This window comes from Adiantum capillus-veneris, chromosome 14 (assembly GCF_014529385.1).
Source record: "Adiantum capillus-veneris isolate H3 chromosome 14, ASM1452938v2, whole genome shotgun sequence".
NCBI lineage: Eukaryota > Viridiplantae > Streptophyta > Polypodiopsida > Polypodiales > Pteridaceae > Adiantum > Adiantum capillus-veneris.
Genome location: NC_140944.1, coordinates 36736509 through 37024866, shown reverse-complemented (window position 1 = coordinate 37024866; position 288358 = coordinate 36736509). Strand labels below are relative to the sequence as shown.

The window sequence follows — 288358 nt, the reverse complement described above, 5'->3', positions numbered from 1 at the left end:
GGGCTGCATGATCATCCCCCGACCTGTTAGAGGATACATCTTGTGGCCTCACATATGCTACTTGACCAAAGCGCCTGCGAACATGTCTATTGGTTGCAAGATTGCTGCCTATTGGCCAGCGTCAAAGTTCGACGAGTTATAATTGGCAACAACTCGATCTATAATAGATGGATCGAACTCGCCAAATTCGCGAACGTGTTGCAAAGAAACATGTCTTTTCTGTCGCACATCATGCTTGCATTCATTACAAGGACATAAGATCCTCGTTGAGAGATAGGTGTTTCGGTTGGACGGCCCCACATCCTCGTCACTACTCATAATGAGGGTAAAAACCTTATAACATGGACAACAAATTTAATCTTCTATTGGCATTCTTTGTATTTTATCTCATTACAAGGACATAAGATCCTCGTTGAGAGATAGGTGTTACAGTTGGATGGCCCCACATCCTTGTCACTACTCATAATGAGGGTAAAAACCTTATAACATGGACAAAAAATTTAATCTTCTATTGGAATTCTTTCTCTTTTCTCTCTCTCTCTCTCTCTCTCTCTCTCTCTCTCTCTCTCTCTTTGTTCACACTGTAAACTACTTCACATTCTCTAGTCATGTCCAATCCCCACACACCTCGGTCTAGAGGTGTACGAAGATTAGAACCACCGGGTTATAATCTCGTCTTTATTGGTCAATGCCTATATTTGTGGGTACAAGAAATCTACCCACCCACGTCTACATGATAGTGCATGTAGTGGACAAAACCCCTTTGTCTCTTCTCTAGCTGTATCATTTCACAGCATGTTAACATCGTTTCACAGTAGATCTTTGTCTATAGCATGCAGGTACGTCATTCTTGCAATGTAGCTGATGCCTGCTCAAAGCACTTAATTCTTACTCTAGATTTGACGAGCTGTGGTGTGTGTGTGTGTGACCCTTGGAATTGTCATCTTCCATCACTAATTTTTGTGTAGGCTCAATTTGCTCTTCCATTGGCTGATCATGATGGCTTATTGTATGGTAGCAGCAATCAAACATGCAGGTGGAATTGCTGGTCCGCATGGACTGTCGAGGCTGTGAGCGTAGGAAATTTTCTCATGTAGGAAAACGGAGTCTTTTTCAGTGTTTTTCATATGAACAAGTGTTTTTCATACAATGCTTACCATCATGAGCGCACCTTCATTGACATGCACTAAAATCTAACCTTAATCTAAAAAAAGCTAGTCCATCGAACATAAATCTAGATCTAATTTAATCTTAAACTCAAAATAAACCTAAATCTAATTTAATTTAACATAAATCTAAATCTAACGTAAATAAACCTAAATCTAATCTAACGTAAATCTAACTAGAAATAAACCTAAATCTAATCTAATCTAATTTAAATAAACCTAAATCTAATCTGACGTAAGTCTACATCTAATCTTTAACGTCTCTTGGGATAGTTTCCTACGACGTTAAAACTCTCTTCTTCTCGTGTGTGTGTGCATGTGGGTGTGTGTGTGCGCCAATAAAAAGAGGAAAATGGTATAACCTTTCTATCACCCAAGTGTGGTAGATTGCTTATGTCATTTCCCTCTTGAATAATAGGTCTTGAGTTGAATTCCTCATTGGCTAGATCTTTAAGGTCTCTTAAATTAGTTTCCTACGACATTAAATTAAAATCTCTTCTTCTCCGGTGTGTGTTTGTGGGTGTGTGTGCACGCCAATAAAAGGAGGAAAATGGTATAACCTTTCTATCACCCAAGTGTGATGGATTGGTTATGCCATTTTCCTCTTGAATAAAAGGTCTTGAGTTCAACTCCTCGTCGACTAGATCTTTAAGGTCTCTTGGGATAGTTTCCTACGACATTAAGACTTTCTTCTTCTTCTTCTTCTTCTCTCTCTCTCTCTCTCTTTGTTTTATATCTTTCTCTCTCTCTCTCTCTCTCTCTCTCTCTGTTCCTCTCTCAATGTGTGTGTATGCATTCTTTGTTTATGCATGTGTGTGTGCATTTTTTGTTTATGCATGTGCTCTCTCTCTCTCTCTCTCTCTCTCTCTCAAAAACACAATGTGTGTGTGTGTGTGTGTGAGAGAGAGAGAGAGAGGGAGAGAGAAAGAGGGGAAGGGAACATGAGAGTGAGGAGAGGGAAGGAGCATACCTGGCTCTCCTTCCTCTCCTCGTGTGTGTGTGTGTGTGTGTGTGTGTGTGTGTGTGTGGAGAAGAAAGAGAGAGAGAGGGAGAGCGCGGGTTACCTTTGCTTGCTTGAGCACGCACCAAAAACTCAGATCTGAGATCTGAGTTTTTGGACGCTCTTGGTTATTTTTTAACCCCTGTTGGCATCGCTATGAGCGTCACTAAGTTACTTATAACTTAGCGATGTCATGGGTTTTCACATTTGAGCGTCGCACTACGAGTGTTGCTAATATTAAGTACCTCTTGTAGTGCTATAAAGTATAGACACAAAGATTACCACCAACAACTTGATAATTTCATAAAAATGATGGTCTTCCTCGCATGTACGAAAAAGTACTAACTAGAAAGAGTATGATGTCTCCAAGATTGAGGGTGTTCAAAAAACACCGTTTTCTAACACTACCAAATGTCAAGAACATTCTGATTGTTTGCATCACTTAATAAAGACAATTACCAAGAAGAAAAAGTTAACAATACCATAGAAGCATCAAACAACGAAACAAAAGAACTTGAATGAGAGAAGTCTCCTCACAATAGGATGCACTTCATAAAAAAAACAGTTTAAGGATTTTTCAAGCTATCCCACAACTTTCCATCAAGTTTAAAATTTGAAAAGTATACAATGCCAAATTCTTGATAGATTCTATTTAGAATACTTAGCTAGTACACTTAAGGTGGCCTCCTTCTCTTGGGATTTTGAGTCCTTTGAGACATATAACATTGCATTACATAGTGAGTCTCAGGATCAGGATGGAACATTACAAAATTTCTTATGGTATAGTCTCTCTTGTCTTTAGCATACAACCATCCACATAACCATGGATCAATTTCATCTTTTAAAAAACTTTGAACCAGCTGAGTAGGTTGGTTCCAAAAGTTTGAAAAAATCATATAAGTTCCTTGCATATTCCACATCACTTGGTATGAAATATCATCAAATATTATAGTGTGGCCCCTAGCTAAATAATAAAATAGCTTCCATATGGTCAAAAGATTTTTGTGATAGGCTCTTTTGTAATCGATCATGAAATTTGAATTTTGGCAGCACATGTTATCCATAATCATCTTGAACTTGTGACTTTGTGTAGGAAAACAGGTTTTGATTATGTGCTGAGCTTTTTGTAAACAATGGCAGCTCCAAATCCAAACCTCAAAGAAAAATCTTAAAAAATACTCTGCATTTGGATGTACTGCATACACCTCATTGTTATCTTATACAATGCACATGTACTTGGTCCAGGTTGGCCTTGAGTGAAGCTCAAATGTTGCAAGAAGCACACCCTCTAAATCCAAGATAAGCGTTTTTTCTCCTGTTTGAAAGATGCTGGTAGATAATGAAACCATTGCTCTTGGTTTGAATGTGATATTTGATGTAATATGAAAGGGAGCTCCTCTATCTTGTGATAATCTAATAGAAAACCATTTTTTCGAAGCCCTGAAATGATTTTAAAAAAAAGTTAATATAGAGATCTTAAGTGTGTTGAAGACCTTAGGGACATAGGGTGCTAATTTGTGGTTACACTTAATAAGTCTTATGCAAGAACACACGCCAAACTATGACCCTATGGCCTTAGCATCATAGGGTGTTGAGAACATAAAGTGAAAATCCCCCAAGATTATAGAGCAAGATTTGACCTTATGACCATGTAGATTGTCCTTCATGGCACAATGAACTCAAATTTCAAAGCAAACAATTATAAAACCTTAAAAAAAAAGAGCATTTGGCACACAAAACTCAAAAGTTACTTATAGTATTGAAAGAAAAATTAAAAAACTATCAATCATTTACATCTTCATATATCTTGAAACCCTATGCACTCTAACAAAGTATCTGAGTAGATAAAGATCTTTGTAAACGACAAAATGTTACAAAACATTGCTCCATCATTTCTTGATATAGGGCTATTTGAGATCATACTGAATTTTTAGATGCTTTATATAATTCATGGCTTCATGTACTTTGATCACAGGCTCCTTGTATCCCAATTTTTGGGCAAGCATAATTGCTTTTGTACCTTTCAAGGCTGATAATGATTTGATATCCTTTAAGACCCTTACTTTTTCTAGATCACGTGCTGAAAGTTTCTTGTCTTGACTTCGAGTGAACATTCCACTAGTGCTAGATGTTGTAACTTTCTCATCGTGAAGAGGACGAGAAACTTCTGGTAGTCTGCCCATGGAGTAGGTTTTTCCTAGAAAGATTAGATTTCTCTCCTCCCACTCTACAACAACCTTGTGTATACAGTTATAAAGATCATGACCTTGAGCTATGGGTGCTTGTCCATATAAATGAGACCCTGTAACTGTGCGAATGTCATTAACATGACTGAGAGCTTTGATATGTGGTAGCAGCTCCCCAAGAAGGATATTATCCTCCTCATCATCAACATCAAATGATGGTGGAAAAACACAATTCAATGCAGGATTCACGCATCCCTTTAATGGTTCACCATTTACAAGAAGCAATCTTCTTGCATCAAGCCCAAATTTTGATGATGCAATAGCCAACAGTTTGAAAAGTGCTTCTACTCCTGGATTATCTAAGCGATTGATCCTTGATTCTATGCATGGTTGACATTGAATTTGCCCCTAGATGATAAAGAATGGAAATTTTTCTTTATCTTCCTTTTCTAAAATCTTGATGATGTCCACAACATGCATGTCATTAGCACCAAACCATATCTTTACATTGAAATTGCTAAGTAGAGCCTTTAAAAACTCAATGCATCCTAGACGAAGAAAAATATGCTCATGTCCAAACTTTAAGCTCTTCATTTTCTTGGACTTTTGCCAGCATCTCCTCAAGAACAATCCACACAAGCTCACTATTATAGTCAGCATTGATTTGTTGGTGGATGGAAGGTCCGACTCACCATGCACTTAGATTTCCAAATCCTGGGGTGCTAATATATTTGTGTTGGATTCTCCTTCTAGCGTTGCACATGCTCTAGAACTTGCATTGACTTCTACTTCGATTGTAGTGCCATGCAATCCAATTCCCAAATCTTGGGCTACTAGAATATTTTCATTGGATTCTTCTTCTTGTCTTGCACATGTTTTGGAACTTTCACTGTCTTCTTCCAGTGGACTACTCTTTAAATTTATATCCAGTTGTTGAAGCGGTTGACCTTCAAAAACTTGTAGATTCTTGTCATCTTCTTCAGAAAATCTTTGGTTGACATGGAGATTGATAGAATCTTTCTCAATAGGGTCAATGACATGAGCATCCTCTATACCAACAATCTCGAGTAAAACTTTGTCAGCCGCAATATCTTGTTGAAGGATTGCAAGTTTAAAGAACACCTAATTTTAGATTTCAAAGTATCTACGTTTTGATAAATCTTTTTTGTCACACTCTTAGAAAAAACTAATCGCAAATAACAGATTTACTAACTAACAACACATCTACAAAAAATTTATTTTTATGCTCCTCATTGTCTAGAGATTCCTAATCTTTATCTAGCTACATTATTTCTTTGTCCATGGTGGTGGCGTCTAGAAGTATATTTTGGAGAAACATTATGCCTTTAAGCTCTAGAACACGTCTCATTTTCTATTTCACTATCTTCTTGCATTGGATGATTTACTTGACTAAGTTTCTTATGGCCTTCAGGCCATAGGTTTCTCTTTTTATATATCTCTATGACTTTAAGATATTCCAAAATATGTCTCTTTATGGCCTCAAGGCCATAGGGTTAGGATTGTTAGCATGTATCAACATATAAATAGATGTATAGCTTCAAATCCATATGATACTTTATTTATGTGTCATTCTATGCCCCTAAGGCCATGGGTTGTCATAGGGCCACAAGATGCCCTCTATGAGTACTAGTAAGAAACCATCTATGCTTTATGTTGGCACCCTATGGACCGAGGTCCACAAGGTGTGCCTCTTATGCTAGTAATAATCTTTATGCTATATGTTGTCACTCTACGTCCCTTGGGCCATAGGGTGCCGTCTGTGCTAGTAAAAAATCCTCTATGCTCTATGCTTGCACCCTGTGGACCTAGGGCCACAAGATACCCTCTATGAAAGTAAGCAATCCTCTATGCTCTATGTTTGCACCCTATGGACCTAGGGCCACATGGTACCCTCTATGCTAGTAAGAAATCCTCTATGCTCAATATTGAAACCCTATGGACCCAAGGCCATAGGATGTCGTTTATGGTAGTAAGAAAAACCCTCTACGCTCTATGTTGGCACCCTATGGACACTTGAGGGCCACAAGATACCCTTTATAATGCTACTAAGAAACCTTGTATGCTCTAAGTTGGGAGCACCAAATGGCCCCTAGGCCACAAGGTTCCCTCTATGCTATAAAGAAAACCTCTACGCTCTACATTGGCAACCTACAGCCCCTGGGCCATAGGGTGCATCAAATGGATCCTAGGCCACAAGGTTCCCTCTATGCTAGAAAGAAAACCTATGTGCTCTACATTGGAACCCTATGGCCCCAAGGGGGCCCCCTATGCCTAGTAAGAAACCATTGAAACTCTATATTAGCATCTAAAGACCGTAGGACACAAGGTGCACTCTATGCTAGTAAGAAACCATCTAAACTCTATGTTGATAACCTATGGCCCAAAGGCCATAGGGTGGCCAAGGAACCCTTTAGGAGCATTACACACAAAGACCACCTTATGGCCCCATCGTGATTTAGTGGCCTAGGTGCCCTTCTTAAGACTCTTCAATTTTGGTATCATATGGCCCCAGGGAAATTGGCTATCCTCTATGCTAGGAAAAAACCCTTTATGCTTTTTGCTGGAACCGTATGGCCCCAAGGCCATAGGGTGCTCTCTATGTTAGTAAGAAACCCTACATGAAGTATGTTTGCACCCTATGGAACCAAGGACACAGGGTGTCCTCCATGATAGTAAGAAACCCTCTATGATCTATGTTTGCACCCCTTTGACTATGTTGACACCCTATGGCCGTAGGGCCATAGGGTGATCTCTATGCTACTGAGAAACCCTATATGCTCTCTGTTGGCACTCTATGGTCCCAAGAGCCATGGGGTGGAAAATGTGATCTTTGAGAGTATTCCTTACCATGTTTGCAAAGAACACATTAGCCTAGGTGCCATCTTAGAGACTCTATATTGACACCCTATGACCTAGGGCCACAAGGTGACCTTCATCTTAGGAAGAGACCCTTTGTGCCCTACATTGGTACTCTTTGGCCCGAGGGTCATAGGGTGCCCTCTATGCTAGTAAGATACATTATATGGTCTAGGTTTCCACTCTATTGCCTAGGGCTAAAAGGTTTGCTCTACACAGAAACCATGTATACTATATGTTGGCAGTGTTTCACCCTAGGGCTAGAAGGAATCCCTAGGGCTAGAAGGAATCCCTAGGGCTATAAGGTGTCCTCTATGGAGCTATCATATGGCCCAAGGGCCAGATGGTGGCCAAGGTGTCATGTGTGAGAGAATTCTCTACTACAGATACAAAAACCACTTTATGGAACTATGGTGTCCCAAGGGCAAAAAGGTGCTAATAAAAAGCCCTCTATGCTCTATGTTGGAACCCTATGGCCCCAAGCCCATTGGGCAGCCTTTATGCTAGTAAAATTCCCTCTATGCGCTATGTTTACGTGTATACTTATAAGAAGCAATTTGTACACTATGCTCGCATCTTATGACCCTAGATCCATAAGATGTCCTCTATGGTAAAAGAGAAATCGTACATCCCTACAAGAGGTTGTGTGCTCTTGTGACGCTTTTAGCGACAGAAATACACTGGGTTTTTATAACCCCTGGCGTCGCTACGAGCATCGCTATGAGCGTTGATACGGGGACCTTGCTATAAGTGTCGCTACGCCAGTCGCTAGAAGCGTCGCTATAAATGTCGCTATATAGCGACGCCTATAGCGACGTGGTAGGGCCATCAATAGCGACGCTTATAGCGATGCTGCAGAGCCTAATATAGCGACGCCCGAGATAAATTTTTTTTGGTGGCAGGGCATTGAATACCCTGCCACCCATCAACCATATTGAATGTTTCATTTGTCTATTTACCTTTGAAAAAAAGTGCAAAGGTAAATATAGACCCAAAATAGTCACCCAGAAGACAATATAATCATTAACTCCATCATCCATAGTACGTATTGTTTGCAAAATAAAGATACAAAAATGAGAAGCGTGAATTGATGAAAGTAAACCAATGACAATTGTACACATAGGCAAAATCACTTGATTGTTAATCTTTGCCAATGTAATAGTTACAAACCATTGTCATTATTTAAAAAATATACATGGTTTTCAAAAAGACGTATAAAATTCAGCTCATGATACATAATCTTTGACAAAAAGAAACTAATGCTATCTAGCTATGGCTAAACTGACGTCGTCTAATAAGATGTCTCATCGCGTTGAAGCGGCGTATTTGTCGGATTCTGCAAAAAAAAAACAATAGGATAGCTTGTTGTAAGTATAAACATATAGCGACGTTTATAAAACAATACATTAAATAGAAAAGAAGAAACCCTAATACTAACCATGCCGCCGCCAGAACTCAGGATGTCTATAAGGGCGTTTATGCCCTTCCTGCCTGCGTACTCACGCTCGTACGGTGTGGGATCACGTCCTGTAAACGACCATTGTCAAAAGATACAAAGAATCCATTATGTTAGAATTTCAAACCCCATAAACCCTAAACTATCAAACATAGATGCGAAAACACTTACAAAATCGGCTCAAATGATGCCCACCCGCCGCTCCCCAAGTGGTGCGAGCTCCCTGCCTCTACTCGCGCTCTGGCTGCCTCCTTTTGTTGCTTCCACTTGTCGGGATTCTCACGCGCTTCTTTCTTCGCATGCTTCCAATCTTCTTTGGCCAACCAATCTGGTCTGCTCCACCCATGCTTGATTGCTTTTTGCACTTCGGAACGCTTATGCTTGCAGTATTCGCGCATTCGAACCTTCATCACATCTTTAGTGAAGCGGTCATTCCGTGTTGAAACGGGAAACTCGTCATGAAGCATGCTGATGACTCTGTGTTTTAATTCATTCGGTACTTCACTCCAGGTGTTTAGTATGTAGTGTCTAAACACCTGAGAGCAAAGAACGCGCATGCGCGAAATCACCTTCTTGCCTTCATCATCCAAGATGATGCCACCGTTGAAGTCGACGGAGTAAGGCAAGCCCTCTCGCCGCTGACACGTGAACATGGGTGCCTCGGCAGGGGTCTCTAGCGGCGTGTCAATGGGAGTACGGATGCCAAGTGTCTCCACTGGAGTCTGATCCCCGAAGTGAGGAGTGTCCACTGGAGTGACTACTGGAGGAGTAGCTAGTGGTGTGTAGCTACGGGGAACGGCAGTGAGCCGCGCAAAACCTGGTGTCGATGGGGATGCCGTGGCTGGTGTCGAGACGAGAAAATAAGGGGAGGGTAAAGAACCTCTTCGAACATGAGGCGGTATCGAAGCATCGGTGGGGGCACTCCCACAACAACCGCAACCGCCACCACTAGAGCACCGGTGCCTAGACAAGTGTGAAGATCGTCTCGTCGACACCGAAGCTTTGGAGCGCGCTGAGGACTCCAAAACATAGGGAGATGCGGATGGATTAGGAACGCACGATGGTGCGCCAGAGCGATGTCGCTCCACGTACCAATGTCTCTACTGGGGTGACAAAGAAGAAACAAACTCCTCATTATCCATACCTGCATTAAACACACGAACATTTAAACTTAATATTGAATGAATGGAGTAGAAATCATGGACAAGTAGATAGATAGATAGATAGATAGAGAGAGAGAGAGAGAGAGAGAGAGAGAGAGAGAGAGAGAGAGAGAGAGAGAGAGAGGAGGAGGAGGTGCTCGTCGTCTCTGCTTATGAAAACATACCTAGAGCATACATACTTGGAGTGGATGCAAAGACCATTAAATACAATGATGCAATGAAGCATATAAATACAATGACGCAGTGACGCAAATACTTAGAGAGCCAGAGTTTTTACAAAACGGAGCAAAATTGTTGAAAATGGAGAATCGTACAAGAACTTGAAGGTACTTGTAGCTTTGGAATGTTCAAAGGCTAGCAGCAACAGAAAGCGTTCTTCTTCTATTCAACTTGAGTGATGGAAGAGGCAAGTGTATAACTCTGAATTTACAAAATGGAGAAAAATTGTTCAAATAGAATATTTATGGCTTTAAGAGATCTCTCTCTCATCCTCACATACCTCAGCATAACTTCCTATATCTATATAGAGCTCTTCGTTTAAACAAATGTCATCTGTTTCATTTTGTAGATCCTCTCCATGCACCCCATAGAGAGTAGCAGGTTGATGTTCGTCTGGCACCACGTCCATGGCTTCTGACTGAGCATCTTCTCCGATCTCCTCCATTGATGCCACTATGATTGGAACATGGTAGCCTTCATACGTTCGTGCACTACGAGGGGCTACCTCTATGACGTACCACCAGATTGATGCAGACTTTGTAGGATGAAATATCACTTGCCAGAGCCACATAACTTACATGAGAGCTTCCAAGCACATAAATTCTAAAATGGGATGTTAACTATTTACATACTTACTTATTCACAATGCTCGGGTAGTATGAAAGTGTCTCTTAAGTCAGTCAATTTCTTAGTTGAATCCACCTCAAGAAAACCAGACTCTCCTCTACGAGCAGTAGCGTTGTAACCCTCCATGATTATCTTGAACCATTGCACATCGAACAAGTTGACAAAAAATCATCTATAATCGATCCTCAAAATCTCTTGTAGCGTGCTGAAGTAAGTGAGTTCCACCACCACATGATCTGCATCAGAGGATCGTCGTCGACTAGACTGTTCAAATTTTGCCATGATTCCACAATCTTGAGTAAAACGCTTTTTGTCGATCCGTTCCATCCTAAAATGTGGACCTTTACACCATGCTGCTGTGTATGACTTATACTACAACCAACAAAGATTATGAGTGTCCATTCAAACATCTAGAAAGTTACTAGTCGTACATTGCAAACTTACCTTGGTCGCGCAACGCCTAGAGTACTCCCACTCTTCCTAAGTGTCTAAGTGAGGAGTGTAAATAGATCACCTGAGCATTTTCTTAGTCCGGGATAGTCATGCATGGTCCACATTAGAATGCCTCTGATCAAAGCATTCCATCGACCTGTGTGTCGGCTCAATCCACCACTTCTATGCCAATCCACAATTGTTGTAGCTCTTCCAATAGTGGACGAAGATACACATCCATATTCTTTAGTTTATATCGCCCCAGCACAATCAAGCTTAGCTATAGGTGCCCCTTCTTCGTAGTCAACCACTTGGGAATGTTGTAGTTGACGATGACAACGGGCCATACACTGTAAGATGTTGATCTTTGACCAAATGGATTTACACCATCCATAGCCAGGCCTAAGCGCAAATTTCAAGCTTCCCTGGCGAAATCCAACCATGTTCCATCTATATGTTTCAGGCTGCAAAATCTGCAGGAATCCGTAGCACATCATCCGAAGATTTATTCTCCTCATGCCATGATGCTAAGGCGGCCATGGACTTATATCCGAAGAAATGCTTGATGCGAGGAAGAAGAGGAAAATGTTGCAAAACCTTTTGCGGAATTTTTTGTTCCATGGAGATCTACTCGATATCTTTCAGAATCACATTTTGGACACTTCTCCATGTCTATGTATTCCCCTCTGAAAAGAATGCAGTCATTAGGACAAGCGTGGATCGAATTGTAATCCATCCCCAAGTTTCGCAAAACCTTTCTTGCTTCCTCTCGAGAATCTGGCATCACATTATCAGCTGGTAGTATGTGCTCTTTGAGCAATATACACAACATAAAAATACGGTACAATTGTGTAAAAATCTATCAGATCATTATACATTTAGAGTTTTATTAAAGTAAACTAATTGTAATAGATCACCTGAAAAGCGCTGTGACGCTAGTGTCACTCCATCCAAACTTTGTCTGCATGTTGAGAAGAATCAGGAGCGCTTTCAATCTAGACACACGTGCTCCATTATACAATGGCGTATCGGCTTCACTTTTCATATCATCATAGACAAGCCTTTCTGAATCCATGATCGTCTCAATCATTTCATCAATCTCGGGCTCAAACATTGCCTCGTTGGGAATGTGGTCTGCATGATCATCCCCCGAGCTGTCAGAGGCTACATCTTGTGGCCTCACATATGCTGTTGACCAAAGCGCCTGCGAACACGTCTATTGGGTTGCAAGATTGCTGCCTGTTGGACAGCGTCAGAGTCCGACGAGTTATAATTGGCATCAACTTGATCTATAATAGATGGATCGAACTCGCCAAATTTGCAAACGTGTTGCAAAGAAATGTGTCTTGTTCGTCACACAACATGCTTGCAATGATTGCGAGGACATAAGATCCTCGTTGAGAGATAGGTGTTTCGGTTGGACGGCCCCACATCCTCGTCACAACTCATAATGAGGGTAAAAAACTTATAACCCGGACAACAAATTTAATCTTCTATTTGCATTCTTTGTCTTTTATCTCTCTCTCTCTCTCTCTCTCTCTCTCTCTCTCTCTCTTTGTTCACACTGTAAACTACCTAACATTCTCTAGTCATGTTCAATCCCCGCACACCTCGGTCTAGAGGTGCACGGAGATTAGAACCATCGGGTTATAATCTCGTGTTTATTGGTCAATGCCTATATTTGTGGGTACAAGAAATCTACACACCCACATCTACATGATACTGCATGTAGTGGACAAAACCCCTTTGCCTCTTCTCTAGTTGTAGCATTTCACAGCATCTTAACATCTTTTCACAGTAGATCTTTGTTTGTAGCATGTAGGTACGCCATTCTTGCAATGTAGCTGATGTCTGCTAAAGGCACTTAATTCTTACTCTAGATTTGACGGGATGTGGTGTGTGTGTGTGTGTGTGTGTGTGTGTGACCCTTGGAATCGTCATCTTGCATCACTAATTTCTGTGTAGGCTCAATTTTCTCTTCCACTAGCTGATTATGACGGCTTATTGTATGGTAGCAGCAGTCGAACATGCAGGTGGAATTGCTGGTTCACATGGACTGTTGAGGCTGTGAGCGCAGGAAATTTTCTCGCCATTTCTTCTAACCTTATCTTAAACGATAAAAAGAAGAAAATGGTATACCCTTTCTATCACCCAAGTGTGATAGATTGGTTATACCAATTCCCTCTTCAATAACAGGTAAATAACGTAAATAAACCTAAATCTAATCTGATATAGCGTAAATAAACCTAAATCTAATCTAATATAACGTAAATCTAAATCTAACGTAAATAAATCTAAATCTAATCAAACGTAAATCTAATTAAAAATAAACCTAAATCTAATATAATTTAACTTAAATAAACCTAAATCTAATTTAACGTAAGTCTATATCTAACCTAATCTTTAACGTCTTTTGGGATAGTTTCCTACGATGTTAAAACTCTCTTCTTCTTGTGTGTATGTGCGTGTGTGTGTGCCATTAAAAAGAGAAAAATGGCATAACCTTTCTAGCACCCAAGTGTGGTAGATTGGTTATGCCATTTTCCTCTTGAATAACAGGTCTTGAGTTCAACTCCCTGTCGGCTAGATTTTTAGGTCTCTTTAATTAGTTTCCTACGACGTTAAATTAAACTCTCTTCTTCTCGGGTGTGTGTGTCGGTGTGTGTGCACGCCAATAAAAAAAGGAGAAAAATGGTATAACTTTTCTATCACTGAAGTGTGATAGATTGGTTATGCCATTTCCCTCATGAATAACAGGTCTGAGTTCAACTCATGTCGACTAGATCTTTAAGGTCTCTTGGGATAGTTTCCTACGATGTTAAGACTCTCTTCTTCTTCTTCTTTTCTCTCTCTCTCTCTCTCTCTCTCTCTCTCTTTGTTTTATATCTATCTCTCTCTCTCTCTCTCTCTCTCTCTCTCTCTCTTTTCCTCTCTCAATGTGTGTGTGCATTCTTTGTTTATGCATGTGTGTGTGCGTTTTTGGTTTATGCACGCTCTCTCTCTCTCTCTCTCTCTCTCTCTCTCTCTTCCTCTCTCAATGTGTGTGTGAATTCTTTGTTTATGCATGTGTGTGTGTGTGTTTTTTGTTTATACTTGTGCTCTGTGTGTGTGTGTGTGTGTGTGTGTGTGTGTGTGTGAGAGAGAGAGAGAGAGAGAGAGAGAGAGAGAGAGAGAGAGAGAGGGAGAGAGAAAGAGGGGAAGGGAACATGAGAGTGAGGAGAGGGAAGGAGCATAACTGTCTCTCCTTCCTCTCCTCGTGTGTGTGTGTGTGTGTGTGTGTGGAGAAGAAAGAAAGAGAGAGAGAGAGGGAGAGCGTTACCTTGCTTGCTTGAGCACGCGCCGAAAACTCAAGATCTGAGATCTGAGTTTTCGAACGCTCTCGATTATTTTTTTTAGCCCTGACGGCGTCGCTATAAGCGTCGCTATGTTACTTGTAACATAGCGATGCCGTGGTTTTTTATGTTTGAGCGTCGCACTACGAGCGTCGCTACTATTAAGTACCTCTTGTAGTGCATGGGCTATGTTGGTATCCTATGGTCCTCGGGTCATAGGGTGTCCTCTATGCTAGCAAACCCTCTATGCCTAATGCTAGCCCCAGGGTCACAAGATAGCCCTCCATGCTCTATATAGGCAGTTGATGCATAACATGAGAATGCCATCTTGTCCTTGTCTATATAACCATCTTGCAATCAACACTAGGTTGGGAGATTGCTTTATGATTGATGGTTGTTTCTTGATCTACAGTGAACCTATGGTGAGAAAACGTATGACTTGTTTGCTCCACCTTGGTACCATCTGGATGTTGAAGAGATAAGAGTCCGACAAATCATCTTCAACCCCTATAGGAGCTTCCCCATATAGAATTTGTGACAAATGGTCCGCTGTTTGATGTGTAATTCCTTTTTTGACCACCAACATGAAATCAAACTCAAGAAAAATTTGGAACTATTGAACGATATGACTTGTCTTGTAAGGTTTTTTTACGAGGTATAACAATGCCTCATGGTCCATAAAGAACACAAATCTTTTTGCGAGCAGGTAATGTCTGAATTTTTTTACAAAGTAGATTATTCCCAAATCCTCTCTTTCTATGGTAGCGCAATTTCATTCTGCACTATTTAGTTGTTTGCTTGATTAACAGATTGAACAATTTTTTTTTTTTCTCTAGGTTGAGCTAAGATACATCCAATAGCATAAGCTGATGCATCAACATGGACATGAAAGACGTTGTTCCAATCAAGAGATTTCAAGATTGGAGCAGAAATAAGTCTCTACTTCAATTGTGAGAAATAAGTCTCTTTCTCACACTCCTCATTCCACTCAAACTTAGTGATGAGTGCATAGAGAGGTTTCACAATGATCGCGTACATGTAAATGGATTTGAGATAATACCCACAATGTCTATGAAGACTTGTACCTCTCAAACTTTTGTTGGTTGTGAAAGAGCAAAAATCACTTATATCTTTTCAAGATCAATAGAAATACCATTTCTGGACACAATATATCCCAAAATCTTGCCTTGTCTTACCATGAGAACACACTTTTTAGGGTTTAGGAAGATACAATATGCCTCTCTAACTTTTGTTGGTCGTGGAAGAGCAACAATCACTTGTATCTTTTCAAGATCAATACAAATACCGTTTTGGACACAATATATCCCAGAATCTTTCCTTGCATTAGGAAAAATATGAACCCCAAAGGGGCCTTGTAAGAGAAACCAATCAAATTTTGGTCAACAATAGGACATAAAAGTGGGGGCATGGATAGCCCATATCTACGTACCTTAAAACTGTATCATGTAGCTTATTTGTGGAAAGAGCTCAGCAATACACTCCAAATGCACTATTTTCCAACAAATTTGAAGTTAAAATGCTCAAGTTATGGCCGTTCAAAAAATGCTAAAACTGGTGAGTTTGTGTGCCACAAGCTCATTTTCATTGGTATAGAGAGTATATTCCAAAAGCATCTTAGACCCTAAAGACCCTTTTGGGGTTCATATGTTCCCTAATGGTCTTACCATGAAAATACACTTTTCATGGTTTAGGCAGATCCCGGGGAGGTCACCTATTAAAAATGTAACCTATCACGTGAGTTCAACAGAAGGGTATTTAAAGTTCTTGAAACTTACAGAAATATATATACATAAGGGCATTATTTTTTCAAATTTGAAAAAAACTTACAAATTTTAAAAGAAAATGGTACATTATATTCCTAACAAAATTCACAGATAAGGGGTTTTACAAACATGTCTTGAACGCACGTGATATGGTAGTTTTAAACATAGTGAACCCCCCGAGAGGCAGATAGTGAACCCCCCGAGAGGCAGATACGATATGGTAGTTTTAAACATAGTGAACCCCCCGAGAGGCAGATACGATATGCCTTGCATTTCTCAAAGACTTTATTTTGGTGCTCAACATGTTCACTTCTATGAAGAAAATGCACACACACGTCATCCATATAAATCTCTAAGAATTGTCTCAGATATTCCTTGAAGGCATGACTCACCAACCTTTGAAATGTGGTAGGTTCATTTGTGAGGCCAAATGGAATTACCTGATATGAAAAAATGCAATCTTCCTTCCCAACAACTCTTTGAATAAGATAATTTGTAATGGATAAAGGGTAGTAAACTTTGATTGTAGCAGCATTGACTTGCTAGAGATTTACACCACACTTGTAATTTACAGTTCTTTTTAAGCACCACGACAATTGGTAACAGCCACACCGTGTGTTCAATCTCATAGATGAATTCTACCTCTTTCAATTTGTCTATTTCTTGCTTAATTTATCCCGCAAAAATTTCATCGTATGTGTATGGATGTTGTCGATGCAGTTTTGCATCACTTTTCAAAGGTATTGTGTGCTTGAAAATACTAGGATCTACCCCTCTCAGATCCTTGTATGACCAGGAAAATACATCTTTGTATTGTTCGAGGGGTAGTTATCAATAGATATTCCTCTTCCTCGGTAAGATCTATAGCTACGTAAGCTGGTTTTGGTTCTTCTCTTGGTTCTACCAAATCTATCTTCTTTGCATTTTCAAGTCCATCACACAATGTTCTTGGTTCTTTTGGCTTTTTCTTAGGTTGTTCTACCACAATTTGTCGAGTCTCAATTATACATTTCTTGTAATGAGAGGGTGCATCGAATTTTTTTGAGTAAAGAACCTCGGGGGGTTCACTCTATTTTCATTTTCATAGTCCAAAACTCCTTCAATGTTTGTTTTAATTTTTAATATTGGAAATATTTGGTGATTTTTTAATTCTTGGACACAATCATCTGCTCCCACAAGCATAAGATATTGCATTTTGGTCATCACCTTCGGCATTTTTTTTCTCAATTTTGTTTTGTTGTTTCTTCGTTTGTTTTCTCTGATATCTCTCTTGTCTCTGTGATTTTTGGTTAGGAAACCCGTGAAAAATTGACTCATCCCCCTTTTTTTGCGATTTTGTGTTCTGAATCTCCTAAGAGTTCATCTTCTGCATCGTTTCCTAATTCCTTACTCCTCAAATTGTGAAATTCATCTTCATCATCATGTGAAAGGTCACTTATAAAAACCTCATCCACTATTTGTTTACAGTCCCTTACCAGTTCTGTTCCAGTAGTTTCCCAAAGATTTCTAGTTTCTTGGACCCCAAAACCATTAGAAAGGGTCTTATAGCATAGCCATTTTGTTGCAAAATGTGGTGTTGGTTACCTCATTTACACATACATCAAGAGTTTCTAGTATTTGATCCCATCCAAGGGGTTCAAATAACTCCTCTGTGAATGGTTTCTTTATGTAGTGTTTGTCTTCTACTGCACACTCTATGATGACATCCTCCTTCTTGGGACTCTTGCATTTTGATGCTTTGTATATCCAAATGTAAGCATCCTTCACTAGCCAGGGAGGTAATTGCATATTGTTATACGTAGTTACGGTAAAGTCTTCAATCAGAGTTTGGTTGATGTCCCTATAACTATGATGCTTGGTTTTTACCTTGGTGATAACTCCCTTGTGCCACAAATAAAGATGGTCATAGTCTCAATCTTGAATCATTTTGAGTTAACGCATAAATGGTCTCCCCACAGTAACGTCAAAAGTTGTGGCCTTTTCCAAAATCTACAAGTGAAAAGTTGTGTTTGTATTCTATCCTGCATGAGGATACTACTACTTGTTGAAACATTCCCAAGGGTCTATCCACATACCCAAAATCTGATTGTAATTTCATGCACGTTTCTTTGAGAGATGTCCTTCCCTATTTCTCCCAAATTCATTCTGTAGCAATGGCTATTCCCGATCCACTGTCTAGTATCACAATGGTGGTCACTTCCTTGTATTCCAAAGGTTAATGTGGTGTTTTTGTCTTCACCTTCATAATAATCACCTACCTTGTTTACAGATACAGGTTCCACCTTTGGTTTCTCAAGATAGTTTGTTTTCTTGGATTGTCCATGAGCTCATCTATTGGATGGACTTTTACTCTCATCTTCTCCAAGTTTTTCTCATTTTCCCCCATAGATATGGTTTGATTTTCAACATCTCTACAAGAGTGATAATGCACCTAATAGGAGAACACAATAGATCGTGGAAGCTCTTTCTATCCATCATTTGCGGAATCAAATTCCACTTGGATGGCACAACCTTAATCTTGGATGGCACAACCTTAATCAAATTCCACTTGGATGGCACAACCTTAATCTTGGATTTAGTCTCATATTTCCCTACAAATGACAGTAAGGTTCTTATGGATGCCGGTTTTCTCTCTATCAAAACCTCCATTCTTGCGTCTCTGTACAACGACTGAACATCTCCTAGATAGAGTTCATGATTTATGTTTATTTCACGGATGGGTGTTTATATCAAAGTGACACTCCGATCTTTTCTATTTCTGATGGTTTCCCATAATGATTGTGGCCATGGTTTGTCTACTTCTGGAATTGGTTGCATCTTCATATATCTATCCACATCTGTTGTGTTTGCAATGATTCCCATCATATGTGACTCCTCTTTGTCTATTTCCATAGGTTTTATTTTATTATCTGGATTCTTAGCACAATTCACAAAGTTATCTTTTCTGCATTGGTCACAGAATCCTTGAATTTTATTTTCTTCACTTGTGTTGGTTTCTCCTTGTTTTCCTGTGTTTTATTTTCTCAGCCCTTGCATTATCGGCTCAAACTTTTTTGAAACTTCAAGATATAGTATGGCTTGAGTAGCTTTGACAAGTCTCTTGTATGCTTCCATTCCCTTGGTTTCATCTTCTGGATACATGTAGATCATCAATCTTTGCTCCAAATTTTGGTTGCTAGTGAGCCGTGCAACATGTGCTTGCAATATTGCGTCCAAGTGCTCGTTAACCTTCTTCATCAAGATCGAACCACTTGAGTCAGTCTTTGACAGTCTTTGACTCTTCCAATTCCTTTGTTGGTTTTTTTCTTGCTTGCTCATGTCTAACTCATTGTTTGGTTTGGTTCAGTTTAGTTTACAAAGCAATTTTCTCTTATGGCCTCTTTGCTTTCATTTTATAATGTTTGGATTTCCAAGATTTTCTTTGAGTTCTGATTGATCTGTTCTCCAATTTGGTTTGTTATGGGAGTTTTAGATAATGTTCTATCGGTCAATTTTTTGCAGCTCCTTGAGTTTGATCTCTAGTCACCACTTTGACAAGAACTACTGGCTTAGACTCTGATCCGTCGTGCATGGTAATATCCCAATGAAATTCATAATTGCTTTCCCCAGATTGTTTGGGTTTTTTGTACAGTTTTAAATAGAGTGGTCTCTTCCACATCTATCAAAAAATCCAAAGGTTTTTGTTTGTTGACCTTTGAAGGGGCATCCCCTCGCCCAATGGTCACCTCTATATTCATAGAATGGACCCGCAGGTCTGGCTGCTAGTGGTGCTCCCGTTGGCTTGCCTACTCTAGGTGGATTATCCTTAGGCTTGTAGTTATGGTTTTCTATGAACATGAGTGTGTTTTCATCCATCGTGAATTGGCTTCTAGATGTTTTAGCCACATACAAAGGTTCAAAAATTTCCTCATCGCTAGTCCAATATGGTGTATCTTCTGGAGAGTAAGCTACACTCTTTGTCTCTCTCACATGACTTTTGACTAGCTCTTCATAATAGACAACTAGTGGCATCAGTGATAGCGTTATAAATGACTGTGTATGTTTTACATAACGCACAATGGATCGTGAAAAATGGCTCAATTATCTTGCGATAAAGGTGGTTCTTTCCCCTATGTTGGCTGTTTTTTTTCCCCTCCCTGTATTGCATTGCTATATCCCATCTGGTATCTTTAAGGCGGTGGAAATTGTTGCATTGTAGGTGGTCCCTACGGCCTTTCCCTCACGTAGTTATGGTTATAGAAACACTCATTGGTTTCATGGTTTGTGTTTCTCTTCTCTATGGTACACCATTTCAACATTCATGAAGCATTAACTACTTGTGCTTGTTGTGGCCTCAGATTAGGATTTTGTTTGTAGGTATGATTCATCGTACAAACCATTTCTTTGACTAACTACTGCACATTTTGTGTGGTTGTTGCAGGAGCATTCTACTTTGCCGTAATCCCATTGGATGTAGATGGTGCACTGCTAGGATTGATCTCTGCGTCTTTCATTACCTCTCCATAAGTCTTACAGTTGTCAACCAAGTACAAGTCTTCCCTACTGACTCGTTCAAATGTGGTGCAATCTTTAAGGTGCAAGTCCTTCCTGACAGTTTTGTTTATCAAGCCCTCAATAAAGAGAACCAATAAGCGATCATCCTGTGGTAACTCTTGCACTGGACATCTTTTGATGTACTTGCTGAAGCAAAGGGAAGCTTCCTTCACTTTTTCATTCTCCCTTTTGCATGAAAGCATAAATTTGAGAAACCGTGTTGTGCTTGATTCCTCTTTTGGATAACTACTCAGCAAACTCTCATAAGAGTTGATCAATGTTTTAGAAATACACACTATTGAGTGACTGGAACTAGGTTAACATAGTTCCCTCTAGTGTTAACTCGAATCCCTCGTACTGTGTGTATGGAAATCTGCTACTTGTTGTGACTCTTAAGTCTTGATTAAATATGAAAATATTCATGTATAGATCTCTTGATTTACTATACTTCTTTGGTACGCATCTAGCCACTTGAGAAGGTCACATTTTTTGATTTTCTGCAACCATTCTCGTGACTCTAGGTTCTTTACCAATAGCATCCCTCATTTTATAACCATTTACAAGTGCTCTCGCGGAGATTTGTTCGGACAACCTTCCCTTAGGTCTTATATCCCTACTTTCCATTGTGATATCTGGAATTGTTGTACTAAAAATAATGTTTGTGATGGCACTACATCAATGTGTTGACATAGGAACCTGAGAATCCATGGATTCCATTGGTTTAGGTGAATACAGATGAGGTTGAGTGAATGAGTCTTCCATGTGAGACTTCAAGGGACTCACTCTCGTAGTTTTTGGTTTTGTTGTTTCTGAAACAATAGATTTTTGCAAGCTAGGGGTGAAATGGTACTGATGGAGTGGCCCTCCAAAGTACATATATCCCTTGAGCTCATTACAGCTCGCTGAAGAATACTTACGACCATACTTGTCCAACATAATAATTTGTGTGTCCCTCTCAATTTCAAATGTAAACACGTACACGAATTTTTGCTAAGTTAAATACCTCACATTGGGATCCTCACATCTATATGAGAGAAAATTCTCTCTGTTGTCAAACTTGTATAAGCCCACGTGGGTGTTATCAGGGTTGACATGTGTAGCCACATTTATGCACCTAAGCTTGGATTTTAGAATGTCCAATGTTGGTGGATTCTCTTTAGGCTTTGTGTCAACTTTTTCATTTGTACCTGTTAATCTCCATTTGTCCACAATGAAAGGATTAAGCACAATAATATACATGTTTCCCTCTTCTTCAAAGTATAAATTGCCACTGTAATATATTGGCACTAAGCTCACTTGGCCTCTCTTCTATTTTCACATAGTATCGATACATACTATCTTGATAGATCTGAGCACCTTGCTCGTTCTCAAAGTGACATTGCAAGTACAAAAGTTTTTGGGTTGGTGCAGGATTAGATGATCTCGCTCCCATTTTGGTCTCTTCTTTAAAAATCACGGGTTTGGTTCCCTCCGCCATGTAGTGCTATGATCTCTCCGACTAAGTTTTTGAAAGACTCTCTTTTGAGATCGCTCTAAAGTGGGTGTTGAGAGAGAAGGAGAGAACACAAAAATAGAACCCCAAAGTGTGTAGAATACACACATGAGATGATGTATATATAGAGGGGACCTGGGTGCCATATATAGAGAAGCCATATATTGAGTAGCTTCACATATAAGCTCAACACCCCCGCTCAAATAAGGATCCCTAACTGTGGATGAAAAAACCCTTGGGGGATCAAGGGAAAAACCCACAGCTCTATATACACCCACCGTTATATTATAAAAATCATTGAATATACAAATGTTCACGAGGAGCTACATCACTCGTTTTACAATGAATATTTTATGAGGAGCTACATCACTCCTTTTACAATGAATGTTTTATGAGGAGTTACATTACTCCTATCCTATCAAATACAATAATGAATACAAAGGTTTAATAAAGAGGTGTAAAGGCTATCGATTAACTTGTAATCAAAAGTGTCTCCGTGAATCTGCTATGTAGCTTGTCATCAATATCGCATCACCAAATATGTCTTCATGTTGTCATCAATATGGCATCACCAAACATATCTTCATAAATATTTTATTGTCACCAAGTTTGTCTTCATAAAATCAATTCTTTGATCAATCCTACATAGATCATAGACTCAAAAAAACATAGTCATGAAAATTATTAGCATCGTTAGTGAAATAATTACGTTCACAATGCCATAAGAGATGGTTCGCGATGCCACTCTTTTGACGACATATATACGCACGACAACATATGGTACATAAATTATGAACGTAAAAGTACAAGATGTGTGATTACGTGATGCAAATGATATGTGTATATACTACATAAAACAACATTTATCAACGTAGTGATCAATGAATACCATCAAAGTATTAACAAAACATCATCATTGTATCAATAAAAATGAATAAATCATCATGGTATCAACGAAAAGCATCATGATATCACCGAGAATAATCATTGTATCAACAAAACAACATCATGGCATCACCGAGAATAACCATGGTATCAACGAAACAACATCATGGTATCACCGAGAATAACCATGGTATCAACGAAACATCATCATGGTATCAACAAAAATCACCATGGAATCAACAAAATATCACCATGAAATCACCGATAATAACCATGGTATCAACGAAATATCATCATGGCATCACCGAAAATAACCATGGTATTAATGAAATATCATCATGGTATCAACGAAAATCACCATGACCAAAGTATTAACAAAACATCATCATGGTACCATCAAAATCACTATGGTATCAATGAGAAATTATCAATAAAACGACGTAAACTATATCTCTAAAAGAATAATCATACGAGAATCAATGAACGAGTATATCATATAACAAAAGATCATGTACCAACAGTAGCTCGATAGAATTTGGACGATCATCAACGGCTCGACTGAATCGGAACGATATGTAACTGGCTTCTGTAGCAAAGTTACGTCAGTAACAAATATATAATTCATGAAGAAAACATATAATTGAGAAGTTTTCAATTATGAGAAAAATCAAAAGCAAAAAGTAAAATTTTGATTTTCAAACATATTCGCAGTCCGAGACGATAACCCAAAATCGGTGCAGAATTTAGAGAAACTTTCTTCTGCAAAGTTATAGACCACATCGATTCCGATGGCTCAAGCGAATAGTTTTTCATCGATTCCGATGCCTGCAACGGCTAGTTTCTGAAAAATCGTTTTCAATCGGGAGAAAAATCAAAAACAAAAAGCGAAGATTCTTTTTAGGCATGTACGCAGTCCGCAAACGATAACTCAAAATTGATGTAAAATTTGAAAAAAAAAAAACTTTCATCTGCAAAGTTGTAGACCACATCGATTCCGATCCCTAGTTTCTGCAAAATCGTTTTCAATTAGCAGAAAAATCAAAAACATAAAACGAAACTTGCTTTTCACCTATGTACGCAGTTCGCGAACGATAACTCAAAATCGGTGCAGAATTTGAAAAAACTTCCTTCTACAAAGTTGTAGACCACATCAATTCCGGTTTTTTCAGCGAGTAGTTTCTGCAAAATCGTTTTCAATTAGCACAAAAATCAAAAAACATAAAACGAGACTTGCTTTTCGGACATATACGCATTCTGTGAACGATAACTCAAAATCGGTGCAGAATTTGAAAAAAACTTCCTTCTGCAAAGTTGTAGACCACATCGATTCCGGTTTCTTCCGTGGGTAGTTTCTGTAAAATCGTTTTCAATTAGCACAAAAATAAAAAACATAAAACGAAACTTGCTTTTCGGACATGTATGAAGTCCGTGAACGATAACTCAAAATCGGTGCAGAATTTGAAAAAACTTCCTTCTGTACAACTGTAGGCCACATTGATTCCAGTTCCTCACGCGGGTAGTTTCTGATAAATCATTTTCAATTAGTAGAAAAATGAAAAACAAAAAGCGAAAGTTTATTTTCAGGTATGTACGCAGTCTGCGAACGATAACTCAAAATCAGTGCAGAATTTGAAAAAACTTCCTTCCGCAAAGTTGTAGACCACATTGATTCCGGTGTCTCATTTAGGTAGTTTCTGCAAAATCGATTAGCGTCAGGAGAGAAATTAAAAACAAAAACGTTCTGCTCTGATACCATGTTGAGAGAGAAGGAGAGAACACAGAAATAGAACCCCAAAGTGTGTAGAATACACACATGAGATGATGTATATATAGAGGGGACCTGGGTGCCATATATAGAGAAGCCATATATTGAGTAGCTTCACAAATAAGCTCAACATGAGTAGCTTCACATATAAGCTCAACAGTGGGTATGGTCCCTTGGCCAAAACTACCCTCAGTGAAAATATGGCTCGCTTGGTCTGTATTGCTAGGGCTTCTTTTCTGATACAATTTGCCATATCGCAAATACATCAAGAAAACAAATCTTACAAAAACTTGACCTTTTACCTTTTATGGTGCATTTAGTCTCTCGACCAAAGACAACTCCATGCGACTCTTATCCGCTAAACATGTTCAAAATTCACTTGGTGGCTATAACCTTACAACTACTAGGCTAGTCAAAAGCTAAATTTTGTCAAAGTTTTGACACAATTCCTATTTTGCTTGAAATTTGCAGAATACAATTCCAAATTGAATTTTGAAAAGACCATTGTTCTTACCAAGACTAGGGCTTGCTCTGGTATCAATCTAAGAATTTTTTGTGTCAGGGGGTCATGGATTGCAATCCATGTCCCCCAAGATAGAATTTCTTGAATTTTGATACATAGGGTTCACATAATATCCTGACGATTTCTAGGTGACTTTTAGATGATTTGATGACCTGTAGCTCCCCCACAAGTCTCTTGATTAGTCTATTTTGTGGATTTTGGTCTTGATTGGCTCTAGCTTGTTTTTGAGCATCCTTTGAGCGTTTCTTGCTATCCTTGTTTTGGAAAAGAATGTTCATATTGGTTATTGCTAAAACGTTAGTCCCAAAATCTATCTGGGGGTCATGGATCATGATCTATGCTCCTCCATGTCTGGACCCAAAACTCGGTCAGATGATTACTTGAGGTATATGTTGTTCACCTATACACTTCTTTTTGGATTTGAAGCCCTTTTGCCTTGACACAAGTCAAGTTTTGTGCCTATTTGCAATTTTCAATTTACAACTTGTTTTTGGGTGTGGTTTTTTTCTAAGAAGGTATTCACAACAGTTGTTCCAAATGGTATGAGCTTCTCACAGGTCAATTCTAAGTGTTACATGTCATAGAGGGTCATGAATTGCGATCCATGTTCCACTGCATTTGGACATGAAATTTTGTTAGTTGTATATCCGGCCTATGTATAAGTTAGATCTTTACTTCTTTTTGAACTTAGATACCAAAAACTCAAAAATTCTCAATTTTAGCCTATTTCCAAGGTTTTTTGTGTTCTGGCCCAATTTCTTGAGTGTAATTGAGTTTAAGTGTCAATTTTTCTGCTAAAAGTGTATAGCTGGAGCTTTGGAATCACTCTAGACCAAGTGGTATCAGTTCCTGCTAAAAATTTTACAAGGGGTCATGAATCACTATCCATGTTCCTACACCAATCTACATGGAACTTTCCAGATTCACTCTTTGTGGTTTGCTTATGTCTTTTTTGCACTTTTTTTTAGTATTTCAAAGTTTATGGTCGTTTCAGCCAAAATATGGTTTGCGATAATTTTTTGCCTTGACCTTTCAACCCAAATTTGACAGTAATAGTTTTTACTTACCCTATTCCTAAGTACTAAAATGAAACATAAAATAAAAACGAACAAAATAGTACAATTTAAAGTTGAAATGGAAAATGGTACAACACTCTAAAAGTAATGAGAAAATCAAATAATGAAATGCGTTTGGCTATGTCACTCACAACCCTCTTACCTCTTGAGAACAGAACTAGCGAGTCCTCAACTCATAGACTCTACCAAACACTAAACCTTGTGTTTAGTTGCCTAAATGCTAAAGTGCAATGTAGTGGAAATCAAAATCAAAGTTTCAACAATTCAATCACTCACCACCTAAGGATCACTATCCTCGACAACGGCACCAATGTCATAGGGTCGCCGCGATGGACATCTATAGCATATCTTTTTTGACACTAACATAATGTCAATACTTTGCGAAGTGACTCGGATGGGGCATAGAGACTCTTGAGGATGTCAATCTTGAGAAGTGAACAAATGTAATAAATCTATCTCTAACACATACAAATCTCTCGCTCTCAGTCCTGGTAATGTACCTATGTCCTACGTCATCGCACTTAGTCATCAACCTGTTTCGGCACTCCAACGGAGTCCAAATGCTACAAAACTTTAGGAGGAGGTCAAGAACACTTAGGGACACTAACCTACCACTTTCGGCTTTCGGTTGCATTTCAAGTAGGTACCAAAATCACAATCCATCATAATTTAGGTCTCAAAAAATTCCAACATAACACATTAGAAAGGTCCCCCTAGGGTGTAGAAATACCCTCCTACCATCAGGATGTCATAAAACACTCAAATCGGCAGATTTAGCCTACCAATGCACATTCAAAAATCAAAGAAGAATCGACAATGAGCATACTTGAATGAAAAGAGCATAAAAAAAGGAACACATTGCAAGTTTCAAAATTGAAATTTCATTACCCAAAAAGAGATGACGATTACAAGTTGTAGGTAGAAGAAGTCACTCTTAGTTGCATGCTTCAAACTCTTCAAAACTAGATAACGATTATAATGTGTTTTCCCACTTTACAACTTAGGCTTTATACCTAGGGCTCTCTTGGCCAGTGGCCGACCATACAAGACTCAAACTCATTGCAATCTCTATAACTTTGATTCTCAAAGATTCTCCATGTTTAACCAAAGATGATCAAAATAACTACAAGGCTTTCAAAAAAAAATTGGAAATACACCAAAATTTTAGGCTCAAGGAAGAAGGGGTCGACTTGAAGGGAAATCTTCTCTCTTGATTCCCTAGAACTCAAAATGTTGTCCAGACCACACCTAAACCCCCTCCAGTGCTAGGACCGCAACCTCCTCATCTGAGATTTACCCCTATGAACCAAGTAGGTTGTGATCCATCTAGTACTTATTTGGGTTGTGAAGATAACATAGACTCAAGTATCACCTACGGAGTAGATAATCTTGAGGAGTGTCCCTAGTACTACATGGAGGACCATTGGGGAAAAGTCAAGCATGTATATGAAGCTAGTGCTCTTCCAAAAAGAGGCCAAAAAATCAATATCATTGCCAGGATACTGGCTCTTCAATGCTACAAATGTGGTGGACCACATCGAGTAGATGAGTGTCCTATTAGAATGTGAAGGAATGTTGCACCAGTGAAAACAAGTCAAGGGATCACTTCAGCAATGCCAATACTCACCTATAATCATTGTGGCATGTATCATTTGATTGCCCAATTCCCTAATAATCCAAATGCACCAAATATTCACCATTGAACGTGATTGAGATTACCAATGGGGCACCACAAACTACAATTATAGTACCAATGAATGTAGTTTCATGATCAATGATCCAAAACCAAAATTACATCCTCGAAGAGAGAGATGCTGTATGAATTGATCGAGCAAGAAAGAAGAAAAACCAAAGGAAGAGATCACTAAAAGCTACAAACTCAAGCCCTAGCTCAAAGACCAATACAGGGACTGGTAATGATCCCATGTATATGAATGATCCTAAAGATGATTGTGTAAAACCATGGAGTATAAAACTACCAACATAAGAGAAAAAGCCGGTGAGGACCATCACAAGAGGAAATCAAGCAAAGAGACAATTAGGGGAAGAAATAAGGAAACCACTCCCATACCACCGATGATGCAACGAATGTCTTCAAGGCTAACCAAATCAAGCGAGAGCTTCGCAGAGAAGCCATAATGACCAAACCCAAGGAAACCACAAAGAAAATTGGGACCTACCCAAACGTTGTACAGGAGATTGAGCGAGTTAACCATTTAGGGAATTTGGTAGAGGAGACCCAAAGAGGATCTGTCCCAGACCCTAGGTGGATTAGGATTATTGGATATAGAGTTCTCCACACAATCGCAGTCTCATGGAGATCCCAACCCATTGGCCACACCTAGTATCATCTAGGAAGCAAGTGAGATCAAAACATCAAAAAGTTGGCATACACCTTTCTTGATTGAAAGAATATTTAGTGAGGGAATACCTAATGCCATCAAAGAAATGAAAATCCCATCTTCACTAGCCTTAGGTCATGGACTAGAATATCATAAAGTGTCCTTGAACATTGCCAAATCAATGAATTTCTTGGCTTTTAAAGTCAAAACCACAATGATGTCTAAATTGTATAAGGATCTAGAGTTATTCCTAGCTCTTTGGGCATTTCTCAATGGAGAACTAAAAGTCAATCTACAAATTCCAATTGAGGAGGAATGCTTGACCCACAACCCAAACTAGATGAAAGCTCAATTGTTGGAATACATGTTAGCAAGTTGGGGAAATACTTTGAAAATGATGAATCTAATGCAACCCTACCAATCACTATTAAAGGATTAATTATGAAAAAAATCCTTAATGGTGGTGCATGAATGAGAGTTGTAAGAAAAAGCTAGTGGGAATCCATGGGAAAACCTAATCTTTAAGTCACGAACATAGTGGTAAAAATGTCCAATGGATCTATCGTTACACCTATTGGAATGTTGGAAGATCTCAAGATCAAGGTTCTTGGACACAAGGTGTAACATTTAATGGCCTAATAACTTATGTGTAGCGGAAATTAGCATGAACATAGTGGGCATTTCATTAGAATAGATTCCTAATGAGAATTACAAGAGTGCTTGGGTGGAGAGAGCAACAAAAAACATAACAGCTAGTTAGATAGCATCGACAATACTTTCAAAAGAGAGAGAAATTAAGCTATTGACAACAGTTGAGGACCGGATTTTCATGGAGCCGGTCCCCCCTCCAAAAGGCTTTGTATTATGGTTTCTCCCATCAAGAGAGACATTGTACAATACAATTCTTTGTGTTCCTTCAAGACTAGCTAGTGCAATGAAGATGGAAACTTCATGCACTAAGCAAAACACTTAACAAACACAACTTGAATTATCCCCGTTCTCAGACCCAAGACCTCACACACCTTCGAAGATGGTGAGAGCTAGCAGGGTATGAGAGTAGATTGAGAGGAAGAAGGAGTATCTTACGAGAAAGATGTACATCTCCTCACATAATCACTCATATGTAGCATAGCTTAGCTTAGTAATTAGCTTGGTAGAGGAGATGAGCATGCATTGAAGCTTGGCTCTTGGTTGGATTTGCATCCACATGCCAAGAGAGTGTTGATGTAGGCTTCTATCTCACAAGCTTGGAGTAGGTGATGAGTTCTAAATAAAGCTTGGGAAGAGATAGTCTTCTCTTTCTTCACCATGAGCTTGTGTGAGTGTGTGTGTGATAATGCCTTGCAAAAATCAGCCCCCTCTCTCTCTTGGGCGAGCCCTCTTGCTAATTGCTCTTGTTGAAGCCTCATTGGCCCTCCCCAAGTCAAGCCAATTACAATTAAGCAGCATAAGTGATAGCCTTCTGACATGTGTCCCCCTTTCCCCTTTTGTGAGAGCTTTAGGTATTTAAATAATTAAACTAAACTCTCATTGGACCCCTTTGCCTCCTGGCCAATAGGAATCAGGCAAGCCATGGGGCTCCTGAATGCTCATTGGACCCCTTGGGAGACTGCCCAATAGTCTTCTAGGAGACTTAATTCTCATTGGTTTCTTTTATTAAATGTTTTTAAATTAATTAAACTAGATTTAGTCTAGCTTAATTCTCATTGGTCCACTTCAAGGGTCATCCAATAGAAATTGGGCACACCTTGTGGGCATCTGGCCTAGGGAGCTGACATGTGTCCCTCATTCCCTTTGTGTAAAGGGAGCCTGTGTGTGTGTGTGTGTGTGTGTGTGTGTGTGTGTGTGGCTTTCTCTCTCATCCCCTACCTTTAGGGCTTGACCCCTCCCATGTAGGGATGTGCAAAGAATTTTAGGGCACACACAAAGCATCCAATTTTCCCTAGGGTTGACCTTTGGACACAACCTTTGAATTTTGGAACCTTAGCATTTTGGAAGTCTTAATGGGCTGAACCTTAGGGTCTTTTTAGCCCATTGTTGCACATGGATCTTTTGCAAATGGTCCCCCCTTTGGATCCCTATTTTCCCTCCTTTGGATCCCTACTGTGGCCGGTCTGCTAGCTTAACCAATATTCTAGCTTTTTCTCCCCTGGCCTTCCCCACATTAAATGATCAGTTTAATATGAGAAAACCATTTAGGAGAATTAGATATTGATTATTATGACATTACCTCTCTCTTGAAATCATAGTTGTCCTCGACTATGGTGTAGAGAAGATAAAGCATGTTCATGAGTCCTTTTCTTAGCGGGTAGAGGATCCCTATGTTACCCTACGACATCATTCCACAATGGATGACTAGTCCATTTGGCGCTTGAGAGCCTGAGGCTGCAGCAAGCATGTCTGCACATTAGTCCTATCAGTCTTCCATAGTAGAGTGACAAGCTCTACTTGGTGTTTGGGAGACGTTGTCTCCGCAAACTTGAGCTAAGCATGCATACTACTTCATTTTTGTGCACAAATAAAGAAAAAGAGAGTCTTATAAGACAAAAATTTTGTTCATTTTTAACATTTTGTACATTTGCTTACTCTTGGGAAGCATTGTAAGCATTGACAAGGTTTAGGTTATCCTTTAATTGTATGCCTTGCATCCATCTAGCATCTTCAAAAGGATAATTCTTAAACTTAATAAGATATCGTCGGATAGTCTTACCGCCTCTTAGTACCTTGTCTTCATGTCGGAGAATGGACTCGGGCTGCAGCACCTCTTCTTGGTCCTCGATCTCCGGTGGGTCTTCAATAGTTGGTTCTTGAAAAGCATGAAAAGCATTGTGTATGAGCCATTGATTGGGCAACATGAGTTGATAGGCCATCTCATTGATTGGCCTAAGAATCTGAAAGGGACCATAGTACCTTTTTGCTAGTTTAGCATAGTACTTTTGGTGACCCGTAGGATTCTTGCCCGTTGTGTGCCTTAATCGAGCCTTGGGAAACTTTAACAAGACCCAATCCTTTTCTTTAAAGGCTTGGGCCCTTCTGTGCTTGTCAGCAGCATCATTTTTCCTTTGCTGTGAGATAGAGATAGCATCCTTAATCTTTTGAAAAGATTCTTGTAGGTCTCGGCTATACTCATCTGCAGCGAAGATCTTCCCATGTACCTTAAGTAGCAAGGGACTTTTTGATCTTCCCTCAATTACCTCGAAAGGTGCTTTTCCCGTGGAAGTATGTACAGTGTTATTGTAAGCATACTTCACTAAGGGTAAGTACTTCTCCCATTGGGATCTGTGATCTACTTCCGTTACATAGGCTTTTAGTAGATCGAGAATGGTTAGGTTAGCTATTTCACTTTGGCCATCAGTTTGTGGATGATAGGCCGAAGAGAAGTTTAGCCTTGTTCCTAAATTCTCAAAGAGACCATTCCAGAAATTACTGGTCATTCTAGGATCTCTATCAGACACTATGGACATGGGCAAGCCATGGTACTTGAAAATTTGTGAAATAAAGAGGGTTGCCATTTGATGGGCTTTGTAGTCTTTTTGACAGGTATAAAATGAGCTTGTTTACTAAACCTGTCTATTATCGTCCATATTCCCGTATTCCCATGGATAGACTTAGGAAATCCAAAGATAAAATCCATGGATATGCTCTCCCATGGTGAATTAGGGATTGGCAAGGGTTGAAGCAATCCAAGTTGCTTCCCTCTATCAAATTTTGTCTTTTGGCATACCACACATTTGGAAACATACTCTTGTATGTTCACTTTCATGGTAGGCCAATAGAAATATGTTTCAATTCCCTTTAAGGTAGACTGAATCCCTCTATGCCCCGCATAAGGTGGAGCATGAGATTCATACATTACTTTCTCATGTAGTGAGTTAGTAATGCATAGTCCATTGCCATAGAGAAGATAACCATCTTGTAAAGTAAATGGTTCTTCTTTCTTCCCTAATGCAAGGGCTGAAATCACATCTCTAAAATCGGGATCAATAGCATACTCATCTATCATTGAAGATAGATCATTGTGAGTTGCTATGGAAACCGCATTCACTCTCGGCCGTCTCGAGAGTGCATCAGCTACTTGATTATGCTTGCCAGCAATGTGAGCAATATGAAAATGAAATTGCGAAAGGAAATTTGCCCACCTCATTTGTTTGTCGGAGATCTTGGTCTGCGTCATGAAGTACTTAAGACTTTGGTGATCCATTCGCAGAATGAAAGGAGTCCCCAAAAAATAGTGCTTCCATGAGTCTAAGGCATGTAGAACTGCAAGGAGTTCCTTTTTGTATATGCCTAGAGCTTTCTTAACAGGGTCGAGCCTTCGACTCTCATAGCCTATGGCGTGTCCTTGTTGGAGCAAAACAGCTCCAAGGAAATCACCACAAGCATCGCATTGGACCTCAAATGGTTTTGAGAGATCCAGTAGTGTAAGCACAGGTTGAGAGATAAGCTTTTCTTTAAGCTTTTCGAAAGCATTGTTCTCCTTAGCAGACCATGTATACCTAACGCTTTTCTTTGTTAGGTCATGTAATGGTCCCGCAATTTGTGAGAACTTTTCTATGAAGCGTCTATAGTATGCACACATACCTATGAAGCTTCTTAGTTCATGAAGATTCCTTGGTTTAGGCCATCCTTTTATTACCTCTAACTTGGATGGATCCATTTGGATGCCATCTTGAGAGATAATGTGACCTAAATACTGAATCTCTTGCAAGAAAAATTCACTTTTCTTTCGATTAACATAAAGTTTATTCTCTCTTAAAACTTGAAATATTACCTGGAGGTGTTTCTTGTGTTCCTCCAATGAATTAGAGTAGATGATAATATCATCAAAGAACACTCCAGTGAAGGTTCGATGAGGCCTGAAAATCTTCTCCATCAAGCGGTTGAATGTGGCTAGTGCATTGGTCAAGCCAAAAGGCATGACAATGTATTCGTAAAGACCAAATGTAGTACGAAATGCAGTCTTTACAATGTCTTGATCAACTATCCTTATTTGATGATAGCCACTTTTTAGGTCAACCCTACTGAAGTAGGTCGATCCTTGTAGCTTATCAAATAGGCCTTCTACCCGTGGAACGGGAAACCTATTCTTGATAGTGATCCTATTTAGTGCTCTATAGTCGACACACATACGATATGTGCCATCTTTCTATTGCACTAATAGCACAGGTGAGCAAAATGGAGATGAGCTTGGCCTAACCATACCCTTCTCAACTAACTCATGCACTTGCCGCATAATCTCCTCTTGTTGAGCTTGAGAAACTCTATAAGGAGGTTTATTAGGCGGTGAACTTCCTGGAAGATGTTCAATTGCATGGTCATCATTACCTCGTTTAGGAGGTAGCTCACAAGGAATGTCGTCAATAAAAACATCTTGAAACCCCTTGAGAAAATTGGATAACTCTAATTCCTTTTGGTTGCTTTTATTTTCTTTTGCTAAAGCATTAGGTTCATTTTGAGAGTCTTTAACAAAAATCATGTACACGGAAATAGAGCGCTTTATTGACTTGTTAAAAGCTGGTGTATGTACAATGGGAATGGTGTTACTCATTTCCTTAGCATCTATATACATGTCTTTTTCCCTGAACTTAAAGGAGATTCTCCTTTCAGGAAATTTAACATCGGCAGCCAGGCGGTCAAAACCATGGTGCCCCTAGGATTACATCCTCATGCTTGAGAGGAGAGATAAAGAAGTCCTCTTTGTCCACATAGCCTTGGACATGAAGCCTCAATTTCCCGATTAAGGGAGTGACTGAAGCTTCTTGCCCCTTGAAGGCACTGTCTGCGGGTAGGACATCTCCCATCTTGTAGTATTGTATTCCTAGCTTGGTGGATAACTCTATAGATATAAAATTGTGAGTAGAACCAGGGTCAAAGAGAATAAAAGCATCATGTTCTCTTACCTTTTCCCAAACATGGCATAGAGGAGATCCTTTGTGGTGAGTTTGGTGAGTCTCCTCCTCTTGGATTTCAACCAAGGAAGCTCTAGGAGAATCTTGGCGGTTGTTCTTTTGGGGACAAGCGTGGTACGCATGCCCTTGTTCACTGCACCTGAAACACCAGTTATCCTTACGATAACGCTCAAGCTCTTCAGGAGAGAGTTTATTCTTACCTTTGTAAACTCCCTTCTCTTTAGCTTTGTTGGAGTTGCCCTTAGGAGACTTTTGGACATTGTCCTTCCCCTTAGGCTCATTGGAACCCTTGTTTTCCGGGGGCTTATTATTTCTTTTTGCCCCCGTTTGGAAATTGATTCGAGAGGCGACCATAGTGTGGTGTATTACCGCCGATATGGTACGTGGTCTTTGGGAGTTGACATACTCCGCCATTTCTTCGGTTAAGCCCGCACAAAATTGTTGCTTTTGCTCTCCAAAATCCAACTTTTTGAAGACAGTGGCTTTGAGTTCTAGGTCCCAAAACTTATGTACATATTTGTGGATAGATTCATTAGGAGAGAGCTTTAAGCTTCGCCATTCGGTGAGTACTTTGTCTTTGGCACCGGTGGCCAAAAACTGCTTCATAATGGAAGCTCTTAAAGCTTTCCATGTTCGTGGAGCTTCACCGTTGGCTCGTAGGCTAGACCACCATTGTCTGGCAGACTTTTGAAAGTGCATAGCTACATGGCGTAGCTTAGAGGACTCCGTGAAGCCCTCATCTCCAAACGCCGCATTGAATTGTTGGATAAAGGCCAAGACTTTGTCCGTAGCACCAAAGGTACCATCATAGGTAAGGAAAGAGATGCTCTTCCCTCCCTCTTTGAATTTCTTCAACTTGGATGACCTCTTCCATGCGGCATAGGATTTCCTATGGCCTCTTCTTTTTGATGGTTCAAAGGTTGCACCATCACTTTCTTCAGAAGGTGAAGAATTTGAAGAAGGTGGAGAAGAGGGTGACCTCTTTCTCACCTTTTTCTCGTCTTGATCTTTGTCGTCTTCACCATAGCTTTCATAAGAGGAAGAGGATGAAGAAGATGGAGAAGAGGGTGTCCTCTTTCTTGCCTTTTTCTTCTCTTGATTTTTATCATCCCTCTTTGAATTATGGCGTGGAGAAGAGTGTGATGGTCTTCTCCGCTTTGGTGGTGATGGAGAGCGTTTAGCCCGCCGTCTTCGTGGAGCCATCTCCGTCGAGGTGGCGGGAGACTCACTTCTTTCTTGTTCCTTGGGTGGAGGCTCTTGAGTTCTCCTTTGGGAAGGAGATGCCTCATCAAGAAGTAAATTCTTGAGCCCTTCATATGGATTCTCTTCTTCTTCCCGAATCGGAGAGAGACCTCTTTTGGTAGTCTCACAAGGAGGCTTCCTAGGTGTTCTCTCGTCATGGTGATGAGCTTGGAGAATCCCGTGAGCACGGAGCTGCCGTTGCACTTCACTTTGGAGAGATGGATTGCCCATGGCTTGTTGAAGCCTAGAAACAAGATAGTTAACAAGCATTGAAGCATCATTAGTAGCTTGCTCATGAGCAAAATCAAAGTTATCAACATTAATTTCACTCTCTTTACTATTGTCAGCCATTCTAACAACTTTTAGGTATAAACTTTTTAGGTGTACTTTGGCACTTCAAGCCCTAGTTGCTACTCCTCTTTACCCCTTTAGAAAAAGCACTCAAGCTACTGTACCCACGGCTCGAATACCATTAATTGCAAGGAAAAGAAGAGAGGGTCTTTCGACACCAAAATAGCACCGGCTCCTGTCAAGCTTCTTATAGCTCAATAGTGGTTAAGCCATAGGCAAGCCCCGTAGGACTCCACTATTAAGACCATAGCTCTCGACGGTGATGCCCTGTTAACTGCACGAGGGCAGGCGCACTGCAAGGCTGAAAAATCCCTATTCTACTTACTCACAGGCAATTAATAATACCAACCATTTGTAGCTAGCTTGAGGACCTCCCTTCTTGAGCAAGAAAAGAGAAACCTTGAGCTCTGATACCAATGTAACATTTAATGGCCTAATAACTTATGTGTAGCGGAAATTAGCATGAACATAGTGGGCATTTCATTAGAATAGACTCCTAATGAGAATTACAAGAGTGCTTGGGTGGAGAGAGCGACAAAAAGCATAACACCTAGTTAGATAGCATCGACAATACTTTCAAAAGAGAGAGAAATTAAGCTATTGACAACAGCTGAGGACCGGATTTTCGTGGAGCCGGTCCCCCCTCCAAAAGGCTTTGTATTATGGTTTCTCCCATCAAGAGAGACATTGTACAATACAATTCTTTGTGTTCCTTCAAGACTAGCTAGTGCAATGAAGATGGAAACTTCATGCACTAAGCAAAACACTTAACAAACACAACTTGAATTATCCCCGTTCTCAGACCCAAGACCTCACACACCTTCGAAGATGGTTAGAGCTAGCAGGGTATGAGAGTAGATTGAGAGGAAGAAGGAGTATCTTACGAGAAAGATGTACATCTCCTCACATAATCACTCATATGTAGCATAGCTTAGCTTATTAATTAGCTTGGTAGAGGAGATGATCATGCATTGAAGCTTGGCTCTTGGTTGGCCACATGCCAAGAGAGTGTTGATGTAGGCTTCTATCTCACAAGCTTGGAGTAGGTGATGAGTTCTCCATTAAAGCTTGGGAAGAGATAGTCTTCTCTTTCTTCACCATGAGCTTGTGTGAGTGCGTGTGTGATAATGCCTTGCAAAAATCAGCCCCCTCTCTCTCTTGGGGGAGCCCTCTTGCTAAAGCCTCATTGGCCCTCCCCAAGTCAAGCCAATGACAATTAAGCAGCATAAGTGATAGCCTTCTGACATGTGTCCCCCTTTCCCCTTTTGTGAGAGCTTTAGGTAATTAAATAATTAAACTAAACTCTCATTGGACCCCTTTGCCTCCTGGCCAATAGGAATCAGGCAAGCCATGGGGCTCCTGAATGCTCATTGGACCCCTTGGGAGACTGCCCAATAGTCTTCTAGGAGACTTAATTCTCATTGGTTTATTTTATTAAATGTTTTTAAATTAATTAAACTAGATTTACTCTAGCTTAATTCTCATTGGTCCACTTCAAGGGTCATCCAATAGAAATTGGGCACACCTTGTGGGCATCTGGCCTAGGGAGCTGACATGTGTCCCTCATTCCCTTTGTGTAAAGGGAGCCTGTGTGTGTGTGTGTGGCTTTCTCTCTTATCCCCTACCTTTAGGGCTCGCCCCCTCCCATGTAGGGATGTGCAAAGACTTTTAGGGCACACACAAAGCATCCAATTTTCCCTAGGGTTGACCTTTGGACACAACCTTTGAATTTTGGAACCTTAGCATTTTGGAAGTCTTAATGGGCTGAACCTTAGGGTCTTTTTAGCCCATTGTTGCACATGGATCTTTTGCAGATGGCCCCCCCTTTGGATGCCTATTTTCCCTCCTTTGGATCCCTACTGTGGCTTGTCTGCTAGCTTAACCAATATTCTAGCTTTTTCTCCCTTGGCCTTCCCCACATTAAATGATCACTTTAATATGAGAAAATCATTTAGGAGAATTAGATATTGATTATTATGACACAAGGTAAGGCATACCTTCATTGTTATGGACTTCTCCAAGCATGCTATGTCATTTGAGATGATCTTAGGGTGTCCTTTGATGTGGGAGCAAAAATGATGCATGATTTATCTAGAAATCACTTCTACTTACATTTCCAAAACTCCATCATCCGAGTTGATCTTAGAAGTGGTCAAGTGAACCCTTTAGGGAGTAGGTTTATAATTGGTAATTCATCAAACACCGAAATTCACTTAGCTCCATTAAAGTATTGTTATACATGTAAAGGGGACACACATATTGGGGGAGAATCTCCTTAGATGGATGTCCTACATGGAATGACTGAGTCAGAAAACATTGATTGGGTACACCTTGCAGTAACCATAGGCACTTGGGAAAATAGAGGAACAACATGGGTAGCACCTGAGGGTGAATAAATACTACAGGTTGCATCAATGAATATGTTAAGTGCAATGCATATGTCTTTCGAGGATACGAATAGTGAAGACCTAAATGGAATCCAAGCTACTAGTGCCTTGAAAGATTGTGATCAATGTGACTTAGAGATTGAATTGCTATCAAAATTGTTTCTGATCTTGAAAGGGAATCTGACTTGCATATTAGCTCAAGTCAAGAAACAAAACCCTCAAGGCCAAGTATCACGTCATATGACAATGTATTCTAGATTAAAGAGGACAAATTCAGTAATTTCATGCCGATAAAAACACAAAATAAAAAATTATACAAGAGGAGTAAAAGATATAAGAGGTGATGATATCGAGTGAATGGTACGTGCTAGGATAAAAGAAAAGAAGTCCATTGTAGAATGGCTTAGTTATATGGGTCCATATGATGCTCATCAGTGAGAGTTGATAGATAATTGAGGATAATATCTTTAGAGTGTCACGTGGTATAGCCCACAACCCTTTGATGTTGCACAATCAAAGATTTCAGAAAAGACAAAGTTAAGTCGTACTGTAAGGAGACGCCAGAATTGGGAGTTAGCTCAATAGCAAAAGGAAACAAAAGTGTAATCATAATCCATAGCACAACCGGGTCCCATGGACTTATACCCTGCACTTGAGCATTTTAAATCCTGTACCACGGAGGAGCGTAAGGTTGTGTACACAAAGGCCAAAGAACACGTATCGATGGAAGTAATGCAGTCTATGATGGTCTGGAGGTAGTTAATATCAGGACAAGGGTCAAACCTAAGGACTAGGGTGGTCATGGACTTTGGCCAGGGGCCGGGCTAGACAGTGTGGACAGGGGATCTGTCTAGGGCAAGGGGCTAGGAGACCGCCTATATTATGGGGGGTTGGGAGGAGGATCCTATGTCTAGATTTCCCTGGTTCTTACAATGGTATCAGAGCCACTCTTTTTTGGGGGACACACATGCATGGAGAGCCGCCTCTATCTTTAGCTTGCATGTGCATGAGGTGTGACGCTTCTCTACATAGGAAAATCGACAGAGCTCGGGGGTGGGCAACCCCGCTTGCGAGGAGGGAGGGTGACTGCAACACCTGCACGAAACTGAATGGTTTTGTCCTTGAACTACACGTGATTCCGTGTTGAGGAGAATACGTCTCTGTGGCGGGCGCAACCGAGCACGTCAAGCCACTCTATGAACCTCGTCGCCTCTTGGCGGCCCTGCAATAGAACTTCATCGCCATTGTGGGCTTGGATTTTTCACACACTGCCCTAAGGTATAAACCCTTGGGAATTTTTTTTTGCAATAGGGTGCATGCCCACCCCGGCATACACCCATACAAGCCAAAGTAATCTTAGCATATAACAAGGGGGCACGGGACTCAATTCACAACATCCCGTTCAATAGGTGCAGAATCAATAAGCTGTAGAATTTTTCCAATTAATCATGGTATAGCAAGGGCAACATAATCTTGCCACCGAGCTACGAACTTCAAAAAAGTCAATTTCTCGTTCCTTCTTCCATATTGAAGAATTGTAGCATCGCATCAACCTTCGTTGATGATTTGAAGTTCCTCGGCAATTTTCACTCTTCACGAATTCTACTGCGGCTTGGAATTCACCTATTTTACGACTGTAGGCAAAATTAACATGGTTAATTACTGGCCTTTGCTTTCTACAGTTTCTGCGTTCGATATGGCTACAAAATTTTCGGTGCTCCAAGGTATTGTTTTCTCTTTATTTCGTACAACGCATTTCACCATGAGTATGAAAATTGATGCTCAACATATGTTTGACTTCGAATACCTGGAATCGGCTCCACCTGTGGATGTCGTGTTGAGCTATATATAGAGACACTATATATAGCTCAACATATTGAGCTATATATAGTGTCTCTATATGTAGCTGAACATGTCGTGGGGCCGAATACTCTCACGGAGAGTGCCTTCGTGGCAACAGGGATGGATGATGCAAACCCGGGTGATCTATCTCTGTCCCCTCCCCCTCATAGCGTGTTTGATATTCTAGAAGATGACAGTAACTTGCCCGATGCCCAGGAGTTTGTCACTCGACAAGACTGGTGAACTTTTGATGTCCGATTTTGCAAGTTAGCTGTACGGGTCCAAATATTGGTTACACAAGTGGAAAATCTCACACAATTAATTTACAAAATGCTACCAGAATCAGCCTCCCACTTGCCAGCAACCCAAAGGGTTGTCAATCCACCAATTATGACCAAAGAGATCTAACATGTCCAAAATAATTCGGTTGTAGGAACAAATCTGGCCACGACCAACGTGGTCAGGAAGCGACTATCACACTCCGACTTTCAACGTGCAAAAAGTAAAAAATTATGCTTTATTTGCTTAGGAACGCATTAGAAAAAGCAGTGTCCACATGTCCGACAACGTCAACATGATGCATTAGTTGGCGATTCGACATAAACTCCAGTTTTGGTGCAAGGCACAGTAGTTATAAACATAAACTCCAGTTTTGGTGCAGGGCACAGTAGTTATATGTCTCCATACATGCATGTGGATTTTCAGAGTGTCGTCCATTTTTTGGCATTGAGTAGTGTTATGCACCAATTTCTTTTCTAAAATAATCATTTTTGGTACGACCTGTTTCATCATCTCGGCGTATAAAATCCACCAACAACATTATAAGATGCATACAATATCTATGCAATAGGGTATACATGTCACAATATGATTTGTTGTGAACCGCAAAATGCTTAACCAATTTCACGTGCAACACGGTTTCTAAATTTATTTCATCGAATCACTACCAATCCAATCAGTGCAAGGCATTTATGGTATTAAGTTTTATGGTAGCCACGGGCTTCCACTTTTGTATGCCAGGCATGTTACCCAGTTGGTATACAGTACGCTCTCACACAGTCACTCTGTCAAGGACAATATTAGTTATGAATCATGTTGGATTGTTTAGGTTGCTCTCCAAACACAACACCACAAAAAAGAACCTAAAACTTGGACTTAATTCAAAGAAAACGTGCTATCATTAAGTCCAAATGGTGTCCAGATAAGTCAGTAAAAGGGCCAGGACCAAGGGTCAATGATAAGCCATATTTAAGTCATTTTCGTATAGTCACGATTCCCTACACGATAATGGTAGCAAGGTGTGACTTGTGTTTTCTGTTACATCTCTCGAAGCCAGATTACTGCATGCTTATAGGATAAGCAGCACGCTATGCATAACATGCACACAAGCATGGGCGCAAAACATACAAGGCAGTAACTTAAGGAAAGTTCCTCAGCCCAGCATGCTCTCTTTCTCTCTCTTTCTTATTTCTCTCAAAGAATACTGCATACTTTCTAAGAATCTTTTGCTACATGTTTCACTAGTGAGTCCTCCTGAACCAAGATACTCTAACTCTCAGCTAGAAATTGGGCAAGATTCCATCCACATTAGTCTTCATCGGTTTGACGATTGAACACTAGTTTCCATGAGGGCTATGAGCCACACATGCTGGCTAAGAGCCATTGTTAAATCTAGGGTAAGACCCACTTGTTGGTATTCCTTGGATGATTTTTCTCAAGATCGAACAGCTCTACCCAGTGGAGTACACATTGACGTTAATTGACAAGGAAGAGTCCTGTCATTATGGATGTTTAGAGAATCACTTTGCACTGCATGTTTTCAGTATGGTGCTTGAGTTGAGTTTTAGATAACCTTAAACTCCCATCAGCTGATCTCTACCACAGAGTATAGACGTAGCAATAGGTTGAGACAGCATGGATGTCCATAAGAGCTATCCATTTCACATGTGCGGATATCTGGCTCCCTCTATAGCACTACAAATTTCCTATGGACATAATGTTTTGGGATAGGACCCGGCCAGTGATTGCTACATCTGCCCATAGGCATTGAGGATCTATTATTGTTATACTTTCAAGGGAAGAAGCCCGCAATATAGCATGCGGTAGCGGACGAATTCAAAAAAGTCAATTTATTCCAATCATTCTATACACGGTTGACTATGCTGGTGACTGTTACCTGCTAGTTGAGCAGTTTCTACAAAGAGTAGATTACCAAGGGGTTTGACTACATAGATTCTAATCCATGGGCTTGGATTACAAAGGCAACACCCAGGGTTCCCAGTGCAATGTTGTTTGTTTTTTTCTAGGTAGGAGATGTACTCCTCTCCACTTGAATACAGGTAGGTGAACATTACGTTCAAATTTCCAGGTACACATCTATTGATTTGGTGTTATTCCATTTTTAGTATGCTTTGCATAGTTTTTCAAGACCTATAAGTATGCTTGAATGTTACATAGCCATGCGAAGGGCATGTCGGCACACAGTATTTTGGGCCAAGTGTCCAATCTATCTTTTTGCCTTATGCTGTTACGAACCTACTTGTAGGGTGCAATTTGGCACATGTTGTCATATGGGATACAACATGGTCTAGGAACTCAAGGAGTTCGGTTTAGCCAATGTGGAGCAAGATAATGAGGGTCCCTCTTGCTCTTGTCGCGGAGTGTTTGCAATTACCTCCACACACAAGTATAGCTAGTACTTGAAGGATGTCACTTCTCCTGACATCCTTATTTGAGAACATATTCCACATGTGGAGAATATGATTCTCTGGGACTGACATTGGTGCCCCATTTTTAATGATGTGTCACGACAAAGTCCCTATGTGTTGGTCGCATCCGTTTATTAGACCATTTGGAGCACACTGTATCAGAAACAATTTCAGTGGGGCCAAAAATTGTCGGGTACTAAGTACATACTTGTGATTACAAGTGCTGTAAAACCACCTTAACGGAGGGTCGTTTCTACATATAGAAAACTATGCTATGTTCATGATAATGTCTCATGGTTTGTACCTAGGTGTGACCGGGTTGTCACATTCTATTACGGTCCAACTTTTGTTGCAAGACTTTTACGTACGTATCATGGAAAGTCTCATCATGAAATTGCGGTTCGGATATATTTGTGTTAAATGCATGCACGCCAAGTGTTATGGGCCCTAGTGTTTAACACTGATTTATTTGAAGCAGCATGCAAATTCATGGACTTTATTCTTTCTACACCTTGTTTGTATTACAAGTGCAATCTCTACTGTAGATTTATTATGAGTTTACACCCTGCCATACCAGGTACTGGCTCAGGATGTGTATCTGTGGTTGGATGGTCTAAACCCTATAAGATTCTCCAGTCCAACCCGCTTTCAACCTAGTTGGTTGTCTCCAGTCCATATCAAATATATGGCTGGATACTCAATGATTGAGTCCTAGTTTATCAACAGTCATGGAAGACTTTCTGTAAGTGGTTGGGGAAAAGCACCTCACTCTTACTGATGCTATTCATCTCGGGTTAGATGGGAAGCGTACAAGTATTTCTTTTGCTAAAGGATCTGCTAAGAGCATACATTAGCACAATGCATTTCTGAATAGATGATTTTCTCCCTATTCTAGAATTTGCTTAAGTAAGGTTTTTCAACTTTGAACACCTGTTGTGGTGGGGTTGGATATTGTTTCAATAGTTTCATAAGTCAAGGGCTTACGAGGCGTGCTGACACAGTATGTTGGCAAGTAACCTTCATTAGGGATGAACATGTAGTTCTTTGTGTTTCAAACTATTCAGAAGTTTGACAAGAGGACATTCCCTATTCTATCCCTCACTAGCTATGAACTTTTCAAGATACTCACCTGAGTAGGAAATATGGCTCACAACTGCATGGGAAGTTACGCCAAGGTTTTCTTGCATTATTCCAGTACCTTCAGAAGATCTGAAAATTGGTTATGCCTTTGGATAACTCTTAGTTGTGGTTACTCCTTTTAAGTACTTAAGTAAGTTAAAAATTGAGTTACCAATTCGATACAAGTGGTTGCAAAAGGACTACAATGTTGAAAATCAAGATATTGCTCTTGGTTTCATTGAACCTCCTCACTGCACCAATTACTGGACATACAGACAACTAGCCCATGTATGGGACATCAATAAGGAAAACATCCGTATTCTTAAGAAGATATTACTACTTGTGTTTTCAAGGAAAAAAACTCTTCCTTAAGGGGGGAGTAATGTCAAGATAAGGGTCAAACCTAAGGACTAGGGTGGTCATGGACTTTGGCCAGGGGCCGGGCTAGACAGTGTGGACAGGGGATCTGTCTAGGGCAAGGGACTAGGAGCCTGTCTATATTATGGGGGGTTGGGAGGAGGATCCTATGTCTAGCTTTCCCTAGGTCTTACAGTTAAGGAAATAGAATTAGCAGACCCATGTGACGAGTCCAAAACTCTTTTCATGGCCCAAGACCTTACTAAGACTGAAGAGCCTGTAATTAAAGAGATTCTCAAAGAATTCAAGGATATATTTTCTTGAACATATCATCATATGAAGGGTGTCCACCTTTTGTGTGTTAAGTATGGAGCCTGATTTACCCCTTGTACCTTTTAGTCTAAAAAATGTACATTTGTAAGGCTCCCATTATGAAGAAAAGCCATCTTGCGTAAGAAAAATCACAAGCCTGAAAATGAAAAATCCACGCTGGAATGTTCCTTGTTTTTCCGAATGATATTAGTGGACGACATGGAAAGTGGTCAAGAAATGATTGTTCGGTTGGCTAGTGGTTGGTAGTCAATGGCCAGTGGCTGATAGCTGGAGGTCTTTGGCCGATGGCCAAATTCAATGTCTGTGGACAATTTCTAGGTGGACTTGTCTTTTCAAGGGTTGCCAAATGTGGGCGCATGGGAGAATTCAACTCGGACTTGTCTACACAAGGTTGATTACACACGACTGCCTCTCATGAGAGAGGGCAACCGTTTTGGCCTATAAAAGGAGGCATCTTCTACACACAAAATGCATTGTAAAATTGATGAAACAAGGTGTATGTGAGGTGGTGAGAGTGAAGCAAGGTGGGAGCTCCATTAAGGGTATAATGCCTTTGTAACCTACTTCTAGTTTGAAGTAATAAAGCCATTGTGAGTGTCTCCTTTCCCACAGACGTAGCCCACATTGGGTGAACCATGTATATCGTGTGTGCTCTCTCTCTACTCTATAATCTCTCTTGTGTGTGAACACCATTGTACAATACACAATTCCCATGATTAGCATTGCTAAACCATCCTAGCAATTACCCTACCCAATGAACCCTAAGTATGCAAAAGGTGTTCAAGAAGAGATTCCAATGTTGATTCATATACCCTATTGAGCACTTGGAATGGGTTTCTCCATTAGTCATTGTGCCAAAAAAGAATGGGAAACTCGGAGTATGTGTGGACCTCAAGAAGGTTAATGCAACCACTAGGAGAGATCATTATCCCCCAAGCTAAAACTGCTTTTATAATCAAATTTGGAGTGTTTGCATTTTGTATTATGGCCTTTGGCTTGACAAATGCCCCTTCTACATTCTAGTGGTTATTAAACACTACGTTCAAAGAATATTTAAGGGAGTTTTGTGAAGCTTTTCTAGACGATCTTTCTGTTTATTCCTCTTGGGAGAAGCATCTATCATGTTTACAAAATGTGTTTGAAATGTGCATATTGTATTGCATCTCATTGAACCCTTTCAAATGTCAATTTTTGGCTAAGCATGGAGTCATTTTAGGGCATATAGTGTCCGAGAATGTTATTTCCATAGAGAAACCAAAATTAAAGCCATTGCCAATTTTTCACCACCTACAAACTATAAGGGAGTTCAAAGATTCATGGGCCATGCTGGTTTATTATTAGTGGTTTCATTTAAACTTTGCAAAGATAGCTCATCCATTTTACAATATTTTTATCGAGTTTCACTACCCAAAAAGTGTGACCATGCTTATGAGTTATTAAAATATGCCCTAAAAACAAGTGCTCGACTGGAAGTAACAATCCATGTGAATATTGATGCATTAAATTTTTCTATTGGGTGTGTTCTAACTCAACCAAGAGAACATAAATTAGACTACTCTATTATCTTTGCAAGTTGCCAATTAAATGATGTCGAGATGAACTACACCACTACAAAGTGAGAAGATTTAGCAATGATTTATGCTGTAAAGAAATTTTGATATTACCTTCTTGCTACCAAGTTTGTGTTTTACGTAGATCATCAAGCTTTGTTGTATCTAGTAAACAAGACATGTTCCACAGGAAGAATTACACGATTGTTGTTAAAATTTTTTCTCGAGTTTGATGTCATTGTTGTTGTAAGACTTGACAAGAAACATGTTATGCAAGATCATTTGTCTCGCATACCTAATGGTGAAGCCCCTATTGGAGTTGATAATTAATTTTTCTACACTTCCCTATTTATAGTTGAGATAATGCTTGAAGGGAGTGCAAAGATTGACAAACTTTTTGTTAACGGGTTTCCCCCCAAAGAGCTTGGAAAGGATTTACCTCCAAGTTTAATCAAGGAATGTGAACCTTATTGCTTGATTGTCAAAACTCTCTATAAACAAGAAAAAGCTAACATTCTTAGACGTTGTTCCCCTGAGGATATTTGTACATTTTGCAAGAAGTACACATGGGTGTAGTTGGTGGTCACTTTCTAGGAGAATTAATTGCTAGAAAGGTATTCCAATTGGGGTATTAGTGGCCCACATTATTTGGGGATGCATCATTCCTTATGAAAGGATGTGATGAATGACAACGTTATGCAAAAAAACAAAGAAAAGATAAGATGCCTCTACATCCTATTAAGGTGACCCAACCATTTGAAAAGTGGAGCTAAGATTTTGTAGGGCCAATTACTCTGGTAGCCCATAATACTCAATCCCAATATATCATCATGGCTAACTGACTATGTGACAAAATGGGTTGAATCTAAAGCTACACGCAAGACCGAAATAAAGAAAACGGCTAAATTCCTCTTTGAAATCGTTATTACATGATTCATATGTCCCCTTGAATTGTGAGTGACAATGGTACCCATTTTATTAATGAAGTGATGAAAGAACTCACCTCAAAATTCATGATATCCCACTATAAATGTACACCTTAGTATCCACAATCAAATCGCTAAATTGAGAGTACCAACAAGACTCTAATTTCTATCTTAACTAAGATGGTAGAGGCTCATCGTACATATTGGAACTTGAAGCTTACACCAACTCCATGGGCTTATCGTAATGCTTATAAAGTGGCCATTGATCACACATCATTTAAAACGGTGTATAATCAAGAAGCAGTAATGTCATGTGTATTCATCATCTCTAGTCTTCAAGTAGCTTCTTAGGAAGGTTGGGATAGTAAGCTGCAACCCATTAGTCAAGTGTTTATATATCAAAAGGCTAGAGGAAGAGAGGTAGGTGGCTGTGCAGAATGCCCTTGTGGAGAAAGATAGGAGAAAGAAGTGGTTTGATCGCCATTCAAAGAACAAGGACATCAAAGTTGGTGATAAATTTGCTATGTACGGAGTGTGTAACAAGAAGAAAAATTTGAAATACACTACCAAAGGTCCATATAGAGTATGTGAAATTACCCCACAAGATACCCTTTGTGTGGAGATTCTAGACGGAGTTGAAACCATTGGATTCCTCAATGGGAGTAAATTCAAAACATACTATGATCCCGTAAGCCAAGAGGAATTACGTGCCATCCATCAAAACAAAGTAACAAAAGAACAAGTTGAGTTAAAAAAGATTCAAGCAAGGATTAAAGCTCGAGAGAAACAAAAACATATTAGATGCCAACAACAAGCCAATCTGGGTGCTACACATACATTCCAAGCGAAGCAAATGACGATTCTACAGACTCTAAATTGCCTCTATGTTACCCAATAGAGTTGAATAGATCCTTCAGGAAAGTGCTATATAATGCATTATTGGACACATGAGCTCAACATAATTTCTTATCCTATGGAGTGTGGTGTCAGCTACAAAAACCACCCTTATCCACAAGTAAAATCCAAGTCAAGGGTTTCAATAAGAAGAAGAACAATATTTTTGGAATCCTACACACTCTTGTCATTTATGAAAATGGGACTGTGGTTCAAAGATTTTTGGCCATGCCTACTAGCACTATGGAGGTTAACATAAACCTAGGGTACACATGGATGTCTACAAATAAATGTAGGATCAATTGGGAAACCATGAGTATCACAACACAATAACCAACTCTCAGCCCTACCCCTCAAGAAATAGGCTGTGAGTTATTGCCTCTTGAGAAATCATAGAACAAAACATTGCAGATCTAAAAGGTTAAAGCATCCTTATATGTAGCACAAACCTCTAAAATTTCAGCTTCCATGCCTTAAATAGAGAATATGGCACCCATGAACCAGCGTGTTTTGACAAGGGGAACATACAAATGGGTCCTTAAAGCTTCATTAATGACCACTTGTTTTGATTTTCAATCTTGTTTGAATAGAAGCCTCGCAAGAGACATTTCACTTGCCCCAAGAAACGCAAGGGTATGCTATGTTGGATTCTTAAATGACTATTAAAATCCCAAGGCTACTATGATGGAAATGATCAAATGTGGGTATCTAACGTACATTGTGTTCTTCCTTGTCACCTACAAATCCATTTGAGCCAAATCTGGTAACTTGAAAGTTGATTGAAGACCACAAAAAGGGAAATATCATGGAATAATACACACTTGTTTGAGAGCTAGTTTGGGTATCAAATCAAGAAAAAATTGTTCCACATAGCTCAGGAATAGGAAAGATCATGGAATACTACACACTTGTTCCAAATCTAGTTTGGGTACCAAAGCAAGAACAATTTGTTCGACATAGCTCAGGAATAGGAAACTCAAATGAAGCTTCTAGCTATTCATGTAGTTCATCAATAAAATTACAAGGTTCTACACAACCTCCACCTACCATTGCAAATATCTACAGAAACAAAAAAGAACTAGCACCTCCCATTGTAAATTCATCACCTAAAGCAATGTTTCAAGTAAGATCATGGGAAAGTACCTTTCCACCCTTGCAGCTCGACAAACCACCTAGGGTGATAGAAGAATATTGGTCAAAGTTTTCACCCATTATGACTTGGAACAAGAATTAATTCCAAAAGGTGACGATGTCTTTCCAAAAATCATGATCTACCCAAGTAAGGGGGGATTGTTTAGTCACATCCATCATTCACTTACTTCCCTCTTAACCTTCCTCCTTGACCTCTTAGCTTCCAAATATCAGGGAAGGTATATATGTATAGCCGTACACAAACGACCCAAAAGTTTTTTTTAAAAAAATAAAAAAGTAAAAGAGAAAGAGATACCAAACGAAAATATGGGAACCTACAAAATCGGGTCCATAAACAAAAACTCACAATGACACATCATGCATAGTGACACAACCTTTACGTTATTTTCAAAATAACCAAAATCTATCTATGTCTACAAATATGGCTAGTTCTCTAGAGTCATCCACCCTACATTGGATGAATGCCTTATCCTCTTTATCTTTCTAAAGTGTTTTACATTATCTACCCTGTACTTACCTCAGAACAGGACCTAGTATGTAGTCCAACATGTGAGAAAATTTTTGAGGAGTTAGAATGGCTAATGAGCCTATTGACCATGAGTGATCCCTATGCAATAGAAGATATTGTCTTGTTGGCAATGCATACTCCTTTTCACAAAATGACTATCCACGGAGGGTATTATTCTTGATTAGCCTACATGCATAAGAATATGAAGAAGAACCAGTAGATGACACCACGGAAGACTATGGTCTCATCGAGGATGAATATGTCTATCTTGATGGTGAGGATAGAGGCCTAGCCTTAGGACAAAAAACCAACCTATAGAATATCCTGCTTCCTTGACCCTCTAGGGTGGTGAAAATAGATAGGCTAGGGTTCTTTATTTTGTTTTAGTTTTGCTCAATAAGGGTTGATGCCTCATCCTATTGATGTTCCTCCTAGAGGTATTTTCTATTGTTTGTTAGTGTGTATAAGAACATATTGTCATAGCTTAGCTTCAAACATCATGCAATTCTTGTCAAGTCCAATCATCATATTGAGAACAATGGCTAGTAAAATAGGTGTTTCTTGTCCATTCTCTTCGCTAGTTGTCTTTTTTAACATTCATGTTTGTTTGTCTTAATCATGATTGGCAGCCAAGTATTTCACACATTTTCTTAGTATTAGACATGGATTCAATATAATTTTACATCATAGTCTCTTGTTTAGGCTTATTAATCAATAATTATGGCTAAGCTAGTCTGACTAGTTTGACCAAGGTAGAGTGTCAGAGATCTTCTATTAATACCATAGGAGATGCCTTCCTAATTCTCCGTGGTTACTGTAGGCTCTTAAATTGATATTATGAAACATTGTGTGTAGTGTGTCAGTGCTTTCTAGTGAGCCTAATCCCTCTTGATATTTAGCTTAAGTATTATAAAGGAAGTATGACTATTGTAATGAGCTTGGGGAGGGTAAGAGTGTCAAAATGACTCACCAAAATTACACAATTGGAAACCAATGAAAAGAAAATCGGCTAAAGATTAAGATTGTGTTCTAGTTGAGGACAAGTGCAACTTCTTGTAGTGTTAAACTTCTTGACTGTGGACACAACCATGGGACACTACTCTCATCAAGATGTTTAGCTTCTACAAGACCCATCTGAGTGGATCCATGGAGTTCTCATTTTTTAGATATACCTTCAACACTATATTAGTGAATTTAGAAATATCCTCATTCCCACTTTCAACACAAGCTTGAGATTTGACCACATGGTCACATCTTAGCCAAAGTTTTGAAAGCAAGTCACAGAAGACAATTTCAAGTATTACCTTCTGGAAGGCTTTGAGCGGTTAAAAAGATTTGAGATTTGTCCATATGGTCAAATCTTCAAGACATTTGTGACTCCCAATTTTTCTCTAAAGTCTCAAACTCTCTAATATGGTGCTCTTTGTTAATTTCAAGGATAGAATTTACCTCAGGAAGGGGGGCATGTTAACTTTGTGTATCATTATTATTATTATTATTATTTGTATTCATTCATGGGTTCCGCTTGTAGATCCCGTAGGTCTATAGTCTAAGGCTAGTAGTTGTTGATAGGAGGCGTATTAGACTACACACCAGACTTGTTTAGTGCCAGTTGGCTGAATGTGGGTGCATGTATGTGAAAGGGACGGACCCAACCCATAGATAAGGTTATAAGACTAGTCTTTTGAATCATTTTGAATGTACAAACCTTTTTCTTGCCTTATCTTCTTGTTCTATCTATTTGTGTGTGCGTGTGTGTGTGTGTGTGTGTGTGTGTGTGTGTGTGTGTGTGTGTGTGTGTGAGAGAGAGAGAGAGAGAGAGAGAGAGAGAGAGAGAGAGAGAGAGAGAGAGAGAGAGAGAGAGAGAGAGAGAGGTGATCAAGTAGAGGGAGTATGTGGACAGTGAGGAGGATGGAAATTGTGGAAACTTCTTCCTCTCAGCATGCACAAGATTCCCTCAACAGAAGTAGTCGGGAGGTGAGTGACACATCATCTGTAGTACAACTTGTGTGTGTGTATACAGGTTGTATACTTTGTAGCCCCTATGGCTTGCACACGGCATTGTGAAAACTCCCCATAGTTGACAAGATGGATCCTCATACATTTGATGTGTAGGTAGGGATCCTCAAAAGGGTCATAAGAGACTAATGTGAAATGCAATGCGAACAGCCCAGTGTGAATATATTTTTGAATGTAATGAAATGTTATTCATTACAAAATAAATCTTAAGTGGACCACAAAAATGGGGAGAAATCTTCATAAAAACATTTGTGTCAACACTTTTAACTTTGTTACTTTTTATTTGAAGCATAACATAATCACGTTCCTTAACACTAGGTTGGTAACCTAACAGGACATAAAAGTGTCCTTTCAGGGTTTTGAAAAAAACCTCCAAAACCATAGTAGATCCACTCATTTTGTAAAATCCTTTGATGAGGTTATAGTTCAAGGTCTACTATACATGGAAAAAATAATAAACTTGTAAAATTTCTCATCTTTTGGTCACACCAAGCCTCCAAAGTTGATGGACCAGTACATTTTCATCAAAACAGTCATTTCTTACGTTTTGTTGTATAAAAATAAGATTAGGGATTTTTGTAGGACTTGAGATAAATTCCCTAGTTAACTTCAATGGGTTGGTGATCAGAACATATGATTGCTTCTCACTCACTATTTTTTGTTTTGCCAAAAGAAATAGGTACAAAAAAGTTGAATTTTTACCATTCTTCAAACCTATCATCAAAGTTTCTATAGCCACGCTCAATACAAATAATATATGCATGTTTTCTTAGTTCCCTATTGTTCTTTAGGTTCATAAGGAGCCATGGAGCATGTCAAAAGAATAATACATCTTTTACCAAGGGGAATCTTGGGGACAAAGATGAAGTGCTAAATACAATAAACATGAAAAAACTGGGTTCAACATTATGAGTTGTAGAATCCCATAGAAACTATTCAATATCTAGCCAAATTTGATCCTTATGCCTAGATATGGTTACTACCTACAAAATGCACGTAGTTGTCACAAGAAACTAACAATATTGAAAAATGTTGAGATGTCGAGCTCTACACCTTGAGCTGACATCCACTACGGGTCTTGGTCGCTTACGACATTTACTCACTGGCGCGTTAGGTGACCGACACGGAGGATCTTTGCCAGTGATTCTACAGCTGGACTACACTTATAGTGCCAGCCTAGTACGCTTCTAGCGAGTTCACACTTAGTGACCGCATGTACATATGTGCTACTTTTCAGCTTTAGCACTTAGTCATTTTGTACTCTCTTTTCTGTGAAGAAGAAGAAGAAGCTTCCATCTCTGTGTGCTTTGTGCTTGTCTTGTGTAGCTCTCTTGCATCCTCATTCTTTACATGGTATCAGAGCCTGGTGCAGGCAAGAGAGGCTAAGAGAGCAAGAGCATCACAATCCCTTCGTTCGCAATCCACGACCAGATGCCGAGTTTTTGAACAGGTCTCCAAAGTGCAGTATACAGAGATTTACTGTACAAGTACAGTGGTTGTGAAACGCTTGATTGTGGACACTAGTTGAGTGTAGAAAGCGTTACAGGAATCACGATAGCAGGTTCAGCAGATTTGCAGGTTTTTACAGATTGCAGCTATTTTGTCTTAGTGCTTCAAGATGTCTGACAGTTTCAGTCAGATTGTTACTGAGAAGCTTGAGAAAAATAACTACCCTGCATGGAAGTTCAGAATAACAAATTTCCTAAAAGGAAAAGGTTATTGGGACTATGTAGAAGGAGACAATGAAAAGGAACCAGAGATTCCCGAGGCAAATGCTACAGCAGAACAAAGGAAAGCTTTGAGGGACTGGCAACAAGGCCAGAGCAAAGTGATGTATTGGCTGTCTATGAGCATCACAGATGGCATGATGGGCTATCTACAGGATGCTGAAACCCCCGCCATTGCATGGAGAAACTTAGGCAGAGTGTTCGAGGTGAACACCAAGGCCAGGAAGCTTCAACTAAAGTCGGAGCTAAATCAGGTTAAGAGGAACAACCTCTCAATCAATGATTATGCCTTGAAGATCAAGAGTATCATTGAGGCTCTTGGATCTATTAAAGTCTCAGTGGAAGACGATGACATTGTCCGTGCATGCTTGGATGGTCTAGGAGATGAGTATGTACATTTTAGGTCTTCCATGAATACAAGAGACGACATCCCCGTGTTCCAAGATTTGATTTCTATGCTTATTCTTGAGGAGAAGAACCTTGACACATCTTCTTCTCATGGCAGAAATAATTCTGAACAGGCCTTCTATTCTAACTCCAACAGAGGTAGAGGTAGAGGTTGTGGTCGAGGCCCAAGGGGTTGCAGGGGCCAATTTCTAGAAGGTCAATCAAATCAAAACAATACAGGTGGCAGGGGAAACCAGTCTCAAGGCAGGGGGAGTCAAAGAGGTCGTGGTGCAGGATCAAGCAGGCAACAACATACTCCAGATAGTAGAGAATGTTGGACTTGTGGTGAAAGAGGTCACATGTCATGTGACTGTCCAAAGGGAAAAGCAAGTAGAAAGAGAGAACAGGGCAACTATGCATCTACTAGCAGAGATGCAGATGACAGCAAAAACGAGCGCATGTTTGTTATGCAGCATGTAATGAATACAATGACTGCAGAGAATTCCACCCAAGATGATGTTTGGTATGTGGATTCAGGTGCCTCTAATCACATGACGTCTCGTGGAGAGTGGTTTAGAGATATGCGCAAACCAGATGTGTCAGGCTATGTGCAGACAGGAGATGACACAGCTCACCCCATTGCTCATGTAGGGGACATACCTCTAAATACGAAGAGTGGGAAATCAAAGTACTTAGCAGATGTACTTCATGTCCCAAACATTACAAAGAATCTTGTTTCTGTTGGACAAATGGTTGAGCAGGGTTTGCAGGTTCGCTTCAATCCAAATGGCTGTTATGTAGAAGATTTCCAGAATGGTTGTAAGCTGATCACAGAGGGCAAATGTGTGGGCAGAATGTTTACGCTGAATGTAGACATGCCTGAGGTAAAAGCTGCATTATTTGCACAGGGCACAGGTGTTGTGGCTGATGTTGAAATTTGGCACAAACGCATTGGCCATGTCAATGAGCAGAGATTGCGCAGCATGCAATCAAAACAGATTGTAAAAGGTTTGCCCAAATTCAAGGTGGATGGTATGCATAAAGTGTGTGCAGCATGCCAGTTTGGAAAACAGTCAAAGGGCTCATTTCCACATGAGCGCAATGTATGTAAAAGGCCACTTGAGGTGGTGCACACAGATGTTTGGGGTCCAACCGATACTGCAAGTATACATGGTTGCAGGTATTATGTCTCTTTCATTGATGACCATACAAGGAAAGTATGGGTCTACTTCATGCGTAACAAAAGTGAAGTGTTTGGTCACTTTCAAGACTTCAAAGTCATGATTGAGAAGGAGACAGATATGCAAATCAAGACATTGAGGTCAGATGGAGGGGGAGAGTACTTCTCCAATGATTTTTCAGATTTTCTGCGAATGCATGGTATACACAGGCAGTTTACATGCAGATATACTCCACAGCAGAATGGGGTCGCAGAAAGGAAAAACAGGCACATTGCAGAGGTTGCACGTGCATTGATGAATGAGAAGAACATGCCTCATCATTTCTGGGTTGAAGCTGTAAATACAGCTGTGTACATTATGAACAGGACACCTACAGCTGCGGTGCATGATGTAACACCTGAGGAAAAGTTTACAGGTACAAAGCCTGATTTGGCACACTTGAAAGTGTTTGGCTGCATAGCTTACGTGCATGTACCAGATGAGTTGCGTAGGAAATTGGATCCTAAAGCAGAGAAATGTATTCTTGTGGGATATTCCCTTGAACAAAAGGGGTACAGGTGCTACAATCCTACTACACGAGAATTACGAGTGAGCAGAGATGTAGTCTTTGATGAGATGAGCAGCTGGTACAGTAATGCACATGGCACTATTGGGGCTGATGTAAAAGATGATGTGGTTGTACAAAATTTGAGGCCACAGTCACAGGTTTTGAGTGGACCACAAGAGTCCTCTTCTCGTGGCTCTGTTGAGAAACCATGGAATGGTAGACTACGTATGCAGGTTACTCCACCAACAGGTACAGGGAATGTATCACAAAAAGGAAAGGAAAAGGTTGATGAACCTCCCTTTATGGTTGATGCATCATCAGGTTTTTCACATGTAGACATGGATTCAGATGGTTCTGAACAAAGTCTTGATGAGGAATTTGGAATTCCGGCTGTCAGGACACCTGGTGTAAGGAAAGTACAAGAAGATGCTAGAGGGCAAAGGAGTGACCAAGGACCGCGCAGATCTAATAGAGTCAGAAATCCAGTTCAGAAATTGACTTATGATGGGTATCTAGCGCATCACCAAGCCTACATGGCTAAGGTGATACAGGATGTGGAGCCCACATGTTTTGAGGATGCAGTTGGAAATGTGCATTGGGATGATGCAATGAATGAAGAGATGGCTGCATTGGAAGCAAATGACACATGGGAGTTGGTGCCATTGCCAAGTGGCAAGAAAGCTATTGGCTGTAAATGGGTGTATAAAACCAAGCATAAGGCTGATGGTAACATTGAGCGTCACAAGGCAAGGCTGGTCGCAAAGGGTTATGCACAGACGTATGGCATAGACTATGAGGAGACCTTTGCTCCAGTGGCAAAGATGACGACTGTGAGAGCTGTCATAGCAGTGGCTGCATCTAGAGGATGGATTATGCATCAAATGGATGTAAAGAATGCCTTCTTGAATGGTGAGTTGCAAGAGGAAGTGTATATGGATCAGCCACCTGGTTATGTCGATCCAGGTTACCCAAATTATGTATGCAGACTTCTCAAAGCTTTGTATGGTTTGAAGCAGGGCTCTAGAGCATGGTATGACAGGATTGCCAAGTATCTTGTCAGTATTGGTTTTAGGAGAGCTCATGCTGATCATTCACTCTATGTACGTGAGAGTGATGTGGGGATTGTGGTCATTACCATATATGTAGATGACCTTATTATTATTGGTGACAATGCTATGGAGATTGACCATGTGAAGGGTCTTCTCAAACAGGAGTTTGAAATGAAAGATTTGGGCGATTTGCGCTACTTTCTTGGCATTGAGGTGATCAGGACTTCAGAGGGTGTATGGCTGTCACAGAGACAATATGCTTTGGACATGTTGTCAAAGTATGGTATGGCTGATTGTAAGCCGATTTTCATTCCCTTGGATGTGAATGCAAAGCTGAGTGCAGAGAAGGGTGATGTTGTTGAGGATGTCAATATGTACAGGAAGATGGTGGGTAGTTTAATCTACTTGACTATCACAAGGCCAGACTTGAGCTACACAGTAGGCTTGGAGAGTCAGTTCATGCAGCTTCCGAGGAAGCCACATTTGGATGGAGTACGACGCACACTTAGGTATGTGCAAGGGACTCTTGACTACGCATTGTTCTATGCAGCAGATGCACCATTAGCATTGTATGGGTATACAGATGCAGATTGGGCAGGTAGCATTGTTGATAGGAGATCTACGAGTGGCTTCATGTTCTCTTTTGGGAGTGCTGCTGTTACTTGGAGCAGCAAAAAGCAGCCTACGGTTGCTTTATCGAGCACAGAGGCCGAGTACAGAGGTGCAGCAGTTGCGGCATGCGAGGTAGCTTGGCTACGCACATTACTTGAGGACTTGGGAGTGCAGGTGGACCAGCAGATTGTCATTCATTGTGACAACCTCAGCAGCATGCAGTTGGCTAGGAACCCAGTGTTCCATGCTAGGACCAAACACATAGAGGTCCATTACCACTACGTTCGAGAGCGAGTGTTGGCGGGCGACATCGACTTGGTCTACGTCAGCACAGAGGAGCAGATAGCGGATATCTTTACCAAGGCCCTCGGAGCTGAGAAGCTTCGACGTTTCCAGACTATGCTTGGACTCTGCGACATGCAGAGCTCGAGGGGGAGTGTTGAGATGTCGAGCTCTACACCTTGAGCTGGCATCCACTACGGGTCTTGGCCGCTTACGGCATTTACTCACTGGCACGTTAGGTGACCGACACGGAGGATCTTTGCCAGTGATTCTACAGCTGGACTACACTTATAGTGCCAACCTAGTACGCTTCTAGCGAGTTCACACTTAGTGACCGCATGTACATATGTGCTACTTTTCAGCTTTAGCACTTAGTCATTTTGTACTCTCTTTTCTGTGAAGAAGAAGAAGAAGCTTTCCATCTCTATGTGCTTTGTGCTTGTCTTGTGTAGCTCTCTTGCATCCTCATTCTTTACAAAAAAATCTATACTTGATATATTAGAATGTTTCGTTTTTTTCTATAATTGAAAAAATCAACCGTCGTTGTCTACTATGCAAAATAGGCTATTAGGTGCCCCAAAACTCAAGGAATATTAGCTTTATGTTACAATATGCGACATAGAAAATCAAAACTGCATTTGGATATCATGAAAGCCACCAAAAAAATCATAGAAGAGCTAAAATTGGCTAAAAAACAGGATTTGACAATTTTTGTAATTTGGTCATAACTTACAACTTTAACATTTATTTCTCCCTAGAAGCATCAGGACATGTTGAGGACTACTAAAGATAGTTCTCTAGCATTATAGACCTCACAAACATGAATTCTAGAGTGGTATAGTTGCAAAAAGTTGAAAAAAGCCAAAAACAGGACCCGTTTTTTCACACAGTTTAGGTTGTGAAATGTTGTGCAAGGACAAGGTTAAAGATGGAATTGATATTCCAAAAAAATGTCGAGTTTTTTTTCAGCTCATGAGACAACTTTCTAGACAGATAGCACCTCAAAATCCATTTTGAAACTCTTGACATAATTCAAGGAAAATGGTCACTTAACATGACATAAAAGTGTCCCATTACCAACCTAGTGTTAAAATAATGTGTTTTGTGGTGCTTATTAGCATGCTTAGTGTAAAGCTCTTGTTAATACTTAATATTAGAATGAGCACTTGCATAAATATCATGAAAATTTGTAGTAAAAGTATCCATAGTGGGCATAATGCTAGAAAGAGATGAAGCAGGATTAAGAAGAGAGTGACCCTAAACAATCTCAAATGGAGATTTACTGGTAGCAAAGTTAGTGGTATTGTTATAAGAAAACTGTAAAATACGTAGGTAATCATCCCATTTCTTTGGTTTAGAAGAAACATAAGCTTTAAATAAATTAACAATGGTACGACTAGTGATTTTTTTTTACCATTAGACTGAGGATGGAATGCAAAAAAAAGATCAAGAGTAGTGCCAAGATTTCCAAAAATTGTAGATCAAAAGTACTATAAAAACTTGGAATCTCTCCTATCAGATATTCATTCAGACTTTCGGCAAACCATTATGAGAAAAGATAACTTTAAGAAAGAGAAGTGCATCTTGATGTACCATGAGGGTTTTCTTGCATAAGAAAAAGTATTCTCTTTTAGAAAAACAATCAAACAATACAAATCATATCATTCTTGTGATCAAAGAGTGAGAAATGTGTTTCCAAGGTTTTTCAAGAAAAGGAGAGGGTGTAAAATGCCCAATTTCTTACTTTTAGTTTCTTTGATCTTTTGGGAAATCAAAAGAAAATGAAACATACTATTTAACAACAAATTGCAAAGCACGTGAATAAAAATTACGACATAAATTTTGAAAAGTAGCAGTAAAAGACAAAATGGTTTTTTGACACACACTCCAAAACATCAATTCAATACCGATACCAAAGTTACTGATGTCCGTGGTGGACGTTGCTATATGCATTGCTAAATCGAGGGGGAGACTTTGTCTTTTTTTAATTTTTTCTTTTTTAGGTTCTCTTCTACATTCTCATCCTATTTTCCAAAATAATCTTGCTCTCCTCCTTCTCACTTGTTTCAGATCTATTGTTGTGGGGCTTGTCGGGCTTAGGAAATCCAGTCACACAATCCCTTACGTCAACAAGGTAAGATTCTTTTTGAGATTTATGGTAGATTTCCTTGTTTGTGTGTGCGTGTATGACATAGTGTGTGTGCATTATTTTTGCAGATTCGATGGCATTCTCTCAAGTGTTTTGTGCTCACATAGGCCACATGTGAGTGTCCTATCATTTTTTTCTCTTGCACACACACACACACATACACACACACACACACACACATAATTACATGTTGAGAGAGAAAGAGAGAGCACAAAAATAGAACCCCAAAGTGTGTAGAATACACACATGAGATGATGTATATATAGAGGGGACCTGCGTGCCATATATAGAGAAGCCATATATTGAGTAGCTTCACATATAAGCTCAACACCTCCGTGCAAATAAGGGTCCCTAACTGTGGATGAAAAAACCCTTGGGGGATCAAGGGAAAAACCCACAGCTCTATATACACCCACCGTTATATTATAAAAATCATTGAATATACAAATGTTCATGAGGAGCTACATCACTCCTTTTACAATGAATATTTTATGAGGAGCTACGTCACTCCTTTTACAATGAATGTTTTATGAGGAGTTACATTACTCCTATCCTATCAAATACAATAATGAATACAAAGGTTCAATAAAGAGGTGTAAAGGCTATTGATTAGCTCGTAATCAGAAGTGTCTCCGTGAATTGTAGCTTGTCATCACTGTCGCATCACCAAACATATCTTCATGTTGTCATCAATATGGCATCACCAAACATGTCTTCATAAATCTTTTATTGTCACGAAGTTTGTCTTCATGAAATAAATTCTTTGATCAATCCTACATAGATCATAGACTCAAAAAACATAGTCATGAAAATTATTAGCATCGTTAGTGAAATAATTACATTCAGAATGCCATAAGAGATGGTTCGCGATGCCACTCTTTTGACGACATATATACGTACGACAACATATGTGGACATAAAGTATGAACATAAAAAGTACAAGATGCATGATACGTGATGCAAATGACATGTGTATATACTACATAAAACGACATTTATCAACGTAGTGATATCAATGAGTATCATCAAAGTATTAACAAAATATCATCAATGTATCAATAAAATTGAATAAATCATCATGGTATCAACGAAAAGCATCATAGAATAATCATTATATCAAAGAAACAACATCATGGTATCACCGAGAATAACCATGGTATCAACGAAACAACATCATGATATCACCGAGAATAACCATGGTATCAATGACAAAACATCATGGTATCACTGAGAATAACCATGGTATCAACAAAACAAGATCATGATATCACCAAGAATAATCATTGTATCAACAAAACAACATCATTGCATTACCGAGAATAACCATGGTATCAAGGAAACAACATCATGGTATCACCGAGAGTAACCATGGTATCAACAAAACATCATCATGGTATCAACAAAAATCACCATGGAATCAACGAAATATCATCATGGTATAATCGAGAATAACCATGGTATCAACGAAATATCATCATGGCATCACCGAGAATAACCATGGTATCAATAAATATCATCACGGTTTCAACGAAATTCACCATGACCAAAGTACTAACAAAACATCATCATGGTACCATCAAAATCATTATGGTATCAACGAGAAATTATCAATAAAATGACATAAACTATATCTCTAGAAGAATAATTATACGAGAATCAATGAACGAGTATATCAAATATAACAAAAGATCATGTACCAACAGTAGCTCAATAGAATTTGGACGATCATCAACGGCTCGACTGAATCGGAATGATATGTAACTGGCTTCTGCAGTAAAGTTACGTCAGTAACAAATACATGATTGATGAAGAAAAAGTATAATTGAGAAGTTTTCAATTATGAGAAAAATCAAAAGCAAAAAGTAAAATTTTGCTTTTCAAACATATTCACAATCCGAGACAATAACTCAAAATCGGTGCAGAATTTAGAGAAACTTTCTTCTGCAAAGTTGTAGACTACATCGATTCCGATGGCTCAAGTGAATAATTTCTATAAAATCGTTCTCAATTAAGAGAAAAATCAAAAAACAAAAAACGAAAGTTGCTTTTCAGGCATGTACGCAGTCCGCCAACGATAACTCAAAATCAGTGCAGAATTTGAAAAAAAACTTTCTTTTGCAAAGTTATAGACCACATCGATTTCAGTGTCTTCGCCGGCTGTTTTTGCAAAATCGTTCTCAATTAGGAGAAAAATCAAAAACAAAAAGCGAAAGTTTCTTTTCAGACATGTACGCAATCCGCCCACAATAACTCAAAATGGGTGTAGAATTTGGAAAAACTTTCTTCTGCAAAGTTGTAGACGACATCGATTACGATGCCTAAGGTAGCTAGTTTCTGCAAAATCATTTTCAATCAGGAGAAAATCAAAAACAAAAATCGAAGTTGCTTTTCAGGCATGTACGCAGTCTGCGAACGATAAATAGAAAACGGTGCAGAATTTGAAAAAACTTTCTTCTGCAAAGTTGTAGATCACATTGATTCTGGTGCCTTATGCTAGTAGTTTCTGCAAAATCATTTTCAATTATGAGAAAAAACAAAAAACATAAAATGAAAGTTGCTTTCCACGTATGTACGCAGTCCGCGAACGATAACTCAAAATCTATGCAAACTTTGAAAAAACTCTTTTCTGCAAATTTGTAGACCACATTGATCCCAGTGCCTCTCATGAGTAGTATTTGCAAAATTATTTTTAATTATCAAAAAAATCAAAAACAAAAAATGAAAGTTACTTTTCAGGTATGTACATAGTCCGCGAACGATAACTCAAAATCGGTATAGAATTTGAAAAAACTTCCTTCTGCAAAGTTGTAGACCACATTGATTTCAGTGAACCAAGCAAGTAGTTTCTACAAAATCGTTTTTAATTAGCATAAAAATTAAAAACAAAAACGTCCTGCTTTGATACCATTTTGACAGAGAAAGACAGAGCACAGAAATAGAACCCCAAAGTGGTAGAATACACACATGAGATTATGTATATATAGAGGGGACCTGGGTGCCATATATAGAGAAACCATATATTGAGTAGCTTCACATATAAGCTCAACATCACATACATGTATATAAACACGCAAATAAATAAAAGAAAACACATAAATTTACACATAATTAAACACACTACACACATTTTTAAATCAAAATATATTTTTAAAAAAATATAAAATTTTTCTTTTTAAATTTTTATTAAATACTATCATTCACAAATAAACATAATGAAATTTGGTGATAAGATTTAGATCAATTTATAATTAGTTTCTCTATGTAATTTTATTTGAAAATTAATATATTATATTGAACTTTTCAATTATGCCATGTCGTAGGTGTTGTAGTAAATGAGAATGTTTTAGCTACCTTTTAGTGTTAGGTTCTAATTACATTTGATTATCTTCATACATTTAGTCGTCTTAATACATCTACATTGAATTATTAGGATTAGTGTGTTAGGTTAGTAGATTTAGGTTTAAGTTAAATAGTGTGAGGTTTAGGTTTGATATTTCATGGTTTGGTTGTCTTAATACATTTAGGTTAGATTATTAGGGTTAACAGCTTTTGATATGGTTGCTAATAATTGGTGGTCAATGCTACATTGCTTAGGTAAAGCAGCTTTTGGGTTAGCCGATAGCAGTTGACGATGCAGATTATATTGCTTCAGGTAAAGCAATGTTGGTATGCTGGCCACTCGTAGTTGTCCTTGTAAAGAGAGATGGGATGTTACAATCTGCTCAAGGCTAGCTACTTAGGTTCTAATTATTTGCAATTTGACTATTTTAGGCCGCTTAGGGCTAGCGGCTTTTGATTTGGCCGCTCTAAATAAGCTTAGTGTCACATTACGTTAGCCATTTTAACCGTCCCTATAGGGTAAGTGGCTGGGTTGTTTCAATCTCCTTAGTGTAAACTCATATTTTCTTTGCCGATTGCTAAGAGTTGGCCTTATAAAGGTGCTTAGGGTTGGACTTGTTTGGTTGCTTAGGGTTAGTTGGTTAGGTTCTAGTTCTTTGTAATTTGGCTATTTCAAGCCGCCTAGGATTAGTGGATCTTGATTGGCCGCTCTAAATCACTTTAGTGTCACATTACTTTATCCATTTTACTAACCGCTTAGGGTAAGTGGTTGGGTTGTTTTAGTTGCTTAAGGTAGCTACTTAGATAAAGAAACGTCTGCTTTGTTGGCTACTAAAAGTTGGCCTTGTAAAGGTGCTTGGGACTAGACGTGTTTGGTCGCTTAGGGCTAGCCGATTAGGTTCCAAATCTTTGTAACTTGGTTGTTTCAAGATTCTTAGGACTAGCGGCTTTTGATTAGGCTTCAATTAGTGTTGCATTAGTTTAGCCATCTTAGTAATCCGCTTAGGATTAGCCGGTGAGGATAAACGATTGGGCTCTTTCAGTCTGCTTAGGGTAAGCCACTTAGGGCTAGCCACTTAGTTGTTAGTTATTTGCAATTTGGCCATTGTAGGATGCTTAGGGCTAGCCACTTATGGTTAGTCCTCAACTTGGATTTATTCACTTTTATTATTTGGGCAAGACAGTGTATGAGGAGCATGAATGACTCTTTTCAGAAGGACGTGAGCTACATGGACCAAATATATGATAATATGTGGCAAGAATCGGGAGATCTTATGCCTTGTGGGATGAAAATACTTTCTATTTTTTGTGACCTTCCATATTGGAATGACTTGCTTATCAATCATATGCTCGACCCACTGCATATATTTAAGAATGTGGGGAAGATCCTATGGAATACCATTTCCAAAAAAAGGCATTGCAAGGCTTAAAGAGACAACCTGCAAGTTGTGGGACAAATTCCAAAGACGTGGACTCGACTTAACCCCAATTGAAATTATCTACATTCAAAACCCTTACGGGGAGCATGCGATGCTTGAAAACAACTTTTACTAAAGATGACAAACCAAGTGATTTAAAGTCTCATTATTGGCACAAGTTTTATTCAATTTATCTTGCCAATTGCCATCATAGATACCATTCACAGAGAGTACAATCTAGAAAATGTATATGATCTTGTCATGAATGATTGGATCATGTGTGTAGCTATTGCGACAATGTCACATCATTGATCAGAGACACGAGATATATACAAAAATAATGAACCAAAGCCATCATGGTTCGGCGTAGAGGAGTGGATAGGGATCATGTGAGAGGTGCAAGAGCATCCAGACAGGTTTCAACAGCAGTGAGATGTAGCCAGAGTACGCTTGGAGTTTGTATGATCTTCTCATCTTGAGAGTGGAGGTTACAAGACTCTTCAACATGAGTTTGTAGGTGTCATGTACTATTTAAATAGCATATGTACATATATTTTTCTAATTTTTATCTTGTTGTTAAGTGTTTATATCACAAGATCTTGCCATGAAATATCCTCAGACACATAGAGAAGAGATATATGGATTCAAGCATAGACTATCAGCTCTTCTCTACCAGCTTCAAATTTGAGAGAGACCGTCAACTAGGAGGCACTACCTTGATGAGTATGCTCTATATATATTTTTTCATTGATATATTTCTAGTTATATTTATGCTATTTGGTTCATGTTTTCTCTTAGATGTTGTCAATGGTTATAGATATATTCATGTTTGCTCAGTTTTGAAATCATGTCCAGGTTACGGTTATGGTTTTGAAGTCATGTTTAGGTTATGATTATGGTTTTGAAATTATGTTATGGTTATGGTTATGATTGTGGATTTGAAAACGACATAAAGTTATGATTATGGTTTGAGAATTTTGTTATGTAATAGTTTTGGAATATGCTAAAGCTTATGGTTATGGTTTGAGAATTTGGTTATGGTTGTCGTTTTGGAATCCACTTAATGTTTTGGATATGATTATGGTTATGGTTTTGAAATCTGTTTAAGGTTATGGATAAGGTTATAATTATGGATGTGGTTATAATTATGGTCTGAGAATCTAGTTATGATAATGGTTTCGGAAACCGCTCAAGGTTATGGTTATGGTTTTGGAATCCGCTTTAGGTTATGGTTATGGTTATGGTTTTGGAATCCGCTTTAGGTTATGGTTATGGTTATGGAGTCACTTAAGGTTATGGTTATGGTTATGATTTGAGAATTTGGTTATGGTCTTATTTTTGAAATCCGCTTAAGGTTATGGTTAAGGTTTGTGAATTTGGTTATGGTTATAGTTTTGGAATCTGTTTAAGGTTATGATTATGGTTTGAGCTTCGGTTATGGTAATAAGTATGGTTTTGGAATCCTCTTAAGATTATGGTTAGGGTTTTAGAATCCCCTTAAAGTTATGGTTATGGTTTTGGAATCCACTTAAGGTTATGGTTAGCGTTTGTGAGTCTTGTTATGGTTACCATTTGTGATTTTTATGATGGTTATGTTTAGAATTTTTTGTTATGAATATGCTTATGGTTTGTGATTTTTATGGCGGTTATGGTTTGCAAGAACTATTATGGTTATGTTTTGTGAATTTCGTCATGGTTATACTTTCAAAATCTTGTTATGGGAATGTAATCACATTTATTCAATTTTCAGGTAAAATAAAGGTGTAGTGGGTGTTTTTTTGCACTCTTTCCTTTGACCAAAGAGGGTTGGTTATGGTGTTGCAGTACATGCACCACTAGCTACTAGCCCTCTCAGCTCAAAATGTTTTTGCAAGTTTTTGTGTCGATATATGCGTCTTTATTGGTGTTGTTGGGAAAAAGAAAAAGTGGGACACCTCTAAAGCTATATAGCCCAAGAGCGTTCAAACTTAGACCTGAGCACAAAAACATATACCAAACCAACTCTTACTAAACCACAACCAAAAAGCCTATGCTCCCTTGGGAATTTACAAGCACACGCTCACCCAAAGGATCATAGCAAATAGGACCAAAACCCTATCAAAGAATGCGTTACGGGACTGATCGAATAGGCGCCCACCTGGCCAGACACATAGCTGAACACCACATGTGTACTCTATTAATTTTCCAAGGTAGTGTAGTGATACTCTGTTTAAAGCTTGATTTCAGAGTAGTAGTTGATTCCGTGTGTTGTAATGATGTCATGATAATTGTAAAGCTGGCCACTGGCCATTTAGAATGCCCTAGGTATAAAGGTCAATAACATTAATGTGAAAAACACGCTTATCTTTAAAGAAGAAGGATCTCTACAAAATGTACGCTCAAGCTACGAAGTTGCTCCAACTTGTAATCAACTTTTGCAATGATTGGGTAATAATTTTCAGTCCCAAAACTTGCATTGTGTTCCTCTCGCTTTGCTCTTTCATTCAAGTGTAAGCATTGTTAGTTTTGTTGTGGTTTATGATTACATGTTTGTGAGCCTTAATTGCCTATTTGAGTGCTTAAATCACTGTTTTATGACGCTTTGACCATAGGAGAGCGTTCTTAGATCATATGGAAACCTTTTTGGACTGATGTGTTGCAATTTTTTGGTACTTTGTTGGATTGCAACCAGACCTGGTAGGATAGTGCCTCTAGGTGTCCTAGACCTCCTCCTCAAGTTGTGTTGCATTTTGAGTCCATTTGAGTGCCGAAATGGCGTGATGACCTAGAGCTATGAGAAATGACAAAGGCAAATTTTCCTAATCATTGAGTAATTGATTTTCTTGTTTAGTTGGTGTTTTTTCTTATTAACATTCATATCGTGAGATTGACAACCTGAAAGAGTATTTGTGCCCCATCCGAGTCACTTCCCTAAGTATTGACATTACGTTAGTGCCAGATTGCTATGCTACAGACGTTCGTCACAACCACCAACTAACATTGGCACTGTTGTCGGGATATGATTCTTAGATGGTGAGTGACCTAGTGCGTATTTAGAACGTTGTTTTTTGTAAGATTTGTCTCTCCATTCCATTTACACCTTAGAAGTCAAGCAACTAGACACAGGGTTTAATGCTTGGTAGAGTCTAGAGGTCGAGGACTCGCTAGATCTATCCACAAGAGGTAAAGAGGATTGTGAGTGAGATAGCCAAAAACAGTTCATTCTTTGATTTTTTTTGTATGATTTTAGAGTGCTCTTCCGTTTTCATTTTGACTTTATTTTGTACTATTTTGTTTGTTTTCTATGTCATGTTTCATTTCATTACTTAGGAGTAGGGTAAGTAGAAAATACCACCATCAAATTTGGGCTAAAAGATCGAGGGGAAAAAGAGTGAAAAGCATATTTTGGTCGAAACAATCATAAACTCTAAAATTTTAAAAAATTGATGGTAGAGAGCTAAAAAGTGATCCAAATTCAAAAAATTATAGATTAAGGGCATTAGAAGACTCTCTAAAAGCAATATGGAAAGTCTAGTCAAATTTTGTGGAGGAACATAAATCGCGATCCATGTACCCCAGAGATCAATTTTGCAAAAAATTGATCAGTGACACTGTGCATCAATGGGACACGCTCTCATCAAGTTTGCTTGAAAGAGAAATTCAAAAATCACATCAAAATTGGCTAATAGGGAAAAAAGAAAATCAAGCATTTCAGACACAAAAGTTAGGGTTTTCCAACTTTTTGGCATGCAAATAAAAAAAGGGGTGAGATTCGGCTTATACAAGAAATAGAGAACTTCATAACAAAATTCATTAAAAATTCCTATCAAACATGGATCGTGATACATGTACCTTATGACGTTTGGGATTGATTTTTGACAAATATATCTCTGATACCTAGTGGAACAACTTTGCCAAAAGGGACCATAGCAAAAAACTAAAAAAAGTTGGTCAAAATAGCCAAATATAAAAACTAGTCAAAAACCGCAAAGTAGACATAAAAGAATTACTTTGACTAGAATAAAGTTGTCCAAATCCAAAAAGAAGTGGTGGAGTAGACTACTAACACTGCAAATAATCATCAAGCCAAAGTTGATGTTCAAATGTGATGGAAGATGGATCGCGATCCGTGTATTACATCAAAAAATTTAGCTAAGATTTGAGGAGTAGGTAGCTAAGACATAGATAAACACTTTTTCCAAAAGAACCAAATGCAAAAAAGTTGTAAAAAGTGGTCAAAAGAGCAAAAAAAAGAACATTGTCAAAACTATCATAGCAGACTATTGAAGTCAGTTTTGGTTGGACAGAAATCATCCAAATGGAATTTTTTTGTGGAACGGGCTACAAAAATCATAAGCTACCATCACAACAAAGATCAAGTCCAAAAGTGGTGGAACATGAATCATGATCCATGTATCTCGGAGGAATTTTTGGATAGAAACTTTTCCAGCCTATAGTAGAGACTAATGTGAAAATAAGTCCCCAAAGAAGCATTCTCAAAAAAGTCCAAAACATGGATCAAAAGAGCCAAAAATAGTGCAAAGAGAAAATCCTAAAATAGACTTAGGGACTGACTTTTTCCTAACCTAAACAAGTCCAAATCATACAAAAACTATATAGCCGAGATCAATGGATCAAGGGGAAGTTGTGTGCCAAGTTTTGATGCAATCTAACCCAATGGAACATGGATCACGATCCATGTTCCTCTCTCATAGACTAATACCAAACTTGCACCATAGTAGAGGACATCACATGGAGTCTAGTGGGATTTTGAAAACTAGATTTGGATATCAAAAACCAAACCAAAAGCCCATAACTAACAAGTACTCTAAGAAAGTGCCAAAATTGACATAACTTTCAATCCAAAGGTCCATTTTCAAAAAACAATTGATACCATAGGACCTACTAATCATGTTGATTTTGATGGTACCAAGAAAAGTCAATTTGGGCTCCAAATATGCATCACAATCTATGTACCCATGGTGATAGCTTGACCTAAAATTTTCCAGATCAGTACTGCATTCAAAAGGAAACATATTCCCAAGCCCACTTTTGAAAGAGCTTGAGCAAATTTGGATCAAAAGAAATTAAAATAGGTGACAGATTGAAAAATGATGTGCATACCGAGTGTTGGCCATTTGACCTGTCAAAACAAGTCCAAATCCAAAAGATTTGAGATTTATCTTGTGGACATAGAGTGCAACAAGCTATGAAGAGATCAAGTCTAGATGTGGTTGAATATGGATTGCGATCCATGTTCCTCAACCTCAGAATTTGATGAAACTTCGTGCACAACCTTCATATGACCTTGTCTACATACTGTTAAAATTTGGAGAAAAAATTTGACAAAGGAACATGAATCACGATCCATGTACCTCAGCATAGTGGGGGTTTCTCACTTAACATACTTGAGTACATCTCAAATCTCAAGTTTGAGCTAAAAATACCTTTTTGAAGACAAAGATACAAGCCAAAGTTCTTGTGTCCTGATCCTAAAATTGTTTTGAGTGTTGTTTTAAGTACAATTCACTAAAACTGCTCTTGCTTTTGATTGACAATTCCAAATTGAGTGAGGTACAACTAGGAAGAAAGATTGCAAAAAATAGGACACACCTAGACCTGGATTTTTTCAGGTTTCCTAATTCCAAACTTTTAGTGTACCCAGAACTAATTTCCAGAGACCAAAGAGTCACAAATTCCTCACTTATGAGAGACCTAACCAGGGCAAAAGGGGATAGGTTGAACTAAGCCAAAGGGGCTTGGTATGAACTATCTTGAGAGTTTTGAGTGAGTCTTAACCATGGAAAATCATCCACCGCCAGAGTTTTCTACTCCACTCGCAGACATGAAAAATGCAAGAGACGTTTCAATGCCTTGGAGAGTGAGAAACGACAAATACCTAGAGGAGAGGCATCGTCTGGTCAACAAACCAAATGTGAGATTCATCAAAGCTAATGAGTCCATGAGTGTGTTTATGGATTCCGCTCATGAGGACTTGTATAGGTTCACAAACGGGGATCCATACATCTTCTACAAGTGTGTGGAACCCAATGCTGGAGAGTTGACATTCCATAAGAACCTCTATGCATTCATGTATACAAATGCTCATGAAGTGCAAGTTTTGATGGCAGATAAGTATGGACGTGAGTATATACTTGTTGATCCAATTTACTTAGAATGATACACATACAATGGTACGCGAATCTCTACTTACTTTCAGCCAAAAATGATGCTAGAATACACATCAAAGAGGATTCCATCGGGATTTCCTCCAAGACGAGAGGAAGGAGAGAGAGAGAGAGAGAGAGAGAGAGAGAGAGAGAGAGAGAGATCCAACTTTGCAAGAGACCACGAGATGGTCAGATTGGTGACTGAACCAAAATGATTAAGACCATATCAACTGGCCCAATGTTTCAAGATAGAACAATGGGTCAGAGGATCCATATACTCATCTTTAAACAAGTTTTGAGAGCTAAATAGATTGCAAATTTCCATAGTATGAGGAATTTGGGTTGACATTGGAAGAAACATCTTTGACATGGTTTCAACCTCTAAATATAGATGATTTCCTAGACATAGCACAACTCTTACAAGAGTTTGTAGAGGAGTTCTCGAAAAGGGAATCAAACAAAACATAGTGTCTAAAATCTTTGTTTTCAAATAGAAAAGGGACTAAAGAGTGAAGGAATATTTGCTTCGCTTCAAATAGTACATATACAAACATCCTATGAGAGAGCTACTACAAGATGAGAGATTGTCAATTCTCTTCACAGAGGGCTTGAGAAATAAAACTCTCAAAAAGGACCTACATTTGAAAGGATGCACGACATTTGAGCAAGTCACTGGAGAAGCTCTATGTCTAGTTGACAATTGTAAGGTCTCATTTCCAAAATGTGAACCCACAACAAAGCAAGATGTTCAACCTCTGGTATAGAGCTTTGATCAAGTAGTCAAAGAGGTGATTAAAAGAGTTAATCAAGTCTACATACAGAACCCGAATGTAGAATAACCACATTTGAGGAGGTGTAATACTTGTGGAGGGGATCATCCCACCCCCTGGTGAAACTCTTAGCCAAATCCACAATGTGCACTAGGGCAAAAACCACCTCTTCTGGATGATGGTAGAGTGGTAGTCAACTACACTCAGTCATCGCATGTGCCACAACCCATGAGAAATCATTACTCCATGGATGTGAATACTCTTATGTCTCAAGAGTATGATTCAAATAACATTCTTACTAAGCAAGAACAACCATTGTCTAGATCACTAGCTATGGAACAAGAAGGTCCATGCTATGAATGTGGAGGTAATCATTGGGCACAAGGTTGTCCAAACAGGGGTCAACAAATAGAAATATTTGTTTTCTGTGATGGTTGTGGAGAGACCATCTACTGCAACACTGTGCTAAGAATCCAGACAACAAGGAGAAAGCAACTATGAATGTTATAGGTGTGATTTGAGTTAGAGCCCACAATTCCTTTAAAGGTGATGACTTTAGCTCAAGCTGAAGAAGTTTCCAAAAACAAATCATTTGACAAACCCACATTGCCACCTCAAACAAACCAGTTAAGAAACACACATTGCCACCTCAAACAGAAATAAAAAACATATCGGTGAGAAGATGAAGAAAAAATTGAAAAGACAAATGAGATAAAATGAAAGTGAAGAGGCTAATGGAGAAAACAATTTTAGAAACAGAACTGCATCAAAACAAGGAGCAGCTTAAACACGAGCAATAAATTAAGAAAGACGCAAAGGGAGAAAAAGAGTCAAAGATTGAATCAGGTGTTTTAGTCTTCTTGGACAAAATCTTTGAACCTTTTGATGCAATTTTGAAGGCCTGTTAATCTAGGCTAAAAACCAATCAAACCCAAGAGAATAGATGATGATGTATCCTCAACCAGGGTATGAAAAAGAGAGGCTGAAAATGTCCAAGGAGCTCATCGAGGTAGCCCACGCTCTTATAGAGACACATGTTCTAGATGCTCCAAAAATGGAGGTGCTAATCTGCAAAAGAATCTACAAATTGGAGAACCAAGATGTTGTAAACAGAGACCACAAAGAGCTGGAAGTTGAGGAACCTATAGATAGAATGGAAGTAGACAACCCGGGGTCTTCACTACGGATTACCGTATGGTGTCACGTGTGTGTACAAAAGGGGGGGTTTATGAGGCCAAAAAGGCAAATTTTACAAAGGAGGGTACCGTATATAGGGGGTAAAATGACAGTTTTGGTGCACGCAGGTGACGTCTTCCTAGTACTACTAGTGAATCCCCCGGGGTAGACAATACCACAAATGGGGTGGGGTCATCAACAATGATGCCAATTCTAAAGGTAGAAGAATCGTGGCCACAATTCTTATGGGAATCAATTAGAAACCAAAAAGATGGTAGTGCTACTTACAGTCATCACCTATCCCTACGATAAACATGGAGCACAAATTTTTCCTAGGGGATTTAAGATCTCTATACGGAGATGTCGTGTCTATAGCATCTGAAGAGAGAAAACCACGCTCTATACAGACTTTGCCATCTTTCATAGGGGAACTTGAAACAAAATATGAGGTTAAAATGGTACCTTCTCAGTGGAAAGCCACACCAAAAATTATGGATACCAGGATATTGCATGAATTGATGTCTTCTCATATACAATGTACACTTTCTCTCTCAGAGTTGCTAAATATTAGACCGCATCTATGTAGCCAAATGGGCAAACACCTCAAAAATATGGGGTTGAAAATCCCTTCACGTGACCAACTTGAGGACAAGAACACATTAGGAGAAATATGAACCTTGCATGGGCCTTGTAAGGAATCCTAATTTTTAGGGATTAAGGCTAATGTTGTGTGGGGTTTACGGGGCAAGGGCATTGAAGAAGGTAGTTTTGAGTAGGCTTTTCTAGCCTTTTTTTAAGACAAATGTAGGATGTGGACCTAAAAGGTTGCTTTCTCTCTCTAGCCTTTTTTAAAGTGAAGGAAGCATAGGGGTGTGTCCACATCAGCAATTCCGTGGGTCAAAAAGAGTCAAAATTTGACTTTAAAAAAAAAAAATCATTTTTATTTGTTTTTTACTTAAAACTCCCTCCCAACATATATACATATCCAAAAATCATTTTTTGACCCATTTTTTAACCCACAAGCTTAGAAAGTCCATTTTTTCAAAAATCTTTTCCCCCAAAAAGTAATAAACATTTTGTTCTCTCATCCTCCTCCCTCCTCCCTCCTCCCTCCTCTCTCCCTCTCCCTCTTCTCTCCCTCTCTGCCCCTACCTTCCTCCTCCTCCCCAATCTCTCCCTCCCCTCCCTCCCTCCTTCTCTCCTCCCATCCTGCTCGGCCTCTCTACCCTTCCCCCTCTATCTTTTCATCATTTGCTTCCTCACGCAACAGCTTCCATGGTGCTCACGGACATCACAAATGGTTTGCTTCCACCACCACGTACTCCGCACACCAAAAGCATACATATTCGCTTACCCATGGCATTTGCACCGAAGACCACTAGTGAAGGTGATCAAAGGTCATCACAGGAACGTCGCACCGCTTGTGAGACCAATGTTGACATTTGGGTGGATGGCCATTTGTACCCTTACGATCCTATAAGCCGCTTCCATCCACCATTTAATAGCCTTTCCATATTTCTTCAATTTCTTGGGAGGGGAGAAGCAGGCTTGTTAGGCTATTGCAAGCGGCTGTGTATGGGTGCAGGTGCTTCTTTGCATATGTGGATGCACGAATGTCAAGCTCTTCACCTCAAGACGACGGCATTACAAGAGAGAGTTGCCTCTTCGGAGAGGGTAGGTAAAAGTCTTGAACAAGAAATGCAAGAAAAGGAGTCCCACATCCAGAAGCTTACCAACACCATCACATACTTGAAAGAAACACCCCTTTGTGCAAGGGAACGCAAACGCCTGTATTCATCCATTGAAACTCTTGCACATTCTGGAGGAGCACGCAAACGACGAGTTACAGCCACAAGGTGATTTGGTCTTTACTTGCATGCTGCATTCTTACTTCACACTATTTTCTAACATTTATGTTTATTTGTTGCTAGAAACTTCATCCAGGAGGCATGCGGTGGAACAAGCCAAGATAATCGAGTCAACCTTCTCACTAGTTGTCTCAATACCGAGGATGTTATTTCTATCTTACAATAACCTGGAGGTAAGCACATTAAGGATGCAGTCACCAAGGACCTTATGCGTAAATTAAGAAATGTGGTTAATGATGATGACGTTCAACAAGCTTGTGATGAGGCTGGAATCAGCACCAAAGCCTATCAGACTATTTTTCAACTCCTAAAGGATGCCCTCAAAGAACATGGCATTGTGGAAAACCTATTTCCCGTTCCTCACAAGGTCAAGCTCGCAAAGAAGGCCACAAACGAAGGTGTGTTCTCCCGCATTGGGACATACCTACACATTCAGGACACAATGCCAACTTCCCTTTATGCTTCGTGCGCAACAAAGACAAGGGGAAAAGGTAAGAAACAATCCATAAGACCTTCGAATGAGGGCTTTCCTTACACAATGTGGAACAATATTTTCGTGGATCTTAGAAGGCTTCAAGAAGCCATGCTTAGATTTTACGAGTTACCTGAAGAAGGTGACACACTTTACTTTTTTCTTTGGTATTATTCTTTTCATAGAAGCTGAAGTTTAAGGTCTTAGCACTATTCATTTTGTCGTGCTTGGCACAAAAGTCGCTTTTGTGCTGAAACTCGATGAGTGTCAAATAGTGAAAGGCCGAAGGTTAGAGAGGCTAAGTGTCACTCTAATGAACGAGGCCCTTCTGCAAACCAAGCGAAGGGATTCAGTCAAGCCATATCCCCACCCTATCTTTTAGCGTGCAATCAGAGAAAGACATTTGGTGGTTGGGTGCTATTGAGGTGCCCAAAGAGACCAATGGAGTACTTTCGTAGATTTTTGAGAGAACTCCATGGATCACAGAAGTAATACACTCCCAAATTGCAGGTCAGAAGTTGGAGATTGAGGGCTTTGGTAGTTATGATGTGGAGTGGCACTTAGGTGGGGATTTGAAGACCATAAAGTGTTTTCTTGGCTGCAAACAAGGGGCTTCTTCTCTCATGCCTTGTCCATTTTGCACTCGAGGGTACAAACCTAATGGACAAAAATCACATAAGAGCACTGCAAAGGCCAGTTACATGCTTCCATGGCAAGGGCATGGAGAACAAGGGTTAGATTGTCATGATGTCGGAGATGAAGGTAGAGAATGGGAAGCGTCTATTCTGAGATGTCCCATGCTCAATGCCCCAGACCGTGATCAAAAGGACCACACTTGGAATCCAATCTTTCGATTTCCTCTATCGAATGTACATTTTTGTACATTACACGCATTCATGCGTATTTTTGATAGGCTATTGAAGCTCCACATTGACTATGCTTTCACAATGAAACCGTTGGAAAAGTCCTAGGAAGCGATCGAAAGAGTGGAGGTACTCTTGAATTCCATTGGCTGTCATGGTGGAAATGTGTCTATAGTTGCTGCAAAGAACACAGGGGAGGCCCATGAAATTGCTCAACAAGTGTCAATGAGTGGACAAAAAGCTAGACACTTTTTGAAGAAAGTTTCCCAGGGAAAGCCAAGTCGATATGATGCTCAAAGCAGCTCCAACCAGCAGGCAGGTAACCTTTGGGAGCTTTGGAATGAGTTATGCAAAGCTACTACTGACAATGATTCAAATGGCGAGCTTGCAAACAAGCGCAAGCAAGTTTGGGCCCATTTTGATAAAATGGTCAAGCTTATGAGCCTTAACAGCACAACAGAAGAACAACGGCAATCATTTCAAGAAGCTTTGGCGGATTTTACCAAGGTCTTCACCCTTTCTTGGGGTGAAAATAACATCACACATTACATGGTAAGTCATTCATGGTGTATTCATTACAAGGGATTGTTTTTATTTACTAATGTGGATCGTTTGCTCATGTGAACAACATATCTTGTTTGCGCATGGTGCATTTTTTATGCACAAGTATGGATTGCTTGAAATTTTTAGCACTCAAGGCATGGAGAAGTCCCATTATCGAGCAAGGGGAGTGTACTTCAAAAATACTCGACATGGTGGTGGAATGGTGCAATCCAATTATTTGGAGGAGATGTTCAACTGGTTTTTTCGCACAACATTTGCTCGTAAGCTCACAATGGAGCGTGCGCGACAATCCAAGATTGCTATTGAAGTGCGCAAATGGAGTCGTCAAGAGCATAGCAACAAGTGGCAAACGTCGCAAGGTCCCACCAAGCATGCTGCATGGCGGCGATGCAGAGTGCGACAAGGATCAAAGTGGATACTGCGCGAGTCACTAAACGTGAACGCAGGGTCCAACTCTTAGCGACATGTTTATTTAAAAAATAATACTTCTTTTAAAAAAATTAGTGTGAACAGGGCCCTTTTTAAATGGACCCTTATAAATATTGCATGCTCTCATAAATCACTCATTTCTTAAGAACAGGTGAGCTCTTACCAACGAAATGGCGCGCACCAAACAAACCGCGAAAGAGCATCCGCCTGCCAACAAAAACACCCTCCAAGGATGTGAGAAGCCGTCATGGCTTAAAGGCACAAGAAAACGGCCACGAACACCTGGCCGTTCCAGGAACTCTTCTGGTAGTGGGCATGGTGGTAGGGCATGAGAGTCATCAAGGACTGTTGAATCTCCACCTCCTCAAGATATAACACCTAGAAAGAGAATGAAGCAACATGCCGAGCGCTGGAGAGAAGCAGAGGGCCAGCAAACATCAGAGTCCGATAGGGAGCAGCCGTCGCGCCCCCAATCACAAGCAGGACCATCCAGGACTCGGGTGGTCAATACAGACACCGAATCAGAGAGTGAGCCACCATGGCTGCGAGAAAACATACCGCGCACACACCGGGTGGCCGTTGGGGGGAAGACATTGCCTCAAGGCAAGGGAGCTCTCCCCACATGATAAGATCGACAACCAAGGGAAGAGGAAGAATCAGAACAGGCTGCAGAACCAGCCCCTAAGCATGTAAACAGACGCAAGTCTAAGTTTTTCAAGAGGCCTTCACGCCGCCCGCTAGCAAATGTGCAAGTGCCCCCAAGACAACCGCAGCGGCGCCGAAAAATAGCAAGGGCATTTGCAGAAATCCGCCACTACCAGAAGACGACGGAGCTCTTGATTCGACGCGCCCCCTTTGCTCGCACTGTGAAGGAAGTGCTTCAAAGCTATGGAAATCAGTATAGAATGCAAGCAATAGCGCTAGAGGCTATTCAAGAAGCTGCAGAGGCCCACATCATTTCAGTGTTGGAAGATACCAACCTATGTGCCATTCATGCAAAGCGAGTGACAATACAGCCCAAAGATATGCAGCTTGCACGACGATTGCGACGAGACTTCGAGCATTAGCCGAAGTTACCCCTCTTTTTGTATTGCACACCCTTATCTTTGTAATGATTTTACTTTCCAATGACAATATGATCAACAGTTGTGTCTACTCTGTCTATTATCTTTGTAATTTCAAGTTCTGTATGTAATTGTAGTCAATTTCAGTAAATTTGTGCATTTTAAGTAACCTTAGGGATAGATAAGCCTACAAGGGGCAGAAAAAGGCCTGGCCACAAGGGCGCGCAAATGGCCCATCCAAAATTGATGGATGGGCCATTTGCGCGCCCTTGTGGCCAGGCCTTTTTTTGCCCCTTGTAGCCTTATCTACCCCCAAGGGTACTTAAAATAACCAAATTTACTAAAACCTATTGGTTTTGCATCAATATTTTATATGGATCCTTATGGACACCTTTTTTTGGTCATTTCAAGCTTTGAATTCCTTATAGGATATCAAAACTAATAACATATTGTGAAACCAAGTGTCCAATGTAATTTGACTTTTTGGTGCAAGGGTGTAGTAGGTAGAGCAAGTGATAGTTTGCTGGAAACTTCATTTTATAATTGATTTGAGCTTTTCAAGTGTCCTTGAGTATGAACATATACTAGAATTTCCATAAAAAGGTTGCATTTAAATGAATGATGCAAAACCAATCCATTGCAATAAATTTGTGCTTTTTAAGTACCCTAGGCGGTAGATTGGCCTATAAGGGGCAAAAAAATGCCTGGCCACAAGGGCGCGCAAATGGCCCATCCAAAACTGATGGATGGGCCATTTGCGCGCCCTTGTGGCCAGGCCTTTTTTTGCCCCTTATAGGCCAATCTACCCCCTAGGGTACTTAAAAAGCACAAATTTATTGCAATGGATTGGTTTTGCATCAATATTTTATATGGATCCTTATGGACACCTTTTTTTTGGTCATTTCAAGCTTTGAATTCCTTATAGGATATCAAAACAAATAACATATTGGGAAACCAAGTGTCCAATGTAATTTGACTTTTTGGTGCAAGGGTGTAGTAGGTAGAACTAAAGCAAGTGATAGTTTGCTGGAAACTTCATTTCATAATTGATTTGAGCTTTTCTAGTGTCCTTGAGTGTGAACATATACTGGAATTGCCATAAAAAGGTTGCATTTAAATGAATGCTGCAAAACCAATCCATTGCAATAAATTTATGCTTTTTAAGTACCCTAGGGGGTAGATTGGCCTATAAGGGGCAAAAAAATGCCTGGCCACAAGGGCGTGCAAATGGCCCATCCAAAACTGATGGATGGGCCATTTGCGCGCCCTTGTGGCCAGGCATTTTTTGCAGCTTATAGGCTAATCTAACCCCCTAGGGTACTTAAAAATCACAATTATACTCAATTTGACTGCAATTACATACCTTGAAATAACAAAGTCAAAAAACAATTCATATCACCAATTGAAACAATTTTCAAGATTGACAAATCAGATTGAAAAGAATTTGCAATATAGAGAGACAATTTCAAATATTTTTTATTCCTTCTAGCACGGTGATTTTACATCATGTATCTGAGGAGTTCAGAATTTTTTTGACCATTTCCTGGCGCCTATTTTGCGCGTAAGGCAACTCCCCAGTCAAGAGGGACTGCGCTATGGCATTTGGGTCAGTTGAGCCAATGGAAGCATGTATCCCTATCTGGGCAAGCACTTTACCACGAAAGCCAGTGCCAAACGCTGTGCATACAAGGGATCTACGCACTAGGAACACTTGATGCGCAGTTTGAGCAATGGTACTCAAACACAAAAACTTGCTCAAAGCTTTTAACGACCAAGTCATAAAATGGGCTTGGGGAGTAAATTCATTATGGATAATGGCCACATCGCCAGGGGGGAGTTGTCGAGGTAATGCGCAAGGGAAGCTTGAGGTCCAAAGCCCGTCCGCTTGCCACCCGTCCTTGCAGCAAAATCATCAACCTCCACAACATCCTGTCATAAACCGATGAAGGTTGAGAAAAAAGACAACGAAGGATAAAATAGTAACATGAAAATTAGGTACAGTTTACCTCCTGCTCCTTGTCATCGTCCTCCCTGTTGCCCTTTGCATCCAAGTCAATGGTCCCATGCACCACAGATACAAGCTTTGGATCATCAGATGGGAGGTTGCATAATGGCATAGGCATCCTAGCAGCCTCAACCTTGGCTTGCGTGGCTTGGAAATCTTCATCAGCCACGTGAAACTGCTCTGCTGCCAGGACCTCCGCACATACAACTGCAATAGTGTCAGCAACAGAGTCCCCATCTGGCAAGAGCTTGCTTTCTAGGGCATCTGGCGTATTGTCTAAGGGACATTTGATGTTGTTGCATAGCACGCTCAAGCATTCATCCATGCGCAGGCCAAATGCTTTTTCCAAATCATGCAGGAACACAAACTCCTCCCTATCCACTAACACTGAGGAGAAGCGGCTAATTTCTACCTCTGGGATAGCCACATCCGTCAGTGGTAGTGGCACTGGAGTGTCACTAGGGCCAACCGCAACTATGGATTTCTCAACCACTTCCTCAAGACCCCTAGGGTACTCCAACTGGTGTGCTTTTCCTTCCGCTGCAGGGTTCATGGGGATAATCTGCTGCTCCTTGGTGTCCTTGATAAAGGACCCAACTTGAAGGTGTGGTAAGCGGAGCTCCTCCAAATCAGGTTCCTCGCTCACCAAGAAGATAAATGTTGCGAGCCGAGAAAGGTACTCCACCCCCAACTTGCGCTTCTTGAGCGTTGACACCCCAGGGGCCTGCTCGTCCAAGTAATGGCCTGCATTGGTTGCAATTTCTTGGAATCGTTGCAACCGCTTGGCGAATGGACGATCACCTTTGTGTATATAGCGCAAAAGATCGCAAGGCACCCAGATCCTTGCATGTGGGGGGATAGATACAGAATATTTTATGATGTGCTCCTCCATGAATGCAGAAATATCCTCAAATGCATCCATGTGAAGGAAAACTGTGGCGTCAAGGTCAGGGAGACGAGTAAAAAAGGTGTGGAGGTCCAACTTCCCTTTGTATTTGGTGTCCTCGAGGAAGAGGATGAAGCGTGACAAAGGGGTGGATGTGGGTACAGATGCAGAGGCTGTGGCAGCATCCATGTTTAGCCTGGGGTGTGGATAGAGAGTGGAGGAGCTCAGGAGTTGCAAAAGTGAAAATAGTGAATGAGTTAGGTGGCCCCCCTTTTATAATGTACCCTTTTTTTAAGACATTAAAAAAAGAAGGCACTTTCACCAAAAAATGATTTCTCATCCCAATGCAAAAAATTATATTCAAAGGCATGATTTGCCGAAGCAAATCATGTTGATTACAGCGGGGATCAATATGAAAATTGCAAGAGTTACAAAGTTATAAGATCGATAGCATAGTTCCATCTATCCCTCAGTCCTCCTCAACCTTCAATTTGTCTTCCATTCTCTTCCCAATCTGCGGACATTCAAAACAATAAGCATCTAATGATCGACAAACCATGATGTATTGAAAATGTGGTGGAAGGATTCTCACCTTGTGACCTTGTAAACGAAATTGTGCTTGTTGAAGGGCCTCAAAACCCATAATAACCAAATGTTCTCGAACATTACTGAGAGTCCAATGCTTGTTCACTTGGACTGCCTCCAAAGCATCGTTGGGCATCTTCACTGCAATGTCAAAGCTTGCAATAGCGTCGTCTACACTCTGTAAGGGAGTCCACACTCCAAGCTTGCACATCCAACAATCATAGTGAAATCGTATGTACAAGGTGGTGCGGGATTTCAAATAGCGCATTCCAATACCTGAAGCTCCAACCTTACAATGGTACCGGTCCCCGTTGTGCATGCCCTACACAAAACCCCAATCCTCTTCTAAAAGCCTTCCTAATTCCTCGTAATGCGCATCTTTACATACAAGCATTGTGGTAGTCTCCACAAATCCAAACTCTTTAAAAATGTGCACAAAACAATGAATAGGCAAACACCAGCTCAAGCCCATAGACCTAGAAGCTTTAGCTCTTACACTGCACGCTTTTGTTTAACAAATTTTCATACGCATATAGAGTGTCCCATAATTGGCACTTACATTAAGCACTCTTCCTTTGTTTCTCCCAAGAACTCACCTTGTGTGACAGGTACTTCAAATCGAAATGGTCAACTCCAATAAGAGCATATACTAAAGGCACTTTTTTTCCACTAGTTTTTTTCCCTTTGGTCATCCAGGTTTTAGACCCTAATCTAGAAAAACATCATTAAAAGCACGCTCTGGTGGTACAAAAAGGACTGTCCTTGACAGCACCTTTGACCAATCTTTGAGCTACAATTTCTACATGTCACATGAAATACTACCTATCATACTATATATCAGGCGATAGATGTTCAAAAGGAGAATCTAAAAACACAAGGTCCGAAAAGTTTTGACTTAAACTCTTCTATATCAACAATAAGGAAATGGCTACCTATATCAATCATCAACGTCTTGGAGTAAGAGATGCAGGTCTCAACATGCTTCTTAGCAACATCTTTTATCTTCAATGGAAACCACAAGGCTCAATCAAGAAATGGAAAAACAAAGAATAAACTACAAGAACAAGAAATGAAAAATTCAGCAAGAGAGCTATCAACAATAACCATATCCAGCTCACAACGTGCTTCAGCATTGTCTACCTATTGCACACAATTCAAATTGCAATAGACATTGAAAGAAAACCCGTCATAAGTTCCATGCCACAAAGAGGATCAATTCTACAAACTCAACACACATCAAAATCCATCTTCACAATGGCCAAGACTAGCAACAACAAAGAGGAGAATGCGCAGCGAGAAGAAAATTTGCCTTGACAATGAAAGCACAAATCATGTCTCCACAACACGGCAGATATAAAAATTCAAGGAAGAGGGGGAGCCTCATTAATAAAAAATCACTTTGCAAACATAAGATCAACCTTGAAGACACAATTAAAGACAATTTTATGACAAGATTGCACATGGTCGTGTCAAGGGACGACACGATCTAGGAAGGGGGAAATGTTACGGGATTGACCAAATAGGCACCCACCTAGATGGACACGTAGCAGGACACCACATTTGTACTCTATTAATTTTCCAAGCTAATGTAGTGATACTCTGTGTAAATATTGATTCCTACCTTGTATTGATGTCATGATAATCGTAAAGGTTCATGTGAGCTAATGGCCCGAGGTATAGAAGTCAATAACTTTAATGTGAGAAAAAAGGATTATCGTTAAATAAGAAGGAGCTCTACAAAATGTACGCTCAAGCTACGAGTCTGCTCCAACTTGTAATCAACTTTTCTAACGATTGGATAATCAGTTTTCAATCCCAAAACTTGCATTTTGTTCCTCTCGCTTTGCTCTTTCCTTGAAGTGTAAGCATTGTCAGTTTTGATGTGGTTTGTGACTGCATGTTTGTGAGTCTTAATTGCAAATTTGAGTGCTTAAATCACTATTTTATGATGTTTTGACCATAGGAGAGTGTTCCTATATAATAGGACGACCTTTCTGAACTGATCTGTTGCAGTTTTTAGGACCTTTTTCATGATGGATCGTGATTTTGATACCCTTTTGAATTGCAACCAGACTTGGTAGGATACTGCCCCTAGGTGTCCTAGACCTCCTCCAAAAGTTTTGTGGCATTTTGAGTCAATTTGATGCCAAAACGGCATGATGACCTAAAGTTGTGAGAAAGGACATAAGCAGATTTCCCTGATCATTGAGTGATTGATTTTCTTGTTGAGTTGGTGTGTTGGCTTGTTAACATTTACATCTTGAGATTGACAACCTCAAAGAGTCTTCGTGCCTCATCCGAGTCACTTCCCTGGGTATTGACATTATGCTAGTGCCAGATCATTATGCTACAGACGTCCGACGCGAGACGACTTGCTAATATCACGAATTTACAACACACACCAACCAATGCGTATGAAGACAAGAGCCTCAGGTTTTGGAGTTGAATATTGCAAAATCACAACTTCAACATCAATTCCACAATTCATAGGTACATGGCCGCCCAATCTGTCTGCAAACAATTTGCCACTAGGATGCCATAGCCATAACCCTGCAGAGAACTAGTCGTAACCTAAAGAGAACAACTCCAACTGGGGCACTTTAAAGCTTGGAATAAATCTTGAAAAATAAATGGAAAGAAATTTGAAGATGAACAAAATTGAATATACACGCAGTTATATGCAAAATTGACACAAATATAGAGTTGTCGCAATACGACAGCACGTAGAGAAGGCAAGGCAAGGGCACAAATTGCATCAAGAACCATCAACGAGACACAACAACGTAAAATCCGGAAAATTTTTGGACTTTGGCTGAACGTTTTTATTTTTTACATGATTCTTTGTTATATACAAGTTTCACTTCAAGAAACTCACTAACAGGCACTTATAGTGACTCAACAGCTAGCGCTACACTAGTGACTTGCCCTGCATGTACAGGTGCTGGCTAAAGCAATCTACAGAGACCACACAGAAGGATCCCACACACACCCTTTTGAAATCTAACATCATGTCCATATGTACAAATATACAGAAAACGCGGTGTCGAAAATGCACCCAACATAGTTTGCCACACCCTAGTCTGCTAGATTATTCATGATCAACAACACAAAAGAGATCCTATAAACCTCATGAGGGAGTCTTTATCTCATCTTCATCATTATCCACATGATAAAAAATTTCTCAAAAGAAGGCTCATTCTCGATTACAGTCATCAACCTTGCAATATACTTCTTCAACATGTAGCCATTCACACGTGCTTTATGTGGGGTGCCATCCAAGTCAGCAAGTTGATATGTGCCATTTGGAAACCTATTAAAGACCAAGAAAGGACCTTGCAAGTTGATTTGAAACTTCTTTATAAAAGTGCTATCAAGATTATTATTGTAACAAATCACCATGTCACCCTTATTGATGTCTTTGTCCTTCAGCTTTTTATTTTCCTTTGCTTGATTGTTCTTCAAGACCTACTCATAATGCTCAAAATCCAACAACATATCCATCTGTACACATTGCAAATATAGAATAATCTCCTTGAGTGCATCATTAGGCTCTTCTTAAAGCTTAAGCATCAGCTTCAAAGCTGGTATCTCCACCTCAATAGGAAGTGAAACCTCTTCGCCAAAAACTAGATGGAAGGGAGAGAAACCAATACTTGATTTGATGGCAGTTTTGTAAGCCCATAAAGCACAAGGTAGATCTAAATCCCAAGTATTCACATTGTTTCTTTTCATCTTTTTAAGAATCCTTATGAGATCTACAATAAAGCTTTCATTCATTCCATTTCATTGGGGATAATATGAAGTAGTAAACCTGCGATGCACATGAAGCTTCTCACATAGATAATCCACCAACTCTCCCTTGAAACTTGGACCCATGTCTGAAAGTAACTCTAATGGAATGCCAAATTTGCAGAAAAATATTCATATACAAATTGGGAAACATCTTTGCTTGTGATTTGCTTAACAGCTTTGACTTCGGCCCACCTGGTCAACAATAGTAAGTATGTAACATTTTCCTCTAGCTATCATAGGTAGAAGACCTATTGCATCAATACTCCACTTCTCGAACACATCATAAGCCACAATGGTTCCACTAATTTCTGAGTTGAGAACCCTATTTCTCATGCTTGGAACCCTTTACAAGGCTTTCACCAATGATGAACATCAAGTTGCATGCTTGGCCACACATACCCCTCATGCAAGACTTTATGCAAAGAGATCTTTGAAGCAAAGTGACCACCAATAGAACCCTCATGATTCTCCTCTATAATTTCAATGTAAATTTCCTCTTTACAAGGCACTTTGTCATCACAATATCAACCCCCTTCATATATAACGCATCACCAAGTAGGACACAAATGAATTTCCGTGAACGCGGATATGCAACAGATTGCATGCTGCTTGTTGTTTGATGATGTCTGATAGACTACTGTCTTCCTGATTTTGTAGTAGTTAAGTAGTACCTCGGGAAGGGATTTTCATGAGATGGTTCGGTGGGTGGGCGGATCCGGAGGGTCAGATGGCCGGATGTTGATTTAAAATTTTTATGTTAAACGCTAGGACTACCTGGGATAAAAATGGGTAATCGGGGATGAGCGAGACCAGGTAGGATTGCAAGATCCCTCTTCTTAGGGGAAAGTGATAACTGCCATGCCTGCTTGTCAGGAAAAAGGGGTTATCACCATGAACCAAGGGAGAACAAGAAAGCAAGAGCAGATCCTCAAGTTAAAGATCAAGAGAATCACGACTAAGGACCACGATTTTGGGTGCGGAAAGTTGTCAAGGACAGATTGATTATGAGAAGCAGAAAGAATCATTGAATTAAGGGAAGTACCCCCTTGGGTTGGTATTTGAGATAGACCGGAGTCTTTTCTGAGTGTCGATCCCAAGTGGGAGGGATACTTGCAGATAGATCTACATCATTCCCTGGAACTATGTGGGGGACCGAGGGAGTTGAGTAGGGTCGAGTCTGGGTATGGCCCTCACATTGGGTTGGCGTTCGAGATAGGCCAGAGTCTTGTCTGAGTGTCAGTCCCAAGTGGGAGGGATACCTGCAGATAGATCTACGTCATTCCCTAGAACGGTCTAGAGGACTGAGAGAGGTGAGTAGGGTCGAGTCTGGGTATGGCACTCACAAGTGGTATCAGAGCCTAATTCAGAATCTTGGACCTTGGAATTTAGAATTTTGGATTTAAGATTAATGCATGAGAGAAAAACAACTCAATCGAGCACCCAAATTTTAATTATATTACAAAATGAAGTCTTGATGTTCCAATAAATTATTCAAAAAGTTTCAAGATGGTTGGGGATCTGTCAAAAGAAATTCAACGGATTATCTATGAGAGGATGGAAATTGCGATGCTAGAGCGAAGGCTCGCTATGCTGGAACATTTTAGGAAGCTCATAAATGAGAGATTTATGAAGGTTGGAATTTATCGGGATTGGAAGATTACATAGAATGGCAAGGATGGCATTTTTGTTTACATCAATACAATGAAAAATTGAGTACTTATCCACTGAATTGAAGAAGTCTTGTTGAGCGCAAGAGTTGCGGATTTTCCAAGTTTTCTATTGTTAGGACTTCATGAGAATTCAAGATTACTGTAAATCGTACCAAGATAACCTTCAAACAGAAGGATTTTTTTGATCAAGTGAAGAATTGGATTGCCAAATTGTAAGTCATAAGAAAGAACCTTAAGAGTACAAGTGATGAACAAGTGTTTTTTTTAAGTCCGACCAAAAGAAATCCCTTAAAGATGGGAAAGAGCAAGAGATAAGCTCACAAATTCTGCGGATCATTCAAAGACTTGAGAAGAATAAGAAAGCAAACTTATGAGTTAGCCAAGAACTTTAAAGTGGGAATCTTTACCCAATACTATTGTAGACGAAAGACCATTTGCAGAAATTAAAAGTGCATAGTAAAGAGAAGTCATTAAAAACTCATTGGCAATTGAAGAAGAGAGACTGACATTTGAAGAAAAAGAAATACTGACAATACTCAATTTTTTCAAAAAGGGTTATTTCTTCAATTAAAGACAAAAAGGATTACAAGGGAGGTAGGAAGTAATTACAAAGAGAGGCAAGAAAGTTTACAACTCATGAAGATCCTCTAATATATGGTCACATAAACAAGTATCACAAGTGCCACACATGTTAGGATGCTCACCCTCTGGAATGGTTCTACGAGAAACCGTTTGAGCAATTTCTCGGGTATGAGCTGAGAAGAGAAAAGGAACTCTAAGAGGAAGACTCCAGATGGTATTGAGGCAAATCTTGGAATGAGGGATAAACTGCACAAACAAGAACAACCTTGCGGAGAACCCAGGATCTCGTGTCCTTTTGACGTAGTAGTATCGAGGGCCAAGTCCCAGAGCCTCTGTAACCATAGCAAGTCGAGTATTGTTGCGGAAGTGGTCTCTACCCTAGAGAGTCCCTCTTGTGAGATGTCGCCATGTCTTCCATATCGTCTGGCCGACACAAGAATTTGGCTGAGGTAAGAGGAGATCTTTGTATCGATCTAAGAACTGTTTTTTAACTACCTCATCTGCACTCTGCAAGTGAGAGATGCATACAGGAAGAACCAAGTCTTCTTGCCAAGATGCCATCAGATAAGAAAATGACTAAGTTACAAGAGAGGGAAGATCGCAAAAATAAGAGGATAACAAGTGCTGATATAGAAGGGATTACCAATAGCTTATAAAGAGGAAGTAGCGTATCAAAGAAGCCACAAACGCGATGATTTATTCAAGAAGATAGCTTATTAAGAAAGATTTCCCATGACTCCAATATTATACTAGCAGATTTTTGGGGATGAAGAAGTGTAAGAGAGAAGTCAAATTGAAAGTGTTAACAAGAAGTTAAGCCGCAAAACGTATCCAAGAAGCTTCATCAATTACGTATTTTATTCGAGTTGAGGACATCTCTTTCTTCTTTTTTTGGGGAGAGATGCTGCCTTCAATAGACTCAAAGACCTCTTGACCAACAATCCTGTCCTCATCAACCCTGACTAATTCACTCCTTAGCTCTTCTTTACCCGAGGAAGTTCAACAAGAAATTCAGGTAGACCCTATTTTAGACCTCTTCTACAAGAGATTCAAGATCAGAACCCAAGGAAACACTTAACTGACTATACCTTAACAGATGGTTTTTTTACTACCTAGAAAGCTTCAGCCCCTAGATATTCCTCAGATGAAGTGGGAATGTCTGAGTATGAACTTTGTCACTGGTATTTCAAAACACAACTCGAAACTATGATTCTATTTTTGTCATAATAGATAAGCACACTAAGGTGGCACATCTAATTCCAGTCAAGCAGAAAACCGCCACCATCGACATAGCCCAAGTATTTGTCAAAGAGGTAGTAAGATTACATGGAATCCCTGTAAGAATCATCAGTGATCGAGATACCAAATTTACTTCTAAGTTTTGGGCAAGCCATGTTTCGATCTCTGGGTACCCAACTGAATCTCAGCTCAGCATATTATCCGGAGACTGATGGTCAAACTGAGCGAGTGAATCAAGTCATTGAAGATATGCTTCGAGCATACTGCAACCAACAGCCCCAGCAATGGATCAAGTTTCTTCCCCTAGTTGAGTTGCTTATAACTCTTCTCACCATCGCAGCTTCAGAATGTCACCCTTTAAAGCCTTGTATGGTCAGGAATGTTTAGTCCCTCTTCGATTAGCCAACCCAGCTCTTCATGTTCCTACTGCTAAGTCTACCCTGGAAGAGATGGATCATCAACTTCTAGTCATTAGAGACAACCTGAAGAGAGCTAGCGATAGGCAAAAGAGCTACGTTAATCTTCACCGCTCTGCTAGAAGCTTTAGCAAAGACGAACAAGTTTTCCTTAGAATCAAATACAAACGCAACTCCTTAAAGCTAGGGAAATTCCGTAAGCTTGCATTCAAATATTGTGGACCTTTTGGAATCAAATCAATGTCTCCCTTTTGTCCAAACCCTTGATCGTCTTTTTGGTTGGTCGGAACAACTTATAATTATTCTTCAAGATATCGATGATACTTTCGATGTAAATTTTATGCGGATGTAATCAATCATCATATTTATGGAATTCAAGCATCTCTAATCAGTCAATTATTTTGAGATTCAAATCGTCTATGGTGTTTTACAAGTCTAGTTGTTATGATACGTGAAATATCTGACTACCAAGTGAAAGATGAGACAATAAGCTATAGACATAAGAGAAATAAGGATGGAGGAATTAAATTGGGCACACCAGGAGGGGAGATATTGCAAGATTAATTGAAAGATCAGTATGAAATCCTTTTAACTGTCAAGAACATGGTATTAGTTGGATGATAGCAATAGAGAAATGAGTCAACGCTCAAAACGGAAAAAGGTTAAAGTTTAGGTAAGAATGGCAAGATTTTTTTCAAAGCGTATTGAGGCTAGATAGAGAGTGAAGTGAAGAAATGATCTTTAGACCTAACAAGAGAAACACAATCCGGTCACACCAAAGGAAAAATACCTAGTTGGGTAAGATCACAGTCAGTAATTAAAGTAACCCTGAGTCATTAAGACTTCTTTATGATTAAGACTTTTGAGACAACGTTAAAAATAGGTCCATACCTGATTCACTGTCCTTTAATCTAAATACCCTAAAGTTACTGACCATCTTCAATCATAAGTTGATCGAAGATTGAGTCTGACTACTCTCTAAAGCATGTTCCGAGCTGAGGACAGCTCTTTCTTTTTGTTGGGGAGTTTGTAAGGTCCCTCCCTAAACCTTAGAGCCATTCAGAAAATTTTCGGCCTAGAAAATAATTTAGAAAAAGTAAGACCGACAAAGAAGTTATATGGACAACGAGACTTTACTCTAGAATGAAAAGACAAGGATTTTTCAGATAAGAAATTACGTCATCCCTATATTTTTCCTTTAAGATTAAGATTACTTTTATACTTCTTCATCAAAAGCTGCGTGGGAACTGATCTAGATCGAGAACTAGGAGAAAAAGGGACTAACTTAATTGAAAGATAAAGTTAAGGGATAAGAACTAAGAAGAAAATTGGGGTCCAATAGGAATTAAGAAGAGAATTGGCGTCCAATAGCATTTGAGAAGAGAATTTGGGGTCCAATAGCATTTGAGAAGAGAATTTGGGGTCCAATAGGAATTGAGAAGAGAATTGGGGTCCAATAGGAATTGAGAAGAGAATTCCACCCACCATTTCCTATATAAGCACCCCCTCTCCTTTGTAAAAAAAAAAAAAAAACACACATATTGCTAAGCTACTTGCATACTTGCCATGCTCAAGACTATGCTTAAGTAACTCAAGGTTTCCATTAAACCTTGCTCTGGCTCTCTCCCTCTCTTGAAGGCCAAACCCTCAACTCTCTTCCTCTTTTGAAGGCCAAACCCTTGAGGGTTTTGTGAAGAAGCTCCTCTCTCCTTCCTCTTCACCATAAATCCCTTCCTTCCTCCTTGAGCCTCACATCTCTTCAAGAAGGACTTCAACTCCACTTCCCTCTTGTTTAGAGGAGGTAATCTTCATTTCTAGTAGGATTAATTAATCCATGTCTTTTAATACTAGGAAGGTTTATGTACATCATTTTAAGTTTAAACTTTAATGGTAACCTTCGAATTAGGGTTAAGTATTAATGGTAGCTACGCATCATAACGTTAAGCTTCAAAGGTAGATTTGCACTCGTAAGCTAAGATTTAATGGTAGCTTTGCACTTAGATGTAAGCTTTAGTGATTACCTTGCATTTTTAGGTTTTAAGTTTTAATGGAAACCTTGCAATTAGGGTTAAGTGATAAGAGTATCTACGCATAATAAAGTTAAGCTTCGAAGGTAGATTTGCACTAGTAAGCTAAGCTTTAATGGTAACTTTGCACTTAGATGTACGCTTTAGTGATTACCTTGCATTTTTAGGTTTTAAGATTTAATGGAAACTTTGCAATTAGGGTTAAGTGATAAGAGTATCTACGCATTATAAAGTTAAGCTTCAAAGTAGATTTGCACTAGTAAGCTAAGCTTTAATGGTAACTTTGCACTTAGATGTAAGCTTTAGTGATTACCTTGCATTTTTAGGTTTCAAGATTTAATGGAAACCTTGCAATTAGGGTTAAGTGATAAGAGTATCTACGCATCATAAAGTTAAGCTTCAAAGGTAGATTTGCACTCGTAAGCTAAGCTTTAATGGTAACTTTGCACTTAGGTGTAAGCTTTAGTAACTACCTTGCATTGTTAGGTTTAAGCTTTAATGGAAACCTCGTAATTAGGTTAAGTGCTAAGAGTATCTATACATAATTAAGTTAAGTTTCAAAGGTAGATTTGCACTCTTAAGCTAAGCATTAATGGTAACTTTGCACTTAGGTGTAAGCTTTAGTGACTACCTTGTATTTTAGGTTTAAGTTTTAATGGAAAGCTCGAAAAATCATAAATTATAGGATGACCTTCTAGCTTCCTAAAATGGAAAGCTAGGCACCATAATAAAAGAGTAGTTGTCTAAGCTCAATAGACGTGGTTCAATTTTTGGTATTGAAGAGTATTTCTAAAGTTTCTAATTTCAAGTTTGTTTGCAAATACGGGATGGGGGAGAGAGGGGATAACTTCGTGGAATTGATCTCCGTGTTGTTTGAACCGAAAATTCTACAAGCTTCCATGGAGATGCCCCATGGATGGCAAAGGATTACAAAAAACCTAGGAATCGACAAAAACAGGGATTGAACTTAAAAGGTTGGCATTTTCGAAGAGACATTAACCATCAAATGCCTATGGCAAAAACTCGCTTGTATTTTCTAAATAAACTTGGCTGGTATATAATTAATGAAAGTAGGAATTAAGGTTGACAAATGAATGAACTTGGAAATTACCAACTAGGAGTTAAAAGGAATCTCGAGAGGTGATAGGGATAGCCCATTGCAAAACATAGATTTAACTAGGAGTTTTGAAGATTGTCTGGAAATGACCGGGAACCAAGATGGATCTTCTTGTGGTCAATTTGATTAAAAGGCCGGCCCATTGAGAGGATTCTCTTCGGGAACTTGTCGGAGATTGGCCCTTTTCGGCTAGGGCAGCATAACCGAAAAGCTGTTATACCTAGGTCATTCATGCCAGAGGGATAAGGGATGAATGGGTTTGTTTTACTTTTGGCCTGGCCGGGTGAAGTACACGCGGATCTTATTGGAAGTCAGCCATAATCCGGGTATGGCCTGATGCCAATAGTTAGATGAGAAGATTATACTCAGGGAGGATGATGTGAATTTAATTAAGGAAATTTGTTCTACTTGGTTGCTTAAAAAGGAACTGGAAAGGCTAGGAATATAGGGGCTATCCTGTGCATCAGTCACCAGATGGTTCTATACCTATGGAAATAAAATGCTTAGGAAGGAATGATTAAATTACTTGATGCGCCTTTCCCAAACACTTAATTCTGGGAATATTGTGAAGGTGTGTCCATTTTGATGGCTTGTAACCGATTATCTTGGCCTGAATGGGGAGGCAAGATGAATTGGTTTAAACTAAATGTGTTGCATGATTAGTTAGGAAACTATCTACAAGCTAATTATAGTAGATAAAGGAAAGGAAATGAATTAAAAGTTTCTAAATAAAGATGTGGTGAGAACAACCAGATGAATTTCCGTGAAAGCGGGTATGCAACAGATTGCATGCTGCTTGTTGTTTGATGATGTCTGCTAGACTACTGTCTTCCTGATTTTGTAGTAGTTAAGTAGTACCTCGAGAAGGGATTTTCATGAGATGGTTCAGTGGGTGGGCGGATCCGGAGGGTCAGATGGCCGGATGTTGATTTAAATTTTTTATGTTAAACACTAGGACTATGTGGGATCAAAATGGGTAATTGGGGACGAGCGCGACCAAGTAGGATTGCAAGATCCCTCTTCTTAGGGGAAAGTGATAACTACCATGCCTGCTTGTCAGGAAAAAGGGTTTATCACCATGAACCAAGGGAGAACAAGAAAGCAAGAGCAGATCCTCAATTTAAAGATCAAGAGAATCACGACTAAGGACCACGATTTTGGGTGCGAAACCTGTCAAGGACAGATTGATTATGAGAAGCGGATAGAATCATTGAAGTAAGGGAAGTACCCCCTTGGGTTGGTATTTGAGATAGGCCAGAGTCTTATCTGAGTGTCGGTCCCAAGTGGAAGGGATACCTGTAGATAGATCTACGTCATTCCCTGGAATGGTCTGGAGGACTGAGGGAGTTGAGTAGTGTCGAGTCTGGGTATGGCCCTCACATTGGGTTGGCGTTCGAGATAGGCCAGAGTCTTGTCTGAGTGTCAATCCCAAGTGGGAGGGATACTTGCAGATAGATCTACATCATTCCATGGAATGGTCTGGAGGACTGAGGGAGGTGAGTAGGGTCGAGTCTGGGTATGGCTCTCACATGCACAAAATGACAAAATAGCCTGTGCAGCACTGTGTGTAGTGGAAACAAAGGCCGAAATGAGCCCGAATCAAAAATCTGAGAAGACCAAGCTCTACAAGCATTCCCAAAATATTTGTCGACCTGCGAACGCTTGCCAAACCTCATTGTAATTGGAGAAAGTGAGCAGGCGTGTGCTGGAGCAGCTGGCGACTAAGCCCGGGAGGATGTAACCTACTCGTATACCAATTGTTGGAATTAGGGTTGCAGAGAAACACACATAGCTTGGAGAAGACGAAGGAAGCTCAAGGCACACAATAGAGAGAGTGTTACTTAGTGTGCAATGGAAAGATAGATAGCCCTAGAGTGATGGGCGTATATATAATGCTTGGGGAAAAAAACCTCTTAAAGAGGGAAAAAATGCCTCGACGGTCCTAGTGTGTTCACACACATCTTTCCACATGTATATGGTAACATGGGTCTATGCCATGATTGAATAGCTTTAATTTTCTTCGGGTCTACATAAATTCCCTTTCTCGATACAATGTGTCCCAAATTCTTAATTTTCAATTTGAATAATGTCTTCTTTCAAGATTCAAAGATAAGTGGTTATGTGAAAGAAGGTCAAACATATATGAAGTGCTATTTATGCTCTTGTTTAGATTTACTAAACACCAAAATATAATCAAGAAATACAACGATAAAATCTTATTGATCACTGAAAATCATGTTAATCATACGTGTGAAGGTGGCTAGTGTATTTATCAGGTCAAATGGCATGACAAGGAATTCAAAGTGCCTTAGTTTTGTTCTAGATGAAGTTTTGGAAACATCTTCCTCAAACATTTTGACTTGGTGGTACTTTGATTTAAGGTCAATATTACTAAAAACATTTACCCCTTTTAGTTTGTCTAGTACGTCACCAACTTTGGGAATATGAAAACTATTCTTAATGGTGATCTTGGTTGTAAGGTCCTCCTCTTAGCCCTTACTCTTGCTGAAATATCTAAGCCGTCGACTTTCTGAATACGATCAAGTAAAGCACCCTAGCTACCCACAAGACAATTTTGGTTTTAACCATGGGAAAGTGGATACAACCAATGCAAAGCTATCCATGAGACACTTTTGGTTTTCACCATGGGAACATGGATATAACCAATGCATGGAATATTAGTTTTATCTCAAGAAAAAAAATGCATAAGAAAACAAAGAAAGAATAAGGGTAAGGTGAAAAAGTAACTTGTTGAGAAATCCACTTGTTGAAAGTAGCTTGTTGAAGAAGCCACTTGTTGAAAAATAGCTTGTTGAATAAGCCACTTGTAGGAAGAATAGATTCTTGCATAAGCCACTTGTAAAAAAGTTGCTTCTTGTATAAGCCACTTGTAGGAAAAGTAGCTTCTTGCATAAGTAGCTTGTTGGTGAAGCTTTAAAAAGGAAAAAATCATATCAAGATATGTAAAAGTAACTTATCACGATAAGTTAAGGGCCTTATCAAAATAAGTTTAAAAGCAGGCCTTCCTTACTCATTAAACGCTTTGCTTCGTTTCACTTCACTTCGCTACACTTTGCTACGCTTCACTTCACTTCATTTCTCTGCACATATTTTGAAGTTGCAAGCTTGATAGTGAGCTATGAAAGCCATAGCTAATCCTCCTTCTCCATACACACCCTACACACACTTCTCTCCTCAAGAGAATCCATAACCATAATCCAAATTACCATTATCCTCTTCACCTTCTCTCTCTTAACCTACAAGCTTTCCATAGCTTGAATTTTCTTAATCTCTTTCTATTCCCATAGCCAAATTGGTGGTTTTCAAGCAAAGGGAAGCGGAAAGGATCCGTCCACGTCAATACACTTGCTAGTACTATTCCAAAGCAAGGAAAAGACCCTACTATCTACACATTAAGGTTCCGAAACCTTAAGCCTATTTAATCTACTTGATTAATCTTCTCCACGGTACTAAAGGTACACCTAAATCCCTTCCTAAAGAAGAATTTGTTAATCATTCATACACTATCACATGCATATTTTACGATACACTAACAAGTCCACTCTTAGGAACTTAGCCATTTTACACTACCATGCATAGAAGGGTTTTACTCCTGCAATAAGCACTCAAAGGAAGTTTTGATTAGTTGCACAAGTTTGTAATTTGGTGCATTTTGAAGGTTTTGTGTGTATCATGCATAGATCACACCAAAGCAAAAAACTCATTATAAAAAGCATATGCATTGTTCATTTCAAGTTTGTTTTGCAAATTCGAACGGGGGAGTAAGGGGATAGATTCACAGATGTCATGATCGTGTTGCTTGAACATAAAACTCCCATTGCTTCCATAGATATGCCCCATGGATGGCAAATGATGAAAAGGGACCAAAATGGGATTCATCGAAGATGAGGATAACTTGGAACTTACGAAGAGATAAAACCTTAAACTTCCATGAGATTCATTGTTTTCTTAAGGTCTTGTTTGAATAGAAAATTAAAAAGAATTTGGAATTAAGGGTTTATAACTCAAGAAGCTTAATCTAGAATTTAAACTAGGATTAAAAACTTTACCGATAAGATTGACGTGGATAGCTCTAGCATAACATAGCGATTTAAGTGTGAACTTGTCTTCATGTTTGGAAAAAGGCCGGCGCAGGTGTTTAATTGTGGGATACAACGGGGGATGGTCCTTTTCCGCTAGAACTGATAACCGTTGGTCTATGTTTGAGCGCAGGGTTCATTCATTTCCCTAGAAATGGGATTGAATAGGAGTGTGTCCCGGCCGGGTGGATGTGACCCACGGATGCGTTTGGAAATCGTCCTAGTCGGGGTAGGCCTGATGCCGACGGGAAAAGGAGGAAGGAAAACGGATCCATGGTGGGATCATGATAAGGGAGGAGGATGTGATTTAATTAAGGAACTCTTCAAATTGTTTCGGAAAAAGGAACCTTGGAAAGGCTAGGAACTTAAATGGGCTATCCCGCAATTGTTCCCATCAGTCGGACCTTTGCTCTTCTTCTCAGGATTATTGATTTAAAATGAACCTAAAGTATATTATTTTTGAAGCCTTTCCCACACAAGATAAAGAAAAATAAGAATTGGAATCTATGTAAAGGCGCCGCCTTCTCACGTGGCGGAGGAGACAGGATACCATGTTCCTGGGACGAGGATAGGGATATGCCTGGAGAAGTATATGTGATTGCTTGAAAGATAACTAGATTATCTTACTAATATTAAAGTAAAAAGAAAGTAAAAATATTCTATAAAGGAAAAGGTAGGAACGACCTGATAAATGCACATTTGCAAGGGTATGCAAGAGCTTGCATGCTGCTTTCAAATTCTTGAAATGTATTCTTGGTTCTCCATGATTGGAATACTGTTTTTTAGTATCATAGTACTACCTTGTGAAGGTGCATTTCTCAAACTATTCGGTGGGTGGGTGGATTCCGGAAGGTTAATTGTTGGCTGGAAATTTGAACCCAATTTTATGTTGTCTAGCAATTAAGTCCAGAGCGGGGAAAAAAAGGGTTTTCGATCTACGCAGCGGGGAACAACTTAGGGTCGAGGAATTCGTGTAGATTATGGTAAACTCACCTTAGTGGAACGCATTGACAGCTATGCTCGGTCCTAACTGGGAAAAAAGCATCAATGACTTTGAACCAAGGGTGAATTAGAGAACTCCCAGCAGTTGACCCTGGAAGGTTGAGTTCCAAGTTAGTATGATGACGTTGATTTGTAAGTTTGACCGATAAGCAAGGTTCTTCGGGGCTAAGGGATCCATATGAGAGAAATTGAATGTTATCACCCCCTTGAGTTGGCATCAAAGAGCAGGAGGAGTCCTGTCTTGGTGTCGGTCTCAAGCAAGAGGGATGTCGGAGATCACGGTGTATCCATGTGGAGATGGAACAGTCGATGGTCCCTGGGCATGGCCCTCACAAGTGGTATCAGAGCGCAGTGTCTGTCCTTGGATAGATAAAGGTTTTAACTGACTCTTGTAAAAAAAGAGTGAGATAATGAAAAATAACTTCTCAAATTACATGAAAACTTTCAGATGACGTGGACCTCTCAAGAAGAGGAAGTACTGGAAATTATCCAAAAACAAATGGAAGAAGCAACTATGGAAACAAGTTGATGAGGCTTTATGCGCTCGCAAGTCACTTTCTTCTCAAGTCCACAGACTTGTATTTTCTGTGACTAGTAACCTTAAGACTTTAAAGTTCGTACTGACAAAGCAAGAGATGGAAGAACTTGATGTATAGAAATTACTAAAGAAGTGTAAGCCTATATCAATAAGTATTTCCTCAGGATGTAAAAAGTTTTTGGCATAATAGAAAAAAAAAAATTGAAAGAGAGAAAGATAACAAAGAGTTTATCTTTTTGAAAGGTCTATCTTTCAAAGAATTTAACTAGTCTTGTATATATGAAAGAATCCTAAAGATGGGCCAATTTGAAGGAATCTTAGGGATGGATTGGCTGAGCAAAAATAAAGCCAACATCCATTACAGTGAAGGAAGCATCTCTTTTTCAAACTCAAAGGGTGAACAAGTCTTAGTACAAGGTAGAACAGGAAAAGCTCCCCTGAAGGTGGTCAAAGCTAGTCGTTTGGTTAAGGGGTTAAAGAAAGGACTATTAATTTTTGTTGTAAGGCTCAATAAACCAGAGACCAAATCAGAAGAATAAAATCTTGAATGGCTAAATGAATATCAAGATATTTTTCCAGAGGAATTGACACTCTTCCACCACCTAGGGAATTAGGACACGAGATTGAGCTCATTCCGGGTGCCCAACAAATAGCAAGGACTCCCTACAAGGTGTCGCCCTCCAAATCCATAGAGCTAAAGAATCAGTTGACTCAGCTTTTGGAACAAGGTTTCATCAAACCGAGTGTCTCTCCCTGGGGTGCTCCTGTACTCTTCCAAAAGAAGAAGATGGAACGCTCAGACTTTGCATAGATTTTTGAGGCCTAAATCAGTGCACTATCAAGAACAAGTATCCCTTGCCTCGCATAGATGGCTTCTTGATCGACTCGGTGGTTCCAAAATTTTCACCAAGATTGATCTCAAGTCAGGCTATGACCAAGTTGGGATAAAAAGGGAGGATATTCCAAAAACATCTTTTAACACAAGGTTTGGGAATTATGAGTTCACTGTCATGCCTTTTGGCCTAACTAATGTCCCTGCCACATTTAACCGTCTCATGACCGACCTCTTCAAGACAAAGCTAGATGATTTTGTTCTAGTCTTCTTTGATGACATCCTTATATATTCAAAGACTAGAGAAGATCATGAACGGCATGTATGCCATGTCTTGGATATTCTCAGAAAAGCCCAACTCTACGCTAAGCGTAGCAAATGCTCTTTCTTTGTAGAGAAGGTTGCCTATTTGGGATACATAGTTTCAAAGGATGGTCTTTCTCCCGACCCAGCTAAGGTGGAAGCTATAGTTCAGTGGCCCATTCCCAAAACTGTTTCAGAAGTATGAGGATTTCTTGGCCTCACAGGATGGTGTAGAGTATTTATTAAAAACTATGCACTCATTGCAGGACCTCTCACTGAACTCACTAAGAAGGAGGAACCCTTTATCTGGTCAGACAAGAGGAATAAAGCCTTCAACAAATTAAAGGAGATTTTGGCCAATGAACCCGTTCTCAAACTTCCAGATTTTCAAAAAACCTTTGAGGTGATAGTGGATGCTTGCATACAAGGTATAGGTGGAATCCTACAGCAAGAAGGCCATCCCATAGCTTATGAATCACGACAGCTCAGGGTTCATGAGAATAATTATCCCACCCATGACCTCGAACTACTGGTTGTGGTTCATGCCCTCAAAAAGTGGAGACACTATCTTCTAGGTCAGATGTTTGAGCTTGTTATTGACCACAAAAGTCTCAAGTGGATTTTCACCCAGCCAGATCTCAATATGCGACAAAGGCGGTGGGTTGAGTTCCTACAAGAGTTCACTTTTGAGATCAAATTTAGACCATGCAAGGAAAATCAAGCTGCCGATGCTCTAAGCCAACGAGTAGTGGCCCTTGCCATTACACTAGTCCATTCAATTCTACCTGAAGAAGTTCAAAATTCCCTCCCAACTGATGAGCAATTTGGTCCGTTGATTCAAGGAATCCAAGCTCAAGTTTAGAAAGATGTTTGGAAGGCTACTCTATTCAAGATGGACTCTTATTCTTCAGGAATCGATTGTGCATACCTACATGCTTAAGGAGGCAAATCCTAAATGAAGCTCATGAAACTCCCCTTGCAGCTCACCTGGGTCATCACAAAATGTTTGCTTCTCTTAAACATAATTTCTACTGGCATAAGATGTAAAAGGATACCTTAGAGTATGTTAAGAAGTGTTTGGTATGCCAAAAGGTGAAGGCTAAAAGAGTTAAGATTCTTGGGAAGCTACAACCATTGGATATACCTACAATGAAGTGGGAGTGCATCACTGTGGATTTTGTAACAGGGTTACCCAAGACTGCTGGGAATTTTGATTCCATTTTTGTGGTGGTGAATAAACTCACCAAAGTAGCTCACCTTGTCCCAGTCAAAACCACTACCTCTGCAGCAGATATTGCTCAAATTTTTGTAAAAGAAATTATCAGATTACATGGAATACCTGCTAGGATAATGAGTGATCGTGATGCCAAGTTTAGCTCTAAGTTTTGGAAGGCCATGTTCCAATCCTTAGGCACTGAATTAAACCTAAGTTCAGCCTATCATCCAGAGACAGATGGACAAACTGAAAGAGTTAAACAAGTGATAGAAGATATGTTGAGATCATAGTGCAGTCAACAACCTCATCTTTGGATCAAGTTTTTACCCTTAGTGGAATTTGCTTATAATTCTTCCTACCATAGAAGCCTAGGAATGTCACCATTCAAAGCTCTTTATGGACAAGACTGCATCATTCCGCTCAGAATGACCGACCCAAGTCTCCCAGTACCTGCAACAAAGAATACACTTGAAGAAATGGATCATCAAATTAAAATAATAAGGGAGAACCTTAAGAGAGAAAGTGACGGGCAAAAGAGTCATGATGATTTACATAGATTCCCGCGGATTTTTAAGGCAAGAGATAGAGTGTAACATTTAATGGCCTAAAAACTTGTGTGTAGCGGAAATTAGCATGAACATATTGGGCATATCATTAGAATATATTCCTAATGAGAATTACAAGAGTGCTTGGGTGGAGAGAGCAACAAAAAGCATAACACCTAGTTAGATAGCATGATCAATACTTTCAAAAGAGAGAGAAATTAAGCTATTAACAACAGTTGAGGACCGGATTTGCATGGAGCTGGTCCCCCCTCCAAAAGTCTTTGTATTATGGTTTCTCCCATCAAGAGAGACATTGTACAATACAATTCTTTGTGTTCCTTCAAGACTAGCTATTGCAATGAAGATGAAAGCTTCATGCACTAAGCAAAACACTTAGCAAACACAACATCAATTATCTCCGGTCTCAGACCCAAGACCTCACACACCTTCGAAGATGGTGAGAGCTAGCAGTGTATGAGAGTAGATTGAGAGGAAGGAGTATTCTTACAAGAAAGATGTTCATCTCCTCACATAATCACTCATATTAGCATAGCTTAGCTTATTAATTAGCATGGTAGAGGATATGAGCATGCATTGAAGCTTGGCTCTTGGTTGGATTTGCATCACAAAGCCAAGATTTGTTGGTGTAGGCCTCCCTTCTCACAAGTTTGGAGTAGGTGGTAAGCTTTCCATTAAATCTTGAGAAGGAGAGAGAGTCTTCTTTACTTTGCACATGAGATTGTGTGAGTGTGTGTGTGATAATGCCTTGCAAAAATCAGCCCCCTCTCTCTCTTGGGCGACCCCTCTTGCTATTTGCTCTTGCTCTCCTCTCATTGGACCTCCCTAGGGCTAGCCAATGACAATTAAGCAGCATAAGTGATAGCCTTATGACATGTGTCCCCCTTTCCCCTTTTGTGAGAGATTTAGGTAATTTAATAATTCAACTAAACTCTCATTAGACCCCTTTGCCTCCTGGCCAATAGGAATCAGGCAAGCCATTGGGCTATTGAATGCTGATTGGCCCCCTTGGGAGACTGTCCAATAGTCTTCTAGAGGACTTAATTCTCATTGGTTTTTCTATTAAGTGGTTTTAAATTAATTAAACTAGATTTTTTCTAGCCTAATTCTCATTGGTCCACCTCCAAGGCCATCCAATAGGAATTGGGTACACCTTGTGGGCATCTGGCCTAGGGAGCTGACATGTGTCCCTCATTCCCTTTGTGTAAAGGGAGATTGTGTGTGTGTGTGGATTTCTCTCTCATCCCCTACAAGAAAGGCTCGCCCCCTCCTAAGTAGGGATTGTAAAAACTTTTTTTGACACACACAAAGCATCCAATTCCCCCATGGTTGACCTTTGGACACAACCTTTGCATTTTGGAACCTTAGCATTTTGGAAGTCTTAATGGGCTAAACCTTAGGGTCTTTTGAGCCCATTGTTGCACATGGCTCTTTTGTAGATGGCCCCCCTTTTGGATCCCTATGTTCCCTCCTTTGGATCCCTACAGTGGCCGGTCTGCTAGCTTAACCAATATTTTAGCTTTTTCTCCCCTGGCACTTCCCCATATTAAATGATTAGTTTAACATGAGAAAATAATTTAGGAGAATTAGGTATTGATTATTATGACATTACCTCTCTCTTGAAATCATAGTCGTCCTCGACTATGGTGTAGAGAAGATAAAGCATATTCATGAGTCCGTTTCTTAGCGGGTAGAGGATACCCCATATTAAATGATTAGTTTAACATGAGAAAATAATTTAGGAGAATTAGGTATTGATTATTATGACATTACCTCTCTCTTGAAATCATAGTTGTCCTCGACTATGGTGTAGAGAAGATAACGCATATTCATGAGTCGGTTTCTTAGCGGGTAGAGGATCCCTATGTTACCCTACGATATCAATCCACAATGGATGACTAGTCCATTTGGTGGTTGAGAGCCTGAGGCTACCGCAAGCATGTCTGCACATTAGTCCTATCAATCTTCCATAGTAGAGTGACAAGCTCTACTTGGTGTTCGGGAGATTTCATCTCTGCAAACAACTCTACTTCATTGTTTTGCACAGTAAAGAAAAAGAGAGTCTTATAAGACAAAAACTTTGTTCATTTTTAACATTTTGTACATTTTCTTACTCTTGGGAAGCATTGTAAGCATTGACAAGGTTTAGGTTATCCTTTAATTGTATGCCTTGCATCCATCTAGCATCTTCAAAAGGATAATTCTTAAACTTAATAAGATATCGTCGGATAGTCTTACCGCCTCTTAGTACCTTGTCTTCATGTCAGAGAATGGACTCGGGCTGCAGCACCTCCTCTTGGTTCTCGATCTCCGGTGGGTCTTCAATAGTTGGTTCTTTAGGTGGCTCTCCTTTGTAAGGCTTTAATAGGCTCACATGGAAAGTATTGTGTATGAGCCAATGATTGGGCAACTTGAGTTGATAGGCCATCTCATTGATTGGCCTAAGAATATGGAAGGGACCATAGTACCTTTTTGCTAGTTTAGCATAGTACTTTTGGTGTCCCGTAGGATTCTTGCCCGTCGTGTGCCTTAATCGAGCCTTGGGAAATTTTAATAAGACCCAATCATTTTCTTTAAAGGCTTGGGCTCTTCTGTGCTTGTCAGCAGCAGCCTTTTGCCTTTGTTGTGAGATAGAGATAGCATCCTTAATCTTTTGAAAAGATTCTTGTAGGTCTCGGCTATAGTCATCTGTAGCGAAGATCTTCCCATGTACCTTAAGTAGCAAGGGACTTTTTGATCTTCCCTCAATTACCTCGAAAGGTGCTTTTTCCGTGGAAGTATGTACAGTGTTATTGTAAGCATACTCCACTAAGGGTAAGTACTTCTCCCATTGGGATCTTTGATCTACTTCCATTACATAGGCTTTTAGTAGATTGAGAATTGTTAGGTTAGCTATTTCACTTTGGCCATCCGTTTGTGGATGATAGGCCGAAGAGAAGTTTAGCCTTGTCCCTAAATTCTCAAAGAGACCCTTCCAGAAATTACTGGTCATTCTAGGATCTCTATGCGACACTATGGACATTGGCAAGCCATGGTACTTGAAAATTTGTGAAATGAAGAGGGTTGCCATTTGATGGCCTTTGATAGTCTTTTTGATAGGTATAAAATGAGCTTGTTTATTGAACCTGTCTACTATCGTCCATATTCTCGTATTCTCATGGATAGACTTAGGCAATCCAAAGATAAAATCCATGGATATGCTCTCCCATGGTGAATTAGGGATTGGCAAAGTTTGAAGCAATCCAAGTTGCTTCCCTCTATCAAATTTTGTCTTTTGGCATACCACACATTTAGAAACATAATCTTGTATGTTCACTTTCATGGTAGGCCAATAGAAATATGTTTCAATTGCCTTTAAGGTAGACTGAATCCCTCTATGCCTCGCATAAGGTGGACCATGAGATTCATACATTACTTTCTCACGTAGTGAGTTAGTAACACATAGTCTATTGCTATAGAGAAGATAACCATCTTGTAAAGTAAATTGTTCTTCTTTCTTCCCTAATGCAAGGGCTGAAATCACATCTCTAAAATTGGGATCAATAGCATACTCATCTATCATTGAAGATAGATCATTGTGAGTTGCTATCGAAACCGCATGCACTCTCGGTCATCTTGAGAGTGCATTAGCTACGTGATTATGCTTGCCAGCAATGTGAGCAATATGAAAATAAAATTGCAAAAGGAAATTTGCCCACCTCATTTGTTTGTTGGAGAGCTTGGTCTGCATCATGAAGTACTTAAGATTTTGGTGATCCGTTCGTAGAATGAAAGGAGTCCCCAATAAATAGTGTTTCCATGATTGTAAGGCATGTAGAACTGCAAGGAGTTCCTTTTCATATATGCCTAGATCTTGCTCAATAGGGTCGAGCCTTTGACTTTCATAGCCTATGGCGGTGAACTTCCTGAAAGAAGTTCAATTGCATGGTCATCATTACCTTGTTTAGGAGGTAGCTCACAAGGGATGTCGTCAATAAAAACATCTTGAAACCCCTTGAGAAAATTGGACATCTTGAAACCCTTGTCGTCACCTTAGGGGAATGCATTGACGACGGTGCTCGGTCCTAATCGGGAAAAAAACGTCAATGACTTTCAACCAAGGGGTGAATTAGAGAACTCCTAGCAATTGACCTTAGAAGGTTGAGTTCCAAGTTAGTCTGATGACTTCTATTCGTAAGTTTGACTGATAAGCAAGGTTCTTTGGGGCTAAGGTATCCATATGAGATAAATTGAATGTTATCACCCCCTTGAGTTGGCATTAAAGAGCAGGAGGAGTCCTGTCTTGGTGTCGGTCTCAAGCGGGAGGGATGTCGGAGATCACGGTGTATCCATGTCGATATGGAACAGCCGATGGTCCCCAGGCATGGCCCTCACATTGGTTCAAGCCTTGTAGTCAATACACATACAAAAGGTTTCATTTTTTTCATAAGAAGAAGTAATGGAGCTCTGTTTGGTGAACTATCAGGTCTAATAAGTCTTTGGTCAAGTAAATATGTTATTTTGTTTTGTATGCCCCTATGTGCAATTGGGTTTACATGAGAAGATGCTTTAGAGGGAGGTTCAATACTTGATATAGCATCAATTTTATGTGCTGTAGGGCGTGAATGTGGAACTCTAGGAGCCAAATCATGCACGAAACAATCTTTAAAGAAAATCTCATTTGAAGAGTGATGCGGATTTGAAGGTTTAGGAGAGAGTTAGTTTACAAGAACTAGGCATGTTCTGTCTTGATTTCTTACTGCTTATTTGGCTTGAGTGTGAGAAGTATTGGAAATATTGATGTTCTAGCAGGATTGTTTGGATAAAGAATTTTTTTTTCCATGGGTGAGAATTAATGTGCATGTTTTATAATTGATTGGTGGATTAAATTTATGTAAGAAAGGTATCCCCAAAATCATATCAATACCATGCAATGACGCATTAAAAAATGTATGTGTATGTGAAAATCCACCAATGCAAACTTTGGCAGTGACTTGAGTTTTATAGTTGAAATGTTAATTATTAAAATAGTCTTTACTTTGTGAGATGAGAGGATCCAAAGAGAGAGAGTTGTTGCATCAATCATGTAAAGATGAAATCATGCCTACTACCATAATCTAAGAGAATTTTGATATCTTCATCATTAAATATGCATTTCACTTTACGTAAAGTGTGTGGAGATATAGGACTACCTAGAGAAGGGTTTTATTTGGCATCATACTCATGATTATAGAACTAACCGTAATTCGATTCAGCTTCATTATCCTAGGGAATATCATCTTTGATGAGCTCAATGGTTGCACCGTAAATTGGGCAGTTGTTCTTGAATGTTCTTTGGTTGGGATAACATGTGACTCCATTCGGTTGTTGAATGGAATGAGCATCGATCTTAACAATGTTGTTTGGACAATTATCTTCATGGTGGACAAACTAGAAACATTTCACCCTTTTATTATTGTTGGAAGGTGGAGTACGGCATTGAAAGTTGGAAGGATTTTGGATGCCCCTTTATTACATGCTACTATTATTGCTACCATGGGGATGAGAAGGTGTAGCAAAAGTATAGAATTTGCATCTCTTGAAGAAGTTATGGATTTGATTCCTTTTCTTGTCAAAGTTATGAGAGAAAGGAACTCTCTTTTTATAGTTTGTGTTAGTAGGTTGATCACTGTGGAGTTGATCTCCACCTTTCTTCTTCTCCACATTAAGAGCCAAATTAATAGTTTTTTATAGTAAATCTGGCTCGAATATATCTACCTGAACACCAACTTTCAATGATAACCCATATATATACTTATCCTTTATCTTCTTGTGGCTCACATTGGATAGGGGGAATGGGGAACCCACTCGAAACACACACAATTACCCCTATATAATTAGTGTATTCACAACACCCCTATCCTCTCAAAAATACCCTCAAGTTACAAAAATTTCACCAACAGAACCTCATCTACACCTCAGTCAATGCTCACACACACCCAACAAGATCACAACTCAACACATGCACCATTGTGGTTCATCTTGATGCTTCCAACACACATAGCACCTCTATCTTACTCTCTCAACCAAATACCACCGGTTCAAGGGCACACACACACACACACACACACACACACCTGACACTAAAAAAACACAAGACTAAGATAAAGAGAGGGGGAAGGGAAGAGAAACACCCAGAGGGCACTGTAGGTTTGACCTTGCTTCCAAAAAAACACTTACATCATCTCTAATGCCAAGGCAATGACTAACTCCCGAAAAAAAACAACACTCCTCTTGGCTTCAAAGGTCAAACCCTCTTCCAAAGCTCCCAAAATTGAGTCCTTACAATTTTTTGTATCTCTTCATTCATTGGTCCACTTCTGCAGAAGATTTAGCATTTTTTGAGAGGGCGGTGCCACTTTGTGGATTTCTCATCTCTTCCTTCCCCAACTCACTGCCACATGCTGCCCATGGTCATCCGCATGTAGCACCACCACAAGGGGGAGGAGAGGCCGCATGGACACGCTCCACGAACTCTCTCTCTCTCTCTCTCTCTCTCTCTCTCTCTCTCTCTCTCTCTCTCTCTCTCTCTCTCTCTCACCCCCACCCCTTCTTGATGCACTGTGGTGATGCCCCATCTAGATTAATACCACGTGTCCCTTAGCTCTCCCTTCACATGTGGGTTATTCCCCATGCCACATGGCAACACTATGTATAGTTTCATCCCTTGTGAGTAAAAAAAAAAGACACCACTACCCTTTTGGTGCCCTTTTGAAACCTCTCCTTGTCTCTGATCCATGATCCAATGGTCAAGCGGTAAATCCTACCAAAAGCTTGTATCTAAGACTCCAACTATACACACTTGATTTTCTTTGCAACATCCCATGTCCTTGAAGGGTGAACCCCAAAATGAAAAAAGAATCACTAGATTCTCTAACACTACCATCATTTGTCAGCTTTAGATGGGCATACCGTTGTGCTCACAACTCCAATTAACAATCCATCACCTCCAACTGGATCCACATGATGCATACTATTTCTAAGATCTTTGCTGAGCTCAAGAAAATCCCCGATGGAACACTTCCCCAGGTGATCAAATTATCTTGGAATTGGCCCCCAAAAAAACTTCAATTACTCAAAACTTGGCCATCTGGACTTTGATTGGTGATTTAAAAAGATTGGCATGCATCATAGACCAAGAAATTTAGTCTTAGAATCATCACATACCCCTTAACACTAGGTTGGTAATGGGACACTTTTATGTCCTGGGACACTTTTATGTCCTGTTAAGTGACCATTTTCCTTGAATTATGTCAAGAGTTTTAAAATGGATTTTGAGGTGCTATCTGACTAGAAATTTGTCTCATGAGCTGAAAAAACCTCGACATTTTTTTGGAATATCAATTCCATGTTTAACCTTGTCCTTGCACAACATTTCACAACCTAAACTGTGTGAAAAAACGGGTCCTGTTTTTGGCTTTTTTCAACTTTTTGCAACTATACCACTCTAGAATTCATGTTTGTGAGGTCTATAATGCTAGAGAACTATCTTTAGTAGTCCTCAACATGTCCTGATGCTTCTAGGGAGAAATAAATGTTAAAGTTGTAAGTTATGACCAAATTACAAAAATTGTCAAATCCTGTTTTTTAGCCAATTTTAGCTCTTCTATGATTTTTTTGGTGGCTTTCATGATATCCAAATGCAGTTTTGATTCTCTATGTAGCATATTGTAACATAAAGCTAATATTCCTTGAGTTTTGGGGCACCTAATAACCTATTTTGCATAGTAGACAACGATGGTTGATTTTTTCAATTATAGAAGAAAACGAAACATTCTAGTATATCAAGTATAGCTTTTCCAATATTGTTAGTTTCTTGTGACAACTACATGCATTTTGTAGGTAGTAACCATATCTAGTCATAAGGATCCAATTTGGCTAGATATTGAATAGTTTCTATGGGATTCTACAACTCATAATGTTGAACCCAGTTTTTTCATGTTTGTTGTATTTAGCACTTCATCTGTGTCCCCAAGATTCCCCTTGGTAAGAGATGTATTATTCTTTTGACATGCTCCATGGCTCCTTATGAACCTAAAGGACAATAGGGAACTAAAAAAACATGCATATATTATTTGTATCGAGCGTGGCTATAGAAACTTTGATGATAGGTTTGCAGAATGGTAAAAATTCAACTTTTTTGTACCTATTTCTTTTGGAAAAACAAAAAATAGTGAGTGAGAAGCAATCATATGTTCTGATCACCAACCCATTGAAGTTAACTAGGGAATTTATCTCAAGTCCTACAAAAATCCCTAATCTTATTTTTATGCAACAAAACGTAAGAAATGTCTGTTTTGATGAAAATATACTGGTCCATCAACTTTGGAGGCTTGGTGTGACCAAAAGATGAGAAATTTTACAAGTTGCTTATTTTCTCCATGTGTAGTAGGCCGTAAACTATAACCTCGTGAAAGGATTTTACAAAATGAGTGGATCTACTATGGTTTTGGAGGTTTTTTTCAAAACCCTGAAAGGACACTTTTATGTCCTGTTAGGTTACCAACCTAGTGTTAAGGCTTTGCCACACTTGTCCACCCCAAAAGTATTTGCAAACCACCTCCACCTTCAAATTGAAATATGTTGCACTTTGTAGATCTAATTGAAGAGACTTCTAGAGCTCAAAGAACACTTTGAAGACCACATTTTTCTACATAGCTCAAGCACTTGGGACACCTTGAGAAGTCAACCTTTTTAGCTCCATATAGAGACTTCCTGGCCTAAAACACCACCACAGACACACACCTTCAGATTTTCTCGACTACACTTGGCCCTCATACTTGCTTTAGCACTATGGATGCACGAGTAAGCACATATACCCATGCATGTGACCACTTCTAGCTTTAACACTCTTTGGCTGTAGCACCATCATTGCCCAGCCCCCTTGTTGAACATTCATGTTCAACCAAATGCATCCATTTAATCTGAAACTGCAAAACTAACCAAACACTTGAGCATACCCAAAAATTTCTACCATATGTACAAAGATTTATTCTTGCTACCCCAAAACCTTTTTTAGGATTTTTTTCCAATCCGTTGCTTTGTATAAAGGCTCCCACCTAGATCAAACACATGGCATTGAGCGCATCCAGCCACTTGCAATAACTACGTGTAGTGCAATACCCAAACATATAAGCAACAATACATATAAAATGCATTTAGCATACTCCCACTATTCCAAACATCACCTTGCATCCAACTTGCTCCAAACAAAGCAACAATATGCACATGATCATATTCACTATACATAACTCACTCTCCCACCCAACCCTATAAAGTAGAAATCTCCTCAAAACACCCCTCCAGTCGGTGGATAACCCACTACACAATTGCACTTGCAAGCATACCCATCAACCATGAACAACATACCTCTTTAGAGAGTGTAGCGAAAACCATAGTTTGGATTTGTTCTCCATGCACAATGGAGCACATCTGCTGCCTTGGAAACTCCTCCATCATTGGATCCTTTTCCATCATCAACTTTGTGGTTGTCTCCATACAACATTCTCAATCCCAGAAGCATCAAGATTTCCCATAAAAACAGGGCCATAAGGATCAACCACCACTCCTTGGAGGCCACCTTCATCCTCCTATCCCTCATACACATACTCATGTGGCACATCCTTATATAAGTAAAGATTTCTCATCCCATATTGCATAAACATGACGTATAGTGTCAGTGAAGCTGCAGTCCTTAGAAGATAATGCAAATTCACTTTGCACTCCCTCATCACTTCCTACCTCTACCAAGATCACCATTGTGAGGAAAACTAATGACCATCACATTGTTCATTTAATATTCTTCCATAACCAAAGAAACTCTTTCTTCTAGAAAACATTCTCACCTGTTGAAAAACCTTATCATCACCATTAGCATGGTACCACACACCACTTTCACCTTCATGTCTTCATTTGTAAGCTTGGTTTCTTCCACTTGGGTTCTTATCAACATTACTTCTTGCACTCTTCCGAGTCTCTCACACATATCTACTTTATCAACACACATGAGATCATTCTCCTCATACCTAGAGTAACAAGAATCCATCTATTAGGTCGTATCTACATCCAAATAGATTCTATAGATTCTCTCATCCTCCTCCTCTTTCTTGAGATCTAGAATTTCATCTATCTCTATTGCTTCAAAATCGTCTGCAAATATTTCTTTTTGATCAGTACCACCAACCAAAGGGACTTGACTAACCATATTAGAGACCGAACACGCATCCTACCTCTTGTTTGGAGGCATTGACACCTTTACAATAGTTGGAACCTCTCTATCTGGCATCTTCGGAATATGTACAAGTCTATATCTTTGCAACCAAAGAATTCTTGGCTTGTCTTTCATAGGTAGACTCTCTTGCATCAGCTTTTTCTTTCCCTCTACCACCAAAACTGGCCTTAGCACCATTGGATTTGACAACCTCTACTTCACTTAGCGTTTCTTAAGAGTATTTTTTATCTGGCCTCTTGCAAAAGGCATCGCTTTTGCATATGTCATAGGCCCATCCACTGCGACTTTATAAAAAACCTCCTCATGCAAGTAATCCATAAACTTACTCAGTTTCTAGAAATTAGCATTTTCAGTAGTAGTTATCTTGGTAAGATGTCCCCAAAGGGCATTGAATTCCCACTCAAATTCTAAAAAGTTACCGTCCAAGATTTTCTTCAAAAATTTCAGCTTTTGCTTTACTTCCTTAAGCTCCATATCCAACACATATTTGCGCCAAAAATCTGCTTCCAAAATCTCCCAATTTGTCTTCTCTTTATTGCGAAACCCATCATACCGTTTCTTTGCATAACCATCAACCACAAGAGCAAAAACGTATAGCATGCCTTCATCTATCGACAATCAGCTCTCTAGAAAAAACAATCCATAGTGTTGTAGCTAGGTTTCTAGGTCTTCAACCCTAGTGAAAATTGGAAAATTAGCGCACATTTTCTTAGCAGTACCTGCCCTTCAAAATTCATCTATCCAACATAACCAAAAATTTCTTTTACCTTCAACCATGAGCAATCAATGTTATTCTCAATGGGGGTACAAGAAGATGGAGAAGGGGAATGGGAAACAAATCCAAAACACGCACAATTGGCCCTATATAGCTCAGGGTATTCACAAGATCTCTATCCTCTCAAAAAACATTCAAGATACACAAACTACACTAGCAAAGCCTCTGCTAAACCTCACTCAATGCTCGGGAAGATCACTCAATACACACACACACACACACACACACACACACACACACATACAATGTTTCACTTCGTCTCAATGCTTCCAACACCTAGAACACCTCTGTCTCACTCTCTTAACCACACACCACCATTTCAAGAGGGAGTGGGGGGCGGGGCAACACACACACACACACACATACACGTGCTCAACACCACAAAAACACAAGAGCTTAAGAAACACAGGGGAAAGGGGAGACCAACACCAGCAAGGCAATGTATGCTTGACATTGATTCCAAAAAAACACTCACAACATATCCAATGCTAAGGCAATGGAAAAACAACACTCCTCTTGGTTTCTCAAGCAAAACCCTGTATCAAAAATCCTCAAAAACGAGAAAAAAACTCTTTATAGAGGTGACCTTATAAGTTTTGGTATCTCTTCATTTATTGGTCCACTTGTCCAGCCAATTTAGCATTTTTTGAGAGGATGGTGCCACTTTGTAGATTTATTATCTCTTCCTTTCTCTCTTGAGCTGGTATTACTAGCACTAGTATTGGTGCTTCAATATAATCGTTTATGCCCTTGATAAAAAGGGGGGAGAGGCCAACGAGATCCCTTGTGTGAACATGCCCCAACCAAGTTCTCCAAGGACCACCACCAATTCCGCCCATCACTGAATGGGCTATCCACTCTCGCTCACCACCACATGCATCCCATGGCCGCTCATGCGCCACCATGAGGGGGGAGTAGGGGCCCCAATGGCCACGATCCACAAGCTATCTATCTCCCTTCTTGATAAACTATGGTGATTCCCTCTCTAGCTTTATACCCCATGGCCCTTAGCTTTCCCTTTGCATGTGGATTATTCCCCGTGCCATGTGGTAGCACTATGTTGAATTGCACCCCTTGTGAGATGCCGGGGAGACGAAAAAGCCCGTGCTCGAGGACATGAATAGCATGGGATTGAGTTGAGGTGTTGTTTTGCATTGCCACAGTAACATCTCTCTCTCCCTCTCGACTTTCTGTGAGGCCAACTGGTTGTCAAACACTCTCTGTCTCTCTCGTGCTGAGACACACCCTCTCATCTGGTGTATCTGCCACCCTCACAATGGTGCCCTCCCCTCCCCTCCTTTGACTACTTATTGAGGTAGAGATTGACTCTTCAGTGAACCTGTGTAGCTCGCTCTCCGACAACGGCCGCTAGAGAGCATGTACGGGAATTGACAACGATGATGATTTTAGTCTGACATTGTTAGAGACTTCGTTTTAAAATTTTCACCTTCGTTCATTTTCTTTTAACTACCTAGGCATTGATTAAATCATTAAGGATTGTATCAGTTTGGTCTCGTAGGCTTTTTGAAGATGAGTGATAGTATTTCTTTTCATTTCACTCTCCCTCTTTCCCCTCCCAGTACGCCTACTTACAGAGGCGGGTATTGATGATGCTGACAACATCTTTTCTTTATTTTTCTATTTCATTTACTTCATTTTCATTTGTACCCAGGCATTGGATTCGATTGTTAAATTAACATGGATTGTATCAATTTGGCCTATCTTTAATTTTGGCCTTTTGAAGACGTTTAATACGACATTTCATTTCATTTCTTTATCTCTCGTCCGCCTCCTACTATGATTCCTAATCATGACGGACATTAAAGAAGCTCTTCGGTGAACATTAAGGAAGCTTTCTCAGATAAACGCCTACTGTCGAGCAACCACAAAAATCGACAATGATGTTGACGATTTTTAGAATGATGCTTTTAGGGTTTTAATTTTAATCTTTCATTTTACCTCTTTTTATTTTTGGTACACAGATCACATTGAATTAGATTCACAATGAGTGCATCAATTTTGGCTCACAATATAATTTTGGCCTTTGAAGGTGTCTAATGTAACATTCTATTTCATTTCATTTCTCGCTCTTTTCCCCTCGTCTGCTGCATCTGACACCTCCACAACAGAGCCCCCCCTTAGAATTACATTGACGATCTGCCCCATTGACGATTCCAATGTGACTAGATATTGACGAATGGTATAAATTTGCGGTGGGTAACAACACTAATTAAGGCAAAAAGTATTTGGAACACAACTACGAAATAATATGCTGGAGCCGACCACAATCAAGCTTCATAAAGTGATCATAAGACTTAGGCTTATATAACTCTAGTATCTTATGTCGATTTTTATGGCATGATTTGCATGATCTATTTTCGGTACATAGCACAATATTTTAAATCCTTTGTGATACCTAGCAATGTTGTTACCATTATATTTTCAGTTGGTTAATGTTTTAATTAGCACAAGCTGGTACAAAATGTTCTATGCTCATACTCCTACTGTCAGCTTGCTCGGTGACCACTTTTTGCAACTTCATCTAATTTCGGCTGAGCTATATTGCATGCTCTTTCTGCAATTCCTTCTATCAATCAACATTATCAAATGTCATGCATTCTTAATTGGTGACTTACAATTGGTTGCACTTTTGAAATTTTGAAGATTTTCTAGGTTTCCTCCTTTTCGAATGGCACATTGTTATATTTTACTAGTTGCTGTACAGTAGCAATGCTCGACACCATTACCTTTATTTGGTTTACCACAATCTTAAAGAAATTAAAGTATCTGTCTTACTTGACCTTAATCTTTTGATTTTTATCATGACCTTCATTTGTTTTTGTTACATTTCTCTAACTCGTTTAAGGATTCTAAAAAAAAAAAAAAACTATGCAGACCATAATGCGAGGATGTCAGATAAGTAATCTCTTTACTTTATTTTGCAAACTCATTTTTACAGCTTTCGTACTAATCTCCTAACCATATTTTATCGGATACCCTCTTACACTACTAAGGTTATACCCTTGTTGACCCTCACGGCTCACGGACACCCCATCACCTACGATGGACGCGTATTATGTATTTGGTAGAGTCAGGTACCGGGCTTGTCCGTCCAATAGGGAAAGGTAGAGTGATCGTCGATGAGAGGCGCACTTTAACTGGGACATTCAAGGGATTAGTTGGTTAAGCATGGGCGCCCAAGTGTGAATGGGGTGAGCTCCTATAAAAGCCAACTAAACCTAATTTTTACTCATTCTCTCATTTGTGCAATTGAAGAGTGCTCTTGCTCCATCTTTTCTTCTTCTTCTCCTTCACCTCCTTGTGTGTGTGTGTGAGAGAGAGAGAGAGAGAGAGGGAGAGTGTGTGTGCGATCGAGCATTACGAAGGCACGACGGCGGCGAAGCGGTTGAGCGCGGCACGACTGCAGCTTCTTCTTCATCGCGGCGAGGAATCCACCACGAAGGCGAGCGTAGAGCGGTGAGTGACACACCCTTTGTTTTCTTGAGCTTGCTAGTTTAGGCTTGTTGTGTGCTTGGAGCCGTTTGTGGCTCGCATACGGTGTATTGGCAAGTCCCTTGCTTCGACAGTGCGGCAAGGAGCGCACATTTTTGGCGCCGCTGCCGGGGATATGCCCTACACTAAGCTCGGTTAGCACTTTACGCTTCCTTGTGGTGCAATTTCTATCATAGGAAAGGCAGGGAAGGAGTGTGTGGAGATTTCTGTTTTTTGCGTTTTCTGCATTTGCTGTCAAGTTTCAATTTCTGCTATTGTCTGCGTTTTTTCAATTTCCGCAATTTCCGCATTTTCAAGTTCGGCGTTTTCAATTTCTACAATTTTCTGCATTTCTGTGTTTTTTTAATTTTCTGCAATTTCTGCAATTTTTGCGTTTTTTTTTGTAATTTCTGCATTTTCTGCGTTTTTTTTCTGCAATTTCTGCGTTTTTTTCTACAATTTCCAATTTTCTGCATATCTGCGTTTTCTGCAATTTTTGCATATCTGCGTTTTCGGAAATAAAAAACGCGAGTGAGCGGGCGGCGAAATTTTTTGAAAATAAAAAAACGTGACTCTTAAAACGGACGGGTTGGTTTGTATAAAAGATAGATCGGGATCGTTTTCCCAAGCCCAAGCCCAAGCCCAAGCCCAGGCCCAGGCCTCAGTCTTCAGTCTTTTGATATATACTAGACTCACTCTTATATATATACCCTACTCCCTCAAGAGAGAATGAGAGCATGTGGGACAAGTCCTCCACTCTCCTCCTTTCTCTTCCCACTTGCACCCTTAGACTTTCTAGTTTGGGCCTAGTTCTCTACTGGAAATTGACAGTTTTAGGGATTCCGAGGGCATAGAGTGACCAAACGGAGGGCTGTAAAGCACGGCACGATCCTCTGACCGATACGCTCGTTTCGAGCTATCACACGGCCCATTCCATGACACGCTCTAAAAAATCTAGCAAAAAAACAAACAAAAAACATGCTAAAAACTAGTCACAAGGCCTCCTAGAGCAGCTTTTTGACACCTTAGGGTATCAAAAGCACATGCACTTACGCTCTAGGCGGGTGCTAGAACATGAGCATATTGAGGGTGCCTCTGTTCATACGGACACCCATTACCCATCCACGATAGGATCTAGACCCTCAGCGGGGACACAAGGTAGCACCACCCAAGACCCTAAAATAGCCGCTAGTGATTCCTCCTCCGACTCAGAAATCATGGAAGCATACCCTACCCAAAACACTGAGAGAGAAGGCCATGCACCTCCCGAAGCTCCACAGCCTAGTACTAGTATGTTTAGCCGTTTCATGGAAACATTAGGTAGAGCTACTCGCTCGGAACCTGATGCAGATGAAGCACGCGAAGGGGGTGGGGAAGTGGAATCTCCTTTCACATCGCACGTGGACCCCACACCCCCAAAGAGTGTCCATGTGGATATCCTGCCAACTTCTTACCAAGAAGGCCCTATTGAGTTGCCTCCTTCAGAAGTTCCCTCTAGAGTATCGTTGGTGACAAGTAAAACCACGGGGAGCAACATTGCTTCTACCTCACAAGAAACCGTTAACACGTCGACTCTAGAAGGATTGTTCATTAATGATAATTGGACATACGACCTCCACACTGAGGTGTTGACGGATCTACACTCTGGCCACGCCTACCATGTAGGATGGATAGAGATTATACAATCCACCTCTAGTGCCACGAGCATCGAAGATCAACAGAAAATGATCTGTAATGTTATCCATGGCATTATTCAATCAGAAAGGCAAAACCGAGGGGTAAATATACTCTCAACTGGCCCCATGAGATTTCTGGATACGAGCAAGGCTCAACAGCCTACTCTATCACAAATGGAGACTCCTCTAATGTGCCCCATGGACCCATCTTACGTCATTTCACCTGGGGTCTCTATGCAATTTGAGCCTCCGAGCGAAAACTTTAGCTTCCCTAACTTGGCTCAACCCTCTATTAAGGAAAACACAGTGCTCACTCCAGGGATAAGCCTAACAGAGAATGTACCGATGACATCTACGGTTAGCGCAGTGCCACTACCTAGTGTCGTAGTACCTAATATGGGGCCTCGACCATATGTGCCTCTGGCCCCTTATGCACACATGGCCCCCACACCTCCAATTGTACCACTTGCTTATGCTCCTCGAGTGCCGCTCCCTAGCTCTTATCCGAGTGGACCTATGCCCGGTTATGTTCCATATCCTGCATCATCCACACATATGCCAAGACCGGTACCCGTTCCTCTCCCACATATGATTCCAAGAGTACCTCCACCGGCCCTACCTCCTCACATAGGTGACTTGGCAGCGTTTGCTCAAACCATAGGTCGATCTATCGCGGAAAATATGCGTCATGCATCTGATAGAGAGCCTAGAAGTAAGGCAGTACAAATTGCCAAACTCACGCAAAAATTCAATGGGGAAGAAGATGCTAGAAAACACATTGAAGTGTTTGAACAAGTATGTGATTCCTTAGGGGAACGCAACGAACTACATAAGTGCAATGCCTTAAGCTTGACATTAAGTGGGAAGGCTGGAGATTGGTATAGAACCCTAAGGGTGGACGAGAAAACAATCTACCCTACCCTTCGAAGGTTGTTTCTAAAGGAGTACATACGAGAAGGTGTGCTTTGGGGTGTAGCATCTCAGCTACAGAAGGCCGAACGTAAGGAAGGAGAGTCAGTAAGGGACTTCATTAGTCGTCTAAAGCACTTAAACTCTCGTTGCCCTGTAAATGAGCGCTTCAACAATAACCAACTGCTTGATCGATTCATTCGAGGGTTGAGGAATGAAGGAATCTATAATGGACTAGTGATTAGAGGTATCACAACCTGGGAAGATGTCACTGCCAATGCAATCCAACTAGAGGACAACTTGATGATAGCAGGCATGAGGGTGTCTACTGACACGAGATCCACTAGCTCACAAGCCATTGAGTATGAACCCATGACTGCAAAGCCCATTGCCAATGAGCCAAAGGTATTTGAGACATTCTTGACAGACCTCACCAAGGCAATCCAAGATTCTCTTAAGGATAATCGACCCCCTCAAAATAGTCACATGTATCCAAGAAGGGAGCAACAATGGTGTTCCATTTGCTTAGGTCCACATAGCACTAGTGAGTGCCCTACGTTTAGAGTAAAATTTAATGGAACTTGCAACGCATGTGGTAGGTATGGTTACCAAGCTAAGGATTGTTTAATGATCAAACGTATGATGGCAAATAGACCACCTGTAGCCTGGACGGATGCGCCTCGAGCTCCTGTATTGATGCCTACTCCACCTGTTGAGCAACTACCGCAACACATGGTCCCTAGATCTCAAAATGTTGTACAAGCTACACCGCTACCACCTCCTGTGCTAGGACCGCAGCCCTCGCATCCAAGAGTCGCCCCTATGAACCAAGTGTGTTGCGAGCCATCAAATGCTTATGCAGATGGCTGTGAGGAGGAAATAGACACTAGTATTGCCTACGGTCTTGATACATTGGAAGAATGTCCTATATACTACATGGAAGATTGTTGGGGGCAAGTCAAGCCGGTTTATCAAGCTGCTGCTCTCGCATCCAGAGGTCAAAATATCAACACCTAGGCTAGGAGGCCACCTCTTCAATGCTACGAGTGTGGTGGACCACATCGAGTAGCGGAGTGCCCTATTAGGCTGCAAAAGAATGTTGCACAGATGCAAGTGAATCAAGGGAGCACGTTTGCAATGCCAATACTCACATGTAATCGTTGTGGCATAGATCACTTGATTGCCCAATGCCCCTATAACCCAAATGCGCCTAAAATCACACCCCTGAATTTGGTCGAAATTGCTAGTGTGACATCGCCAATACCACCCGTCGCACCCGCTTATGCGATTACACGGTCCATGCTTCAAGGGCCAAGACATATCCTCGAAGAGAGAGATACCGCATCAATTATCCAAGCAAAGAAAAAGAAGAAACGAAGGAAGAAGTCGCAAAATACGGAAAATTCAAAGCCAAGTTCCAAAACAAACATAGGAACAGGAGATGACCCCGTGTATATGAATGACCTCGAGGATGATTCAGATTCAGTTGAGACAATGGAGACTAGAACCAATACCACAAAGGGAAAGACCGACAAAGAAAACCGTAACATGGAACCAAATGAAAACTGAATAAGAGAAAACCATAAAGAGCCTCTGAAAACACCACAAGTGTTTCCAAATCCAATCCAAGACCCCCAAGATAAATCGCAGGGGCAAAAAGGGAAGAATCGTAAAAAGAAGATTGGGACGTACCCAAACCCTGTAGACGAGATTAAGCAGGTGAAACATCTAAGAGGTTTAGTGGAGGAGACTCAAAGGAAACTAGAACCAGAACCCATGCAGGTCAAAATTCATGACACAGTGTTTCCCACGCAAGTTCATCCACCCCACATGAACCATAGACCGTTAGCCATATCTAGTATCATCCAAGAAGGGAGTGAGGACAGGACATCAGAAAGTGAGCATACACCCTTCTTGTTGGAAAGGATGTTTAACGAAGGAATACCTGATCCCATTGAGGAATATGAGATTCCATCCTCACCAGTTCCTAGTCAAGGACCTACACCCTGCAAAACACCAATGAATGTTGCCAAACTAGTGGACTTCATGTCTTCTGAGGTCCTAACCACGATCATAGCAAAGCTGTATGGAGATTCTGAGTTATTCCTTGCACTTCGAGCATTCCTTAACGGAGAGCTACGAACGGGATTACCGCAGTTTGCGCAACCAAATAGGCCTGACTCGATTATGATTGATGAGGAAAATCATGTGCAATCACTTGACTTAGATGGACACGAGTCTGTGATCGAGGTACCCATTAACGAATTAGGGCAGTATTTTGAAGGCGACGAGTCTAATGCGACCTTACCCATCACTACCAAGGGATTAACTATAAAGGGAATTCTTGATGGTGGTGCGGGAGTTAGCATCGTTACAAAAGATTGTTGGGAATCCATGGGAAAACCCCGCCTCAGTGTTACTAACATTGTGGTAAAGATGGAAAATGGTACCATAGCCAAACCTATGGGGATGCTCAAGGATCTTAAGATCAAAGTTCTAGGACACAAGGTACGACATACGTTCATTGTAATGGATTTCTCTAAACACCTTATGTCATATGAAATGATTTTAGGACGCCCATTCATGAGGGAAGCACAAATGGTTCACGATTGGTCTAAAAATCATGTCTATTTGCAATTCCAAGACTCTGTCCTTAGAGTGGATTTGGTGACTGGTAAGGTACACCCCTTAGGGAGTAAAACCATTACTGATCATCGCTCTGACACCACAGTTCACTCAGCCCCACTACAATATTGTTACACTTGTAAGAAGGATACAGACATTGGCCAAGATTCTCCTTACATGGATGTGTTACCGGGTATGACGGAATCAGACAATGTAGACTGGGTCCACCTAGCATCAACCATAGACACTTGGGGAAATAGGGGGACGACCTGGGTAACACCTGAGGGGGATGAAATTCTTGTACCCTTAAATATGCTACAAGCAATGCATATCGCTTCTGACAAGACTCATCCTAAGGTAACAAAGAAAACATACAAGTGGGTCCCTAAAGCTTCTTTAGTGACCATGGCTAGTGCTAAAAAACAGAAGCCTTGTAAGAAACGTACCACTCGCTCCAAGAAAAGTAAGAAAATGTTGCGATGGATCCCTAAACGACTATTGGAAGCCCAAGGCTACTATCAAGGAAATGATCAAATCTGGGTGCCAAAACGTAGATTGTGCTCTTACCTATCACCTGGCCCAAGTGAGCCCAATGCCGTAGCTCCAAAACGAATCAATGATCGTGGAAAGGAAAAAATCACAGAATGCTACACACCCGCTCCCGAGCTAGTTTGGGTACCAAAGAAAGAACGATTTGTTCCACCTAGCTCAGGAAGGGGGGAGTCCCATGAAGATTCTAGCTCCTCATGTAATACATCCATAGAGGTAAAAGCTTCTACACAGCCTCCATCTATAGTAGCGGACCTCCATGAAGCTACAAAAGAATCCACACCTCCCAGTGTTCAAGAATCACCTGATGAACCACTTCAAGTTCGATCCTGGGAGAGTACCTTACCACCCTTGCAGCTTGACAAGGCACCTAGGGTAATAGAAAACTACTGGCAAAAATCCTCACCTATTACCAACTGGAATAATTGGTTTCAAAGGGTGACAAGCTCATTTCAAACGGTATGATCTACCCAAGGAAGGGGGGAGTGTTTGCTGACAGTCATCATTCATTTGTTTCCCTCTCAACCTTTTTCCCTGACCTCTCAATCTCCGATCTTAGGGAATGTACATATAAAGCTTTATACTCAAAAAAAAAAAAAAAAAAAAAGGAGCAAGAGCAATTAGCAAACGAGTGTGCACAATAAAAGTCAAAACATTGACTCAGACCTACACATGTCACATTTGGTACAGTGAAACAGAAACCTATGCCATAAAACACCTTTGATCCTCATCACTTGAGTGATGGAGGGTAAGTAAGATTAGTACGATAGGAGTGTTACTGTTTTAGAGTTGAGAGATTAGCGAAGTTCTCTTTTCCCACTGATGTGCCTCCTGGAGGTATTCCTTTTGTTTCCTAGTGTGTACAGGAGCGTGTTGCTATTGATAGGATTTGGACCTTCATGGAACCTTCAAATCAAGCGCGACCATCAACACAAACAGGTGTTTCTTGTCCATTAGCATTGCCCTTATCTTTTGTGCATCCATGTTTGTCTGCTTTGATTGTGATTGATAGCATAATATTCAGCGCATTGGCTTAGTATCAAACATTTAATTCAATGCAATCTTTTGTCATAATCACTTGTTTAGGTGTAAAAATCAAGCAGTCCGACTAAGCTAGTTTGACCAAGCTAGATATTAGAAATCTTCTCTTAATACCATGGGGAATGCCTTCCTAATAAGCAATGGTTACTTAGGTTCTTAATCCGATTTAGGCAGCATTGTATGAAATGTACTAGGGCTTTCTAGTGGGCTTGACCCTATTGACCTTTAGCTTAAGTATTATAAAGGGAGTTTACTAATGTGATGAGCCTGGGGAGTGTAACAATGTTATATGACCCCCCAAAGCTACAAAATTAAAATGATGAAAATGAACAAACAAAAAATCAAAGTGCCACAATGTAAAATTTTACGCTGGAAGAGAAATCTCAGCTTGATTTGGTACTTCACTCACATGTATTGCCTATGGTACTAGAGCCCTAGAGGTTCCCAGTGTGGGCGCTTTTCCTTGAAAAGCAAAACACCCAAGGCATACAAGATAAGCACACACATCATAATTGAATCACTATGAAAAGACCTTGGGGGGTCAAAGAAAAAGTAATCAGTCAGGCGATGATTTCATAAGAAATTCCTTTTATGGTAGCTTAACTACAAAGTTTTCTAGATATAGCCTCTAGTCAGCCCTCGAACATGAATACTTGGCTCTCGCGATTAAACAACTTAATTGACCAGTGAAAATTAAGAAGCTTACCCATGGTATTAATATTCGATCTCTAGTGCTTTTCGACCGTCAAATTAGCGACCCCAGACTTGTTTAATTTTTTGCCTTTACATCTGTTTATGCATTTGATTACATTGCAATTTAATGTTCATTGCTAACAAATTGTTTGAAATTCTTTGACTAATCAATTTTTCTATCTAAAACTGCATATGCTTTTTAAGAGAATGCAATTACTGTGCCAATGTTGTTTGATTTTGCAGTGACTGAAGAAGGCTAAGGACATTCATCTCAAATGCTCTTCCACCTCGACGAACCAGCTTCAACTCAATAGCTTCGGAGGACGGAATCTACATCAAGAAGGGGGGCATGTTAACCCTCACGGCTCACGGACACCCCATCACCTACGATGGACGCGTATTATGTATTTGGTAGAGTCAGGTACCGGGCTTGTCGGTCCAATAGGGAAAGGTAGAGTGATCGTCGATGAGAGGCGCACTTTAACTGGGACATTCAAGGGATTAGTTGGTTAAGCATGGGTGCCCAAGTGTGAATGGGGTGAGCTCCTATAAAAGCCAACTAAACCTAATTTTTACTCATTCTCTCATTTGTGCAATTGAAGAGTGCTCTTGCTCCATCTTTTCTTCTTCTTCTCCTTCACCTCCTTGTGTGTGTGTGTGAGAGAGAGAGAGAGAGAGGGAGAGTGTGTGTGCGATCGAGCATTACGAAGGCACGACAGCGGCGAAGCGGTTGAGCGCGGCACGACTGCAGCTTCTTCTTCATCGCGGCGAGGAATCCACCACGAAGGCGAGCGTAGAGCGGTGAGTGACACACCCTTTGTTTTCTTGAGCTTGCTAGTTTAGGCTTGTTGTGTGCTTGGAGCCGTTTGTGGCTCGCATACGGTGTATTGGCAAGTCCCTTGCTTCGACAGTGCGGCAAGGAGCGCACAACCCTCTAATTGTATTGAAAGAAATTTTTGTTGAGATGATTTGTCAGTACGCTATGCAGCTACATATGCGAGCTAAGGTGCTCCGGGATAGTGCACAACCATTTGTAAGTCCTTTGGTGATATACTCCATTGTGATGTCGACAACGTAGTAACTATACTTTTTTCTCCTTTATGTCTTGTCTAGTCCAATGGTCACAAGCACACAGATTCGTCGGTTTAGGCAGTGTGTAAATGCTCATCCTAGTGTAGATTCGCCGATTTAGGCAGTATATTGATAACTTGCAGATTCATTATTTTTAAACAACTTGCAGATTCATGATTTTTAAACTTATACAAAATGCAGATTTGTCGATTTAGGCAGCACGTCTTATTGGTGTAGATTCGCTGATTTAGGCAACACCGATCACAAAATCATGTTGCAGTGGCTGGCCACCACTGCAACTGGTATGACTTTGTTACCCGGGTACATAATGAAAGTGATTTGTATTTGGACTTATATTGTGGATTTTGAATTGGATTTGGAATTGGTATATGATGATTTTCTGTCGCGACAGTATTTATGAAACTGAACTTTCGATTGATGAGGACTGATACAATGATGAGTGTGACCAATGATATCCTAATTCATCAGGGTATGACATATAGTGCTTATTCTAGTGGTATGGGACACTAGAATAGGTAGTATGTGGATGACGGCAGGCATAACCAATGTGTCTAATTTTATGGATTTTTCTTTTATTATTTGATGCAAATTTCTAATCATTATTTTTTACAAGTATTGTTTACAGATTTTTATCTTCGCAACTGAGGACAGTTGCTTTCCAACAGAGAGGTATGTTATAGAATTGACATTTTATTATTTATTGCAGTTGGCAGGTGGAAAAGACTAGACCAAGCTTGGCCTATGCGAATGGATTTGTATATCATGTACATTTTATTATTCAAGTGCTCTTTTATGAGTTTGGCCATTTATGACCGACCGGCCAGTTTGTAACCAATTTGACCATTCAAGAAATCTATAAAACAAATACGTGCAAGAGGGAGATGGTCACTCTTGCACAGGGGGAGATTGCACCCAATGTCTGCGTTCTTCTTCTCACCCCTCTTCTCCTCTCTCTCGCCATGCCGGCGTAGCACTCCATTCTAGGAGGTGCGTCTGCACGTGCTCTCTTACACTCTCTCGCTCACAGTCTCTCTCTCTTACACTCTCTCGCTCATAATCTCTCTCTCTTTGTTCGCGTACGGCCTCGATTCTGTGCTATGGGATTCGCCAGGTATGGGGATTTGTTGATTTATGTGTTATATTGTGTTATCCTGGATGATTTGCAGGGCGGCCACGCCTCCGACTGTAGCACGTTTCCTATTTATTTATTATAAAATTGTATCCAGAAAATGATATCTTCAAAATAATGTGGGATATATTTATAGATTTCGTCGGCCCCATTCGCAAGGCCGTCTATTATGTTCAGATTTCCCGTGCAAAGTTCTATGACAATGTTTGGTTTCAAGAATAAAATTTTGTGTAAGTCTCCACATTGTTTTGGGTTTTCAGGAATTCTTATGGTCTTACTACAGTTTTTTTATTTCTTGTTGGTGGCTATAAAAGTTTCCGTTTTTCCATCCATGGACTCATATATGTGCTTTCTTATATTTATCTTTAATTTTATTATCATAAAATAAATAATAAATCTGCATTTCTTTTGGCACAAAACAAAATTAGCTTTGATTTAAGAGAGTTATGTCTTTGTCTATATGTTTTCTCTCTCGAATTTCGTATAGAATAACAATGGGTGAAAGCATGGTTTGGTGGTACAGAAAAAGGACCTATTTTACTTCTACCAATGAAAAAGTGGGGACTGGTAAAATTTTTGTAGTTTAGGTCAAAACTTTTCGGACCTTGCGTTTTTAGATTCTCCTTTTGAAGATCTATCCACTGATATATAGTATGATAGGTAGTTTTTCATGTGATATGTAGAAATTGTAGCTCAAAGATTTGTGAAAGGTGTTTTCAAGGACAGTCCTTTTTGTACCACCAAAGTGTGCTTTTAGCCCAATATATATTTTGTTATCTTGGCGCATTCTTTGTCATAATTTATAACATTTTATATTTGAATGCTAAAACGAAGGATTTATGGTTTTTAATGTATTTGTTTTCTTGGAAAAATTCCATTTATCTCAAATAGGACTTGCTTGACAGAGATCACCGCAAACTATAATGTCTAATCCACCAAATGGTCTATCATGTATATGTTTTATGGCACGCAATCTTGTGTTAATTTGTTAAAAAACACTTTGGCCGATAAGAGATATTTTTTCAATGACAATCAATTGTAGATATATGTAATGTAGCGATAATTTGTCAAGTTTTTCGGCACTCAAAGAAGTCATGTAAGTGGTGATCAAAGGAAGATGTAATGCAGAGTGTAAAGTTATCCCCCCGATATTAAATGTTGCTTTTCCTATACATGCCGTCAATAAGATTTTTATTTTTTCAACATTTCCTGGGAATTGGAAGTTGTAAAAGCGCAATAGAGCTTGAACCAATAATATCAATAAAAACATCTTCTCTGTCCCAGCACCTCCTGTTAAGAACAAGTACAATGGTTCATGTGGAGAAATATGTTTTCTAAGCATGATGTCATCAAGCAAGCATTTTTGTTCATCGTAAAGCATATGTAATCGTTGATATTATTCATTATTTGGAATTGCAATCGTTTGTGTATTAGTTGTAGTTTGTCTGGTGGTTTTTACGAATGAGAGGTTAGAGGTTATGTTAACATGATCACTTTTAGTGATGATGACATAGATCTCGATGTTTCTGTAACTGTAATTAAATTGTCCGCTTTATCAATAATATCCTTATTAAATGTTTGTTCATTGTATACTATTAAGTCTTTAAAACGTGTATGCACATTTTTCCAAGTTTCAAATTTTTGTATATGTTGATTTTCAATATTTTACCATGGTAAAAATAAAGGACAGTATTCACGGTAAAAGTTATCATGTTCTTTATTCTTATTGTATCGTACATAACGTATGATTATTGGAGTTGGTACTGCGGCAAATTTCTTTCCACGATGCTTGTAATGAGAAGAAAATTCTTTCAAGCATATATTATAGATTGGGGAGGTCTTTTTTTGTATTTATCTACAACATTATCAAAAAATATGTCTATGCTATCTGGTTCTAGCTGTTCAAGTGTTTCTTTTCTTTGAAGAAGAGCACTCAAGTTTTTGGAGGGCTTGTATTGATAAATTAAAAAATTTCTCATTGCAATGTGTAATGGTAAAGAGAGTGCGATATAGACAGCTTAATGAGCACTCCATTGTTGCATATTTAAAATTGTGTTCTCGATACATTGCAATCTTCTAACAGTGCTTGCGTTAGTTGCAACGCAACAATCTATTTCTGCATTTACTACTGAGATGAGTGTATTGTCCATTTTTGTTATATATGATGTACAATATGAAGCAGCACCATATGCATTTACTATGTATTGAATATCTATATTTTCATTCCATAGATTTGTTATATGTGTGTTGAAGTTATTCATGTAAATATCACATGGTTTTCTTTGAATCATCATTGTTAGTGATGTCATTTTTAATTTGATAGCATCTCTAATTGTGTAAGAAAAATATCAAGAGTCATTAACCATTTAGTAAAATTTTCAGGTAAGTCACTCACGTCTGTTGATTCTAGAAAAAGTTTGATTTTTCTTAATTTCTTTTTTTTTCTTTAGAACGACACTCATTATCATGAATTGGTTGGAGCATTAAAGTATGTGGCATTGGACATCGAGGAAAACCAAAGCGATATTGTTTATTTTTCTTAAAACAAGTTTTTCGGTGCGTGTGTTGTTCTTGTAAGCTTTCATTCAACGAGCGGTATTTGTAGTGATGCATTTATCGATAAATTTATTATCTTTTTATTGTTTGTGTCGCTTTTTTGTAAATATTTTCAATCCAACTGAGACCATGATCATGTTGACTACCACGAATTTGAAATTTCATGACATAAAAATAGTCTATTACTCTACCTCCCAAGTCGTCATGGTCTTTACACAATAGTTTTTTAAGAGCTTAAATGGATGAAGATAATGTCTAGAGCATGCAAATGGATCAAAACAAATAAATTGTCAAAGATAAGCACTATCTATTTCATTACATTCTCTTTGTATGTTGAAAAGTTGGATAAGACTTTCGATTAATTCCTTCTATCGCTTTTCGACTGCAGAGAGCGTGACAAAAAAAGTAGGAGAGTCTAGTTGTCTGCTCATAGAAAATGCATTTTTCTTTTGTTTTTCTTTGTAATCTGTAAATGTTCACAAAGATTCATTATCTCTATAACCTATTCTCAACGTAAGTATCTTTTTTATATTGGTATCTTTGATTATATCTCTAGCGTAAAATGAGAGATTCTCTAATTTTTCTTTTCTCAACGAACCCAAATGGATGAAACAATCGTTTGTGTCATTACTTCGACACCTTTGAAGAACAAGTTCTTGATATTAAGAGAAAAATGTCTATCATATGTAGCAACTCCCATTTTGCAATTTTTTTAGTGCTATGATATTTACGTGGTTCTCGATCCGTAGAAAAGAGTAAAAAAACTTAGCTCTTCACAATGTTCATCTTTTCATAATCTTGAGGGATGACATCCTTCACACAGTGTAATAAAAGTAACTATATCGTTCTAATCAATAACTTGTCCTGCAATTGTGAATTGATGTAACAAGATATCAAAATATATTTCTTCATCATCATTTTCTTCCATACAATATTGTATCTCTTGAGAATGATATTTTTCATTGAGCAGTCTTATATGCGTTAACCAATCAGCATTCACTTTAAAAAAATATTTTTTGTACAGAGAAGTTTTGAGTAATTCAGTCGTTGCTCTCATCGTTAAAAGTGGACAGACAAGTCCCCTGAGATAATTATAAATGTATTGCAATTTTTGTTTCAATCCTATCATTATAGAGTTTTCTTCGTACAGTCAATGAGGTAACGTATTTTGAGTCTTTCCAAGATCTACTAGTACACTATTAATGCTTCCACGTAGTCTATATTGACCATCGTATGTTAATTCACCTATTTTTGTAAATAGTATACGTGGAGTTATTAGTCTTTCTTCTATTTTGTTCAACATTTTGATAAGTTGAATCTCATTGTTAAGAACTATTTCTTTCATGATCTGTATGAAATCTTTTGTTTTATCTTTGTTCATTTGCATGCACTACAAGTTGGTATCATATCGTCGCTAGCTTTTTTCTTCTTTGAGAAAGAGAGTTGATATTTAGAAAGAAGTCTTTTAGAAACTGCACATATATTTGTACACGTGTCTCTGATTTCTTCCAAGTATGTCTGAGTAGAAGATGGTGATAGCTTATGATTTTGTAATTTGTTGATCAATTTCACATATATTTTGTGCTTTTTCAAGCGCTTGATCTTTCTTACGACATCAATTTTATTACAGGAAATGTCATTTCTTATGTGCAAAAATTCTTTCGCAATGCAGTTGTGGCTTTCATTAGCGTAGGTCTCCAGCAAGCTCTTCAGTATGTTCGTTTCTTTAGGAATCATGTTTTTTTTTTTAAAGTGCATAAGAGTTTACTCCAAGATATATAAATAAACATCCTTGTGTCTCAAAAAGTAATATTTCATTTGTGGGTGCTTTTTGACAAGAATTTTTAATTATTAGAGTTCTGTTTCTTTCACCAATGATAGTATATATAATTACTTTAAGAGATTGATTTGTCATGACGTAAAAGCATTCTAGAACTTACAATATATTCAACTGAAGTGAGTTATGAATTGTATATAATAGCAGTGCTATTATTTTTTCTAAACTTTGAGTGTCATTCTATTTTGCGTCTATAAGAAATGATTTTATGATCTTTACTGATATGTTATCTATGTTTAATTGTGAGAAGATATATTGACCTATATTATTGAGAAGTTCTGTTGAAGAGCACGATGAATCCAATAAGAATTGTAGAGCAATGAAAATATTGTCATTTTTTGAATATCTTTCAAGATATTTATTGTCGATGTTATGTTTATGTTCTATGAAGGCCATTCATTTGAAGCAATAGATTTCAAAAATAGCTTTATCTTAGTAGATTCAATGGATTTTTGTGACCAGTTTGTGAATTTTGCAATTCATGATGTCAGGAAGCAGTGCAATAGTGAGAAACAACCAAGTTTATGTTATCTGTAGATGGAGGAAAGGAAGGTTAGCGATATCATTTGGAGATTAGAAAGTAAGAGTTAGACACAAGGATAGAAAGAAAAATGTTAAAAAAGAAGGGGAGAGAGAGAGGAAGGGAAAGAGTGGTCGCATGTAGTTGTTAGAATGTAGATATTCTTTAAAGAACATGAAAGACACAGGTCATTGTTTATAACGTCAAAGATTCAAGTGCTACCTACATGGTTGGGTGTAATGTAGAGATTATTTAAAATATCATACAATTCATAAAATTTAAAAAGTATAACGACAACCATGTTGACTAATTTTTTAGTTAGCACTGTTGTCTTCGTCGTCATTCCCATAGGTATCCTTATCCCAAATTTTGAAAAGTTGCATATAGATATATGCAAGCTCATCTGCAATCACTGTTGCTTTTGGTTATGATCTCTCAAGCCTTCTCCAATATAGTTCATAAGATAACAATAAGTCAAGTCCCATTTCATAATCCATCTCATTTTCTATTCCATAATGTTTGAAGTCCAAAAGATATTTTATATCTTTTGGGAGTCTATCTATGTAGTATTCAATGTTGAAATGCGGCTTGTATTCACTTTCAGCTTCTTCTGACACGTTGTCTTTGTTTCTCTTTTCTGATTGAGTATCTTTGCCTTTGCTTTTACTATCTTGACAATATTCTCTATTGAAGAGTCTTCTTTCATGTTGTTGTTTGTCTTGTTCTTGGCCATTCTCAGTTTTTTGTTTTAGATCTCTCTCTCTCTGTGTCTCTCTCTCTGACTCTCTCTTGAAAAGTTAGAACAAACTAAGGAAATAACATTAAAAAATAAATGGTGAACTCAATAATAATGGTCATGTATGTTGTATTTTTTTGCTTGTATTGTCTTGATGACAAGACTTTTCTTTCATGTTGTTGTTTGTCTTGTCTTTGTTTACTCTCTCTCTCTCTCTCTCTCTCTCTCTCTCTCTCTCTCTCTCACACACACACACACACACACATGAGCAGTCAGAACATGCTGAAGAAATAACAATTGAAAATATATGGTAAAATCGACAATATTGGCCACATATTTATTTTTCTAAAACAACTTCTCTACAAAACAACAAAGTGATCAGAGAAAAGTAGTAACATTACAACACGTAGTTGTTCTGAGCGTTCTATGTATACACGTAATTGTTCTAAGTTTTCTATGTACATTCTTTTATTTTAGAAGACAGTCTTTGTCAGCTGTATTTATTTACAATGTATATCTTTTTCTATCGGATTTTATCTATGTGTAAAGTGAAGGCACTTTGTCTTTCTCTCCCAATTCGAGAGGCTGAAGCAAGTATCTCTCTCGCAGTAATGACACTTTTAATGTAGACATTGCAAATAGACTTTCATAAATGTAGTACATCATCAACTAAACTTCCGGTAAGCTACATATGCACAATTTTCTTTTCTCACATTTTGATCTTCACCTGGAGCTTTGGAATTTGAACTACTTTTGTAAAGCTTTCACATGTGACGTAGTACAAACTTTCTGTAGTCTTTTGTATTTTATTAGACTGGCAATTTTTACAAGCAGGCTCGATGAGAACACTATTTATGTTCGTAAATTGCAAGATGCCAGTAATCTGCAAGTAGTGCGTCATGTCAAAGCAGTTGTAATATTTCTCTTATACATTATTTTAAGCTTGCGCACACCTCTTGACCGTATCCAAGGTCCTCTGTTTGCTTATTGTAAGTCTGAAGTAATCCATGACAAAGCCAGTTGCTTTGAACTGGTAGTAAGATAGTCAGATCTAGAATAGATAGAGCATCTCCTTTTCCATAGAAAGACCGATATTTCTTGTGCACGCATAGCTGTTGTTCCATTCTCAATCTCTCTCACAATGTTTTTGCAGTTTTCTTTTTAGTCATTCACAAATGAAAACTACAGAAATCAAAGTTTGTGAGTTACAATATAGAAGATTGATTTCAATCAATGTTTAAATGAGGCTTACATTTTCACGATCACTGTCATCAGGTCCATCTGCAACTAAAAGCTTTCCACGGATGGAGGAAGTTCCAACTTCAATGTTGTCACATTTGATGACGACAAATGCAATAGTTCCCAGATAGTTCTTCAGGTGAGGACTTGTTGCTTCATTCAAAAAAGCTCCGATTTTAATCTCAAGGTAGAAGCTCAAGTTGGCGGAAAAAGGCATACCAGTAGTAATAACTGATGAGCCATCTAAATACAAAGAAAGGGATGCTCTACCTCCATCCTTGCTATTCTTTTGTCTCACAAAAGCACTCTCTATGCGTACAAATTTACCACCTTTCAGCTTGTTGAGGAAAAAGATTTATGAGCGAAGCTCTTGTAACAACTATGATGGTGTTTAAATTGTGTGAATCTACAATGACCACTTTGAAATATTTATTGTTAAATGCATCATTAATATTGTGTGTACCGTAGTTATTTAACACATATCCTTCTATAGCAAATCGAGATGTCACATTACAAAGATACAAAATGAAGCAACGAAAGTGAGGTTCCTGCTTGCGGGCTTGTTTGATACGCGATCATTTCATCATCATCGTTGTTATTATCTTCAAGGTTGATCACATCAATGTTTTTAGGCATGGAGATCAAATTTTCAAGTAGATATTGTGTGTCGTGTGCATGCTTGACATCTTGATTTGTTGCATTGTTATATGGGGCTTTTGAACCACTAGATCGATGAACGCTTCGTGCACTTGTTAAGAAGTATGCATTTTATGTTGCATTTCAATAAAATTTAATTGCGCAAATGCAATGCACAAATAATGATGCTAATTCTGAGACTGTTCTTTGTTCTTTGGAAAGCATTATTCAACAATGAAAGCATGTTCATTTTCTACAGCTCTTTTTTCGGCCCTTGGCAGGGGAGCTCACAAATGTTTCACTAAGCTCGGTTGGAGCGCTGCGATGCGCATTTTTCTTTGACTGGAACATCACTACATTGTGCTTGATTTTTTTTGCTTGGTTCTACAAAATAATCAAAAACTCAAAGCTCACTATATATAGTATTATAGCAATAAGATTTTATTTGCTATTAAAAGCAACAAAAGATGGTACTATCAATGTGACCATTTTTCTGTGTTGTAAGAACGGAAAGCCATATTGAAAGCTATATGTTAGTGCTCTATAATATAACCATTAAAGTGAGATAATTAAAAGAGAACATGGCAAAGAAGGTAGCATAGTGAGCATCTTGTGAAATAGGAATAGTAAATTGTGTCAATTACAAGCAAAATTTATTTTAAGCTTTGAAACATTTTCAAAATACAAGGCATTGAGGGAAGGGGAGAGAGAGAGAGAGAGAGAGAGAGAGAGAGAGAGAGAGAGAGAGAGAGAGAGAGCGAGAGAGAGAGAGAGAGAGGTGTTTGATGATTGAAGATGATAAAATTACATCTCTAAGTAATGATGTCGTCTTGTGAATCTTATTTTCAGACATAAGAAAGCTCTAGCTATGAGACTAACATTCATTTTTATAATATGTCAAATTTTTTAAAAAAACATCTCACTTGTCAAGTAGAGTAAACTGTGTAAATTTCAAATGATTAAATACTTCTTGAATTGTATTAAAGTGTGTCAAACGAGCTTTTGTTCCCTGTATATAAAAAGAGCAAGACATAGTTATGTTGTTTCTACATTAATATCATGACACACTTAATATCGAAGAACAAAGAAGCTCCATGATTTGGGAATCCAGGAAGCAAAAAAAGAGGAGAAACCAATATCATTGAAAAAATTTTAAAGGACGAGAAAACCATGTACATATATATATATATATATATATATATATATATATATATATATATATATATATATATATATATATATATATATATATATATATATATATATATATATATACACAAAATCTTATTTAATGCTTGAAAAGATATTGGCTTAAACGAGATGTGGTGAGATTTCATAAATAGGTCGTGAGCACTTCTCATATTTCAAATCAAGCTTATGTAATCTCTCTAAAAGATCCATTGTTGTTTTTCTATCTTCTGGTACAATACACTTATATTCTGTCATCCACTCTTTAATGACTCCAGTGTCGGTTTCTAAATGTCCATTCCATTTGATTTTGTAGAAGTGTCTAAACTCATCACAGAAGATTGTGAAAATTTATATCAACCAAGCGAAAGTGTACATATCAGTCACTTTAGTCGAAGGATAGGGAGAAGCAATATCCAGTAGCTCTATAGCTCTCCATGCTCTTGCCTCGTGATCTTATTTTATTGCAATATTTGTAGGCCTATGTTCGATCCCATCTTTTTCTTTCCTTTTTTCGTGTCTTCTCTCTCATCTGATGAATCAGGTTTCAGCATGCCCGCAAAAGTTCCATAAGAGCTCGGCAGGCTTTGCATGATGGTCCCAAGATTTCCTCCATTAAAGAAGGGGAACAAAAACCACCATGGCTCTTTGTGAGTATGACCACGAGCTCGAACTATTCTTGGATGTGCCAAATCAATCGATGCTTCATGAGGAAAAGATTTTTGTATTCTTGCACGAGTTCCAGTAAATTGTTTAGCACAATATGTAATGGATGCTGGAAAGTACGAGACACCTTGAACATTACATTCAAAAATCTCTCCATATGATCCCTTTTCAAGCCTCTTGCCTAGCATCAGAGCCTCAACAAGCACTCGAATCGTCATGCTACATGATGTATCATATACAGTACACAATAAATGGTAGCTTCTCTAGTAGCAGTCTCTTCTAATATGTGTACATTTGTAGATGCTCCTTCATCGCTTTTTTCTGTTGTAGTTAGCATCGTCTTCTGCATTCTCTTGCTCACGTAGAATTGGCTATCTACTGATTTTGCTGGCTTGGACTTTTCTTTGTCTACTCTCCATCTGTCATAGAAGTGATTAATTTTCATTGTATCCATCTATGTTGGAAGTTCTTGCCAAGGTCACGGGCACACTTGGGTAGATTGCCATTTATACTAAGCAAAAAATGCTTTATGCTTTCTCCGTCAGTGCCTAGGAATTGTTTTTTTGTTTATCTGACAATCTCTTGCACAAGGTTGTAAAGTTTTACTTCACTCACAACAATTGCATATATATGTCTTGTAGACAGTGACGATACCATCATCAGAATTTGACGTCGAACTCTTTTCTTTACATCTGAATTGATAATCTTGGTCAACGTCTTTTGTCGCAAACTTGTATAACAATGAGCACGTGAGTTTATATCTGTGTTTTTTTTTAAAAATGCGTTTGTTACAACAAATCAAATCCTCATGTCAAACCGTAATCGTGGATCATACAAATAATTGTATATGCAATCATGACTTAGTGTGAATCTATAATTTGTAGGCTTGATGGTGGCGAGCGCAAGCCAGAAGAACGATCTTCTATCAAAATCTTGTTTATTTATAAAGGCACAAATTCAATGATGGCAGATGTTATCTAAGTGGCATCTTTCTGTCAAAGTTTCTTTGAAAGATAGTGTCGGAAGATGGTCAATGTAGTAAAGTAAACTTGTTGTACAAATTTAATGATGGCAGATAGAGCAAAAATGATGACAGTCCAATAAAGTTTCTTCAAGCAGTGGTCCATGCAAAAAAAGAACATTAGGTGAAATTTGGACTCACAAAGGGGCCCTTTAAGGAGTTTGAATTTACCTCTCTCTACCAAAACGGACGCATGGATAAGTTTTTGTAAACAAACTCCAAAGTTGGTGGAGGTTTGACAGTTACAATATCCTCTTCAAGCTCTATCTACTGATATATAGCACACCATGAGATTCCTCATATTTTAGAAGATTCTTTTTTTGATTCACATATGATGTGACAACTCTATCGAAATCTAAGTGAATCAAAAAAAGAATCTTCTAAAATATGAGGAATCTTACGGTGTGCTATATATCAATAGATAGAGCTTAAAGAGTACATTCTAACTGTCAAACCTCTGCCATCTTTGGGTTTTGTTTGCAAACATTTATCCATGCACCCATTTTGGTAGAGAGAGATAAAGTCAAACTCCTTAAAGGGCCCCTTTGTGATCCGATATGTGGATGAAGCTACTGTGGTTCTAACTCAAGCAAACAAGTTTATTCTTGGATTTGAAAACGGTAGACTAAACCGAGGAAACGGTCATTTGACGAAGCCTTCCCAAAAGATTATCAAGGTAGCATAATAGATTCACCATACAAATACAAGGACGACAGATATAGCCGAAGTAACGACTGTTTGTCGAAGTATCTTTGAATGATGAGTCGATGACTTCAACCGCTCATTGGTTCAAACAACACCAAACCCAATCGAGTCAATGATTGTCTGTCGAGGACTCCCCAAAAGATCGATCAACAAAGCATAAGGAAATGGATACTTTTGGATCCAGGGAATAATAAACTGAATCGAGGTAACGGTCCTTTGTAAATCGATCATTGGTTTGAGCAATGAGAAACTCAATCGAGCAGCCGAAGTGACGACTCTCTATCAAAGTTCTTTTGGAAGATAGGAAAGAGACAATCGCTTCCCGATTCAAAGAATGGTAGACAAAATCAAGACAACGCTTGTCAAAGTCTCTCCAGAACATAATCAACATAGCATAATATAACCTCACCGCACGATAGATATAGCCAAAGTGGCGACTGTCTGTGAAAGTATCTTCGAAAGATAAGCTAATGAAAAAAAAGAGGCTCCTCCTGTCGATGAAGCCACGGTGATTCCAAATGAAGCAATAACCTTTATTCTTGGATTTAAAAAATGGTAGATAAAACCGAGGCAACAGTCATCTATCGAAGTCTTCCCAAAGAATTATCAAGATAGCAAAATAGACTCATCATACAAATTGAAGGAAGACATATATAATCAAAGTAATGACTATTTGTCGAAGTGTCTTCAGATGATGAGTCAATGAATGCAATCACTCATTGGTTGGAACAATGAAAAACCCAATCAAATCAACGATTATCTGGTGAAGACTCCCAAAAGAGCAATCAACAAAGTGGAAGAAAATGGATACTTCTGGATTCAGGGGACGACAGACTCAATCAAGGTGACAATCATCTGCCAAAGCCTTCTCACAAGATAATCAGTATAATAAAATAAATTCACAATGTAGATTTAATGATGGTAGATATAGCCAAAATAACGACTGTCTGTCAAAAATTTTATCGAGGATGCATGAACGCAGAAGAGAAGAGACTGACTACGCAGATGAAACCACGACAATTTAAACCAAAATGAGATTCAATTTTTAAAGACTCTTGGAAAAGCAAGGAAGAGAAGCAAAAGACAAGCCAAGCATAAAAATAAATCAGCAGATTCTATGAAGAGGCCAAGTGTATGAATGAAATCTTTCCAAGAGTTGGTTAATGCAGTAAAAATAAGTTTGTTATACGGATTCAATGATAACAAATATAGCCGAAGTGACAACTGTCTATCAGATGTTTTTTGAAAGATAGCAAAGAAATAATGGCTTCCCGATTCAAAGAACGACATGCAAATTCAAGATAACGCTTACTTGTCAAAGTCTTTCTAGAAGATAGTTAGCATAGCATATTATAACCTCACCACACAACAGTTGTAGTTGTAGTGACAACTGTCTATTGCACTCTCTTTGAAATTTGACGTAATGCAAAAAAAGAGGCTCGTCGTGTCGATGAAGCCACGGTGGCTCCAACTGAAGCAAGAACCTTTACTTATGGGTTTGAAAAACGGCAAATAAAATCGAGGCAACGGTCATCTGTCGAGGTCTTCCCAAAGAATTATCAAGATAGCAAAATAGACTCAGCATACAGATTCAAGGACGACAAATATAGTCAAAGTAATGATTGTTTGTTGAACTGTCTTCCGATGATGAGTCAATGGATGCAAGTGCTCATTGGTTTGAAGAACGACAGACCCAATAAAATCAACAATTATCTGGCAAAGACTCCCTAAAAAATCGATCAACAAAGTGGAAGGAAATGGATACTTTTGGATTCAGGGAACGACAGACTGAATTGAGGTAAAAATTCTCTATCAAAGCCTTCCCACAGGATAATCAATGCAGTAAAAAAGTCTCACAATTAGATTTGACGATGGCATATATAGCCGAAATAACGAGTGTCAGTCATAATTTCTCTAGAGGATGAATGAACGTAGAAGAAGAAAGACTGACTGTGCAGATGCAACCACGATGGTTTAAATCAAAACGCTATTCATTTTTTAAAGACTCTTCAAAAAGCAAGGGGAAAAAACAAAAGGCAACCCAAGCATACAGATGAATCAGTATAGTCTATCAAGGTGAGCGTTTCTTGGATTTGACGATGATAAACTTACCTGGATTAGTAATTATCTGTTGAAGTTTCCCTGAAAGTTGGATGAGTGAAGTGGAAGACTTAATCACCTTCAATATATATGTCTTCTTCTCCCTTATGCTGAAAGACATCTCCCATAAAACTCTATTTCTTAATCAATGCCTACATTATTCAAGTTAACAAATGCTCAAACCATAACTCAATTATATACCACATCAATATTTGCATACACCAGAAAGACATCTTTGGAACAAAAAACTAAAGTCCATTTAAAGTCGGAAGCACAAGAATATTTTGCATGTAGTAATGTTAAAAAATCTAGTTTGTTTGTACGACAGTAGTACATCTTAAAACAGCATATCATGTTTAACTTGAAAGTCAATTGAGTAATGTTGTCATCCTGTAAATGTACAAAGCTTTCAATTTTTTTTCCCGTCTTAAAGCCATCACAGAAGGCAATCATCATATATGTCCAATCAACCTGTAACTCATGAATTTTAGTTTCTCACAAGTATTTTGAGGAAAGCAAGCAAGTCTTCATGAAAACTAGAAATGACAAATTTTGTGAAAAAAATAGATCTATCTATAATGAGCATGTCACAAATGCAATATTAGCTAAGTCCAAAATAATAGAACTAGTCAAATCACACAAAAATTTGTCGATCAGGGAAACAATTCACACCAAATTAAATCTCTCATGATTTCATAACAATACACACAGTCAATCAGACATTTGTGAAGAGTTATAAAATGCCACAACCAAAAGAACGGTCTAGAAAGTCATGTCTGTTTTGTGTTGATTAACTACATATACACTTTTCACTCTCCCTCCCTCTCTCTCTCTCTCTCTCTCTCTCTCTCTCTCTCTCTCTCTCTCTCTCTCTCTCTCTCTCTCTCTCTCTCTCTCTCTCTTTCTCTCTCTCTCTCTCTCTCTCTCTCTCTCTCTCTCTCTCTCTATTTGTGTCTTGTGCATTCAAAAAAGACCACTCTTTGTACCATATGCATTCTCATAATTACAAGTTTCTCTTAGCTAATAGCAATATTGGAGCATGAAGGCACTCCATCACTCCTCAGTGAGACAATATCTTGTTGGGTTGTTCTCACATGTTGATTTTGAGCTTACCAAGAGATTGTAAGACATTAGATCTTTTAAGAGTGCCAAAACATTCTCTCCTCTATGCACTTGTGGTACTCAGCACTCTGTTTGGACATGTTTGAGTTTCCTTTTTGAGGGTATGGCCTTTGTCTTCATGAGACACTCAATTCCAAAGCACATTGTTTTCGAATTTGTCTAGATGAACCTAAAGAAAGTTGTTGATTTGATCTCGAGAAGCTTATCACATCCGAAGAGTCAACTAGGTAGCCGAATCCCAGAGAGACTCAAAGTTTCTAATTGCACAAGCGTTTACAAAAGAAAGACAAAAGTAGAAGAATATTCATTTTTTGTTGTGTTTTGATACGGTATCACACTTAACACTAGGTTGGTAACCTAACAGGACATAAAAGTGTCCTTTCAGGGTTTTGAAAAAAACCTCCAAAACCATAGTAGATCCACTCATTTTGTAAAATACTTTCATGAGGTTATAGTTCAAGGCCTAATACACATGTAAAAAATAAGAAACTTGTAAAATTTCTCATCTTTTGGTCACACCAAGCCTCCAAAGTTGATGGACCAGTACATTTTCATCAAAACAGTCATTTCTTACGTTTTGTTGCATAAAACTAAGATTAGGGATTTTTGTAGGACTTGAGATAAATTCCCTAGTTAACTTCAATGGGTTGGTGATCAGAACATATGATTGCTTCTCACTCACTATTTTTTGTTTTGCCAAAAGAAATAGGTACAAAAAAGTTGAATTTTTACCATTCAGCAAACCTATCATCAAAGTTTCTATAGCCACGCTCGATACAAATAATATATGCATGTTTTCTTAGTTCCCTATTGTCCTTTAGGTTCATAAGGAGCCATGGAGCATGTCAAAAGAATAATACATCTCTTACCAAGGGGAATCTTGGGGACACAGATGAAGTGTTAAATACAACAAACATGAAAAAACTGGGTTCAACATTATGAGTTGTAGAATCCCATAGAAACTATTCAATATCTAGCCAAATTGGATCCTTATGACTAGATATGGCTACTACCTACAAAATGCATGTAGTTGTCACAAGAAACTAACAATATTGGAAAAGCTATACTTGATATACTAGAATGTTTCGTTTTCTTCTATAATTGAAAAAATCAACCATCGTTGTCTACTATGCAAAATAGGGTATTAGGTGCCCCAAAACTCAAGGAATATTAGCTTTATGTTACAATATGCGACATAGAAAATCAAAAGTGCATTTGGATATCGTGAAAGCCACCAAAAAAATCATAGAAGAGCTAAAATTGGCTAAAAAATAGGATTTGATAATTTTTGCAATTTGGTCATAACTTACAACTTTAACATTTATTTCTCCCTAGAAGCATCAGGACATGTTGAGGACTACTAAAGATAGTTGTCTAGCATTATAGACCTCACAAACATGAATTCTAGAGTGGTATAGTTGCAAAAAGTTGAAAAAAGCCAAAAATAGGACCCGTTTTTTCACACAGTTTAGGTTGTGAAATGTTGTGCAAGGACAAGGTTAAAGATGGAATTGATATTCCAAAAAAATGTTGAGTTTTTTTCAGCTCATGAGACAACAAATTCTTGACGGTGCTCGTTGCTGCTCCTGCGTGTTCCCCTCCCCCCCCCCCCCCCCCCCCCGCCTGCTCCTGCTCCCCCGCGCCATAGCCCCCCCTTCGCCCTCTCCCTCGCGCTGCCCCTGTTGCGCGCTGTCTGTCCACACGCGCTGCTGAGCTTACACCCAGCCTGCGCGCAGCCCAGCCAGAGTGCAGCCCCGCCCGCTGCCCCCCCTGTTGTTCGTTGGCCGCTGCCTCGCCGCTCCAGCCCCTTATCCCCACGCCCCCCCCCCCCCCCCCCCCCCCCCCTCCTCCGAAGGCCTCGTTTGAATTGCCTGGCAGTGGATTCTCAGTTGGTTTCTCCTTGCCGAGCTCTCAAGCGTTGGCCTTCTCATCCGCCCTTCTCGTTCAGAGCAGCAGACACTAATGGAGGCTCATGCTCCACCTCAGAGGGACTCCTCCGAAGCCCCCTCGCCCGACACGGCTGAGCCCACCATTCGACTTGCTCTCTCACCGACAGAGCAAGCGATCCTAGCCGATGAGGTAGAGCGTCTGCAGGCGACCTCGGTCATTTTCAAGATTCTCGGCACCCGACCCAGCAGAGGAGAGCTGCGTGACCTTCTCCATGCCTGCCTTCTCGTAGAGGTGGGCAAGATTTTGGATGTCCAGATCCTCGGACGGGGGTACTACCAGATCGAGTTCGAGACTTCCGAGATGGCCTCCAAGGTCATAGCTATGAGTCCACTGCCTATCCGAGCATCACGCGCCCACTTTCGACAGTGGCGACACGGTTTTGACCCGACATTGGATGTGCTCGTAGAGGAGGCAGACATCCCCATCTCAGTCTGTTTTCCGGGTTTACGGAGGGAGTACCTTCCACTGCTCTCCAGGATTGGCTCCGCCATCGGGACTGTTCTGGAGACACCTCGTATGGCAGCATCAGTAGCTGCCAAGGCGAACGACATCCCTTCAGTTCGAGTTTTGGTCAGAGATACCCACAGGCTCCCGAAGGTCATCCTTTTGCCTCGGGTGAGTGGGGTTTGGTTTAGGCAGAGTGTGGAGTACTCGGGTCTCCCGAACCAGTGCTTCATTTGCAGAGAGATGGGCCACCTAGCGAAGGCCTGTCCACGGAGGAGACCACGACCTGCACCTTAGCCTCAGCTGCAGCCTCAGCCAGCGACACAACACACAGATTCTGAGACACCCTCCGAGCCTGGGGCTCGAGCGGAGGAGGGGTGGCAGCAGCCCCGTGGCCGTCGACGCCAGGGGCCACAGCGACAGCCTGGCACTCAGAGTGGCCCTCAGGTGCCTACTCAGCAGCAGTGGGTTCCCACGGGGAACCGCTTTGGTCCTCTTGAGCAGGAGGAGCCTCCTACGCCAGCCTTCTCTTCCGTTTCACCCTCGCCAGCCCCTCCACCTTCAGATTTCCCCTCTTCCTCCTCATCCCCTCCCCCGCCCTTTGCTCCCGCCCACTCCCCACCTCGCCCCCCTGTCTCTGTCGTCCCGCCCCGCTTCTCTTCTCCTCCGCCCCCCCCATCTCCTTCTCCCCCTCCTCCTGCTTCAGTACCACAATCGACTCAGGAGACTCTTCCCTCGCCGGCGGCTAGGAGATCTCTTGGCAGCGCTTTTGCCACCAGTCGCCTAGCGAGAGAGGGTCAGCCCTTCTTGCAGCCCCCTTTGCAGATTCAGACATCTTCCCTTGCAGCTATCCCTCGTGGTCTGACGAGAATTGACCTCCGGCGCCGCTGGGACTTCTTCGATTACAGATTCACTCGCTTTCTTGCCACCAGTCGCCTAGCGAGAGAGGGTCAGCCCTTCTTGCAGCCCCCTTTGCAGATTCAGACATCTTCCCTTGTAGCTATCCCTCGTGGTCTGACGAGAATTGACCTCCGGCGCCGCTGGGACATCTTCGATTACAGATTCACTCGCTTTCTTGGCGATTCCGCAGCAAACCACGAGGCAGCTTGCTTCAGGGTCCACGCTCTGTTCCTTGCCGCTAGGGGGACAGAGGCCTTGGACTCATCAGTTGGTTTCTCCTTTCCTCTCTGCGGTAGGACCGAGACAGAGTGGTCCCTCGACTTAGTGGTGGGATGGTTGCATACACAGGTTCTCGAGTTCTCTCACCACATGGGAGAACTTGGAGTTACAGATTTGCTGCAGACTTTGTGGCCACTGGCCAAGTTTGCGGTGACACCCCAGACTCAGCAGGATATAGGCACATTGTGGTGTACTTTTTCGCTTATACACAGTGTTTGCCTTGCTATGTATACATACGTGAGGACTCCTTGACAGAGGAGGTTGCTTTACACTCGGCTCGCTCTGCTTGGGCTTGGGCTAGGCACTCACTACAGGCTCGCCTATCTAGAGGACGCTCGGATGCGGATTACTCCCCATCCAAGCTTGCCTCGAAGATAGCCCGTCTTGATGCTGCTGCAACATCTATTCTCTCTCTCTCCCCATGAGGATCGTCTCATGGAACGTGCAGGGATTAGGTGGGCCCGAGTTTTAGCGACAGCGGGGCCGATTGCGGTAGGAGCTTCAGCGTTGCCTTGTGGGAGGAGAGATTGATCTCCTTATGCTCCAGGAGCACCATTTGTCTGAGAGCCGCATCCGGCGTTGTGGTCAGATTTTGCGTGGACGTTATGATACCTTTTGGTCAGCTGCTTTTGGACCTTGAGGCATCCAGGGTGGGGTATGTATGACTATTGCGGACTCATTGCAGCAGGCCATTGTGGGCAGAGGGATTATTGTGCCAGGCAGGGCTCAGTGGATTACTTTGTAGGTTCAGGGTGGCCTTGTGGGCTTCCTGAACATCTATGCGCCCAATGTGGCGAGTGCTCGTGCAGAGTTTTGGTCATAGATTGTTCAGTCTTTGCCACGGGTTGACCATTGGTGTGTAGGAGGGGACTTCAACATGTTGGAGGACCCTTCTGACAGGATCGGAGGCAGCCATGCTACTGTGCATGGAGTCGAGTTAGCAGCTTGGGAGAGGTTGTGTATGACCTTGAGGGTCTTGGATACATGGCAGCATTCTGGCTTTGTGAGGCCTCCAAAGAGTCTTGCCTTCTCTAGATCAGACCGCAGAGTGGGAGGAGTGAATCTATCGTGGATAGATCTCTTCTACACTAGTGACCACTTCAGTGACTTGGGGGGATCAGTGGGCATCCTGGCAGGGACATCCTTCTCGGACCATGCACCAGTGATCTTCACAGTGGCAGACAGGATGAGGAGTGGGAGCACGATGCTTCACATCCCAGAGCGGGTCTTGTTGGACACAACACTCAGAGAGAGGGTAGAGGCTCTTTGGACAGAGGGCATGGACAGCCAGGCTCTACCGGCAGACAGAGTGGCCTTAGGCCTAGCTCAGCTTAGCCACTTTTTCCTCCAGGAGTCTTTGGATCGACGGGCCGCAGCGAGAGAGGAGGAGCAGCTGCTCAGACGAGGCATTGCTTCACTACAGAGGATGCAGGAGCAGCATCCAGACAGTCCATGGTTGGAGGAGCAGTTACAGCAGGCTCGACAGGAGCTTGTTTGCATAGAGGAGAGGTGCCATGAGTTTGCCTTTCACCGACAGGCATCTCAGTGGAATCAGGTAGGTGACAGAGTACCTGGTGCATTTTTTGAGACAGTAGGACCTCGGCACTCGCATGCCAAGGTCACTCAGCTGAGGAGACCCGATGGGTCAGTTGCTTGTGAGCCTGAGGATATGCATGCAGTTGCTACTGACTTTTACCGTTGATAGTTGTTTTTCGGCTCTTTGTAATTGCCACAGTGAGTTACTTCACCCTACCAAAATCACCCAAACACTGTGGCTATCCCTACCATTTCACTGTACATAGGCGTGCGTGAGTCACGGGACTTTTCCCATATCTTCTTAAAAAACCCTCAAATAGCTAGTCATTGGGCTAGTTGAGCCAAAAAAAATTAAAAATATAAGTATATTATGGCCCATGCGTATGTAAATATTTCTTTGTATATAGGGCCTAAATAAAAGATTTTTTCATAATTATTTTGGTATTTATTTAAATATTTCTACCTAGGTGTGTGTTATTTATGCTCTGTACATTGCCTCACCATTACCACAATTTTTCTTACCATTTTTCATACTCTTTATTCCATATAGAAATATTTTCATGTAAGCTTCTCTTATATTTGGTGTAACTCCACCCCAACAAAAATCCAAAAAAACTAGTTTTATTTATGTGTATATTTTTTTCACTATTGTGAATTTTCCCTTCCTACATCTATTTTGTTTTTTTTCTAAAAAATTAGAACACCAAGAATATTTATCTTTTTATGGTAGCCTCATAATGAGAGATATTTCTTTTGACCCCTTTATATTTTTTCCACTTATATTATTTATATTTGACATGTACATATTTTTTAGACCCCTCAATATTTGATTTTCTTAGTTGTACTATTCACTTATATCACAATCTCAACAATATCTTCAATTATAGACCTACCAAATAAGGTCAAGGGTAGGTGGCATGCATACATGCACTATGGAGGGCTCACTCTTGGAGGTATTCAAAAGAATCATCCAAAGAAGGACCCCACAAGGACCTTGTGCAGTGGAAAAAAACCGTCGGTTTTGCTGAATTTTTAAAGTTCACTTGCTCTCCGAATTTGAAAAGGTGATATAAACAAACGTTGTAGCTCGTGGGCTGAACTTTTGCCTCAAATTTTTTCATATTTTTTTGAGCTACGAGCTGTGAGCTATGATTTTATTAGTGGACCCCAGTTTTCCCATGCTATGCAGCCACACTCTCTCTTTCACTTTATCATTTTTCTCTTTCACACACACTTCTCCATTCATCATCCCCACCTCTCTCACCACTCCTCTCTGCACCCTACTCACCTTCTCCTCAACCTTGAAGAATAAGAGAAACCATGGTGAACTCATACCTCCCACACACAATTCCATTCCAAAATTGACCACCTAGTCTCATTTTCCCTTCTCCAATTTACCCATATCTATCAAAAAAACCACAAAATTCAGCCTCTTCTCTTAAAAGACAGCATCATGGTGGTTGATTACTCAGCTTCAATTACCTTGTCTCTCAAGAAATGTCAAGAGTGGAGAAAAAATGTACCGTCAAAGCTAGTGGACCGTCAACAAGCGTCAAAATTGGCCCTACTCAAGACACTTGGAGCATCAACCTTGTAAGAAATCCACCTTTTCTTACCTCTTAAGAGTTTTTCTTCCTTATTTGTATCCTACATGGATACTCCCATTGTAAATATCCAATTCCATTTGTAAATTAATACTAACTCTACTAACACTAACCCACTATGAAAAGTCCTATCACCTCCATTTCTCTCCTCTCTCTTTCCCCACCAACTTCTTGATAATTCCAAGCAAAAGAAATTAGATAAATTGCTGAAAATCTAACCCAACCATGGTTAGAGGAGTAACCCTAGTCTTCAAAATTGCTATAAAAGGAGGGTGTAGCTAGCACAAAAGGGGGAGCCATAAGCAAGAGCACTATGCTATAGCTTGAGAAGCCAAGCTCAACCTCTCTAGAAGGAGCTCTTGAGTGGAAGCTCATTGTCTTATGCATGTGTATGTGTTGTAATAGGGGATTATCAAGGGAACTCTATGCCGTTGTAAGAGGGAGAGTGATCATTCAATTGAGAGTACGAAATCTATCATTTCTCCTACTAGTGTAAGCCCAACATTTGCTGAATCAAGGAGGGTGGATTTGGACTAAGCTTGGATACTTTGTCTCCCTTCCAACGTGAAGTAATGGACAACAATGATGCGTAAGTGTCTTGGTGTTTTTTGTTAAGTTCTTGATAGCTTGTCTCTGGTGTTGTCATCAATCTAGCCATAAATCCCACATACTGTAAGAGGGCGACAGGGTGGAGAGGACTCCCCTAGCCTTAAGACAGTGATTGGGGTGGCTTTTCTTGTGATGTGTTGTGGTGAAATTTACGCAAGCTATGTTGAACAAATACTAATCTCACTTTGATTTGTCATGACAGATTTGTAAGGAGGTCTTAATGCAACAAGCACCCCCTCCCCCTTTCTCTCTCTTTCTTAAATATATAGTTGTGTTTGCTTGATCATTGCCGATACGTTTCAAAGCAGCCCGAGCACTATCTCTCTCTCTCTCTCTCTCTCTCTCTCTCTCTCTCTCTCTCTCTCTCTCTCTCTCATTTCACTCCACACATTAGAATAAACATTGCAATTAGTAGGAAAATCCATTTTCAACAACGTATGGTGTTCATGATTGGTGCCCAAAGAGTAGGAGAAATTCTCGCGTCACCAAACCCTGTCATTCTACCTCTTATTGATTATCATAGGTCATTTGATGTGAATATTTTTATTTTGTTGTAGAATAGATTGCAATTTAGAAAATATTATTGTGTAAATCTTTTAAAGAAAGAAAAAACAAAAACGCGTCACTTTGAAATCAATTCAATGGAGAGCCAACGCCAAATGTCTGGATATCCTCTTTTCTTTGGAGAGCCTGGAGAGGATGCAGAATTATTTCTAGCGAATTTCAAGATGTCTTGCCGTATCAAGAGGATAGTTACTGATCAAGAACGTGTAGAAATGTTTGAGGTGGTCCTTAGGAAAGATGCTAGCACTTGGTTTGACTCTTTGCCTGAGGAAGTTAAAGGGAATTACACAGAAGTTTTGAATCGTTTTAAGAGATACTTCTTTGATCCCCAAAACACTCAAAAACTATGGCAAGACATTGTTTCTCATAAGCAAAAAGACTTAGATGACTACTACTTGTACAAGCAAGAGTTTCTACGTCTTTGGGCTCTATGGATACGAAATGTTGCTAACCCTGGTGATGGTGCAGAATTTTTAAAGAAGGAGAGGTTCATAGCCAGACTCTTTCCTGACCTTAAGGTAAAAGTTGAGGCGGGTGCACCTGCTACTTTTGATGCAGTTGAAACTAGGGCTGCTGAGAAGTATAGGAAACTCAAGTGCTTAAGGGGAGAGGTTCCAATAGAAGTTCTTAGACCCAAAGGTAAGTCACAAGCATCAACATCTAGGGAGCTTCCTGAGGTAACGACTGAAGTGATTGAGAAGTTAAATGAATCTTTAAGCAGCCTGTCAATTCACCTTGCACAAGCTGTAGGTCCAAAGGGACAAGCAAAGAAGTCAGAAGAGAGAGAGCCACGAACTAGGAGAGTCTTGCAATGTTGGAATTGCGGAGAGTCTGGACATGGGATGTATAATTGTCCTTGGCCCCGTGGAGAGCCAGGGAGACCTAACTTGAATTACCCAGTGATGAATGCAGGAGAAGGAGCTGGTCAACAACCAAGGCTTCTACAAAGGCCAAATGGACCGAGACCACCTCCACAAGGGGTAGAAGGAGTTCCACCTTTTCCAGATCCAAATGTGCATGTGGTAGAGGTGAAAAATTCAAATGAGGTTGACATGGAAGCTAATGGCATTAAGCGTGGCCGAGGAAAAGGTAAAGGGAAAGAAGGAGTCACATCACAAAGTGACCATGGACAAGGCAAGAAGGCAAAGGAAACCAAGGAAACCAAGAGGACTCGACGTCGTATCAACCTCCACGACTTCCCTCTTGGACATGGTATGGCTCCGTACGACTTGTTAGAAGACATGAGAGGTAAGAGTCCTGATATTTCATGGCCTCAATTTCTTGCATTATGTCCACAAGTTAGGAGGGATTTAACAAAGGCAGTTAGCACTAGGAGAAAGGTAAAAGAGAGTTTTCCTGTTGTAAAAATTGCACATGCTGAAATGAACGAGGATATTACACCTGTGCTAGATTGTTACATAAAAGGAAGATTGGTTAGGAAAGGTCTAGTGGATGGGGGTGCACAAATTTGCATCATGACACAAGGGCTCATGCAAAGACTAGGCATGCACATCCATGAGACACCTGAAATCAAAGTCAAGATGGCAAACAATAGCAAGTCTAGGTGTGTAGGCATTTGTAAAATTGTCTTTGTAGAGGCCTTTGGCATTAAGAAAGCGGTGGATTTTTATGTTATGTCGACCAAGGGAAGTGGTTATCCATTTATCCTAGGAAGACCATGGCTAATGAAAATGCGAGCTTTGCAGGATTGGGAGAGTGGGAAATTAATTTGCAGGAATGACAATCACAAGAAGGTTGTCTTTGACATGAAGGAGCAACGCCAAGAGGAGCTCCATGAAGAATCATCTCGAAGTGAGACGGAAGAATATTGGACTAAAAACACTTCAGAAGAAGAAAGTAGCGGCAGCATTACTGAAGAGGAGTCCTCCATTGAAGTCATGGGGGTAAGGTTTAAGCCAAACAACCAGGAGACCTCTTGTCGAGGTTTGGAAGAGGTAGGTTCCCAAGAGAACCAAAAGGTGGAAGATGAAGGAATGTTAGAAGGTATGTTGTCTACAACACTTACAAAGGATGAAAGAGAGGAGTTCAAATGTGTGCTAAGGAAATTTCCGAGGCTTTTTGCTAAAGACTACACCGATGTGCGTGGAGTAGATGTTGTTCAACACAAGATTGAGTTGAAGCCAGAGGCCACACCTAAGGCTCAAAAGCTACGAAGCCTAGGAGTCATTAAGGAGCAGGCTCTACTCAAGGAGGTAAGAAAGCTTCTAGCAGCAGGTTTCATTTATCCAGTGGAGAATTCAGAGTGGGTCTCACCCGTTGTTGTCACTCCTAAGAAAAACGGCAAGTGGAGGGTGTGTGTGGATTATCGTCCACTTAATGAGGCAACAAAAAGAGATCACTTTCCCCTCCCATTTCAGGATGAGATACTAAATGAAGTAGCTGGTCATGAGAAGTACACTGTGTGTGATGGCTACTTGGGTTACTTTCAAATAGGTATAGCATTGGAGGATCAATTGAAAACAACCTTTATCACTCCTTGGGGTTGTTATGCTTTTAGAGTCATGCCATTTGGCCTGACAAATGCTCCTGCAACTTTCCAACGCTTCGTGAACATGGTGTTTCAAGCATTCTTTGGAAAGTCCATTACGGTTTTTATTGATGATTTTTGCATTTATAGCTCAAAATCATTGCATCTACAAAGGGTAGAAGAAGGTTTAAAGAAGCTCTATGACATGGGAGGTCAACTCAACCCCGACAAGTGTCACATAGCTGAGGATGAAGTGATCTTGCTTGGTCACAAGGTTTCCTGTAAAGGCATTGAGGTGGATCCTTCAAAGGCAAAGGCTCTTATTGAGCTCCCCTCACCCAAGAATCTCAAAGAGGTCATATCATTCATTCAAAAAGTGAAGTATATGTCACGCTTTATTTACTTAGCTTCGGAGTTGCTTCATCCTTTGCAAAAGTTGACACAACAAGTAGAATTTGCATGGTCTGATGAGCTTGAAGAGTATTTTTGTAACATTAAAGTCATTTTGTCAGAGCTACCAACACTCATGCCTCCTTGTTGGGAGTACACATTCTTTGTTAGCTCTAGTGTTGGAAGGGAAACAATTGGTGCTGTGTTGCTACAACAAGATCCCCACAATACAAGGATGTGACCCATCTACTTTGCTAGTAGGGTCATGAATGCTTTAGAGAGAGGCTACACGGAGGCAGAACTCATGATGCTTTCTCTCATGTTTGCGATAAGGAAGTTTAGATCCTTCTTGCTCCCAAAACCTTTTGTAATTCTCACTGCAGAGAATTTGTTCCCTTGGGTGTCATCTCAAATGAATCTTAGTACTAGGATCTCAAAGTGGATTATGGAGTTGAAAGAGTTTCAATACTCTTTCAAGGTAGAAGATAGTGTGCGTGCACAATTGGCAGGGATTCTCACTTATAGGGTGCATGAAAAGGAGATTAAGGTGCCTGAAGTAAAGACCCTACCATTACCACCACCAAAAAGTATTCCTAATGCTTTTACCTTGTTCTTTGATGGAGCTTTTCGTCGAGCCACAGGAAAAGCAGGGGGAGGGCTAGTGTTGCTCAACCCAAGTGGAGAGGTGGTCATGAAAGAGAAGTTCAATCTACCAAGTTCAGCTAGCAACAATGAAGCAGAATACGACACACTAATTCATGGTTTGAAGATGTGCATTGGCCAAGGGATACAACGCCTCATGGTAAAGGGAGATGCACTTCTCATTGTTAAACAGATTTTAGGCATTTGGGCATGCAAGAATGAAAGCTTACGGACAAAAGTTCATGCCATTCGTAGATTGTTTAATCAATTTGAAGAAGTGCAACTATATCATATTCCTAGGAAACAGAATGAAGATGCCGATTTACTTGCACAGCAAGTAGTTACATGTGTTGAGAAAGAAGTACAGGTCATCATGGTGGCAGCAACTGTCAAGCAACCGAGATACCAGGGATTGGAGTCATTGACTCCCATTATTAGCTACATTTTGGAGGGCGAGTTTCCACAAGACTTCACGAAGGCTCAGAAGAGGAGACTCATGAAGAAGGCAAGTTTCTATCTCTTCCTAGAAGGCTCCCTCTATCAAAGAGGGAAGGATCAAGTGTGCAGAAGAGTACCAACTATCGAGGAAATTCCAGCCATTCTAAAAGGTTTGCATGAAGAGGCATGTGGTGGTCATTTTGCCCAAGAATCAACTGTGAAGAAGATTTTGCTTGCGGGGTATGTTTGGCCAAGCTTGCACATGGATGTTCAACATTGGTGTAAAAGCTATCACAATTGTCAGATAAATGGAAATAGAAGGTTAGTGCATGGCCCGAGGCAAATAGTGCTTGCAAATGGACCCTTTGAAAAGTGGGGCATTGATGCTATGGGTCCTCTGCCTAGGACAAAAAATGGTTAACTCTACATTCTAGTGGCTGTAGACTATATGACTAGGTGGGTGGAAGCTCAAAGTGTGGTAAGAGTGAATGAGAGGACAGTTAGCAAGTTTGTGTACAATCACATTTGTTGCAGATTTGACACACCTTTGGAGATTGTTTCTGATAATGGTCCAGGGTTTAGAAAGGGATTGCTCACAGAAGTCTGTGAAGAACTTCACATTCTACATTGTCACAGTACACCCTACTATCCCCAATCAAATGGTTTGGTAGAAAAAGCTAATGGTGTCATTGCGGGCATCATTAGAAAGATGGTGAAAAACAAGACAAAGTTGTGGGATGACTTCTTGGATGGTGCCTTGTGGGCGTATCGAACCACATATAGAAAAGCCACGGAGTTTACACCATTTCACTTGGTCTATGGTCAAGAGGCTTTACAACCAATTGAGCTCAACATTCCAACAATGCGACTTCATGACAAAGCAGCACAAGATGATCAGGAAGCATGGATGGATCGACTTCTTACCTTAGCTGAGCTTGAGTGGAAAAGAGAAGCATCATACGAGTGCTACAAGAGGAAAGCTACGCAGGCGAAGGAGAAGCTTGACAAGAAACTAAAGGACAAAGACATCAATGAAGGAGATCTGGTGCTAAGGTATGACAATCGACTCGATAATCGTTTTGATGCCAAGTTTGAAACTAGATGGCAAGGGCCATACATAGTCAAGAAGGCTTTCAATTCTAGTTACTATCAGCTTATGGACTTGAATGGTAAAGAGCACTCCAGGAAAGTAAACGGGTATCGCTTGAAGCCCTATTTGAGTCGCCTTCTACCAAAGGATCTACCAAAGATCTATCAAAAGGCCACTGTCTCATGTAAGTATTGTTACATGAAGCATGAGTGTAACTCTAGCCAAAATTCTGAGGGGCCAAACAATAAAGATCTCGTCAAGGACTCTGAAGCACTCTCTTTGGAAAAGATGCTCTATGATGGTACATGAATATACCATCATCCAGGGGGAGGGCTAATGATAACCGTTTTTCGGCTCTTTGTAATTGCCACAGTGAGTTACTTCACCCTACCAAAATCACCCAAACACTGTGGCTATCCCTACCATTTCACTGTACATAGGCGTGCGTGAGTCACGGGACTTTTCCCATATCTTCTTAAAAAACCCTCAAATAGCTAGTCATTAGGCTAGTCGAGCCAAAAAAAAATAAAAATATAAGTATATTATGGCCCATGCGTATGTAAATATTTCTTTGTATATAGGGCCTAAATAAAAGATTTTTTCATAATTATTTTGGTATTTATTTAAATATTTCTACCTAGGTGTGTGTTATTTATGCTCTGTACATTGCCTCACCATTACCACAATTTTTCTTACCATTTTTCATACTCTTTATTCCATATAGAAATATTTTCATGTAAGCTTCTCTTATATTTGGTGTAACTCCACCCCAACAAAAATCCAAAAAAACTAGTTTTATTTATGTGTATATTTTTTTCACTATTGTGAATTTTCCCTTCCTACATCTATTTTGTTTTTTTTCTAAAAAATTATAACACCAAGAATATTTATCTTTTTATGGTAGCCTCATAATGAGAGATATTTCTTTTGACCCCTTTATATTTTTTCCACTTATATTATTTATATTTGACATGTACATATTTTTTAGACCCCTCAATATTTGATTTTCTTAGTTGTACTATTCACTTATATCACAATCTCAACAATATCTTCAATTATAGACCTACCAAATAAGGTCAAGGGTAGGTGGCATGCATACATGCACTATGGAGGGCTCACTCTTGGAGGTATTCAAAAGAATCATCCAAAGAAGGACCCCACAAGGACCTTGTGCAGTGGAAAAAAACCGTCGGTTTTGCTGAATTTTTAAAGTTCACTTGCTCTCCGAATTTGAAAAGGTGATATAAACAAACGTTGTAGCTCGTGGGCTGAACTTTTGCCTCAAATTTTTTCATATTTTTTTGAGCTACGAGCTGTGAGCTATGATTTTATTAGTGGACCCCAGTTTTCCCATGCTATGCAGCCACACTCTCTCTTTCACTTTATCATTTTTCTCTTTCACACACACTTCTCCATTCATCATCCCCACCTCTCTCACCACTCCTCTCTGCACCCTACTCACCTTCTCCTCAACCTTGAAGAATAAGAGAAACCATGGTGAACTCATACCTCCCACACACAATTCCATTCCAAAATTGACCACCTAGTCTCATTTTCCCTTCTCCAATTTACCCATATCTATCAAAAAAACCACAAAATTCAGCCTCTTCTCTTAAAAGACAGCATCATGGTGGTTGATTACTCAGCTTCAATTACCTTGTCTCTCAAGAAATGTCAAGAGTGGAGAAAAAATGTACCGTCAAAGCTAGTGGACCGTCAACAAGCGTCAAAATTGGCCCTACTCAAGACACTTGGAGCATCAACCTTGTAAGAAATCCACCTTTTCTTACCTCTTAAGAGTTTTTCTTCCTTATTTGTATCCTACATGGATACTCCCATTGTAAATATCCAATTCCATTTGTAAATTAATACTAACTCTACTAACACTAACCCACTATGAAAAGTCCTATCACCTCCATTTCTCTCCTCTCTCTTTCCCCACCAACTTCTTGATAATTCCAAGCAAAAGAAATTAGATAAATTGCTGAAAATCTAACCCAACCATGGTTAGAGGAGTAACCCTAGTCTTCAAAATTGCTATAAAAGGAGGGTGTAGCTAGCACAAAAGGGGGAGCCATAAGCAAGAGCACTATGCTATAGCTTGAGAAGCCAAGCTCAACCTCTCTAGAAGGAGCTCTTGAGTGGAAGCTCATTGTCTTATGCATGTGTATGTGTTGTAATAGGGGATTATCAAGGGAACTCTATGCCGTTGTAAGAGGGAGAGTGATCATTCAATTGAGAGTACGAAATCTATCATTTCTCCTACTAGTGTAAGCCCAACATTTGCTGAATCAAGGAGGGTGGATTTGGACTAAGCTTGGATACTTTGTCTCCCTTCCAACATGAAGTAATGGACAACAATGATGCGTAAGTGTCTTGGTGTTTTTTGTTAAGTTCTTGATAGCTTGTCTCTAGTGTTGTCATCAATCTAGCCATAAATCCCACATACTGTAAGAGGGCGTCAGGGTGGAGAGGACTCCCTTGGCCTTAAGACAGTGATTGGGGTGGCTTTTCTTGTGATGTGTTGTGGTGAAATTTACGCAAGCTATGTTGAACAAATACTAATCTCACTTTGATTTGTCATGACAGATTTGTAAGGAGGTATTAATGCAACAAGCACCCCCTCCCCCTTTCTCTCTTTTTCTTAAATATATAGTTGTGTTTGCTTGATCATTGCCGATACGTTTCAAAGCAGTCCGAGCACTATCTCTCTCTCTCTCTCTCTCTCTCTCTCTCTCTCTCTCTCTCTCTCTCTCTCTCTCACTACGCGTCCTAGTTCGCATCCAAAACTAGGTGGTGCCCCAAATTTGTGTAGGGTTAGGTTGCGGGTTTGTGTGTGTGTTTGTTGTTTTTTCCAACCCCAACCCAATTGAGCAGCATGAGAGCCTAGAAGAGTGCTTGGAGGCCACTCTTCTTGTTCCTCGCCCCAGACCGCCTCACCGTGAGCTAATGACGGCTGAGAGCCCCAGTCAGAGAGACAGGATGCATGCAGGGAGCAGGTTTGGGCACAGATGCCTTGTCTTGTGACTGAGGAGATGGACCAGAGGCTGGAGATACCTCTTCAGCTTGAGGAGCTGCACACGGCTCTTAGGGACCTTCCTCGTGGTAGTTGTCCAAGTGAGGATGGGATGACTCCCACCTTCTTCTTGGAGTACTGGGACTTGCGTGGCCCAGATCTTTGTAGTGCCTTTCAGTACATTCTGCACACAGGAGTGGTGCCGGATAGCATGAGTGAGGGCTTGATTTACCTCATTCCAAAGGAGGGTGGCTCCTTGGATGAGATTCAACAGTGGCGCCCCATCACCATCCTCAACTCAGCCTACAAAATTCTTGCCAAGGCTCTGAGTTTGAGGATTCAGCCACTTTTGGAGAGCCTTATACATGGGACTCAGACAGGTTTTGTCAAGGAATGCAGTATCCTTGACAACATCTTTACTTTCTGGGAGGCTTCTGCCCTGGCACGTCTCTGTGGGGAGTACCTTGTGATTCTTCTTCTCGATTTTGAGAAGGCATACGACAGAGTTGACTGGGACTTTCTAGAGGGCACGCTTCGCAGAATGGGCTTTTCAGATGCTTGGATCAGAGGGGTGTCGGCTTTGTACAGACAGGCTCACAGTCAGGTGCTTTTGGCAGGAGGTAGAGGTGAGCGCTTCATGCTCACACGATCGGTCAGACAGGGTTGTCCTCTTGTCCCCTTTCTCTTTCTGTTCTATGCGGAGGCGATGAGAAGATTTTTGGTGTCATAGCAGGTTGGTTTGAGGGGCTTCTGCTGTGCATCGGGGGCATTGATCAACTGGAGAAAGACAGTGGCTTTCTCAGTTGGCAGTGCTCCTGTGCCAGAGTGGATGCCACGAGAGGGTTTCAGGTGGATTCCCCCAGGGACTGCAGTTCGATACTTGGGTTGTCAGGTTGGTTTGAATTTGTCCTCCGAGCAGCAGATTGCTCCTCTTCTCCTGTCCATCAGGAGAAAGTTGTTCCACTGGAGCTCAGCACGACTTTCGCTGGCTGGTAGAGTAGTAGTTACCAACCAGGTGTTGTTGGCAACTATGTGGTACATCACTTCTTGTTGGATCTTCTCGAGTTCTTGTATCATCCAGGTAGAGAGGCTGATCAGGAACTTCCTTTAGTCAGGTCGCGACACTCAGGTTGCCCGAGCCAAGGTGGCTTGGTCGGTCATCACACTTTCTTGTTCTCAGGGAGGGCTTGGGATCATTGATCCAACACAGCAAAGCAAAGCCCTTCTTGGGAAGTTTGTCATCAGAGGACTTCTTCCAGGCGAGGAGCCCTGGAAAGAGTTCTTGCTGCAGAGGCTTCGTGCCAGGGTGCCTCAGTCAGGAGGCCCTTGGAAACCTTTGAGCAGATGGATCTTTACAGAGTTGCGCCGAGTTGGTTTGAGCAGGAGACTGGAGGACCGATTCGCTGTGAGTTTGCTTCGCTCTTGGGAGCTCTTACGGCGTGGCCTAGAGCAGAGACAACCGACATGCACGGAGGAGCGCCTGCGACAGCCCCTCGTCTGGAACCCCATGGTTAGCACTCAGAGAGGCCACCTGGTTGGGAGTAGGCCTCATGTTTCATGGGGTCCCATGGCAGCAGGTCCAGTGCGCTCTCTAGGTGACTGGCTAGAGTTCACAGGTTTGTCAGAGGAGGTGCAGGGTGTCCAGCTACAGGGCATGAGAGGGTTTCAGAGCATGTATCAGGACATCTCAGAGTCAGTTCCAGCTGAGTGGCTCACGCCTCTCGAGCCAGTAGCACCCCGATGGATGGGAGCCTTCACACGACTGGAGGTTCTCATCTCAGTCAGGGCTTGTTCAGAGACTGTCCCAGCCCTGTTCTTTGAGCTTCAGGGTGGGGGACGATTACAGCGAGTTACGGTAGAGGCCCCGCAGGTAGCAGAGTGCTGTTTCCAGAGGATCCGAGTTGTGGGCATCTGTGGGAGGATTTGCGTCATAGACCCTGACCTAGCAACCCTCGAGATAGGACACTGGAGGCTATGGGCTTGGGAGTGTTGTCCACTGGCACGAGTACAGTGGGATCCTGGTGAGTGGCTATGGAGGGACCCCTTCTCTTCTGCAGACCGCCCAGGAGTCCCTTTCTTTCAGTACACTGTTCCACTTGGACGTCATATACTTGCAGCGCAGAGAGAGGCCCGCCCCGCTGCAGCACGTCATTGGCAGGAAGAGGGTCTCACAGTTGAGTTCTTGACAGCTTTTTGGCAGAGGCTGTGGGACTCCAGACAGCCGAGGCACGTCACTTTGTTCCAGTGGTTGGTTGCACACAGAGCCACAGCAGTAGGGAGCTGGCTTGTGCATAGTGGTCTCTCGGCCGCGTGTACAGCCTATGACCAGTTGGTGGAGAGTCAGCGACACTGTCTTTGGGACTGTCCTTCGGCCCAGCAAGTGTGGCTACGAGTTCTTCGGTTGATGCATGCCCTCTCCGCGGCTCGACAGTACACTTGGGGGGCAGCGGCTTGGTCCACCCTCACGGGCCCGGCACTACAATTTGAGCTATCTTCCACCAGCAGGATGATAGTGATACAGGGGGGGTGACCTTCACTCCAGCCTGCTACAGACCTTACTACACAGGAGTGGTGCAGTGAGAGAGAGGAGTGTTGGGAGCTCATTAGCGGCCTAGCTCTTTGGTTCATCTGGCGGGCCCGTTGTTTCCGCATCTTTGAGACTCACCCTGTGCCACCAGCAGAGACTGTTCGTGACTTTTGGCTAGAGCTGATCCATACTCTCAGAGGACAGCTTGAGGGACTACAGGGCAGCTCCGACCGCATGCGGGAGCGCCGCGAGGCTTTCCTTCGACTCTGGCGCCCTGGGCCTTTCTACACCATGGTCTAGGGGATGCTCAGATGGCACTACTGTCCACCTGTGTGGCTCTTCCCTCCTCCCATTTCTTGATCTAGCCCCATTGTATATATGATGTTTTTTCATTGGGAGAGTCTCCCCATCATGCTTGTTGTAGCCCTCTCTTGCAGAGGTGGATGTAGCCCTATGGGCAGTTTTCATTAACTAATAGAAGGATCTTTTTCTTGAAAAAAAAAAACTTTTTAGACAGATAGCACCTCAAAATCCATTTTGAAACTCTTGACATAATTCAAGGAAAATGGTCACTTAATAGGACATAAAAGTGTCCCCGGACATAAAAGTGTCCCATTACCAACCTAGTGTTAACTTTCCACCCTTTCTACCTGTCCATGTGCAAGGTGTCTAAAGATACCTAACTGTAGGTCTTTCCTTTTAATCTGCCACTTTCTTCTATGTCCTTTAAACATGGATGCTTATAAAATCAAGTTGATGTTCACCTTAGCAGAATCCGGAAGAAAAGTAGCATTGTCAAGGGCATTTTCTCACTCTTGCTGAGAGATGACGCCAAGAAAAACTTGCTACTTGCCGTCCGTGAAACCACAAGCGTACAACTTAAGAAGGACTTATTTATCTCATTAGAGGCATGCCAATTGGTTAGGAAAACTGTTCATGGCAAGTTAGTTTCTTTTATACCATATCCAACTATATGATGCCGCTGAAACATTTTCAATCGCACCTATTCGTTTGGGTTCAGCCTTTGTGATGACAAAAAGTAAGATTTATGGAACTATATCTAAGCCTAGGCTGATCACACTAGGTCTTGATGAGTATTGTAGCTCTTTCATATTAAGCTCTAAATTGGACACGTGCGCATGTTTTACAACACGCATGGCAGTAGTGGTTACTTTCTTGAACAGTAGCGGTTATTTTCTTGTACTTCTTACAGAAAGGCAGCCACCTAGGGCTGCAATAAGACAAGGCATCACGGTCGTTAAAAAAGAGAGTTTTTTCCTCGAAACTCAAAGAGGACTGAAATAGCACATTTGTAGCTCATGCCTCTGAAGGCCAAATTGAGAAAATAACATGTCCATGTAGATGGTTTAGGAGCACTAGTAGAAAGTCTTTTGCAGCGTTTTTACAAAACTTGGAGTCTGCTAATGGTTTTTGCTCCTGAATCAAATCTAGGATTTTTACACAAGAGTAGCCCTAGATTTTCTGCTCCATGTTGATAAGACAATCCTAATGCTAGTCTGTAAGCCACGTCAGACTCACTGTTTTCCAATTTCGATCCTTGTTGTCACTGAAGATTGGATAAATTCTGCCTTCCCGATCTCTTTTCTGTAATCTAGTGCTTCAACAAACAATTGAGGCTCTGTTTGATCGCTTCCTCTTTGAAACCAAGTGCTTTCATCACTATCCATCTTCGACATCATTAAGATTTGTAGTTTCAAGCCTTCGTTTCTTCAACAATGGGAATGCAGATCGTGCCCATGTTTATCTCCTAGTGTTCAAAAGAGTCGCAAAGAACACCGAAACAACCTTGCAACTTCCTTGTCATTAGAAATCACCGCAATGACATTCATCCTTCAAGTTAGCAGAGTCTCGACTCAAGGTATTACATTCACTGATTGAGTCTGCCTAAGATATTGCATCTATGCACATTCCATTTACAGAGAGTTTTTTCCATGAAACTCGAACACGACAAAAATAGTGCATTTTTAGCACATCTCCGAAGGCCAGATTGAGAAAGCAACATTTCCACGTGGATGGTTTAGGAGCACTAGTAGAAAGTCTTCAGCAACATTTTTACAGAATTTATAGTCTGCTAATGGTTTCTGCTCCTAAATCAAATCTAGGTTTTTTAACCCAAGAGTAGCCCTAGCTTTTTTGTTCCATGCCGATGAGGAAGTCCTAATGCTAGTCTGTACACTACGTCAGCCTCACCGTTTTCCAGTTTCAACCTTTTTTGTCACTGAAGACTGGATTAGTTCTACCTTTGTGATCTAATTTGGTCCTTCAGCAAATAACTGAGGCTCTGATCGATCGCTCCTTCTTTGAAACCAAGTGCTTTCATCACTATCCATCGTCAAAATCATCGAGATTTGTAATTTTATCCCTTCGTTTCTCTAACAATCGGAATGCAGATCAGTCCCATGTCTATCTCTTGGTGTTCAAAACAATCCCAAAGAATACCAAAACAGCCCCGCAACTTCCTTGTCATCAAAAATCACCGCAACGACATTCATCCTTGAAGTTAGCAGAGTCTGGAGTCAAGGTATTACATGCATGACATTCCATTCACAATGTCTTAATAAATACTATGTCATCCATGATGCGAGAAGCCCTTGAGAAGGTTGCTTCAAACCCTGGAAAGCGTCATTATGCCTTTTGCGGAGCCTACATGACGGACGGAGAGAGAGAGATAAAGAGATAGAGAGCATGAACGAACCTGCAAGAGATTTTGCTCAAAGGCTCACCACTGCAAAACAAAGCGCCACACAACAGGTAAAATCACTTCCTCCAGACCTTCTAAAAAGATGCACGCATAGGTAGCATGCCAGAAGCAGGTGGAAGAAGAGGCTGCATCTACTACTTCCCACCACAAAATCCTTTCTCGAAAGGCAACTGCTACGCACCCACCAGCTTGAGAAAGGAGAAAACCAGGGCTTTCTAAACAGAGCGCCATCCAAGGACTGCACGTCAAAAGCGCACGGCATGGCACAAGCACTCCATAACTTATCTCAAAATCCCTTTTTCAAATAAAAAGGGCTACCCTTAAGAAAGCAAAATGCCAACAGCCTACCATTTTGCCCAGTTTAAATGGATGCCACGTGCTTGGTCCCAAAATTGGACCAAACGCTAAGGCTGCTGCATGGCAGGCCAAAAATTTATAATGGCCTAATCGAAAAGATGTCCAATGTAATGGGGACGCCTGTAGTGATGGCAAGCGGGGGCTTTCACGTGGAGCCGCCGCCAAGGGAAAGTGGGTCCAGAGAGAGAGTGGCACGTGGGGCCATAGATTGGTGGACATGTAGCTGAAGAACAGTATAGGAAAGGAGCACCGAGCTCTGGGTGGAAATGGGAGTGCCCTTGGGGCTCCTTTGGTAAAGGGGAGGTATTTTTGAAAGCTACAAGAGGAAGGTCATTGAGAGTAGGAGAGAGCTGCAGGCTGTATATATTGTGAATAGAAGGGTTGGTCGTAAGCTGTTGGGCAAGGTTTGCATAAAGGGAGAGCGAGCACGGAGCAAGTTGGAGCCATAGTCTGCAAGTTGGCAAGCTGCACTCCAGGCTCGTGGAGAAGAACGCCAAAGAGACAATTACCTGCCGAGGAGATTCTATTTGTTCTCCGAAATTGTTCTCCCCCCTGCTACCAACGTACCAACCTGACTTTTATTGGATGTAAACCAGTGTGTTTCAATTTCACGGGCCGCTCTTTAAGCCACGATGGTTCTTGCTACTAATTCTTCTGCTGATAGTTTGGGCGACATGTTTTGTTAGGAGTGGTCTCTGAGTGAGTTTTTTGAAGTGTTTTCTAAAGAGGAGAGAGAGAGAGTGAGAGATAGTCTCATGTCCAAGTGGGCTCTGGATTTTGCCTAATAAAGGGGAGAATAAAGGAGGGGATTTCTTCAAGTTTTTGCCGAGGGCACTACGAGAGGGAGCAAGATCTTACCTCCGGAAAACCGAGAGGTAGGGAGCGTGTGTCTGGGTGTGAGTATCCCGAGCCCCATCAACGTCTAGGTTATGAGCAGTTGAAGTTTTGGAGGGGGTTGATTCCGAGATGATTTGACTGCCTCAAGAAGCATTCCATCAAAGGTTTTTGTGAGCTTGCTAGAGACCTTAGAAATAGTATGCAGCATGTGGAGCTACCCGGAGGTGACAGATTGTTAATTGGAGTTGTGAACAAAAAGGTATGCCCAATAGAAGTCGGTGAGCTAGAGGGTAGTGTGACGAGGGAAGAAGGCACGGTACAAGTGTTCCCTCTCCTGGTTCATGGTGGTAAAGCGAAGCGGTGGTTCGATGCACTACTTGTTGAAGAAAAGATGGATTGTGAAACCTTGTAAGCGGCTTATGGATCAGATTCGTAGCGGATGTGCAACTGGATAGAGTGAAGCGTAAACTAGATGGATTGAAGAAATGTCTGGAAGGCGATTTACAAGCATTTGAGTTGGAGTTCGAAGCGCTTTGGGGAAAACTGATCAAGGTAACTACTATCGAGAATGACAATTTTTGAGAGGGGTTACAAGATATAGGGACATATGCAATAACAAAGAACCTCTATGTTGCATGTGTTCTAGAAATGTGCCATATAGTTAGTGGCTCTTCTAGACATAATTGTCTACATGTATGATTTCTAAGAGCTTAGATTAAAAATATGGTTAAGGCATGTTGTTATGTGATTACATACTTGTTACAAGAGAGGGGTTACAATCTATAGGGACATATGCAATAACAAAAAACCAATAGTAGCAGAGTTTTCGATGCATCTTTGAATGGGAATTCCATGTTGTGCCAATTGTTTCAATAAAAAACTAATGTAATAATAAGAAGGAGCTAGAGGGTTGCTTTCAAAATATTTAAATCTACTATTTAAAGTTGAGTGGAAATGTATGCAATTGCCAATTATTTCAGTAGGAAACTAATATAAGAATGAGGAGGAGCTAGAGGGGTGCTTTCAAAGTATTTAAATCTACTATTTGAAGTGAGCTTCAAGTTTGCCTCAATTATAATAACAAGATATCCACATTGATAACATTGGCTTGATCAAAGGGTCCCTTATAAGGGAAAGAATTCCACATCTTGCTGTCTCCCTTTGTGTATGTTTAAACTTGACTTTGAATGGTGACAACGATATTGTCTATTTATAAATGCATGTAGGTAAATTTATTATTCTATAGTAATACGGTCTCATGATTCATGGAAGAGAAGAAAATTTATGATAGTGGTCATTGCCATCAACACAGGATCCCTGATTTGGAAGCATTTGTACAAAAACTGGTCACAAATAAGATGTGTGGTAGATATCTTCCCCTAATTTAGTAGTTAGCCATGGGTTCTCAATTAGTGTTTCTGTTTATGTGTACTTCCGTACTTACTATAACTCAGAAATCATTTCTTCCATTGTTCTCCATTTGGATGGACATGTGGAAGTGACCTCTATAGTTACATTCTCATTACTCATTCCATGCTTGTTGGATTAGCCTTTAGAGATTCCTCCTATAACCTTAGGAAATCTTATAAGACTCAAGAGTCCCCAAAATTTGTGCATATCGGGATGATGAAGGGGCTCTTGGACCTGAGTCATCTTCCACATTGTTCCCTTTATGAGGATACCAAGCAGTAAGAAAAGCCAACATCCTTGAACTCCAAGTAGTATCAAGCAAGCTCTTAGTAAAGGTTCATGTAAGAAGAGTTTTGGAAGGCATGAATATCATTTTATTATAACAAAAGAGGGGTAAGGATCTCAACAAAGGACCAAAGAATATTTTCCATTTTTACAAAAAATGTTTTTAGTGGCTTCAAGGAAAATTGAGTCAAGAGCTCACCGATCGTCTATTTGTACGCAGGTGGTAAGTAAGCTCTTGAATTTTTAGTACAAACAAAAAGATTAGGAGTTTGAAAACAATCTCGTACACATGGATGATCAACAAACTCTTGAATTTTGAGATCAAACAAGGAGATGGGGAGCTTGGAATAGTGATGCGCATGCAAATGATCAGCGAACTCTTCAATGTTGAGTTCCTGTTGTGAGCGGGTTGGAAACACACACAAAGCCTGTAAGATAAGCCAACACACACTCTTAGAATAACACACACACACACACATTATGGGCCACCACCCGGCTTACACAACCCGTCTGGCCGAGATAGGAAACACACATATGGAGTGAGTGAGAAGAGAGAGATTTTCCACTTGCCCACTCAACACTCACACACACACACACTATTAATTCAATTGAAAGGAGGAAAATTGTTGTTTTTTAGACTCAATGAAGCTCAACCCAAAACCAATGGGGCAAATAATTTACACAGTATTGAGGAAATACACCAGATACAACCACAAAGTTAAGCAGAGGCTTCACTCATCGGAGAAGATTACACAGAAAAACAACAGAAAGCCTATGAGGAATTTGGTAAAATGGATAGAACCATTGTGTCTTGAAAAACCAAAAACCCCACCCTGCAATGTCACAGTGCTCAAATCCGACCTCGGATGAGCTATTTAGGGCCAAAAAATGCTCCAAAATGAGCAAAAACTGAGCTGCGGATATTTCTCCTCTTCTCCACGTTTTTTCTGGTCTCTCACTCAGTTTTTTAGTTCCCACATTTATCTTTATTAGTTGGGCACCTTTGGTATTTTAGTTGACCTCAGACGAAACAGGCCAAAAAGTAGCCTCGTAGTGCATAGTTGTGTGACCCTACTGTATCGATCCGCACACCTGGCCCTCAACTTTTCTCAATAAGGCCATAGCTTTGGTCCCGCAACCATGTGAATTAGCCCCAAAATATGGTCCTCATGATAGCCTTTTGCATAATTCATCACAAAAAAACAGCCCCATTGTGTCTTCACTTACCCACGTGCAAGACTTGATCCCATTTGACCTCCTGACACCACTCGATGCCTTCTAACGCACTTGCTTACCTCATGGCGTGGGCCCGCTGATAGATTCCTCGAGAAGTTTTACGTGCCGCAAAATCCTCTTATTATGGAAAAACACACTGATGCTCGTGGAAATGAAAATCGGTGTACTATGTACACCCTGCCCTACTTGTACACATGTAGGCCCCACGTAACCACCTGGCTCTGAAGAATGGGCAATTGTTTATTTTATGCACCATGCATGTGTATATACATATGCGCAATCCCTTGCTCCAAAAAACTCCTAACATAGTTTGCCCATTCCCTAGCCTGCTAGATCATTCATGATCAACAGCAGCAAAAAGAGATATGAGACTGGCCGCGTCACAATTCTCCTCATCCCTCACCAACATTACCTGCTCCACATACAGCTCATCTTTCTCCACCATCATTAACCTGGCATGATATAATTTAAGATGCAATCCATTTACCCTTGACTTATCTAGGATTACATCCAGGTTAGCCAGTTGAGTACCATTTGGGAAACACTCGACTGCCTTAAAAGGGCCTTCCCACTTAACTTGAAACTTCTTTTGGAAGGTGTTGTCCAGCTTACTGTTGTAGCGCAAAACCAAGTCATGTTTCTTGATACCCTTACTTTTGACCTTTTCATTTATCTTTGCTAAAGCCTTATCTTGCATATGTCCATAATGTTCCAATGCACTCATCCTATCCAGCTGAACCTCTTGTAACTCTAGGAGCCTCTCTTTGAATGCATCACCGGAATGCCCAAGCAACTTCTCTAACATCTTGACCACAGGTAATTCTACCTCCACAGGCAATAGTGCTTCTTTTCTATATACCAAGTGAAATGGAGTAAACCCTGTACCTGTCTTCACCAAAGTACAGTAAGCCCATAATGCACTAGGCAATTCCAAATCCCAATTCTTTCCTTGGTGCTCTGTCACTTTCAAAAGGATTTGTACCAACTCACAATTGAATCTTTCATTTAAGCCATTACATTGTGGGTAATAAGGAGTGGTATGCTGGTGCCTAATATTCATCTTCGCGCATAAGAAGTCTAGTAGTTTATCTCTAAATCCTAGCCCCTTATCTGAAAGTAGCTCCAATGGAGCCCCAAACTTGCAACATATTTCATCATACACAAATTTTTCCACATCCTTTGCAGTGGTTTGTTTTACTTCTATAGCCTCTGCCCATCTAGAGAGATAGTCGACTGCAGTCAATATATAGCTTTTTCCCCTTCTTGTGATAGCTAACATGCCTATTGCATCAATCCCCCACTTTTCAAACACATCAAACTCCATAATGGTTTTTCATAGCTCTGGCTTCAACACTCTCTTCCCAAATGCTTGACACATATTGCAAGACCTACACCAATGGTGGACATCCTTGTGCAAACTAGGCCATACATACCCCTCTTGCAAGATCTTATGCAAGGTGATCTTTAGAGCAAAATGTCCGCCACATGCACCTTCATGATTCTCTTCCAACACTCTATAAAGATCCTCCCACCAAGGTACACGTCTCAACACGATATCAACCCCTTTCATGTATAAAACATCACCAATCAATTTGTACTGGATGCTCTACGTACAAAACCATACTTCTTAGAGTTCTGAATGTCCTTCGGAATGATTCTTGTTAGCAAAAAACTCCTCTTCTTGAGCCAAACTTTCCCAGCCATGATAAAGAGGTGAATTATACCTCTCCAATCATGCTTTGAGATGCTTCATGTGCCTCGCCATTTAGATCACGTTCAATGTGTCTGATGCTCCATGCTTCGAACTTATTTAACAGGCCTTTAGTTCTGAAACACATTTCCTTCAATGAGGTGTTCTTGCTCTTCCACACACCCAACACTTGCTTCACAACTAGCAAGGCATCACCTTTTATGCTCAACCTTCTAATCCCATGCTTCAAACAAATGTGTAATCCAGCTTCCAACATAGAATATTCAGCCTCATTATTACTATGCACATCCAATGTGAACCCTCTCTTGCATACTAGCTTCCCCTCTGGATCATAAAGTGCTATACTCCCTGAAGTTGCATCGTGGCTCTTTCTGTATGAGCCATCAAAGAACAACACATGTGCATTGCTGATTTGTGGCACTTCTTCAATGACTCTTCTCACAACCTCTTCCTTAACGAGGGGATTCCCCTTGTAAGTCAACAAATAGCTAGGGTAGCCCTTACAGTACTGTCTTCCACTAAAAAAGACAACTCAAACTCTTGCAGCTCAACTACCCATTTCTTGAACACATTTGACATGTTAGTGCCATTAATTAATTGAGGCAAAAAGGCGTAACTCGTCAAGAAAACAAAAAGTCGTGATAGCAAGTAATGACGAAATTGTTGACAAGAAAATACGACATTGGCCATCACTAGCTCTACTTCTGAGAATTTTCTCTCTACTACTAACTTCACTCGGCTTGCACAATACACTGGCCTCATATAATGGCTGCCCTTCCCCTTTTGCAATAGCATGGCTCCAATGGAATCATCCCCTACTAATGGATTTACATAAAACGCTTTCTCCCAATCAGGAGCCTCCATGGCTGACAACCCCCCTAACACCTCTTTCACCTTTTGAAACACTTCTTTACACTTGTTATCCCATTGCAATGGATCATGCTTTGCCATTTGCTGTAATGGATAAAAAAGTTGTGAAGACAATGGAATAAACCGCGCCATATACGTCACTTTTTGTATAAAGGTTGCCAATTGCTTCATACTCGTAGGTGATGGAAGAAGAATAATAGACTTAACCTTGTTTGGATCAACCTCAATGCCATTTTCTGACACCATATGGCCCAATAACTTCACCCTTGGTTGTGCTAGACATTTCATTGGATTTAGTTGTCCTCCAAATTCATCATATCAAGCCAATACCATCTGCAGATTTTGATGGTGTTTAGTCCTACTGCTGTAGACACAGAACTTGTCCATAAAAGCTTTAACACAACTACCAATGAATGGTTCCAATACCCAATTTACTCTCTCTTGATAGAAAGATGGTCCATTTGACAACCCAAATGGCAATATCGTGTAGCAATAACAGTCCCATGGCGTAACGAAAGATGTCTTTGTTCGGTCTTCAAAAGCAATCTTCAATTTAAAATAGCCTAAAAAACCATCACACGCACTGTACCTCTCATAACCTGCCACTGAATCCAAGATTCGATCGATGAATGGAAGAGGGTATGGGTTCTTATTGGTGGCTGCATTTAAGGGTTTAAAATCTACACAAATCCTCAACTTTCCATTCTTCTTTCAGGTGACTACTACCGGACTCACCCATTCTGTGGTCTCCACTGGGACTATGAACCCTGCCTTCAATAACTTGTCCACCTCTTCCCGCAAGGCTCCCATCTGCTCTTGACCCATACTTCTTAGCATTTTCCACAATGTCTTAGCATCTTCTTTCAGCTCTATATGCATCTCTTCTCCTTTGAACCCTCTAATCTCTTTATATGAAGTAATGACAAATCAGGAAAACTAGCTAGCATGTGCAAATATATCTCCTTCTCCATAGCTGAGAGGTTTCCACTGATCATTTGTGTCATCAATTCCTACTTCTTTGACAATTCAACCTTGGTTTGCATCAGCCCTTCAATCACTTCATAAGGCCCTTCACTTTATCTTCAACCTCATTTGTAAATGCGACTAAACTACACTCATGGATTTCCTTGTCCATCAAAGGAAATGCAACATCAACATCCTCATCATTTCCGGTAGTACTATCAATGTCCTCATCATTCACTATGGAATAGTCTTCATCACTAGAATCATCCTCATCTTCATAAAGCTCCAATACTTTCCTTGTGTCCATATTATATAGCTTCTTGGCACCTGTCTTTCCATAGAGGCTAATTGTACCACACCTCCAATCTTGAACAGCTCCCACTCCACATAACCATGGTCTGCGTAGTATAATAGTATATGCACCCAACCCCGCTGGCATCACATGAAAATCAACCACTGCCTTTGCATCATACGCCTCCACTTCTAAGCTCTTTACAACACCCAAACATTTTACTTTTTCATGGTTTGCCAATCTGATCTGAAAGCCTGACACCCTAGTCACTGTAAGACCCATCTTCTCAACACATGAATGTGTTATGACACATATTTGGGCTCCACCGTCCACATAACCTTGTCCCATATTTTCTCTTTTGTGCCACATATCTACTATTGGAAAAATGTCTGGTAGCTCATCCATTGCCAACACCGTCATTGAACCTCTCTCTAGTTCTTTGTCCATTGGGTTAACCATCCTCTTCCACTATCACTTTATCTAAGGAACCATCTCTATGAGCTTCCCAAAAGTAACATCCGCTTTCTTGCTTGTCAAATCCTCCTTCAAGTCATAGCTTAATTGCCCATCCCTTAGTGGAAAATCTGAAACATGAAACTTGCGACAAGCCCTCCTTTTCCTCTTGGCCTTGACATCCTTGCCTTCATGGTTCTTTCCCTTCTTCTTACTAGGACCTGGGGAACTTCTTCCTTCCTTGTCCTATGTGGTCCTCTTCCCATAGGCATCACTAATGTATCCTCCATATTTGCCGCCTTCTCCAAGGTGACCACACTTATCACTTTTGTCTTTCCCTTTTTCTCTTGGGTTAATCCACTGGTTCCTTCTTCTCCCTTAATTTCAATGCCATAATCATTTGACCTAGTTAGCAACTATCTTGGCAATGGATACATGTCTCTACCCATCCTTGTGGCTTTTCACATTGTGGGCTGATGTGGCCCAGCTCTCCGACAATCATAACACGTGGGTGTCTGCCTCCTAAACCTACCATTGCTTTGTCCAGCACCATTCCTCGGTTTTTCTTCACTTCCTAGATGATTTACAATCCTCCCTCGACCTCAATTATTTCCCACATTACCTAGCATTTTTAGGCTGAGATTCTTTATTAAATCTACCACTTGCCTCATGTCTTTCCTTAGCCCATCATCTTGCACTATTGTAGTGACCACTGCTGGCATAACCTGAGGAGTAACAGGAACCATTGGTTCATGATGAACCCCTGGTATGCGACCTTGCAAAGAATCCATAGGCTGAAATTCAGACCTCTTGGGCAAAGACTCTACTCCTAGCTGACGCAATTTTCTCAGCTTCCACTCTTTGTTTCTTGCTACCTCTAGTGCATCTTCATATGTCCTAGGATTCTTTAGCTCCACTCTCCAATGTATATTCTTCGAAAGACCAGCCAAGAACCTGTCCTTCTTTATCATGTTAGGTTGGGGGACCTGTGGTGCTAAGGCCTTGCACATCCTCTCCCACACCATGGAAAACTCACGTATGTAAGCATCTTCTGGCTCACCTTCCTTTTGCACCAAACCTTGTACTTCTTGCCACACTTTGTCAGGATCTTCTGTCTTCATAAACTCCACTTTCAATCCATGCCTTAGATTGTCCCAACTCAATCTTACAGGTGGATCAGCCACACGCAACTCCTCTTCAAATGCTTTGGACCAAACTCGTGCATCACTCTTCAAACAAATCTGGAGAGGACGTAACATCTGCGTCGGGTCATGAATCTGGTTGCTAATGCAAGAAACCTCCATATTTTCCAAAAAGTCTTCCACATCTTCATCACTTCTTCCGTGAAATTACGGATAAGAGAAAGCCATGGCTACCCAAGTTACGATGCTTTGAGAACCCCTTCGAACACACGTGAAAGAACCCAAAAATTTTGACTGACTCAATCCCTAGAAACTTCAACGGAGCTTGTCTTTATATAAGGACAAAAACATGCACATCAAATGAGTTTTTATAGTTAATCATCGAATTACAATAGGAAAAGGGCTTTCTAGTATCTCTCTTAATCTTCTTGGCCCAAACATAAAGACTATGCGCTGGTGGGAAAAAATCTTCCTCGATACATGAACATTTATCTGGACTTTTTGTGTTAAATGAAAAGGAGTGAGTTGAGGTCCGTTTTGATCATCCATTAAAGACAACCATGTAGCTCCCAAGAAGGCACATCTGACTTATCCTCTGATTTTGCCACAATTTCAGCAGCATAACAACATAAATGTCTCAAAAGACCAAAAAACCAGCCATCACAACTTGGAACAAATTTGGTAGAGTGTCCCTAGAAGTAGAGCAGTAAGAACCCAAAATATAGATTGTATATGTATGCATAACCTGCGAACAATAGAACTCGAGTATCAAGTAGAAATCAGTGGTATATAGCCTATGGTGAGGTCACAAAAAGGGTGCTCCAGCCACCTGTATCACCGAAAGGATCTCACATTTGAGAATCCCCTAGCTCAATAAAACCTCACGCTATCGACCGTCTCACGAAAGCTTATGCAAATCTCGTATAGTCAAGTCTCAAAAATGACTATCTTCCAGACTAAGTCTCAAAAATAGCTAGGACTACCAAATAAAACCAAGTATGGCTCCACAAAGGCGTACAATGGCAATATCCACAAGTAACATACAATACCAGACAATGCGCTCAAACAGGCGCCAAATGATGCATACCCACGGAAATTGAAAGTGACTCCCACTTGCTAGTGTATCACTCTACTCTAGTTACCTGTACCTGTGTGAATCACCTGTACCTGTACCTATACCCTATAACCTGTAACCTATAACCTCTAGTCTGCAATCTGCAATCCCAAAGCTGAAGGTACTCGAAGAAGATCCTCCGTGGGGGCACCAAAAGAATGTGAGCGGGTTGGAAACACACAAAAAGCCTCTATGATAATACGACACACACTCTTGGAATAACACACACACACATTATGTTGGGCACCACTCGGCTTACACGACCTGCCTGGCCGCGACAGGAAACACATAGATGGAGTGAGTGAGAAAAGAGAGATTTCCCACTTGCCCACTCAACACTCACACATACACACTCACACACACACAGACACTATAAATTCAGCTCAAAGGAGGAAAATCTATATTTTTAAGACTCAATGAAGCTCAGCCCAACACCAATGGGTCAAATAGTTTACATAGTATTGAGGAAATACACCAGATACAACCACAAAGTTAAGCAGAGGCTTCACTCACTAGAGAAGATTACATAGAAAAACAAAAGAAAATATGCGAGGAATTTGGAAACATGGACAGTGCCATTGTGTCCTGAACGTCCAAAAACCCCACCCTACAATGTCACAGTGCTCAAATCCAACCTTGGATGAGCTGTTTAGGGCCAAAAAATGCTCCAAGCAAAAATTGAGCTGCGGGTATTGCTCCTTTTCTCCATGTTTTTTATGGTCTCTCTCTCAGGTTTTTCAGTTCCCACACTTATCTTTATTACTTGAGCACCTTTGATCTTTTAGTTGACCTCAAACGCCCCGAACAGGCCAAAAAGTGGCCTCACAGTGCATAGTTGTCACCCTGCTCCATTCATCCGCACACCTGGCCCTCAACTTTTCTCAGTAAGTCCATAGCTTTGGTCCCGCAACCACGTGAAGTAGCCCCAAAAGATGGTCTTCATGATGACCTTTTGCATAATTCATCACAAAAAAACAGCCCCTCTGTGTCTTCACTTACCCACGTGCAAGACTTGATCCCATTTGACCTCCTGACGCCACTCGATGCCTTCTAACGCACCTGCTTACCTCATGGTGTGGGCCGTCCGATAGCTTCCTTGAGAAGTTTTACGTGCTGCAAAATCCTAGAAAAACACACTGCTACTCGTGATAATGAAAATCGATGCACTATGTACACCCTGCCCTACTTGTACACATGTGGGCCCCACGTAACCACTCGGCTCTGAAGAACGGGCAATTCTTTATTTTATGCACCATGCATGTGTATATATATATGCGCAATCACTTGCTCCAAAAAACTTGCTAATTGTCCTTGCACATGTGGATCATCAACTAACTCTAAATTTTGAGTTCAAAGAAAGAGATTAGGAGCTCCCTGACCGTTCTCGTGCGCGTAGACTGACTGCGAGCTCATGACCTCTATTTTCAAAGTCGTGTGCATGATAAACTTCATAAATTCCTCATATTTCTTACTTATAATTGTTATAAAACTAGCTGAAAAAGTGAGGCTTTTCATTACAAACAAGAACCACAATGAGAGCTCATTTACTGTTGGCAGTGCCGGAACGATCAACTTGCTTCTAAATTGATTTTCAAAGTGTGTGCATGATGGATTATAATTGTGACAAAATAGCTTTAAAAATGAGGCTTTCATTACAAACAAAAAACACAATGGAAGCTCGCTCATCGGCCGCGTGTGCACGGACAATTAGTGAGCTTGGAAACTGGCACTTTTCTAGTCAACGAGAAAGAGCAAAGTTAAGAGCGCTATCATCATGTCACAGGAGCGGGCTAGTTTTTTCTATTGAAGAATCCTGCCACATTGTCATCAACTCTACATTGAAATCGATGTGAGAGAGTAGAGAGAGAGAGAGAGAGAGAGAGAGAGAGAGAGAGAGAGAGAGAGAGAGAGAGGGCATATCAACGTATTGAATAGTGCCACATGCCCTCAAAATGCAAGCGTTAGTGACTGTGTCTGGAGATTAGATGCCCTCGCTTCTCATCCATTGAAAATAACTGAGAGCTTCTTTTATAGGCCTTGCCCCTATTGGGCACATCCTGCAATCAGAGCGTTCCAAGAGACGGTGTTCTGAATACAAAGCATTTATTGAGGTATGGCCGCAATTGCACCGTAGGGGACATGCATACCGATTAATGTGTTAAGCTCTCAAAATTGCATGGCAGTTGACATACATTTTGAGTACTAATGAACTGCCCAAGTATGTACCCCCCCCCCCCCCCCCCCCCCCCCAAGCACGCACACACACACACACACATATGGCTCTTCAAGACATTTTCTCTCACAACACTACCTTATTCTCGATGGATCTATGCTACAACTCTCCATCACTGAGCGCCATGGGGAGATGAAAGGGTGGCTAGCCAAAGATTTTTCACATTGTTGCTTTCTGCTATAAACTATGGTACTAATCTTCGTTGTTGTCTGCCCATAAATTTGAGTTTTACTTGCTACTTGCTTTTGCTTTTGGTTCTAGAATTTTCCATAGCCATGGCCTCCTCCAAAACACTATTATCTATTTATTCGTATGTCTATATGCTTGTTCTGGTTCTCTGTTCGAAGTAACATTGTGTTTGCTCAAATCACTTGACTGTCCATATACATGTGGTATGACATCATTCTTGCACATGTTGTCATTGAGCATTGAGAGATGAAGATGGACTTAGATTTGCAGATAGGGACTTGAGCAAAGGATTCTTCAACTTATCCATGCGAGTGCACGTAGCAAGGATGTGCTTGAAGGCAGGGGTCATCATCAAATTGAAGTGCAGAGCATGTGCATGGAGGAGGGACCATGCACACAAATGTTGTAGAGAGAGAGAGAGACTTACTTGATGCACCTCTACTGAATCCCTCATGGACATGCTTTGCAGAATGTCCTGCTCTTACGTCATCATGATGGTTGCCACCATAGCCACTATTGCTTAATTACATTTAAATGTTTTTGATTTTACCAAGAGAAGTTACGTGGAGCTTTCTTCAAAAGCATCTTTTCATTATAATAGGTAGATGAATCCTACTTCTCCTACATGTGCATTGACAAGAGAGTGGCAAGTCCCTCTCCATCTATCTGTGGCCTTAGGGCCACAAGCACTATTGTCCCCTTCATATCTCTCTCTCTGTTGTGTGAGGGAATTGGAGGTAGAGAGTAGGGGTTCAAGGATGCCTTGTCATATACCGCGAGGTAGCATCATTGGTGGTGTGAAGCCTTGGTAGCTTTAAAAGCTTTATCTTTCCATGGAGGAGACTTCAAAAACTCTCTTTATAAAGATTACTACTAGTAGGTCTCTACGATAGAATGAATGGTTGATCTAGTGATGTATACCTCTTTTGTTTTGGTGACATGAGGCTCTAGTTATCATATATCATGTTCGAAATTTGTTCTTAAATTTTTAAAGGACATGCATTGATTTTTCAATAATCATAATTACCAACTCTTAAAAAATAAATTACTATTGTAACACCTAGTTCAAAGCCCATGTGCTTATACACTTTGGGGCATTTGACATATACTCATCCTCGGGGCTAGCTCCCAGCCAATTCTGATGTGATCTTTCAACCTTTGTGTGATCAATATGTAGACAGTGGTCACATAATGCATAGTCATTGGTTACTTTTTGGCATAATTGGGCCTCACGCATGATCACACATACACAAGTTATTTGTCTTATATGAAACTATGTCAATTTTGGCATAGTTGTGTCAACAACATCTTACTAATAGCTATGGTTTTTGTGACCACATCCTTACATACCATACCATAAGATACACAGCGTTTTCTCCATTGTCAAAGGCTATGACTTTAGTTCAAATTGTATTTTCTACAATGAAAATTATGGAAGGTGCACTAATCCTATACACATCTCATTTTTTTTAAAAGCACCTTCTTTAATCATCAAGAGACTTGGTTAATGAACCCTTATCGGTATTCTAAGTAGCTCTATGCACATTGCTGGACTTAATCTAGTCAGCCATCCACTTCACCTCCATTACACTTGTTTTTTCTTCATCCATCCATTCCATTTGTTTACTCCTTCCTTTGGGACCCTTGACCTTTGTCCACCTTCCTCCATTTCTCTACAACTTAGCAACCTCGTTGGATCTCCATATTTCAACGGAATATGGAGGAGAGAATCCATATTGGAGGTAGACCTCATCTTATGGAACAATCCTTAAAACTCTAAAGTGATGCTTCAAAAAGATGATTTGTAGGAGACCTAGACTCTAAAACCTCATAATAGTTCTATCTAACTCTTCAACTCTATACTTTGTAGGCAAGAATCTCAAGTGCAACCTATTGCAATTGTTGTGGACTAAAGTTTAACCATTTACTAACAAGTTCTAATCCTTGAAACATATACATTGGTTCCTTACTCTCATAGCCATTCAATTTCTACAAGCTCTCAAGTATTAGAATGCCCTTTACTCTTGTATTGGTCCTTAAGTTTGTCCCTAAGTCTCTTACTCAGTCCTATATTTACTTCTAACTAGCCAATAAGAACCCATCCCTATCCAATCATGAAAATATTTTAAAAAATAAATAATCTTTATCCCTACAATAACTTTCAATATCATTTTTATGAGCTCCATTCTTATTATCAAACTATACCTACGTAATGTGTGTATGGACTTTACATAATGGCTCAATCTTTGTTACTAATAAAAATGGGAAATAAGTTTGCTTCAATTTGAGTAGTGTAATATTTGAAATGAAGCTTTTTACTACAGCACAGTGAATACAAAAAGCTTAGAGTGCAAGGTGTAAAGTGCTATTTATGCTGAACGAGTTAAACCTTCAAAATGCTAGTGAATATTGGCCTCAGATTCTCCAGTAGGCTTCTTGTTGTAACACCAAGAATGATTTCAACAACTTGAGTCTCTAAAGAGTCCATCATTGTTAAGTTCATGAGCTTAAAGTAATTTTAGAAAATGAGATCAAAGAGATTGTCGTGATATTTTAAGAGATGCATGACATGGTAGCTATAATCCATTCCCGGGGGATCCACAATGGAAAAATTACCGGACCACATAAGTGAAGGGGAGGGGGATTCTTTTATATGTTACATAAGCACATAAGTCGAAATCTGCAATTCTTCGTTTCTAAAATATAAAGTGCCTAATGTGTAGTTCTACTCAATGTGAACGCATGGATATGCTGCAATGCAAAATCGGACAACGTATGCTCACCCAAACAACCTATGAATCTCGTAGAAGGAGCTCACAAATCCGGACTGTACACGCGCAATGTTGGTATCGGTGCGTAGCTCTAGTCGAGAACAACACGCTGCACTTCTCCGCACTCGGTTCCGACCTCCGGAGCACACGTAGCATCAAGATGAAGCTCACACTCTCTCTCTTGTACACAGTACGCTCACTAACAGACTTCAAACTTGTTTAAAACGACAAAAAGTTTTTTCATTAAGGTCAAAAAGTGGTATATATACCTTACAATTTCTCAAACCCTAAAGTTCCAAAATCAACCATCTACTCAATCTAACTATCAAAACTGGGATACAATCTGGAAACTTCTGTAAGTCCCAATAATTACAAGGTGAAAAATCAGGTTTTCCTCAATGAATGAATAATTACAAAAAATAATAGTCCTCCGAGTGGTTAGATTCCGTGGGGTGTGTCCAGCTTCTTACACTCCCCCTCTCCTTGCTCATGTCGTCCCCGACATGGCCTTGATCTGCGGCTTCATCTTATCGTTTCGCGCATCTTTAGCAGTGATTCGTACTTGGCATGTAGGTTCAGCATTGTTGAGCCAAAGATGTCTGTATTCATGGTGAAGAACCCTGTATAAAATGCTTCTTCAAAATCTTGGAGGTGATAGGATGGTAGAAACATGATTCTTTGATACAGCGCATGTATCACCTCCTTGGAAGGCGAACCTGACAGATCATAAGCACATCTGTATGTATCTTGGAAGTAGAATATGTTGTCGGTCACCTGGCCTGTCTTGAAGGTCTCGAACACTGCTAAGCTGGTTCTGCAAATCTTCCTCATCATAATGCATGTAAGGTCAGGTGAGCCAGTGAACAACTTTATGGCGCCCGTTAGGGTTTTCACCATGTATTGGACACTTATTCTCTCACATGCCTTCACGCCTGGCAGCTTTGGGTAGTTCAGCCAAGTGGGTTGGCTTCTTTGCAAAATTTGTTGTGCCTTCCACGTCCTAACCCTTGGTAGAGGACAAAAGCTGAGATTGTCTCTGATATCTTTAGGTGCCTCTACCAGGTGGATTAGGTATTGCGGGTACTTTGCAATCCAAGCCTTCCTCCACTTTGGCTGAGAATCCACTATAAGCTTAACTCCTTTTGGCTTCGAGGTGTCTGCATTGTAGACAGGTATAGCTAGATCTTCTCTTATCAGCTTGTTGATTGTTGCTACCTCATATTTCAGCAATGGATATGGGAGAAAGGGTTGAAGCCATTCGCGCCTGAGATTGCTCGCGTCGATCTTCTGAATTGTCATAGATTTGAAGACCCTCTGCTCCCATTCCCAGGCTTCCTTCGTGGTTTCCCTTACCTCTTCCTCTATTGTCTTACGCAATTTTTCCTCCTCTTCTTGTGTTAGATCCTGTGGCTCTTGAGAGGATCCTGCTATTCTTTCCTCTTGCATGGGTGTGTCCACAAGATCTGCCACATTTTCAAGGTCGATGCCCTCATTGGCGGCTGGCCCTGAGCTTTCTGCCTCTCCTCCTTGCTGGCCTTTCAACTCCTCAATTTGCATGAGGAGTGTTTGCTTTTCCGCTTCAGCTTCTCCGCCCATATTCACGAGGAGGTCATTAAGTTCAGCGTTTACTCTTTCCGCCTCCTCGAGCTTTATCTTTACGCTTTCCACTTATTCTTGAAGGGCTTTTTGACCCTTTTCCATTCTTGTTTGCATTACGATAGAACCTTCAGACATCATTAACCTCTGCTTTTTCTCGAGAGTCAGCTCCTTCTGAAGTTCCTGCATTTGCTCTTCATATAGTTGACTCTCGGAAATGATTTGAGTCGAGCTCGTAGCTCTGACTCTAGCAGGTGATGCTCGCAGCCTCTGAATGGTTTGATCTTTGACTTTTAGTTGGTCCTTGAGCTCAAGGACCTCATCCAGGCTTGCTTCTTGTTCTATCTCTACTCTTTGCTTGGCATTCCTCATGGCCTCAACTTCTTTTGTTTCTTCTGCCAACTGTAGTGTCAGATTATCTCGTTCTTTTTCGGCATCTCGCAATGACTTGCTGAGCTGCAGACACTCTTCTTCAGTTGCTTGTATTCTTTTTGTTGCTGCCTCATTTGCTTCTTTCCTTGCTTGGCAAGTTTTGTAGAGTTGGTTGCCAAGCTGGCCTGCAGGTCAGTTCTCTCTCTTTTGCCCTTGGCTTTGTGCCTGCAGAGAATCCATTTCCATTTTGGTCTCTTTTGTTCGGTGTCTTTGAGAGTTATCATCTCTTTCTCTGAAGCCATGGATTCTGCCCTTAATCCGGTAGCTTTGTCATCAGCACGTCCCAGTCATTGGAGGGCGGGTGCACGTCCACGTGTCGGTAGCAATTTCTTTTAGCTCAACTAGTTGGATGCCTTGCATCTGTTCTTTATGCCCTGTCCTCGCCAAGTCGAATGCGACTGTGGCGGCTTCTTCCTTCGTATAGCCTGCAGCTAGCAGGTCCAAAAATGCGTAGTAGGCTCATCTAATCCTTTTTGCTCAGATTCAGGCTTGGCCTCTTCTTTTGGCTCAGGTTCCTGCCTTTGCTCTTGCTCCTCTGCTTGCCTTTCTTCTTGTTTGTCCTCAGCTGCATTATCTTCTTTTGGAGGGCTGCAGGGAGGTGGTGAGGGCGGTGGAGATGGTTGTGGGCTGGGTTTAGGGCTATCTGGTAAAGCTGCCGGTTTCCCTTTAAGTCCCTGTCTGCTTTTGTTTTCTTTTCTCTTTCTTGGCTTTCTTGTTCATCTATCAGTGTCTGCCTTATTTGCTCCACTTCCTCCTCAATGAAAGGGACATGGGGAATGTTTTCCGCTGCAGCATCAAGAATCTCGAAATTCTTGATATAATCTTCAAAGCGGTCCCTTTGCACTCTTCTGGATGATCCGGACATAGACTCGAGAGATGGCTTCCAGAGTTCGTTTAAATCACCCTTGAGGGCTCTGTCTGCTCGGAAACTCTCCATCAGCCTCTCTTGTCTTGCCGCTTTCTGAGACCTGGTTTCTTTGGCCGGCACTTGAGAAAACTCCTTCTTTCCTTTCTTTTGCTCGGGTTGCTCCTCTTCTACTGGCTCCAGCCGTCTCTTCAATCTCGTAGCCACCCTTGGTGCCCTTTGTGGCTCATCTTCCTTGTCTTCTTTTACTCTCAGCCAATCATTCTGAGATGGGGGGTTAGGCCACCTTCCTTTAGCGTGTAGTGCCCCATAAACCACCTTGGTGATCAGTTCTCCTCACACTATGTAGGTTGGCTTTCTATTGCCCATCTTTACTAAGCTGTCATGTATGTATGCCGCATAGTTGATTATCTTTGGGGTGCCTTTTGTCATTGCCCAAGTGAACGTTGTGGCAATTTCACCCGGCGGCATCACGTACTTCTGTGGCCTCTTAGTACATATGTGGAAGTACTGGTTGTACAACTGGCTCATAATTGCCACCTTTGGGTTGGCAATGTCTTCAAAGGTGTAATTTTCCTTTTTCTCTTTGTACACTTTGACTTCATCCCTTCTTTTTGTTACGCTATCCCCCTCATTGGAGAGGTCTAGTACATGGGCTACAACCCGCTCTGTGATTATGAACTCTGTATCTGGTCTGCCTTGTAAATCTGTTACCTTGGCCACTCCATCCTCTTTGATGGTTGTTACAAACTCCCATACTCTTTTGATGTGCACCCCTGCCGGTATTGCTTCGAAATAGTTGTGGAGGTCAATTTTTTCCAAGTAGCCAACCATTTTGCTTCGTACAAATTCATTGAGTTCTCTCGGCAGCATTGGTAGCTCTATTACATTGCCTTCATTGTCTTTGAACACTCCCTGGTATATCTTTAGGTCGTTTGACTCTAACAGATCTTCTTGTATCCAGATGTTGGTGGGATTTAGTGTTCCCTCTAGAATGACAAAGGGTTCCACTTCGTCCAGATAATCTTTGATGGTCATTCTTTTCCTCTTTGCCGGTGACTTCGAGGCCGCCATAGGTCCTGTTGCACTCAGTAGTCCGAAGTTAGCGTTTTTTCCATATAAGCTACGAAACTGAGTTTTACTTATCCAAATGACTTGAAAATTGAAAATAAAGCTTAAAAGGAACTTGTAAAGTTGTGCATGTGCTCATAGTGCAAATCTGGCCAAAATTTTCCATCTAGACATCCTACGCGTAGGATGTCTTTTTCATCAGAATTGGTTCATATTTGACATGCAGGTAGTGTAAGGCTCATGGAACATGGCTATATGCTTGGATTTGAATTTGGATATCAAAAAGTGGATTTTTGGGCTGATTCAGGCTTTAGGTCACAATTTGGGTGGAATGTCCATCATAGATCGCAATTGATGTCCAAATGGGTCAAAAATTGGTATATGGTCTCATTGCACCATGCTATTGGCTCCCATGATGTCATTCTTTACACAGAAGGCTAAATTTATGCTAGAGACATCCTACGCATAGGATGTCTTTTTTCATCAAAATGTCATGAAACTTGTTCTGTGGGTTGTCCTTGGCCTATGGAACATGGCCATGTTCTTGGATTTGAATTTGGACAAGATTTGATGCTTGTAAGGCTGTGTGGTGTTTTTGGGAACAAAAAGTGTATCTTGAAGGTGTTGAGGGTCAAAAGTGATTAGAATGGCTTCAAACTTGACATATGGGCTCTTGATGATTAGGTAATTGGATCTGGAATGATAAAACATCCCTTGCATGCCGAAAAGGTCAATTAGACATCCTACGTGTAGGATGTCTATTTCATCATTTTTTCTCCCTGATCACACAGATTGTTTGCTGATGTGTTGCTGAATGTGTTGTGCAAGTTTCATGGGATTTGGACAAGATTTGGTAGGTCTTTGGCCCATTTTTGCCTCTAGGCCGTAACTTTGCATTTTTCCATGCATATGAGGTCAAACTTGGTCCAAATGTGATGAAACTTGGTGTATCGCTTGTAAATGTCATTTAGAACATGTGCATGATAAAAAATGTTGGAGTTTGTACCAAAAAGTGCCCTTGAGACATCCTACGTGTAGGATGTCTCCTAGTGATTTTTTCAGTGCTGGTGCTCCCAGTGCTTGCCCTTTGCGCCCCTAAGTCCCTTTTGAGCCTAATTTCAACAAAAAAGTCAAATGGATAGAGTATAACTCCCTGTGTGGACTTCAGAGCCTCCTAGCCGTTTTTTGACTTTTGGAGTGCTTTTTGGCGATGAAATTTCTCGATGTTGGTCTCCATAGATTCCCGATCTCTTGGGGATCCTTGCCGTATGGTTTTTGTCGACTTTGCCTTCACCGGAGCTCCATTTGGCAATTTGTCGCTCTAGAAGTAGCCGTGGTTGCATTTACATAACTTTGATGATTTGTGGTGGTCTACCACCATTGGACTTGGTTGTTGATGGTCTAGGAAAGCCGCTCGTGAAGTTTGGTGGCAAACGGACTTGCGGTTTGGCCGCAAGTGCAATTTGACGCTTTGCATGTCTGATACCGTTTCTGAAGTTTAGTGCCACTTCGGGTCACTTTTTGGTCATGCGGGTCATATAGACTTGTCGAGCATGTCGAGATGCTCCTACCCATGAATTTTGGTAGCATTTGTTCGCCGTTTCGCCGATTTCCCATTTGGTGGCCTCTTGCGGGTTTCTGGGAATTAGGGTTTTTCCCGATGGTTTCTTACTGCCTTTGGCTATCCAGGACTGGTCTCCTAGACTAGGGTAAGCTATCGATGGAGTCTTGTTGCTTTCGGGTTAGCCGTTAGGCCGCCGTCTCTACCTGTAGGTCTCTACCGCTCGCTTTGTGTGTGACCCCACGCTAGTTTTCACGACATAATGACAGACATGTGCGAAAAGCTCAAGGTGGTGAGCCTACCTCTCATGTCTAGAGCTCTTCGGGTAGTCGTGCACATCGTAGAAGGTGCTGGAAGGTCGATCCGCTCTAGGTGGAAAAAGCGTTCTCCACAAAGTCAATAGTGAGAATGAGCTAAAAATGGAGTGAAAATGGAATGAGCTACAGGTAGGCCGCCGTCTCTACCTATAGGTCTCTACCGCTCGCTTTGTGTGTGACCCCTACGCTAGTTTTCGCGACATAATGACAGACATGTGCGAAAAGCTCAAGGTGGTGAGCCTACCTCTCATGTCTGGAGCTCGTCGGGTAGTCGTGCACATCGTAGAAGGTGCTGGAAGGTCGATCCGCTCTAGGTGGCAAAAGCGTTCTCCACAAAGTCAATAGTGAGAATGAGCTAAAAATGGAGTGAAAATTTCTTATAATGGAGGTCCCTGAACCACTTTTCATGAAATTTGACATGTGCTCCTATCTTCTTGCGAGATGCGGTTTAGGCTCAAAAATTTCTTGATTTGAACTCCATTTTCTCTATTTACCAGAAATTTGGCATTTTGGTCAAAACCTGGCCAAAACACGCTTTCCGCTCCAGTGTCATAATTGCACCCCCACTGTACCATAGGTTTTCCTATAGTCACTAGTCATCCCCATATTTTTTGTTTTTCATTACGACTGTTTTTCACCTGCTTTTTGTATTTTTGAAGTTTTTCTGCCGAAAATTAGCAAAATTAAAAGGAAAATAGCAAATCAAACCCAAAAAATCCCCAAAAATCATAATAAATCACAAACATCACCGCAACACATTATATACACTCAGATGCAATTTTTATGGCCGGATTTCTCCGTTTTACCAATATTTTACCTGAAAAATGGCTATTTCTACTTATATACACACACCTAGGGGCTTGATTTGGCGTTTGGCCCCATATACCTCTGTAGATGTTAAGTATGGAGCCTGATTTACCCTTGTAATTTTCTGTGGTAAAAGCACACATTTGTAAGGCCCCCATTATGAGGAGAAGCCATCGTGCGTGAAGGAAAATCACTCACCGGAAACCAAAATTTTCACGGACAAGAATCAGGGGCAACTTTAAAGGCCTCGGGGGCGGAGGCCCCTGAGACTTTTTGTTCGCCGGAATATTCTTTTTTGCCGGAATATTATGGCCGGACGGCGGCCGGAAAGTGGTCGGAAAACAACCGATCGGTTAGCCGGTGGCCGATAGTCAATGGCCGATGGCCGGTGGTTGAAAGTTAATGGCCGGTGGCCGGTGGCCGAATTCAATGGCCGTTGGCCAAATTCAAAAACGGACTTGTCTTCTCAAGGGTGGCCACACATGGGCGGATTGGAGGGTCCGATTTGGACTTATTCGCACAAGGGCGGCTACACATGGCTGTCTCTCATAAGAGAGGGCAGTCCTTTTGGCCTATAAAAGGAGGCCATTTCTACACACATTTCATAGTGTGAAGTTGATGCAACAAGGTGAGTGTGAGGTGGTGAGAGTGAAGCAAGGCGGGAGCTCCATTAAGGGTATAATCCCTTTGTAAACTACTTCTTGTTTTGAAGTACTAAAGCCATTGAGTGGCTGCTTTCCCGTGGATGTAGCCCACATTGGGTGAACCACGTATATCGTGTGTACTCTCTCTCTCTCTCTCTGTGCTCTATAATCTCGTGTATATAAATCGGTCTCTCTCCATTAAGTAATCTACTCAATTATCTATTTAGCTACGTCTTATTTCTCAACAACTGGTATCAGAGCAAGGTTTGCTCGTAGCTAAATTATCTCAAGGAAAGGATTCCTTGAATTGAGTGGGAGTTATGGCGGAGGAAGGGAAGCTCAAGATTGAGAAGTTCAACGGCAAAAACTACCAACATTGGAAGATGCATATTGAAGACTATCTCTACCAGAAGGACCTCTATTTGCCACTAGGCGGTCTTGCGAAGAAGCCCGCAACAATGGCAGATGAAGCATGGATTGTCCTTGATCGAAAGGCACTGGGAACAATCCGGTTAAGCTTGGCGTAAACGGTGGCCTTCAATGTATCAGAGATGAAGACCACGGAGGACTTGATGAAGTCACTTGACGACTTCTACGAGAAACCATTGGCATCCAATAAGGTATTTCTTATGAAGCGCTTGTTCAATCTAAAGATGGCAGAGAATGGTTCAGTTGCAGAACACCTAAATGACTTTAACACAAACATAAGTCAACTTCGATCAGTGAAAATCAATTTCGATGACGAAGTGCGAGCTCTCCTTATACTATCATCTCTACCGGATAGTTAGGACAGCCTTGTGATGGTTGTAAGTAATTCTATCTCTGGCACAAATACTCTTAAGTTTGATGATGTTGTGGGTATTCTCCTAAGCGAGGAAATGCGAAGGAGAAGCACAAGAGAATCATCAAGTGCTGCACTATCAGTGGAAACAAGAGGAAGGCTTAAGGAGAGGTTCAAAAACCAAAAGGGTCGTGATCGCTCAAGGCGGAGCAAGTCACGCACAAAGTCAGTTCTTGAATGTTGGAACTGCGGCAAGAAGGGCCACTTCAAGAAGGATTGCTGGTCCAAGAAGAAGAAGGAGACAGAGTCTCAAGACAATAAGCCAGCATCGAAGGCCAATGTGGCAGGTAAAGTAGAGCAAGATGCTCTAATTCTCTCATTAGACAATGTGTCTAATTCCTGGATAGTAGATTCTGGGGCTTCATTCCATGCGACACCACACAAGCAACATTTCCAAGACTACACCAAAGGTAATTTTGGGTATGTATACTTGGGAGATGATGAAGCTTGTGAGATTGTCGGCAAAGGTACAGTTTCTGTCAAAACTGCTAATGGAAATGAATGGAAGCTTAAAGATGTTAGGCATGTTCCTTCTCTTCGCAAAAATTTGATCTCTACAGGACAATTGGACGATGAAGGTCACAACATTGCATTCAAAAACAAACGGTGAAAGATCTCAAAGGGATCTTTGGTGGTTTCCAAGGGTGAAAAAGTCGGTACACTTTACTTGTGTACTGTTAGCACGCAACCTTCAGCTTGTGCAGCAACTACAGAAGTTGACAGTGCGGTGTGGCACTACCGACTTGGGCATATGAGTGCCAAAGGAATGCAAATCCTTCAAACAAAGAAGCTTCTACCAGGTTTGAAAGAAGTGGACTTAGAGTTCTGTGGAAGATTGTGTTTATGGTAACAAAAGAGGGTAAAATTTCAAAAATCAGGAAATGAAAGGAAAAAATAAAATTGAGTTGGTTCATTCTGATGGTTGGGGTCCTGCAAGTACACCTCACTTGGTGGCTCATTGTACTATGTAACATTCATAGACGATGCGACTAGAAAAACATGGGTTTGATGTCATGAAGAATAAATCCGATGTATTTTTCATATTTCAAAGGTGGAAAGCCTTTGTGGAGAATGAAACAGGTACCAAGGTTAAATGCCTCAGATCCGACAATGGAGGCGAATATTGCAGCCAAGCTTTTGAAAGCTTTTGTGCTAGCAATGGCATTCGGAGGCAAAGGACAACCCCAAGGACACCTCAACAAAATGGGATTTCGGAAAGGATGAACAGACAATCATGGAACGAGAACGAAGCATGCGGCTACATGCAGGCCTACCGCTTGAGCTTTGGGCGGAAGCTGTAAGTACGTATGTGTACTTAATCAATCGGTCACCCTCAGCGACATTGGATGGGGAGTTCCAGAAGAGGCATGGACAGTAAACCGGTGAATTATGCATTTCTCAAAGTGTTTGGGTGTGAGGCTTTCATGCACATAGATAGAAGCCTAAGATCAAAGCTAGATGCAAAGTCCAAAAAGTGTTTCTTCATTGGCTATGGAGAAGGAGACTTTGGGTATCGCCTATGGAATCCTGAAGATGGTAAAATCTCAAGGAGTAGGGCTGTAATTTTTAACGAACAAAATATGTACAAAGATTACTTGGAAAGAAAACAACCAAAAGAAATAGGTGATGAGTACATGGAGCTTGAGGACGGTGAAGACTCAAGGACTGCAAACGGTGACAATGTGCAACAACGTCAACCAAATGAGGAGCCTCAACCTATTCCCCGAAGATCTACAAGAGCAAGTAGACCTCCAGAAAGGTTTGTTCCTTCCTTCAACCATCTCTTGATCTCAGATTCTGGAGAGCCGGAATCATACGAAGAAGTTATGCAACATGAATCCAAAGAACAATGGACGAAGAGCATGCAAGTGGAGATGGACTCACTACATCGCAACCAAACATGGGAGTTGGTTCAGTTGCCTAAAGGTAAGCGGGCACTTCAAAACAATTGGGTGTACAAGCTGAAGGAAGAAGAAGGTGGGAAGAAAAGGTACAAGTCTAGGCTTGTGGTAAAAGGTTTTTCTCAAAAGAAAGGTATTGACTTCAATGAAATATTTTCTCATGTTCTAAAAATGAACTCAATAGGCTTGTCTTAAGCCTTGTGGCTGCTCATGATCTAAATCTCGAGCAAATGGATGTAAATACGGCATTCCCTCATGGTGACTTAGAGGAGGAAATCTACATGCTTCAACCAAAGGGGTATGAAGTAAAAGGTAAGGAGAAAATGGTTTGCAGATTAAAGAAGAGCTTGTATGGTTTAAAGCAAGCATCAAGACAATGGTACTTGAAGTTTGATCGATGGATGTTGGATCATGGATTCACAAGATGCAACTCGGATCACTGCGTCTACACGAAGAATTTGGGAGATGGAAAATTCATCATCCTAATGTTGTATGTTGATGACATGTTGATTGCAAGTGCTAACATGCAGGACATCAAAGACCTAAAAGAGGAGCTGTCCAAATCTTTTTCAATAAAAGATTTAGGTGCTGCAAAGAGGATACTTGGTATGAAAATATCAAGGGACAAGACGAAGAAGACAATAAAGCTATCTCAAGAAGATTACATCAAGAAGGTACTAGAAAGGTTTGCAATGTAAAATGCAAAACCAGTTTCTACACCTTTGGCTGGTCATTTTAAACTAACGAAGGATATGTGTCCAAAGACACAAGAGGAGATAGCCTATATGTCTAAAGTTTCATATGCTGCAGCGGTAGGTTCTCTAATGTATGCTATGGTCTGGACAAGGCCAGAATGTCTGGACAAGGCCAGACATTGCACATGCAGTGGGAGTTGTGAGTAGGTTCATGGACAACCCAGGTAAAGAGCATTGGCAAGCTGTGAAGTGGATACTTAGGTATCTAAAAGGGACAACAACAAATGCTTTGTATTTTGGAGGCACTGATATTTTTCTAGAAGGGTATGCTGATGCAGATATGGCAGGTGACAAAGATACTCGAAGGAGCACTACTGGCTATGTCTTCAAGGTTGGAGGCACAGCAGTAAGCTGAGCTTCAAAGCTGCAGAAAGTGGTTTCACTTTCTACCACGGAAGCAGAGTATGTAGCAATGACGGAGGCAATCAAAGAAATTCTGTGGCTTCACAGATTCTTAGAAGAGCTTGGATTCAAACAAGACAATTGTGTCTTGTACAGTGATAGCCAAAGTGCTATCCATCTTGCGAAGAACTCAGCCTTTCATTCAAGGACAAAGCACATTGAGGTGAGATATCACTTCATACGCACTCTTTTGGAAGAGGGACAACTAAAGCTAGGAAAGGTGCATACAAGTGCAAATCCTGCAGACATGTTTACAAAGGTGGTCAACAAGGAGAAGTTGAGCTTTTTCTCATCTTCAATCGGCATTCAAGGATAAGAAGCCAGAATGGAAAGTAGTCATAGGTTTGGTTTGGAGATCATTCTCCAAGTGGGAGATTGTTAAGTATGGAGCCTGATTTACCCTTGTAATTTTCTGTGGTAAAAGCACACATTTGTAAGGCCCCCATTATGAGGAGAAGCCATCGTGCGTGAAGGAAAATCACTCACCGGAAACCAAAATTTTCACGGACAAGAATCAGGGGCAACTTTAAAGGCCTCGCCGGAATATTCTTTTTCGCCGGAATATTATGGCCGGACGGCGGCCGGAAAGTGGTCGGAAAACAACCGATCGGTTGGCCGGTGGCCGGTAGTCAATGGCCGATGGCCGGTGGTCGAAAGTCAATGGCCGGTGGCCGGTGGCCAAATTCAAAAGCGGACTTGTCTTCTCAAGGGCGGCCACACATGGGCGGATTGGAGGGTCGGATTTGGACTTATTCGCACAAGGGCGGCTACACATGGCTGTCTCTCATAAGCGAGGGCAGTCCTTTTGGCCTATAAAAGGAGGCCATTTCTACACACATTTCATAGTGTGAAGTTGATGCAACAAGGTGAGTGTGAGGTGGTGAGAGTGAAGCAAGGCGGGAGCTCCATTAAGGGTATAATCCCTTTGTAAACTACTTCTTGTTTTGAAGTACTAAAGCCATTGAGTGGCTACTTTCCCATGGACGTAGCCCACATTGGGTGAACCACGTATATCGTGTGTACTCTCTCTCTCTCTCTCTCTCTCTCTACTCTATAATCTCGTGTATATAAATATGTCTCTCTCCATTAAGTAATCTACTCAATTATCTATTTAGCTACGTCTTATTTCCTAACAGTAGATTCATGCTGTATAAGGGCATATGTACTTGGGTTACTCCAAAAAAATTCGCAATCAAACAACAACCCTTAAAATAGTGGAAAATCATGTCCTTTTTTGCTGTTTTTTTCAATGGTTCCGCATTTGAGAGTGCCTCTAGAATACCTCCCCCCCTCCTAGCCGGAGTCCTCCTAGACGACATGGTTTCGCTTCAGAGTATGTGTCGTGCATAGGTTGAAAAATTTGTGCTAATGCCTGGCCGATTAATGTGGCCCTACTTTATGCATACTCTGTCAATGCATGGAAAAATTAATGATGTGCAAGAGAAGGAAATAAGCAAGATTCTTATTGGTATTCTCCGTCGAGGTTTTCTGCTTTCTTTGCAAGGAACAGCTGTAACTCTACTGCTCTCTGTTTAATTATATTTTTTGCAAAAGGCAATTGCTTTGCCGACACTGTTGATGGAGTCGTAGCTGTTTCTAAGGATAGAATTGACTGTGATGTAATGGCTATGGGCGTTATGACCTTGGCTTTTGATTGGTATTTTGTTGCTGCCGATTTTTGTAGATGGTTTGGCTCTTTCTTGTTTGCCACTGGTTTGTCTTTCATCGGTATCCACATATGTCGGTTTTCCTTTTTGAAATGCAGCTGTCTGCTTTTCATTGTTGCTTGTACTGAAGGTAATTCCTTTTGCTTTTTCTTTGGTATCCAAATGTGAGTGACATTTGGGTTATGGCTAAGCATTTTTTTTGGGATCCACATCTGTTTTATGCCCTTGGTTTGTGGTGGAACCATCTGCTTAGTTAGAATTTTGTGGTTGCATTGTTGGTTTTCCGCCGTGTCATTTCTATCCTTCCGCATCCATACTTGTTTACCTTGTTTTGGTAGCCTAGATTTTTGCATTGTGGCCGGTGACTTCATACGTCTGTAATTAGAATGGTTGGCTTTTACCTAATTGTTGTTCTTTAATGGAATTTGCTCCTTGGGATTTTTTTCCAATGATTGCATGACTTGCAGTGGATCATGCTTGTATTGCTGAGAAAAAGCTATCACCTGTTGTTCATGTTCATGTTGAATACTATTGAAGAACTACTAGCGCCCATATTCATACAGTATGCTGTTTCAGCAAACCCAAGCCCAAGCAGAAATTCGCCCATTTGAAACCGAACTTACTTTATCACACTGGGTTAAAGAGACGGCGCCGTCAAGTACATCCGCGGTGCCGCCGCAGGCTGCAGAGACAGCAGGACGACAGTACCAGGAAACCGGAAGATAACGTGGTTTGATCGCCTTTGCTTTCCAATCTATCTGCACATTGTATGCTTTTTGCCAAGGTTGCCCTAGCATCATTTGGTGTTGTGTGCTTTCATCTGTCACTACATAGAATTTGTGTGGGTAAATATATTGATGTATCTATACATGCAATATAGTTGATCCCAATGTTTTCAATGGGTGTGATGTGCTACTTTCCAGCACTTGAGGAGTAGGATGAAGTTGACGTGTGACTCCACTGTTTCCTCCTCCAACTTTGTCAGCCGAATGGCATTGATTCTCAATGGTGGTCCACTTTGTTGTTGTTGTCGCAAAAGTCGTCTTTTTGCAATGAGTTCTTGTGCTTCGGCTTGAGCTTCTTCTCGTACTCTCTGTTTCTCCTTGGTTCTTTGTTTTCCGTGATGAATTTGTTGGAGCATCTCCTGTGTGAGTGGTAGATGATACCTCCTCAGTCGACATCCACTAATCCAGTTTGTCATTTCTTCACCTGCTAATGTAGCAAGTTTGACATCTCCAGTTTGTGATAGATCACTAATCACAAATGGTCCCATCCCTCGCTTTTTAAGTTTCTTGGCATGTTGTTTCAAGGTATAAACAAGTACGTAATCACCTGTTTTGAACTCTTTGGTACGCACATGTTTGTCAAAAAATTCCTTTTGTCTTCTCTTTTTAGCATAGATTGAAGCGACAGCTTGTAAGCGGAGTTCATCTAGCTTTTCAAGATCATCAATCCTTGAAGAGAGATCATGCCCTGTCCATTCCACGCTGTTTGCTATGCGTAGAGTTGGAATTAAAAACTCTATCGGTAGTATAGCATTTAGGCCAAATACCATGTTGTATGGTGTTGTTCCTATTGATGTTTTGTAAGCTACCCTATATACCCATAGTGTTGAGTGTAGCTGCTGATCCCAATCTGTTCTTGATTCTGACACTATTTTAGTGAGAACCGTGCATAGTGTTTTATTTGCGGCCTCAGCTTGCCCATTGGCCTGTGGATGGTATGGTGTGGATTTCCTATGTATGACCATGAAATCCTCTAGCAGATATTCAATGACTTCATTGAGAAAATGTGTTCCACGGTCACTGACAATTTCTATTGGTAACCCGTAACGTACAAAAACATTCTCATACAAAAATTGTGCCGTGGTGCATGCATCAACTTTTTTTGTTGCTTTGGCTTCGACCCATTTTGTGAGATAGTCTGTAGCCACAATGATATATTGGGTATGGGTGCGATATGCAGGGGGTGATATAGATCCACCAAAATCAATGTCTCATTTTGCAAATGCTCTTGCTTCCATCATTGGCCGTAATGGCATCTCATCTCTTTTTATTGGCATCTTGGTGCGTTGACATGCGTCACAACGCTTTACAAACTCTTCAGCATCCATGTGCAATGTAGGCCACCAAATTCCTGTGGTTAAGACAATTTTTGCCATCTTATCGCCCGAAAAATAGCCTCCACTTATTCCGCTATGTGCATGTTCTAGAATCAGCAGGTATTCGCTTTCACTTGCACAGATTCTAAGTTGATTGTCCTTTCCCCGCTTATAGAGTTGGTTTCCCAACTCTATAGCTTTTTCCCGTGCTCTTGTGATGTTCTCAAGGAACGTCCTAGTGGTTAAGAAGTCAATGATATATTGACTCCATGTAGGTGCTATGTTTACCTGAAACAAAGTTGCGTGATCCACTGGTCGTTTGGCACTACATATAGTAAAATTGGTAACATAAGAATGTGTATCCGCATACATAGTTGGCCAATAAACCCCTAAGTGTTTCAGTCTCTTGTGCGTCTTCACTGTTGAAAAATGAAATGCACAACCCTGGACATGTGCCTTTTCAAGGTAGCACTCGAATTCTTTCGGATTTATACATAATCAGAGGATTAGGTCAGATCCAAGATGATACAACCATCCTGCTATCAACTGGATTTTTTTTGTTTGTCGAATTGTTTGCTATTTGGATCTGCATTCCGTATTATCAAACCTACTTCCATAGGAAAGAATGCTAACAATTTCTTGAGACCATTTGGGTACCATTTCAAGTTGAAAAGATAAGCATCTGGTATGTCATCATCTACTCCTTCACGAGCTTCCCCGTTGTGTATTCTTGAAAGATGATCCGCTTGTAGATGGGTTTTACCCTTTTTGAACACCACTATGAAGTCAAATTCTAGAAATATAATAAACCGGCGTACGATTCTCCCTGTATTGCAAGGTTTATTTACTAGGTACAAAAGAGCTTGATGATCTGTGAAAAACACAAATTTGTTTGCAAGCAAATAATGCCGAAATTTCTTTACAGCATAAATCATTCCTAACCTTTCCCTCTCGGTGGTTGTGTAGTTCTTTTCTGCATTGTTTAACTATCGGCTCGCATAGCAAATTGGAAAATCCATTGTTCCATCTCCAGGTTGAGCTAGAATGCTTCCAATGGCATATGCTGAAGCATCAATGTGCACATGGAATATCTTTTCCCAATCTGGTGCCTTTAGTACAGGTTCTGATATAAGGTTTTCCTTCAGCTTTTGGAATGAAGTTTTACACTCTTTGGTCCACTCGAACATGACTAGCAAACGATACAGAGGTAGTGTGATAACCGCATACATATATATAAATCTTCGATAGTATCCGCAGTGTCCCATGAAGGATTGCACTTGTTTCGCATTAGTAGACCAGGGCAGGTCTACAATGACTTTGAATTTGTCTAGGTCTGTGGTTATGCCATTTCTTGAGACAATGTGTCCTAAGATTCGTCCTTGCTTAACCATAAATACACACTTTTCCGGGTTAAGACAGATTCAATATGTTCTGCACTTTTCAAAGACCTTTTGCAAATGGTCCATATGTTCCTCTTGCAGAAGAGAGTGTACACACAGGTCATCCATGTAAATTTCTAAGAATATTCTTAGGTATTCCTTGAATGTGTGAGTCATTAACCTTTGGAAAGTGGTTGGTGCATTAGTTAAGCCAAATGGCATAACTCATGATATGCATAAATCCCCCATTCTGTGGCAAATGCTGTTTTGTGTTGATCTTCCCTTTCTATTGCCAGTTGGTTGTATCCTGAAAACCCATCCAGAAAGGAATATATCCGTTTCCCGGCCACTCGCTCAAGTACATGTTCTGTAATTGGCAAGGGATAATTATCCCTTATGGTTGCTACATTCACCTTCTTGAGGTTTACACACACGCACAGTTTTCCATTCTTTTTGGGAACTACCACAATGGGTGACACCCAATCTGTATGTTCAATTTCATAGATAAATTCAGTTTCATTAGTTCATCAATCTCTTCTTTGATTCGTTTAGCAAATGTGTCATTATATGTATATGGACATTGTTTTCTAGGTTTTGCATCCGATTTTAAAGGAATTGTATGTTGGCATATCAATGGATCAACTCCTTTGAGGTCTTTATAGGACCAAGCGAACACATCTTTATACTTCTTGAGAAGTTGTGCTAGCTGTGCTTCCTCCTCAGGCTCTAAATCGCTAGCTATATAGACTGGCTGAGGCTTTTCACCTGGTTCTGCGAGGTCTATCTTTTTTGCATTTTCAGGCCCATCGTAGGGTTCTCGGTTGGTTCTTTCCCTGACTGGTGGTGTCATGATGATTTTTCTATCCTGGATAGTAAATTTCGGATAGTGTGATGGTACATTCTTGATCCCCTTTTCTGACTCCCCTTTACCATCACTATCTTCTTCCATAGTCCATATCTCTCTCAAAGACCGTTTCAATTCTTGGTATTTCTGTTTACGCTCCAGTTTGGTCCACTCTTGGTCCTTTGTTATTTCTTTTTTTGAATTTTGAGATTTTTGTGATTTTGTTTCGGTTTTAGCTTTTTGTACCTCTTTTATTTCCTCTCGCGTTCGTTCTATTCGATTTTTTGAGAATTTTCCTGATATTTGATCTTTTACACAATCCTCTTCTTTTACAAGCATCAAATAGTGAGTTTTACCTTTTATCCTGGGCATCAGGTTCTCTCTCGCTTTGTTTCCTGCTCCTTTCCTCCTATAGCGTTCTTGGCGTGTAGGATGTTGATTACCAAAATCACAAAACTTGATATTCTCGGCTTCATTTCCACGCTCACTTGAGGTGTCTAAACACTCATTATCTGCATCATCATTTACTTCCAAATGTTCAGAGGAGTTGTAAAACTCTTCTTGTTCCGGTGGTTCTACCGTCTCCTTCTCTGGTACAACGCTTACCATGTAATAGGGTAGCACATCATAGCCATCCTTATCTCAAAATTTTGTTGTTGGACTGTCGGTAATGGTACAGACGTCCAATCGTGCTAGTATGTGTTCCCATTCTAGAGGTTCCAAGGCATCTTCAGGGAAAGGTTTCGGAATATACTCCTTGTCCTCAATTGCTCTTTCTAAGACGCATTCCTCTTTTCTTAAGCTTCCACAATGTGAAGCTCCGCACATCCATAGCTCTTTTGGTTGCCCTAACCATGCTGGTAGTTCTGATCCCACTACTATAGCCGAATCAAACTCTTCCACAGGTGTTTGGTTCACATCTTTGTAGCTATGGTCCTTCAGGTGTATTTTAGTTGTCGTTTCGCCATGTCTGAGGTATATGTGGTCATAACCCCAATCTTGGACCATCTTCAATTGTCGCATGAATGGTTGTCCCAAGATGATCTCATAATTGTTCTTTTTGTCGAAATCAACTATTGCAAATGTATGCTCATACTCGATTCCGCAAGAAGTGATAATCACTTTTTCTAAGAGTCCTAATGGATTCTCCATGAAGCCATCTGCCAATTGCAGTTTCATTCTATTAGCCCTCAAAGCTGGTTTCCCCATTTTTTCCAGATTTCCTTGGTGGCGATAGCAACCCCCGCTCCACTATCAAGAATAGCCTTGGAAACTACTCCTTGGAATTCTACCGGTAGCGTGGTGTTTCCGTCTTCTCCCTCGCAATATTCTCCAACCTTATTCAATGATACTGGCCTAGTGTTTAGTTGAGGCCTGTCCAACTCTCTGATCCCTTCTTGTAGCTTCAAGGTGGGGTCTTTCACTCCAAATTTTTCTAGGCATTTTCCTACTGTGGTCCACATGTTTGGCCTTAACCTTAGGATTTCTGCTAACGTGATTGTGCATGCCACTGGAGTGGATAACAACTCAATCAATCCTTGCGAATCCATCACCTTGTTAGAAGAAAGTTTTTGAGATGGGATTTCTCTCACTTCCGACTTAGCTTCGTACTCTCCTAGGTAAGAGGGTAAAGTTCTCAATGAGTCCGGTTGGCTGTGCCCTGAACTCATAGATCCTTGGTCTCCCCCTTGTGAATGTATCTCAAAGTTCATCTGAGATCTTGCCTCAAATTCTTCAATAGGAGGTAAGATCACATTCTTTTCTTTTCTCATGCTCTTCATGTGGTTACTCATCCTATTAGCCTCGTTGGCCTCACGGATTTTCTTCCACAGATCATCTAAACCGTTACAGCCCTTACCCATTTCTGCCAATATTTTAGGCTAGAACCCGTCACTTGCCCCATCGGTGGTATTTGGCACTATGATAGGCTCTCCTCTAGACTCATAGGCATTAGTGAGTCTTTCCTTTGTTTCCACATGTTTCTCTAAAGCTGGTTGGATAGGGGTTGGAGCTGGTGCCTCATGCCAATTTACAGGTTTACCCAGCGGTTCTTCCATCAATGATTGAGCCGTCTCGATCATCATTCTACACATATCCAACCTCTGTTTTTCTATTTGTGCATATGGATAAGTCATCCACCTTTGCTCCTGGGTTTGGTTCTTTTTAAGTCGAGCTTCATAAGCTTTTAGAAGCACATCCAGCTGCTCATTTACCTTGTCCGCCAGTACAGATCCTCCTGATTCTACACTCTTGGGCTCTGCTATCTCCTTGGGTGCTATGGCTGCTGTGGTGTGTGAGCTTAAGCTAGCTAGATCCTCTAACTGCTCCAATTTGTCCTTGGTATGTTTCAACTCCTCGGATAGGGCTGTTTGCTCTCGTTCCTTCCTGGCTTTCCTACGCGCCTTTCTAGCTTTCCAAGTGCTTCTCTGATTTTTCGTTTCTGAACTTTGGGCATCGGTTTTTGGTTCTTCAACTATGGGTTCTTTCGTCCTTCTTTGAGCTTGGGCCCATGTTACAGCCTGAATAGGTATGATTGTTTCATTTTCCGATCCTCCACTGGAAGGTACTGTTTCTAACATGTTCAAGGTGGTTTTTTCTCCTTTGCTCGAGTTTTTAGGGCAATCGGGAATCAAATGAGTAATTCTGCATTCTAGGCAATACGCATTGACTCTAATGATTTCATCACGAGGGCAGTCTCTCAGCCAATGGTCTCCTCCACACTTGTAGCAGGGTCCCTTGGGTTGTTGAGGTGCTCCTTGAGCTCCACTTTGTGGGTAAGCATGTCTCTGTCCGCCCATGCCTCCATTGGCTATGAACAAAAATGTTCGTTCATCTAGGCTATATCTTCCTTCTCCAGCGGCCTGTGCAGCAGTTGGTGGTCCTTGATTCCCTATCATGGTCCATGGTTCTGGCGTCGAGGGTTCTTTCGATGGATAATAGACAGGGTTTGCCACATATCCATTGGGATCTTCATAACATGCATGCATAGGCACCAAAGCCTTTTCCTCTAATTTAGTTACTGTTGGTGTGTATCTTATCCCAACTGGTCGTAATCCTGGTAGGGGTGGTTGTTACCCCAACACCGGTTGTGGTCTTTCTACACCTACAGGTCCTGGTAAGCTGCCTGCTTGATATCTAGGCATCGGTGAAACTTGAGGGGAAGCTACTGGAGCTTGGGGAGCGTAAGGTCTCTCTCTCACATATCCCTTGTTATATTAACATTCCTCAGTCCCATGGTTTGTCCATTTTTGTTCAATAGCACACCACTTGGGCTGTTTAGCTTGGGGTTTGGCGTACAAGTTGATCTTTTTTAGCACTTCATCTACGAGCTACTCCTGGTTTACCGCTACTTCTCCTTTCGGTACTGTCTTAGAAGACTTGCTTCCATTTTGCTGTGAAGATGAATCGTCATCAAGGTCCTTGAACTCCCTTTCTTTGTAGACTGCACAATTGTCCACAAGGTAAAGAACCTCCTTGGTCAACTCATTCAACGTCATGCTCCTCTTCATATGTAAGTCTTTTTGGAGATCAGCATTCCTTAGTCCTTGGATGAATATCATCATAAGTCTGGACTGAGTTGGCAGTTCTTCAACAGAACAAAACTTAACATATCTTTTTAGTCTTAGGGCTGCCTTTCGTACAGATTCTCCATCTTTCTGTTTGAATTTATGGATTTGTGAGACGGTATTATGAGCTATTCCCTTTTGAGAGAATTCCTCAATAAACTCGTCAAACACTTCCTCCATCGACTCAAAGTCTCTATGCTCTACAGAGTCAAACCAAGTAGCAGCATCATCCTTGAGGGTTAGTCCAAACCCTGCAAATTGGGTGGGAAAATCTAACACCTCTTCGGCTCCAATTACACGCACAAAGGCTACTACATGATCTCTTGGGTCTCTGCCTCCTATGTATTTCTTGTTTATCCATTTTTGCACTTGAGAAGGTCTAATTCTGCGATGGTCTACAAACCTCATCATTGGATCACCCCGTCCCAGTCGATACACCTCCTCAAGCCTTCTTTAATAGGTTGGTTTCTCTCCCAATGGTGCTCCTAAGCCATAATTTCTAACGGTTCTCGCTGGAGGTGGTTCTTCTCTTCGAACTCGTTCCATGGGTGGTCCTCCAGGTTCTATTGACCCTTGAGTCTTTGGCTTACTCTCTACCTGATACCTTGAATAGAGTGGTGGTTCTTGCAAATCCCTGAGCCCTCGTGTGGCTTGATAACCATCTCGGTTTTGATCTGGTTCCATTGTTGCACTCTGTCGAAGCCATGCCTGCAATGATGGTTGGTTTGCTGGTTGGTCTTGGTTGTTGAATGCTTGCGGTCGGGTGGAATGTGAGGTAGTGTCATACTCATTTGAAAAAGGATTCGTTGACTTGCTTGGGGTGTGGGTGGATCTCGGCACTTCCTCAGGGGCATATGCTGATGCTCCTGGACCTGTTGCTCTCTCTACTTCCTCTGGGAGAATATGTTGGTATTCTCACTTGTATCTATCAACAAAAACTATGCCCTTCCCCGTAGCAGTTTCATAAGAGAATAAGTAAAGAACCTTGTCTTTGCTTAATTCGTTTACGTATGGTTCTTTGCTGCGAAAGTAAGAGACTATACCCTCGCTCTCATGTTTGTAGATTCCCACATTCTCATTATAAGCTGGAACCCTGGTTGTTTTCTTATCATACATAAAAATAGCTCCGGGCCGATCAATGTTTGGTGGTGGTTCTTGAGTTTCTGAAACCATTTTCCCATTCGCCACGTTATCTCCATATCTGTTGTAATCTTCAGGGTTACTAGCTATTAAATAGTGGTTCCCCTTTTCGTCTCGGAACCTATCTCCATCATCATACTCTCGGATTATCTCCAACCTTTGAGCTGGCCTCTCTTCGATACAAATGCACTTGCGGCCTCGATAGTCAGAATAGACTAGGGCTCCTCTTGAGTTTGTTCCCTCCAAGAAGATCACCGTGAGCTTTGAATCACTCAAAGGATTTTGGGAGGTGCTTCCTCCTCGCATAGGTCCATCATAGGTGAAACCTCCTGGTTGTTGAATATCCATCGTGAAGAAAGATTTGTCTGACGAAGTGTAAGTATCACTACCTTCCTCAATAATCGGTGCTAGCGGATCTAGCTTTGCTTGAGTTACACTCTCTTTTGTGGACACTAAGCTACCTTGGTCACCTGCCACTTTCTGGTCTCTAACAATGTATCTTTATGATCTTAAATTCATCAAACTTATCAATGCAATTTATCACAAATTCAACCACTCACCTGGCAATGGGTCAAATTTTGCACAACTTCTTGCTTTGTTGCTGAATATACCTGTACACAAGCGTTTTAATTTCGGCAATTGAATCAAAGAATTTATTTGCTAGAGGTTATCTTAGTAATGATTGGTATAACTGGACAGTTAATCTCAATTACTACTGTATTTTATACACTGCTGATGTTCTGGATTAGGTTTGCTAATCTAAAACAGTAATTCCCTCTGATGTTGGTCAATTTATGCTGTGAGCGGGATGGAAACACACAAACAGCCTCTATAACGACCCGACACACACTCTTGGAATGATACACACACACACTATGGGGAACCACTCGGCTTACAAAACACACCTGGCCGAGACAGGGAACACACCTCTGGAGTGAGAGGAGAGAGACTATCCACTTGCCCACTCCACACACACACACACACACACACACACACACCCAAAAAACTCAGCTCAAAAGAGGAGAAATTCTGATAATTAGATACGAATGAGCTTGGGCCAACACCAATGGGGCAAATAGCTCACACAATATGGATAAAAGATACCAGATACAATCACAAATTGGAGCAGAAGCTTCGCTCATAGGAGAAACTTACACAACCAAAACAGCATAAAAAGAGTGAGGAATTTGGCAAAATGGACAGCGCCATCGCGTCTGTTAACCCTCATGGCACACGGACACCCATCACCTACGATGGACGCGTATTATGTATTTGGTAGAGTCAGGTACCGGGCTTGTCGGACCAATAGGGAAAGGTAGAGTGATCGCCGATGAGAGGCGCACTTTAACTTGGACATTCAAGGGATTAGTTGGTTAAGCATGGGCGCCCAAGTGTGAATGGGGTGAGCTCCTATAAAAGCCAACTAAACCTAATTTTTACTCATTCTCTCATTTGTGCAATTGAAGAGTGCTCTTGCTCCATCTCCATCTTCTTCTTCTTCTTCACCTCCTTGTGTGTGTGTGTGTGTGAGAGAGAGAGAGAGGGAGAGTGTGTGTGCGATCGAGCATTACGAAGGCACGACGGCGGCGAAGCGGTTGAGCGCGGCACGACTGCAGCTTCTTCTTCATCGCGGCGAGGAATCCACCACGAAGGCGAGCGTAGAGCGGTGAGTGACACACCCTTTGTTTTCTTGAGCTTGCTAGTTTAGGCTTGTTGTGTGCTTGGAGCCGTTTGTGGCTCGCATACGGTGTATTGGCAAGTCCCTTGCTTCGACAGTGCGGCAAGGAGCGCACATTTTTGGCGCCGCTGCCGGGGATATGTCCTACACTAAGCTCGGTTAGCACTTTACGCTTCCTTGTGGTGCAATTTCTATCATAGGAAAGGCAGGGAAGGAGTGTGTGGAAGATTTCTGTTTTTTGCGTTTTCTGCAATTGCTGTCAAGTTTCAATTTCTGCTATTGTCTGCGTTTTTTCAATTTCTGCAATTTCTGCATTTTCAAGTTCGGCGTTTTCAATTTCTGCAATTTTCTGCATTTCTGTCAATTTGCTGCAATTTTTGTGTTTTTTCTGCATTTTCTGCAATTTCTGCGTTTTTCTGCATTTTTTTCAATTTCTGTATTTTCTGCATCAACAAAAAAAAAAGAAAAAAAAAATTGAAAAAAAAAAGTTTTTTGAGAAAAAAAATAATAATTTTGGAAAAAAAAATTTTAAAAGGAAAAAAATTCGGAAATTAAAAACGCGAGTGAGCGGGCGGAAAATTTTTTCGAAAATAAAAAACGTGACTCTTAAAACGGACGGGTTGGTTTGTATAAAAGATAGATCGGGATCATTTTCCCAAGCCCAAGCCCAGGCCCAGGCCTCAGTCCTCAGTCTTATGATGTATACTAGACTCACTCTTATATATATACCCTACTCCCTCAAGAGAGAATGAGAGCATGTGGGACAAGTCCTCCACTCTCCTCCTTTCTCTTCCCACTTGCACCCTTAGACTTTCTAGTTTGGGCCTAGTTCCCTACTGGAAATTGACAGTTTTAGGGATTCCGAGGGCATAGAGTGACCAAACGGAGGGCTGTAAAGCACAGCACGACCCTCTGACCGATACGCTCGTTTCGAGCTATCACACGGCCCATTCCACGACACGCTCTAAAAAATCTAGCAAAAAAACAAACAAAAAACACGCTAAAAACTAGTCACAAGGCCTCCTAGAGCAGCTTTTTGACACCTTAGGGTATCAAAAGCACATGCACTTACGCTCTGGGCGGGTGCTAGAACACGAGCATATTGAGGGTTCCTTTGTTCATACGGACACCCATTACCCATCCACGATAAGCTCTAGACCCTCAGCGGGGACACAAGGTAGCACCACCCAAGACCCTAAAATAGCCGCTAGTGATTCCTCCTCCGACTCAGAAATCATGGAAGCATACCCTACCCAAAACACTGAGAGAGAAGGCCATGCACCTCCCGAAGCTCCACAGCCTAGTACTAGTATGTTTAGCCGTTTCATGGAAGCATTAGGTAGAGCTACTCGCTCGGAACCTGATGCAGATGAAGCACGCGAAGGGGGTGGGGAAGTGGAATCTCCTTTCACATCGCACGTGGACCCCACACCCCCAAAGAGTGTCCATGTGGATATCCTACCAACTTCTTACCAAGAAGGCCCTGTTGAGCTGCCTCCTTCAGAAGTTCCCTCTAGAGTACCGTTGGTGGCAAGTAAAACCACGGGGAGCAACATTGCTTCTACCTCACAAGAAACCGTTAACACGTCGACTCTAGAAGGATTGTTCATTAATGATCATTGGACATACGACCTCCACACTGAGGTGTTGACGGATCTACACTCTGGCCACGCCTACCATGTAGGATGGATAGAGATTGTACAATCCACCTCTAGTGCCACGAGCATCGAAGATCAACAGAAAATGATCTGTAATGTTATCCATGGCATTATTCAATCAGAAAGGCAAAACCGAGGGGTAAATATACTCTCTAATGGCCCCATGAGATTTCTGGATACGAGCAAGGCTCAACAGCCTACTCTATCACAAATGGAGACTCCTCTAATGAGCCCCATGGACCCATCTTACGTCATTTCACCTGGGGTCTCTATGCAATCTGAGCCTCCGAGCGAAAACTTTAGCTTCCCTAACTTGGCTCAACCCTCTATCAAGGAAAACACAGTGCTCACTCCAGGGATAAGCCTAACAGAGAATGTACCGATGACATCTATGGTTAGCGCAGTGCCACTACCTAGTGTTGTAGTACCTAATATGGGGCCTCGACCATATGTGCCTCTAGCCCCTTATGCACACATGGCCCCCACACCTCCAATTGTACCACTTGCTTATGCTCCTCGAGTGCCGCTCCCTAGCCCTTATCCGAGTGGACCTATGCCCGGTTATGTTCCATATCCTGCATCATCCACACATATGCCAAGACCGGTACCCGTTCCTCTCCCACATATGATTCCAAGAGTACCTCCACCGGCCCTGCCTCCTCACATAGGTGACTTGGCAGCGTTTGCTCAAACCATAGGTCGATCTATCGCGGAAAATATGCGTCATGCATCTGATAGAGAGCCTAGAAGTAAGGCAGTACAAATTGCCAAACTCACGCAAAAATTCAATGGGGACGAAGATGCTAGGAAACACATTGAAGTGTTTGAACAAGTATGTGATTCCTTAGGGGAACGCAACGAACTACATAAGTGCAATGCCTTAAGCTTGACATTAAGTGGGAAGGCTGGAGATTGGTATAGGACCCTAAGGGTGGATGAGAAAACAATCTACCCTACCCTTCGAAGGTTGTTTCTAAAGGAGTACATACGAGAAGGTGTGCTTTGGGGTGTAGCATCTCAGCTACAGAAGGCCGAACGTAAGGAAGGAGAGTCAGTAAGGGACTTCATTAGTCGTCTAAAGCACTTAAACTCTCGTTGCCCTGTAAATGAGCGCTTCAACAATAACCAACTGCTTGATCGATTCATTCGAGGGTTGAGGAATGAAGGAATCTATAATGGACTAGTGATTAGAGGTATCACAACCTGGGAAGATGTCACTGCCAATGCAATCCAACTAGAGGACAACTTGATGATAGCAGGCATGAGGGTGTCTACTGACACGAGATCCACTAGCTCACAAGCCATTGAGTATGAACCCATGACTGCAAAGCCCATTGCCAATGAGCCAAAGGTATTTGAGACATTCTTGACAGACCTCACCAAGGCAATCCAAGAGTCTCTTAAGGATAATCGACCCCCTCAAAATAGTCACATGTATCCAAGAAGGGAGCAACAATGGTGTTCCATTTGCTTAGGTCCACATAGCACTAGTGAGTGCCCTACGTTTAGAGTAAAATTTAATGGAACTTGCAACGCATGTGGTAGGTATGGTCACCAAGCTAAGGATTGTTTAATGATCAAACGTATGATGGCAAATAGACCACCTGTAGCCTGGACGGATGCACCTCGAGCTCCTGTATTGATGCCTACTCCACCTGTTGAGCAACTACCGCAACACATGGTCCCTAGATCTCAAAATGTTGTACAAGCTACACCGCTACCACCTCCTGTGCTAGGACCGCAAGCCCCCGCATCCAAGAGTCGCCCCTATGAACCAAGTGGGTTGCGAGCCATCAAACGCTTATGCAGATGGTTGTGAGGAGGAAATAGACACTAGTATTGCCTACGGACTTGATACATTGGAAGAATGTCCTATATACTACATGGAAGATTGTTGGGGACAAGTCAAGCCGGTTTATCAAGCTGCTGCTCTCGCATCCAGAGGTCAAAATATCAACACCCAGGCTAGGAGGCCACCTCTTCAATGCTACGAGTGTGGTGGACCACATCGAGTAGCGGAGTGCCCTATTAGGCTGCAAAAGAATGCTGCACAGATGCAAATGAATCAAGGGAGCACGTCTGCAATGCCAATACTCACATGTAATCGTTGTGGCATAGATCACTTGATTGCCCAATGCCCCTATAACCCAAATGCGCCTAAAATCACACCCCTGAATTTGGTCGAAATTGCTAGTGTGACGTCGCCAATACCACCCGTCGCACCCGCTTATGCGATTACACGGTCCATGCTTCAAGGGCCAGGACATATCCTCGAAGAGAGAGATACCGCGTCAGTTATCCAAGCAAAGAAAAAGAAGACACGAAGGAAGAAGTCGCAGAATACGGAAAATTCAAAGCCAAGTTCCAAAACAAACATAGGAACAGGAGATGACCCCGTGTATATGAATGACCTCGAGGATGATTCAGATTCAGTCGAGACAATGGAGACTAGAACCAATACCACAAAGGGAAAGACCGACAAAGAAAACCGTAACATGGAACCAAATGAAAACCGAATGAGAGAAAACCATAAAGAGCCTCTGAAAACACCACAAGTGTTTCCAAATCCAATCCAAGTCCCCCAAGATAAACCGCAGGGGCAAAAAGGAAAAAATCGTAAAAAGAAGATTGGGACGTATCCAAACCCAGTAGACGAGATTGAGCAGGTGAAACATCTAAGAGGTTTAGTGGAGGAGACTCAAAGGAAACTAGAACCAAAACCCATGCAGGTCAAAATTCATGACACCGTGTTTCCCACGCAAGTTCATCCACCCCACATGAACCATAGACCGTTAGCCATATCTAGTATCATCCAAGAAGGGAGTGAGGACAGGACATCAGAAAGTGAGCATACACCCTTCTTGTTGGAAAGGATGTTTAACGAAGGAATACCTGATCCCATTGAGGAATATGAGATTCCATCCTCACCAGTTCCTAGTCAAGGACCTACACCCTGCAAAACGCCAATGAATGTTGCCAAACTAGTGGACTTCATGTCTTCTGAGGTCCGAACCACGATCATAGCAAAGCTGTATGGAGATCTTGAGTTATTCCTTGCACTTCGAGCATTCCTTAACGGAGAGCTACGAACGGGATTACCGCAGTTTGCGCAACCAAATAGGCCTGACTCGATTATGATTGATGAGGAAAATCATGTGCAATCACTTGACTTAGATGGACACGAGTCTGTGATCGAGGTACCCATTAACGAATTAGGGCAGTATTTTGAAGGCGACGAGTCTAATGCGACCCTACCCATCACTACCAAGGGATTAACTATAAAGGGAATTCTTGATGGTGGTGCGGGAGTTAGCATCGTTACAAAAGATTGTTGGGAATCCATGGGAAAACCCCGCCTCAGTGTTACTAACATTGTGGTAAAGATGGCAAATGGTACCATAGCCAAACCTATGGGGATGATCAAGGATCTTAAGATCAAAGTTCTAGGATACAAGGTGCGACATACGTTCATTGTAATGGATTTCTCTAAACACCTTATGTCATATGAAATGATTTTAGGACGACCATTCATGAGGGAAGCACAAATGGTTCACGATTGGTCTAAAAATCATGTCTATTTGCAATTCCAAGACTCTGTCCTTAGAGTGGATTTGGTGACTGGTAAGGTACACCCCTTAGGGAGTAAAACCATTATTGATCATCGCTCTGACACCACAGTTCACTCGGCCCCACTACAATATTGTTACACTTGTAAGAAGGATACAGACATTGGCCAAGATTCTCCTTATATGGATATCCTACCTGGGATGACTGAGTCGGACAATGTGGATTGGGTACACCTAGTTGCAACCATAGATACCTGGGGAAATAGAGGAACCACTTGGGTCACACCAGAGGGGGAAGAGGTACCACAAATTGCACCTCTGAACATGATAAGTGCCATACATGCATCTTCTAAGGGCAAGGCAATTGTGGACCAATCTGACAGTGACACTGATAGCTCAATAGAAGACTTTGACCAACACGACTTGGACACTGACTCCCAGAGTGAAACGGATTCTGAATCTCATGAATTAGAGAGTGGAGCAAGTTCACAGTCAAAACATTCGGAAGGATCGAGCACATCAACCGATGATAGCTCCTCCGAGAGTGAAGAGGACACCAACGAGGACTCCTTTAGTGAGCCAGATCTAAATGCAAATCAAAAGCAGGTCTCAAATAAGAAAAAGAAAAACCTTAAGAGGCGTCGATATCGAGCCAATGTACGTGCTAGGATAAACAAGAAGAGATCCTCAGCAGAATGGCTCAGTTATATAGGAGCATGTGATGCTCATCGAAAATTGGTAGACAATTGGGGTGAATATCTCCAAAATGTTATGTGGTGTAGACCACGACCCCATGACATAGCCCAATTAGAGATCATAGACAAGCCAAAGTTGAGCCGCACTGCAAGGAGGCGTCAAAACCAAGAGTTAGCTCGACAACACAAGAAAGCAGAAATGGAAGCACAAACCAACGCACAACCAGAATCCACAGACTTGCATCCTGCACCAGAACATTTCAAATCTTACACCACAGGGGAAGCAAAGGTTGTGTACACAAAAGCCCAAAGAATACCTATCGATGGGAATAATGGAATCTATGATGGTCCGGCAATAGTTAAAGAAATAGAATTAGCTGACCCCGGTGAAGAATCCAAACCTGTTTTTATTGCCCAAGACCTCACAGAAGTTGAAGAGGCGGTCCTCAAAGAGCTTCTCAAGGAATTCAAGGACGTATTCGCTTGGACATACCATGATATGAAAGGTGTTCCGCCTTCTGTGGTCCAACATACAATCCCTATGATTAGCACTGCGAAGCCCGTACAACAAAGACCCTACCCGATGAATCCTAAGTACGCAAAGATCATTCAAGAAGAACTAGAAAAGCTTATCAAATGTGGGTTCATATATCCTATTGAACACTCTGAATGGGTGTCGCCAATAGTTATCGTGCCAAAAAAGAATGGGAAACTCAGGGTGTGCGTGGACCTCAAAAAAGTTAATGCAGCTACTAGAAGAGACCATTACCCCCTACCATATTCCGAACATGTACTCGAAAGAGTTGCAGGCAAGGAAGCTTATAGCTTTCTAGATGGGTACTCAGGCTACAACCAAATCACGATAGCGCTAGAGGACCAAGCTAAAACTGCCTTCATCACAGAATTTGGCGTGTTTGCATTTCGTGTGATGGCTTTTGGCTTAACAAATGCCCCTGCTACATTCCAACGATTAATAAACACTGCTTTTAAAGAATATTTGAGAGAGTTTTGTGAAGCTTTCTTAGACGACCTTTGTGTTTACTCTTCTTGGAAAGAACATCTATCATGTTTGCGGAAGGTGTTTGAAAAATGTAGGTTATATCGTATCTCATTGAACCCGTTCAAATGCCAATTTTGGGTCAAGCATGGAGTTATTTTAGGGCATATAGTATCCAAGAATGGTATCTCAACCGATGAGAGCAAAATTAAAGTGATTCTAGAGTTACCACCACCAACCAATTACAAGGGAGTTCAAAGGTTCATGGGACACGTGGGTTATTATCGACGGTTTATTTTATTTTTCGCTGAGATAGCACGTCCTTTGTACAAGCTTCTCATTGAATTTAAATGGACTGAAGAGTGTGACCAGGCCTATGAACAATTGAAGAAAACACTAGCAAGTGCTCCAATTTTAAGGACACCTAACTGGGATGTCATTTTCCATGTGCATATTGATGCATCAAACTTTGCTATTGGGTGTGTTCTCACTCAACCAGGAGAACATAAATTGGACTATCCCATTAGCTTTGCATGCCGTCAATTGAACGATGCTGAAAGGAACTACACCACTATAGAGCGAGAAGGTTTGGCAATGGTTTATGCAGTAAAGAAATTTTGCTACTACCTTCTGGCAAACAAGTTTGTATTTTATGTGGATCATCAAGCGTTGCTGTATCTGGTAAACAAGCCATGCTCCACAGGAAGAATCACACGATGGTTGTTAATTCTTCTTGAGTTTGATTTCACGATTGTAGTGAGACCCGGTAAAAGGCACGTCATGGCTGATCATTTGTCTCGCATACCCAATGGTGAAGCCCCTACACGAGTTGATGATGAATTACCCGATACTTCCCTATTCATAGTTGAGACTATGCCTGAATGGAGTGAGAACATTGTTAACTTTTTAGTTAATGGTTTTCCACCCAAGGAACTTCGTAAGGATATCGCTCGAAGGCTAGTAAAAGAATGTGAACCCTATTGTTTGATTGCCGGAACCCTGTATAGATTAGGCAAGGACGATATTCTTAGGCGTTGTGCCCGCGAGGATGAATATTTGTATATCTTGCAAGAAGCACATATGGGCATAGCAGGAGGACATTTTTCAGGGGACCTGACTGCTAGAAAGGTGCTGCAATCAGGCTATTGGTGGCCAACTTTATTTAAGGATGCATCACTTTTTACAAAAGGGTGTGATGAGTGCCAACGTTACAAGACCACACAGCGCAAGGACAGAATGCCCTTACATCCTATTAAAGTAACCCAACCATTTGAAAAATGGGGCTTAGACTTTGTAGGTCCAATTAGTCCCGCAGCTCGCAACACTCAATCTCGATATATTCTAGTTGCTACGGACTATGTAACAAAGTGGGCTGAAGCTAAGGCTTCACAAAAAGCTGACGCGAGGACAACAGCTAAGTTTCTTTTTGAGAATATTATCACAAGATTTGGTTGCCCTTTTGAAATTGTTAGTGATAATGGTACCCATTTTATAAATGAGGTAATAAGAGAGCTTACCACGACCTTTATGATATCCCACCATAAGTCTACACCTTATTACCCGCAAGCTAATGGACAAGCCGAGAGCACCAACAAGACTCTAATCTCTATTTTAACCAAGACGGTAGAAGCTCATCGCACTGATTGGGATTTGAAGTTGACATCTGCTCTATGGGCTTATCGTACTGCTTATAAAGTGGCTATTAATTGTACGCCATTCAAAATGGTATACGGCCAAGAAGCGGTTATGCCTTGGGAGTTTGTCATTCCTAGTCTTAGGGTAGCTTCGCAAGAAGGATGGAATGGTAACCCCTTAACCGAGCGTTTGTTTATCTTAGAAAAACTAGACGAAGAGAGACAGTTGGCTGTGCAAAATGCTCTTGTGGAAAAGGATAGGAGAAAGAAGTGGTTTGATCGCCATGTGAAGGACAAGGATATCAAAGTTGGTGATAAAGTCCTTATGTATGGAGTACGTAAAGAGAAGAAAAAGTTGAAATATGCTGGTAAAGGACCATATAGAGTATGTGAAATTACCCCACAAGGTACCCTTCGTGTGGAAACTCTTGATGGAGTTGAAACCATTGGATTCCTCAATGGGAGTAAATTCAAAAGATATTATGATCCTTTAAGCCAAGAAGAACTACGGGCCATTCATCAAAAGAAGGCCGCCAAAGCACAAACCGAGTTAAACAAGATACAAGCTCAAGCTGAGGCTAAGGAGCGACAACAACGTATAAGACAAAAACGAGAGGCTAACCTTGGGGTCACAAATGCATTCCACGTGGAAATCGAAGAGGATGGGTTGGACTCTGACACACCTCTACGATACCCCATTGAGTTAAATAGTGCCTATGGAAAAGTGCTATATAACGCCTTATTGGACACAGGTGCTAAATACAATCTGCTATCCTATGGGGTGTGGTGTCAGTTAGGGAAGCCACCTCTATCTGAGAGTATTATCCAAGTCAAGGGTGTCAACAAGAAAAAAACTACGGTTTTTGGAATCTGGCACACTTCTGTCAGTTATGACAATGGGGTGGTAGCTCAAGACTTTTTGGTCATGCCTACTAGAACTATGGAGGGTAATATAAACCTAGGCCGCACGTGGATGATAGCCACCAAATGCACTATTGATTGGGGGACTGGGGGTGTTACAACGCAAAAACCAACTCTTAGCCCTACCACTCAAGCCATAGTCTCTCAGATATTGCCCAAGGAAATAAAACCCAAGACATTGCATGTCCAGGAGGTTGAACCATACATCCCCATAGCCCAACTCTCTAGAGCTTCAACTGATGTAGTTGAAAGAAAGCTTGAGACACACAAGAACCATCCTAATATAACAGAGAAAACATACAAGTGGGTCCCTAAAACCTCTGTAGTGAGCATGGTTGATGCAAAAAAACGGAAACCTGGTAAGAACCGTACCACTCACTCCAAGAAATGTAAAGAAACACTGCATTGGATTCCTAAACGACTATTGGAAGCCCAAGGATACTATGAAGGAAATGATCAAATCTGGGTGCCCAAACGTAAAGTGTACTCTTACCTATCACCTGGCCCATGTAAACCCAATCCTGTGGCTCCAAAACAAATTGAAAATTGCGGAAAGGAAAAAATCATGGAGCGTTACACACCCGTTCTAGAGCTAGTTTGGGTACCAAAGAAAGAACGATTTGTCCCACCTAGCTCAGGAACAGGGAAATCAAATGAAGCTTCTTGCTCTTCATGTAGTTCCTATACGCAAATAGAAGCTTCGACACAACCTCCACCTACCACTGTACATATCCATCCAAGCACGAAAGAGTTTGCACCTTCCGGGGTAAGTTCACCACCTACAACAACGCTGCAAATAAAATCCTGGGAGAGTACCTTACCACCCTTGCAGCTTGACGAGGCACCTAGGGTAATAACAAACTACTGGCAAAAACCCTCACCTATTACCAACTGGAACAATTGGTTTCAAAGGGTGACAAGCTCATTTCAAACGATATGATCTACCCAAGGAAGGGGGGAGTGTTTGCTGACAGTCATCATTCATTTGTTTCCCTCTCAACCTTTTTCCCTGACCTCTCAATCTCCGATCTTAGGGAATGTATATATATAGCCTTATACTCGCAAAAAAACAAAAATAGTAAAGAGCAAGAGCACCTAGCAATGAGAGAGCACCCTATCAGATCTTACATATAAGTCCAAATTTACCGTGTCAAGTCAAGCAACACACAAAAACAACTCTTATGTTTTAAAGGCCTAACCAAATCTATCTGTCTTGTTAGAAATGGCTACTTCACCAGAGGCATGCACTTCTATTTTTCATGAAAGGTACCCCTTGTCTTTTCAACAAGTGTTCTACGTATGCTACCCTATACTTTCTTGCGAATGGGATTTGATAGAGAGCCTTGCATGTGAGAGAAATTTTGAGGAGTTAGAATGGCTGATACGTCTATGGCTAACTAGTGATCCCTACCCAGTGGCGAATGTGTCTCCAATGGCACATGCTTATTCTTTTGCACAAGATGAGTATCCACGCATCACGAGGTTCTTGATTAGCATGCTTGCACAAGAGAATGATGAAGAGGAACTAATAGAGACCGAGGAAGACTATGGCCTCACGGACAACGATTTTATTTATCTAGATGATGAGGATAGAGGCCTAGCCTTAGGGTGGCCACCCGGTTTATATAATATCCTCTTTCCTTGATTCTAAAAGGGGTGACAGATAGGTAGGTTAGGGGTCTAGATTGTGTTTTGAGTTTGTTTTTTAGGAGTTTTAATTTTTCCCACTGATGTGCCTCCTAGAGGTATTGTTTGTGTTTCCTAGTGTGTACAGGAGCGTATTGCTATTGATAGGATTTGGATCTTCATGGAACCTTCAAATCAAGCGCGACCATCAACACAAACAGGTGTTTCTTGTCCATTAGCATTGCCCTTATCTTTTTTGCATCCATGTTTGTCTGCTTTGATTGTGATTGGTAGCATACTATTCAGCGCATTGGCTTAGTATCCAACATTTAATTCAATGCAATCTTTTGTCATAATCACTTGTTTAGAGGTAAAAATCAAGCAGTCCGACTAAGCTAGTTTGACCAAGCTAGGTATTAGAAATCTTCTCTTAATACCATGGGGAATGCCTTCCTAATAAACAATGGTTACTTAGGTTCTTAATCCGATTTAGGCAGCATTGTATGAAATGTACTAGGGCTTTCTAGTGGGCTTAACCCTATTGACCTTTAGCTTAAGTATTATAAAGGGAGTTTACTAATGTGATGAGCCTGGGGAGGGTAACAGTGTTATATGACCCCCCAAAGTTACAAAATTAAAATGATGAAAATGAACAAACAAAAAATCAAAGTGCCACAATGTAAAATTTTAAGCTGGAAGAGAAATCTCAGCTTGATTTGGTACTTCACTCACATGTATTGCCTATGGTACTAGAGCCCTAGAGGTTCCCAGTGTGGGCGCTTTTCCTTGAAAAGCAAAAAACCCAAGGCATACAAAATAAGCACCCACTTCAAAATTGAATCAGTGTGAAAAGACCTTGGGGGGTCAAAGAAAAAGTAATCAGTCAGGCGATGATTTCATGAGAAATTCCTTTTATGGTAGCTTAACTACAAAGACTTCTAGGTATAGCCTCTAGTCAGCCCTCGAACATGAATACTTGGCTCTCGCGATTAAACAACTTAATTGACCACAGAAAATTAAGAAGCTTACCCATGGTATTAATATTCGATCTCTAGTGCCTTTCGACCGTCAAATTAGCGACCCCAGACTTGTTTAATTTTTTGCCTTTACATCTGTTTATGCATTTGATTACATTGCAATTTAATGTTCATTGCTAACAAATTGTTTGAAATTCTTTGACCAATCAATGTGTCTACCTAAAACTGCATATGCTTTTTAAGAGAATGCAATTACTGTGCCAATGTTGTTTGATTTTACAGTGACTGAAGAAGGCTAAGGACATTCATCTCAAATTCTCTTCCACCTCAACGAACCAGCTTCAACTCAATAGCTTCCGAGGACGGAATCTACATCAGGAAGGGGGGCATGTTAACCCTCACGGCACACGGACACCCATCACCTACGATGGACGCGTATTATGTATTTGGTAGAGTCAGGTACCGGGCTTGTCGGACCAATAGGGAAAGGTAGAGTGATCGCCGATGAGAGGCGCACTTTAACTTGGACATTCAAGGGATTAGTTGGTTAAGCATGGGCGCCCAAGTGTGAATGGGGTGAGCTCCTATAAAAGCCAACTAAACCTAATTTTTACTCATTCTCTCATTTGTGCAATTGAAGAGTGCTCTTGCTCCATCTCCATCTTCTTCTTCTTCTTCACCTCCTTGTGTGTGTGTGTGTGAGAGAGAGAGAGAGAGGGAGAGTGTGTGTGCGATCGAGCATTACGAAGGCACGACGGCAGCGAAGCGGTTGAGCGCGGCACGACTGCAGCTTCTTCTTCATCGCGGCGAGGAATCCACCACGAAGGCGAGCGTAGAGCGGTGAGTGACACACCCTTTGTTTTCTTGAGCTTGCTAGTTTAGGCTTGTTGTGTGCTTGGAGCCGTTTGTGGCTCGCATACGGTGTATTGGCAAGTCCCTTGCTTCGACAGTGCGGCAAGGAGCGCACAACGTCCGAAACGGCCCAAAACCCCAGTCTACAATGTCAAAGTGCTCAAATCCGACATCGGATGAGCAGTTTACGATCAAAACAGGCTCCAAAAACCCCAAAAACACACCTGCGGCTGTTCCTCCTCTCTTCTCCACGTATTTTCTGGTCTTCTCTCAGTTTTTTCAGTTGCCACACTTATCTTTATTAGTTGGGCACCCTTGACCTTTTAGATGACCTCAAACGGACCCCGAACAGGCCAAAAACTGACATCGCAGTGCATAGTTGTCACCTTTTTTGCATCATCCGCATACCTGGCACTCATCTTTTCCCAATAATGCATCCCGCAACCACGTGAAGTGGCCCCAAAAAAAGGTCCTCATGATGACCTTTCTGCATAGTTCTCACAAGCAAACACCCACGTTGTGTCCGTACTTCTCCGCGTGCAAGTATTGACCCCATTCGCCCTCCTAACGCCATTAGATGCCATCTAACGCACCAGCTTACCTCATGCCATCGGCCCGCGGATAGCTTCCTCGAGAAGTTTAACGCGCTACCAACTCCTCATTATTATAAAAAAAACACAATGGTACTGGTAACAATGAAAATCGATGCACTATGTACACCCTGTCCTACTTGTACACATGTGGGCCCCACGTAAGCACCTGGCTCTAAAAAATGGGCAATTCTTTATTTCATGCACCATGCATGTATATGTACATATGCGCAATCCCTTGCTCCAAAAAACTCCCGACATAATTTGCCCACACCCTAGGCTGCTAGAGCATTCATGCTCAGCAGCAGCACTAGTATATGCTCATTCCACCTGGATCAAAAGGCCAAAGGTATATCGCCTGATTTACAAGAAGCATCATAACACCACACCTACATTTGTCAACAATCAACCAAAATGCACCATAGGCATATCCAACTAACACATCCGCCCTGTCTGAAGTTCCAAAAGCATAAATATTGCATGCCACATTCAACCCAACCGATAGAGACAACTCAAGTGACTCATCACCTGGCATCTTGGCTTCACCAGCCATAGAAACAACCTTCAAATCATGCACCCAAGTAGCTAAAATCATTTTGTGAAGGTAAAGTTGTTGATATCCAAAGCACAAAAGTATCCCCACAGCACACATATCCCTAGCATAGGCATCCACATAGCTAAGATTGGACTCATATATGCCAAACCCCTTCTCATCATCATAAGCATACTCATCATCACACATAACTTTATCCACATCATAATCATGGCTAGCACCACTATCCATAGCTTCTAGCATAGGTTCATCAGTCTCCAAGAATATAGATCCCTGCTCTAAACCACAATCATGCTCACAAATCGATTCAATCACTGCACATACATCAAAATATGGCTTCAAAACAGGCTCCACATCCAACAAATCCACAAAATGGCTCTCAACCTTGCCCTCTTCCCTAATTTCTAAGGAACTAGTATCCAAAGATATGTGCTCATCATCAATAACCTCAACCTCACACTCACACCCAGAATCACAAGGTACACAAGTAGCCAATGCATCCTCTTCAAGACTTTTCAATCCTGTATCCAAAGCATTACTCACCTCTTTAGGCTCTTCCATAAACCTGTCAACCTGCAAGACCTCTTTACGCTTCACAATAGACCTTGGGAAGAAACGAGAAACATCATAGGATAGGCTACTTTTCACCTACTTAGGCTTAACTTCATCTTCCATGTCAAATCCATTTTTCACATGCATACCTGTACTGATACCATGTTCCTCAAGACGCTTAAACTTCCATTCCTTGTGCTTTGCAATGCATAGTGCATCTTCAAGAGACTTGGGCCTCTTCAACTCAACCTCGAACCGCAACCAAGGTGACAAACCATCAACAAAAGAACTTTTCTTCAATGAACAAGGGGGGGTCTCATCCTTAAGAGCAACACACCAACGAGTCCATAAATCTGTAAAACCTTGTACATAGGCATCAACACCTTGACAAGAACCTTTCTTAAGAGCATTGAGCTCATTCCATATTGCATTTGCATCTTCAAAAACCTGGAAACGCTCTAAAAAAGCTTCTATAAACTTGTCAAGACTCAAACCATAAGAAGAAGCCACTGCTTCTTTAGCTTCCAAATCCATGAACCAAACACGGGCCTCATCTTTCAAAAGCAATCCAAATAGCCTCAAAATCTTCTCCTCATCACACATATTGTTGCTTATGCATGCCACCTCGACTTGCTCCAGAAAGTCTTCCGCATCTTCACCACTTCCTCCATGAAATTCCGGATAAGAGAAAGCCATGGCTACCCAAGTTTAATGCTTTAAGAACCTCTTCGAACACACGTGCAAGAACCCAAAACTTTTCACTACCCAATCCCCAGAAACTTTAATGGAGCTCAGCGTTAGATAAGGACAAACACATGCACATCAAATGAGTTTTCATAGTTGATCATTGGAATTACAACAGGAAAAGGACATTCTAGTATCTCCCTTAATCTTCTTGGCCCGAACATAAAGACTATGTGCTGCTGGAAAAAAATCTTCCTGGACACATGAACATTTATTTGGATTCTTTGAGTTAAATGAAAAGGAGTGAATTGAGGGCCATTTTGATCATCCATTAAAGTCAACCATGCAGCTCCCAAGAAAGCACACGTGTCTTATCCTCTGATTTTGCCGAAATTTCAGCAGCATAACATCATAAATGCCTTAAAAGACCAAAAGATCAGCCATCATAACTTGAAAAAATTTTAACAGAGTTTCCCCAGAAGTAGAGCAGTGAGAACCCAAAATATAGACTCTATATGTATGCATAAATTGTCAACAATAGAACCCGAGCATCAAGTAGGAATCACTAGTACATAGCCTATGGCGAGGTCACCAAAAGGGTGCTCCAGCTACCTGTATCACCGAAAGGATCTCCACATTTGAGAATCCCCCAGCTCAATAAAAACCTCACGCTATCGACCCTCACACGAAGGCTAATGCAAATCGCATATAGTCAAGTCTCAGAAATGACTATCTTCCAGACCAAGTCTCAGAAATGGCTGGGACTGCCAAATAAAACCAAATATGGATCCACAAAGGCGTACAATGGCAGTTTCCACAAGTAGCGTACAATCCAACAAACAATGCGCTCAAACAGGCGCCAAATGATGCATACCCACAACAGCTGCAAGTGACACCACTACTAGTATATCACTGTACTCTAGCTACCTCTACCTGTGTGAATCACCTATACCTCTACCTGTCCCTGTAACCTTTAACCTGTAACCTGTAACCTGTAACCTGTAGCGCCGAATCTCGAAGCTTGAAGCTCGAAGAAGAAGGTACTCGAAGAAGATCCTTCGTGGGGGCGCCAAAAGAGTGTGAGCGGGATGGAAACACACAGAACGCCTCTATAACGACCCGACACACACTCTTGGAATGATACACACACACACTATGGGGCACCACTCGGCTTACACAACACACCTGGCCGAGACAGGGAACACACCTCTGGAGTGAGAGGAGAGAGACTATCCACTTGCCCACTCCACAAACACACACACACACACACACACACACACCCAAAAAAATCAGCTCAAAAGAGGAGAAATTCTGATAATTAGATACAAATGAGCTTGGGCCAACACCAATGGGGCAAATAGCTCACACAATATGGATAAAAGATACCAGATACAATCACAAATTGGAGCAGAAGCTTCGCTCATAGGAGAAACTTACACAACCAAAACAGCATAAAAAGAGTGAGGAATTTGGCAAAATGGACAGTGCCATCCCATCCAAAACGGCCCAAAACCCCAGTCTACAATGTCAAAGTGCTCAAATCCGACATCGGATGAGCAATTTACGACCAAAATAGGCTCCAAAAACCCCAAAAACACACCTGCAGCTGTTCCTCCTCTCTTCTCCACGTTTTTTCTGGTCTTCTCTCAGTTTTTTCAGTTCCCACACTTAGCTTTATTAGTTGGGCACCCTTGGCCTTTCAGATGACCTCAAACGGACCCCGAACAGGCCAAAAACTGACCTCGCAGTACATAGTTGTCACCTTTTTTGCATCATCCGCACACCTGGAACTCAGCTTTCCCCGATAATGCATCCCACAACCACGTGAAGTGGCCCCCAAAAAAGGTCCTCATGATGACCTTTCTGCATAATTCTCACAAGCAAACACCCACGTTGTGTCCGTACTTCTCCGTATGCAAGTATTGACCCCATTCGCCCTCTTGACGCCACTAGATGCCATCTGACGCACCAGCTTACCTCATGTCGTCGGTCCACGGATAGCTCCTCGAGAAGTTTAACACGCTACCAACTCCTCATTTTTATAGAAAAAACACACTGGTACTGGTAACAATGAAAATCGATGCACTATGTACACCCTGTCCTACTTGTACACATGTGGGCCCCACGTAACCACCTGGCTCTAAAAAATGGGCAATTGTTTATTTCATGCACCATGCATGTATATGTACATATGCACAATCCCTTGCTCCAAAAAACTCCTGACAACGCGAAAAAGTCTGAATTCAATCTTTGCTTTGTCAAATGGGCAAACAAGGTCCAAATTCACTTCTGAAAGAAGTTCTGGAACCCTTAAGCCAAATGGAACCTCACTGTCTATGCTAGGTCAAATTTTCTTTGCAGTATGCCCCAATAGACATCCTACGCGTAGGATGTCTCCTGCTGTGTTTTGTCTGGATTTTTGCACTGTTGTTTCCTCTTGTTGTGCTGAGCTTACAGCTGCTTTTACTTTTTGATTTGGACACCTATTAGCTAGTCAATGAGTCATAAATCTGTTCCGACGGCCTGTTGATGGTATTGATCAGTCTAATCAACTCCAAATTTGACCAAAACTGACTAGGAGGCTTGCCTTAGGCTATATAACACCTTACTATGCTCAAAGTCAAAGTCTGGCTTCAATTTTTTGCATTAGACATCCTACGCGGAGGATGACTTTTTCATCAGAATGGCTTCAACCTCAAAGCCCAGGCTCCCCTTGAGTTGCTGATCACTTTGGTATACTCAAAATTCAGTTTGGAGTCCAATTTCATTCAGAAGACATCCTACACATAGGATGTCTTTTTGGCCTGTTTGACCCCAGATTTGTTCCACAGCTTCCCTTTGATCTCAGTAACCCAGTGGTATGCTTAGATTTTGGTTTGGATGTCAAAAGTCCCAAATTTCAGCTGTTCTTGCTTTTTTAGTCAAAAGTGCTAAAGTTCGCTTTGAACCCAATTTTCTTACCCAAATGAGGTGAAACCCCTTTTAGTCACTCAATATATCATGCAAGACATGCTCATGCAGCCATCTTATGGTTTTGGTCTTCAAAATAATGTTTTGGTACTATTTGGGTAGGATATCTAGTAATTTCAGTCTATCTGGCCTTATCCCGTCAAGATATGGCCAAATTTCCACTTTCCAATTGAAATTAGGGTAAACCCTACCTCCCAAACACACTGGTCAACTCAAAATCCCAAAATTCCTCCCAGATTGGCCTGTAGACATCCTACACGTAGGATGTCTCCTGGCTTAAAATTAAATTTTTTTTCTGACAGGAATGCTCTTGATGCTCTGTAGATTTATCAGAAACACTCACAGTAACTTTTGGACTTCAATTAGGCTTTCAAACACACTTTTACGTCTTTTTGCGTCTTTTACAAACTTGTAATGATTCTACCAAGCAAGTGTACATGCATGAAATGCTCTAGATCCTGAATCATGATGTCCTACTTACTCTACTTCTACCTATCGTGTGAAATGATAATAATGGTGTTTTTTGGTTGCTTTTTTGCCTCTCCGGACTCTCAAGCTCTCCTCTCACCGCTTCTACCACTCTAACTCCTACTCTAGAACTTGACTACTTCCTAAAACTACCTAAGTCAACCTCATCTACCTAAGTCGAAGGATCTAGGCCAGACACACGCTTCCTAGACTCCCTCTAAGACCTAGAGAGTCCTCCACCCTCTGATCCTATCTAAATGTAAAGCGAAACTCTTGGCACGCCAAAAATCCCAATCCTCAAGGATTAGTCTCGATCACCTACCTAAGGTTTTCGTCCCCGGCAACGGCGCCAATGTTGGACGGATACGCCGCGCGGACGTCAGCACAGCGAGAACTCACCTAACATGTAATGTCAGCTAAGGACAAAGCTCGACCCGCAGGTACGTGGAAGCAAGCATAAGGTGTCAACCTACACTCGACCGACTCCTAACTAATTCCTACAGAGGTCTCTACCAATTGTCTAAGTCACAGCCTTCAAGAGTGCATAAGAGGAAACTTCCTACAATGCTTTCTAGAGCCGAATACCCATCAAAAAATCTCGAACCACCATAGAACTTGAAGGAGACCCTACTAATTCCAATAGGTCGCTCTCCCTAAGGTCTATGAACTAAAACCCCGACCCAAAACACCCGGTGCAGAAACACGTAGGATGACTGGCCAAAATCTATAGGTCTTTGTTTCTGAAATCTAAAGTGCCTAATGTGTAGTTCTAGTCAATGTGAACGCGTGGATAAGCTGCAATGCAAAATCAAGCAACGTATGCTCACCCAAACAACCGATGAAGCTCGTAGAAGGAGCTCACAAAACCGGACCGTACGCGCACAATGTTGGTATGGACGCGTAGCTCTAGTCGGGGGCAACATGGTGCACTTCTCCGCACTCGATTCCAACATCCGGAGCACACGTAGCATCAAAATGAATCTCACACACTCTCTCTCTCTCGTAGACAGTACGCTCACTCACAGACTTCAAACTTGTTTAAAATGACAAAAAGGTTTTTCATTAAGGTCAAAAAGTGGTATATATACCTTACAATTTCTCAAACCCTAAAGTTCCAAAATCAACCATCTACTCAATCTAACTATCAAAACTGGGATACAATCTGGAAACTTCTGTAAGTCTCAATAATTACAAGGTGAAAAATCAGGTATTCCTCAATGAATGAATAATTACAAAAAATAATAGTCCTCCGAGTAGTTAGATGCCGTGGGGTGTGTCCAACTTCTAACACCATATCCCTTGTAAATTCTCTTGCTTTTGACAAATCAGTGAAAAGATCATTTTCCTTGTACATGAATTTTGTCAAAGAGTCTCTAAATGGTACAATGTTTTAACAAGGGGAAATGTTAGGAATCAAGAAGAATTAGACTTGTCTAATTTTCTAAATGGATTCCAAGATGTGTTTATCGATGAAATTCCTATGGACTTACCTCCAAAATGAGAGGATAATGACCATCGAATTGAGCTCCTACTGGAAGCTCCCCACCTAACATGCCTCGTTATCGAGTTTCCCAAGCTCAACAAGACGAGATCATGAGGCAAGTACAAGAATTGGTAGACAAAGGGTTGGTGAGGCCTAGCTCTTCCTTTTGTTCTCCAGTCCTTTTAATGAAAAAGAAATATGGTACATATTGCATGTGTGTGGACTATCGAGCGCTAAACCATATCACTCTCAAAAAGAGATTTCCCGTACATGGGTCAAAGCTCTGTTTGATAAGCTACAAGTTTGAAGTTCTTTAGTAGGATTGACCTTAAAAGTGGCTATCATCAAATAAGGATAGTGAACGAAGATATCGTAAAGATCCTGTTTCGTACAACATTTGGTCTTTATGAATATCCGGTCATGCCTTTTGGCTTGACTAATACACCAGCCACGTTCAATCATTTAATGGAGAAAATATTTAGACCCTACCGTAAATTCACTGGAGTGTTCTTTAATGATATCATCATCTAATCCAAATCCTTGGAGGAGCACAAGCAACACCTCCACGTAATTTTTCAAGCTTTGAGGGAGAACAAGCTTTTTATCAATCAAAAGAAGAGAATTTTTCCTTCAAGAGATTCAATACATAGGTCATATTATCTCTTAGGATGGTATCCATATGGATCCATCAAAGTTGAAGGTAATAAAAGCATAGCCTAATCCAAGGAATCTACATGAACTAAGAAGCTTTATTGGTATGTGTGCATATTGTAGATGCTTCATAGAAAAATTCTCTCAAATAGCAAGACCATTACATGACTTAACAAAGAAGAATGATAAGTGCTCATGGACTGCTAAAGAGAAAAAATCTTTTGACAAGCTCAAAGAGAAGCTTACATCCCAACTAGTCCTTATTTTTCTGGATCTCTCAAAACCATTTGAGGTCCAATGTGATTCTTGTGGAGACAACCTTGGAGCAGTCTTGCTTCAAGAAGGGCATGCCATAGCATATGAGAACTAAAGGCTCACTGCCGATAAATGAGTCTTGGAAAAATATGAAAAAGAGTTTTTAGTCGTTCAACATGTCCTAGACACATGGAAGTACTATTTATTGGGGACTCCCTTTATTTTACAAACGGACCACCAAAATCTCAAGTACTTCATGACACAAACCAAGCTTTTCGACAAACAAATGAGGTGGGAAATTTTTCTTTTGCAATTTTGTTTTCATATTGCTCATGTTGCTAGTAAGCACAATCAAGTGGCTGATGCACTTTCACAATGACCAAGAGTCAATGTGGTGTCTATAACAACTCACAATGATCTATCTTATATGATAGATGAGTATGCTAATGACCCTCACTTTAAAGACACAATGCCATCCCTTGGATTGGGGAAGAAAGAAGAACCATTCACCTTGCAGGATGGTTATCTTCTCCATGGAAATAGGCTATGTGTTACACACTCCCTTCGTGATCAAGTCATGTATGAATTCCATGCTCCTCCTTATGTGGGGCATAGAGATATTCAACCTTCTCTTCGAGGAGTAGAGACCTACTTCTACTGGCCTACCATGAAAGTGGACATACAAGAGTATGTTTCAAAATGTGTGGTATGCCAAAAGACCAAGTATGATAGAGGAAAGCAACCTCGATTACTCTAGCCATTGCCAATCCCTAATTCACCACATTGGGAGAGTATATCCATGGGTTTTATCTTTGGATTATCCAAGTCTATCCATGGGAATATGAGAATATGGACAGGTTTAGTAAGCAAGCACACTTTATTCCTATCAAAAAGAGTATTAAGGCACACCATATGGCAGCTCTATTCATATCAGTGATTTTCAAACACCATGGATTGCCAACATCCATCATGTCAAATAGAGATCCTAGAATGACCATTAATTTTTAGAAAGGTTTCTTTGAAAATCTAGGTACAAGATTGAGTTTCTCTCCGGCCTATCACCCACAAACGATGGCCAAAGTGAGTTAGCCAATCTTAGGATACTTGATCTACTAAAGACTTATGTGACAGAAGTAGATCAATGCTCACAATGGGAAAAGTATTTACTACTATGGGAAAGGAACCTTTTGAGATCATAGAGGGAAGAACTAAAAGTCCCTTTCTACTTAAAGTACATGGGAAGATATTCATGTCGATGAGTATAGCCATGACCTACAAGAATCTTTCCAAAAGATTAAAGAGGCTATATCTATCTCTCAACAAAGGCAAAAAGTGATGCAGATAAGCATAGAAGGGCCTTAACGTCAAAGGAAATGATTGGGTCTTACTCAAGTTTCCCAAGGCTTGATTGAGGCAAACGATGGGAAAAAATCCTACGGGGCATCAAAAGTATTATGCTAAATTGGCAAAAAGGTACTATGGTCCTTTTTAAATCTTGAAGGCAATAAATGACATGGATTATTAACTCAAGTTTCCCAACCATTGGCTCATACACAATGATTTTCATGTGAGCCTACTTAAGCCCTACAAGGAGAACCACTAACTAAACCAATTATTGAAGACCCCCCAGAAATTGAAGACCAAGAAGAGATGCTACAACCCGAAGCTATTCTTTGTCATGAGGACAAGGTACTACGACATGGTAAGATTATCCGATGGTATCTTATTAAGTTCAAAAATTAACCTTTTGAAGAAGTTAGATGAATGCAAGGAATACAACTTAAGGATAATATGAACCTTGTCAATGCTTACAATGCTGCATTAGAGTAAGAAAATGTAGATGTTTCTTTTAAATGATCAATGTTTTTGTCTCATAAGACTAATTCTATTTTCTTGTGCAAAAATTCAAGTATTATACATGCTTAGAATCATGTTTGTGTTGACAACATCTCTCCAACACCAAGTAGAAATTGTTACTCTACTGTGGAACTATAATATGGACTAGAGAGAAGGCATGCTTGTGGCAGCTAAGTCTCCCAAGCCCCAAATGGATTATTCATCCATCTTGGAATGATGTTGTGGGGAAAAAAGGGATCCTCTACCCGCTAAGAAACATCGACTAATGACTAAGGCTTTATCTCTTCTACCTATAGTTGAGGACAATTATGATTGCAAGAGAGAGGTAATGTCCTAAAATCTAATATCTAAACAATCCAATGATTTTATCATATTAAATTGATGATTTAATGTGGGAGAATAAACGGGAAAAAGGATTAGGATATAGACATTTGCTTATGGATCTATCTCAACATGGGGCCAAGTTTAAAGGGTCCAAATGAGAGATGATTTGTCAAAGAGCAATGCTAGTTAATGGAGCTTAAAGACCTTAGGGTTAGCTTCATTAAAGACCTCCAAAGGTTAGTGTTAAAAGTCCTTAGACCGTAGTCAAGCTAGGGCTGTGCTTGAGGTGGGAATCCGGACCAAGTTTGAAGTGCTTGTCATGCTTGCTGACTATGGTGCTTGTCATGCTTGTTGACTAAGGTGCTTGAGGTGCTTAATGACTAGTGTGCTAAGGTGATCCATGACTAAGGTGCTTGAGGGGCTTAAGGTGTTTCCAAAGTCAACCATAATCCCTACTCATTTGGGGGATGAGCCCTCATTGTAGGGGCATGAGAGAGATAACACACACCCTCACACAAGTCAAGCCTTGTCTAAAGAAGCAACAGGGACACAAGTCAAGTTTCTCTCCATGTTTCCCTCATAAGGTGCCTAAAGCCTGTGGGTTGGCCTCTCAAGGGATCCAATGATAATTTAGATAATTTAGTTAATTATTTATACATTTATCAAGTCCTGTCTCTCAAAGGGGAAAGCCTAGATAGTTGTCCCAAGGCTAGCATGGTTGCTTGATATACACTATGCATGTGATTGGCTAGGCTTGTAGGGGTCCAATCAACCTCCATCACGAACTACAACGGGGGGTCGACCAAAGCAAGTTGGGGGTTGTACTTGGGGGGTATAATCTCTCTCACACACACTCACGTGCTCATTTTCTTGCTTGACAAAGTGCAATAGCTCCTTCTCCATCTCCTTCTCCAAGCTTGTTGAGAAGTGGAGAGCCTACACCAACACTCTTGGATATGGAATGCAACTCCAACCAAGAGCCATGCTTCAATGCTTAATCTTGACATCTTCTCCTTCTTCATTACTATGCTGTTATGCTATGCTAAGCAAGAAGAGTTAGGAACTATTTCTTTCACATTTGAATGTTTCTTCTTCCTCTTCCGTACCCTCGTTCCCCGCTAGCTCTCTCCACCTTTGAAGGTGTTTGAGGCCTTGGGACTGAGGCAGGGGATGGTTGATGCCTTTACAAAGTTTATGTTATGCTTGTGATGCATGAAGCTCCCATCTTCATTGCATCAGCTAGGTCAGAAGGAACACAAAGATTATATTGTACCAAGTCTCTCTTGATGGGAGAATTTATAATACAAAAGCCTATTAGAGGGGGGACCGACTCCACATAAATCTGGTCCTCAACTATTGTCATGTTCTCTAATTTACTCTCTTGCAAAAGAATTGTTCATACCAAGTTAGATAAAATATAATGGTTGTGTTGCTACCACCAATTTATTTGATCGTCTATGTTCTCAAAGTAGTCTCATAAAAATACTCACTATAATTCTCTTAATTCCGCTATTCTCAAAGTTCATGGGCCATTTTCATTACAAATTCCATTGTAGCAATGCCCGTAGTGGGAGCTTCCCCATGGAAGAGAGCACCATTCGTCAATAAAAGAGTAAGCATTTCCATTCATGATGGCAACTATTGAATTGTTGTCCTCATGAAAAGAAGCCATTGTTGAAGAAGCATCATGTAGATGTCAAGGACGACAAGGATCTTATCTCTGTCATCCATGATCGCAGCAAGCTGCAAGCACCCCCTAATTATCTGATGTTATCAGCTAGATAATAGGCATCACATGTCTCTTAGCATGCGCTGATAGGAAAATAGAGAGAGAGAGAGAGAGAGAGAGAGAGAGAGAGAGAGAGAGAGAGAGAGAGAGATAGAGAGAGAAAGAGAGAAACTTCTCCAGGGAAATTGTAGCACGTAGGCCAAGAGAATGTTGTCCATGCTAGTGTGCTTGGGAGGGATAGAGAGAGGAGAGAGAGACTATGCTATGTTCAAAATGGATGCTCTCAAAAGTGGGCCAAGCTCAATGATTTTTATGCTTTGAATGAGAGAGCTAGAGAGAGAGAGAGGAAGGTGGCTACAACCTGGTTGTTTATCATTACGCCAAGAGCTGAGCATGTTTCTTGTGTGTGTGTGAGTGAGTGTGTGTGTGTGTGTGTGTGAGAGAGAGAGAGAGAGAGGGAGACAGAGAGAGAGAACCAGGGCATGGTCCATATCCATAGCTACAACAGGTGTGGGTAGGTGCGGGTGAGTTCATCAATTTTTGGAGGCCGTGGCACGCGCACGTGGAATTCAAAGTTCAAAACAAACCACCAAATGGTGATTTCATGTCAACCTCTAGGGGGTAGCAGTAGGAGGCTTAGTAAGCTGTGCATGAACAAGCCTTGACTTAGTAGGATTAGTTATTCAAAAAAAGAGCTTCGAAGCCTCGGTTATCAATTACCAAAAAATGAGCCTCACGTGACCACTCTCTTAGATTTTGGGCATGTATCTTCTCTTTCATAGGGACCTTTGTACAAAATACAATTGTTCTTACATATCTGTAGTGTATTATAGTAGAGTCCAAGAATTGTAATCATCTTCTTCACTCCATCTCTTAATACAAGTAACCTTTGATTTCAGTACTGTAACCAACAAAAATGCATTTGATAGCCTTATCATCCAATTTTCTTCGTTGCGTTTGTGGCACCAAAGCATAATCCAAACAACCAAAAATGGGCATGTGATCAATAGATGGATTTCAATCATGCCATGCTTCATGGGGAGTCATAGACTACATTTAGCTTTCCTATTACACCTGTTTAGTACATAAATGGCACACATGAAGCACATAAACACTTCGGACTTAGCTTTGAGTGGATACACCCATGCATTTCTGGAGTAATCAGTAATCAAAGTCACAAAGTAAAGATAATTGCCTAAGGACACAATTTGCATAGGCCCACAAACATCACTATTCACAAGCTGCAACTACATGTATCCCTAACTAAACCATCCTTTGGAAACTTTGAACACTGCTTCAAGAGGCGACAAAAAAGAAACCATATCAGATTTTTGCAAACCTAACAAACTGGCAAAATTCAAATGCCCAAAACATGCATGCCATAGTTTGGCTTCTAAAACAGCCTTTGAATCCACAATTGCATTTGCAAAATTCTTCCCACACTTTTCATACAAAGTGAGCTTATACAACCCACGACATAAAATGCCAAATGCAAGAATTTCATCACCAAAACTGAGATCATGAGCTATACATCTATCATCCACACATTTGACAATAATACGAAGTCTAGCAAGTGTAGATACAGACAAAAGGTTCTTCTTGATCCCAGGTACATAAAGTGCATCAACAAATGTGAAAGAACTACCATTTGTAGTAGCTAGTACAATCTTTCCAACTCCCTTCCCTAGATAAGAGGCATTGCTGGCACAAGTGGTTAAATTCCCATGAGGGACATCCTAGAGAGAGGTATACAAGTCATGATGAGAGGTAATGTGGTTTGTAGCACCATTGTCAAAGTACCGCACATGAGCATTTGCAAAAATTGACATACATGCATCATGGGACATAAGAATCATAAGTACACTCTACACTAAATTCCTATTCTACATCACATTAGCATGGCATTATCTCCTTTCATATAAGAGTCTAAAATAGTTGCACTTTTAGTGGAACCAGCCTCTTTTGACTTCAACTTAGGGCACTACTTGATCAAGTGATCATTAGCTTTACAATAATGGCAACACACCTTCTTTTTTCCCTTTTGACAATAATTCCCAAATGAAGTGATGCCAACAGAAGCATTATGAGCAGGGGATTTATTGCTTGTAGACGAACAACGAGAAGTGGCTACATTCTTGTTATGGCTTTTCCTCTGAGAAATAATAAAGTCCTCTTCAACTGCACATTGTTTAGCCTTTTTTCTCCTTGAAAGTGACCCTTGCAATAGCAATGTGCATAATGCATCAAGCTTGACAACTTCTAGATTTCCTTGGGTCATAAGTCTCCAAGTACTAAGTCTGATAAGAATCTGGCAAAGCATGAAGAACAATCTGCACAAGGGAACTGTAAAAATGACTTTTCGTGCAAAAATAAGTTGCTCATTAATATCCTTGATACTATCAAGGAAAGTGTTCATTTCATTTTCCTCATGCATAATCTTTGACTCCAACTCTTTACGCAAGAATGCAATTTTAACCTCATTGCGACTTATATAAAGACCATCCAAAATATCCAAGCCTATTTTGTAGATTTACCTGAATGAATGTGAGGATTAATAGTGTGCTTTATATAAAACACAATGAATGCATGAGCCTGCGTATCTCTAGCATCCCTACAAGCCTGCTTAGCCGTAGGCAAAACAAATCTAGCAGCAACAACCCTACCACAAAACTTGTAACATCCTCAACTTCGCCTATATCTTTAGAACCATGGCGTACATCAATTCTCTGCACAAAATTTTAAACGCCCTTTGACACAAGAACATGTTGCATCATGTAAGCCCACATTGGGTTACTCTCCCCATCCAATATTTCCTCAACAACAAACATCTTGAACACATCTGTGTTGTTGTTAGCCATGGAAAATGCGAGCACTTAATGTGAAAACTGCCCAAAAAGAGGAGAAATGAAGCGGGAATAACGCATGCTATATAGCACAACCCAAAGAAGACTGTAAGGGACTTGTTATGCAAAACATAGAACTGACAAATTTTTTTCACAAAATGACAAAATTGCTTGCACAATACTACCTGTAGTGAAAACGGAGGAGGGAATGAGCCCAAAGTATTTGTTGACCTATTGATGCTTACCAAAGCTCATTGAAATCAGAGAAAGTGTGTGTTGGCATGTGCTCACGACTATGCCCAAGAGGATGCAACGTGCTTTGATACCAATTGTTGAAAATAACATTGCAAGGAAGCACACATAGCTTGGAGAAGACGAAGATGCTTAAGGCATGCAACAGAGAGTATGCATTTCTTAGTGCACAATGAAAGATAAGATAGCCCTAGAGTGATGGGTGTATATACAATGCACGGGCGATAAAACCTCCTGGTGAGGGAAAAAATGCCCCGACGGTCCTAAGTGTGTTCACACACATCACTACCACTTATGTATGGTAACATTGTAGGAGAGAGGCATGACTACAAGGAATAAATGGAGGTGATCTCTTTGAGTGGAAGGTGCAATGTCAAAAATGTGTGCGAGTGGAGATTGGCATCACCGAGAATAACCATGGTATCAACGAAACAACATCATGGTATCACCGAGAATAACCATGGTATCAACGAAACAACATCATGGTATCAACAAAAATCACCATGGAATTAACGAAATATCATCATGGAATCACCGAGAATAACCATGGTATCAACGAAACATCATCATGGCATCATCGAGAATAACCATGGTATCAATGAAATATCATCATGGTATCAACAAAAATCACCATGACCAAAGTACTAACAAAACATCATCATGGTACCATCAAAACCACTATGGTATCAACGAGAAATTATCAATAAAACGACGAAACTATATCTTTAAAATAATAATTATACGAGAATCAATGAACGAGTATATCATATAACAGAAGATCATGTACCAATAGTAGCTCAATAGAATTTGGACGATCATCAACTGCTCGACTAAATCGGAATGATATGTAACTGGCTTCCGTAGCAAAGTTACGTCAGTAATAAATATATGATTGATGAAGATAAAAAAAAATATAATTGAGAAGTTTTCAATTATGAGAAAAATCAAAAGCAAAAAGTAAAATTTTGCTTTTCAAACATATTCACAATCCGCGAACGATAACCCAAAATCGGTGCAGAATTTAGAGAAACTTTCTTCTGCAAAGTTATAGACCAGATCAATTCCGATGGCTCAAGCGAATAGTTTCTCATCGATTTCGATGCCTGTAGCGGCTAGTTTCTTCTGCAAAGTTGTAGACCACATCGATTCCGATCCCTCACGCGGGTAGTTTCTGCAAATCGTTTTCAATTAGCAGAAAAATCAAACATAAAACGAAACTTGCTTTTCACGTATGTATGCAGTCCGCGAACGATAACCCAGAATTTGTGCAGAAAAAAACTTCCTTCTGCAAAGTTGTAGACCACATCGATTCCGGTCCCCTTAGCGGGTAGTTTTTGCAAAATCGTTTTTAATTAGCAGAGAAATCAAAAATAAAAAGCGAAAGTTTCTTTTCAGGTATGTACGCAGTCCGCGAACGATAACTCAAAATCGGTACAGAATTTGAAAAAACTTCCTTCTGCAAAGTTGTAGACCACATTGATCCCGGCCTCGCTCTCAAGTAGTTTCTGCAAAATCGTTTTCAATTAGAGGAAAAATCAAAAAAAAAAAGCGGAAGTTGCTTTTCAGGCATGTACGCAGTCCGCGAACGATAACTCAAAATCGGTGTAGGATTTGAAAAAACTTCCTTTTGCAAAGTTGTAGACCACATCGATTCTGATAGTTGTAGACCACAACGATAACTCAAAAGCGGGTAGTTTCTGCAAAGTCGTTTTCAATTAGTAGAAAAATAAAAAACAAAAAGCGGAAGTTGCTTTTCAGGCATGTACGCAGTCCGCGAACGATAACTCAAAATCGGTGCAAAATTTGAAAAAATATTCTTCTGCAAAGTTGTAGACCACATTGATTGCGGTCTCTACCATAGGTAGTTTCTGCAAAGTCGTTTTCAATTAGTAGAAAAATCAAAAACAAAAAGCAAAAGTTTCTTTTCAGACATGTACGCAGTCTGCGAACAATAACTCAAAATCGGTGCAAAATTTGAAAAAACTTTCTTCTGCAAAGTTGTAGACCACATCGATTCCGATTCCTTCTAGTGAATAGTTTCTGCAGAATTGTTTTAGATCAGGAGAAAAATCGAAAACAAAAACGTACTACTTTGATACCATGTTGAGAGAGAAAGAGAGAGCACAGAAATAGAACCCCAAAGTGTGTGGAATACACACATGAGATGATGTATATATAGAGGGGACCTGAGTGCCATATATAGAGAAGCCATATATTGAGTAGCTTCACATATAAGCTCAACACTTCCTATATGAAGAGACGAGATTGATTAGCTGCATGTTAGTCTTCCAAATATTTCTACCCTCAAGAAATGCCCTTCCTATATAAGGAGATGAGGTGAAGAAGATGTCCTTCCTATATGAATGTGAAGAAGATGGTGACCATTAATATAGTCCACATATGTAAGAAAATTATATTTTGTACAGAGGTGCCTATGAGAGAGAAGATACATGTCCAAAGTTTGACACCTTTCATTTTAAAGATGATATTGGAAGATCCATCAAAAGTTAATTTTCCAAGTTCCATAGGCTCTTCATATACACCAAATATTTTGGGCCCAAAACTTAGGAAAGCTTATGGAATGAGGCATGAAGGATGAAAGCTTAGATAAGATTATGCAAGTTTCACCAGATTGCTTGACATTCAAGCATATCAAATCTAAATGGCCTGAGTCTGAACAAGATTCACACTCGATCCACAACATATTAAGATGGATGCTTGCTTGGATGGTGTAAACCCATTCTCTATGCGATCAAGAAAATAGTCTATTGGTTAGTATTTCTTCTAGGTCATAGCTTTCCACCAATTATTTTCTCTAGAAATGAGCATAGAATATTGTCTCTCTTAACGAACACTTATGGAAAGGCATGAATCTTCTATATATGTCCAAACCTTCAGGTAGATAAAACTTTAGCGTTTGTGGAGTTTTGTCATCGACCTCAATGTGATATTAAAATTCCTATCACCAAAAGTAAAAAACACCTTTGTTTAATCTTTAAGTTTTTTCTACAAGTCTTCTCCTATAAGTAGTAAGCACGTGGATAAAAATACTTTATCTTTGACATACAAGTTTCTTGATCTCCAACCATACTCTATGTTCTAGATTACAAAAAAAGACATCTCAATGGAAAGGTTGAGAATGAACAATGTTTAGTGTGTATGGCACCCATGGATTGGTTTAAAAAACGGACCATAGGATCTTCTATTGATCGAGACTCAGAGCTCATCTATGATGGAAACCATGAATGATCCATCAAAGAGGTCTTTAGCTTCCCTACCCTTGCTAGTGGTACTCAAAGTATCAAAATGATCCTTTTGCTTAGGTTTGTATATAACATGATCATCATCAAAATAAGGTTTGCTACGGTTTCCCATTAACTCTCTTCCTTCATTGCTCCAGCTCTCTTCCTTCAATGAGCAATGATCACTAGAATACTTTCCATAGCTTACTACATTGTCTTCATTCTCAAATTGAACATATAATTATCGGGGGTTTCTCTCATTGGTATTCTAATTTTGTGAAATGTATTCACAAATGCTCAATTCTTATATTGAGTAGGCTAGTCTCATAACTCGATTTTGAATAATTCATCCAATTAGTGTTTCAAAACACTAATTCTAGAGCCCTTATGAGATATTGCTTTACTCAAAGACCACATTTATTGCCTTCATCATACAAAATTTTGAATAATTCATCCAATTAGTGTTTCAAAACACTAATTCTAGAGCCCTTATGAGATATTGCTTTACTCAAAGACCACATTTATTGCCTTCATCATACAAAATTTTTCCTTATATTTTGAACAAATTTAGACTTATTATGCATGATGTGTTCTTCTTATTGAGTAGAAAACAATTTTTCTTGTTAATTATTTTCAAGTATATTTCATTTTGCCATCCATTTAATTGTCTTTTTGAAAGAGGTTGTTTGTCAAAAATTGTGCATTTTAGCTCATTAGAATCTTTTGTTAGACAATGGATGGGAATTCAAGATACCACAAAATAAAATGACTTAGGAGCATTAAGAGAGATAGTCACATGTTATAGCATATAATTACTTGATTTTGAAGAGGAAGAGAGAGAGAGAGATAGTTCTATTATCGTCCTGGGAGGTCAAATATGACCTATGGGACCAAATGAACATGTCACGTGGTGTGAGTGGAGTTCATAAGTGACTCTCGATGCTCAAAAATGGCTGAAATGAGTGTCGCAATAGAGAGTCCACATCGTGGTTGGGAGAGGAAGGTATGTAGGGAGAGATCATGGCTGAATATATGGGGAAAAGAGGACCTAATGTGGTCAAAAGCTGAGCACTCAAGTAGTGTGTGGTACTCACTCTCTCGCACTTTACGAGGGCATAAGGTGCAAAGTCGATGACACTCCTCGCCACTGCCCCAACGTCCTGTCTCGCAACGTAGAGAATGGGAGCTAAGACGAATGGAGGCAATGGTGCGGATCGCACTCAACGAGATGGGCTCAAGGATGTAGGAATGGGTTCGGTTACCTCGTTCCGAGAAGAAGAGAGATTTGTAGTTTGGGGCAACGTGTGTGGTGTAATTGCTAAAGCGAGAACCTTCGGATTTCTCCCAAGCCGTGATACATTGGCGTTGTAAGAAGGCCTCATTAACTTGGGAGTCGATCGACGCATCCTTGACCAAGTGACATGCATCCCATCTTCCAAACCATTTCTTGATATCAAGCATCCACCCCGAACTTAGTATTTTGCTCTTGCATGTCATTTGAACCATTTGACTTGCTTCATATGCGATTCTAGGAAGTCGATGCAAAGGGCTACGTTGTGTCTTACGCATGTACTCCACAACCCTTTGCATGCCCAAGACCTCAATGGGAAGCAATCCGGACTCAAGAAGTAAGAGCATGTAGGGTGTTTGTGTCTTGACTTGGAGAAAGTTGGTGAGAAAACGCTTTTGGACATTCTCAAACTCTTTCCAAGTAGACTTCCCGATGCTTCCACCCCACACCTCCACTCCATAAAGAAGCACCGGTGTCACCAATGTGTCAAAGAGGTACTTTTTGAGAGCCCAACACTTGATCTCTCCTCCATTGCACATGTTCTCAAATGCATAATAGGCCCTCTTTCCGGATTCCAAGCGACGCATTGCACAATCCTTCCATTTATGATTGGATGGAACCTCAAGGTCAAGGTACTTGAAGTGATCTACCACTTCAAGTTTCTCATTGTTATATACAATGCATGGATTTTCATCATTGAGGGTCTTTACAAGCATAACCTTGGTTTTGGATCCATTCACGATCAGCCCGCTATGTAGGCAAAAGAGTTCCAAGACACTCATAAGCTTTTGTGCATCTTCTAAGGTATGTGCCAAGAGCACTACATCATCGGCATAAAGCAAAAGCATGATCACCGCATTTCCAATCTTAACCTCTTCTATGCCTTCTTGCTGCATAAAGTCAAGAACCATGTATTCCAATTCATCAATGAGTAGCCCAAAGAGGGTTGGGGAAAGTGGGCATCCTTGTTTGACACCAATAGTGCTTGCAAAAAATTCTGAAATTCCATCTCCCATACGTAATCGACATATCACTTTTTGGTAGATGCGAAAGACTGCATGCATAAATTCTCTCGGCACTTGAAGGCTTTGCATACGTCTCCAAATATTTCCTCGCGGTACCATGTCAAAAGATTTCTTGAAATCCACAAAGCAACAATACAACTTTTTTCCTTTCAATCGAGACGCTTCCATAAGAACTCGAAGAGTGACAAGGTGATCAATAGTGCTATGATGCTTTCGAAAACCTGCTTGGCCAAGTGCACGTTTGCCATTATTTTCAGCCCATTCACTTATCTTCATCTCCATGATACATCCAAATAACTTTGCCATTAAAGAACCAACCATTATAGTGCGATAGTTGTTCACATTGTTTACATCTCCTCCTTTGTGCAAAGGTTTGATCCAATTTGCACTCCAATCATGAGGCATGCCATACTGAAGTGCAAGGTTAAACATATCGCATATCCAATATCTTGTTTTCTTGCTTGTCCATTTAATCATTTCAGCCTTGATACCTTGAAGGTCACCTGCCTTGTGAGTAGCAAGTTTCTCAAGCGCGCGGCATACATCTTCAATGGTAAAGAAGGGAGACATAAACGGAAGGGAGCTACAACACTCCATCTTATCAACATTGGGTTGCTCATAGAGATTCTTACAATGCATATACATATCCTCAAGAGTCAAGTCACCAAAGCTCTCAACGCGCTTGCCTTTTAGATTTTGCCAAAACTTGCCACATGCATGTGCTTTCTCTTGTGCTAAAAGAAGTTGTTTTTCGACTTCCCACCTTCTCCTCTTCTTTTGAACAAGTGCTTTGTATGTGTGTGAACATTCCAAGTAAACTTCCTTGTCTTTGATTGCATCCAATCTTAGCAAGTGTTTTCGGGCTTGACTACATTCCATGTCAAACCATTTCTTCTTGGTGCTACCCTTCTTAGACCTTTTGCAAGACATGTGTTTCACAGAAAAGCATTCCTTCGCACAAGAGAAAATTACTTCTTTGAAAACTTTCCACTTGCATTCTAATGTTGGGCTCTCTTGATGCTCTATCATGCTTAACATTTGGTCCACCATATCAGCATATATAAGTGTTCGTTTGAAGTCTAGACGTAGGTACAAATGATTCACATCATGATTGGAGACTACATGCTCGGGCCGTTTACCACACTTGAGGTCAATACATAACATCCTATGATCCGATTCCGGATTCCATTCACCAAGTGTAAATCTTTGTATGCATTCTAGAGTGGCTTCCGAGAACAACATATAGTCAATCACGCTAGCACCGTTGTGCTTTCTACATGTAAAGTCATTGGTGCCTTGCCATAGAGATACACCATTTGCAATGAGCATTCCGGTACTATTGCACATATGTAGAAGTGACTTTCCATAGTGATCCACTTATTTTGCATCATTAGAACTTCGATTATACATGTATGAGTCATCCATTCTTCTTGAGACATGTGGCATGTCTACTTGTTATGTGTCGTGTTGTAGCATATTTGTGCGAGCATTCATGTCTCCAAAAACAATAACTTCACCTTGATCCTTGTAATGAGCAATGTCTTCCTCTAGTTCAATAAAGGGCTGATCTCTATCCATATTCAAGCAAGCATAAAAGTTGGAGTCATAGTGAGGAATGTAGCAACCGGCCACAAACATGACTTGACCATTTGGTGGGCTGATTTTCAGCCATAAGTAGTGTTTATACTTATCTTCTTTGACAATGGAAACATCTTTCAAACCCTTTTTGGTCATACATCTCATCTCTTTATATAAGAAGGACATTTCTTGAGGGTAGAAATATTTGGAAGACTTACATGTAGTTAATCAATCGCACACCACTCTTAGATTGAAATATCGAGGTATCTAGAAAAACACTCTACATATTTGCAAAGAAGAGCTCAATTACTTCATTAGTGCTGATTCGGATTGTTTGCTCCAAGGCTATCAACCTTGGAGGTTCAAAATAAGTAAAATTATTCTTCGCCATGACACACTTTTTCCTAGAACATTATATAAGAGACGTTGAGAAATTTCACTTCATTTGTGAAAATCCACAATATGAAACAAGTGAAAGGGTCATGACGGCTTTCAAAAACAAAAAGAAAGTGATAAAATTGCTAGGTTGAATTAAACTGGTATCAGTGTTTGGGAAAGGATCGCCTCAGCTTAGTCTTGAGTTGATTGAAAATCGAGACTAGCTAGCTGCAAACCATGGTAAACAGAAGAAAAACTGATGAAATATGTGAGAAAGTCATCCAAAAATTTAGCAAATCTCAAAATTTCTACTAGTATTTTTTATTTTCTTCTTTGTGAGGAGAAAACTCGATCAGCAGCCGCATAATAAAAGAGACTTTCTCGAACGTTAACACTGACTGGAACCAAGCTATAAAATGCAAGAAATGTGAAGTTGTGAAATGAAAGGTGAAATAAAAAGAATCAATTAATATGTGTGTGTGTGTGAAATTTACTAAAATTATGCAAGGTGAAGCTTCACTTTAGCAGTAGAGACATATTAGGATGTGAAATGAAAGGTAAGTCTCCATCATGCACTAAGAACAATGAAAGTCTCCCTTACCCAACACAACACTAAGGGTTTCTTTTAGAAAGCCAAAAAGATTTGACCAAATGGTCAAAATTTAAATTCATTTTATGATAGTAGAGACCTTCTTGAGGTTGCAATAGACAATAGTTTCAGGTGCTACTCTATTAGACATTTGGTCAATTTGTAGCTTCTTATATCAAACTAGGACATGGAAAATTTGGGAAAAAATATCTTTATCTAATACACTGCTATGGATTGCTGTGGAATGCCAATGATCGATTTATAGCTTAATCATCCTTTATAAGAGGAAAAGTCAAGAACTGCCAGTACTGCCACATTAACAAAGGAAAGCAGAAAGAGAAAAAAATGTTTGAGTGGAAATAACAGCGTCAAAGATAGCAGTAGTGATCCAACAAACATATGCATTGTAATAGAGGCGGACATATATCCACACCTATTACCGCATGTTTTATTGATAGTATCAGGGCAACTATTGTCGCTTCATGGCTTTTCAAAAATAAAAAGGTGCTCATTTGGGCCATTCAAAATGAGCATCTTTATTTTTTAAAAGCCATGTAGCGGCAATAATCGTGCTAAAACTAGCAATAAAACATGCGGTAACAGATGTGTATATATATCCGCGCCTGTTACAATGCATATTTTTGTTGTGCTCATTTGGGTCATCCAAAATGAGCATCTTTATTTTAGACCGCATAAAATATATCAAAAATCAACTGCATTTTGGAAAGTGTACAATAATAATAATAACAATAAAATTTAAAACTAGATGTCACACCTTACCTGTATAATTCAAAGCACAAAAGAGCTATCTTAAACTTAATTACAAATAAAGCCAAAATCCCATATAAGTTATACAAATCATGAGGGTTTGTTGTGCCATATTTGCACGTTGTAAAAGAGGACTACATAAAAATCTATCAATTTGAGTCTTCGTCTTACTCGTCGTCTTCATCTTCATCCAAAGGTACGCAAATTAGATCTGTCTTACTATACAACAACCAAAATCAGATTAGATAAATCAATAATCCAAAATGTTTAATACAATATTCATTAACCACATTTACTGCTTGTAGAGTTCCAATTGCTAAGTCAAATTTCTCACGAGAGATATGATGATCCATCACCATATTGAACTCCATATATCACCCTCCATACTTGACCATCTCTCTAGTAGGATAGGTCATAGTGACAATGTTACAAGTTGCAAATAACCAAAGTAGTTTTCTAAGCTAAACTATCTTCTATAAAGATCTTGCATAATAAGAAATTACTTACATATGTATCTTGCCAAGCTGCTTTGCCTCCTAAACCATAGTGCATGGGAGTTTTCCTAGCCCAAGCTTCACATTGTTGTTTGTGAAATGAGTGCATTCCTACTTTCGAGCACACTTTTCTTGCATGGCCCACTCGCACTCTTACATTTTCCATGTTGTTGCCACAATAACTCCTCTCTAGAATCGGGACCCACTTGTCCATAGCATGTTGTACACTTGATTGCTTGTTTTTTTTTCTTTGGGGTGGATGCATGAATAGGTGGACTTACTACCTGTGTCCCGGACACACTAGCACGCTGGTAGCTACCTCATAAATCTAAAGGTGGAGGGAAACTTTTGAGTGAATTTAATGATGATATTTTAATAAACATGACAGAGACCATGATCAAAGGTTGTTACGCCTTTTCGTTACTCTCTCTCTCTCTCTCTCTCTCTCTCTCTCTCTCTCTCCCCCCCCCTCTGTGTTGAAGCTGAAAGCCTCCATAGCTGCTCTCTCTCTCTCTCTCTCTCTCTCTCTCTCTCTCTCTCTCTCTCTCTCTCTCTCTAATGTTTAATACAATATTCATTAACCACATTTACTGCTTGTAGAGTTCCAATTGCTAAGTCAAATTTCTCACGAGAGATATGATGATCCATCACCATATTGAACTCCATATATCACCCTCCATACTTGACCATCTCTCTAGTAGGATAGGTCATAGTGACAATGTTACAAGTTGCAAATAACCAAAGTAGTTTTCTAAGCTAAACTATCTTCTATAAAGATCTTGCATAATAAGAAATTACTTACATATGTATCTTGCCAAGCTGCTTTGCCTCCTAAACCATAGTGCATGGGAGTTTTCCTAGCCCAAGCTTCACATTGTTGTTTGTGAAATGAGTGCATTCCTACTTTCGAGCACACTTTTCTTGCATGGCCCACTCGCACTCTTACATTTTCCATGTTGTTGCCACAATAACTCCTCTCTAGAATCGGGACCCACTTGTCCATAGCATGTTGTACACTTGATTGCTTGTTTTTTTTTCTTTGGGGTGGATGCATGAATAGGTGGACTTACTACCTGTGTCCCGGACACACTAGCACGCTGGTAGCTACCTCATAAATCTAAAGGTGGAGGGAAACTTTTGAGTGAATTTAATGATGATATTTTAATAAACATGACAGAGACCATGATCAAAGGTTGTTACGCCTTTTCGTTACTCTCTCTCTCTCTCTCTCTCTCTCTCTCTCTCTCTCTCTCTCCCCCCCCCCCCTCTGTGTTGAAGCTGAAAGCCTCCATAGCTGCTCTCTCTCTCTCTCTCTCTCTCTCTCTCTCTCTCTCTCTTGCTAGAATTCCCATCTCCATAGCTGAGCACTCACTCTCTCTCGGAGTAGCTTGCCTTCCTCGATTACTCCTCTCTCTCTCTCTCTCTCTCTCTCTCTCTCTCTGTCTCTCTCTCTCTCACTCACACACACACACACACACACACACACACACACACACACATGCACACACATTGCATGCGAATCCCTAGCTGATGTTTAGGGCTTAGCTTTGGACAAGGTACCCACTTTGGCATCCTCTTTCCACCTCTCAAAGACTCACAAGATGGTGGAAATCATTTCAGCTGAGGATGTTGTGAGTTTAACAAGTAGCACATGCCTTTGTTGTGACTCAGTCAGGTGCAGCTCATGCAAACAGAGTGTAATCAAGGATTATGAAGCAAACCGAAAGCGTGCATATCGTGGGAGAATCAAAGAAAGGGAAGCTAGAATTAAACAGGTTGATATTAATGAATTTCAGCACCACAAAATTACTGCACATGTGATCAAGTTTTTCAAGCAGTGCACAGAGGGTCTTGACAACAAGGCAAAGGAGGAAACCATTAGGAGCATTCTCAAGCATCGAGCATTGAGAGAACTGAAAATTCAATCTACAGGAGGTGAGGTTTCCAATGATGAGCAGAGGGTATTGATTAATGGAATGCACAACACTCTCAAGGTAATCAAGAGGCCAAAAATCTTGGCAGAGTTGTTTATTAAACGGGCGAGTATCATGATGGTTATGAATTCCAGAAGCATAAAACCAAATATAGCAGTTGCATCGAGGCTTCTTGGTATCCATTGAAGGAACTTCTATGCAGCTAGATCTCGATTGAAACATAATCATACAGACTTGCCATTGTATTTGTGTGGGTGACAACAATACACAAATAGTGTAATTACAGAGGAAGTGAAGGCCACACTGGTGAGCTTCTGGACTCACAATACTCGCGTATCGCCCAACAAAAAGGATGTGTGTCAAAAGCGTATTGCACACAAAGTATTTGATAAACACCCATTGCATCTTCTTGAGCAACCCCAGGTTTTTTTTGACGTATTGAGTAACTACAAGATTATTTTCATTGACAATTATGGCACTGGTTTGGTTGTACTTCAGTTGACTATTGTACAGTTTGCTTATTGTTGCACATTGCTTTAGACCTAGTAACTACCACTGCCAAATAGGTAGCTTACTATACATGACTGGTAGCTACCACTGTGATCCTTATAATTACCAATGTCAGACTTTGGTAGCGTACATGTTGTCCTCGGTAAAGGTAGCGACTAGTCTAATAGGGGTCGCTACGAATCTGCCATGGTGTTCTTGGTAAATTTTCTCGCTACCACATTCAACCTGCTAGTTTACAGTCTCATAGTCATGATAAGGTAGCCAGCAGTCTGATATTTTTTTCTACCAGATTGCCATGGTAGTATTGGTGTACTGGTAGCTATTATTGTCAACTTGGTAGCTACCAGTATCCTAGAGCTAGCTAGAGCTATCACTTTGAGAGTAATAGCTTCTAGTCTTCCATGCAATCCTGGTGGAAGCTACCAGTATGCCATGGAAATCTTGGTGGAAGCTACCTGTTTGCCATGGCAATCCTGGTGGATTGGTAGCTATCACTGTCAACATGGTAGCTATCAATGTCAACCTGGTAGCTACCCTTAGGTAGTCTGATAACAATCAGCCTTACAATGCTACTCATGGTAAAGGTAGCCACAAGTCCTAGAGTGCTTCCTACTATTAGACTCGGGCTCTTGTAACTTTTCTCCTTCCGCTCATCAAAAAATATTAGTTACCATTCTAAGAGTAATAGCTTCCAATCCTCGTGGAAGCTACCAGTCTTCCATGGCAATTTTGGTGGAAACTACCAATTTTCCATGGCAATCCTGGTGGATTGGGTAGCTATCTTTGTCAACCTGGTAGCTATCAACTGTCAACGTGGTAGCTACCACTATTAACCTGACATCTACCCTTAGGTAGTCCGATAACAACCAGGTCTTAGAGTGCTTTCTACTATTAGACTCAGGCTCTTGTAACTTTTCTCCTTCCACTGATCACAAAAGTATTAATTACCATTCTTATACTAGCTCCCACCAGATTGATCTCAAATTTTGCATGTCAACAATAAGTTATGATTTTGCCAATAAGTGTACTTCATATCATTATTTAATGCAGGTAGAATTCTTTCTTGCCTTCAAACATAGTCACCCAGAGGTAAAAATTCACCAAAGGACGTTTGAAAAGCTGAAACCGTATTTTGTACACAAGATTCGAGATTGCTACAGCTGTTGTTGCATCACTCATATTCAAATGTCATTCGTGAGGGATGTTGTACACCATATAAGGCAGATTTCTTATGGTGTGCATGAGAAAGAGTATAGTTGTCAATGTGATATTTGTGGTGTAGATTTGAAATGTAGTGCTCAAACAAATCAGTGCCCTAGCCTTACAAAGCTTTGGGAGTCAGTTTTATGCTCGAAGGCTAGCGGGTCAAATTTTTTTGCACTGAAGTGTTTGATTGGAAAATGCTCCTCGTGTGGGCCTTCAAAGAAGCTACCAATTTTCCCATTGAAGAGTTAAATGGTGCATGCATGATAACAGTTAAGATCTTTTAAGACCTTGAAGTTGGCAAAACATATTCAAGGAAAAAGAAGAAAAGAAAATTTTTTTCTCACAAGGAGATGCAGTGCGGGCAGGTTTTCATATTGTTCAAGGATCATCTGAGTAAGTTTATAAAACACAATTTTGTTTACAGATGGTAGGCCAAGCAGTTTAAAGATTGTCTATGTATCTTCCCTGAAGATGTGGTAGTGTCAGTGGTGGATTTTGTTGAAAATTACACTTTCAAAGAACAAACAAGATCCAATCGATGCATTGGTATTCTAGCCAGGTGACAATCTTCGTTCACATTACATATGTGAGGGTTGCAGGTAGTGTCCAAAAATACTATCATTTCTATATATCTGATGATAAAAGCCATGATACTCTTTTTGTCCAACATTGCTTTATGCTCCATTATGGTTGGTTGAAAGAGCTAGGCATATCGCTCAAAGAACATTGGGTCTGGTCAGATGGAGCAACCTCACAGTTCAAAGCAAAGAGGCCTTTTTATTTTGTTGCTCGATATGGAACTCTGACAAGTTTGAAAATGACACATCACTTTTCAGGTTTAGGTCATGGGAAGGGCGAACATGATGGTGCAGGTGTTGTTATTAAGAGGCATCTCAGTCAGGAGCATCTAAAGCCAAACTGTGTGAAATTACAATGTGCAGCAGATGTGGTGCCATTTTTGAGAGAAACCATGTCCAATGGTGCTACAACCACGTATTCTCGCAGGTAGGACCAGTTACTCGACTATTGTGGGAGGTCAAAGTAGGTGATGTGGATAGAAGCCAACGTTGGGATTGTAAATCTATGCCTAATGCACGTGGGTTACATTGTGTTAGCGGCTACCCCTTAACTAATGGAAAACTTCTTAGGTATTGGCAATTCTCATGATTTTGTAGTGCTTGTTTGCAAGGCAACTAGAGGAGGTGTTCGAACAAATCACACGTTTCTGCATGGAATTATGTTACCCTTGAACCTACAGATGATGTGGAAGATGATGATGAGATTGAAGAGTTTTCATATGAAGGACACCATGATGCGTTGAGTGATGCACTTCATGTTGGTGAAAATTTTGTTGTTATAGCTCCTCATGAAAGTAAGGAGCTTGTGGATTTCTATGTCTTGAAATGTACAGCAGAAAAGAATCAAACTAAAGCTTTGCTAAGAGATGCATGGGGAGTGTTTGCAATGCCGACTCATTTGTTGTCAAAGGAGTTTGGTACGAACAAGAAAAATAAAATCCCTATGAGTTCAAGCTATTAAATTCTGAGCCACCTTGCAATCCCACCTTGTACGAACTATTAAGTTTCCAATGCAGAAAGTGGGACATACAAGAAAATTCTTACTTTCCTCAGAAACATATGAGGCTATTTACAATAGCACTCCTTTTGATGTATAGCATTCCTAGTTCTAATCTAAGCTGCTTTTGATGGCCCTTCAGCATCTTTTTTTTTTACCCCTTTGGGGAATCTCCGTAATCTCTGTGTTGAGCATCACCCTGTTTTGCAATTGCTTGAATCATGTCTAAAATGCCTATGTGATATCCTGAGGCAGATAGCATGAACACTCTGTTGAAAGCCTTTCCCTAAAAAAGGAGATGAGGGAAACTCCAGATGAGACTCCCACATGCAGCCGGCCATTCAAGGTTCGATGCCCCTGACCGGACAGCCAACTGATGATGGATCTCGCACATGCACAGCAAGCGGTTGCTCAATGGTTTTGTTGACAGAGGATAAGGTCAGCTTTTGCAGGCCCGCACAACAGCAGGTGTTAGCAGTCTTTTACAGGCTCCTGCTTCTCTCCCACCTTCACCATCGGCACCGTTATAGCTGAATGTCGTGAGGGGGGGGGTTTCATCACGTTTGGGGCGATGAGGAGCCGTTCATAATAAGTGCAGGTGCGTGCAAATGTGGTAGCACTTTTGAACGTTCGAGGATGCATGTGCGAGTCCTAAGAGACAATGGACAGGTTACTCTGGTAAATGTTGATTACATATGATGTATGAATGATCATGACCACTAGAACCAACCCAAGGGCCCACCAGTACTCCCTCGTGTACATTAATCCATAAGAAATAAATCATCTCCACAACAGAAATAGAAAAATTAAACAACTGTAGCTAAGTAGTTGCAAGGGTAGCTACTATGCAGACTGGTAGCTGCCCTTAACATTTCCTGGTATCAGAAGCTATGTTAAGTACTTGTAATTGTACAACTGTGGAGGTGCAGTGATGAACAATGCAAAAACGTAAACAAGTGTACAAGTTAACAAAAGCTCCTTTACTACATTGAGCATTGGAAGCTTCTTTACTAAATTGTGTCATCATTACAAGTGAGAAAAAATACTCCATAAGTCAGTAAATGGTTGACTGTTTACATCGCTTATCATGCTTACTTGTCAGGATAATATATCTAGCCATAATACTGTAGACGCCATTGCTTTGAGATCCTTATGCTCAGGTTATTGATCGGTCTCGACAGTGCACAGTCCTCGGCATACTTGAGGCGATCTTCCGCACAAAGCCAAGCTGTGAGCCAAGATCTTACAGTTGTTGTAAGATATCCTTCAATCTCAGTGGGATTCTGATTTTCCATATTCTACACAATGTAAAAAGTGCGTGGAGGATTCCACAGCTGCTTGCACTGTATGTCATCCACTAGAATTGTGGGCGTAGCAGTGTACTAATCTCTTTTCTCCCAGAAGTCACTTAGCTTCTTGTAAAATATAGGCTTTCCACCAGTTATCTTGATTCTAGCATCACTTACACAATCCTGTTGTGCAAGAATTTCCTTGAATTGGGGAAACTGACCAGGAAAGTAGGCGCTCAACAGGTTTTCTGCTTTAGTCTTCATGCAACAGGTCCACACAAATACATCAAAGTGCACAAGGCACCAGCCCAAGAATGCAGGTGCATCCCTTTTATACCTAGCAAACACCCCTGCTATGTCTACAATTTCTATATCATTCCAATAGGCAGGCTTCCGTGAATGGTACCTCTTGTCTAATGAAGTCAACAGGACACCATTAATATCAAGGATTAGAGTTGGCTTACTCTCAAACAATATGCTTCCAAGATCCTCCCATGGACGAGACACCGTCCCATCATCGTTCCTAACATAATCTGCAACACCACCTGCACCTCCTCCATCCTCCCTTTGTCGAGACACCATCCCATCATCATGCCTTACATATTCTGTACCACCTGCACCAACTGCACCAGCTGGACAACCTGCATCCACAGATGCATCACCATCTTCCTGAGGTGGTTCAGAATTTTCATTGGTAATCTCCGTGTCCTCACCTGCACCAATTTCCTCACCTGCACAACTTGCTTCACCACCTACATCCACAGATGCATCACCATCTTCCCAAGGTGATTCAGAATTTTCAATGATAATGTCTGTGTCTTCACCTGCACTGCCTGCACCACCTACATCCACAGATGCGTCACCATCTTCTCGAGGTGGTTTAGACTTATCAATTGTAATCTCTGTGTCATCACCTGCACCAACTACACAACTTGCATCACCACCTGCATCCACATATGCATCACCATTTTCCCTCCATGGTTTAGACTTTTTTGTAATAATCTCCGTGTCCTCACCTATACTGAGGACAAAAAACTCTGTGTTTTTATCCTCTTGGTCATCAATGCTGCTAGCACATGGGACTTGGCCCTCAACTCTAAATGAACCATCTACATCAGGAGGGTCTTTCATAGTAGACTATGCTATCATACTTATTATGTGATCAAGATTGTCAATGTTGCTAGTGGAAGCATCTGAACATAGAAACAATAATGAGATAAACAACAATGATGGACAGGACAAAAAAAGTTTTGACTTTGGCTTTCTTAATTCATAGGAAATGGAGAATTGTTACAAAGCCAAAAACAGCGACAGGATGTAGGAAAAGAGCCGAAATGGGGATAGGCTACAAAGAAAAAATATCGAGACTATGTTTGGATTCTTTTTCTGACTCTGGTTGTTGTAGCACCTTTTCTTCCATATTCCATGTTACTATTTTCTCTAGTCTCTATGGCTAATTGGTCCTTTGATGTCTTTGTTTTCCCTTCTGCATCATCTGTAGGCTTTTTGTCAACTCCATCTACAAGAGAGAAGAAACAATCAACAAGAATGAACCTTAAACAATATTATCTACCTTTAGGAAAAAACAAAACCAGAAATAACACCTGTCATCTTTCTCTTTCTTTCCCTTTGCATCATTTGTATGGTCTGCAGGATGGAGGGACTGGTGTCTCTGGCTGACACTTCATTGTCCTTCATTGATGAAGGAGCATTTTTTGCTTGATCTCCATTCTCAGGACTATACTTCTCTAACACACCTTCCTTCTCAACTGTAGTCTCTGGCTCAGCCTCTGCAGTCATGAAAAGTATTAAGGATTTAAGAACTTGCTGTTTCAAGTTACATGTAGCTACAACATGACAATGGAAGCTACCAGGAATGATAGTGGAAGCTACCAGGCAACCATTGATAGCTACCAACACTATCTTCATTGCATCCACAACATCGCTGCTACCTTCTGTCTTTAGTAATGCAGCCATTGCATCTTTCCACCTTCTTAAAAGATTCATTATACTCTGACAATGCAAAAGAATTCTTGCTTACAACCATGTTGTAAGCAGTATCTAGCTCTGCAAGAGACGGTGGACCAAATAAATTCTTTTTATGCACATCATCCACTGTATCGATCGGAGTTTCTTGGGGTGCCTCCAAATGATCTGGAGTCCTCGTCATTCTCCGCGAACTGTTAGGGGTAGAGGAGGAATGGAAATTTGCCCATCACTTCTTCTTTGCATGTAATTTTCCTAGATCCATATTTGTGACAATAGTTTCTGAAAACAAGGCCCAATCAACCTATCCCTTCAACTACTCATATAGAAAGCCTCTAGAAAATCCTTTAGTCACCTTCATACCATAATTGCTAGGAGGTTCTTGATACACGGATGTGAACAATACATAAAACCTCTTCCAGAGCTCTCGCTTCACATCTCTACATTTTACTTTGCTGCCCCTCTTTGGCACCTCCTTAAAGCATTTCAACCAATCTTTCTTTTGGTGAAATCTGCCTCAGTCAGCAGTCGAGCATCCACTCCAGAGTTGGGGAGGTCGTATACCTCATGTGCTTGAGGCTTTGTCATGCAAAAAATTGTCTTCCTTTCAAATGGCACATATGGAGTGCACCAACGGCCTTTGCCTTGTAAAATACAGGGAAAAACATAAGACCATAATTGTTTCCATACGGCAAACGCATACATGTATGGAAGTATGATTGGAGTATGGTTCAACACTTAAGCTTGAAACATACACAACCATAAATTTACTGAAAACTTAGATAACTTATGCATGGTGAGCATTAATAATATCATAATTTTACAGAAGTTTTCACATTAAACATCAATTGTTCATTGAGCAGGCTGGGCATGTGCATGAATAGTGTACAACTACCTGTGTCCCAGACAGATGAGCTACCATGTAACTACCACCTTGGTATTTCTTTGCTAAATGAACTTTTTGATATGTAGCTGGCTAACATAATGATACCAACTTGTTATGTTTTTTGCAGAATGCTGAATGCTACAATCTTGATGATCTCTGATGCACTTTCCCTATATTAAATGAGTGTTGCAGGTGGTAGCTACCACATTGATAGAGTATCACTCATTCATGCTTCTTCATAGCACTATGATTTGCAATCCATACGAGTACGGTCCCAACTATGCACAAGACATGAATGCATGCGCAGCCAACCAATTGAAGTTTAGTCAAAATGCAATGTGCACAAATATATCTGCTTGAATGCATGCATGCATGCATGCATGCCTCTACACATGTTTTCAATGCAAGCTTGAATGCATGCATGAATGCCTCTACACGGGTTTTCAATGCAAGCTTGAATGCATGTACATTATCTTATGGATCTTGAATGCATCTACAAACATCTAGACTCTAAGTTTGGTTTGCTTCAAAGCAAGCTTAAGAGAGCTTACATGGACCTTGGAAACAAGTTATAATAAATTGTGGAGAGACAGCCAGCAACGCTTAGATGCAGTAGTACCTCAGTGTTGGGGGTTACAACATGTGCCATTTTTTAATGTTTCTTTGCTATAGGAGTGCAGGGCTTTGGTGAAGGAGTCAAGACCTTATTCTTCCTCTTTCCAGCAGGGGAGTTCGAGGGTGGATCAGGCGAGGGAGATGAATGACAGGCCCTCTTCCGCCTCCCAATAATTGTGGCTGATTTTGCTTCAGCTGCTACAGGAGCTGCTTGGCCACCTCAGTTCCCCCCCCCCCCCCCCCCCCCCCCCCCCCCCCCTCTGCAACTGTCGACGAGCAGGAGGCATCATGATTGTGGAGTAAGGTGGACCCCCCGCACTTCTTTCACACACACAATTGAAACTGAAAAGATAATTTTTAAAGTTTTTAAATCTAGCTCGCTGCTCAAGCCTTTTGATGAACAATTTTCAAATAAAACTTTATAAAAAATTCTCAATGTTTACTCACCTAGCTACCAACCATCCCACCCCCTTGCTACCACCCCAAAAATGGGTAGCTAGTGTACCGCATATTCATGCATCCACCCTTTGATATAACCATTCAACCATTGTGTTAAGAAATGCTCATTAAAGGCCTTTGGAAATTGAGCATGCAACACTTCCTTGACATAGCGTGTATGATTGGGTAGTTGATCTTTGAATATGAGAAAACAATTCTTATACTTTGAGTGTATAAGAATCTCCAAGTAGCAGTAAAAATCCCTAGTGTGCGTAGAACAAAACATGACCTCGCCATCATACCTAACCCTAAAGTAGAGTCCGTGTGTATCTAGCACACAAGCCCATTAGTGTCCTAGTCCTCTCTACGATTGGAGTACCATGCTTTAAAATAGGTGACTCCACCTCCCGCAACCACCAAAACAGGTGTCCCAACAAGAGTCTGTGCCACTCCATCTGTCACAATCCCCTAGCTCCATTCATATAAGAGGATAGTGAAATTGACACCTCTTTGGACCAATCCCTTTACCTTATGACTGACCAAAACACAGTAGCTCATCAATCAACCCAAGTTGAAGAAGGAAACACCTTAAGGACTATGAATTAGGCACCTAGGTATATGCCATCTTTTAAGAAGGATTGAATGCCCATGGATCCTTGGTATACTCTCATGCAAGAGGCTGTAAGAGTGTATGTATTGAAGAAAATCCAGCCAGAGAAGCGGAAATAGTTCTTCTGTATGATGATGGAGATAGGTTTGAGATGACAAAGGAATCATTACCTCATTGTCAAAGACCTAGAAAACTATAACAAATATGGAGATAATGTCTCAAAAGGGAAAATGATTTTGAAGATGGCAGGCATGCCGCCTTAAGTAGATCTCCCTAATTCCATTAGGTTGTTTGACAAGAAGGTAGTGAAAGTTTGAATAAGCCAATGGGACATAGTATATTAATGCCCCACGTTACGACAAAAATAAGCCAATGGCCCACATTAATATGAGTATATTAATGGTAGGGCCAAATCATATTTGAGATGCCAAAAGCCTTATGAGTTAGAAATAATCACGGAAAAGATTCTATACTTGTAAACTTATGACTCAAACAAAGGGAGTCACATAATGTATGTTGACAAGTATGGACTCGAATATGAGCCAATCCTTATGAGGAATGTAGAAAGATTGATGCATGCTTCTGAAGAGAATCTAAGGCCCATACAAACCCCTACCAAGTCCACAAATCCCTTTGAAAATGATTACGACACCACATTTTTACAAAAATAGACAACCGTTGCCCAATCCTCAAGACCAGCAAGCAACACCACCATCATTGCAAGCATGGCTCCAACAATATGCAACAATAGAACATAACACAAACAAAGGTGGTTATAAAGCAATTTCAGGGCAAGGAGCACCATCAATACCACCACTCCATCAGTAGTACGAAGATTTGAAGGCTAGGTGCACCACAAATACCACCACACCATCAACAATACTGAGACGCGAGTAGGACAATAATGCAAAATACGGTTTGGATATCTGCACAATAAGTGTCACAAACCAGAAATACATACATACATATACATATTTATATAAATTGTTGCATCATTAAACAGAAAAAGCATTACCATGCCAACATTGTGTAATCAAAAACTTGAGAGCGTACTACTTCAATAAATAGAGGGAATGGCAAAATGGGATTTCCTCTTTTTGATGTAGAAAGTAAAAGGTTCATAGCACGAGGATTTCAATACGGGGTTGACTAAATATGACATCCATTGCGGATAAAAGCTCTTGAGTCACATACAAGCAAATACTACAAAAGAATCTCAAAATGAAAATGCGTCACCTTAAACCAAACAAGATGAGTTTGCCAAGCGCAAATTAGAGAGACTCAAGAGAGTTTTGAGCCGTGGTTGCACCCAACTTATTGATTCAATTGATGTGTAGGAGTAGGTATAGCTTTGATTGGAATTTATGAATCACTCACTACCTTGCAATGCTACAACTAGCTCAATGAAACTTTCCTATACACCATAAGTAATGGTGTATACAGAGCTCGCTCTCTCTCTCTCTCCCTACAACTAAGATGGTGAATGGTACACAAAAAGTAGTGAGTAATAGTGTAGAGATAATGCAAGTACAAAGGGAAAAAAGCTCTATTTATAGGTGAGGAGAGCCCTTATTAGGATTATGTCTTGTTCAGTATCTACATAGGAAATCATGTTCATGAATTTTTATATATATTCCTATGAGAGTGGGGCTCTCTTGTCTCTTGAGTCACATGGATGTGGGCTCAAGAGTAGATAATTATTGAGGTGAAATAGAGAAGATTCTAGAGAGGTGAGTGATTTTTGTGTGGAGTTGCCTACTCCAAGATAGAGTAGAGGGTGCAATTTATAAGAAAGGGTTAGTAGTTATGGTTAGTAATCACTACAAAAAGTTAGTAATATAATTATAATGGGTAGAATGACTTGAAGGATGAGAACAGAGGGGTGTACCCTTGTGATGGTAAATCCTTGAGGAATATTGGACTCACCCGTGCATAGATTGTTGAAAGTGACTGCGGTTCTTCTTCTTCTTCTTTTCACGCTGCCACCGTAGTTGAATCACCACAACAAGAATGAGGGTTTTGTTGATATAAAACCCCCATTTTGAAGATATTAAGTATGATTATGCTACTGATTTTTTATGCATTCTTGAAAGGGTATAATAAAACTTGAATATGGGAGTAATGGAGAGAGTTATGGAGATGATGGATGTAGGTAGAGCTTCAAAAGAGAGCTACGGGTGTGAGAGGGGAGGATAATGATGAGGAGGGTGAGAGAAATCATGGAAGATGCAAGTTTGAGTGAGGGATCGAAAGGAATGAGTGTGTGTGTGTGTGTAGGAATGTAAAAAGAAGTGAGAGAAGACTATGGGTGACTTGTGAGAAAAAGTATGCAGACAGGGATCCACCATAAATTACGTATTTCACTTCTAATAGCTCCAAAAATTATGAAAAAATTGATGTGATTATTCAGATCATGAACTTTATTTTGTTTGTTGGTTACTTCTTCAAATTCTAAGTGGAGATAGACGCTAAAAATCTCACCAAAAAGCCTACTTTTAGGCCTGCAAAAGTCTTTTAGTGGTCCCCTCCTTTGTTGAATTTGCACAATGCATCCAAGAGTGAGCCCCTCCTTTGTCATATGATGATACAAAGCATCCAAAATATCTTTACACATGCATGGAGGAGGATTATTGGTGAATAAAAAAATATATACATGGTGAGACTAGTGTATGGACTATTCATGGATTTTAGCTCAATGAGCACATGGTGTTAGAATAATGAGTATATAATGAAAAAGTATGGAAGAATTATGGATATGAAGAAGCCGGGTTTTTTTTCACAAGGATGAGGATAAAAATGTGGGGGTGATTTGTATAAAAAATATATATATTTATGAGATTAGGAAATGTACACACTGGCAAACAAACAAAATAACTTATGGTGCAAGAGGATAAAAGAAGGCCTAGTTCTAATAAAACACACACCTAGATATAAATATTTATATAAAATACAAAAATAATTGTAATAAAAATCTCCATATTTAGGCCCTATATGCAATGAAATATTTACACACATAAAGGCCATAATATACTTTTCTTTTTTATTTTATTTATTTATTTGACTCAACTAGCCCAATGACTAGCTAATTGAGCATTTTTAAGGAGATATGGGAAAAGTCCCCTAAATCACACACTCGTATGTACAGTGAAAGGGTCAGGATAGACACAGTGTTTGATTGATTTTGATAGGGTGAGGTAGCTCACTATGGTAATTTTGGATAGCCAAAAAATGGCTATCAATGTCTATGCAAGAGAAGATGAAACCATTTCGTCATGTTGTCTTATCTTCTCTTTATCTTGGGTAAGCTCTTGAGCTAGGGATTTTGGCTCTTGTTCTCTACGTGCTTTCATCCTAGCCTTTCTAGCTTTGCCAACTATTCCATTTGCTCTTGTTTTTTTGACTAGGTGCATCAGTCTTTGGCCAGTCTTTGGTTCACCCATCTCTGGACTCGCGTCAATTTCCGTTTTCTCTATCTTTGGCTTCTTCTCAGCTTCCTTTTGATCTTATGCTCTCGTAACTACATGATGGTATGACATTTTTACTTTCTGAGCTACTGGGTAGCTGAACAATTTTTGAGACATTCGTTGTGATCTTTGTGTCTCGATGTGGGATTTTTGGACAGTTGGGGATCAAGTGAATGACACCACAATCAAGACAAATAGGCATTTAGTTGTGTGATCTCCATCTGAGGACATTGTTTGACCAAGTGGTTGCCACAGATTTTATGACAATCTCGTAGAGGATATTCTTCTTGCATTTCCCCTTGGCATTAAACATGCTCTAACCTAGCTAAGACTCTATTTGTAATGAACCGCAATGTCATTTTGTCCATCCCGTACCTTCTTTCTTCAGGTCAAAACTCAGAATGTGGAGGTTGTACCGGCCTCACTACTCCACGTGTTTCTCTCATCTTCTGTTGCTTCAAAGGGCAGTACCCACTTTGGTTGTTATAGTGCATTGTAGTTGGTACTAGCACCTGTTTGTTAGATGCTTCCATCATCTGTGTGTATCTCATGTCTGTAGGAATTCTAGCACATGGAAGAAGAGGTTGTTACTCTAAGACAGGTTACGGTCTTGCAACTCCTACTAGATGTGGCGCATTCCTCATAGCATTTTTAGGTAGAGGAGGTGCTACTAGATTAGATTGTACATACCTCTCCCTAGCATATTCCATGCCATAGTTTCTTCCCTCATATGGTTTTTTCATTTTCATTCAATTTCGCACCACGTAGGTTCCCTTGGATCAAAATTTACAAGAGGAACTAACCTCTTAGTCATTTTGTTGATTAATGTTTCTTGGTCTATACGTGCCGCTTGTTTTGCAATGGATTTACTCATCTATGAATCAATGTGCTCAAAGGATGTGTCATCCTTTTGACTCTTACAAACGTTTTCTTTATATTCCTCACAGTTATCCACCAGATAAAGAGCTTCTTTGATCAATTCATTAAGTGTCAATCTCCTTATCATATGCAAATTCTTCTAAAGACCCGCATGCTTCATTCCCTGGATAAAGATCAATATCAACCGTACTTACATAAGTAGTTCAGCTCTTGGATAGAGCTTGACATATCTTTTGAGCCGTAATGCCACTTTATATATCGATTCACTCTCTTTTTGCTTGAATCTATGGATTTGCAAGACAATATTGTGAGTTGTGCCTTTCTACGAGAATTCTTTGATAAATTCTTCAAACAGCTCATCTAGAGTCTCAAAATTGCATCTTTCCACTATGTCAAACCATGTAGCCGTGTTATCTTCTAGAGTCACTCCAAATCCTGCAAAGTGTGTTGAAAAATCCAAAACTTTCTCTACTCTAATTACTCGTCTGAAAGATGCTACGTGATCTCTCGGATCTTTATCTCCGGTGTATTTCATGTTTACCCATTTTTGGATCTCGGATGGTCTAACTTGCCGATTGTCTACAGGTGTAACCATAAACTCTCCCAATCCTTCTCTCGCTTGAGGTCTTCGTTTATGCTTAGGTTCTTCCTCAAAGGGATTAGTCATTCTGTTAGAAGTTGGTCCTTGAGAAGGCATGTCTACCATCTCTGTGATCACTTCATCTCTTGTTATCACTTTAGAAGGGGAATCCAGGTGGCTCCTTTTCTGGAATTCTTGTAGGAATTCTTATGTTTGGTGGAGGTATATGTAGTCCTTGATTGACCAAATATCCACCTATGTCTAATGCAGTCCATGGATTTGTGATTTCTACAGCTCTCTATTCTCGTCCATACTTGTCAACAACTATAGATTTCCATTGATTCAATTGCGTATTTATAGACATATAAGAGCTGACAAATTACAAGCTAACTCTATATCACTCAAGAAAATCTCAGATGTTACCATATACATGTTGTAATGATGTGTGTGAGCACACTTAGGACTACCATGGCATTTTTCCCTCTCTAGGAGGTTTTTTTTTCCCGTGCATTGTATATCGGAATGTGTGCGGTCTAGCTAGGAACGTGCAAAACCTCTGGCTGTGACAGTTCATGATGAGAGTCACAAACACTTTGCGAAAAAACGTTTGTGGAGAATCACCAACCCTCTTTCTAAGGGTGACAGAGAATCTAAGAGCGTTTGTGACAGCAAAGTCACAAACCCTCTTTACTATCGTGCGTGGAAATTTTTTGTTTTTATAGTTGAGATTATGATAAGAGGATCATCAAATCACATTCAATTTCACTCTTTCACAATATCATGTAGCCTCGCCACCAATTACATAGTCGTAGCATCAAAGAGTTGAAAGGAATGCTCGAGCTTCCACCTTCACGACTACAATTTTCTGATTTTGCAGAGATTTATGAGCTTCTAAAGTGAAGCCCACACACCATTTTGATAAGAAGAAACCCTAATTCACTCCCTCACTAGCTCAGATACAAGATTTTGAAGAGGCAGGACTGTCCTACGCATAGATTGAGCAACCATGGAGGCCATTACACAGTAGTGCAAAATTGATGGTTTTTTCTATAAAAAGCAGCCCTCTCTCTCTTACCCACGGCATTTTCAGCTGATGTGTCAATTTTTGGGCTATTTTGCCACTTTGGACCAAAACTAGGTCATTTTTGACCCAAAAAATGCCATTTTTAATGCAAAAAATCCCAAATGGAGTCAGAAAAATCCCTAAATTTGTGAGATCACTCGCATAAGCATAAAAATCATAGATAAGCATCATCTTCCATCAATATACCATTTTGGGTCACTTTCCATGCAATTTTGCAGCGAGGCCTGCTAGCTGCTATTTTTGGCAATTTTAGCCCGCATCTATCTTTATAGGCGAGATGAGTGTGCCACCATGAAACACTTGGAATATAAACATTGTAAAACCAAATTAAGCATCTTATCAAGTGGAAAAGCATGCAAATGCACCACATCCAGGGCCACGACTCCCCAAATAGGTATGTACATGATAATGACCGCAGTAGACGCTTCAACATATATCACAATATGTACATGATTTCTTTTATTTGCATACATCAAGAAGTGTCAAGAGTGAGGTTAATGTTTTTATTTCACACTATGTACATGCCACAGCACAACATCCACCCCCTATGAACCTGCACATCCTCTGGTATGTGCCACAACAACATTTGTAGAGCATGGTCAGATGCCATATTCTCACTTTCATCCTCAATTTGCATACAGTTGGCTTCATCATCCTCTTCACTTGGTTGTGCATCAAATGGATCAGAATCCCCTCTTATTTTGAATAATTTAATTCTTTTTCCCGCAATGGGAATTTTCATTTTTGTCCCATCCAGTTCACGCAAGGTGTAAGTTTCATTTCCATGCACATGTTTGACAACATAAGGACCAAACCATCTCTTTGCAAGCTTCCTTATTGTAGAGTGTTGGTTTTCAAGGCTACTATCATACACCAACACCCAATCACCTTCTTCAATTTCTTTCGGTCTGAGCCTATGCATCTTGTCAAATCTGTCTTTTTTTTTCAACCTTGCATTCTTTAGTCGAGCTTTTGCAAGCTCAATGTCTTCAGGCCTTCTTTATAATTGCCGTATGCACAATGCAAGAAGGTCTTCTCCACTCATTCCATCTTCCCATGGCAATACATTCCATGTAAGAGCTACATCTTCAATTGGCATCAGAGGTTTTTGACCATACATCAATTCAATAGGCATATAGCCAGTGACTGAACTATGTGTTGTACGGTCAGCCCACAATGCAAATGGCAATAACCTTGGCCACTAACACCACATCACAAGCATAATCTTTGATTATTGGAGGATGCCCTATTTCACTTTTTCCATTTCCCTCTGGGTTATAAGCACAAGTTAAAGCTAGTTTGATGCCCATTCTAGAGAAGAATTCCCTTGCTTCATCGACATCTAATTCTCCTCTATCTGCAGTTATCTCTCCCACACACCCATAGCGACAGATCACATCTTCAAGAAGAAATTTGCGTACAGCTTGTGTACTCTTTGTCCTCAATGCACGCCCTTCAATTTGATTAGAAAAATCTTCTCTTGCAAGCACCAAATACCTCATTTACCAATGTAACCAAGTCCACAACCCATTTGTAATGCATGGCTAATGGATAAGTAGGATGTAGTCCATCGCAATGACATACATTTGAATACATTTGGCATGTCACACAAGACTCCACAAACTTAGCCACATCCTTATACATCCCTTTCCACCAATACCTTCTTTTACCTTGGAAAATGTTGCCCATACACCTCGATGTCCTGCGCATAAACTTTCGTGGAACTCCTTGATGATTTGTTGTTGAGTGACTTTATTGCATACTACACGCAATGGTGTACCATCTCTTCATCTAGGATGCTTCCATAAGTAGCCATCCCTCAAGAAGTATCCATATGCTTTTCTTCTTATCCTCTTAAATTCGTGATCAGTCCAATCATCCTGTTTTGCAAAGTATTTAAGTAGCGACCTATCAAGAGCCATTCATCCTCATATAGTTCCTCTAAAAAGGACTCAAGTGAAGACACAAAACATCCATGACTACTCTTTGCATGATCAATAGTGTAAAGCTTTGTGCCTACATCATCTCCCTCAATAATCATGTCATGTTCATCTTCATACCTTGCCCTAGACAACATATCTGCCATTGGATTGTCTTTCCCTGCAATATGCTTGAACTCAAGATTCAAGGACTTTATGTAGGCTGTCCATCGTAGCATAGCAATATGAAGAGTCGAACAGTTTGTGATCATTCCAAGAAGAGGTAAACAATCAGTTTCCACAACCACTTATGCCCCTATCAAGTACTTCTTGTCACACCTCAATGTTGTAACCACCCCCCATAGTTCCCTTTTTACTTGTGCATAATGTCGTTGCCGAGAACTCAGAATCTTGGCTCCAAATCTCACCACATACCTTTTTCCCTCATCATCATCTTGCCCTACTGCCCATCCTATCCTTGTAGGACTCGTGTCCACTGTCACAATGACAGGTCTCTCACATGCATAATCTACCTTTCTCAAGGTTGGAGATGAAAGAAGTAGCTTCGTTAGCTTTCTCATGGCTTTTATGTGCTCTTCTTCCCATCGAAACTTTTGATTCTTTCTCAACAACCTATAAAGGGGATTTGCTACATGTGCATAATGTGATATCCAAATAAGATAGAAGACGCAAGCACCAAGAAATCTCCGAACTTCAGTTATAGTTGTACATGTTTCTTTCATGTTTTTGATTGCATCCATCTTTTTTGGACAAGGCCTTCTACCATAAGGACCACACATATGCCCCACAATCAACACTTCATTAACACCAAATACAGATTTTTTCCTTGACAGGGTAAGATTAACTTCTTCCAGCTTTCACAAAATCTTCTCACAATCTTTGATATGGTCTGCAACAAACTTACGGCACCCCCTTGAATCCATAGCTTCATCTTTATCTTTGTCTTCACATCCTTTGATGGGCACATCATCCAGAAATGGAATTGTGATTTGAGGTATGAAGTCGCGTAGAACATTGTTCTTCCCATTCATCATATGTGCAACTGAATTTGTTTCTCCTTGAGGTAAGGTACACATCCTTACCAGTCCCAAAGGTGTTTTCATATTTGTCAGATCTCTACTCTCAACATCTAGCTGAAATTGATCGTACCCTGAATAGAGATCTCCCATTGAGTAAATTGACCTTCCTGCAAACGTCTCTGTAAATTCATCCACTAAAGGTCCTATACCCACATTCCTGATGGTAGCCTTGTTTACAGGTTTCATATCTTGTATGAACCCCAAAGCTCCATTCTTCTTAGGCACAGTGAACCACATGTTTGAATATGGCGCACAAGAAGGCTCCAAGATACCCATGCTAATATTTTCATTGAGTAGTTCTATTAACTTTTGCAAATGTGCTTTAGGAACCGGAATTGGGTGTAGATTCCAAGGTACATGAGGCATAGTGAGGATCACCATAGGTGAAACAACATTAAGATCAACACACCCTATCTCATGTGGCTGGAAAGCAAAATCCTTACCATGTCTTGAAAGCGTTCCTTTCAAACTCTTCTTCTCTTCTTCTGTTAAAAACTCTTCACAGCCAACTTTTATCTCTTTTAGGGATTCCATTGTGAACTTGTGTCCAGTTCTTTTTGGATCCCTAAGACTCGGCTGCAAAGAAGCTTGCTCTAGCTTTTTCCTGTAATCTGATGGTAAAGGTTAGGCCTTTGGTCTCACTTTCTTTGCCACCGTTTTGTACTTGGTCTCCACATGCACTTACGGTCCTTCATTAGCATTGAAATCTTTTTTATCTTCAAAAGCCTCAATCACATCATACATTTCCATAGAGCATACTTCCACAATGTGGGTTCCATCTTGCATGCTAGAATCCATTATAGCTTCAATCTCAAGCATAGTATCTACATGAAAAACTTGTTCAAAGAACCCTGAAATGTATTCACTATCCTCTATGGAACCATTTTCTTCATGTATTTCTATACACTATATACATATTGTCGTGCACTTATTTTCATATCCTCAACCTTCATAGAACATACAGACCCATGCTCTGTTAATCCCTGGAAACCTGTAGAAAAAGCTTCTTGTCGCTTTGGGTTAGGCGAGAATCTTTTTCTTCTTGTACCATTGCAGTCCCGCTTCACAATGGTACATGACCAAAACCCCTTGTCTCCCTGTACTCTTTGAACTCTTTGTTCACTTTTGGTAGAGGATACTCACGAAGGCTATTGCGGTTCCTCTCGTGATTCACACACACAGTCAAAAATTGCACAGCTCGCTTCCCATCTCTGCTCGTTACCCTAGCATAAGCAGAACCATCATCCAAGACCTTTGTTTCCATGCGAACGGTTGTGATGTATGGCTGCCCAAGGATAAAAGGATAGGTAGACATCTCGTGCACAAAGAAATTTTGCTCATCCTTCACATTACCAATCGTCACTTTCACATTTGGACAAGCCCCATACAGCTCTCCTGATGAGTTATTTGCAGCTCTAATTATCCACCCATGGTCTATGTCTATCGGCCACTTACCCTTCATGTAAAGACTCTTGGATATAAGATTGATCTCAGAGCCATGATCTACCAATGCAACATATGGATCCTCAAGATCACCCACCTTGAATAAGGTTTCTGTTGTAGCTCTTGCCCAATGACTTTTGGAGTAGTGGATTTTGTAGGAGGCTTCATCATCACCATCATCATCTGCAAATCTAGCATGTGCATCTCTTCAAGAAGACTGGTAGCATCCTACCACACTTTCATCACAATCAATCTCTTGGGCATGTATTCCATGTGCCTTAAGTGATTCCCCTTCACCCTCAGACTGTGGAGGAATAGACTCAGTGAGAGTTTGCCTCTTTCTTTTTATGATATCTATAATTTCTTCATGAAACTCATGTTTAGCAATGCCAAGAACCTCACCCAAGGTAAACTCAACTTTTCTATTCAAAATCCTTTCCTCCAATACCTACTTTAAGTTTGTTGCAGCTTCAATGTCAGATTGTAGTTTGTATGCAGGGCCTTTTGCTTTATCTTTTCCTTGCTCTTTGTTTTTCCCTGTAGATGCCTCCTCCATAGGAATCTCGGGAGGAGGAGGCACATGTGGTGGAGGCTGATAAGAAGGTCTTGGATCCTTTCTTCCACCAGCTCTTGTAACCCTCTTTGAAATAGAAGGGCCTGCATCTCCATTCTCACGTCTGGGCTTCTCTTCCATAATTTCTTCATTGTTATAGCATTTTGCAAGATAGGCATGCACTAATAAAGAGTCCACAGGGTCATCCCAACCTGTTGTATGGCATATGCAATCACCAGCTTCATGTAATTCCTGTTTAGTTACCTTCCCTTTTTCGGCTGAGGCTACTGCATATGGCCACAAGCTATCAACCTCCTCAAATCATTTGGAGCATTCTTTAACACTTTCTTCAGAACTAGCTCTATCTTTGCCCCATAGATAGCAGCCTCCACTGCATAAATAACATGACTAGTCGCCATATCCTCCACTAAATTACGCATACCTCATTTTCCAAAGTTAGTTCCTGATGGAATACCTATCTCCTGCAGATGGATCTTGCCATCCTTAAAAAACACAAGATCTCTTTTCAAGGCATCACTAAAGCTATCACAATCCCTTTTTCCATGGTCTGTGCCATCACACCATATGCATCTATGCACAAATCCTTCTTTGCTTTGGGATTTTTGTCCTGCAGACAGCAGGTTGTCCTTTCTCTTCAAGCCTTGTTAGCTTTAACTTCATTTCTTGCATGCCCTTAACAAGCTCATCAAGCATTGAATTGTCACCTTTTGGACTCACAACGGTAGGCTTTGGTGAAATCTCTGACATGCTAGGAGGAGAGGTAGTACCATTCACCACCATCTTGTACCTACGATGTTACCTCTTAGCAAGCAATGGGACTGTGTCTTCAACCTCTTTCCACCCAGCCTTTAGACACTGCTCTGTATTCTTGTCTTCAAGGACTAGCTCTAGCTTTTCTTGGAGATCATGACCTGCAGCTTGAAGGAACAATTCGGTCTTTTCACTATCCAAAGTAGCCCGCTCTGTTCTTGACAGTTGAGCATAGTGCCACTCAAACTCTCTCAACAGTTCGGTGATGGAAAGTCCTTCTTTTGGCTTTGCAACCCATTCCAATAAGGTCTTTTTTGTGACCCTTTCAGAGTCCTCCGTGAAGTATTCCTCCTTTCAAGGCTATTTCAGATGCAAAACTTTGGCATGCACATTTTGGTATCTCAATTTTGCTAGTTTCTTGCATTTCTAGAAATCTGATATAGTTGCTTCTTTTCCGCCCCTTGAATCTCCTGTTAAACACGTTTGTGAAGGCTATATTTTGGGTAAGATCCTGTGTTTTAAGTTTCCAAAGGATGGTTCAATTTGGGCGACATGCAAGTTGCAGCTTGTGCATAGTGATGTTTGTGGGCCCATGCAAACTCAGTCCTTGGGAAATTACCTTTACTTTGTGACTTTCATTGATGATTACTCCATGCATGAATGGATATTTCCTCTTAAAGTGAAGTCCAAAGTATTTATGTGCTTCAAACAATTTCTGGCTATGGCTAAAATGTCTCAAATTGTACTCTAGGCACCCTCTATTTTGATCGAGGGGGAGAGTATATGTCTCATGAATTTAATGAATTTTTGGCTATTTGTGGGATAAAACACCAATGTACAGTTCCTTATACTCCATATCAAAATGGTGTTGTTCAGAGGAAATATAGGTCACTTATCAAAATGGCACGATGTATGGTCAAAATTCAAGCTATGTCGCATTCTTGTTGGCTTGGGACCATCATGTGTACCACTCATGTACTAAAGATGTTTCCTACAAAAGCTTTGCATTCTATTACTCCATATCAAGCATGGCATGATAGAAATCCTTCTATTGAGCACATGCGTGTTTTTGACTATTTGGTATATGCTTTGGTGCCACAAACACAACACAAAAAATTGGATGATAAGGTTTTCAAATGTGTTTTTGTTAGTTATAGTGCTGAAAGCAAAGGTTACACGTTGTATCATCCACAAATAAAGGGTATGCTGGTTTCACAGGATGTTGTGTTTGTGGAATATTTTGTCCAGCCCTTGATATGATGTACTAGAGAGAGTAATGTAGGCTCACAATAAATTTATGACACTTTGTTGCCTCCTTGAAATAGTGGAAGTACGAATGTAAATTACAATGAGAAAAATGTATAGCGTATGGGGGTTTTTGAAAATGTTACTAATCAGCCTACCATTGATGCATATGTACATGATGTACTTGATGGGGAAAGGGATGAGAAGCATGAGCAAGCTAGAGGTATGCCTAATAGCTAGTGTATACTTTGCATGAAAGTAAATTGGATGCACCTTTGTCTAGTCGTACTCGTTCAAGTTCTCTCCATGCATCTTATGCTTCAAATTATTATGCTTTGGCTTTGTCTAGCTTGCATGATGTTGAGGAACCTCTATCTTTTGATGAAGCACATAATTTAGAAAATTGGATGGCTGCCATGCAATCAGAATGTGATTCACTTATAGAAAATGACACATGGACTTTATGTGATTGCCTCTTGGAAAAAAGACCATTGATACAAAGTGGGTTTACAAATTGAAATGCAAGCCGGATGGTGAGATTATTCTCTATAAGGCTTGACTTGTTGCAAGGGTTATGCTCAACAAAAAGGCATATATTAGACAAGTCTAACTCTATTTGATTCCTATTATTTACATTTGATTAAACATTAGGACCATTTAGGGACTCTTTTGGAAAAAATCATGTACGCAAAAACTGAGCTCTTCATTGATTTATCAAAAGTAGGAGGATCTACAAGTGGTGTAGTATGACCAGACGCACTAGCATCTATATACATTTTCTTTTCCCTGTAGGTGAAATAGATTCTCCTTTCAAGGAACTTCATGTTGGGAGCCATGTGATTGAACCATGGTACCCCTAGGATAGCATTCTCATGTTGGAGAGGAGAGATGAAAAAGTCTTCTTTGTTGACATAGCTTTGGAGATGAAGCCTCAACTTTCCAATCAAGGGAGTAACAAAGTCTTATTTCCCTTGAAATTTGTGTCGGTTGTTACAATATCTCCATCTCAAAAGCTTGAATTCCCACCTTGTTGGCCAACTCCATTGATATGAAGTTTTGAGTAGAGCTAGGGTCGAAAAAAATGAAGGAATCATGCTCCCTTACCTTTCCCCAAGTATAGGAGAGAGGTGATCCTTTTCATTGAGCATCATCTTTTGGAGCTTTGATGGTGGAAGCTCTAGGAGTCTCATTGCGGGCATTTCTCTTGGCGCAAGAATGATAGCCATGTTCTTTATCCCCACACTTTAAACATCTATGGTCCTTGATAAAAGCTTCAATCTCCTCAAGAGGGAGTTTGTTTTTACATTTATAAACTCCCTTCTCCTTGGACCGATTGTTGTTGTTGGAATTGCCTTGGGAAGAATTTTGGGCATTGGTTTTCCCCTTTGCATCACTTTTGTCTTTGCTTACCAAGGGCTTGACATTCCGTCTAGCCCCTTGTTGAAAATTAATGCATGAAGTAGCCATAGTGTGGTGGATTATTTCGGTGATAGAACCAGGCCATTGGGAGTTGATGTACTTGGCCATCTCTTTAGGTAATCCCACAAACAAAAACAAAAAATTTCTCAAGGAAGTCTATCTTTTCAAAGAGATTAGCCTTGAGACGTAAATCCCAAAACTTGTCTACATATCTGTGGATAGACTCATGGGAGAGAAGCTTCAAACTGCAGTATTCAGTAAGCACTTTGTCCTTTGCATGGCTCGCAAGAAATTACTTCATGATGGAAACTCGTAGAGTTTTCCATGTCTTTGGGACTTTGCTGTTGCCACGAAGGCTAGCCCACCATTGAGGAGCCAATTTTTGGAAATTCGTAGCTATACGGTGTATCTTGGAGGACTCTATGAAGCCCTCGTCTCCAAAGGCCGCATCAAATTGCTGGATGAAGCTCAATACTTTGTTGGTAGAACCAAAGGTGTCATCATAGGTGAGAAAAGAGATACTCTTTCCTCCCTCTTTGAAGTTATTGAGCTTTTGTGACCTTCACCATGCAGGGTAAGATTTGCAATGTCCTCCCCTCTTGTATTATCTAGGTGAATAGTCATAGATTTCATTGGAATAGGAGGAAAGTGAAGAAGAAGAAGAGGAGGGTGACCTCATTCTTGCCCTTTCATTCCTTTATTTCCTCTCTTCCCTTTTGGAGGGACAAGGAGAAGGTCTGTGGGTTGAACATTTCCTCTTGGGAGGATTTGGTAACCATTTAGACTGCCATCTTTGTGGAGCCACATCTTTAGAGGAACTCAAGGACTCATCCTTTCTTGCTCTTTGGATTCCTCCTCTTGTATAGGAGAGAGTCTTCTTTGGGGGTCCCATCAAGGGGCTTCATAAGTTCTCTCTCCTCTTAGAGAGGCATGGAAATCCCATAAGCGCAAAGTTGTTGAGTAACTTTGGCTTGCAAATCACCATTGCCCATAGCTTGCTTCAACCTAGTAACAAGATAATTGACGAACATGGGGGCTTCATCATTAGCACCTTCATGTTCAAAATCAAAGTTATAAATGTTCATTCTAATCTCTTGGTTACTGTTAGTCATTCTAATTATACTTATGTGTAGAATACTTTGTGTGTTTATTTAGTTTATTCTCTGGTAAATCAAAACCTTAGTTGCTACTCCTCTTAGCCTTTGAAAATTAGCACTTAAGCATCTACACATATGGCTCAAATTGGTTAATTATAGAGAGTAGTGGAGTGTGTCTAATATTACAGAATTGCTGAGGGATAACTCCTTTCAGACTTCTTATGGCTCAATAATGGTAAAGCCGTAGGCAAGTCTAAAAAGACCCCATTATTAAGAACAAAGTTCCCAAGGTGTGCACCATATCCCACTATGTGGGATATGGTGCACACATAGTGGGATCAATAAAACCGATAGTAGATCTCAATCCGATTTACTATAATATAGGTAAACAGATCAACCATTAAAAGGTTACTTAAGGACCTGTCTTCTTAAGCAAGAAAAGAGAAACCAATTGCTCTGATACCAATGTAATGTAAATGGCCTATGAACTTTGATAATAGCATAATTAGGAGTATTAAAGAGAGCATTTTTGTGATACTACTTTGAAATCATAGTACTTAACTAGCTTGACATGAACAATACTTTTTCAAGAGAGAGAGTTTAGAGAACTCGACAATAGTTGAGGACCGGGATTTATGTGGAGCCGGCCAATAGGCATTTGTATTATAGATTCTCCCATCAAGAGAGACTTGTACAATATAATCTTTGTGTTTCTTGTGACCTAGGTGATCCAATGAAGATGGAAATCTTCATGCATCACGAGCATAACATAGATTTTGCAAAGAGAATTAATTGTCCCAAGCCTTGGTCCCAAGGCCTCAAACACCTTCAAAGGTGGAGACAACTAGCAGGGAATGAAGGTAGGGAAGAGGAAGGAGAAACATTCATAAGAGAAAGAAATACTTCCTCACTTATCATCACTCTTCTTGATAGCATACATAATAGCATAGTAATGAAGATGGACAAGATGGCACGCTTTAGCATTGAAGCATGTCTCTTCATTGGATTTGCATTCCATAGCTAAGAGTGTTGGTGTAGGCTCTCAACGTCTCTAGTAGCTTGGAGAAGGAGATGGAGCTCTTGAACTTTGCACTTCACACAATGAGAGTGTTTTTGAGTGTGTGTATGTGAGAGTATACCCCCCAAGCAACCCCCCTTCTTGCTTTGGTCGACCCCCTCTTCTAGCTCAACTTGGAAGCTTACTTGCAAGCGTGGCCAATCACATGCAGAAGGCGTATCAAGCAACAAGGCTAGTATTAGGACAAGTGTCCCCCTTTCCCCTTTGAGAGAGAGGACTTGATAAATGTAAAAAAAATTAATTAAATCAACTAAAGTCATTGGACCCCTTGGGAGGCTAACCAATAGGCTTTAGGCACATCATGAGGGCAACATGGGTAACAGCTTCACATGTGTCATTGCTGCCTCTTGAGGATTGGGCTTACCTTGTGTGTGTGTGTGTGTGTGTGTGTGTGTGTGTGTGTGTGTGTGTCCTCTCTCTTCCCCCTAGATTAAGTGCTTTCTCCCTCCTTAGTAGGGATTTTGTTGACTTTTGGAACAGAAGCACCTTAGTCAGCAAGTAGGACAAAGAACCTCAAGATTGGGTAGTGTTCCCACAAGCACCTCAAGCTCCCTAGTTTGTAAGCATGACAAGCACCTCAAGAATCTTAGTCAGCAAGCACCTCAAGCATCTTAGTCAGCAAGCACAACAAGCACCTCAAGCTTGGGCCGGGTTCCCACCTTTTGCCTAAGGTCAAAAGATTTTTAACACTAACCTTTGGAGGTCTTCAATGAAGCTAACCCTAAGGTCTTTAAGCTCCATTGGCTAGCCTTTCTCTTTGACAGACTATCTCTCATTTGGACCACTTTTCCATTGGCCCTGTGTTGAGATATATCTATAAGCACATGTCTATATTCTAACCCTTGTTCCCATTTATTCTTGCAGATTAAATGATCAGTTTAATATGAGAAAACCATTTGAGTTGGTTAGATAATAGGTTTTATGACACCCCTGGTTGGAACAAGATCTTCCACGTACATATAGATGCATCAGCCTATGCCATAGGGTGCATATTAGCCCATCCATGAGAGCAGATCATCTTTTGAGATTGTTCCATGGAGAAGCACCTGACGGTGTTGATGATGATCTTCTAGGATGACCTGAAGATAGGATGACCTAAAAGAAAACCATCAATAATTCATCAAACACAAAATCACAGCTTTTAGCTGGATGACTTTACAAGAAAGGTAAGGACGATATTTTGAGACTATGTGTACAATAGGAGGGACTGTAGCACACATAGATTGGGAAACCATGAAAGCTATTGTGCCCAGTAGAAGAAAGTTGCATGTTTTTTTCCAGTAAAAATCATCCTTCTCTCTCTCCCCCACAAAAATATAGCTGATGTGTCAATGTTTGGGCCATTTTGCCACTTTGGACCAAAACTAGGTCATTTTCCACTCATTTTTTACCCCAAAAATGCCATTTTTTGTGAAAAATCCCAACCCGAGTCAAAAAAATCCCTAAATTTGTGGGATCACTTGCATAATCATAAAAATCATAGATATGCATCTTTTTCATTAATGTACCTTTTGGGGTCACATTCCATGCAATTCTAAGACGACACCTGTTAGCTGCTATTTTCGGTAGTTTTTGCCCGTATTAGTCGTTATAGGCGAGATGAGTGTGCCACCATGAAACACTTGGGATATGTACATCATAAAGCCAAATTAATCATTTTTTCAAGTGGTAAATCATGCAAAGATTCCACATCGAGGACGACGACTCCCCGGATAGGTATGTACATGATAGTGATCGCAATATCCGCTTCAGCATATATCACAATATGTAAATGATTGTTTTTAGTTACATGAATTGAGAAGTGTTAAAACTGAGGTGATCTTTTTATTTCACACTATGTACATGCCACGGCATGACATCCACACCCTCTAAACTTGCACATCCTCCGGTATGTGCCAACTTGATTGCTTCTTTGTATTCATACATCTCGATTGTAAACATGTAATGAGAGACACGGCAAGAACATAGTTCCCACTTGGGTCATATGGAAAGCATATATTGTTTTTTTCATGCTAGAAAAACTATATAATAAAAAATTTATTCCCTAAATTGATAGACATAATATTAGAGGGATATCCATCAAGAACGTCAAAGAATTTCCCTGTACCGAAGGGCGTATAAATACTCAAACAAAGTCCATAAGCATCATAATGTCTTCCTAGGTCATTTGGTAGCATCAAAAACTCCCACTCATTCCACATAGCATGAACTTCTAGTGAATTTGCATCACCCCCTCTAGTATTCAAAATTTCAGTATGCATCCCTAAATCATCAAGCTCCATATTATCCATTGCCTCATTTGGTACCTCATAAGCTAGATGCATGACTTCTCTTACAGGCATGAAATCATGTAAAACCTCATCCAAGAATATCATAAAATCTACCTCATGCTCATCTTCTTCTTTCTCTAGGTCACATATATCATTGTACTTCTGGAAACCCCTATCATAAGGAGCTTGAAATTCCTCAAGAGCATCATCTAAACAAGCCATAAGCTCCATGTACTTATGTTCTTGTTGTCCCAATTCATGACATGATTGATATCTTTCAAAAGCCTTGTTGTATGTGGAATGGAAAGCATCCAAAGATTCATCCAAAAGATACATAAGATCCTCTTCAATGGGACCCTCTAGAGAGCATATCCCATGATGCAGTGGATCCTCATCACATTTGGTATGCATATAGGCCATATTTCCTACACACTTTCTCTCTACCATCACACCTTCTTTCAAGTACCTCTATACTTCAATCTCACAAAAATCAACATGCTTCACAAAGATATAAGTTAATTATTTTTTCATTTCATCATCATAAACCTTCAACTCATTGGTAGGAGTGGGTGGTTGCGTATCAACTTGCACCCCCTCCAAACAAGAGCCTACAAAGTTGGAATACATCTCATCCACCAATCCGCAAGCACACGTATCACATTGAAGAGCATTGGCATCACAAAAAATTTTATCTTCATTTGGAGATTTGAGAACCTCTTTGAAGCATGAACCAACTTCCAAATCACAATACTCTATGTCATCCTAGGTCATACCATTTTCCATGTTTATATCTCGTTGGCTACATCCATGCTCTACTTCATGCTTTAAAACATCTTTATCATCATTTTATTCACAGCAAGACAATTTTTGCATAACCAATTCACCAAAATCATTGTAAGCATCACAAAACGGAAGCCATTCAAATGAATCCCCAATAGAAATGGATCTTGCATAAGCATCTTTTGTAGATTGAGTGCCATCCACAGTATCTTTGACTAAAGGTCTATGTGAAAACTCTTTTCTTTCAATGTTCATTACAAAACCATTTGTGCATACAACATTTCTCTCTCACCCTCTTTGAAACACTAAACACCGTCGACTGCTCGGCATACTTCTACACACACATGACACCACGGATTGCAAAGAGAGGTCAAAAAACAATGGGGGTGAAGGGAAAATGACACAAAACACAACAACGATGAATCTCCTTGCTCAAAAAACAAGTTACAAAGATGGTGTGGACATCACCATAACTTTGTTCCTCTTCTCTCGGCTCCACCAAACTCATGTTTGCCAAAGACAACCTCTTGGACTTGCTTCTTCTCTCTCACAGGGCTTCAAAAGAAAAAAACTTCCAAAACGCTTTTTTATTCCTTTTAGAAAGCCTCCTTCACATTTGGAAGTTTGCTCTTGATTTGTCCACTTTGGCACCCACACTTGAAATTTTTAGGAGGTGGTATCCCCTTCTTTCCCAGCACACATGAGTTTTATCTTACCCATGGGGGGCAACAATGGCTCCATTGTTGCTCCCTTGAGTACTAAATTTCCTTCAATAAAAGATTGGGGGGGGGGGGGTAAGCCCTTCATGTGAACACGCCCTACAGGTCACACTACCACATCATCATCCTGCTTGTGCCTGGCCACCGCAAAAACTCTGGTCCTCCAACCCTTGTGCACCTGAAGCTGCCCCACGCACCACCAGGGGAGCACCCTTTGTGTGCCACCTTAGCTCCACGCGCAAAGAGCTCCAAGCTCTCCTCTCTCACCTGGTACCCATAGGATGGCACTGTTTTGGCCCTTATACACTACCTCCCTTGCTCAAGACTTTGTATGTTGGGCAAAACCTCCACCATGTGGCACTTCCTGAAGCATTGTCTCCTTCCAATGGCCTCCAAGGTCACCAAAAATGCACATACAAACCTAAAACAAACTCCTCTCTTCTTCACAATCCAAGCCTTGCAACTTGGTGCTCACAAAGCCTATGACAGGGCCATCAAGCCTCGCCGAAAGTCCACTTTTTTGACTACAAGTCACTCAATTCTTGTGGATTTTCATATTCTTGGGCCCTTCAATTGAGGCCACCAAAATTGCAAATAATCACTTGACACCTTCTTCTCTACACCAGTTTCCATATTTGATCTCCTCTATCTTGTTGTCCAGGAGTCTGATTGATGAGACCTCACTTTGTGTTGGCTTCTCATATTGGAAAAATATCTTTGCAAACACTAGCAAGGACTAGTTGGCACTCTTTCCAATGCAACCCAGTTGGCTCATAATTGGCCCCCGAAAAACATTCAGCTAACCATATCTTACACATTTGGGATCCAGTTTTCAATCCAAAAGGACTAACATTGCTCCACAGATCAAGCACTTTACACTTATCCACACACATCAGCTATGACCACGTGCGGTCCCCACTTGTCCTATCTGTGGGAAATTTGCAAGACCTTCTAGCTGTGAATTGCCATAACTTTTGATCTTTAGCTCCAGGAGCCGTCTGAATCGGCTCGTAGAGAATCTTGAACAATAAATTCTGAGGCACAATCTCACCACTCTTGACATCGAACTACCATCCCAATTGGCCCACATTGGAGCCTTTCTGGCCTAAAAATCCACATTAGACATACATTCCTCCTATCACCTGCCTACCCAAGTCTTTCACGATTGCTTTAGCACCTTGTCCTCTGCCCTCACATGTACCCATAGCACTCCTTGGCACTACCTTAAGGCCTGACCAACTTTGGTTGCACCATCGTTTCTGAACCCCCTTGTTAACCATTCATGTTCAACCACACACATGCTTATTGAACCAAAAAAATACCACACCACACCAACACTTTGTACACAAACAAAACCACTCACATATGTACAAAATTTGACACCTACTACCTGCCATCTTTGTTGACATTGGGTTTTCCAGTTCCCGAATTTACGTTGTCGTGCAGCTCCGTTGCTGTGAAGAGAAAAAGAGCAGAGAAATGAAGCTAAGCTTCTTTGAAGCCTACAAATTTAGTGAGTAGTAATCAGGGTTTGATAACAGGTCAAGTTTAATGATTAATGTATGCCAGATGCGACTTAAAAGGGCCAATTGATGCCTTAATGATGCTAAAAAGTACTATACTTGAAGTGAGCACAGATGGGAGTTTATGATATAGAACTCTAGTGCTTGATGTGCTCAACTGGCTTGTCTTTACGGCTCGTCGATCGGAGCTACGGTGAAGAAGTTATGGCATATTGAAATGTGATTTGATTGCAGATCCGTACCAGATTGGGCAACTGCAGCTGAGGTGACAGAAATGAAACGAATGTACGGGCCTAAAGTGCTCACTTTATGGAGCATGTCGGTCTTTTCAGATCAATATTCCGGGTTCTGGTCGCCAATATATTGACTGTTGAATATTCACCGGGGGCCGGTTCCGTGCCAGTCTAGTAAGCTCGGCCGGAGTGCCATCTGGGAGATTTTGGCTCTCGATCGTGTTCCGAATGTCATCACCTGGACAGGCTATTTATCCCAAAGATCTTTTTGTTTCAGCACACAAAAGTGTATCATCAAAGAGGACATGCATAGATGGACCTAGATAAGGGAGCGTGTTGATTGCGGATTTACTTCAGTGCTGCTGAAGAAAAAAAAACGTTGTGCTTGGCATTGCCTTGGCCGGGGGCCGATATGTATGCCAAATGTGATTCCCTTAAAATGGTGCCCAAGGGCCCATAACCTATGGCCAACCACCAAGGGAATGGCCGCCCAAGAGGGTATGGTCAGAGGCCACCCGCCCAATGAGTCACAAAGGCCGCCCAATTACTTTTGGGCCTTTTTTAGTGTGTGAGGGCAAGAAAGAAGAAAAGCATGGTAAGCGTGGCAACGCGCAGAGGGCGCAGGCAGGAGAGAGGAGCTCGCACAGGGCTGGGGAGTCCTCGGCTGCACACAGGCAAGAAGACGAAGTTACTCAGCTCGCCAAGGCGTCCGTTTTCTTCGTTATTTCGAGCAGTTTCCACGCTAGTCAGGATCGACTTCTGCGACATCATCAAGAGAGTTCACGCCCCTAGCAACTACGGCGCCATCGTTGCTTAGGGGGAGAAGGTTTTTTTTAAGGGCATAATAAGAAGAGTTAACGAGGGGAAAAGGGGGAACAAGGAGGACTCCAAGCGAAGGAAAAGAGGAGCTTAGGCAACGAGGAGGGCTCCGGAAGCAAAGCTTCGACGGAAGGGAGTCAAGGGAGGAGGAAAGGCTCCGGAAGCAAAGCTTGGAAGGAAGAGAGTCGAGGAACGAAGATAAAGAGGTTGTGTAATAGGACTAGTCTTTGAAGTTCTTAAAGTCGAAAAGAATGTAGCAGGGCATATCTTTCGTTAGCACGATTTGAAAGATTGTTGAATAATCTATTAAATAGAGCTTATACGAATGAGTTGAGATATTAAGAGAGAACATATATTCTTTTTTTAAAATAATACACTAAAGATGGATTTGATAAAGATTAATGAATAACAGATAGCCTGTCTATGAACAGTAAAATTGAGATTCTTATTAATATCAATGTTTTATATTTATGTGTTTTAGCTTAAAATGCATGGGTAGGCTTAAAATAAGTTGTAAAAGTAGTGGAGACCCAAAAATAGAGGTTTTATGAGTCGTAACCTAAAAGTTACGTTTTCAGCCAAAGAAAAAAGTTTTTCGCAATTCTGTTCGCGTGAGCCTTGTAGACCAGACCTATTCCCGTCGTTTTGAGTACCTGGATTGCTCTGTTCTGAGTTCGTTTGTAAAAGTTATGATGAAAACAAATAGAAGGCAGCAACAGTGTAGTATACACAGGGACTGATAGACATACAACATCATACAGTTCTCCCTGCTATCAACCAAGAAGTGGATTGTTTCTTCATGGTAGAGTATGGCAATTGAGATTATGAAGGTATATAATTATGTTTTTTACTTTGATTATCATGTTGAATTGGTTGCACGAGTATGTTCTTTTGGCTATTTTGTAGGCGATACAAAAATCAATGTGTGAAACAGGATCTGTGCAAAGTGTCATGATAGAAATCTAACCTTTACGGATCGCTTAGCGATCACGTTCTTATATTATTCTCGCAGGTATACTTGGTGCGAAAATCGTACAGGCTTTTCGAGGAAAAGAAGGATAAAAGCACGATGGGTGGTGCGTTTGGGGATCATTCACCGATCTCTTCTTCTGCGAGTGCGAGTGAGAGTGAGAGTGAGAGTGCGAGTGCGAGTGTGAGTGAGACGCTGCATGCAAGCGAACTGAAGCTCGGGGGTGGTCGGGAGGTTTGAGCTCCGTACAACGGAGTGCGCCCATATTCAATTGCTCCTCTGTTGTATCAAAAGTCTGCAAAGATTCATCAATACAAAGATCTCTTTCAGTACCTTTTGATGTCTATCTCTATTATTCGGTTCCTGTGACAATTGGTATCAGAGCAAGCGATTGATTCTGGACATGGAAGGATATGAGAGGAGGATGAAGGAGCAAGAAGACCTGATTCCGCGACTATGAGAAGATCTGGAACAAGAAAATCGAAAGCGTGTTGAGGCTCTGCGGGGCAAAGCAGCACGAGAGCCTGATATCTATGTGGACCTTGATGGCAAACATGAAGGCGAAAACCATGCTACACCACCAGGAAAGAATAATCATTCTGGCGACGCTCGGATACCTGGCGATGGTGGAAGTGGTGATGGTGGAAACGGTGGTGGTGGACGTAAAGGTCGTCAACGCAAAAAAAAAAAAAAAAAACGATGACGATATGGGAGAAGCGACAACCAAATCATTCTTAACGAAGGCTAAGCTTAAAGAGTTTGATGGCATAAGAAAGATATGCGAAGATTTAGAAGTGTGGATTGAGGAACTCAAAGATCTGGATTATACTTTCAATATTGAGGACACGACCACTAGACTTTCGAATGCTCGAGCAAGGTGACCGATAAGACAATACGTACCAAGATGGCTCAATTGGAGACTTTTAGCGATGCGTACGATAAAGGTAAGTCATCTACCCCTTCTTTGTGATGTTTTATGTCTTTGATATGTCCTTTGAAAGCTTCTGTGATCGTATTTATGCGTAAAAGTTGAGATTTAAATTTGAATTTCTTAATTGATTTGGATAGTATTCATTGCTTCCTATCGTCTAAATTGATTGAGAAATTAAACTTGAAATTAAATCGAGAAGTTAAAAGACTTGTGGACTTAACCAGTGGTAATAATAGTTTCACGAAAGAGGTAGTAGAAAATTTGTTTTTTTTCTTTGAAGAGTCGGAAGCATAAAGATGATTTCTATATTATTCACATTGATATGCATGATGTTATCATTGGTATCATTTAGATCATTGAAAATCATGTTTTGATTGATTGTTAAGAAAGAAAAATATATCTTTAATCATTTGATGATGATAAGTCACACTCTTTGTGGAAAGAAAAAAATTATAAATCTAGTTTTGGTAATGGAATTGATAAGGTGACTTAGATAAGAGTGTGAGACGTTGCTTGTGTTTGGTTGTGTGAGACATTGATTGTGTTTGCTAATGAGATTAAAGAAGAATCTGGGGATAAACATAAAGAGACAAATCCAGAATTATCATGCCATAGATCTATATCCAGGAGAAACACCTTATTCAAGGGCTCCATACAGGTTCAATATTGATGAGCTTAAAGAGCTCAAGATACAACTTGATGATCTTTTGAAAAAGGGTTTCATTAAACCTACTATATCTCCTTGGGATAGTCCTGTGTTATTAATTCTAAAAGAAAAAGGATAGTACACATAGGTTATGCATTGACTACACGGGAGTAAACAAACAGACCATTAAGAACAAATATCCTCTTCCTCACATAGATGAATTGCTTAGTCATTTGAGTGGTGCCACAATATTTTCAAAGGTTGGCCTTCGTTCTTGCTACCATCAAATCCTCATTAAGGCCGAGGATATTCCAAAGACTGCTTTTCGTACACGTTATGGGCATTATGAATTTACAGTTCTTTCTTTTGGTTTGACTAATGCGCCAGCAACTTTCATGTGCTTAATGAACAGTATTTTTCTCCGTATCTTGATGACTTCATTCTGGTATTCGTGGATGATATTTTTGTGTATTTTAAGAATGAAGAAGATCATGCATTGCATTTCAGGAAAACATTTGAAGTTGCGTGAACATAAATTGTATGCCAAAGCAAGTAAGTGTTCTTTTGTAAAGGATCAGATTGTGTATTTGGGAAGAGTGATTTCTAAAGAGGGGATTCATATTGATCTTGATAAAATTAAGACTATTGTGGAGTGGCCAACACCTAAACCATTAAGGGATGTAAGAAGCTTTATGGGTCTAGCACAATATGAGAGAGCACACATTAAAGATTTCCCTAAGATAGCAAGTCCTTTGACTGAATTGACCAAGAAAGACAAGGGTTTTGTGTGGACTTCTATCTGTGAGACTGCTTTTGAGACCTTGAAGGCTAAAATAGGGGAAAATTGTGTTTTAAAAGTTCCTGAGATGGGCAAACCATTTGTTGTGTCCTGTGACGCTAGTGGTAAACAATTAGGTTTTGTTTTGACACAAGAAGGAAGAGTGGTTGCATATGAGTCTAGGAAATTAAGATGACATAAATTGAACTATGCAACACATGATCTAGAATTACTTGTTGTTGTTCATGCATTGAAACATTGGCGTCATCTTTTACTTGGTGTCAAATTTGAATTGCGTACTGATCATCAAAGCTTGAAGTATATTTTCTCTCATCCATTGTTAAACAACAGACAAAGGAGATGGATTGAATTGCTAGCTGAGTATGATTTTGATTTGAAGTATTTGTGTGGAAAAGAAAATAAAGTTTCACATGCATTGAGTCATAGGCCCATGTGTAATTTTTTGACTGTTGTGCGGTCCAATTTGATTGATGAGATACATGCTGAAGTTGAAAATGATTCCTTTTATATGCCTATTTTGAAATTCTTGCGTGAGAATATTGGTGAGATGTATGAAAACAGATATCACTTGTATAAGGGAAATCTGTATTGTTATGACCGCTTGTGTATTCCTGCAAATTCTTCTTTTAAGAGTCAAATTCTGCATGAGTGTCATAATTCACCTTTTTCTGGTCATCCTGGATTAAATAAGACATATGAAAAGATTAAAACCTTATTCTTTTGGCCGCGTATGAAATTGGATGTTAAGAATTATGTGTGTGAGTGCTTTCAATGTCAACAAGTTAAGATTGAGCATAAGAGGATGCCTGGTGACCTTCAACCCTTAGACATTCCTTTACAGAAGTGGGACTATATATCCATGGACTTTATCATTAGACTTCCTACTACTCGTGGAGGGTAAGATTCGATCTTTGTGGTGGTAGATAGACTCACAACACAAGCTCACTTCTTTCTTGTAACTGCATTGACCATTGTACACTTGTTTATGAAAGAGATATTTCGTTTGCATGGCATGCCCAAGAGCATAGTGTCTGACAGAGATTCTAAGTTCACTTCTCATTTCTGGAGAGCGACTTTTGACTCTATAGGTACCCAGTTACGCATGTCTAATGCTTTCCATCCTCAAACCAATGCGGAAATGGAGAGAGTGAATCGTATTTTAGAAGATATGTTACCAATGTATGTCAATGAAAACCAATCTAATTGGAATGAATATTTGCCTTTGGTTGAATTTGCATACAACAGTTCATATCATTCATCTATTAGGATGACTCCGTTTGAGGCAACGTATGGCTATAACTGTCCCACACCTATAAATTTTCTTAGTTCGAGGAATAAGGTAGAACTGTCACGTGAGATGCTTGAGAAAATGGATAACGAGTTCGCCAAAATCAGGGGGAATATTAGAGAATCTCAAAAGAGACATAAACTGTATTATGACAAGAAACATCGTGTTGTAGAGTATGAAACTAGTGATATGGTCTTCTTAAAGGTCATTCCTGAGAACTCTCATTTGATTCTTGGAAAGGATAGAAGATTGTCTCCATGATTTGCTGGGCCATTTAAAATTTTGAACCACATTGGTTCGTTACCTTACAAATTGGAATTGCCTTCTCATGTTAAAGTGCATCCTGTATTTCATGTGAGTATGTTCCTAATGTGCATCATGTTTTACAAAACAACTCTAAGTTGAAAGATGACTGACCATTGACTATAGAACCAGACTTAGTACTAGATAGGCGTTTTAAACATCTGAGAAATAGAGACATTGTGGAAGTTTTGGTTAAGTGGCAGAACTATCCAGTAGAGGATGCATCACGGGTTGATCTTAGTGTTTTGCAAAGAGAATTTTTCTCACGTTAGACCAACTCTGAGGATAGAGTTAATTTTGATAAGAGGAGAATGTAATAGGAAAAGTATTTGAAGTTCTAAAGTCGAAAAGAATGTAGCAGGGCATATCTTTCGTTAGCACGATTTGAAAGATTGTTGAATAATCTATTAAATAGAGCTTATACGAATGAGTTGAGATATTAAGAGAGAACATATATTCTTTTTTTTAAATAATACACTAAAGACGGATTTGATAAAGATTAATGAATAACAGATAGTCTCTCTATGATCAGTAAAATTGAATTTTTTATTAATATCAATGTTTTATATTTATGTTTTTTAGCTTAAAATGCATGGGTAGGTTTAAAATAAGTTGTAAAAGTACTGGAGACCCAAAAATAGAGGTTTTATAAGTCGCGACCTAAAAGTTGTGTTTTCAGCCAAAGAAAAACGTTTTCCACAGTTCTGTCCACGTAAGCATTGTAGACCAGACCTATTCCCGTCGTTTTGAGTACCTGGATTGCTCTGTTCTGAGTTCGTTTATAAAAGTTACGATGAAAACAAGCAGAAGGCAGCAGCAGTGTAGTATACACAGGGACTGACAGACATACAACATCATACAGTTCTCCCTGCTATCAACCAAGAAGTGGATTGTTTCTTCATGGTAGATTATGGCAATTGAGATTATGAAGGTATATAATTATGTTTTTTATTTTGATTATCATGTTGAATTGGTTGCACAAGTATGTTCTTTTGGCTATTTTGTAGGCGATACAAAAATCAATGTGTGAAACAGGATCTGTGCAAAGTGTCATGATAGAAATCTAACCTTTACAGATCGCTTAGCGATCACGTTCTTATATTATTCTCGCAGGTATACTTGGTGCGAAAACCGTACAGGCTTTTCGAGGAAAAAAAGGATAAAAACACGACGGGTGGTGCGTTTGGGGATCATTCACCGATCTCTTCTTCTACGAGCTGAGAGTGAGAGTGCGAGTGCGAGGTGAGACCTGAATGCAAGCGAACTGAAGCTTGGGGGTGGTCGGGAGGTTCGAGCTCCGTACAACAAGTTGCGCCCATATTCAATTGCTCGTCTGTTGTATCAAAAGTCTGCAAAGATTCATGAATACAAAGATCTCTTTCTGTACCTTTTGCTGTCTATCTCTATTATTCGGTTCCTATGACACGTTGGAAGGCAAGCTTGGGGCAACCTCGCTCTCTCTCTCTCTCTCTCTCTCTCTCTCTCTCTCTCTCTCTCTCTCTCTTGAAGAACTTGGAGACGTGGCATACTCTCTCTCTCTATCAAGCCTGCATAAAAAGCCTACCTCTCTCCGAGCTAGAGAAGGGGCAAGAAGAAGGAGTTGAAGCCGAGCTAGATAAAAAGGCCGGCAAAGCAAGGGTAATCTCTCTCTCGGCCCTTGAGAAGAAGTAGAACGGCATCGAGAAAGGAGGATAGCTAGAGAAGGGGCAAGAAGAAGGAGATGAAGCCGAGCTAGATAAAGAGGCCGGCAAAGCAAGGGTAATCTCTCTCTCGGCCCTTGAGAAGATGGAGAAGGGTATCGAGCACGGAGGATAGGAAGCAGAAGGGCAAGCAAAAAAGGAAAGGAGATTGAAGCTTTTCCAAAGCAACTAAGGCGGGAAATTTAAGGTAAGAAAAAGCAAGCTTAAGAAGGAGAACTCGGTCGAAGTAGAAGAAGCACAGGATGAGCCTGGTCGAGGCAACCAAGCAAGGGACAAAGTTTTAGCTACCAATTGAAGGGAAAGAAGAAGTTAAAAGCTGTGAATGGCAATTAGGCCAGTGCAAAGCATAAGGAGCAGGAAGCTGCGGAATAATTGGCAAAATTGAAGCTTGCTAAATCTAAGGGAACTCGAAGCAAATGAAGCGACAAGAGATAATTACCATCACCGTCGACGACTAGTGATTGATTAAATAATTGTTTTAAGCCCGATGTCGTTAACGGCCCGGTTAATTCTATAAAGCGAGAGCTTAAACTCCTAGTTAGCAGATGATCCAAGTGACGGTGCTCTTAACAACCCACCTTGGCTAAGAACTAAGTTGTACGCAAAGCATTAATCAATTAATTGTTGATTACGGTGATTCCCAGAGTCAGTTGCATCAATTGTCCTTGTTCTCCCTCTTTCACACCTCTCATAGCCAGAGGCCCGACGCCGGCCCGGCTCACGTAGCGAACACATATCCCCCGACATCTTTGGTGAGCCTGACGTGAAACGAGCTAGGGTGGGAGATAAAGATGGAGAATTTGGAGCAGATGATGAAGATGATTGCAGAGTTAAGTGCAAACGGTTTTGATGATAAGTCAATAGTTCCAGATTTTTTGAAGATGCTTCAATGGGTTCAAGGGTGTCTGCTTGAAATAGAGACCGTAAAGAAGAAAAATCAGATGGATGAAACTTTGGATGTAGCTTTAGATGCAGTATATGACGAGAGACGACTTTTTTATGGATACGATCCAGAGGGCTACCTTGAGTGCTATGAGCTGGAAACCAAGGTAAGAGGGATACCAAAAGAAGTGATGATCAAATCTTTTGAGCAGTTAGTGAGTTTAGATGTGAAGGAGCAGATTCAAGAAGTTACCAAAGCTTGCAACGATGACTGGGAGTATTTATTTCAAAGAAGCTATTGTGCAAGTACGTTCTGAGTAGTATGAAAGCTATCAAGAACAGAGTGCAAGTCTACCGGACTACGCAAATATCTGAGGACAAGTACGATCAAAGTTAAAAGCTGTGATTGATGAGTTTATTGTGCAAGATGCTACCTTCTTACAGGCTAATGATGAAGACATAGTCAAAGCTGTGTATGCAAAGTAGGTTTTGCAGATGTTGTGCATAAAGTAGAAGTCCTTAAGTGTCAGTCTCTACAGCCTCAAACTATGTAGGGTGAATTTTCCAAAGAACATGTACCTATAGGAGAGGAAGAAAAGAAATCAAGGTATCAAGACAATGAATTGGCTACGGCTCAGGAAGAAATGGTGCAGGTAAATGAGTGCAGTCATATTCAGGTAGACATGTAGGAAGATTCAGTTATAGCTGATACTTTTGCTATTGAACCAGAATTAGAGCAAAATTTTTCGGGTACAGATTCTACCATAGAGGTGATTGAAGATACTGGTACAGGTTCTGCCAAAGAGTTGATTAATGATACAAATGCTAAAGTTCACAGCAGGGCTGCTCTTGAGAGCGGCACGACCATGGATTTTGGTATACCAGACTTACCGAATTTGGATGTATCAGATTTTGAGGACTTGGCTAAGCAAGAGTATGTGCTTGATTAAGAGGGGGTGCAGACTCCTTCATTGGCAAGCTTTTGTGAATCACAGCTACGAAATTGGACAACTGAACTTGAATGTGATGATGATGAACTAGAGGGGGTGCAGACTCCTCCTTTGACACGCTTCTATGACCTAGAGCTATTGATCTAGCAGACTGATCCTGAATTTGATGATGGTGATTTAGAGAGGGGGCAAACTTCTCCTGTATCAAGAATTTTTGAGACAGGACCCACACTATCGCAAAATGATTATGAAATTGATGATGTTGATTCAGATAGGGTGCATAGTGAAGTGCAATCTCTTGTTGATTAATATGATTGGTTTCATTGTGCCGATGATACAAACAGGGCAGTAGATGAAATTTTCAATGTGCATGCTAAACTTTGTGCTACAGCAGTGCAAAGATATTTAGCTGCGGGTGAAAGACTTAAAGAGCAGTTTACAACAGATACGTTTAGTATGCATGTCACATGTGGAAATCTTAGTTTACTGCAGCAACCTGAGATGTGCAAGATGGAGGAACCTTTTGAAGCAGTGGACCTAGATCTTATGTTCTTATTGGATGAAGCTTTGGAAGGGTTCTCAAATACAAATGCTAAGAATACCAATCAATCTATATCCATGCATGAGAAAGTTTGTTCATATGCAATCGATGATGATCTGATGCAGTTGTTAGATGATGCACTACTTGATTGTGCGCCTCTACGAGATAGAGAATTGATTTCATATGCATCTTTTGAGCCTAATGAAGAGGATTTTACGAGAGACATGATGTATTCAGATATGCATGATAGGAATTTAATACTAGTTATAATGAAGGTGAACTGCCAATGCTTTTGCCTCTGATTGATGATCAACAATTGGATGAGCCATTTGCACAGGGGATATGGCAGTATTTGGTGCTACCTGATGCTATCTGGAATCTGATGTTACCCTATGATGTAGGGATATTGGGCTAGCTTTAGACCCAGGAGGTGACAAAGATATGCATGGTTCCGAGAAATTGACTTATATGCCATATGATCTAGGCGGTTTGTATGAAGATTTGTGGGTTAATGTATGAATATGCTTTATTGATTGGAAATTCTTGAGTTTTCCCTATGATCCTGGAGGATGGTGCAAAATTTTTAAAGGAATGCTCAGAATGGGACAAATGATTGGTTTCCCGTTTGATCCCGGGGGCTACTGAAGTGCAAGTTCCAGATTTGAAAAGTACCAGTTATCTGTTGTAGCAGGTTGCATGGTACAAGGTTTTGTTTCTTATATTTATGCTAAGTCAGAAGATTTTTTTTGTAATGCAGTCAATAAGATTACATGGCTGGCTTCCAGCTGACTTTTTTGGACAATTGTTGAAGTATCTTTACATCTTTTGAGTTGGTTTTGCTAACAGAACTTGAAGTAAAGGACTTGACGGCCATTTCGTGTGCAGACAGAGTAAGGCATACTTGAGCTTGACAAGGTTCCTTAAAGAGAGCTTAATGGTCAGGTTGTGTGCATCATTAACTGGAGCACTTGAGTCTGGCGGGGTTCACTAAACAAGTTATCCATGATTGAATGCTGTGAAGATACGACAGATACAATTCAGAGATTTTTGATGGACAACTATTTAATGATTAAGCTAGAATATTAATGATAGGATATAAGCCTTATTTCATTTTTTAAATGTTTTCCAGTTACGTGAGTCTGATGATGGGAAAGAGCTTAAGGTACCCATAGTAGTTGCATATTGAAGTGTTGTTGGCACAGACCGGAGGCTGTGCAGGTTTAGAGGGGGTGGATGTCGTGCAGCTCCGCTGCCATAAAGAGAAAAAGAGAAGACAAATGAAATCTAAGATTCTTTGAAGCCTACACATTTAGTGAGTAGTGATCAGGGTTTGATAACAGGTCAAGTTTAATGATTAATGCATGCAAGATGCGGCTTAAAAGGGCCAATTGATGCCTTAATGATGCTAAAAAGGACTATGCCTGAAGTGAGCACAGATGGGAGTTTATGATCTAAAATTGTGGTGCTTGATGTGCTCTACTGGCTTGTCTTTACGGCTCATCGATTGGAGCTACGGTGAAGAAGTTATGGCATATTGAAATTTGAGTCGATTGCAGATCCGTACCGGATTGGGCAACTGTAGCTGAGGTGACAGAAATGAAACGAATGCACGGGCCTAAAGTGCTCACTTTGTGGAGCATGTCGGTCTTTTCATATCAATATTCGGGGTTCTGGTCTCCAAGATATTGACTGTTGAATATTCACCGAGGGTTGGTTCCGTGCCAGTCTAGTAAGCTCGGCCGGAGTGCAATCTGGGAGATTTTGGCTCTCGATCGTGTTCCGAATGTAGTCACGTGGACGGGCTATTTATCCCGCAAATCTTTTCGTTTCAGCACACAAAGTGTATCATCAAAGAGGACATGCATAGATTGACCTAGATAAGGGAGCGTGTTGATTGCGGATTTACTTCAGTGCTACTGGAGAAAAAAAAACTTTGTGCTTGGCATTGCCTTGGCCGGGGCCGATATGTATGCCAAATGTGATGCCCTTAAAATGGTGCCCAAGGTCCCATAACCTATGGCCGACCACCAAGGGAATGGCCGCCCAAGAGGGTATGGTCAGATGCCGCCCGCCCAATGAGTCACAAAGGCCGCCCAATTAATTGGGAGTTTTTTAGTGTGTAAGGGGAAGAAAGAAGAAAAGCATGGCGAGTGTGGCAGCGCGCAGAGGGCGCAGGCAGGAGAGAGGAGCTCGCACAGGGCTGGAGAGTCCTCGGCTGCGTACGGGCAAGAAGACAAAGTTACTCAGCTCGCCAAGGAGTCCCTTTTTCGCGTTATTTCGAGGAGTCTTCGCGCTGGTCAGGATCCACTTCTGCCATGTCATCAAGAGAGTTCACCCCCCTAACAACGATGGTGCCTTCGTTGCTTAGGGGGAGAAGGTTTTTTTTTAGGCATAAAAAGAAGAGTTAACGAGGGGAAAAAGGGGGAACGAGGAGGACTCCAAGTGAAGGAAACTTGGAGCTTAAGGAACGAGGAGGGCTCCGGAAGCAAAGCTTGGACGGAAGGGAGTCGAGGGAGGAGGAAGGTCTCCGGAAGCAAAGCTTGGAAGGAAGAGAGTCGAGGAACGAAGAAGGAGGATGGAAGAGAAAGAGGTTGGAAGGCAAGCTTGGGGCAACCTCGCTCTCTCTCTCTCTCTCTCTCTCTCTCTCTCTCTCTCCTCTCTCTCTCTCTCTCTCTCTCTCGCTCTCCTCTCTCTCTCTCTCTCTCTCTCTCTCTTGAAGAACTTGGAGACGTGGCGTACTCTCTCTTTCTATCGGGCTTGCATAAAAAGCCTACCTCTCTCCGAGCTAGAGAAGGGGCAAGAGGAAGGAGTTGAAGCCGAGCTAGATAAAAAGGCTGGCAAAGCAAGGGTAATCTCTCTCTCGGCCCTTGAGAAGATGGAGAAGGGCATCAAGCAAGGAGGATAGATATAGAAGGGGCAAGAAGAAGGATTTGAAGTGGAGCTAGATAAAGAGGCCGGCAAAGCAAGGGTAATCTCTCTCTCGGCCCTTGAGAAGATGGAGAAGGGTATCGACCAAGGAGGCTAGGAAGGAGAAGGGCAAGCAAAATAGGAAAGGAGATTGAAGCTTTCCCAAAGCAACTAAGGCGGGAAATTTAAGGTAAGCAAAAGCAAGCTTGAGAAGGAGAACTCAATAGAAGTAGAAGAAGCACAGGACGAGCTTGGTCAAGGCAACCAAGCAAGGGATAAAGTGAAGCCCTTAAAATGGTGCCTAAGGGCCCATAACCTATGGCCGACCACCAATGGAATGGCCACCCAAGAGGGTATGGTCAGAGGACGCCCGCCCAATGAGTCACAAAGGCCGCCCAATTGATTGGCGGTTTTTTAGTTTTTAAGGGGAAGAAAGAAGAGAAGCATGGTGAGCGTGGCAGCGCGTAGAGGGTGCATGCAGGAGAGAGGAGCTCGCACAGGTCTAGGGAGTCCTCGACTGCGCACGGGCAAGAAGACGAAGTTACTCAACTCCCCAAGGCGTCCCTTTTCCACGTTATTTCGAGTAGTTTTCGCGCTTTTCGAGATCCACTTCTGCTACGTCATCAAGAGAGTTCACGCCCCTAGCACGACGGCGCCGTCATTACTTAGCGGGAGAACGTTTTTTTAAGGGCATAATTAGAAGAGTTAACGAGGGAAAAAAGGGGGAACGAGGAGGACTCCAAGCGAAGGAAAAGAGGAGCTTAAGCAACGAGGAGGGCTCCAGAAGCAAAGCTTGGACGAAAGGGAGTCGAGGGAGGAGGAAGGGCTCCGGAAGCAAATCTTGGAAGGAAGAGAGTCGAGGAACTAAGGAGGAAGGAAGAGAAAGAGGTTGGTAGGCAAGCTTGGGGCAACCTCTCTCGCTCTCGAGCTTGAAGAACTTGGAGACGTGGCATACTCTCTCTCTCTCTCTATCGGGCTTTCATAAAAAGCCTACCTCTCTCCGAGCTAGAGAAGGGGCAAGAAGAACGAGTTGAAGCCGAGCTAGATAAAAAGGCCGGCAAAGCAAGGGTAATCTCTCTCTCGGCCCTTGAGAAGATGTAGAAGGGCATCGAGCAAGGAGGATAGCTAGAGAAGGGGCAAGAAGAAGGAGTTGAAGCCGAGCTAGATAAAGAGGCCGGCAAAGCAAGGGTAATCTCTCTCTCCGCCCTTGAGAAGATGGAGACGGGTGTCGAGCAAGGAGGATAGGAAGGAGAAGGGCAAGCAAAATAGGCAAGGAGATTGAAGGTTTTCCAAAGCAGCTAAGGCGGGAAATTTAAGGTAACAAAAAGCAAGCTTAAGAAGGAGAACTCGGTCTAAGTAGAAGAAGCACAGGACGAGCCTGGTTGAGGCAATCAAGCAAGGGATAAAGTTTTGGCTACCAATTGAAGGGAAAGAGGAAGTTAAAAGCTGTGGGTGGCAATTAGGCCAGTGCAAAGCATAACGAGCAGGAAGCTGCGAAATAATTGGCAAAATTGAAGCTTGCTAAATCTAAGGGAACTCGAAGCAAATGAAGCGACAAGAGATAATTACCATCACCGTCATCGACTAGTGATTTATTAAATAATTGTTAATTCTGTAAAGAAGGAGCTTAAACTCCTAGTTAGCAGATGATCCAAATGACGGTGCTCTTAACAGCCCACCTTGGCTAAGAACTAAGTTGTACGCAAAGCATTAATCAATTAATTGATGATTACGACGATTGCGAGAGTCAGTTGCATCAATTGTCCTTGTTCTCTCTCTTTCACACCTCCCACAGCCAGAGGCCCGACGCCTGCCCGGCTCACGTAGCGAACACAGATCCCCCGACATCTTTGGTGAACCCGACGTGAAACGAGCCGGGGTGGGAGGTAAAGATGGAGAATTTAGAGCAGATGATGAAGATGATTGCAGAGTTAAGTGCAAAAGGTTTTGATGATAAGTCAATGGTTCCAGATTTTTCGAAGATGCTTCAATTGGTTTAAGGATCTCTGCTTGAAATAGAGACCGTAAAGAAGAAAAATGAGATGGATGAAGCTTTGGATGCAGCTTTAGATACATTATATGAGGAGAGACGACTTTTTCATGGACACGATCCAGAGGCCTACCTTGAGTGCTATGAGCTGGAAACCAAGGTAAGAGGGATACCAAAAGAAGTGATGATCAAATCTTTTGAGCAGTTAGTGAGTTGAGATGTGAAGGAGCAGATTCAAGAAGTTACGAAAGCTTGCAACGATGACTGGGAGTATTTATTTCAAAGAAGCTATTGTGCAAGTACGTTCTGAGTAGTATGAAAGCTATCAAGAACAGAGTGCAAGTCTACCGGACTACGCAAATATCCGAGGACAAGTACGATCAAAGTTAAAAGCTGTGATTGATGAGTTTATTGTGCAAGATGCTACCTTCTTACAGGCTAATGATGAAGACATAGTCAAAGCTGTGTATGCAAAGTGGGTTTTGCAGATGTTGTGCATAAAGTAGAAGTCCTTGAGTGTGAGTCTCTACAGCCTCAAACTACGTAGGGTGAATTTTCCAAAGAACATGTACCTATAGGACAGGAAGAAAAGAAATCAAGGTATCAAGACAATGAATTGGCTACGGCTCAGGAAGAAATTGTGCAGGTAAATGAGTGCAGTCATATTCAGGTAGACATGTAGGAAGATTCAGTTATAGCTGATACTTTTGCTATTGAACCAGAATTAGAGCAAAATTTTTCGGGTACAGATTCTACCATAGAGGTGATTGAAGATACTGGTACAGGTTCTGCCAAAGAGTTGATTAATGATACAAATGTTAAAGGTCACAGCAGGGCTGCTGTTGAGAGCGGCACGACCATGGATTTTGGTATTCCAGATTTACCGAATTTGGATGTTTCAGATTTTGAGGACTTGGCTAAGCAAGAGTATGTGCTTGATTCAGAGGGGGTGTAGACTCCTTCCTTGGCAAGATTTTGTGAAGCACAGCTACCAAATTGGACAACTGAACTTGAATGTGATGATGATGAACTAGATGGGGTGCAGACTCCTCCTTTGACACGCTTCTATGACCTAGAGCTATTGAACTAGCAGACTGGTCCTGAATTTGATGATGGTGACTTAGAGAGGGAGAAAACTTTTCCTCTATCAAGAATTTGTGAGACAGGACCCACACTATGGCAAAATGATTATGAAATTGATGATGTTGATTCAGATAGGGTGCATAGTGAAGTGCAATCTCTTGTTGATGAATATGATTGGTTTGATTGTGCCGATGATACAGACAGAACAGTAGATGAAATTTTCAACGTGCATTTTAAACTTTGTGCTACAGAAGTGCAAAGATATTTAGCTGAGGGTGAAAGACTTAAAGAGCAGTTTACAATAGATGCGTTTAGTATGCATGTCACATGTGGAAATCTTAGTTTACTGCAGCAACCTGAGATGTGCAAGATGGAGGAACCTTCTGAAGCAGTGGACCTAGATCTTATTTTCTTATTGGATGAAGCTTTGGAAGGGTTCTCAAATACAAATGCTAAGAATACCAATCAATCTATATCCATGCATGAGAAAGTTTGTTCAGATGCAATCGATGACGATCTGATGGAGTTGTTAGATGATGCACTACTTGATTTTGAGCCTCTACGACATAGAGAATTGATTTCAGATGCATCTTTTGAGCCTAATGAAGAGGATTTTACGAGAGACTTGATGTATTCAGATATGCATGATAGGAATTTCAATACTACTGAGAGTGAAGGTGAACTGCCAATGCTTTTGCCTGTGACTGATGATCAACAATTGGATGAGCCAGTTGCACAGGGGATATGGAAGTATCTGGTGCTACCTAATGCTATCTGGAATCTGATGTTACCCTATGATGTAGGGGTCTTTGAGCTAGCTTTTGACCCAGGAGGTGACAGAGATATGCATGGTTCCGGGCAATTGACTTATATGACATATGATCCAGGCGGTTTGTATGAAGATTTGTGGGTTAATGTATGTTTATGCTTTATTGATTGGAAATTCTTGTATTTTCCCTATGATCCTGGAGGATGGTGCAAAATTATTTATGACTATTTTTACGACTCCTCGATTGGAGCTACGGTGAAGAAGTTATGGCATATTGAAATTTGAGTCGATTGCAGATCCGTACCGGATTGGGCAACTGTAGCTAAGGTGACAGAAATGAAACGAATGCACGGGCCTAAAGTGCTCACTTTGTGGAGCATGTCGGTCTTTTCAGATCAATATTCGGGGTTCTTGTCTCCAAGATATTGACTGTTGAATATTCACCGGGGGCCGGTTCCATGGCAGTCTAGTAAGCTCGGCCGGAGTGCCATCTGGGAGATTTTGGCTCTCGATCGTGTTCCGAATGTAGTCACCTGGACAGGCTATTTATCCCAAAGATCTTTTCATTTCATCACACAAAAGTGTATCATCAAAGAGGACATGCATAGATTGACCTAGATAAGAGAGCGTGTTGATTGCGGATTTACTTCAGTGCTGTTGGAGAAAAAAAAAACGTTGTGCTTGGCATTGCCTTGGCCGGGGCCGATATGTATGCTAAATGTGATGCCCTTAAAATGGTGCCCAAGGGCCCATAACCTATGGCCGACCAACAAGGGAATGGCCGCCCGAGAGGGTATGGTCAGAGGCCGCCCG

General features: G+C 40.7%; 1 pseudogene; it reads right to left on the bottom strand.

The window, feature by feature from the left end:
• Positions 1-131476: 131476 nt before the first annotated feature.
• Positions 131477-134900, bottom strand: LOC147442213 (uncharacterized; annotated as a pseudogene).
• Positions 134901-288358: the final 153458 nt, after the last annotated feature.